Raw genomic sequence first — 242,405 nt, forward strand, 5'->3', positions numbered from 1 at the left:
GGTCACAACATGAGGAACTGTATTTTAAAGGGCCAGAAGGTTGAGAACCACTGCTTTAGACAATATGATGAGAAAACTCTTCTACCATTTTTCTATTTTCTTACTCTTTTAGTCATTGTTAGCATAGTTGGGAATAATTGATGATTTAAAGTAATTCTTACATTTGTTTCAAGATGTAGAGAAAAATAGCATTAGGATTCCATATTAGATTTATCAAAAGGTTCAATATTTGATATTGATTTCGCCCAATATTTGATAATTATAAAGTAAAATGGCTTTTTCTGTTCTTTTAAAAAATAAGTAAATTTTGTCTTTATTCTTTGGAAGACCTCTAAGAATAAATGAAAGTCATAACATATCCTTACAAAAACTAGAACTCCTCAAAAAGAAACTGATGGCCCTGACTGGTTTGGCTCAGTGGACAGAGCGTCGGCCTGTGGACTGAAAGGTCCCAGGTTCGATTCCGGTCAAGGGCATGTACCTTGGTTGCGGGCACATTCCCAGTAGAGTGTGCAGGAGGCAGCTGATTGATGTTTCTCTCTCATCAATGTTTCTGACTCTCTATCTCTCTCTCTTCCTCTCTGTAAGAAATCAATAAAAATATATTTTTAAAAAAGAAAGAAACTGATGCTCTAGCTGGTTTGACTCAGTGGATGATTTGACTCAGTGGATTGAACGTTGGCCTGCGGGCTGAAGGGTCCCAGGTTCAATTCTGGTGAAGGGCACATGCCCAAGTTGCAGGCTCGGTCTCCAGTGGGGGGTGTGCAAGAGGCAGTCAGTCAATGATTCTCTCATCATTGATGTTTCTGTCTCTCCCTCTCTCTTCCTCTCTGAAATCAATAAAATTAAAAAAAGAAAAGAAACTGAAAACTAAAATTGGGTCTATTAAACTCTGATGTTAAACTGTCCTAATATCCCAAAAGCCAGTTAGCTAACTTTATTTAACAACTTGGAAGCCCTCTGGGTTCAAAGTACTACATGCTCTAGAGTCCTATAAAGCTCTGGGGTAGTTGGTCTTAACATCTGGTTGCCCACATGAACAGCATCACTTTAGGAATTTGTTGGAAATGAAATCTGTGAGCCCTACCTCAGACCTACTGAATCTGCAATTCCTGGCGTGTTCTAACAAGCCCTTCTTCAGATTATTCTGATAGAAACAAATTTGAAAACAGCTCTCTGGCTGTAAAAAAACTAAAAGCTTCTGCCTTGAGGTAACAAAAGGAAGAGATGCTTCTTCAATGTGTTTACATCCCAATAAACCCATCATAAGTTGAAAATACCATTAAGTCAAAAATGCACTCTTAACCTACTGAACATCATAGCTTAGTCTGACCAGTTTCTACTAAATGGGCATCACTTTTACACCATCATAAAGTTGAAAAGTCTTGTTGAACCATCATAAGTTGGGGACTGGCTGTATATTTATGATATATGTGCTTAATTTCCTAAATAAGAATGAGCCCATAGTTAAAACTGACAGGGGAAAAAACTTAGAATTTACCGGTAAACTTAAAAATTTTTAATACTTAATATTAGCAAAACAAATTAATATGCTAATTTCTTTTCCAGCTTGGATCTAGCAATTGGGAGGCAGCAGACTTAGGTAACGAAGAAAGAAAACAAAAGTTCTTGAGACTTATGGGTGCAGGAAAGGTAAGCATCAGACAGTATGCATTTTTTTCTTTTCTGTGAAAATAATGCCCTTTTCTGTGTATGTTAATTGAGAAGGACTGAATATACTTGGATCCCATTTCCCTGTTCTGCATGATTATTTTAGGCTTTGGGGAATATAGCTGACCAAAGTGAGCACTTAAAATTCTTACAATTTCTTAGGATTCTCATTGCCTCTGGGCAGTAGCTTTAGGAACTGTATAGAAAAAATTTTTGGTTTGAGGGGACTCCTACAGAAGAAAGAAGATGTTAAAGTTTATGATTTGCCATTTGTTAGACTAATGATTTGATACAAGGTATTGCTGGACAGACCAATTGGTAGGTCATATCACTCCTTCCAGCCCTTGAAGAAGTAACCAAGGGAATAACCTTTATCCCTGATTTTTTTCAATGTTCAATTTATTTTTGTGAAATTCTTTTGATTAACATAATAGAAGATATAAAATATAGGTGCCATAAAAACATCACCTATTGGAAAAACTCTCTTCCTAGCAATTTATTTTAACATTCAAATACAGTGGTAAGTAGATATTTATTTTTTGTAAGCAAGTACATTTATTTTTGTAACATTGTCCCCATAGCCTTCCTACAAATAGAATGTAAAATAGAATGTGAAAGAAATAGGGAAACTTTTCTCCCTTTTAAGATCCTTAAAATGAAATTCTGCTTTTTGTTTTTGTTATTAATATGAGAATGTATTTGTGCATTTTAGTTTTACCAACAGTTATTGACCACTATATGCCAGGTACTGTACTAGGTCTGGTGGGAGGTGGGGGGCATCACACAGAGCAATAACACATGTTTGGAGCCATCATGTAATAGAAGAAATTAGATAATAACTACAGAATTATAATTGCTATGAAAGAGCTATACACATAGTGCTGTGGAATCAACAGACAAGGATAGCTACCCCTGGCTTAGCTGTATAAGAAACCTTTCCAGAAATAGAATTGATCTGAATCTAAAAGGATGAGGAGTTATCCAGACTACTGCAGTGGGGTTGAGGGTAGGGAGAGATCATGCAAACCATGAAGACCTATACAAAGGAGGCATTTGTATATCTCATTAATCCAGATTTTCCATAATTTGTAATTTGTCATAGAAAGTATTTTGAAGTTTGCCTAGGTTCATGCAAATAAAAGATTTGCTAAGAATATTTAAAATAATTAATAGTTCAGAGGGCATGCTAAACCTAGTGGAATGAAAACTCTTCAAGTACTTAGGAAGAACACTAAGAAAATGTATGCAATATAGCTACCAATAGTGAATTATATCAATAAAAGGGGAGGGAACGGATTGAACATTTAAAAAAGAAATTTGGCCACCAGTAAATGGACTATTAAGCATACATTCAGTTCTTTGCTAGCAAGGCAAAATTGTAGCTTTGATCTTTTATATAAGCTGATTAGATTTGTTCTGGCTTGTGGACACAAAGTATATTCCTAATCCTAGCCAACTATGAGTATTTTATTGGTCACGGAGAGAACTAGCTGAGAAGATATGAATAGACCATTGCCATTATATATCCAGATCTTGTTAATGAGGTATTTTCTAGAATCTAAAGAAACAACATATTGAATCATTGATTTGCTTATGTGTTTATAGCATGTAAAACATTAATGCCTGAAGCTTTCAGTAGTATCTTTGGGTATGGAGAATGTGTCTGTCATCCTTTTACAATAGAAAGATTTGTTAACTATATCTTCACAGATGATTAAGATTGCTTTGCAAAGTCAGTGAACAATTTCTTTCTTTACCTTATGAAACTGAATATGAACCATAAAGAGTGGATTGGGCCCTAGCCGGTGTGGTTCTGTGGTTAGAGAGGCAGCCCTCACACCAAAGGATCACAGGTTCAATTTCCGGTCAGGGGCATGTACCTGGGTTGCAGGTTCGATCCCTCGCTCCAGTCAGGGCACATGTGGGAGGCAATCAATCGATGCCTCTCTCTCACATCATGGTTTCTCTCACTCCACCTTCCTCTCGCTCACTCTAAAAAATCAATGGGGAAAAAAAAAATCAATGGAAAAATTTGTTTTATAAAACTAGATTATTTTAAATTGTGTTCTTTTTGATAGTTTGAGATTGGGTGCTCATTGCCACCAAATACTAATGAGCTAGCAATTTGAGTGTGATGTGTCAGTAGTAATAATGATTTTCATTTTTTATATTGTAAAGATCTATTAAACTGCATTATAAGTGTTTCATTTTTAGCTAGCTATTCTCATTTGCAATCTCCATGAGATATGCCTGAGACATCAGAAAAAGAAGGTGGGAAAGTTAAAGCAATTCATTTAATTGGCCTTCTTAGAAAAGAAAATACTTAGATTGTCTTCATTTTTTTATTTATCTATCCTTCCCACTTAAAATTCTAGCTTGTTCTTTACATACTCTCCACCCTCTTCCTCTACCGTTTAATTTATATGTGTTTTAATGGTATTTATTACCTTCTAACATACATAATTTACTTTTGTTTCCCCTCCCCATCCCTACCATTGCTAGAATGTAAATTCCATAAAGACAGGGATCTAAACTTAATCTTTTTTTCTGCACTGTATCCCAGAAGCATGGAATAGTGTCAGGCATATAGTAGACACTCAATAATTATGTTAAACTAGAGGCCTGGTGCACGGATTCGTGTACTGGTAGGGTCCCTCCCCAGCTGGCTGGTCCTGATCGGGACTGGGTGAGATGGACCAGACACCCTGGAGCCCTCCTGCAGTCGCTCTCCACCCTGATCATGCACTGGTGAGCTCCTTCAGCCTGGCCTGTGGGGATCGGGCCGAAACCGGCCCCTGCATGGATTCATCCAGGGCATGTCCAGCCTGTCTCGCCCAATCCTGATCAGCCGGACCCCAGCAGCAAGCTAACCTACCGGTCAGAGTGTCTGTCCTCTGGTGGTCAGTGCACGTCATAGCTACCAGTTGAACTTTCGCTTAGGCTTTTATATATATAGATTAGTGTTCTCAAATTCTAATACATTTTCTGCCTCATTATAGAAAGAACATACTGGTCGTCTTGTTATAGGAGATCACAAATCAACATCTCACTTCCGAACAGGTAAGAAATTTAAAACATAATTAAAATGATATTTAAAATATTAGACTTGGAAATGTACATAGTATATGTAAACATGTTACATATATTATGTAATAATTAGTATATACTTTGATTTTTAAAAGATTTGAGATTATAGAGTACACATCAGTATGATATTCTAACCAAGAAACTGACCCTTTATGTCTTCATTTTTACTGACTCATGTATTTTAATGGTAGTAAGGTTTTATGCCTCATCTTATGAACTGTAGTATGTATTGACTTTATATATTTTTTACTTTATAAATTATTTAGCATATCTTATAATTGGCATGTTTTACTAGTTTATAGTTTATTTGCAGTTTTCTGAAATCTTTGAAGAACTAAAATTCAGTGCAAAGCCTGAAAAAATTAACTTAAAAAAAATTGTGGGGAGAAAACTTTTAAAGAAGAACTGAAAATGGGTTTGGATTTGAATTCAGTCTGCTGAAAAGTTAAGTTTTCTCCTATTTCAAATTGATCCTGATCCATGGACATTAATAATAGGGCATAATGACCTTATATTTATATTTAACAAAACAATTAAAGTATTTAAATTAGCTTTTTACTGACCTAGAATATGTAGCACATTTTATAAATTAATTGGTATTTTATACTTCTGGTATTAAACAATTTCTAATTAATTTGCATTGCTACAAAAGGTTAAAAGAGTCCCTGAGCTTTGCAGAATGGAAATATATTCAACTGCTTTTTAAAACAGGGGGCTTTATGAATGACAATAATGAAAAGCACCAACATTTGTGATTAAAATGTGAAATTCCTCTTTTATTTATAAATTAAAATGCCAAGCACAAAAAGCTTTGATTGTATTGATAACATCGAGTTCTTATGTGGTAAGTTCACATGTAGTTTAGTTTTCTGTTTAATAACTACATACAACAGTATATATGTAAAAATACGTATCATATGTTGCATGATAAAAAAGTTTATGTTGCTTCAGTAAACTGATATTCAAAGATAGTCATAAAGGAGAGCCATTACAAGGTCATTTTATTTAACCATCCTGTGAAAGAATTGTGTGTCTTTTCATTATTTTTGTTTGAATACAGAAGGTTTTGTTTGGAGGTTTTTCTGTAACTATTCACTTTCAGGAGAATAGTTTTTAGACTATAAATAAGCTAAACTATATAATAGCCAGAGTTCTTTTAATTAATTTTTAGAATATCTGAACTCCAGGCACTTTTTCTGAGGCTCTTGTGTCTAGTGTGAATTACGTGGGAAAATATAAGCTGTTTATCTTTTATAAACATTTTTGTAGTTGGAAGGGTTGGCTATTAAAGAACTAATCATAAATACATATTTCAATTATTTTATTTCTATTAAGTCGTATGGTATAGAAACCCATCCACAAAATTAATTGTAAAATTAGTCACAGTTCGAAAAATCAGCCCTGATTATAATAGCATCTGTATTAAGGGTTTTTTTGTGTAATCAAATATTTTTATTAATTTGACTGAAACATAACCAAAGTACCCTGGACATGTAGGGGAAGAAGACAAGAAAATTAATGAAGAACTGGAGTCTCAATATCAGCAAAGTATGGACAGTAAATTGTCAGGAAGATATCGAAGACATTGTGGACTTGGCTTCAGTGAGGTAGTAATTAATGTGTTTTCATTAAATGGGAAGATAATTAATTTGCAATTTGATAAAATTTTTAGTTACTTAAAATATTTTTACATGCCGTACTAGGTCTTTGTAGATAAGAAGAGATTTTTGAGAGATTTATTAATAACTTTTCTGATATCAGCTTATGTAAATTCTGCTTAGAGTAACTGCTGGGGCACATTTTTTCAGTATAGTTGACATAAAATGCCATATTAGTTTTAGGTGTACAACATAGTGATTAAACAATTATATACCTTATGAAGTGATCACAATAAGTGTAGTACCCATCTGGCACCATACATAGTAATTACAGTATTATTGACTATATTCACTGTGCTCTACCGTCATCCCTGTGACTGTTTTTATAACTGGCAATTTGTACTTCTTAATCCCTTTCACATTTTTTTAAAAATATATTTTATTGATTTTTTACAGAGAGGAAGGGAGAGAGATAGAGAGTCAGAAACATCGATGAGAGAGAAACATCGACCAGCCGCCTCCTGCACATCCCCCACCGGGGATGTGCCCGCAACCCAGGTACATGCCCTTGACCGGAATCGAACCTGGGACCTTTCAGTCCGCAGGCCGACACTCTATCCACTGAGCCAAAGCGGTTTCAGCCCCTTTCACATTTTATACCCATCCTCCCAACACCCCTCCCATCTGGCAACCATCAGTTTGTTCTCGTATCTACGAGTTTGTTTGTTTTTTTTTTTCATTTATTTTGTTTTTTAGATTCCACATATAAGTGAAATCATATGGTATTTCTCTTTCTCTGTCTGGCTTATTTCACTTAGCATAAAACCTTCTAGGTCCTTCCATGATGTGGCAAATGGCAAGATTTCATTCTTTTTTATGACCGAGTATTATTCCATTGTGTATGTGAACCACATGTTCTTTATCCATTCATCTATTATCATCTGACAATTTTACTTCTTCCTTTCCAATATGGATGGAAATTTATATCTTTTTCTTGTGTGATTACTGTGGCCCAGGATTTCCAATAGTATGTCAAATAAAGTTGATGAGTGTGGACATCCTTGTCTTCCTCCTGTTCTCAAAGGAAAAGCTTTCACTTTTCAACATTGAGTATGTTAACTGTGGTGTGTTATATGGTCTTTATTATGTGAGTTTGAGTTATCTTTCCTCATGTTGCCAAGAGTTTTCATCATAAATGGATGTTGCATTTTCATCAGATGTTTTTTCTGCTTCTTTTGATAAGCTCATATAATTTTTATCTTTCATTTTATTTATCTGGTTTATCACATTAATTGATTTGTGGATACTGAACCAACATTGCATACCTGGAATAAATCCCACTTAATAGTGGTGTATAATCTTTGGAATTATTGCTGAATTCAGTTTATTAATATTTTGTTGAAGATTTTTGCATCTATGTTCATGAAAGACCTTAGCCTATAATTTTTTTTTTATAGTGTTTCTGTCTGGTACAAAATCTAGCAGTCTTATTTTAAGTTGATGGTTGTTTAAATTTGAACACATCACTACATTTTTTGCTCACCCATATCCCACATTCTTGTCATTATTTTTTTACTGTGTGTGTGTGTGTGTGTGTGTGTGTCTCTCCACTAAGGCACATCTTAAATAGGCATGAAGAACATTCAAGTTAGATGAAATATATCATGTCAGTACTGGTTAGGGAGAATTCTCTTAGTTTCCTGAGTCATCTTTTTTTATAACTACTGGTTTATTATTCCAAAGTAGTGTAATATGCAAAACATTGATACTGTAATATCCAAAACAATGTTTTCCACATTTCTATGAATCAGAAGTTAACTTACCTTATTTACTTTAAAAAAATTGTCTCATGCTTTCAAACAGGGTAGAGGGTGGGACACGTAGGTGAGTGAGTGGTCTTCAAAAGCCTTTTCTTAAAACAAAATCCTATTCAAGTCCCAGTATATAAAACACATGAAGTCCTCAGTTCTTCCTTTGACAGCCTGTGAGCATAATACAGTCTTAAACCTGTTAATTTAATGGCTAGGAAATGTGGGGGGGTTTTTTAGTTTTTGTACTTGATGATTGTATTTATTTAAGAAGCTGTTGATTGGTATTTTAGGTAGAAGATCATGATGGAGAAGGTGATGTGGCTGGAGATGATGATGATGATGATGATTCACCTGATCCTGAAAGTCCAGATGACTCTGAAAGTGATTCAGAGTCAGAAAAAGAAGAATCTGCTGAAGAACTCCAGGCTCCTGAGCACCCTGATGAAGAGGAGGATCCCAAAAACAAAAAAGATGCAAAAAGCAACTATAAAATGATGTTTGTTAAATCTAGTGGTTCATAACTCCCAAACACTTAGTCTTTGTATTAAAAGTAAGCCTTATTGTTATAATGCACAGTGGAGGACTGCTTATAGAGCACAGACCTTTGTATTATAATTTTTAAAAAGGCCCTTTTAAGTAATTACAAAGAGTGTTTGCTTTCAGATGCCATGGGTTACACTTTTATGGGCATGACTAAAATCAATTTTGTAAAGCGTAAGAGTTGTATAAAATAAGAAATAAATACAATACTCAATTTCCTTTCATATTAGCATTATCAAACCTCTATTCTCACCTTTTTATCCTTCAAATAGTTGAGGGAGACACTATTTTTTGTTTATGGTAGCTGTCTTTTTTGTGTTCATATTTTTCTCATAAAAAGTTTATCTGTACTCTGATGTGTTCATGAAAAGAATTATTTTATTATACTTTGATATAGTAGAACTATTCATCATGGATATTTCTGCTGCCAATAACAATCTAAATTAATGTTGGCAAACGGTTAGGTACTTAAGTTTACTCTTACTGATTCAGCTCTATTCTTTTGGACCAAAGCAACATGAGAGCAAATACTTTTCACACCTGCTAGGATGGAAATATAACTCATACATTTGGAATGCTGTGATCTCAAGCAGTCTTTATATAAGTTGAATTACATTGAATGTTAGATTTTTAAATAATATTTGGCAAAGTTTTGCAAAAGAAATTATATCTCTGATCATTTGGTCCTATCTAGGAATATGTAAAAGGTTTTTTTTTTTTGTGGGGTTTTTTTGGGGGAGGGGAGGGGGCGTTGTTGGGTTTTTTTTGTTTGTTTGTTTTTTAGGTAATATGTGACCAAAGTTAATTTTCTTCCTAAGGCCTAAATAAAGAGAAAGCAGTTTCCCATATTTGGTTGTGATACCTTTATCCTCATTATCTAAAATTGAGGAGCAGGCTTATTGAATAAGAAACTGAAACAAATTCTCTTCATTTTATCCCAATGCTGTTATCTTGATTATCTAATTCCTAAAAAGCAATATTGCTTTCTGAATTAATTGCTAGTTCTGTTAGAGTAAGATTAAACCAATCTACTGTTAGGGGGTTAGTTTGTACACCAAATTTACACAAACTGCATTATTGGCTAGTCAGTGAACTTCGAGTAATTTGGTTCAAAATATCGTTTCTTAGTAACATGTTCAAGGGCTTGAATCAAACTTTACTGAACTAGATACTTAAGGGTTTTATGGTTTCAGATCTTATATTTAAGTCTTTAATTCATTTTGAGTTTCTTTTATATGGTGTAAAAGAGTGGTTCAATTTTATTTTTTTGCATGTATTTGTCCACTTTTCCTAGCACCGCTTGTTGAAGACACTTCATTTCTCCATTGTATATTCTTGCCTCCATTGTTGGTGATTAATTGACCATATAAGTGAAGGTTTATTTGGGGGCTCTCCACTCTTTTCCATCGATCTATGTTTCTGTTTTGTGCCAGTGCCATATTGCTTTGATTATTAACACTTCGTAGTATATTTAAAATCAAGGGGCATCTCATACATCCAATTGTTCTTTCTCGAGGTTTCTTTGGTTGTTTGTGGTTGTTTGGTGTTTCCATATTAATTTTAGGGTTATTTGCTCTTGTTCTGAGAAGAATGCCATTGATACTTTAATAGGATTGCATTAAATCTATCAATTGCTTTGGGTATTATGGACATTTTCATGATATTAATCATTCTAGTCTGTGAGCTTGGTATGTCTCTCCATTTATTTGTGTCCTCTTCAAATTCTTTAGGGCCTTATAGTTTTCAGAGTACAGGTCTTTCATGTCTTTCGCTAAAACCTTATTCCTAGGTATTTTATTCCTTTTGATGCAGTTATAAATGGGATTGTTAATTTCTTTTTGATCATTATTAGAGCATAGAAAGGTGATGGGTTTCTATTAAGTTTGTATCCTGCTACTTCATTTATTCTATTAATTTTTTGGATTCTTTAAGGTTTTCTATATGTAATATCATGCCATCTACAAATAGTGATTGTTTTATTTATACCCTTCTGATTTGGTTGGTTTTAATTTTTTTCTTTCCTTTTTTCTGTCTGATTGCTGTGGCTAGGACTTCTATGTTGAATAGAAGTAAAAGTGAACATCCTTGTCTTCTTCCTGATCTTAAAGAAAAAGCTTTCAGCTTTTCACCACTGAGTATGATGTTAGCTGTAGGCTTATATATAGCTTTATTTAAAAAAATGTTATTGTTTAAAGTATTACATGAGTCTCCTTTCCCCCTCTCATGTATAGCTTTTATTATTTTGAGGTTAGTTCCTTCTAGCCCCACATTGCTGAGATGTTGAATTTTGTCAAATGCTTTTTCTCTACCTATTGAGATGGTTGTGATTTTTATCCCTCAATTTATTGATGTTGAGTACCACCAGGTTAGAGAATTTTTTAGCCATTAGTTTTTCAATCCCTTGTTTTCTCTCTTCTCCTTCTGGTACCCCTATGATGCAAATGTTGGTATACTTCAGGTTGTACCAGAGGCCCCTTAAACTATCAATTTTTAAAATTTCATTTTCTTTTTGCTGTTCCATTTGGGGGTTTTCCACTACCTTGTCTACTAGATTGCTGATTTGGTCCTCTACTTCATCTAATCTTTTTTTTCCCATTTCATGGTTTCATCCTAAGTGCATTGAGCATCCTTATAAAATGTTTTAAAGTCTGTGTGATAGATTGCTTATCTCCATTTTTTTAGTTCTTTTTGTGGATTTTTGGGGGTTTTTTGTTTTATTTTGTTTTTTCACTTGAGGAATGTTCCTTTTTCTCCTCATTTTGCTGACTCCCTGTGTTTGTTTTATGTATTAGGTAGATCTATGTATCCCGGTCTTGACGTAGTGGCCTTATGTAGAAATTGTCCTGGGGGACCCAATGGCACAATCTCCCTGATCACCGAGCTGGGTGTTCTAGGGATGTGCCCTGTGTGGCTTTTGTGCGCTCACCTGTTGTAGTTGAGCCTCGATTGCCGTTGGCACATCAGTGGGTGGGGATGACCCAGGCTGGCTGAGAACTGGCTATAACTGTAGGAAATGAGCTTTTATATTGGGGCTGACCCCATGGAACAGGAGTCACTTTAACTGGGCTCTAGTACCAGCTGAGTCTGACCTTCGATGTGTCATTTGTGGAGCTGGTTGGTGTTGCTCTGGTGTGGTCTGAAATTGGCCACTGGGTGTGTTGGATATGGAACCTCTTTGAGGGTGGGAGGGGGGCTCTCTGGTTTAGGCCAAGGTCAGCTACCACTTTTGCCTGGCTTGGGGCCTCTTGGTAGGAGCTAAAAAGTGATCTGTTGATTGCCATTTGTGCTGGGCTTGGAAGAACTTGGGAGAGGCTATGCTGCGAACCGAGGCTGGCTGCCACTTGTTCCAGGCTTTGGTGGGGACCACAATGTGAACTGAGTCCAGCTGCCACTGTGCCAGGCTTGTGGTCACTTAGCTGAAGCTATATTCCAGACCAAGACTGGCTGCCATTTATGCAAGGCTTGGTGCCAGCTGATAGGATTACAATGCAAGTTGAGACCAGTCACAGCTTGTGTTGGGCTTGGGGATGCTTAGCGAGAGCTACAAGGCACACTAAGGCTGGCTGCTGCTTGTTGGCCATTTCTGGACCTTTGAGTGGTTTGGGGGAATCTGTAGCATGAGCTGAGGCAGGACACTTGTGTGGAGGAGCCAGTGGCAGAGTCTTAGGCCAGGCAGGCAAGTTGGGTGGCATCGGGTCTTGGAATCGCCAGGGCGAGGCAAATGGTATTAGCCAGGTTAATGAAGAGGTCAGATTTGGTGCCTGCCAGTGCTTCCATCTCTGGAGTTTCCCCTAACTGTGCCCCTCCAGCCCTTGCTCTGAAGTTAGTCAATTTAGTTCCTCCTGTATCCCTGGCACTTTCTGAGCATCTGCCTCTTAACTGGAGCCTAGAGTGAGTGGTCTGTGAGCAAGGGAGCGTGTGTGTGGTCCCTTTAAAAGAACCGGCTTGGTCTCTAGCAGCGCTTTGTCTTTATCTGACACCATTCACTCTGAATTTTGCAGCCAGATGTTATGGGGACTCCTCTTTTCAGCACTGATGCCCCCAAGTCAGGGAGTCTGGTGTGGGGCTGGGACCCCTCATTGCTCAGTGAGGACCTCCACAGCCAAGATATCCCTCCTGATTCTTAATTACCACACCATGGATGTGGGACTTGCCTGTTCTGCCCTTCCCACTAGTCTTGATTGGCTTCTTTATATCCTTAGTTATAGGAATAATGTTCAACTACTCTTCAGGTCGTTGTCAATGATGGTTTATTATGTAGTTGTAATTTTGATGTGGTTGTGGGAGAAAGTGAGCACAGTGTTTTTTTAATCCACCATCTGGACTGGAAGTCCTGTAAAGTAATTATTGATAGGTACGTGCTTATTGATTGTTTTTGTACTTTTTCTTTGTTCCTTTTTTCTTCTCTTGATTTATTCTTGGTTTCCTGGTTTTCTTCAATGTTTTGTTTGGGCTTTTTTTTTTAGGTTTTTGGTTTGTGGTTACTGTTAGGCTCATATATATTATGTAGAATTCTATTTTAAGCAGATAGACATTTCAATTCAAATGCACTTTAAAAGCACTACATTTTTACTCCCCCTTCCACATTTTACAATTTTGACATCATAGTTTATTTTTTGTTTTGTGTATCCCCTGACAGATTATAGTTAATTTTGCTTTTTTCTTTTGATCTTCATATTAGCTTTTAAAATGGTTTACTCATTGTTTATCATATAGTTGCCTTTACAGTGAGATTTTTTTTTATTTCCTCAATTAACTTATTTCTGGTTATGGCCTTTTCATTTCTGTAGAAAGAAGCCCCTTTAACATTTCTTATAAAGGCATTTTAGTGGTGATGAATTCCTTTAGTTTTTGCTTTTCTAGGAAACTCTTCAGCTGTCCTTCAATTCTGACTGATAACCTTTCTTTGAACATTTAAAATATTTCCTGCCACTCCCTTTGGCCTGTAGAGTTGCTGCTGAGAAATCAAGTGATACAGCCTTGGAGGGTTTTCCTTGTGATTTTTTTGCTTCCCTCTTGCTGCCTATGAGATTGTCTCTTTATCCTTAACTTTTGCCATTTTAATTACAAAAATTAAAATGGTGTGGGACTCTGGTTCCTCTTGTTTGGAATTCTCTATACTTCTGGGACCTGGATGTCATGTTTCCTTACCCAGATTAGGAAAGTTTTTAGCTATTAATTCTTCAAATATACTTTCTGGCCCTTTCTCCTTCTTGGACCCTTACTATGTGAATATTAGAGGGCTTGATTTTGTCCCAGAGATCCAATCCATCCCTTGTACTATCACCTTTTTTTTTTTTTTTTTTTTTGCTTTTCTGAATGAGTGATTTCCATTATTCTTTCAGGTTGCTAATCTGTAGTGTATTAACTGACCTGTTGTTAATTCCTTCTAATATAGTTTTCATTTCTGTTACTGTATTCATCATGTCTGATCTTTGTTGTGCAGGGCTGGGCAAAAGTAGGCTTATAATTATTCGTATGGAAAATAATACAATTACTAAATAATCCTATATAATAAAAGTGTAATATGCTAATTAGACCAGGCATCCTTCTGGACAAATCCGGGGCTGCGAGGGCTGAGGCAGAGATGGCCACCTAGGCAGGCGGGGGCCGAGCCCCTTGCACAAATTGCGTGCATCGGGCCTCTAGTACAAGAATAAACTGTTTTGCACACTTAAAACTGTAAGTCTACTTTTGCCCACTCCTGTATTTTCTAATTCTTTGCTGAAGTTCTGAATTCCTCTATTCACAAGTTTGTGGAGCATCCTATGACCATTTCTTTGATTCTTTATCAGGCAAATTACTTATCTCCATTTCATTAGAGTTTTTATCCAGTGTTTCTTGTCCCTTCATTTGGGGCATATTCTTCCCCTATTTGACTTTCTGTTTTGTCCCCATGAGTTATATGATAGATATATTGCTTTCCCAATCTTGAAACAGTAGTCTTGTATAAAAGTGACCACTGTGTAGACAGTGCCAGCAGGTTGAAGTTGGGGCAGGTGCACGCAGTACCTGGTGAGCCATGGACCAGGAACAGGGTCCGGTAAGGACACCCTGGTGTACACGTGTGTGTGGTAGCTCCCTATTGTTCTGGCTGCCCATGGTCAGAATGGAATCAGGGCAGGACAGCCTGATGTGTGTGCACTTCCTTGTCCTCCTGACCTGGTGTATGTGTGGTGCCCCCTGTTGCTTTATTACCAGAGTTAGGTCTGAGCGAGGCAACCTTGTAGCAGCAGCGCCCTACTAGATTCTCCTCCTCTGGGTGGAGTAGCCCTGTGTGCAACCGTACCTTGTACCTGCTGGATCAGTTTCTGGGTGGAGAGGCCCTGTCCACTCGTGCTGTGGTACCCTCATGTTCCTGCTCCAGTTAGTTCCAGAAGGGGTGGCTGGGGACACAATACAGGGGCCATGTAGGAACACTGGATAGGGCTCCCCACCCACTATGCAAGTGCAGAGGAGACAGACAGTGGTGCTGTCGGTTCCTCTGGTGCTGAGGCGTTCTCTCAGCTCCTGAATGGCTCTTGCCCAACATTCTTTACAAATACATGGTCTTTATTGTTGTGTAAAAGCTATTCCCTTGGTTCTCAGCTGGCTCTCGGGAAGAATTGCTTTATATAGAGTTGTATATTCACTGTGTTCTTAGGAGACGGCGAGTTCAGTGTCCTATGCTGCCATCTTGGACTCACCTCAGAATGTTACATTTTTTCTTTCAGAAATCCTCTAGTCATGTGCTGCTTCATGTTTCAGTCATGTTGCATATACAACATTGGTCCCACCAGGTTATAATGGATTATGAGCAAAAAGTGTGTATGCAATGCTGAACGAAAAGGCTGGACCTGATGTTGAATTTACTGATAGCTCTGGGTAGTTTAAATAGAAGAAGCTCAGCATGCTGTTTACCCACCTGTGCCCACCCAAGACTGGGACCCAGAGTTGACAAAGGAGCACGAGGAGCAAGCTGGGAAGTGGGGGTAACTGTCTTGTGATTGAAAAGTTATTCAGGAACAGATTTCAATTTTGTGTGTATTAATATATTAAATTCCTCTCAAATCTATACTTTTTAAATTTTAAAATTTATTTCATTTTATTGATTTCAGAGAGGAAGTGAGACAGAGATAGAAACATCAATGATGAGAGAGAATCATTGATCAGCTGCCTCCTGCACATCCCCTTCTGGGGATCGAACCTGCAACCTGGGCATGTGCCCTTGACTGGAATCGAACCCAGGACCCTTCAGTCCGCGAGCAGACGCTCTATCCACTGAAGCAAACCAGCTAGGGCCAAATCTAGAATTTTTTAAACCTGGAGGCATTGACAGTACAGAAGAAAGTCTGAAGTGATCATTGTGGATAAAGATCATTTGAGAGCAGAAAGGTCACATTTCTTCAGTAAATTTTGAGGAAGTAATTTTCAGATATCTGATTGACATCAATGACCATTTACAAACAGAGCTTTAGTTGTATTACTGTCTCCTAGGTACTTTAAATATCCAAAACAACTTTATCTCCGAAATCTCAAATTTAGAAATTCACCTCTGACCATAACAGCTCTATTTCTTTACACAGTCAAGTCAGGTTATTATCCATCTATCTTCACCTGTCTCATAAGCCCTGTTTAAATTTTTAATTGATCTATCATTTCATATCACTGTTGTCAGTATCCCAAATAACCCTTCCCTATGTGATGCCTTCCTGGAAAATCCCTTGAAATAGCTAATCCTCTACAGATTATTTCTAGAGAAAAACACCAAATGCACAAATCAGTATTACTAAAAGTTAATGTTAATTGATCTCAACACTGCATTGGTGTTTTCTCTAGTCAAGCTCTTTTCCCATTCTCCTAAATAACATTTTAAAACCTCTGTTCGCAAACTTGTCTGGCATCAATGACCCTCTCTTTTCTCCTTCCCTCTTAACATGTCTTTGCCTTCCAGCTTACATAAGAAATAGAGATTTTTATCAGGCAGATGGTCTCTGAATGTCCACCTAAATCCACAGCCATGGAAAAGTCTCACTACTCCAGGTCACATCCCAGTTCTACCACCTTAGCTGATAAACTGAGTGACCTTGGATCTAAATAGGCCTGAAGCCCTAGTCCCTGGCTGTAAAATGAGTGTAGCAATAGCAACCACCCTAGGTGGTTACTGTGAGAATTAGATTAAACAGGTAAGAAGCTTTAGCGTACCAGTAGTTAATAAGTGCTCAATAAATGCTAGCTACTGCTAATCCTTTGCATCTTGTGAACCTAAGGCCTTTGATTATCTGCTTTTGAGCCTTCAACCCCTCCCTTAATCTATTGAACCCTCCCTTTTCTGTCTGCATTTATACTCCAAAAGATTTCACATCTTTTTAAAAAAAGATTGTTCCTGGATATCATGTACTTCAGCTATAATCTTAATTCCACACATTCTACATCCAATTTTAATAACTTGTTTCTATTACTGCCTCTATTTACTCACTGCCATCCCTTCCCTCCTCAGTTACTTCAATATGGTTTCACCCAACTTTGATATAACTGCATTGAAAACTACTTTCATCACATCAATGATTCCATTTTCCTTAAACAGGTATTTTTTTCACTTCATTCCTTGCTTGACCTGTTACTTGCCATTGTTAACCAGTAGTCTTCAAATGACTATACACTCCTGGTAAATGAGGGGTTCTACAGAATCAATTTCCCAACCCTATATATTTATATACACACTACTCCCCCCACCTTATCTGTGGGGGATATGTCCCAAGGCTGCCAGTGGATGCCTGAAACTATATATAGTACAAAACCCTATGTATAATGTGTGTTTTTCCTATACATACATGTTTATTGTATAGTTTATACATTAGGCACAGTAAGGTTAATAAAACAACTATTGTAACAGTATACTGTAATAAAAATATGCTGTACTTACCCTTCTTGTGATGAGGTAGGATGATACAATGAAGCAAGGTTAACGCTGTAGGCAGTGACAGCATTTGGCTACTTATAAGGGTTACCTGAACACTGAACACGTCAGTTGACCTGGTAACCAAGATAGCTATGGCGTGACTATCGGGCAAGTAGCATATACAGGGTGGATATGGCGGACAAAGGGACGGTTCACATCCCAAGCAGGACAGAGTGGGATGGCTTGAGATTTCATTGTGCTACTCGGAACAGGATGCTATTTAGAACTTACGAATTACCTCTGGGATTTTTCATTTAGTATTTTCAGACTGGTTGACCGTGGGAAACTGAAACGACAGGAAGTGAAACTGTAGTTAAGGGGGCAGTTACTGTACTTCTTCCTAAATTGACCCCCCTGAAAACTACCTCTTCTTTCACGGCAGCCTTTCTCCCACTCTCAGAAGGTGTCCCAGTTACTCCTGGCAACGGGAAAAACCACAGGAGTGCTTCCGGCATGCTCCTCCCAAGGTGGACCACCGCAGTTACCAAGCAGTGCCTTCCCTGTTTCCTCCAATACCTGACACTTCACTGCCCCCCCCCAGAGCTGGAAGGACCCTAACTTGCACCTACTGAAGATGCTGCCTCTTGTGCCATCATCAGCACCAAGATGTTGCCTCCTAAGGCTTTTGTATGGAGACATTTTGCCTGCCCATCTTTCCAAATTATGTGAGGCCGTTTTCTAAAGGACTGCTATGTTAAACACTAGAGGCCCAGTGCACAAAATTCATGCATTGGGGGATAGGGGTCCCACAGCCTGGCTTGCACCCTCTCGCAATCCGGGACCCTTTGGGGATGTCCGACTGCTGGTTTAGAGGTTAGAAAAAATCTTGTGAGAAAAAAATAAAAACAGAGGCCACTCCAGTGAGGGTGGGTTCTGAGGAACTAGGGTTAACTTTCTGCCTGAAGATTACCCAGACCAGGGAAGAGGGGAGGAAGGAATGTGTGTAATGTGTGAGTGTGTGTGTGTGTGTGTGTGTGTGTGTGTGTGTGAGAGAGAGAGAGAGAGAGAGAGAGAGACCGAGAGACCCCCAAAGACTCCATATTCTTTTGTTCTAAAGCACAAAACTGCTTTCCCCACGCTTATTCCTCTGCACATCCTCTCCACCCCATTGTCCTCTGGCTGTTCCTGCTGCGGGATCTCTAGCTACACCTCTCATTGGATGCCCCAAGGCTTCTTAGCTGCCCCAGGGTGGGGTTCCTATGGGAGTCACTCATACATGTGGGATCTGGGGACCGGAGGAACTTAACATGCTGACAGGGAACCTTTGGTCATTGGGGACCCTGAGCTAGAGGATACATGCTCTTCTTTCATACCTCAGGTGAGTAATTTTGAGGTGCTTTTACATGGCTCTTCAAGTCTCAGTGAGACTGAGCCCCAAGTTTCAAACAACAGTGGTCACCAGCTCAAGAAGTTACCTTTCTACTGTTTTCCCCTCCTTTTGTTTCCGCTTCTGTTCCACAGAGTCATTTCCCAAATATACTATCTACTGCAAGGCCCTGCCCCTGTGGCTGTGTTCTAAGGGCAACCCAGGCTCAGACAGGCTTAGACCCAGAATCCCTACAAATCAGCAGGACAAAGATACACGACCCAATAGAAGAAGATGAGATTTGACCGGCACGTCACAAAAAAGGAAATCCAGATGGTCAATGAACATTTGAAAAAATGTTCAATGTCACTAATAAGGGAGATGCTAATACACCTGTATCATACACAACAAAATGCCTTAAGAAAGGTTTTTTGCATATATTATCTATTGCTGGGTAACAAATTACCCCTAAAGTTAGCATCTTAACGAAACAAACATTTATCTCATAGTTTCTGTGAGTTGGGAATCTGGGCTTAGCTGGGTGCCTCTGGCCAAGGCTGTCTACAAACTGTAATCAAGGTGTCAGCCAGGTCTGCAATCATCTCAAAGTTCAACGTGGAAGAGACCCCACTTCCAAGCTCCCTCTCAGCTCTCAGGTGCTCTGAGGCTGTTGGTCAGAGATGTCAGTTCCTTCCCTGGGGGCATCTTCATATTAACTCACAACATGACTCCTCACAGTAAGCAAGTGAGAAAGCAAGGGAGGATGCCCAAGACAGAAGCTACAGTCTTGTCACCTCATCTTGAAAGTGGCATCCTGTTGTATTCCGTTATATTCTATTCAGTAGAAGCGAACACTTGGGGGGAGGGCTTATTCATGGGGTCATTGGGGACCATCTGGGAGGCTGCACCACAGGAGGATGTGGAGTAAGTCATATATTGAGGGTAGGAGTACAGAGTAGTACTACTGCTTTGGAAAACAGTGGCATTTTCTTCCTAAATTGAAGATATGTTTATCTTATGAACTAGCACCTCTATGTCTAGGTATATTCCAAAAAGAGTTCACATACCCGAAGAGACATGTATATAAATGTTGACAGCATCATTTATTTGTAATAGCTCCCAACTGGAAACACCCACATGTCCTTCGATAGTAGAATGGGTAAATGATTGTTGAATATGCCTTCAATGGATACAACAACAAAATAAGCGAAACGTAGTTACATGGATGGGTATCACATCATAATGTTTAGTGAAGAAAAAGCTAGACAAAGGAATGCATTCTTTATTTTTCCATTCATACACATTTCAGAAAACAAACAAAACTAAGCCACAGTATTTGGCGATGCCTGCTTCCATAGTGAAACCATAAAGAAAAGGCTAGCCCTAGCCGGTTTGGCTCAGTGGATAGAGCGTAGGCCTGTGGACCAAGGGGTCCTGGGTTCGATGCTGGTCAAGGGCACATACCGCCCGGGTCGGGGCACGTGCGGGAGACAACCAATCAGTGTGTCTCGCGTTGATGTTTCTTTCTGTCTTTCCCTCCTCTCCCACTCTCTAAGTCAATGGAAAAATATCCTTGGGTAAGGATTAAAAAGAAAAAGGAAAGGCCACAGAAGTCAGAAGAGTGGTTATCCTTTGTGGGAAAGCCGAGTGCTTCCGAAGAGGCATAGGTATGGCCACAGCTCCCGGCAACTTCTTGACTGAGGTGGGGGTTAGACAGGTGTTTTTCTTCTGATCATTTATGGGGCAGAACATTGTTATTTTGTGTACCTTCTATATGTATGTTACATTTCACCATAAGGAGAGATTTCACAAACCTACACACAAACCCACATCCTATTATCCAGCCACGCACGAAGGCAGACCAAGGGGCTGGCCTGGGGGAGCGCTGGCTATATGTGAGCCAGTGTCCACTTTCGGGACCCCTTCCAGTAGGAGCTCCTGTCTGCCTCACCTCTTGATGGTGCCAAGCACTAGAAAGAAAAGAAGGCAGTGGGGCTGTGCCTCCTGGGAGCCCTGTTTGCAGCAGGGTTTGGCCTGGAGGGGCTGAGACAGGGCCCAGCCTCCTGCAGTCATTGCAGGAGGCGAGTGTGAGGGTCACCAGGGCTGGCTGCTGGGCCCCGGTCAGGAGTCAGGTGCAGGGAGCCCCTTTGGAGCAGTCGCTGGAGCTCGGCTCTCAGAGACAACCGCCCTGCCCCATATGACTTCAGTGAGAAGACACAAAAACCCTCTCTTACCACCTCCCTCCATCCGAACTTCAATGGAAAGGTCAAGGGAATTTTCCTCTCCTTTAAATGGAACGCATCTTTCTTGGGCCCAGAAAGAATTATTTATCAGGTGTTGGCGGCACTCCGCTTGCCTTTACAGGCCCAGCCGTGCTCCGAGGCACGGCAGACGACTCTCCTCCTGAACCTCCGTGTATAGACCGACTTCAAAGCCAGGGCCTCAGAGCCGGCGCGGGGCTCCGGTTTGGGAGCTGACATCAAAGGGGGCGCACGGGCGGGTCTGACGACGGCCTACGGGCGGCTGCAGGCTGCGGGGAGGCCTCAGAGGAGTCGCCTGTCCTCCGGCCCCCGGAGGGCTCAGGGAAGCAGCCTGGCAGTGGCACGGCCCTGCGAACCCCAACTTCAAAAGCGCAGCCACTGCTTCGCTTGCTGCAGGCAACTGTCTAAAATGGCAGGCAGGTGGCGGAGGGTAGCAGACCCTAAACCTGTTCATCCTGCCGAGGCAGGTAAAGAAGACGGGGTTTAACTGTGGAAGAAGCCCCTGGGGCCCTGGGCTCCCAATAAGGTTCATACCTGAGGGCAAACCAGCACAGTGGTGGTCGGTGACTGCTCCATGCCAGGTCAGTGCCTAAGGATGACCTCAGTTCGCCCTCAAATCACACGTGGAAGGAGATACTGTTATTCCACTTTTCAGAGCAGGAAACTCATGCTTCGGGAGGCTCCGTGACTCGCCCACCGTCAGGGTTCATGAGGGTGGGTTTGAATTCCACAATCCCTGTTCTTAGCTACTTCTCAAGAAACTTAGAAATAGGCATAGGGATGCTCCCAGGGGCCGAGAGCAACCATTTCCAACCTTTTTCCTCTCGCGGTACACATAAACTAATGACTAAAATTCTGACCAAACATAGGTCTAATTTTGATTCATTCACACCGGTCGGCTGTTGTCATTTTTTAAAATTGTATTTGACAATCTAAGGGAAAAGAGGTCAGAGTCCCTGACTAAACAGCCAGGTATCGCATGTTTTAAAAATTCTCGCGGCACACCGGCTGAAAATCGCTGGGCTAGAGTATAAAACGTGGCACAGCAGAGCAGAGGTCAGCAAAGCCACCTGGAGGAGCGAGAAGGCTCCCTGGCCCACAGGCCTTGACTCCTCGCATTCATTCAGCAAGTTACTTCTTAGTGCCTTCTTTGTGGCAAACATTGTTCCGGGCACCAGAGATAATATAATGAACAAAGCCACGTTCTTGTCCTCATGAAGTTTATATTCTTCTGAGGGAGACGGCAATCTTAAAGAAGAAGAGTATGGCAGGCATCCAATGATTAGAACTCAAAAGCAGGTAAATGATAGCGAATATGTGTACTTTTGCTAGTGCTTCCTGTGGAGCCAGGAGCCGTGCTTAGCATTTTCTATGTAATAACTCATTGAACCCTCATAACAGCTCCCCGAGGTAGTTGCTAATATAAGTCCCTATTTTGCCGGTGAGGCATGGAGAGGTGAAGTAACTTTCCCAGGGTCACGGGGCTGGCAAAATGGCACCAGAATTAGATCCCAGCAGCCTGGCTCCAGGGTCCGCGCTCATCACCTCCGCCTCCTGGCTGCCTCCTCTCCGTGGTGCCAGCCGAGGTCACAGGCAAAGGAGACACCGAAGGGGCCGTGCTGTCTTATTCTGTCCCGAGCATAAGCCCTCCCCAGGCCCGTCTTCCAGGCTGCAGCTTTGGCCAGAACACGGGGAGGGTTTTGCCGAGATGCCTACACCCTGGTTTTCTCGGCACAGGACCCAGTTTCCCAGCTCCTCCCAGTGACCATGCGATCTCTCCACCCAGATGCTGGGTCCGAGAAGGAGGTGGTTTCTAGATCCAAGAAGCCTCTGAAGGCAGACAGACTGGGACCCGCAGGAGCCAGAAACTGAGTCCCCCCGGGCTGCGTGCCTTCGGCGGGCCGGGACAGCCCCGCTGCATGTGCGGAAAACGCGCCTTTGCGGATGTTCCAGGGCCCCGGGCCAGGGTGGCGGGCGAGAGGGACCACTGCGATGGACCACACATCCAGCGAAATGTCCGAGATGCCGAATCGGTTAAGGACTGGAATGCGGCTCAGGGCTCGGCGGGAAAGCATCCGGGGCTGATTAGTGACGTCAGCCCAGGGGCCGTGGACAGTGGCAGCTTCCTGTTGACTCCGTGACCTCAGCCAAGGGACTGGCCTCTCCTTCCTGCTCTCCTATTGTAGGTTGCAGCCCCAGGCCAGGGAAGCACACTTCGAAGCTTCTAAAGCCCAGTGTGAGAGACAGTGAGCCACGGAGAAGTGAGGAGCCCCTTGTTCCTGAAGACGAAACCCTCATCCATTCCACGGAGCCCCTAGCAAATCCTCCCCTGCTTTCCACAAAAGCCTCTTCCCTGTCCCCTACGCTGTCCCCAGAGCTCAGAGAGGACCCTTGTGTGTGCGGCTCCACAGCGGGGCTCAGCCTCCACCCCAAAGCACAGCCCTTCCTGGCTGGTCCTCACCCCCCAACCACGACCCACGGCCTCCGCCAGGCGGGCGAGTCCACCCCCACGCTCCAGCCTCATCTGCACTGAACATCCCTTGTTGGGCTGCGGCCGAGAATACTCAACAGACTCATATTAAAAATGCCCTTTAAAATTCAAAAGCTTTGAACTAAAGAAATACCTCGAGAAGTTCTCATGGAAAGTTCAGCTCTGCTGGTTCAATTCACTACACTTAGATGCACCTTTTCAAATAATAGAGGGAAATGTAACAGGGTCAGACCCAATCAATATGCCTGTTCAAACGGAATTGCGGGGACTCTGATGTGCGCACGTTTTGTACTCTGCCTTTGTACCCCGCCACTCACGCTGAAGAAAGGTTTCTCTGCTCGGAGAGCAATGAAAGTGGTCGCCTTTGGAGTGGAGGCGGCCGAGCGATGGCATGTTTACCGGGCCGGGAGGGGCTGCCGTTTTTGACACACACGCCCCCACCCCCAGCTTCATCTCTTTGTTCTTTTCATAACAGCACAAAACTCACGTGGACAAAGTCCCTCACGAGTCCCGGCATCTGACACTGAATCGGAAGCAGGGGGCTCCCAGCATTTGCCTGCCACGTCTCAGAAATGTGATTTGTAGGTTGGACAAATAATTGGCTGCTTCTTTCCCACCCCTGGTGCCCACCAAAAACGGCCGTGCCATGGAGCACTGTGCCGGAATTGGGGGAAACGTTCAAAGCCCCAAATGGGCCCTCATCTGGCCGAGTCAGGCTCCGCATCCACTCCATCCTCCTCGCCTTCCACCCTGAGCTGACCTGGGGCAGACAGAGGGTTCCCTGGCCGTGGCTGCAACCTACAACGGCTAGGAAGATTCTGCAGAACCCAGCTTAATGGAAGACAGCGAAGGGGGAAGGGGCTGGGGGCAGTTTCCATCCCACAACCAAACACGGAGTTAATGACGGGAACAAACAGATGCTTGTTTTCAGCATCCGCCTCACGTGCACTCACAAATGTGCACCCGCCTGAGCTCTAGTCACTGAAACAGAGCCTGGGCATGCGGAGAATCTAGGTGGTCAGGAGGCGCCACTGGGGATCAGGAAAAGGTTTTATTCCCAGCCCCCATATTTCCGACTGGATCCTAAAATGTTCTTTTGGTTCTCAATCTGGGCCCGGGTTGAAGTTAAAACTCAGGAGATGTCAACAAGCAGATGCAGGTACCCCCTTCGTCAACTGCAACCGCATCGTTAAAACTGCTGGGGCGCTGTGTCCCCGCTAAAGAGGCCAACCTCACCTGGCTGGCGTGGCTCAGTGGTTGCGCATCAACCTGTAAACCAGGAGGTCACGATTCAGTTCCTGGACAGGGCACATGCCTGGGTTGTGGGCTTGATCCCCAGTCAGGGGTGTGCAGGAGGCAGCCAATCCCTCATTGTTGATGTTTCTTTCTCTCTCAATCCCTTCCTCTCTGAAATCAATAAAACTTTATATATTTAAAAAAAAAAAAAGCGAAACTGGCCACGTGGACTTTCCCAGGGTTGTCCCCATGGGAGGGCCCCTGGTCAGCCAGCACTTCCCCAAATGGCCCCCTCTTACCTCAGGAAGCCAGAGTCCTCGCACGGGGGCTGGGCCTGCTGCCTGCTGCCCCCGGATGCAGCGTGAGCTCTGCATGCAGCCTGAGTTGGGGGCCCATCATGCTCTCTGCAGGTTGAAATGTGGGCCATGCTTCTCAGAGAAGTCTACACCTCCTTCCTGCGGGAGCTGGAGAGAACAGCGAGAGTGGCCACGTTCCCCCTCACAGAGGACTGGGTGTGAGACCAACAGTAAGGAAACCCTGGCCTGCTCTCACCATGTGGGGGGCATGGCCCCCAGTACCTTTTATTTTTCCTGTGCTTGCTGTCCTGGAGGAATCCTCCTGCAAACCCCATTTCTCTGTTAAGGAAATATCTCCAAGAAATGCTTAAATAGGAGAGGGTTTTTATTGTAAAACTCAGAAGGAGATCAGTAGCTAAAAGACGGGCAGTGTCCCCTGTTCAGAATGCCTTGGAGTGTAGTCGCACCCCCCCCCCCCCTTAAATAGCTGGAAAGTCACTCTAAACCACAGGTGCTCTTCTTGGCAAGAGAGAAAAACTGCCATTACAACAAACTTGGAAATACACACGTCCCTAAACGCAACTGGCCTCTTGCCTTCTGTTTTAAGCATATATCGCAAGTCAAAAGGAATTAAATACAAATGAACTCTGCAATGGCCCTTCACTAACCCACCTCATTGGGCCGCGCGGGCGGGCAGTGTGTGGGTTGGAAGGGAGCCGGTGGAGTCCCTCCTGCTGTCTTGGATTGCAGTCTGCCTGCCAAGCCAGCCCCACACGGCGTCCACGGGGGTGGGGTGGGGTGGGGTGGGGGCGGGCCGCCTTGAGCAGCGGCTGGGCCAGGAGCACAGGCCTTCTTCCCCCAGGCCTCCAAGGTCCACCGAGCAGCAAGGAGCTGTCAGCGGGAGAAGCTTTCCTTAGGTGAACACAAGCAGGAGCAGGAGCTGACCGTGCGGATTTTCCAAAGACTAACCCAGGCCCCTCGTGAGAACACAGCCAGCAAGAAGCAGGAAGTGTATCAGGTTAATATTTTAATCTGTACATCACATTTTTTTTTTGCAAACCATTACACTTTTATTTAAATTAACTTTTTCTTGCAAAATATTCATTTCATTTTTCCAACAAAATCTTTATAAAGGCAAAAATAAAATCTTATTTTGGCAATTGGCATGACGTCGATACTGGCAGCATATGGAGTTAGTTAAAAATAGACGGCAACTCCTAAATATATTCAAGACGTTTTTTTCTGACCATAGTCAAAGACCAATTTTCATTTAAAGCGTGGCTCCACCGGATGGGGTTTTTTGTTTGTTTGTTTGTTTTCCTTTAAACATCGCTTTCTGTATGCAGAATGTCATGAGCTCATGACTTAAATAAAGGGCCACCAACTCTATGCCTGGCCGGGCAGCCCCCTCCTCATCTGAGGCTGGAAGTCAAGTCAAGGTCCTGCCATTGTGCCCTGCTGGTTGGCAGCCAGCAGGGACGGTGGGGCACACTGCCAGCCCTCTGGCCACCAGACCGAGTCCTGGGAAAGCTGACTCAGGTTCTCCAGGGGCAGCCAGCAAAGGTCCTGGATTCCGACCCCAGCCTAGCCTGGAGTCAAGTAGTGCTGGGTAGATGCCACCCAGTGTGGAGTTTATTGCTTACGATACAACAAAAGGTGCTTCCTCTCACCTTTTCTGTATTTCAAAGTATATTTTTTAAATGAAAGCAAACCACTTTCTGAGAAGGGCCCTTTGCCGAGAGAACCTCATTGGGGGGGGGGGGGGGGAGGCCGGGAGCCAAAGCTCTTGAACTCACTGTTTCCCGAAACCAAACCCAAGGGCCAAGGCACAGACTTGGGCTCCACGTGCCATCCTGGTGGAGTCTCCACTCCAGAGCCGGTCATCGGCCAGGTCGGGGACAGCTGAGCTCTGCAGCCCCAGGGCCCCTCTTTTCCCAGGAGCAAGCCCAGGACCCTGACGGCAGAGTCCACTGGAAGCACCTTCTCAGATCCAGCCTTCACCTGAGTTCATCGGTGTCAGACTTGCCTCTGCTTTGCCCTGCCTTCCTCCCCCTCCACACCTACCACCCAACAGTACCTGAATCTGCATGCGCAGCCCCCACATCCTGCACCCTCGCCTTTCTGGCCACTCAGCCCTTGAGGTGAACATTAGAAAATATATTCTGATTCTAAAATACAGTGTCAGCATTTTACAGTGTGTATCAAAAGTGCGTCTGTCATGTCAAAAGGAGTCAACTAACACGAGGCAGGGGTGGGGGACCCAGCCCTGTGGGGGACACCCCCATCTGGTGGGCTGCCCCCTCACCCAGCCAGAACCCCTGCTCAGCTGGGAGGGGTTTTCTTGGGGGAAGAATACTCAGTCTTCTCTCGGAGCAAGCTGGTTCCACAGGAACGCTGGCTACAGGCCTCTCCTCCGCACGCCGGTCACGGGTCAGTCGCTGCCTGGGCTGCAAACAGCACAGGAGACCGTGAGAACCTGGCAGGCCCTGGCCCACGTCTGGGGAGCAGGCATGTCTGCGCACACACGTGACATGGAATGACAGACAGACAGGCAGAGCAGCAGAGCAGAAGGCGGAGGCAATGCGGCGGCTGTGGCGGGGGACCCTCGGCTTCCAGGACTCAGGGGTGCTTGGCCCCACTCTCCCCCAACCCCTGCCACTTCTAGGAAGTTCGCCAGACACATCCTGGTCCCTAAACTGGGTCCCTGCTCTGAGAGTAAGAGGCCTGAGCAGACCACTCTGGGGTCCAGTTCTGGCCCTGCCCTAGCTTCCCTGAGCGACTTGGTAGCACTCTCAGCCTCCACGAGTCTTAATAGTTCATCTAAAACCAGGGTGATCATAGGCCCTCCTCCCGAGGCTTCAGTGAGGGTAACAGGAAACGTGGGTGCGCTCGGACAGGAGCGTGGAAGGCCTGTTCACAGCCACGGGCACTGGAAGCTGCGAGGAGAGTGGGTCCCCTGCCTGTGCGCGGCCTGGGCGGTGGTGACACACCCAGCGCTCCAGGAAAGCCACATACAGCCTGCCTGGGCCCAGCAGGCCCTGTGGCCTTTACCAGGACCCGCTGAGCATCCCCCGGGGGGGTCTTCATTCTTCCCCGAGAGCTGCCTGCCTCTTCCTTCTACCCCCAGACCAGGGGGAGGGGAAGCTCGTGGGCTCTGCTCTGAAGCTGGGGGAGGGCCCAGGCCGACAGACACCTGCGGAAAGCAATGCTCCGCCCCTATGCACACCCTCTCTGTCCCCCAAGGCACCCTTCTCCAAACAGCTGGAGCCGCTGGGGGTGGCCTGGGGAGCCCCCAGGAGCTGCGGGAGAGCAAAGGCTCTGACTCCGCACTGAGGGGTTCTGGCGCTGACACTTACAGCTGCGACTCCCTGGGCAAGTCCCTCAGGCCCCTGAGCTGTCTGCAAAATGGGGGCGGATACCTTCATCGGGTTGTTGCGTGGACCAAAGAAGATGCTTACAATGCCTGGAGCATAGGAGGTACTCAACAGTGTTAACCATAAGGACACACAAAGGAAAGAGGGGAAAACCCTACAAGACGGTGGCAGGGAAAGGACTGCTGAGGCTTTTGCTCTGAGCCCTCCGTGACCAGGTGAGGCCACTGGGCTGGGAAGCAACTCACAAGACCAGATGCGGGCCTTCCCCCCACAGTCCAGGGCCCCCACGGGGCGTCTCATCACTAAGCGCTCACATGGGGAGGACTCAAAGCGCTGAATGGCTGAGGCCCATTGCACATGGCCCTGGGCAGCCTCCCCGGGACCTGCCTTCTCTCCATCCCAAAGTGCTCACGTCACCGAAGGGGCGCACCCGTGACACGGGATGTACTAGGCTTGGCTCAGACGCCAGTTCTGTGTGGCACGGAGGGAGCCCTCATCCGTTCCCTGGGCCTCAGTTTCCTCATCTGTAAACTGGACTTTTCCATCCTCCAGTTCTTCGACTTCTTTGGCCAAAGCCCAGCGGGAGCCAATCTAACTCTCCCTTCCCAGCCTCCCCCCGCCTCCGGCCAGCCCAGCGGCCTGCACTGGGCCCGCGGGGCATTCTCCGGCCTGCGGTTTAGCTCTTGAGATTTCTAAGCACCAGGGCCTTGGATCTTACAGTCTCTATTGTATCGGAGCCACTGAGGATGGAGTTTCCCCAAACCATCAGTCCCCCCCTTGCCTACCCCTCCAGGGCAGCCTCCCCAGCGGCCGCTTTGCCAAAGGAAGGAAGCAGGGCGGGCGCACAGCAATCATCTCAGCAGCAGGGGTGAGGGGCGGGCATGCTCAGCACTAGGCCAGGGGCACGCCAGGCGAGGCTCTTACTTGGAAGGTGTTAGACAAAGGTGTAGTGAAGTCCGTTGCTTAAGGGGGGGTAAGGTGGCACCGTCCTGGAGGACAGGGGGCCTTTAGGCGGGAGGAGGGCCAGCTGCTGCGCTAGACGGGCACAGGAATTAAGCGGCGCGTTAGGCTCCTCGTCTGCTCCTGCAGCACAGACGCCCCACACGGCAGGGCTGGCGGGGGAGGGGGGGGGCGCAGGCCTCACAGCCCACCATTAATGGCCTGGCCTCAGGGGGCCACATCCATGGGTCTGGCTGGGATCGACCTGTGGATCTGGATATGTCTCTGGGATGGGGAGAGGGAGCAAGAGGGAGGAAAGGCTGCGGCAAAGGCGGCCACTCAGCGGGGCGGTGAGGGGGCCCTGAGTGAACAGGTGTTAGCTCTGGGGCCTGCTGGTGGTAAGGAAGCGGGGGGGGGGGGGGGGGGGGGGAGGGGCAGGGGGCGAGGAGGGGCGGTTGATCCACAGAGCAAGCACAGGCTGGAGGGGAGGGGAGTATCCCGGCCCGGGATCCTTGATACGGGAGGAGCTCAAAATGACTGACGTGGGTCACAGGAAGCCCCCAAGACCACTAGGAGGGTCTGGGTGAACCACCTACTGTCTCCCCTCCCAGAAAGCCACACCGACCACCTCTCAGCCACTCAGTATGTCCCCGATTGGAGTCAGGGCAGCAGGGATTCCGTGGGGACAGAGAACGGCTTCCATGAGATCTTGGTCCCTCTGCTTGCCCTCGGTCACTCCCATGGTTTCTCAAGGCACCATGAGGGCTCTGCTCCCCGGACCAGACCCCCCAGAGCCGGTCAGCTCAGGGCCCTGCAGGCCCCTCCCTAGGTCACTTCCAGACTCTTTGGCCAGGGTTGGAGGACTGGTGGGGACTGTGCCACCACTTCGGCTCTGTGACCACCTCTCTCCAGAAGGCCTAGAGCACAGCTGCCGAGGGCACCGCCCTCCACATGTGGGGAGAAAGTACTGGGTGAACTGGGAGGGCACAGGGAGGGGGAGGTGGCTGGACCAAGAGCCAGGAATCCCTTTCCCGGCTGAGAGAGAAAGCCTTTACACACGCACACATTTGCAGGCACGGGTGTGCACCCACCCTCCCATCCCATGGTGCCATTTCCCCTCATTGGCCCCCAAAGTCCCACTTCCCAAGTCCTGCTATCTGGCACAGGTCACTAAGATGAATGGTGGCTTTGATTTGGGGACCAAAGCTGGGGTCCCGGGGATGACTAGAGGGCCCATTCTGCCTCAGCCCCAGCAGAAGTCCAAGCACCCACAGTTTTCTTGTCCCCTTCGTCATGAGGCCAGAAACCTCAGCCTTGTTCCCCAAGCTCAGGGCCCCGAAACACCTGTTCTTAACCCACCGTCTCCGGGAAAGCTGAACAGCAGCGCCACTCCCACATTTAAGAAGGGGAAATGGACCCCCCTCGCTGGGGCCTCCTTCCCGACATTCCTGAGCTCCAATCCCCCCAATGCTCAGCCAGCCCCACGTCATCTTCCCCGCTCTGTGGTGCTTGTGGGACAGGAGAACACACCACTGGCCCCCAACCACTATGCCCGACACGGGGTTTTCCACGGAGACTCCCCGACTGGCCCCGAGTTCCAGGGGGCAGCGAGCAGGACCCGGTTTCCATGGCCTCACCTGCCACCTGCTTGCTGCGCTGGGAAGCCTCGGAGGCCAGGGCGTAGGAGATGTTGATGATGCGCTCCTGCTCCTGTATCTGTGAGTCCAGGTCGGCCACACTGTTCCTCCGGTCCTGGCCTGAGGCCGGCTGCAGGTTGCACATGCTGCAGGACGGCCAGAGAGCAGGTGGTGGGCCCTCGCCACCCCACCATCTGCCTCTGGGGGAGGGGGTCTCCTGGCCTGGGGCTCTCATTCTTGTAGGGGGCATTGATAAAAACAGTGCACTTTCGCCCAGCCAGCGTGGCTCAGTGGTTGAGCTTCAACCTTTGAACCAGGAGGTCTTGGTTTGATTCCTGATCAGGGCACATGCCCAGGTTGTGGGCTCGATCCCCAATGGGGGGTGTGCAGGAGGCAGCCAATCAATGATTATCTCTCATCATTGATGTTTCTACCTCTCTCCCTCTCCCTTCCTCTCTGAAATCAATAAAAATATATTTAAAAACAAACAAACAAAAAACAGTGCACTTTCTCTCTTGACCAGTGGTTCATAACCTTCCCCTTTAATACAATTGCTCATGTTGTGGTGACCCCCAATTTCATTGTTACAAATTGAACATAATTAAAGCATAGTGATTAATCACAAAAACAATATGTAATTATATATGTGTTTTCCGATGGTCTTAGGCGACCCCTGTGAAAGGGTCATTCGACCCCCAAAGGGGTCGCGACCCTCAGGTTGAGAACCGCTGCTCTAGACCAAGGTGTGTGTCCTTCTCCGCAAATACCCGCAAAATCACAGCTTTGCTCTTCCTTTGGGGAATCACAGAACTCAAGATCAGAGCTCCAGGTCCAGGCTCCTGCTAAATCTAGATGTGCAAAGGCTAACTGAGCTCTGAAAGGGAAGCCTGCACATGTGAGGTTTATGGAGGCTGAGGGAACAGGGAAGCCACTTAGGGCCCTAGCATCCCGGGAAGTGGGAAAGTCTGGTGCCTCAGAACAAGGCTGGGGCGCCTGGCTCTGGTCTATGGGTCTGTGTGAGGGTACACGGGCCCTAATGCTGGAGCCCCAACTGTGTCCCCATCACAGCCGTGCTTGGCTCCGCTCCCCACACGTGCCAGGGTCACGGGACACAGGAGAGGCCTTCCCCGGTGGCCTAGGCCAGCTTCCTCGATGAGGTGCTGGTGACGCACTGAGCGCCAGCCAGCCCTTTCCAATGGGGAGGAAGCTGGCGACACACACACCCTAGCCAGCCTGGCCCAGGCCCACTCCACTGAGACACCCATGGGATGGGGCCTGGCAGGACACGGGCAGCGGGAGGGCTGACCTGGACCGGGTGAGGATGCTGCGGATCTTCTCAGCTTTGCGATACCGCGCCTGCAGCTCCTCCAGGCTGGGCGGCTCCTCAGGGTCCAGATCCACGTAACGCTCAGGGATGGAGACCTTCTCTGGTTTGGACAGCTGAGGAGAGGACCAGGAGGCCATGTGGGGAGGGGGGTGTGTGGGGGGGAGGGGTGGCGCTCAGATATTTGCATTCAGGACCCACTCCCACACCCTGTCCCTCACCACTAGGAAGCATGCATTGCCCTCAGGGGTGGGCTTGCTAAGATCCCAATGGCGGCCTACTGAGGAGTCAGGATCGGAAGCCGGGTGCGACTCCAGAAACCAGGTTCTTTCCACTCCACCCAACAACCTCCTACAGGGGAGGGGAGCGGGAGGGAAAACAACTGGACCAGAAGCCCTCAGGACAGAAATGACCATCCTCGCCTGGGATGCTCTTCCTTCGCTCCACTGACCCTGCCTCATCATTCCACCCACACCTTGAGAAGCCTTCCGACCCTGCCCGCTACAACCTGCCGCTGTCTGAACAAGGACCTAGCACTTAGTAGCCCTCAGCAAATACTCCTTGGATGGCTGGTGGATGGGTGGGTAGATGGGTGGGTGGGTAGGTGGATGGGTGGGTAGGTGGATGGGTGGGTGGGTGGGAAGATGGATGGGTGGGTGAGCAGGTGTGCAGGTGTAGGGATGGCTGGGTGGCAACAGTGCTTTCCGTCCCTACGAAAGCTCCTCTGAGCTAGACAGGAGGCAGCCATGCTTGTCTGTTTCCGTCTAGAGGAAAACGTCCCAAGCCCTGCCCACCAGCCTTTCACGTGAACCCAGGAGCAGCCTCAGCTTCAATAGTCTCGACAGGGTCGCTGGGGCTGAGACCGCTCAGGGCCAGTTTTGCAGGCCCCGGGGGGGTTTTCCCTCCTTGAACGACAACAGCACAGGAGAGTGACAACTGCTGTCAGAGCACTAAATGGTTCTCAGAGGCTTCCGGTGTGGCTCGGGCTGCACGGGGGAGCCCTGCTGTTTTAGTCTGTGTATCCTTGTCCTATTGTAAAATACATGTTGTTTAACAATAAATAAAAACGTGTTCTTAGATTTAAAAAAAAAAAAAGTGGAGTTGGGTGAAGCTTCTAAAAACAAGCTAAATCCAATCCCAGGGCAAATCTGGACTTGAATTTAAACCCAGGCTGCCCTTTCCTTCTGGTGAAAGGTGGCAAGAAATAAGCTCTTCGCTGTGGCTTCCAATGAGGGCAGATCCAGAGGAAGGAAGTAGATTACATTGTCGCGGAGGGATTTAGGTTAGAGATAAGGAAGGACTTTTTCCCCTGGCTGGCAGGCAACGAGGACACCACAGAATACACTTTCACTGCCCGGGCAGCGTGCAGAAGCTTCTTTTGTGAACCTGAGAAAGCACTGACCTTTGGCTGCTTCAGAGGCAAAAGGTCTGAGGGCGGGGGACTCATTAACCCCTGGCGCTCCAGCTGACCCCAGAACTCATCCTCCGGGGCGTCAATTTGCCCCCCACACTGCTAAGTCTACCCTTCGTGTGGTGAGCACATTTCCTCATGCAGCTTCAGGCCTGGCTAGTCCTCGTACAAATGTTTTTGGGATATCTGTGGGCCACTGTGTTTCATTCAACAGAGTCCTCATTCAGCAAAGAGTTACAGAGCACCCGTTATGTGCTGGCCTGGTGTTCGGGGGCAAAAGTGAACCAACCAGCCATTAGAATCTGCCCTAAAGAGCTTACAAATGACACAATGGGGGTCACAGGAGACCACCCTATGTCTTGAGGACTGCAGCTGTCACCCTCTGAGTCCCTTTCTCTTCCAGGTAGAGACATGTTGGATCTGTATGTAATTAATCCCCACCCCTGGGTTACTTGGTTTCCCAGGCCTGCAGGTCATGATGCATTGGGGCCACCAGAGGGCGCCAAAGGAATTCGAACGCAGGTCTATAACTCCAGCCTTGGCTGGAAATGTCACCTGTGTTTTTCAAACCCGCCCATTTTTCTCAAGTCTGATTGCCCAAGTCGGCCTGAGAGGCCAGTGGCAAGGCCAAAGCTGGGTTTTGCAAGGAACATCTCCTAACAATAACTACCTCACTCCATGCCTGCGCTGTGCCAGGCCTGGTGCTCATGGCCTTCTGATCATTGCTGATCCTCCAGGCAGCCCATGGAATCAGTTAATCCTCATCACAACCCACTTCGCCACTGAGGAAACCGAGGCACAGAGCAGGTACATGACTTGCCCCAAATTACAGAGATTTGAATCTGCATCGAAACACTGGGCTCCTTTTATTGCCTCAAGCTGCTATCCATCCTGTCTCCTGGGCCACACTGAAGCTGAGCCTTATCCCCACTTGAGGACAACACCCCCAGGGCCCCGAGGAGGGCAGGTCAGGCTGGGAGCCTGAGGGCCGTGCCTCCTGGGGCAGCATGAAGGAAGCCCCTGCCCTCACCTCTCTGCTGATGTCCAAGTCATAGTCTTGCGGCTCCAGGTCCAACTCAGTGACAGGCACGGCCTGCACTTTCAACCAGCCATTCTCCTCCTCGTCCTTCCTCTCCCCTTGCACGGCGCGGTCCAGCAACTGCAGGTCAAAGTCCTGCTCGCGCTTCCACTGGCAACAGAACAAGAGGGTTAAGTGTAGTCGCTCCCTGATGGCTGCAGCAGCCAGCCGGTCCCCTTCTGAATGGTCTTGCAGGCCCTGGGGTCCTTGGGAAGATGCACCTGTGATCCAATCGGGTGGAGCTGTGTGACCCTGGAACTCAACCTCATCTCTAAAGCGAGGCAGCCGTTTTATGACACGGGCATCCCTGCTGTATGCTGTACCTCTCCGAGGAATGGAGAACGGGGCCTCTGCCCCTTTTAGATGGCCTGACTCCAGAGTGCCGATTTCTTTTTGCTCTAGGCCCCCGAGGGTTCAAACATGATCCCCAGGGCACAGGTCCAAGACCCATGACTTTAGACTCACATGGTCCCCAGGGATACAGGAGGCTCCCAGGTTCAAGAGGGTGACACCTACACAACCTGGGAGAATTCTGGAGAAGGGATTTGCCTCTCCTGCTGCCCCAGAGTCGGGGGAGCATTCTGGTGCAGGAGCCATACGTCCCAGCTCAGCAATAATGGAAGAAACAAGCCCTCTGAGGTACTGGTGAGCAAGAGGAATAGCCAAGAGCCTGTGTAAAGGGGAGTCTCAACAGGATTCCTTTAGGGCTGGGCCTACAGCACCCACAGCGGGGCTGGGGAGGCCCAAGCGGGAGCAGCTTGGGGTCAGTGAAGCAGATAAACTGCTGTGTATCAAGGCATCTATGTGGGGCAAAAGTTTCCTTTAAGTTAGAAAAGAAACAAAGACATGTAAAACCGAAATGCTAGATCAAATGCAACATGTTCAAGGCTGTCCCGCGGTATTGACCTTTTAACAAGTGTCTCTCCTCACAGAGGGAAAATCTAGCTGGCCATTTAAAGATGCAAGAACAACTGTGTGACTTGGAGGCAGCCCTGTGTGGCCCGCATCCTCACAGCCTTTGACGCTGAGCAGGTTTTGAGCAGATGGAACAGGCTCAAAGCCTCTCTTCTCTTGAGCAGAAACTGAACGGATGCTTCTCCATCCCAGGTCATCTCCTCCCTCCCACACCACCCACCTCACAGAGCCCCCAGTGGTCATGACTGTCTTTGATGATGCTTCAAGTGCCCCCACAGCCCCAAACCCATAGCCAGTATCAGCACATTTCACCCATTCATGCACAAGCTCTCAATACTGATGCCAAGCCAATCTAATCACGCTTAGGTTTCCAATCACAGTATGGAAAGGATTAGGCAGTTGACATTTCAGGGATGAAAAAAATGAATTTAATGATTCACAAAAGAAATAAAAGCACATTTCTTTACAGGCTCACGTGTGGCCCAGATAGAGAGAGAAGTCCTCGTTTAAACCCAGCCTGATTGTTTCCACAAACAGAGAAAGGCCACTAGGCTCTACGGTGTGTCCTGGGGAAGAACCACGCCAATCCATTATTATTAGCAACACGTTTATTGGCGTCGATACAGAGACTTACACAAGTCCTTTCTTTTTTAAGAGAAAAATTACAAGGTATTCAAGTTACGATTTTCAGATAACCTTTCTACACTTGAGACATTAGTTTGTAAAAGGTCAGTGTTCCCCCACATGACATTTGCTTATAAAGTTTAAAAGTTACTGGCTTTGCAGCTTTTCAGGAGATGAGTGTCCTGGGACTTCCCCCTTTGGTGTCTGAGCTAACAGCTGCAAAGGGACCCTCTACATACAGAACATACTATAGCTCACTATCTGTTCAAGTTATTAAGTACTAAAAACACAAAAAAAGTTTTCCATTAGAATTGTGCCATGGGACTGGAGGAATTAAAAGCAAACCAACTTAGACTCGATAGAATTTATTCAAATGTACAATCTCTGAGGTCCGTGTCTACTGACTAGACGTGAGACATGGACTTTGGTAAGTTCATAATGCCCAGACCTTGGCCAGTGACCACGGCCCTCGGGCGGCAGGGTGGCTCCGTCTCGCAGGGCAGCTTCTGGGACGAGGGAACTAATTATGAGTCAGTAGGCCCTGCACGGAGGGGGCAGCGGAAAGGTGAGTCACACATGGGAGTGCTCGCTAGGCTATGGAGACAAGAGCTGCTATGATAAGCCTGGTAGCAAAGAGCACAGGCCAGTTAGAGAACGTTCACTGCAAATCAGAAGCTTCTGTAAACACAATCAGGCAGGGTTAGCGAGGCAATGCGCAAGCGGTAACACGAAAAGCAGAAGAGCTTGTGCAATGAATTAGGGAAAGGACAGTCAGGCTAGCGGTCCAGGGAAACACTTGATTTCAAACAGGAGAAAGTCAAATGGATGGATGTATCCAAATCGGACCTAAGGCGGCTGTGGGCGGGATGCAGTACCTGGAAGCACCACCAGGGGCAGCACACACTCCCCGGCTCTCTCAGGGCACCATGGGCCTGTGAGCACCACAAGCAGCAGGAGACCACAGCCCTGGGGTGTGGGGCGGGACCCTGCGCTCAGCGGCCCCATAGGGCAACCGCGTGGGAGTCTGGGAGGCTGGTGGGCTTGTGCTCCTCCTCACCAAATCGTCTCACCATCTTCCTCCTCCACTCCTTGAATCATCAAACCAAGTACCTATTCCCAAGTCCTTGATTCAGCTGACACTCGCTCCGTGACGCCTGCAGTGCCATCCTCACTCCAGCTCTGCTTCCCCATCACCCTCTGACCCGGCCACACACGTGTCCCAGCGTGCAAACAGAACAGCCCCGGGAGGAGCTCTCGGAATCCTCTAGGTCAGCGGCCCACTCGCCCAGGGGTGTGACGTGCTAGTGTTCGGGGGACTCGGGGAAGCTCTGCTCCCTGTCCCGGCCCCACCTGCCTGGACCCTCCTAACATACTGAGCCAAGATCTCCAGGGAGCGGGTGGCTGAGGTAGCGAGACGAGGGCAGGCTCGTCCTCTCTCCTTGGCTCAGGGTCCTCTTGCGCTCCCGGACCAGGGCCTTCTGGTGCCGCTTCATGCGCTCCAGCTGCTCCTCCGCACTCATCTTGCCCCGCTGGTGGTCCCCTGAGTACAGACGCTCCAAGGCACTCTTGGGTCTCTGAGGAGGAAGAGGCGAGAGACAGGGCAGCTGGGCTGGGAACACACAGGGCAGCCACACGGCGGCTTCATGCCCGTTCTGTGTCCGTCTGTCTCTCTCTCTCACACACAAACACACTCTATCTAGTTGGGCTCCTCTCGGCCGTGGAGAACCACTGTCTCTAAGCCTACTCATCGACACGACGCCCCTGACCCCTCGGGCTTCCTGGGCAGCAGCCCATTCTGCAGATGCAGACACTGAGGCCCAGGCCTGTCCAGTCAGGCATACAGGCGGCACGTGGTGGGGTCAGAACCCGGGGTGCAGACTTCCTGGGCTCCCTCCTTTGAGCCTGAGAGGCTGGGGAGAAAGGTGGGGGGTGTCCTCAGGAAACAGAAAGGGCAGCGTGATGCCCTGCTTGGTGGACTGTGGGGGAGACATCACGGAGCACATGGTGACTGGGGCCCCGAGCTCAGGAGGAGCCGAGACGACCTCAGAGACCATCCCAGGCCTCACAGGATCGCCGTCACCGTCCACCACGGAGCCCGTCCCTCTGTGCGTGAGGGAGCGGAGAGCTCCTCGGAAACTTCTCAAGGCCACTCACAGGGAAGGTCATCTTGCTGCTTTCGGCATTCGGACCCCTCCGGAGGGTGACGTAGGGCGCAACGGTGGACGACTGCTGGAGCCTTGATGTGGACCCCGAGAGCCCTTAGGGAGGAAAGAGAAAGGCGAGTGTATTGGTGGTGGGGTGGCCAGGCCACCAGCCCCTCCCCAGTCACCTCCCACGGCCGTGACGGGACCACGGGGGCTCAGCCAACAACCCACTGTTCTTCCTCTCCAGGGCCTGGAAGAGCAAGGCCCCAGGTAGAGGATGAGGGGCCAGTCCAGGGGTGCCCTCTGTCCCCAATGGGGGACAGTGTCCCTAGAGATCTGTGGACGACCCTAGTCTTCCCTCACATGCAGAGGATGGAAAGGATGGAGGGGTCCGAATACCCTTCACCCCTTCCTGCTGCTGAGCTCTCAGCATCCTGCATGACCCGGTTCAGATACCCTGCCTGTGTGCAGGCCCCTGAAATGCTGAGGCAGAACCAACTATTCCCAATACCCCTCAGCATATGCACTGGTTACTGACCACAGACAGTGTCCACACATGTGTCTAATTAGACTGCAAATCCAACAATGCCTGGTTGGCTGACTGAATGAGGAAACGGATGAAGGGATAGAAGAAGGCACCAAACATTTACTGAGCACATACTATGTCGGGCACTGCTATGTAGATGGTCCCACTGGCCATACACAGTAAAGCATCGCTTGACCATGGTAGAGCTGCCCGATCTAAGGCTCACAGAGGTTAAGAGATTTGTCCAAGGTACATGGCAGGGGCCTCACTGACATGTGCTTCCTGTGTCTGGGTCCTACGGCTCTGAGGAGTCATCTCACCCTGGCCGGCTGCTGCCACAGCCTGTGCTTTATCCATGAGCAATGATTCTTATCAGGGGTGGTCCTCACACCCTGACGAGAACACCACCAGCACATAGCACGTGGGAAAGACAATGATGAATGTCCTACCATGTCCAGAGAATCCCAAGCAACAAAGAACTGCCCTGCCCACAATGTCACCAATACGGTCACTGAGAAACACCTCCAGGCCATAATGAAGGAAGGCTGCAAGGCCTCCGGGCACAGTATCAACGGCAGCCATGGCCCCAACTCAGCAGGGACCAGCTCAGGCCACAGCAGCCTAGACAGTGTGGTGAGGTGGGAGTCACAGAACCCCACACGTGCCAGAGCCCAGCTATGTGTCCGTCCACCTGGCCAAGGGGGGAAAAACACCTGACCTTCCGCCTCCGGAAGCAGACAGGAGGGTCAGAGGCGGGAGCATGGTCTGCCTGCTCAGGAGCTCCAGGAGGCCTCCCTGTATGGAGACTTCTGAGGAAGAGGGTCTGGCTATGGGGAAAATGAGCTACGAGTGAGACTAAGGGCCTAATTCTGTTCCCATCCCCATGGGAACAGTGAGGACAGTGAGAAGAAGACCCGATTGAAGAGAACAGTGTGTCTGTGTAAAGAAAGGATTCACTGAGTGCTAGAGTGACAAAGAGGACATAACCCTCTAAAGGCCCTTGGTTACCGCTCTCCCAGCCTACGCTACAGCCAGAACACTGGGCTGGAATCCGGCTCCAACACTTTAGCTAATTAGCAAGTTAATTTCTCTGAGCCCTAGTTCTCTTATCTCTAACATGGAGATAATAACAGTACTTTCCTCATAGATTATGAATATTAACGAAATGATTATAAAGGGCTTAACTCGACACAGTGCAGGGCTTTATAGCAACTGCTATTAGCGTTATGCCCAGGAACAGATGTAATAAAGAGAAAGAGGCCGAAACCGGTTTGGCTCAGTGGATAGAGCATCGGCCTGCAGACTGGGGGGTCCCAGGTTCGATTCCGGTTAGGGGCGTGTGCCTGGGTTGCGGGCACATCCCCAGTGGGGGATGTGCAGGAGGCAGCTGATTGATGTTTCTCTCTCGTCGATGTTTCTGACTCTCTGTCTCTCTCCCTTCCTCTCTGTAAAAAAATCAATAAAATATATTTTTAAAAAAATTAAAAAAAAAAGAGAAAGAGAACCAGTATGTGGGCCCGAGAGAGGAATGACAGGCCCTCCCCGAAGCCCAGAACCCGTGCAGCTGGGGCGCGAGGTCCAACGCTGCAGGCAGAAGGGTGAGAGGCACCAGCTGAGGGTTGGGGAGCAGTGATCGGCAGAGCTGGGGTCCCCAGAAGCCTCCGTGGAGAGTGGTGACTTACCTCTGCTGGGCAGCGTCTGGTACCTGCTCTCAGAGCCCGCGGGCCCCAGGGGAGGCTGGGCCACGTCCCCGCCGAACGCCGTCAGCTCGGGCTCACTCACGTAGGACCGGAGCTCCACCTGCGAGCAGAGTCCGAGGCCGTCAGACCTGCCCAGCACACCACCACCCTCCCTCTCCCCACCCAGAGGGCAGCCCCAGGGTCCTCTCCGCTCACCCTCGAGTCCCCGTTCACACACTGCCCCTGCTCCCGATCTCGCTTCCTCTCGTCCGACTGCCGCTTGAGGCCCCGCACGGAAGTGTGCCGGATGACGGTGGCCTCCCTGGGCAGAGGCGGCACGGCGGGGGGCTGGTCCTCCGGGCTGTAGAGCTCAGGGAGTGGGGGCCTGGGAGGTGCCTCGTCTTCCTGCTCAGGGAAAGTGCCCGTGAGAGGGAGCTGGAGGGAGGAGGCCCGGTGGCCCCGCCCCAGTGGTGGCCCAATGGCCGGAACCGGCCCCCACCCCAGGCCTGAAGAGCACAGCCACTTCAGCCCAGAGGTGCCAACGTTCCCCCTGGCAGAGCCATGAAGAAGGTGACACCTTGGCTCCAAATCCGTTCTTCCCTTTGAGTTGCATTTTCCATTTTTCAAAGTGCTGCCTATACTGCGTCCCCAAATCCAGAACTCAGGTCTCTACTCGCCTGGAATGCACCATAGGGAGAGCAGGCTGGCAACCCTGCACTTACTGGTAAGTCTATGACAGCCGCCCTCCCCCCTGTCCCCCCCGCCATGTCACCCCCTCCACAGTGCTCAGGCTGAGCGCACCGTTCCTGTTCCTGCCTGGTCTCGGGACCCCTCAGCCGGTGGAGAGCAGCAAGGACAGTCTCCCTCCTCTTGCCCTCTCTATCAGAAATGTGAACGGTCACAAAACATTTCCTCCTTCCTGACCTGGGGGCTGAACAGGCGGTCAGAACGGGAGACTCACTGCCTGCCCCGCAGCCCACTCCCTGCGGATGATGACTGTCACTATTTTCCTTGACACACACACCCCCGCCCCCGCCCCGCCTGATCCATGACCCTCTCTGAGGGTCGTGTCTTCTCTATGGACCTGGCTCCCCACTGCCATGGACACCTAGTCCTGGGACAAGTAACCACTGAGACCCCTTCCTCCTAAACGCCCTCCTTCTTAGTCTCATTTTGCTTTGTTTTTCAGAATTTTGCAGAGTTCGGGAAAGGGCGCTACAAGCTTGCCTTGCAAAGGCTTAGCAGAATTCTTATTATGCAACACATTTCATCACTGTGTGAATGCTCCTGCCCACAGGCTCTCTGAGCATCCTGGTTTCCAGTCCTGACAAAGGTCTCAGAATCACCAATTTCTAAAAAGCTCCCCAGAATGATAAACACAAAACATTGATTGCCCTTGATGGAAGGCAACAGGATGTCTGGAGACAGAGGGTGGGGGGTGGGGTGGGGGGGACTTTATTCTGTATTGTTTCATATCTTTTGATTTTGTGCCCTTTGAGAGGATTATCTAATAAAGAGGTAAGTGACATTAAATTCAAGAAACTAAGCCAAATAAAAAGAAAAGAACTACAGCTACATGCAATAATGGGGATGAATCACACAAGTATAATATTGAAGAAAAGATGCAAGATACAAAAGAATAAATATAGGCGAAACTAAAGTATTTAAAGATGCAAACATAGGTAGCAAAACTTAAAGAAGGCAAGGAAATGATCCCAAATGCCAAGCCAGTGGCTACCTCTGGCAGAAGGGGCCTTGCACGGGGAAGGAGCCCGCAGGCCTGAGGGCTCTGGTTGCTGCAAAGCTCTATTTCTTAGTCTGGGTGTTGGTATAACATGGGTGGTCTCTTTATTAATATGTGTTAAGTGATATATTCATGCTTTACGTCAATTTCAGGTTGTCATTATTTCACAAATATAAATATAAAGAGAGCAAACAATAATAAAAAATATGGTGAAACTGGTGAACACACATGCATTACCAGAGGAGGGGAGAGAAGGCCCCCATTGGCTGTGATGCTGACCCAACGGGAAAAGCCCTGCCCTCGAGCCACGGAGGACCAAGCTGTGAAGATGGGCTTCTGTGTCTAGTCAGAGCTGGTTGCTGTGCATACGGGGAAACTGAGGAAGCTCAGAGAGGACCCAGAGAGAACAAGGGCTGGAATCCACCTGGTCCGGCTCCCAGGCTAGCAGCCTTTCCCTCTGCTGCTGGTCCCGGCTGGCAGGTGCCTGCCGTATGTCAGCAGCCGCCTTCCCCAGCCATTCCTGTTTAATTTGCTATTTCTACCTCCTGTTTGTGGCTGGTGCTCCGGGCCTCCTAGATCTGGGATGAGGAGGAATATCTTAAGATAAAGAAATTCACAGTGGCCCTGAGTCCTGGCACCTGTCTTCCAGCTCTGGGCCTTGGGCCATGGCAGGTAGATGGTGAGGACGGGATTGGGAACTTGTGTGTTTAAGCCACTGCTGTGCAATCATCACAGGTACTAGGCACACATGGTGCCCAGGCAAAGCTCCTCCAAGCAAAATCCTGGAGGTCCCCCTTCCAAGGTGCCCTCTGCCATGGCTCTCCAGTCACTTGGACTAGACCCCTTGGGTTCTCCAGCCAGAGCTGGCCTGGCCTTGGAGACTTGAGCTATCCTGGTACCCGACCACATCTTCTGTTTCCTTAACGTCTCCTGTTGTCCCAGACTCTGCCAAGGGCTTGGACTCTATGCCAGGCAAGCCAAGGTGCAGGGTTAGGCAGTCACAGGGCCACAAACCTGCTGGGGACCTGGGGCGAATGTCCGATAAGATGGCAGATGGCACAGGGAATGATCAGGAGATGTGCTGACTCTACTAACCAACAATGAGACTTTAAGCAAATTTAACACCTTTGGGCCTCAGTTCTCTTATCTGTGGCATGGGGATACTGACCTTCCTGTCTGTACTCCTGAGCTTATTTTGAGGCTCAACTGTACCTACTACCCAGCAGCATGCTCACCTGTAGGTGAAGATAAGGGAGCCTCTTCTGCTGAGATGAGCTCATTGCCCACGAACGTGTGTAACTGCAGATTTGCAAGGAGCAGCCACACCCCTATCTGCACGGTGCAGATTCTACCTACTCAGCACAGTCACTTCCTCTTGCTGGGCCTCAGTTTTCCCAGCTGTGAAATGGGAGGGTTGGGCTAGCTTATATCCAAGGGCACCTTCTAATTCTGGAAGTCTGAGGTCCAATGGCAGGGTCCTTCCACTCCTTAACCCCTCATGGCTCAGGCCTTTGGCTGGTCCTATCTCCCCCACCCCGCCGTTTCCCTAAAAACTTCTCTCCCGAGAGAAGCTGACCTGGGAACAGAGAGGAAAAGACGGTGCTCAGTTCCTGGTCCTGGTCATCATACTTACAACTTTGGGCTTCGTCTTGGTTGGTGACTGAAGAGGAGACGTCACCTTCCTCAGCTGGGGCGGGTGAGGTCGGTAGGGCAGGTAGGTTTGCAGCTGAGGGAAGAGCCGAACCTCCAGAGGGGTCCGCACAGGGCTGGTGGGAGGGCTGGGCTGCGGGGGCGGCTTGCTCTCAGAAGTCGAGAGTGAAGGCACAGGCGGGTGAGGAAACAAAGGCACTGTTTTTCTCTCTAAGGGGCATAGAGGGAAGCAAAGGATAGGATGGAACCAAGACCTACTTCCCGGAGGAGTGACACACAGGAGGACCTGACGCCCGGGGCCACCCCTCCTGCCTGGGCACTGGCCCCCAGCAGACGGCCCACTCACCAGGATTTTTGACCGACTCCACCAGGATTCTGAAGTTCTCCTTGTTCGCACTCAGGCCTGCGGTGACGTCTTCAATCCTCCAGAGATCCTTCTGTATCTGCGATTTCTCCTACGGAAGATGAGCGGCGGTTCACTTCCTTCTTAGCTCCTCACGAGACGTTTTTTCATAGGACCTGTGCTGTCATTTCAGACAGGGCCCCTCACCCTGGGCGGGTAGCATTTCCTTGGGAAGCCGCACCAGGGCTAGAGCCCAGCCGGCTCCACGGCTTCACGGGGAAGCGCAGACACGAAGGATGCTCAAGGCCCAGGAGAGAAATTTCAGGGGCGCTCTCACAAGTCCACCTCGCCTAGTTCCACCTCATTTAGAAACAGGCTGCCTTAGACACTGTAGGATTCCACTTATGTGAGGCATGAAGGCTGTCAGATTGAGAGAGAAAGTAGAGGGTGGGTGCGGATGCTGGGGAAGGGGGGGAATGGGATTGTTATTTCCTGGGTACGGAATTCCAGGTCTGCAAGACAAAGATGGGTGCACAACAATGTGAATACACTTAACACCACCGACCTGTACACTGGAACATGGTGAAGGTGGTAAATTTCATGCTATGTACATTTTACCACAATTTTTAAAAGTGGACCATCTCAGGCAACTTTGGCATAAGGGAAGAGAAGGCAAGGACTAGAGGTTACACCTTCCTTAGACTATAAAGAGCATCTTTTAAAAGACAGTTAATCCGGGGACGTGAAGTTTACTAGTAGTTCAGAGTACAATGGGCTGTAGAAATTTTTGGCAATAAAAGGGAATGACGTACTGACACATGCTACAGGGACGAACCTGGAAAACATTATGGTGCATGAAAGAAGCTAGACACAGAAGGCCACAGATTGTATGATTCCATTTTATATAAGTGTCCAGAATAGGTAAATCCAGAAAGAAAGAACGTAGATTAGTGACTGGCTAGAGCAGGAGTGGGGATTGAGGGTGGAGATGGGGAGTGATCGTTAATAGGTACAAGGTTTCTTTTGGGGGATGATGAAGTTGTTATAATATTGTGGGGATGGTTATGCAACTCTGAATATTCTAAAAACGAATGAACTGTATACTTTAAGAGGGAATTATATAATAAGCCTGTTATTTTTTAATTTTATTTTGTTAATCCTCATCCAAGGATAGTTTTCCATTGATGTTTAGAAAGTGGAAGGGAGGGGATAAGAGAGAGAGAGAGAGAGAGAGAGAGAGAGAGAGAGAGAGAGAGAGAGAAAGATCGATTGGCTGCCTGCTGCATAAGCCTCGACGGGCCAGGGATTGAGCCTGTAACTGAGGCACATGCCCTTGACCGGAATCAAAACCAGAACCCTTCAGTCTGAGGCCAACACTCCATCCACTGAGCCAAACCATCTATGGCAAAGCTGTTGTTTTTTAAAGGATTGGGAAAGAGCCAGGCTATAGGACCATAGGCACACTTGACAAGTCACAACCAAAACCGGCTGGGGAGAGGCCCTAGAACAGTGATGGCGAACCTATGACACGTGTGTCAGAGGTGACACGCGAACTCATTTTTTTGGTTGATTTTTCTTTGTTAAATGGCATTTAAATATATAAAATAAATATCAAAAATATAAGTCTTTGTTTTACTATGGTTGCAAATATCAAAAAATTTCTATATGTGACACGGCACTAGAGTTAAGTTAGGGTTTTTCAAAATGCTGACACACTGAGCTCAAAAGGTTCGCCATCACTGCCCTAGAAAGACGCGAGTGGGGTCTGTAATGGTTAAGGGATGGTGGGCATCTTTCAATAGAGTTGTTTAAACATCAAATAGACTATTCTTTCAGCTTTTAAATTACCATGGGGGAGGACAGAAAGTTTCACATCCCCGGCCACACTCAGCCAGAAGAGTTCCCGCATGCGCCATGCTTACGGCCATGTCTGATTCTACAACTAGACAATGTGCTCCCCGATCCACCCCCCAGAGGCAAGTTCTCAGCAGATTCTTAGTACATGTATGTTGAATGATAAAGGACCAATCACATAAAGTCCCTGGTCAAATACTGTCCAACAGCCGTGACAACAGACGTGCGAGGCCTCCCTCCTAGCAGCTCAGCCTCTCACGCTCTCCCCACCTTTAATACACCAACGCACATCCTCAGGGCGGACAAGCCAATAATGAACTTGAGGCTCGGCTCCTCACTGAAGCACAAGTGTCCTAAAGCAGACGTGTGAGCCCGGAGTGTGGGTACAAGCTAACAGGGTTATCTCTAGAGCCGAGGTCCCCAGGCAGAGTACTGGCAGCAGGTGAAGGGTGGCATGGGATTAGAATCACCGCCCCCCCCCGCCACCGGCAGTCTCCCTGGTACACTTCTCCTGCCAGTAGTTCGCAACCCTGCCCCCACTTTGCCCTTGTCACCCCACCTGTAAGAGAAGAGCAGAGAGGAGCGCAGGCCAGAGAACCTCTATCTTTCTCCAAGGGCGATGGAATTTCAGAACTTAATGACGAGGCAAAGGAAGCTTTTGGGGAGCAAGGCAGTGGGGTTTCATTCCTGCATCCTCATGCCAGGCTGGGCAGGATGGCTGCTGTGTACTACACTCAGCAAAGGCTTGACTCATTGGACACCTACAGGGAGCCTCGCCGCTCACTGCCTCTCACCGGTTACCCAGATGCTCTTTGATCCTCTGGCTTCCCCACCCAGGTGGCCATCAGAATCTTTATAAATAAAGCCACTCATCCTAATATATAAAAAGCCAGGGGCCGTCACGACCGAAAACAACCGACGGACAACCAAACAGTAGGCTGCGTGGGGCGACCAGGCCAGCAGGGGGGGGTAGTGAGGGGGAATCAGGCCGGCTGGGGGGGCGGGGGGGCAGCGAGGGGCGATCAGGCCAGCAGGCAGATGAGTGGTTAGGAGCCAGCAGTATAGGATTGTGAGAAGGATGTCCCCGACGGGTCCCAGATTGGAGAGAGTACAGGCTGGGCTGAGGGGACCCCTTCCCCCTGTGCACGAATTTTGTGCACTGGGCCTTTAGTCTTCAATAAAAAGGCTATGGATTTTCTCATAGCCAAACCGGGCTAAAGGGAGGCGAGCTTCCAGGCCCACTACTGAGAATGTGTGTGTCTCCAGTGTTAATGATTTATTCAGGACTCTATTCAACAGCTTGCCTGGCCTTGAATTACACCAAAGTGAACACAGAGTCTGCTCAAAGAAGGGCTTTGTGGGCTTCCGGTCATTGAGGTATCAGGGAAAGTGCGAGCAGGGCCACCAGGTAGATGCATATCGAGCAGCAGGGACCAGGCTCCGAACCCGCCTATGTTTCAGTCACTTACTCGGGAGTCTGTGACAAGACCTGTACATTGTACCCATTTGTGTTGTGGAGGGGAAAGAAGGTTTCTGGGCCTGCCCTATGTTACGTCACCATGAAATAAGCTGCAGTAGAAATCTGGCCCATAATCACATGAAGAGATATTTAACCTACGAGGTAAGTAAATAAATGCAAATTAAAACAAGATGTCCGTTTTCAGCAAGTAGACTGGCAAAAACTAAAAAGAGTGATAACATCAAGTGCTGGCAAGGATGTGGGTAGACGGGTTCCGTACTTTCATTCATGTGGGTGGGAGGGCAAACGAGAACAGCCTTTTAGAGAGCGATCCGGCAGCGTCCAGCTACATGAAGATGTACACTCTTTTCAACCCACTGAGTCTGCTCCCAGGGACCTGCCTTAGATGAACACTCATAATGGAGCCTGAAAAGGCAGTGACACAGATTCTCACTGTGGCACCTTTTCTAAAAACAAAACACTGCCAATAACATTCAATGCCCCTCAGAGGAGGAATGGCTAAGCAAAGGATGAACTGTCCAGACTACAAAATTCTATGGAGCTGTGAAGAACTAATTTAATTTCATTTACTTAGACCAGCAATTTTCAAACTTTTTCATCTCATGGCACACATAAACTAATTACTAAAATTTTGTGGCACACCAAAAAACATATATATTTTGCCGATCTGACAAAATAAATAGGTATAATTTAGATTCACTCATACTAGACAGCTATTGTTGTGTTGGCTGTTGTCATTTTTTCATTTGACAATCTAAGGGAAAAGAGGTCAGTGCCACTGACTAAATTAGTCAGTGTCGCACGTTTTAAAAATTCTTATGGCATACCTTTGGAAAATCGCTGAATTAGACCAACAATGCTCAGTACGACTTTCTGAGGTTACGGAAATCTATCATCTGTGCTGTCCAATATAGCAGCCACTGGCCACATGTGGCTACTGAGCAGGGGAAATGATTCTAGTGTGACTGAGGAACAAATTTTTAATGCTAGTTAATTTTAATTCAGTTATGTTTAAATTTAAGTAGCTACTGTATTGGGCAGCATAAACTTGGGGGTATCTTTCCTAGAAAGATTGCCACCACATAAAGTTATGACAAAAAAGTGAGTTACTGGACAAGGTGTTAGAATGATTCCTCTTTAAATAAACAGTCACCCTCAAATAAATTAAATAACTCTGTATGTGCACGTGTTTGGAAATGCAAAGAAAACGGTCAGAAGGCGACTTTGCAAACTGGAGGCACTCATTACCCACAAGGGAGGTGGTGGTCTAGGGCAGAGGGAAGAGAAGCTTTTATTTTTGGGTTTTGCTTCTCATTGTTTGGACTTTTCTGAGAGACGTATTCCCATGTGATTTGTATAATCATAGAAATATAAGGAATAAGAAGCTAAAAAAATTACTGCTAAAATTAATGTGGCTCATTGAAGTCCAAGAAGATATGTATAACAGGACAGTTTAAGAAACTAGTAATTACAAACCATCGTGTGAAGGACTGTGTCGATGGTCACCTAGCATTTTCATGCCACTGTACTAAGTGCTGGGGATACAAAACAGAATGGGAGAATGTTAGTCAGCTTGGATGAAGGGACATTATAGGAAAAATACAGCAGCAGCAGGAGACAGACAAGCTGGGGACCGAGCAGGCCAGCCCTGAGCCACAGGCAAGAGTCTCCACGTGGCCCTGGATTGGGGTCGCTAGACCCAGTGCCCAATGGTCAGTAGGGGGACAGCAGGACCTGGGAAAAGCCTTCCAGTCCTGAATTTCCATCTCTTTTTGGGGTGAGTCTGATGTCAGGAGAGTCAACATACTCATTAAATCACTTGAGTGAGAAGCCTTGGCTAGAACTAGTCTATCCATGAGCAAGCCAAGCACCAAAACTGGCCTAGCTGAATTAATGCTCGCTGAACTCAAAATCAAATCCACAGGGCCTGAAAGAGGAGATAGAGACCTGAAGCTGGGTTCAAAAGCAGGTTACTTTCCATTTTTAAAATGTTGAGGGTGGAACCACAGTGAGGGAACGAGCGCTGGGCATCTGAGGACTGGACTGGGAGGAAGGAAAACCACACAGGGCCTTTCTTCCCTCACCTTTGGGGGCAGAGGCAGTTGCCAACAGGTGGCCTGGTTTTTAAGGATAGAGGACGCTGGGCCCTAAGGCTGCCTTTCCTGAGGAGGGCAGGGGCCACGGCGATGGGTATCTCCTAGCCTGGCACCTCCTGGATTCACACTACCTCCTCAGGTGAAGGCTCGATAGCATCTATCTTCAGCAATCAGAGGATGGGAGGAAGGGGGCGGGGCTGTCCGCTGCTGTCTCAGTGAATAGATAGGAGCCAAGATGGGCCAAGAACCAACAGATGAGGCCCAGAAATCAGGATTTTAAAAAGATTCCCAGGTGATTCTAATGTGCAGCCAAGGTTGAGCACCACTGCTCTAGGGTCTCTGTGAGGGTCTCAAGGTTGGCATTTGTCTCCTCTTGGGGCTGTTTTTCCAAATGTAAGACCCTTACAAACACGCCCCAGAATGGGTCTAAAAGCAGAGAGGTGGGAACTGTGGGGAGAGAAGAGGAGAGAAGGCCCTGGGTGGGGCTCTCCCAAGGAACCAGAGCCCAGGACGGGGAGAGAGCCCTTGAGCCACCTGGAAAAAGAAGGCCCTTCGGTGCCGCTCCTGCAGGGTCTGCTTCAGCTGCGCCACGTCGCTCTCCAGCTTCAGGTACTCGTTCCAGGCATTTTCCATCTCCTGTTGGCCAAGGAAACGCTCTGGCTCTTAGCTATCCTTGCCCCCAGAAGCCCATGCACACCTGTGCTCCTGTCCACAGCCGCCGCCAGGGGCAGAGGAAGAGAGCCTGAGGTCTGGTGGGGCTGGTGAGAGAGACATGGGTGGTCTTCTCACTCACGCTCTGACCCTGGCCATCTGCCCTGCCCCTCCTCCACCCTTGGGGGCACTTTGGTTCCCAGGCCTGGCAGAAAGGGGCCTGCACCACATCAGATGGACAGGTCAAGTGGAAATTCTGACATCTTAGAATTAACGCAGATCAGGGAAAAGCCTACAGGCTGCTCTGAGAAATCTGGCCCCCTGGGTGTCACTGTAGTCATGCAGGAGTTGCTGATGGAAAGGACCCTAAGGCACCTTGGACACGTCACCCCTGGACAGGGTAAGCTACTGCCAGGAGGCAGCCTGCCACCCCAAGATCTTGCCCCTGGCCGACAACTTGGTTACAGCTGGGGAGATGAGAAGAGCAGCCCTCCGCCCAGCCCAGCCGGAGGGAAGTGCGCGCCGCCCTCCACAGCCTCTACGCACAGTGGACTCTCTGGAGAGCTCCGCCCGGATGTGGACCAGGTCCTCCTGCAGCAACCTCTGCTGGCAGGCGATCTTGTCCAGGTGCTGGGGCTGGTCTCGGTACTGCTCCATCTGTCTGTGCAGCACCTCCAGCACGGACTCCAGCTGGTCCTACCGGGCAAGGGTCAAAGAGCAAGGTCATAAAGGACAGTCCCTGGAGGCCTCCCACACTCACCAGAAACTAAACAGAACTGCAAGACCTAACCGTTGACTGAGGGCCAGTGTCCAGCTGGGGCCTGAGGGTCAGGGTCTCTGAATCCAGCTCTGACTCTGCCCACTGGGTGGCCTGGGCAAGTCACCTAACAGCTACGCGCCTCAGTTCTCTTGTCTACAAAATGGGCACAAGGCTACCAACTCCTTATGGGACCAACGATGAGGATAAATCAGAGTCCAGGAAAACTCTTTAAGGTCTTAGGACAAAGGGCATGTTATAAACCTTCAACATTACAAATATAACACCTTGACAAAATGCAATGAAGAAAAAAATTCACACTAAGTGTCTAGGAGACCAAACATTGGTGTCCCCCAACTCTGCCCGGCCCACTCCTGCCCTTCCATCCAGACTGTTTCCTCCATAGCCCAGATCCTAGGGGGCCCTCCTCTTCCAGGCTCACCTCACCAGGCCTCCAGGGAGAGTTGGGCCAGAGCAGAATTAAGGGGGTAGGAGGAGGAGGGCAGTGGTATTAAGTCAAGGTCTCCCTATAAGGCAGTGGTTCTCAACCTTCCTAATGCCGCGACCCTTTAATATAGTTCCTCATGTTGTGGTGACCCCCAACCATAAAATTATTTTCGTTGCTACTTCATAACTGTAATTTTGCTACTGTTATGAATCGTAATGTAAATATCTGATATGCAGGATGTATTTTCATTGTTACAAATTGAACATAATTAAAGCATAGTGATTCATCACAAAAACAATATGTAATTATATATGTGTTTTCTGATGGTCTTAGGCGACCCCTGTGAAAGGGTCGTTTGACCCCCCAAAGGGGTCGCGACCCACAGGTTGAGAACCGCTGCTATAAGGTTTCCTCCAGGTTCAGAAAGAACCGCTCCTTCCCTTAAGAAACACCCTTTAAACCCAAAGACATTGTTCTGAATAAACTAACACCCGTTGTTCGATACCATCCCATCTATGACTGTGAAAAGACAAACCTCCTACCCCACCCAGCCTAAGATTATGCAAAACTGATACATACTTTGTTCTCCTTGAGGGCACGTATCTTGTCTTCCAAGTCCTGGAGGATCCTGTCTTGTTCACAGAAGATGCTCAGTTTGACCTGTGAGCAAGAACAGGTTGGAGAGGGCCTGGGATGATGAGGAAAGGGCATGGCCTTGGAGTGTAAACAGGAAGCCTCCAGCTACAGAACCCTCCAAACCCTCCTGAAGCTGCCCACCCCGGGGCTGGGGACAGCAGGCAGCCGACGGAGCGAGCGGGCAGCTACCACTCAGTTCACTCACGTCAATGTCACTCTCGGCAATCTTCATTGGTTTCAGGCTTCGATCCTTGAGAAGGTCCCGGCCTGTCATCTGCGAGGTGAACAAGGTGAAGGAGATTTAACCACAGGGTTTGGGATCCAAACTCCAGAAGGAAAGTGAGCCCCGCGATGGATGGGTGTGGAAGTCTTGGCAGCGGCAGGCAGGGTCACAGCACAGGAGGGGCAAAACTGAGGCACTATCTACTTCATTTTCATGCCTATTTCATTTTAGGAAAAAACTGAAACCTTTTCAAGATTCTAGTAGCACTTGTAAATTTCTCAAACTAAAGGGAACGCAGATATTCAAATTATAGCATCGTCAACTACAGCAGTTTCTATTTGCTCAAAATCAGTATGAATCTTGGAAGATTTGTCACTGACAAGAGAGTTTTCCTACTGAATCTGGAGTCAAACACAAGTGCCTGAAGTCCAGGGCAGTGGGGTGGGTGGACCAGGAGGAATGAGCGAATCCCCGGGACAATGCCAAGCCTTAGCTTCAGGAAGTGTCTGAGCAGCCCACCTCCCGTGAGTAAGGTCAGCCTTCCCCACTCTAACTATCTGGGAAGAGGACCTGGCCAAGGGAAGAAGGAACCTGGGAGAAGACAGAACCAAGAGAGACAGAGCCTAGGCACAGAACCTACACAGAACGTTCTCTAGAGACAGAAGAACTTCGCTGGAGAGAACATGGCAAAAGGTCCTGGACAGAAACTGGCCTCAGAACCTAGAGACAGAACCTAGAGAGAGAACATGGCAAGGGATCCTGGACTGAACCTGACTACAGAAATTGGCAAGAGAACCTGACTAGAACCTGGTGACTGAACCTGGCTGGAGAACCTGGACAGAACCTCTCTGGAGATCCAGACCAGAACTTGGCTGGAGATCCTGGCTGGAGATCCTGGCTAGGCTGCTGATCAACTGAACACTGTCTCCGTGTCCTTCCTTCTTCGCCGACTCCGTCCACACCTTTGGGAACCCCTGGACCTGCTGGGGTTGGACCCCAGCACATGATCAAGCCACTCTTTATCTGTGTATACCTCACCAAAAACACATACTGTGCCCACCAAAAACATGTAATGGAATGTTATTGGCATCTTTATTTATAATGTTCCAACAACCAAGATAATTCAAATGTACCTCAACAATGAAATGGGTAAATACATTGTGGTGTATGCACACAATAAACTATGGTGAAATAATATAAAAAAAAAGAAAAAAAAAAGAAGGAACCTGGGTAATTCCTGGTTGGGGTTTTCAAGTGATCCTGAAATAACTGATGTTGGGCCGTACTTGTATATTACCCCGTCCTCTCAAGACAGGAAGCCACAAAGCAATAAACAAAAATCACCCAAACTTATGGGCAGGTGGAATTTCACATTTCCCATCCCCGCCTGACCCAACGTGGGCAACAAGTTTCCCATCCCTCCCTGACCCCTATGAAGCTAAACCTAACTCTTTAGCCTATGTTTTCATTTCCCTAAATATCATTTCTTGCCGAAAGCTGTGCAGGGGGAAGCGAGGGGGCTTACACAGATGCCCTCTCCCTATGGCCAAGCCATGGGCAGGAACCGCCCAGTTGAATGTGCCCCCCCCCACCCCCACTTAGGGAACTCCATTTTGCAGATCTGACCAGGGAAACAGGGCGTAGCTAACCATGGCCTAGATAGGTGGTGGTGTGTCCCAGTGTGGATGGACAGACAGCTGCTGGCCCTTGCTTTCTCCCTACTCCATCTGGAAGGTCCACGAAGTTTGTGAATGTGAATCAGAAATAGAAATATATTGGCAAGCATTTCCTTCAGAACTCAAGCCCCCCCCCCCCATGTGTCCAACTGTCCTATACTCCCTCTCCTTGACAATCATTATCAGCAAAGGTCAAGGTCAAAGGAGAATGCCTTCTCCATCCATGCCTTGGCCTGAGGACTGCAGACCCGCCCCCACCCATTCCCAGGCTCCCTTTGGCCACACAGTAGAGGGCAGGGACCACTGTCTTATTTATCTCAGTAAAGTCAGCCCCGAACACAAGGCCTGGCACTGAAGGGGACTTGACAAAGGCTCCTTGCATCGCAAGTAGGTCAAAGGGAAATACTGGTAAGTCAGTGCTGTTGAGTTCCTGGAAAAAAATGGGACTTCAGCCAAATTCTGCTCTTCAAACTGACAGATGATGTGTACATACACGTATACACACAGTCACGGAACACACCGACTCCAGCAACAATCCACAAACAAACAGGCAGAAGGGGAGAGGGAGGCGGTGGAATTAATCCTGGTGAGCCACAAACAGCTGAACTTCCCAGGTAGGACTTGGGCCTTTAAACTCAGGGGAACCCAGCAGGTGAACGCAGTGGAGTCTTCACTCTGTGCACAGTCCTTCATCAAAGCAGAGGGCAGAGCTTGCCTAGCCTCCACGGGGCTGACGCTCGGCTCATTTCCCAGGAAGAAATCATGTTCAAAACGAGATATGCTTTGGGGACTTTTCCTCCCGGCAAAACTCTTCCCCGTTTATCACTGAAGCTTTTTACAGATGAGATCTTTTCGATACTGAAATAGTGAGGCAGAGAATCTAATTGAGCGATGCCTCGTTTATCCAGCACCACCAGGAATTAAGTGAGGGATTCTACACAAAAAGGGCATTTTGAGAAAGCCGAACCTTTTCAATTTTTTTTTGGTGGAGTGCTTACGAAAAGTATGCCCTTCACTGCCATCACAGAATGATGAATATATATATATATTCAACCGTTTATGGGGGGACGAGTCAATCATTATAAAAAATCAGTAATATAGAATTTCTTAGAAGCTATTGGCCCTTGATTAAGTGCTCCCAAATTTCTGTGATTTCATGTCCATTTTAGATGGACATGTAATGTTTCTTTTTCTCTCTTGGGGTATTAGCACTCCTTCTTTTCAAAGAAGTAACTTTCCCTTGTGCCCTTTCAATGAGCTGCTCTTAAGGTGCTGTGAGTTAGGAATTCAAACTCGGACTGAGTCTCTTAGGATTAGAAATCCAATGCAGGTGACATTCTTGCTGTTTTCCCGTCTCCCTCCCTGTAGCTGGGTTTGGTGCCCTTCCAGGGAGATGGTCCCACACCTGTGTCTCCCACAACAAGGGCCTTAGTACATCAGATGAAACGTTCTGTCTCCCCTCACTAGGAACTAACCCAATTAGGGGTGACTGTCAGACTGTGACCTACTTTCTCTGCATCCTCAAAGCCCAGCCGGGGCCCATCACACTGAGGATATTTGGGAAATGTTTGCTTAGTGAGTCTGTGATCGCAACAAAACCAGGTGAGCTGGCTGTGCTCAGGGCCCGGCCACAGGTGTTAGAGCTGGGCTTTGTGATCGAGTTCACACAGCTCAGAGGCCCTTGAAGCTTCTGAATTTAGCTGTCCCGGAGAGCCGAGACGACTATGAAATATCCGCAAGAAGTGTATGACATCTACTTCCCCTTTTAAGACTGTGCTTTGTGTTAGCAATGTTTAAATCCACTGACGACATCAAGTGTCGGTTCAAATGGTGTCTGCATCAGAAAGGCACTGAAGGTGACCCAGCCCTCCTACTCCCCTCCACCACCTCCCAGGGACCCCTTCTCAGGGCTCAGGATGACCAGGGGTAGCACCTGCCTCACAACCCGCATCCTCCCTTGAAAGCGACAAAAGCTGGCCGTGTTCCAGGCGCTACTTCTGCATCGGTCAAAGCGAGGGGTGGGAGGTCCTATTTTGTTCTAGTCCAGCTCCAGACATCACACCCTGCCCCGAAGAAGAGCCACCTTAATTTAATGCAGGTCCACGGTGGACTCCGAGGACACCCAGCTCCTCCAAGATGACCAGGAACAACCGCTCCCTCCCCAGGCTCACGCTCGACTACCCAGGCCATGCTGGTCTCTGTCTAGGCCAGGCCTCGCTGTGGAGGCAGATGAGGGAGAATGGGACATGACACAAGCTGAAAGCAAAGCTGGGTGAGCCCCCGTCCCCACCCCGCCACCCTGTGGCAGCACAAAAGATGGAATCACAGGACAGTACGGATGAGAGGCTCAGCCTGGTGCACCAGCCAACACGCTGACAGGAGCTTAAGAGAAAGCAAATAAACAGAAACGACTGGCAGGAAGCCTGGGGTGGCCAGGAGAGCTCCTGGTTAAGCACGTGATGGAATGGCACTGAGCCAGAAGCATGGGATGGCCCCGCCTGGAGACACAGGTCAGATCATCTTACGCGTCTCCTGGGCCGCCAGCCCTGTGCTGACTTCTTCAGCACTCTGTAAAGCACGTTGATCAAAGGTTCGTTATTTTTTATCTGTTCCAAACAGAAAGGCAAACACAACAAAACGTCACAGGTGAGACATCAAACAACACTTGAAGGAGCCAGAATTTGGGGAATGGGCAAGGGGACCCTGAAGGAGGATGTGTTATATGCGGTCCAGTGACTGGGACTCAGTCCTCGTGCTGGCTTCCCAGCTGGCGGGCCTTTCTGGAGTTCAGTTCCCTCGTCTATAAAACAGGAGATGGTAAGCTCTGCCTGAAGGACCTCTGTGCAGGCTTGTTTACGTGAGAGCCGAGCTCCGTGCCCACTTGATCCTGGGTTCTTCGAGAAGCAACTTTGCCGTCTCCTTCGTCCTCCCTCATCACACACTGTCATTTAGAGCGGTGCCATCCTTAGTCCTGCAGACCCTCACCTCCACAGTGTGCTGCACCTGCAGCTAAGGCACCATGTCTCACCCAGGATCCCAGTGCTGGCAGCTGCTTTGAGGGAAGACTGTCCTCACCGGCTCAGACAGTGGGTCTCAACCCTGGCTGGAGCACTTGCAATGACTCAGAAACCTGAACAGATACTGATGCCCGAGTCCCAGTCTGAGAGACTCGAATGTAGCTGGTTTGGGGCGGGGCCCGGGCATTGGGACGCTCAAAAGCCCTCCTGGGGGATTCTAATGTGCAGCCAGGATTGGGAACGAAGACTCCACAACGGTGGCTCTTAAACATTATGGTGCTTCAGAACTACCCGGCGGGCTTGTTAATGCAGGGGTGGGCAAAAGTAGGTTTACAGTTGTGAGTAACATTCTTTTGTGTGACTAAAGCTACAACCTGCATCTTTCTCCATACAAACAACTGTAAGCATACTTTTCCTGTCCCTGTATACAGCTCTGCTGGGCCCCACCCCCAGCAGTCCTCACCGAGCTGGAGCTGGTCTGGGGTAGGCCTCGGGCCTCAGGATTTTGCATTTCCGGCAAATTCCCTGGCATTGCTGATGCCGCTGGCCTGGCATCACACTTCCAGAACCAGTGCTTTGAAACAATATCCCTCAACCGTGGCTACACATCAGAAACACTGAGGGAGATTTTGTTGGTTTTTAAGAGCAATACCTGAGTGCAATCAATTCAATCAGAGCCGCTAAGGCAGCGATTCTCAACCTGTGGGTCGCGACCCCTTTGGGGGTCGAACAACCCTTTCACAGGGGTCGCCTAACACCATCGGAAAACACAAATATAATTACATATTGTTTTTGTGATGAATCACTATGCTTTAATTATGTTCCATTTGTAACAATGAAGTTGGGGGTCACCACAACATGAGGAACTGTATTAAAGGGTCGCTGCATTAGGAAGGTTGAGAACCACTGCGCTAAGGGATGGGACCCAAGCAGTGATGCTCAATTAAAGAGCTCCCCGGGTTGTTCTGGCTCATGGCCAGAGTTTATAAGCTCTTCTCCAGAACAACAGACCTCAAACTTCATATGCACAAGAACTGCTGCAAAGCTTGATTTTTAAAAAAGAATTCTGGGCACCATCTCCAGAGATTCTAATTCAGCAGAATCCCAGACTTGCAATGATTTATCGAGCTCCCAGGGGGTCCTGCAGCAGGTGGTGCCCAGATCACACCATGAGGAACTTCGCTCTGGACGCTGACTGTGGAACAGACCTGAACAGGGAAGCCCTGATCACAGGCTCAAACCGTCAGAAAGGGCCTGGGAGCCAGGCACCTGGAGCCACTGGTGACATGCCCCTCACCAGGGACAAGCACCTTTCTGGAGCTGACTGCTACCTACTCTACCCACAAAGGCATCAGCTGAGCAGCTGGCAGACACCCTCCCCTCTGCCTCCCGTCCCAGCTGTGCTTCATGGCTGCGAAAAACAGTTCAAGCTGTCAACAACAGGGAACCCCCACGCCCCCCTGCAGACCCAGCCGGGGTGTAGGGTCTTAAAGTGCAGAACTTCGATGCCAGAAGTACAATTCAGCGAATGCAACTTTAGGGCAGGTGAACTGCATGGTACACGGAAGGAAGGTGGCAGGTGTGCAGTGAGTCAGCGGGTTGAATCCCAGCCGTGTGACTGCAGAAGTCACCCCTCTGATACGTGGATTCCTGGTTGATAAGGTGGGGATAATAATTCCTATTGCGTTGCTCAAGGATGCTGAGAGGATTAAGTGAGATAAGAACACCAGGTGCCCAAACACTGCCAGGCAGAGAGAGACGCCTAATCTATGTGGATCCCTTTCCACCGTGGCACCGCCAGCTAAAACGCCAGAGAAGTAAATGTTTCCCAAAAGAACATTAAACAAAGTGTCTTCTAAGACAGTGGCGTGCACCTTTGTGGGATCGCTTGGCACCGCAGCAGGAATGCTCATTTCAGGAAGAAAAAACCCCACATCACCACACCCTGATTCCGGAAGCTGAGCATCGCTGATGGAGGGGATGATGGGCTCTGATCCTTAAGTCTGTGGCCAAAGGGCAGAGACGAGGGGAACTCTAGGCCAACCTCCTTCCTCCCCCGAAAGGACCCGGGAGGGACATCTCACAAGGAGCTGGTGACCGTGGGGACTGTGCCTGTCATGATCTCCATGCCCAGGCCCATTCAATTGTGTCCACAGAGGCCTGCGTCTCAGGGGCCCCCGCCCGACTCAGCGTCCGCTCATTGTGTCTAGCTGACAGTGGTTCTCAACCTTCCTAATGCCGTGACCCTTTAATACAGTTCCTCATGTTGTGGTGACCCCAACCATAAAATTATTTCCGTTGCAAATTCATAACTGTAATTTTGCTACTGTTATGAATCGTAATGTAAATATCTGATATGCAGGATGTATTTTCAGGGGTCGTGACCCACAGGTTGAGAACTGCTGGCAGGAGCCAGTGGCCTCAGGGTGCTCCTGATCCAGCTGCTCATCCCACCCAGTGCTCCTCTGGCCTCAGCTGCACCGTGGTGGAGAGTCCACCGTGACCTGGGGTGGCCCTTTTAGAAAAATCTCTTTCCTACTAAACGGAAACCCGTCTACTTCTAGCTACTCTCCACTTGTCCTAACTCTCCCTTAGGGCCACAGAGGGCACCTGGAAATAGTTCAGAGCTTTACAGACTGTCTATGTCTCCCCTGAATTGACCTAACCTCTGACATTCTGCACTGGAGCTGTGCTCGCCGCTGTGGTTCTTGCTTCTGCCCAGCATGCCCTCCCTGAGGGACCTCTCCTTCACTCTGAGGGGAGGTGAGGCCGGGAGGAAATGAACCTGGATTTGCAGGGGCCACCTTCCCTGGCCATGTGGAGGCAGCCTGCACACCAAGGAAGGTAGACCAGGGACAGCATGGTCTAAGCCCGTGGAGTGTAACCCTGTAACGTATATTCCCTTTCTGGCTTAGCAGGCTGATGTGGGTTTCAGACTCTTGCAGGCGAAAGCAGCCCACCTCTACACTCCTCAGCCATGGTTTGTAGGTCCTCAGCACCTCTCCTTTGATTCCAGCCCTTCCCTCGTCTGGATCCCCAAGGGAGACAGCCATCTGGGAACCCTGTACCCCAGCGGGGTCACAGCAGAGCAGGCCCGTTGCCTCCCCGATATGGGCACCCCGTCCCTTGGAGGCAGGCCAAGGTGGTGCCTGCCTTTCTGGCAGCCACGCCAGACTGATGACTCACACGCAGCACAAACCCCAGCATCTCTTCCCACATGGGCTTCTGGTCCATTGATCTGGGGGACTAGTTCTCTGAGAGGAGCCAGCAACTGGAGCAACATCCACAAGACCAGGGAAGGCCTGGCATCAACACAGCTGTTGTTCATGACAGACAGCAACAACTTCCAACTGCTAATGCTTGGGGCACCCCCAGCTCCCAGCCAGTGAAACACCCCAAGGACACACCTTGCCTCCATCACATCAAACACATTTCCTGGCATAACGACCCCCAGTTCGGTTCCATAAAGAACTTAACTCCTCCTGGTGCACAGTGGTAGGAGGAGAGTTTTAGCAAAGTCTGGGAGGAAAGGTGATTAAGAGCATGAGCTCCAGAGTCAGAGCAACACATAAATACTGACTCCCCAGTCACTGCTCATGTGATTTCTCTCTCAGAGCTTCAGTCTGTACAACACAACCCGCCACCTCCCTCCCAGGACTGCTCAGGGGCTCACACACTCTATCGGAGCAAAGCACAGCGGCCGGCACGCGTGATACCCTGAATGTGTTTTAGCTTCTCTTGGGAGTCAGGACACACAGGGACCCCTGGCCTTGCTCTGCTAACCTGTGCCTCGGTTTCCCTCTCTCTAGACTCCCTTTAACGCCAATCCTATAGTCTGAGCTGGATCTTTACTCCAGGACAACTGTGTGTTCTGGCTCTCCCACACAAACAGGAGTCAGGAGACAGCTACTCCCAGGCTTCTGGCCCAGGCACTTCACGGAGTTCCTCTCGCCCTGTGCACCGAGCATGGCGAAGGGCGTCTCACACACACCTGTGCTGCTGCGGGGCTGAGCCTCTGCCACAGGCCGAGGACGTGGATCCTTCTGTGCTCCACGAATCCTTCTGTGCCGACGGCACGGCCCCAGAGCAGGGGTGAGGAGAAACAGCGACATGGTGGCTGGCGGTCGGGCAGGCCAGGGACCAGGGGTGTGGGGGCACACGTGGCCGACGGAGGCTAGGGGCTGTGGACCTCCCCAGTCAGGTGGGGATTGTGGGCATGGTGGAAGGACCCTGCCCTGTCCCATCAGGGCACGGAAGCACGGCTGCACAGTTAGCCCACGCCCACGTCTGAGCACTCGGTACCCTGAGGCATTACTGCCACACTTACAGTACTCGTTCATGCCACGGGAGCTAGAAATGCCCTGGTTTTGAGGGAACCCTGTTTTGCTCGTGTCCAAAAACCAAGTCAGACTTCCATTCACTGCACCTTCCTTCCAGAGCCTGAGACAGAATCCGGAGCAGGGGTCCTCAAACTACGGCCCGCGGGCCACATGCAAATACAAATATTGTATTTGTTGCCGTTTTGTTTTTTTTACTTCAAAATAAGATTTTGAAGTAAAAAATATGCAGTGAGCATAGGAATTTTTTCATAGTTTTTTTTTTAAACTATAGTCAGGCCCTCCAACGGTCTGAGGGACAGTGAACTGGCCGCGTTTAAAAAGTTTGAGGACCCCTGATCTGGAGCGTGAACAAGCTACCTCCAATTCCTGAGGCCAAGGCCACACCACCCTCACCTGGCTCCCTTGGCTCCCTCCATCCCCTTCCCTTTTATCTCAGCCAACGCAAATATTCTGGCTCTTCCAGGCTCCACCCACACGCCACCTCCTCTGGAAGTGGCAGCCCACAGAGATCCTCATTATCTTCGCTCTGAGCACCGGGCCACATCTTTGTAAATAAGTCTGTTATTTGGGGATGTTTTCTTTCCCCAACCCAGAGAGCCCCGATTTTACTCTTGCACCTCCCCTAGGCTTCTCCAGGGCCGAGTACACAGCAAGTGCTCACCAGATACAGCAGTTAATTAGTTGTTTTCTAAACAGGCTGCCATAGGGCCTGATGCTCGTACCCCGCTTCTACAAGCCCCGTTAAAAATCTCTGAAGCCAGGTACCCCAGTCACCCAGTCACCTGGGTGACTCCCACAGCCCTTGCCCGCCTCTCATGCCCGCAGTTAACTAAAAGTCACACTCCTTCAGTCTGTCTCATGGCTCAGGCATAAGAAGTGCTCTTCACAGGGGGAGCTTCCAGAGAGCCCGGTGAATGCCACAATGGCAGCTGTCAGGCAGTGCCTCTCGGTTCCCCGGCTTCCTCGGGCTCTCTGTGCCACGGAGGCTGATTGGAGCCCGGAGCTTTATCACCAGTGATCATCTCCTAAATGGGGGGTGGGAGAGACGGCGCCCCTCAGAGCCACGTAATTCCACGTGGAACCGTCTCCCCAGCAGCGAACAATCCACCGACCTACTTGGGACCAAAAGCACACACCAGGGGCTTCTCTGAACCAAACTCGGCCCCACCCCACTGCAGGCTCTGAAGAGGCAACGATTACTATTTGGAGGGACCTTTGGTTCTGACCAACGACAGGAAGAGATCCGAATCTTGTGGCCTCATTCGGTAGGACAGAGACTCACAGCAGAATTCACAAGAGACTAAGCGCAGAATCTGAGGCTGTAAGAAATAAAACTCCTCTGACTGGACAGCAGCCGTCTCCATTTGGGATCCAGATTTGATCAGACCTGCACGGTCTTTGGCGTGGGCCTGGCTACGATGGAGCGGACACGCTCAGTAAGGTGAGTGTCCAAGGGACGCGAACCCCTGACGCGGCTCACCTTTAGGTCCAGGTATTCCAGGTCTTTCTTCAGCTGGAGGTAGGTATCATCAGCCTTCAAAGGAAGCACAGAGAACCCAGTTATGAGCAGCAAGGGTTTCCGTGTTTATCTGTGTGCTTGCGCTTCATGAATGGTTTACATTGCACAGCATCGGGGACAGCGACCACAGCAGACCAACGCTTCCCGGGCCACAGAGGAAGCACAAATGTCCTGGTGCAGCTTGGAGCCCGCTCTCAGCATGATGGATCTTGCAGGTCGCTGTGGGGAAAGCCAGCTTGTCCCCTCATCAGCTGAGGGGGCAGTTTGATGGCAAGGAGGCGGACAGCACACATCCCACCAGAAGGCAAGGACAGCAATGCCATGAGGCGGAGGCGATCTCCTGAGACAACTACAGAGGTCTCCCTGGAAGACGACATCTACACCTGAGCTCAGGGCCCATTGACGGCCGGTACTCCAAATTTTGTCATCAAACCTTTGCACTGAGTTATTCATATGCATGAAGCAAAATGACCCATGATCGGTATGGGTAAATGCCTGGAAGAGGCCGGGAGATGGCCCAGGGATGTCCCCTTATGACCTTGGGTTTCAGAATAATAAACACCAGTAGCCACTGGACGTTTCCTGGAAGCTGGAAGTTCTGGCTTCCTTGCTCAGCGTGGAGCCAGAGTGACCACATCGGGAGCTACCTGAGGAAGGGCCAATGTCAGACCTATCAGCTCGTATCGTCTCCGACAGCGCTGAGTTATTCAGAATAATTACTAGGAAAAGTGAGAATAAGGAATAAGGAAGAGACTGCTCTCCTAGAACTTGTGCTTCCCGTGCAATAGGTCATGGGTGCTGACTGTGAGGCAGAGAGGTTTCCAAAGCAGCCCAGGCACACTCTCAGCAGACTAAGGCCTCCAGCAAGCCGAGGCGAGCATGGCTGGGAAGATGGTCCGTTGACAGCTCTGATGCAAAACAAACACACAAATAAACAACACGACACATGCGGGCCATGCTTTTAAGCATGAGAAGGCCTGAAGGACCATTGCCAGGGACACTAATTAGCAAGATCTTACTTCTGCCCCTAACCTGTCCCCTTACCCTTCCCTAGTTCCTTAATCAGCCCAGTCCCTACACACTTTCTTCTTTTTTATTATTGGTCCCTATACACTTTCCATGGCAGTAAGAGGGACAGAGCAATGTTATTAAATCATTAATACATTATTAATAAATTAATATTATATAAATGTTATTTAAAAAACACCCAAATTCACAACTTAGGGTTTTTGTAAGTGTTCCCTTACTTTCATTCTCCCAAGTACATTTCCTGAGTCCCTCAGGTCCCACTAAAACAGGACAAGGAAGGCGACCATCCCATCGCCCTGTGCATCTGTCTTCTGCCGATATCTGTGCAACTCAGAGGGACCAGTCCTGTCTGCACCAGCATCTTCTTTAAGCTGCTCCAGATGCTGGGAGGGCAACTGCCTGGACACTATGCAGGCAGGACCTGGGGTTTGGATGTAACCGAGGGATCCCGGGCAAGTCACGTCTCTTCTTGACCCACTGCCTGCTGTGCGCTAATAATGCCTGCCCTACCCACCCTCTCCCAGGTCACTGTGAGGCTCACCAGGGTAAGGGATGTGAGGCTGCTTGGTCTATTGGCTGGGCACTCTGCCTTCTCCCTCCAGGCTGGCACACACCTTTAGGCACCCCAGGAGGACCCACGGTGGTAACAAGGACGACAGCCAGCACAGCCCCTCGGACATGGCCACACACCAGCCTGCCAGTCCCTACTCACAGCCAGGGAAGCCACAGTTCAGGGCCCTCACACCACATGCAGCCTCCTCCCCGGTGCCCGGGCGCGGGCCCCACCACCGTGGCACAGTGTCCAGCAGTCACATCCAGAAGCAAACAGGCAGGGAACGAGGGAGAGAGCCAGACAGCAAGGACAGACCAGAGCGTGGCACGGGGGAACATGGGCCAGCACGTCACTCCCTTGCCTCCGGGGTGGCCCCCGGCCCCAGAGACCTGGGGTGCTGACCTGGCAGGTGGGAAAGGCCAGCTGGGTCTGCAGTAACTGGCCCACGGCGAAATCTCGCACACTGGCCAGCTTGGCCTGGTGCCGCCGTAACCGGGTGAGAAGCAGCGAGAGCTCCTCCAGCTGCAGGTGTGTAGACACATCACGAGGAAATTAGCCACCGCAGGAGCACGTCGCTATAATTACTCTTCGCCCCGTGCTGGGCCAGCACGGATGTGACACCATTAGGTAATTGCTGCATTAATTCTGTCATCAGGACAAATAAAGGCACTGGCGGGAAAGGGGCTGCAGGAAGTGCTTTTTCCAGAAAACAGCAGCCAGCAGTGGCCCTCACCCAGACTCACACTTTGAAGATGGTTAACTAATCAAAGCAAAGACCAGGAGAGGAGCTAACGAGAGAAGAGCAGGTGGCTGGAAAACGCTGTCCGAAAGAGAAGAGCCCACGTTCTCTTCCACTTCCCCAAGCTCTTCGTCGGGTCTGGGAAGGACCCAAAGCTGGCGGCGTGACCCTGAGCAAGTCATTCGACTTCTCTGAGCCTCAGTTTTCTCATCTCTAAATTGGGGGTTGAAAACTGCCGTGCAGACCGCATTGGATTAACTTGGGGGGTGGAGGAGAGGGGGGATCAGACGAGATTAGCCCTTGGCAGGCTGCACTGTATCATTTGCCTGGAGGGGGAGATGAAGCCCCACTTACCGATTTTCCGTGTAAACTGGGAGCGCTGACAGTGTGGGTCATGTAACCCATGGAGGGCATGGAGCGTCGGTCCACGTGCGAGGAGTTCTGCAGGTGGGGAGAGAAGAAGTCACACTGAGGGCCGGGCAAGGGGGCCAGATCCTCTGCCACTCACTGCCAGGGCAGCCTTCCTCAGGCACATCACCCCTCTGAGCCTCACTCTTCATCTGTAAAATGAAGATACCCCCCTTTCCCACCCGGTTACAACAGTGACAAACCGTGAAAGCCCCCTGACGAGTGAAAACGTAAGTTGGATTATTATACACTAGAGGCCCGATGCACAAAATTCATGCAAGAGTAGGCCTTCCTTCCCCCCGGCTGCCAGCACCGGCTTCCCTCTGGCACCCGGGACCCGGGCTTCCCTTGCAGCCCTGGCTTCTGGTCTAATTAGCATATTACGCTTTTATTATTATAGATAATTAAACTGAACACTGACAGCTTTTCCTGCCTTCCAAGCTGCAAGGAAGCAGATTTCTAGTTGTCTGGCCCATGCAAGTTACTCATTTCTTAATGCCTCAAGAGTTCTTATCAGTGAAATGGGCGTAACAGCACCTACCTCTTTGGGCTGTTGTAAAAATTAAAGTAATTCCTTTAGCCCTGCACTGACACCTAAAATTACTGTGTAAGTGTGACCTATCATTACCGCAAATTGCTCAAATTTGTGTTCAAACCACGTGAGGCTCCTGGTGCCCTAATGCTGGGCCCCAGCAGCCCGACCGGAGTCCAGAGCCTCACCTTGGTGGTGTGGCCCCATGTCTTCCTGGGAGAACTGCCCAACGAGATGTCCACACTCCTCCTCTGGTCCGGTGGCCTCACCGTGACCCTCTCTGCTGGTGTGTGTGGCCGCCGGGGTGGGAAGGCCCGCGGGGGTCCCGGGGGGGGGATGTCCGAGGGAGATGGAGGCACGGAGATAGAGCGGGGCACCTCCAGCATGCTCCTGCTCCGGCCCTGCTCGGGGAACTCCGGGGAGATGGGCGCCGTGGGGCTGCCGTGCCGGAACTGCTGGCGCTGCTGCCACTCGTAGAGCTGCCACACGGTGCCATCGCGGTGTGCCCGGCGTTCCTCGCTCGACATCTTCAGGTGGCTGGCTCGGTCCTGCGCGTACTTGTAGTCACTCGGCAGGTTGCGGGGTGGAGGCGAGGAGCCCCCCGATGGGTGACGGGTGCTCCTGGGAAGAGTCTGGTAGTTTTCTGGGAAGGACAGGGACTGGCTGGGACCGTGGCGAGGAAGGGTCTGGTCCGGGGGGAGGCTGAGGAGAGAGGAGGACAGGTAAGATGACGCCAGGGTCTGCAAGGCATCTGGAAACACAGCTAAGTAAACGTGCAAGGCCAGGCCTGTAAGGACCCCAGAGGACAATCAAAGCAGACACCCAGGACTTCCGTCTCTTGGCAAAGGACTCCAAAGCCATTTTCCCCTGTCAGCCTCGGAGTGTCAACGCTCTACCAGGCCGACTTGGCCACCCCACGCCCATCACGTCAAGGGAGGAACCCTGCCTTCTCCTCTCTCCCACTTAACCCCTGTCAGCTCTTCCGATGGGTGTGCACATTCCAGGAAGCACCTCGTAATTCTCCAGCTCCCCAAGATGCTACCTGTGTCCGGTATCGCCACACCAAGTCCTGCAGGTTCTTAATGGACGTGCTGACAGCAGTTCCCTTCTTTTTCTACTACCCTAGTCCAGATACTGATTAATGACCTCCCCTCCCCCAAGACAACTTTGAGACCTTCCTCACTAGTTTCCACACTGTATGCAGTCAAGTGTTCAGATCCAATCACTGCCGTGCTCCATAAACTTCCATGTCTCCCCACTGCTTATGAAATCTAAATCCCTTCGCCTGGTCCTCATAGCTCTGCAGCGTCTGACCTCAACCCACTTTGCAGTCCTGCTGTCTTCTCACTGCTCCTCCTACTGGGACCAGGACTGAGCTGGGGCAAGCCAGGGCCAGGCGTCTCGGGCCCAACAGGCCAGGAGGCCCCCCTCGGATGTGGCCCTGTCATTACTGGAGCCTGAGAGTGAGAGCTTCCCCCTAATCCCGCCCAGCCTCCTACACCCCTGGGCAACTTCTCATGTGGAAAAGGCAGGACAGTCTGACGTGGGCTTGAGTCCTAGCTCTAGAGTCCTAGCTCTGGCATCCACTGGCGATGTGACCCTAGGCAGCTTGCCCACTGCTCTGAAAGGTCCATGAGAGAATGCAGGCTCCATGCCTGATGCATAGAAGGCACTTCACCAGCGGGTGCTCCCTTCCCAGCTCTCCTCATTTTCATATTGTTCTTCCCTCCCCCACCTGCATGGGCTCCCAGTGCCCTGTGCACCCTAACTCACTCATTCTCCAGGACACTGTCCGTCCACAGAGGCCTCTGCAATGCCACAGTCCTCGGGGTTCTTGCTCTGCTCTGACTTAGTGACTATACAGTTGCTAACTTTTCTGACGTCCTTGTCATACTTGTAAGATATCTCTTTCTCAGCCGAGCTGCACCTCCTTGCAGGGCAGAACCCGTGTCTTACATTCTGTGGGGTTGTCCTGAGAAAGTCTTCATGCATAACCAGCCCTTTAACGAATACACCAGCACACAACCAACCAGCCATCTTATGTTGCAAAACAAAAATTCAGCAAAGGGCAAAGTATAGCGATTTATTCAGCCTTAAAAGTCAAACCTGAGAGGCGGCATGTTGTCAAAAGAGAACAGGTGTTAGAATCAGACAGGCCTGGGTTGGAGTCCTGACCCTGACTTTATCGATCAACTTTATCCAATAAATTTCTATATCGTGTTTACCCCAAGCAAGACGTGCGGCAGCATCAGCACCACCGGGCAGTTAGACGGGCAGGTTACCAGGTCCCACCCAAACCTGCCAAGTCAGAAACTCTGGGGGTGGGGCCTAGCCACCTGTGTTTTAACAAGACCTCAGGTGGCTAACATAATAATTGTTCTAAAATCATTCTAAATTGTTTTAAAACTCACCTCATTTCATCTCTTCCTTACTATATGTCCTCGGGTGTCATTTATAGCCTCATTTTCCTTACTATAAAGTGGGAACACTAAGAACCATTCAATGGATTGTTGTGAGGATTAGAAACAGTTGTCATACGCCAGGCCAGTGTGGCTCAGTGGTTGAGCAATGACCCATGCACTAAGAGGTCGCTGGTCAGGGCTTGATGCCTGGTAGGGGGCGTGAAGGAGACAGCCGATCAATGTTGATGTTTCTCTCTCATCAATGTTTCTCTCTCTCTCTCCCTCTCTTTCCCTCTCTCTGCAAAATCAATAAAAACAGATTTTAAATACAAATAGCTGTCATTCAAAAATGGTAGCTTTCTTCTCCCTTTTCATCGTTATCTTTGCAGTTACAAGAGGTCATGTTGAGATCTCTTCCACCCAGACTTGTCTAGTGCCTGTGTAGCTTGTCTCCTTGCCACTAGGTGGCAGGGTTTGCTGCTGATTTCCCAGCGTCAGAGGGGACCCTGACCCTGAGGAAGGGGCAGTGCCTGAATCCTGTAACTGCGGTGATGGCAATGGCACAAACCAGGTGGGCTCCCCTGGGGAGCGTATGACTTTACTAACCACTGTTCACTTTGCCTGAAGCAAATGCAAACTATACAGAGCATGTCCTACCTGTGCCCCCACACCCCTCGGTGTGGCTCTCAGCCCACCGGTGCTGCCTATGTGTCCCATGGTCAGAGACCCACTGGGCAGTGCCCCAAAGCCCTCAGCTGGCCCTCTAGCCTGTTCCTTCAGCCTATGCACTGCCTGCCACTCCCCACCTTCCCACTCCTAGCGCTGGCCCCCTGGAGGCAACCCCAAAGATCCCAGTCCCATGGTGAGCCCTGGCTCCCGAGGAAGGACCAGGAGGTGGGCAGGGCTGTAAGATGACATAAAGATCACCCTGGGAGCAGCTTCGTTCCAACAGCAGACCCATCTGCTGGCCCCCAACTCCAGACTTACCCCAAAAGAGTGCTCAGGGTCTCTTGCCCTCGCACCCTGCTCTGTGGCTATGGGGCCTCCCTGTTCCAAAAGGCACCAAAGCAAACAGGATGTTCTGACACAGCCACTATAAAGTGGTCACATCAGAATGTAAAATCAAATTTTATCACCAATTCCTTATTCAGCAGACCGTCCTCACCCTCACTTCCATACTAACTCTGTAGGACTTTCACTTTCTATTCTGTTCCTCACTGATGTTTGAGTCCCTGATTCCACTTCCACCCCCACCACCGCCTTTTTACTTTACAAGTGTGCATTAATTTAAACACCAGGGGATAACAGAAGGCTAGCATTTCAGACCAACCACTTAGGATGTGTTAAGATTCTAAGGGTACATCAGCCTGTTCCCCACAAACCATCATCATAAAGGAGTGTATTAATGTGAAATATAATATATATCTCCAAGTCCTGAAAGAACAGTTATAAACAACTTCTTGTGGTCTAGAGCCACGAACACAAGATCCTAATACAGCCCAACCAACCCTCCTTTCAATGTCCAACGTGCTCAACCTAATGAGGTTAGCAAAGTCTTAATCACACAGCAGAGATATCCATTGTCTATATTTTCAAATGGAGGAGGTCCCTGCATTAAGCAGCCAGATCAACTTATTTCTTGACAGTAAGAGATTTCAAATATATCTTTAAGAAAAAAAAAAAAAAGCCCACAACTCTGGGAATGCAAGGATCACTCAGTCCTTTCAAGACAGAAGTGAATGATCAGAGACCAAGCACTTTGCTTACTCAGACACTGACAGCTTTCTTCCCAAAAGGGTAGGTAGTTCATACTCTGCCTTCTATTCCTCACTTTTGCTTTTCAGCCCACTGAGAAATGCTTCTACCACTAGTCTGAAGTTCTTCTCACCGTGTGCTCAATGACCTTCAAGGTCAACGGACTGTTTTCATCCGCAGACCTGATGTCACCCTGCCCCTTAGATAAGAATGGCTCAAACTCCCATCTCACATCCTAGGGACAGTCTAACGCCTTCCCCAGCTATCTCTTATCTGCTGGTGTTGACTTCTCATCCTTCAGCTCCCCGATGTGCATCCCACCCCCAAACACAGACCACTGTGCGTAGCAGAATAATGCGGATTTGTGGGCTGCCAGAAACAGTTATGTGGAGACATTTCACATTTAATAACCTATCACTGCATAGCAGTCACTCAGCTTGTAGAAATCCTTCTGCCATACCGCTACTCTGCCAATGCCTTGTGAACCATTCTCAGTAACAGTGCCATGCCAGGCTGCTGCTCAAAGTCCACCAATGGCTTCACAGGCCTCAAGCTTAAATCCAAACTCCCCATCAGGAAATACAGGCTCATCAGGGTCAACCCTTGCCCTTCCTATCTGCCCCGACATCTGGTTTCTCCTGCTTTTGTCTCCCCAAGCCAGCTCCACACAGACTTCAGTTCCTAAGAATCGCACGGAAGAGGAAACGGCTAACTTATCATGAGTTTCCCTTTGACCACAGTCTACTCTCCAGGATCCCTCTCCTGCTGCTAACTTCTAAGTGTTGGGGTACCATTTACATGCTGATTGCCCCCAATTAGCATGTCCAACCAGCCCTCAAACCTCAACATCACCATCCATATCTAACTGCCTACATGACATCTGCCCTTGGATAGCTAATAGGTTTCTCAAACTTCTATGTCCAACATGGAAACCCTGATTTCCCCCCAAACTAGTTTCTAAACCCTCCCCACATCAGAACCACCCAATTATTTAAGTAAAAATTCTAGGGATCCTCCTTGTTCTTCCCTTTCTCTCATCCTGCACTTCCCATTCATTGACAAATTTTGCTTTTAAGCCTCTAAAATGCACCTCCAATCTCTTTCTTTCTGTTTCCATTGTCACCAATCCCGGCCGCTACAACAGCCTCCTTCCTCCACAGGCGCTCTGTAGATTAGTAATATTATATCATTTACCTCTTAAAACCTTCCAGGGATATTCCTGTTTGTATTTAGCAAGTAAAACTTACGCTGACCTTTAGTGCATTATATTTAGCTTTTAAAAGTGAGTTTTCTCTATGTACTGGAAGGAAAAGATCTTAGTCTTAGGCCGTTTGCTTGTGCAACAACTGGAAAGGAGCAATGTCGTTTGTTTTCATTCTTTTTCCCCCCCAAAGCACAGTCTGCTGTAGTGTACTTTATGTCTGACCGAGATAATTGCGGGGGGGGGGGGGGGGGGGAACGACACACACTACAGATTATTTGTAAAATATTTGCCTCTGAAATATTTCTTTGTAAATCTTGTTTTTAATTGAGGCAAATGTTTCAAAAGGAAGATGCAGACTTAAAGCATGGAACTTTTTTTTTAAATGGTGTTTTGTTTTCATCTATTTTCTATCAGATAACATTTTATTTCTAAATTGGAGGTAGTCAGCACTCTTCAGATGAGTATGTACTTTTATTGTAGAATCTTCTCAAAATTAAACTGAGCTTACTCAGGTTAAAGCAGTAGATACTGAAACAGCATACTCTCATAGAGCAGCAGAAAGAACTCTGGTACTTGTGGCTCATAGAAAATAGTCCCCTAAATTTCAAAGTCCAAATCTGAGAATTACCAAACCCTGTGATTGTGGGGCCCACAGTGCTTTTAAATCCAGGGGAAAAACCATCACCAAAGCCTTGTCTTAATTTTTGTCATGTATGTAACTGTGGAACCAGCCTTTAAGGGTGAGGCCACAAGTAATTGACTGTAACTTCGAAGCCAAGAACAGAATATTATCAGATCATTTAATCCAGCCTTTTGTCTCCTAAAACCTAATGCCCATTGTAGGAAAGCATTAGTATATTAGGACCAACAGAGTTTGGGTTAAAAATAATGAGTGTTTTCTCTTACTGGAGCATAAACATGTATTTTTAGATATGTGTTAAATCACTAAAAATATTAATTTGAACTTGAAGGATTTAGATGCTAGAAATCAATCTATCCTTTACTCTCCCAGTATTGGTCATGCCTGTCTTGTGTTGTTTACATGCTCTTCTGCCCAGACTGTTAGTACTATCTATAGGGGCCCTTTTGGGGCTGATCAATACAATAGTTAAGCTTTTTCCTCTAATATTGATCATGACTTCAACATTCCTAAGAGCATAGTTCTGAATGAGTTAAATTGGAAGGAATTTTAATTATATTAAAAGATGTAATGTACTTTCTGCCTACTCAGATCTCTTCTCTGTCGTGCCCTTATATTTCTCGTTAAGCTATATACTACTTTTTATGCTACTCCTTTTAGAAACTGAAAATTCTAGTTTCACTCAGTTTTTGTGTTAATGAACATTTTGAATGTGTACCCCTGTATATGTGAACAATTAAATCTTGACCTTTCAAAGTCATAACTAATAATCAACCTCAGGGGTTGATTGATACCTTTTGACCATTTATATGAGGGTTGCTATTGTATTGTGTACATGGCTGTAAATTACGTGCCTTTCCTCTGTGTTTATGTTAACTAGCTGACTTTTATTTAAATTGTGAAAATTTAAAAAATTAAAATAGGCTTATGAAAAAACAACAACCCTTCCAGTGGTCCCCTCTGTTGCTTTTTCCAATAAAACCCAAATTCCTGACATTGATATGAGGACCTGCACATTCATCTGAGGACCCAGCTTTCCAAGCTCATTCAGCAGGAAAGTCACTTACAACCACCTTGTCCAGCACCGAGCATGGCAGCCCCTCCCGTGTCCTTGAGCAGAGCTTCCGTTTTCCATAAGACACCAAATGCGAACAAACAGAACTGGCCCCTGGTCAGTCCCAGTGGGGATGGGCAAGCATCTCAGCTCTGACACAAAAGGCCCTCCTCCTCCTGGTCTGGCCCACAACAATGTCCACCAATTGCTTAGGGGGTTCCACTGTGCCTTCTCCACCATCTACCCTCACGACTGTCCAGCTGGACCAGACTAAAGAGGTTACACAACCCGCACATGCGCTCCACACCCACAGGCTGGAAAGCAGGCCTGGGCTATTCCCCCAGGAGCGCTGCTGCCTGCAGAGCCTGCAGAGCCTGCAGGTGGAAAGCCGGCTCGCCAACAGGGAGAATGAAGTGTGGCAGCTAGCTCATGTTTACCAGGCCGGTGGCAGACTCGGCCTGAGCTCTGGTATTCCCCGGGCCCTTCTGGCACGGGGCACTTTCTGAATGCGCCCAGGCCTTGCTCTCACCTCTCTAGTCGGTGGTTTGTTTCACAAGCCTGAGGACAGTGAGGGGGGGATTTGCTGTCTTGAAGGCAAAACACACAGGCTTTTGGGGACAACGGAAGCTGGGTGACCCTGAATTCTTCATGTTCATAAATGTGCCCTAATTAATCTAAAATTATAAAATACAGACAGTGCTTTGCAAATAGCAAGGATTCACGTGCTCTAAAATCATTGAAAACTGCTTCTTGAAGGAATGGGCATGGTGAAGCCTAAGTCAGCAGTGCCTAAGCACCACTCTATGTGCTGGAAGTTAACAACGGGCCTGCACTGACTCTAGTTTCTATACTTCCCGGATGCAGAGAAGGCGCAGGTAAAAGGAGAAGAGGAGTTGCTGTCTACAGGCTGACTGCCTCAAAGCGCGCTCCCCGGGGAACAAAGAAGCTTCCTCATGCTACCTCGTGTGGCTCGGGAGGCCTGCAGGCCCGGATTTGAACTTTGGCTTTGCCACTTACCTGTGCGCCCTGGGCATTTTCCTTCCCTCCTCCCAGCCTCATTCTCCTCATCGATAAATTGGGACTATTCCCCCTCCTTGCAGAGCTGTCATGGGATTTTTTGGGATAATGGAGGTAGAGAGTTTAAGGCCAGCATTACCCAGGGCATGCTGGGTAAATGACAGCCACTGTTATTGCGTTATTTTGCTCATAGGTAGCAGCGATTCAGATCTATTACTGACCTCCTGCCATCCCCCTTCTGGGACTTTGCCCAGTGCTCCACCTGGGCCAGGCTGCTCTTCCTCTGGCTGTGCTTTTCATGGTTGGTCCTGGGAGGAAAGGCCCGCGGGTATCCGCCCGTCCCATTCTGCTCTCCTGGGCCGTATGCGATGCCATTCTTCTCTGCCCTCTGGGGCTGTGCCTGCTGGCCTCTCAGGCCACCGGGTAAGTCCACGAACAAGGCATCTTCCTCAGCTGGCGAGTACGGGGACCTGGTCTTGCTCCTGTCCCTCCTGCCCTCGGATGGGTGGGAACGGTACCGTTCTTCCTCTTGCTCCCGCCTCTCGTAGCCATAGGAGTCCTCATGGCGGCGATGAGGACAATCCCTCGCATGTCCGGGTCCCACGCGGCCACACTCACGACAGGACTCCGCGTGGTTGACCTGGGGGACTGCCTGCCGCTCCAGCTTCTCCAGGTCCCTGCAACGACAGAAGTACATTCAGCCCGATCCAGACAGCACAGCCGGCAGCCAATCTCCCCAAAGCATACCCTTGGCACTCAAACTACCTCCAGACCTTTGCACGGACTGTTCCCTCTGCCTGGAACACCTTGTATGCCCAGTTCCTCATTCCACCCTCTTAAACTTCTACTCCCTTGAGATCTAAAATGTTACCACCTCCTGGAAGCCACCCTGGCCACATGTACCCAGTCTAGATCAGAACCTTAACCAACTCCATGGTCACACTGGACCAACTGGCCCAAGTAGACATGGTGAGAGGCCCATCTTGCCAAGCATCATATGCCCAGAACTCGTGTGCAGAGACTGTGACAGAACAGGCGCTCTGAATGAGTAAATGATACAGTGATAGTCTCACACCTTTCCATATTGCCATCTGCCTGAGGCCGTCCAGCTTGGACAGAAAGGCTCCTGAGCCCACTGGCTGCCAGCACAGCCCCAAGAGCAATGGCAGCATAAGGAACATTCCCACTATCTGGTACCAGGGACACAGCAGCGGCCCCACAAGCTTTGCGGCATTTAGACTGGGGAGGCAGGGAAGGGAACACACTCCATCCCAGAAGGACCAGGAAAATTACCAGAGACCCTTGGATAGGGCAGCCAGTCTACTTGTGCCCCATGGTAAAAAGTCCTGGCCTTGAGATCCATCACTCTTCCAACAGCCAAGCCAGACATCTCTTATTTCAACATGAAAGCACACAATGGGAATGCTGCTGCATTTACATCCTAGATTTAGCCATACCTAAACCAGATAAATATTTGGACTTTTTGTTTGTGAACCAATAACTTCTCTTTCTCATTAAGCTAGTTTGAGTTTGGTCTCTGTTACTTATAGTGGAAGGAATCCTATTATATCATTTAATAATGATACTAGAGGCCCAGTGCATGAAAATTCATGCACTGGGTGTGGGGGGGAGGGGTCCCTCAGCCCGGCCTGTCCCCTCTCACAGTCCAGGAGCCCTCAGGGGTGGGAGGCGACCGGCCATCAGGGGGAGGCGACGCCCCATCACACCTCTGCTGTTGCCACTGCCAGCAGCACAAGCCTCGGCTGGCCCTGGTTACCTGAGCCTCGGGGGGCCCTGGGTGGCTGGGGAGCTGAGGGGACTGGGCCCTGCCATCTTTGAGGGCGTGGCATTCAATTAGCATATTTCTCCTTATTGGCTGTGGGCGCCGCCATCTTTGCAACAGCATGAGGGTCAATTAGCATATTCCCTCTTTATTAGATGGACCTTTAGATGATGATCTCTGAGGGCCTTTCCATTCCTAAAACCTCCAGCAGTAGGAACATATAGGAACTATTCAGGTTCTACACTTTTAGAAAAAGCAATTCTTACAGTAAATGTATGAAGTGACATCTCTGTTCCTCATGTACACATTCTAGGTTTTGATTTCATCTTTCCTCTTCCTTTAATCCTCCATAACCACATCAGTGTAACCCCAACCAGTAGCCTTCACATTGCTTAAGTTGGCCTTTATCTTCTTTGCTATTCCTCAAATTTGAGAAACCGTCCAAGGAGGATGTGCTAAGGCTGCTGCCTTAAGATTAAACTCTGGCCGCACTCTGGGTCATGCCCCGGCCAAGGAGCTTTCTCACCTGGTTACTCCAATTGTGAGGCCTACCAGTAAGTAACTGCACCTCAAAGATAAACCGCACTTTGTCATACAAGCTACATTGTGAAGCAAATATACCACCTACATGTATGACATAAGATCTGGAGGGAAAAGGGTTTCCTCAACTACGGGACCCAAGGACTGTGGTACAGTGTCTCAGGGCAACCAACTGCAACATGGACTTTCCTGGTCAAGGACCTTGCTGTTACTGAGCACTCATACACCCACTGGATGGGCACCTGGGTGCATGAGAAAGCAGTACAGAAAACTGCTTCTGCCATCAAAGCCAGACGATCCTAACACCCCATCTAATAAACTGTTCCCATAAAATGACTTCAAATCGTGGAGTGTGCCAGGCTTTTCTAACTTATAACTTATAACTTAGTCCTACTGTACAGGTACACATGAGGTACACACCCTTGTATATGTCAGATAAATTTGATAAGGAATGACAAATCCTTTTCTTGAGATTTATACCAACATTTACTAGAAAACAAAGCTTTAGAGAGCAACTAAAAGAATGGTAGTCTGGCAGCATTCTAGGCCCTAAGACTTGCGGTTATGAACTCCTAGTCCCATGGCTGCTGGGCTTAGAGAAAACGCCTTTGTGCCCAAAATGTGTAAACTATAGCTACAGGTAAGAAAGGGGAGGTAATGCTCCCTCTCCCCCACCTTACCCGACTTCAACATTGAATTTATTAAGTTATAGGCGTGAAGGCAAAAATGTTTTTTTGGCTTTCTCCCTGTCTCCTTATATTCCCAACAATTTAACACATGACTTCTCAAATCAGGAGACCTGTCACAAAATAGATTTGCCATGCTCAATGGAGCACAGCGATGGGAAAAATGAAGCACCCTTGGCTGTCAATGATTGTGTCACTCAGACGCTGGCCATGTAGGGCACAGACGTGTAGCTAAGATGACACAGCCTTTCCTGTGCAGGCCACTGCAATCACTGTAAGCACCTGGAGTCAGACATTGTTCAAAACATGGGAAACTTCTGACATTTGGTAACCATTTGGACCATATATATCACTTCCCGAGCACAACAAACCCAGAGGGCGTAGGATTTCGAGCTAGTCAGGCCTAGACTCAAATGCTGGCTTCACCCCAGTATACGCTGGGTGCCCCTGGGCAAGTCCCTGACCTCTCTGGTTTCAGGTTCCTCCTATGCAAAATGGGGACATCAGCCCCTGCCTTCCTTGGTTGTTGTGAGGATTAAAGGGGACAATGCATAGAATAAGCACAGCGCATGTCTGGCACACAGTGTGCCTTCACATGCAAATGGTTGCCTCCCAACATCTATTCTCCCCTCCTGCCTTACCCCATTTATTTTTCAAAGCAGCAATGTACCCAGCAAAAAAAATACATTTCCCAACCTCCCTTGGAACCGAGGGTGATCATGTAACTAACACAGATCCAGCCAATAAGACATACGCAGACATCTTCACGTCTTTAAAAGAAGCACCATAGCTGGCTTAGCTACCCTTCCCTTCCTCCTGCCTGGAATGTAGCCTTTGTGCTGGAGAGCAAGGTGACAACAATGTGAATGACAGCCACCTGCTGAAACCTGGGTAGAAAGCAAGAGCCGGGCCCCTGATGGCATCATGGAGCTGGTGTACCGGCCTGGATTCCGGTTCTGTGAGAAAACTAACGCCCAATTTGAGTGCACCATCCTGAATCGGGTGGTTCTGTGACTAGCAAACAAATGCAATCCCTAACTGCATTAGGGGCTAAGCCTTCTATTTGCAGGGGTTACGTGCCCTCATTTTCAGCAGATCACAGCAATGCTCTCTGTCTGCTTTGAGCAGATTCTTATTTCCACTGCAAGTGGGAAGAGAACACATCTCAGACCAGGATACTTTTCTCTCATCCCTTTTCTTTTCAAGAACTTGGAAGGTAACCTCATACTAAGCAATTGTGCACTGGTTATCATTTTACTCTGATCCCAAACTCTTATCTCACCAGGAAATAAGGAATAGCATTCCCCTCTATCTTAATGCTAAATACACACATTAAAACTCAATCGAAGACCCTGGTGGGCAGAAGAATGACAACATGTAGCGACTTGGTTGGACCTTGGTCCTATTGTTGGATACAGCCCCTCTGTTGCAATCCCACTGGAGGATCCCTGCCCATTCACTTCACCTAAACAACCAGACGAGCAGCGAGAACCAGGGCCAGGCCACTGACATTCTTGGAGAGTCTGGTCCGAGCCAGGTCAGTGGCAAAAGCCCTGTCCCGGGAGCCCAGCTCAGCCCGTGCTGACAGACGCCGAGCCCGGAGCACTGACCCTCAGCCTCAGGAGGACAGTGAGCTCCAAAGCCAGGACCCACCCTGGACACAGCCCACAGACTTGCACAAAAGGGTGAAGAGAAAGCAACTTGGAGTCTCTAGGGAGCCCTAAGACAGGTTTGCTCGCTTGAATTCACTCCTAGCATTTGAGGGAGAAAATGGCTGGAGAGAAGGAAGACAGGAGTCGGTTTCTGCTTTTCCCCAGAGTTAAATAGGTCAGTCCCCCTGGGAGGGGGAAAGGTATCTGGCCACCTTTCATGCTCTGCTCTAGATGAACAATAGAGGGCCCGGCAGCTCTGAGCACACACTCCGCAATCCCCAGGCTGCCCTCCCCTAGAGAAGAGCAAGGCCGAAGAATAAATGAACCACCAGCCTGCCCAGCTGAGAGGCCTCTTGCCTCGGCAAAATGGTTCTTGGCAAAGTCCCCTGTGAAGATTCAAGGACTGACAAACCAGACGAAGAAGAAAGGAAAGGTAGCCAGGTCTCCTCACTCTGCTCATTCCTGCCTGGAGAATCCTTCCCTCTTCCTTCTACCTGAGCAAGTGGTGCTCAACGGCCCCAGCTCAACCTGAGCTAGTCTGCAGTCCTGGCACAGGCCACACCCACTCACCTCCCATCGCCCGACATGGCAGGCACAGTTCTGGCTCATTCAGTACCTGTGGCCAATGCTTGGTTATTGTTATCAAATGCTAGGTCCTACTGTGTGCCACAAACCTGATATAGCCCATCTCTAATACCTGCAAGGTTAGTACTGTCAAGTCCAGAGAGGCTGAGGGCAGTCACATGAGTACTGGATTACAATAAATTATCTCTACTGGGATGGGGATGATGGCAGCAACGGCTATCACTGACTGCGCACCCAGGAAATGCAAAACCCTCAGCCAAGGTCGTTACATACATGACCTCTTCTTATCATTGTACAATCCCACAAGGCTAGAAATAGTCTTACTCTTTCATTACAGGTCATGAAAGTGAAGCTCAGAGAGGTTCACCATCTTGCCTTGGATCATGCAACCAGTGACACAAGCAAGACTCAAACCCCATCTGGTCCAACCCCAAAGCCCTGCACTGGGCTAAGTATTTATTACTTCTGCCAAGGGCTTGTCCAAACTCAGGTGTTCCTGCTACACTTTACCCAAAATGATCAGAATTTGGAAGGTCAAATATTCAGTTCTCTGAAGAGAGTGCAGAGAGCCATTTCCGAGCAGGCTGATTCCCCACATGCCAGTCCCACAGCAGTGCTCAGATTGCTCTAGGACATCCCCAGTCCTTAGCTGAACATCTCACAGGTAGAGTTTCTATAGATATTTGGTTCATCTATCCACCCACCCACCTGCCCAGCCAGCCAAACATCCATGCACCCGTTCAATAACTGAATGTTTGCTATGTGCCAGGCACTCTTCTCATTTTCAAGGAGCTTACAATTTTATAGGGGTGACAATCAGAAACCAGGCCAATGTAACGTTAGCATGAAAGTTCTATGCATAAGGAATGACAGAGTGCTACAAGCAGGGGCATCTAACACACTGAAGGGTGAGGGAAGGAGGAAATAACACCTAGACTAAGGCCTGGAGGGTGTGCTGAAGTTGTCCTAATCAGGGTGAGGGCTGCAGGAGCAGCTGAGCAAGGCCCAGAGGGATCCTACTGCCTCCAGAGATGGACCACTATCTACCTCCCAGATGCCACTACAGTCTCCTCCACCCCTTTCTCTCTGATTCAACCACACTCCTAAGCTTCTCTTTCTTGAACAAAACAAGCTCATTTTTGCCTAAGGTTGTAAGTGCCATTCCTTCTGCCCAGAACATTCTTCCTCTAAGTTTTGTATATGGGACTTTCTTGTATCAATCAGGCCTCACACCCACATCTTCGCCATATAGAGAAGCCTCCCCTGACCACCCTACTCCCTGCCTGCTAGTCTCTCCAAACCCATCATCTTATTTCACTGCATCTTCGTGCACAGATCATGATAAAAAACCATCTTGTTGATTTGTTTGCCTGTTTATGGTCTGTCTCCCTGACCTCCAAGAATGCATGGGACTTTGCCTCTCTCTTAAACACTGTTGTATTTCCCAGCAATCTTTAACACTGTGACCCAAAATATGCTCTCAATAAATATTCATAAAATAAAAGACGTAATGGATGAATGCATGAACAAATGCACCCAACTCAAGAACTTCAGTGTGGTTGGGGCACAGAGAATGGGGAGTGGCAAGATATGAGCCAAAAGTGTCTGTAGGGACCAGACCCATGCATTGCTCAAAAGCCCCGTTAAGGAAGTTGGATTTTACTACAATGATAGCTAGACTGTAAGTTCCTTCAGTCCCAAGACAGGACTATAGTTACACTGGAGGCCACAAAAGTTTGGAAACTGAGAAAAGAGATAAGAGGGGGCCTTCTGATAGGCCCTCCTATCTGAGTCACTTGTCAGATGTGAGTTGTGAGGGCAAACTGACCTCCCTGCTTAGTGCTTTAGCTTGTTAGAGAGGGCAGGCATCCTATGATAAGAGAGAAAAAGCACTCCATCAGGGAAAGTTGGGAAGCCAAATTTCAAGGAGGTGCAGGGAATCTAAAACTAGAGTCCAAAGTCTGACAAGTGGAAGAACATGGGAACAGGGGAAAAACTATGAACAGGAGGTAAATGGCAGCAATGCTTGGTGCATGCTCCTTACAGCTTGGCGGGGGGCGGGGGGGACGGGTGGAGCTGGAGGGAGGTCTCAAGAATACTTGAATAAATATCTATCAAGAGACCCTGAAGCCTGTGTAGGAAAGAAGAGGACAAAGGGAAGAGGTGCAGTGAGGGTGCTCAGCTTGGCTCCTGGGGATGTTGCAGGAAAAGGCTGGGGGGCAGGGTATAAAGAGCAGGCAGAGGGACAGTGCTGCAGGACCCTGGGTTGTTGAACTACAGTTCACACTCTAGGGAATGGGCACATCCTGGTGAGGGAGGGAGTGTAATTTGCTCACAGGAAGTTCATCATCCATGTGATCCAGAGGATTAGCGATGAAACTGGAAGGGTGTAAAGAAGAGAGAGCCAATGATGTTGTTAAACCAAACCCTATGGAAGCCAGCATATGTGAAAGGGGCATCTACTACGTCTTAGGCATCATGCTCAGTAGGCACTTTATCCATTCACTTATTTAATACTTGCAACAATTCTAGAACTAAGAAAAGCCGAAGTTTAAACAGCATACCTAAATTGTACAAGTGACACAGCTAGAAGGTAGTGGAACTGGGGTTTGAACTAGGCTTATCTGACCTCAGAGACTACACTCTGCGAGGAGATACTTAGGGTAAAAGAGGTTAATGTAGTAGGAAGTAAGGGGTGAACCAGCTGCCCTGGACATTGGCTGTTTGCGCCTCCTTTATCTCATGGCGCACGTCATTTTACCTTCCTTTGCCCACAGCCCGAATGCTACTTGGGCATCCACCCCTGCCTCACTCTTAGGCCCATGGTCTGGTTCTCAGCAGTGGAGCACGTATCCCAGGCCTGTGCCAATCAGCATGTGTGTTCCCTGGCCATGGTGCATGGTTTAGTGTGTAAATGTGATCTAATATCTGTTTAATCATAATAGATATCTGGACATGAACTCTGCTCTTTCCTGCTAGACTGAAACTGGATGATATTAAGTCTGGGGCTACTGCAGCTATTCTGCCACCTAGATCTGCCCGGGACCACCATATGGAGTTCAAGAATGAATTCAGAAGTGGGCACAACCCAGAGATTGACTTATAATGATATTGTCTGAGCCTTAAACCCAGCTGTTTCTAAAGCTAGATCTATTCTGAACTTTCCAGTGACATGAATCAATTCATTCCCCCCTCCAGGTAAATCTGTCTGCATCTTCTGTAACCTTGCAATCAGGAGTCCTACTACACCACATTCATACAGAAAGCATCTGCCCATATGACTAAGCATGGAAGCATTTGGGTGAGAGTCAAGGAGAGGAGAACAAAGCACTACTACTGGCCGCCCCCTTAACAGTGACGCAAGCTTTCCCATGCAGATCACCAAACTGGAGGAAGGGAAGGCTTCGTTCGGCCTGACAAATAATTCTAACTAACCAAATGTCTGAACATCTTATTCTGGAAAAAAACCCCACAAAACAGAACATGTACTAAAGTCTGGATTTGCTTCGCTGACAATTTCATCTCTCATAAAATTAAGAGGAAATGATTTGCTGCCTTTATTCTGACTCAGAAGGTAGAACAAACTGTGTGATTTCTTTAAAAAATATATTATTTTTACTAATTTCAGAGAGGAAGGGAGAGGGAGAGAGCTAGAAACATCAATGATGAGAGAGAATCACTGATCAGCTGCCTCCTGCATGCCCCAACTGGGGATCGAGCCTGCAAGCCGGGCACGTGCCCTGACTGGGAATCGAACCGTGACCTCCTGGCCCATAGGTCGATGCTCAACCACTGAGCCACGCCAGCCAGGCAAACTGTTTGTTTTTTAAAAGGAAAACATGATTATGGTATTTTAAGTTTATTAAGAGCACAATAAGAACAAATCCTAAAAGTTCAGGGGAAACCTAGGGACAATACAAAATTCAGAGCCTGAGACCCTAAAAGGGAAGGCAGCCTGAGAGAAAACAAATGGAGCCCTCCCAAACCAAAATCTGGTCGTTAATTATAAATTTTCAGGTAAGGAAACATAAAATACAGGTTGGGGCAAAAGTAGGTTTATAATTACCAATAATGCAATTAATAAATAATAATACAAGAGTAAACTCTGTGTTTCACATACTCACAACTGTAGGCCTACTTTTGTCCTACCTTGTATATCCAGGTCTCAGCTAGCAAATTAATCCTGAATGGCGCAAGGCAGACATGACTTACCAATCACAGCGCCTTTTCTTGTTAAGCCCAATTTCATTCTCCAGTTATCTCTGACCCAGTGCCCTAGTCAGCCACGATGAATTGACCAAAGCTGGGACATAAGAATGCACCCAGTTTCCACTGCTGGTCTAAAGAAACCAGCGTAACAACACAGAGGGCTCTCAGAGTCCAAGTTCTAAAAGGACATGCAAGCCATGGCCTGTTTGGCTCAGTGGATAGAGCGTCGGCCTGGGGACTGAAGGGTCCCAGGTTCGATTCTGGTCAAGGGCATGTGCCTTGGTTGCAGGCACATCCCCTGTGGGGGGTGTGCAAGAGGCGACTAATCGATGTTTCTCTCTCATCAATGTTTCTAACTCTCTGTCCCTATCCCTTCCTCTCTGTAAAAAATCAATAAAATATATTTTTTTAAAAAATAAAAGGACATGCAAGAGAAATGAAGGTGGTGACAAAATCAAGCACAGATCCACAGTGGAATGGGCCATGTGAATGATGGCAAAAAAGGGTAAAATCTAGAAAGAGCTAATGCTTGTTCATTTAAAGCAAAACAAAACAAACTTTCTATTTTTTGAAGAATTAAAATAAAGGAGGGGTGGGCTTAAAAAATATGAGACATAGGTATCTCTGCTTGGGGAAGATGACACAACTTAAATTAAGCTGGATTCTTCAACTTCTAGAATTAGTTCCTTGTTTTCATTAAGAAAAATGATCTACACCATGAAAAGGAGAACCACCTTGGTTAAGAAAGACGGCGAGCCCAAGATGGGGAGGAAGATGGGAGAGGCCCATTCTCCAGGGGCTGAGCTCCAGGCCCAGCCATCAGCATCCCAGGACCCTAAGGGAAGGCGAAGATGGGCTCAATAAACCTCTCAGGTGACCTCTGGGGAATCAAAGAGAACAGGCAAAATGCTGGAATACTGGAGACTAGCAGACAGCATCCCGATTTCCAAAAGAGGGGAAAACAGATTCCATTAACCACAAGACTGGAGAGCCTACCCCCAACCCCTGCAGGGAGGTAAGCCGCCTTCTCAGCGAGGCAGGTTTCCGAGCAGGTAGGAAAGGAAGCACTCCGACAAAAGCAAGTGCAGTAGGAAAATGGACAGAGCACAGGCACCGGCAAGTCACTGAAGAGGAAATGCAAGTGGCCAATAAATAGAAAAGATACCTCAAATCATGGAAACACACATTACATAATCAAATACTATTTACCTATGCAGCAGCTCAGCAAAAATTTTAAAAATTGGTCATATCAAATATTGGCAAAGATTCAGGGAAATGAGCACTCGTTAGTGAAACATATAGCTTTCTTTAAATGGCATTTTGGTGATGCTGATTAAAAATTAAAATACACTGTATTTTGACCCAAGAATCTGAAAGACTTACACAAGCAGAGGCTTGTAGAAAGTTTTCCATTAAAAGACTATTTATTACAGTAAAAGATGAGAGAAAAACTATCCCAAGTTTAACACGTGCTTAAATACAGTATGGTACTATGAAATATCATACAACAGTCAAAACATAAAGTCGATCAATATACACTGATATGAAATGAAAGATGTGATCATTCATACTTTAAAAAAGCACAAAAGAGCCTGGCTGGCATGGCTCAGTGGTTGAGCGTTGACCTGTGAGCCAGGAGATCAGGGTTCGATTTCTGGTCATGGCATATGCCCAGGTTGCGGGCTCAATCCCCAGTGTGGGGTGTGCGGGAGACAGCTGATCAATGATTCTCACTCATCACTGATATTCCTCTCTCTCTTTCTCTCATCAATTCACTCTCTCTCTCTCTCTCCCTTCCTCTCTGAAACCAATAAAACTTTATTTTAAAAAAGCACAAAAGGAGAGGAGAAACCAAGATGGCGGCATAGGTTAACGCTGGAGATTGCTGCCTCGAACAACCACTTCAGAGATATAACTAAAGGACAGAACAGACATCATCCAGAACCACAGGAAGGCTGGCTGAGTGGAAATTCTACAACTAGGAGGAAAGAGAATATCATACCCAGACTCAGAGGAGGCACAGTGCTGAAGTGAAATACTCAGGTGCGGAGTGCGCGCGCGCGGAGCGGGCTGGCGGCAGAGGGCGTGGTTGTTGTTTTCAATCGGGAGGGAGTTTCAGACTCTGAGCTCCAGATCCGGGCGAGTCCCTGGGGACCCAGACTCAAACGGGAGAAGCGGGACTGTCTGGCTTCGGTCGGAACTCGAAGGCAGCTTTCTCTCCGAGGTCTGCAGCGGTTGCTGGGACTTTGAGGGGCAGAGCCCCTAGGGACAGAACTGAGAGAAGCCATAACTGCTCGCTCCTGCCCGCCCTGTAGATCCCCAGGGACCCGCCCAAGCCCTGCACAGAGCCATTTGCCAGATAGCCTCAGGCAAACGCTAGATTAGCACCGCCCTAGAGATCCAGCACAGAAGCTCTCCCACTGCAGACACAGCTGACTCTCATAGCCAGTTAGCCTGGAGGTCAAATCACCCCTGGTATTACCGACAACAATCAAGGCTTAACTACAAGACTGCACACAAAGACCACTAGGGGGTGCACCAAGAAAAGATAAAAAAATGCAGAGACAAAGAAACAGGACGCAAATGTCAGAAATGGAAGATATAGAGCTCAAAACCACACTTTTAAGATCTCTCAAGAACTGCCTAGAAGCTGCCGATAAACTTAGTAAGGCCCTCGAAAAGACTGGTGAGACCGCCAATAAATGTAGTGAGATCCTCAAGAAATCTAATGAGACCCTCGATGTTGTGATAAAGAACCAACTAGAAATTAAGCATACACTGACTGAAATAAAGAATATTATACAGACACCCAACAGCAGACCAGAGGAGCGCAAGAATCAAGTCAAAGATTCGAAACGCCAAGAAGCAAAAAACACCCAACTAGAAAAGCAAAATGAAAAAAGAATCAGAAAATACGAAGATAGTGTAAGGAGCCTCTGGGACAGCTTCAAGCGTACCAACATCAGAATTATAGGGGTGCCAGAAGATGAGAGAGAGCAAGATATTGAAAACCTATTTGAAGAAATAATGACAGAAAACTTCCCCCACCTGGGGAAAGAAATAGACTTACAGGTCCAGGAAGCGCAGAGAACCCCAAACAAAAGGAATCCAAAGAGGACCACACCAAGACAAATCATAATTAAAATGCCAAGAGCAAAAGACAAAGAGAGAATCTTAAAAGCAGCAAGAGAAAGAAACTCAGTTACCTACAAGGGAATACCCATACGACTGTCAGCTGATTTCTCAACAGAAACTTTGCAGGCCAGAAGGGAATGGCAAGAAATATTCAAAGTGATGATTACCAAGAACCTACAACCAAGATTACTTTATCCAGCAAAGCTATCATTCAGAACGGAAGGTTAGATAAAGAGCTTCACAGATAAGGAAAGCTAAAGGAGTTCATCACCACCAAACCAGTATTATATGAAATGCTGAAAGGTATCCTTTAAGAAGAGGAAGAAGAAGAAAAAGGTAAAGATACAAATTATGAACAATAAATATGCATCTATCAACAAGTGAATCTAAGAATCAAGTGAATAAATAATCTGGTGATCATAATAGAATCAGGGACATAGAAAGGGAATGGACTATTCTTGGGGGTGAAAGGGGTGTGGGAGATGCAGAAAGAGACTGGACAAAAATCGTGCACCTATGGAAGAGGACAGTGGGTGGGGAGTGAGGGCGGAGGGTGGGGCAGGAACTGGGAGGAGGGGAGTTATGGGGGGAAAAAAGAGGAACAAATGTAATAATCTAAACAATAAAGATTTATTTAAAAAAATAAATAAATAAAAAAGCACAAAAGGAACCTATATATATCTATAGTGTACATATGTCTATAAAAGAATAAAAAATAGTTAATAGGATACCCATTAACCTGGTAACAGAGATGGCCTTGGGAAGGTGATTAAGAATGTTTTTGTCTTTACCTTTTTGCATTTTTTAAAATAAGAGATCTTCATTTACTGTATAGTTAAATATATATATTTAACAAACAGAAATATATATATATAACAAAAAAGTAGGACACAGTGAGTATTGGGGACCAGCAAGTGCACTGGAAGATGTGTCAAGCCCAAAATGTGTCATCCCTTTTCCTGGGATGACAAAGGAATTGCCAATGGCACTATGAATAGAGTGCCCACAAGCTAATCCTGGACACAGTAGAATAGCTCAGGCTAGATGACAATGCTAGAGGTACAGTCAAACTTGACTGTAGTTGAGAGTTACTGATTCAGGACCCATATGGAAACTTCCAGGACAGTCTTTGGTCCTGTCCTATTCAACATATTCATTCATTCTCTCAGCCTCTCACTCATTCAACAGACATTTGTATCATCATGCAGAAAAAACCAAGATGATCTCTGCCTGTGGCCTAGGATACTGAGAAGTCGAAGGGAAAAATAAAAAAAACAGCATGTCAAACGCTTGACTGAGGTGTTGTGGAAGCTCCAAGGGTAGGGCCTGACCCCAACCTGGCCTCTTGAAAGAGGTCACCATCTACACCAAAGGTCTGTTCACCTAAAGCAGTGGTTCTCAACCTTCTGGCCCTTTAAATACAGTTCCTCATGTTGTGACCCAACCATAAAATTATTTTCATTGCTACTTCATAACTGTAATGTTGCTACTGTTATGAATCGTAATGTAAATATCTGCTATGCAGGATGGTCTTAGGCGACCCCTGAGGGTCGTTCGACCGCCAAGGGGTCGCGACCCACAGGTTGAGAACCGCTGAAGAGAGCATGAAGCTAGGAAACACCACTAACACCCCTAATCAAATACATGTGAACTGGAAAGGGTTGACAAGCTAAAACACACCATGAGAAATCCATTTGCGGTCACCGAACAATCCCACTTTTAGGCTGCTGGAGGTCCCTTTTGTTCTGAGGCCTCACCAGACGAAGACCCTTGTCCAAGAGGCCTCTAAGCAGAGCAAGGGGTCCCGATGGCGAAGAAGGGCGCCCGTGTCACGTGAGGACTGGCTAAGGGCGCACCCTGAGTTTTCCGGGGCCACCCAACTCTCTCCGGGAGCCAACCACAGCCAACAGGTTCAGGAATTTCCAAGATCCCTGACTGTCCCCTCGCTTTGCCCACTGGAGGGAAGGGGCAGCTGGAAGATAGCACGGTGGGCAGTCTGTGGCACAGTGCAAGATCCTTTTTGCCCTCTCTCTCCTCCCCAACTGGTGTCCTAAGGTTGTCCCTTCTACCACACAGAGGAGAAGAAAAAAGGAAACATGCCAAGGTCCAAGCTGTGTACTCCGGGCCGTCATGTCACTCTCCCAGGCCTCTGTTTAATGTGAGTGGGCTAGCCCACTCCCAGGGGACCTCCCGGCTGTGACAGGCAACACGTGTTGCATTCTTCTCCCAGAATTCAAAGAGAGGGCAATACTTAATACCAGTGGGTTCATGGTGACTCTTGGGGCACTCGGGAGTTCTTATTTGGGTCCCCGTCCTAAGGAGGAAGCACGCTGGCAGGGACCTTCCGCTGGGACTGACCTCTTCAGTGACGACCGAGACAGCACCTGCGCAGCCTGGTTCATGGCCCTGATCCAGGCGTTCATGTCCTCCAAGGTGTCGGCACTGAAGTAGTAGGTCCTCATGCCCGACTGCTCGGCCTGAGAGCCCCCGGCGGAGGTGTTATAGATGAGCGCTCGCATCCCCAAGTGCACAGCCTGTAAGAAGGAGAGGGAAACCCGGGACAGAGAGGTTAGCACACATTTCACTTCCAGGAGCAAAAACAAGGAGACACTGGACCACGTTCTCCCCTCTTCCGGACTGAAAGCCCAGGCCCCACCCACTTGTCTCCACACCTGGAAAACGCCACAGCTGGATTCCCCCTCTCAGTGCAGTCAGGCCCAGGGGCCACTGTGCCTACCCCCACCCCCCCACGGGAAAGCCGTGCAGGTGTCACCTGTGTCTGACTTATCTTACTCATGCGCGTAGGGAGGGACACACACCCAAGGCTTACGTGAGAAAGGCTTTAAATAAACCCTCATTCCCTGGAAGCCGGCTCTCGGGAATCCCTGTTTTGGTTCTTCTGAAGCACACAATTACTGGAATTGAGTCAAAACTCAGCCGCAACAGCAGGCAGCTGGGTGCAGTTATTCACTGCGCTTTGCAGCTTGGGCATGAAATGTGCTGTATGCCAATCAAAGAGCCGCTGTTCCATCTCTCCCAAGAGGCACTACAAAGTTGGACAGAGCTATCATCTGACTGAAAATCCCTGTGTACCTACTATGTGCTAAGAAGCCTCCGGGTGGTTTCCCAGATATCCTTGCAAAGAGCCTGTGAAGAGGCACCAGGAATGGCCTCTGAGAAGCACCTGGGACAGTTTCCAAACGAGGGGCAAGAAATGTCCTGGACCTTCAGGCCATTGCCTATGGCTGGAGGGAACGTGTAAGATGGGAGCGGCTAAAAAAGGGGCTGAAGAGATAAGCTGGGGCTTTGTAAACCAACACTGGGCTTTATGCTGCAGGCAGTGGGCAGCCACTGAGGGTCTGATGGTGGGAGCACCACCTGAACAGACGTGCAACTTAGGAGCAGTGCGGAGGATGGGCTGCAGACTGCAGCGGGGACTGGGGGCGGAAGCCAACACTACGGAGCACTCGCTATGCAGCAGGCAGTGAGTAGGTTACCTAGGGGAGGGGCGATGGCTGCTGAGACAGACCAGTGACCGTGACAGTGAAGAGGAAGAGATTGAAGTGGGAGAGGAAAAGGGCAGCTTTCATTTTCTCTTCTTATTCCCTAATAACCCCCAGGCTGATGCAGAGTCTAGAGCAGGGGTGGGCAAACTTTTTGACTCGAGGGCCACAATGGGTTCTTAAACTGGACCAGAGGGCCGGAGCAAAAGCATGGATGGAGTGTTTGTGTGAACCAATATAAATTCAAAGTAAACATCATTACATAAAAGGGTACGGTCTTTTTTTTTTTTTTTAGTTTTATTCATTTCAGACGGGCGGATCCGGCCCGCGGGCCGTCGTTTGCCCACGGCTGGCCTGGAGTCTCAGCCCCAGGAAGGCGAGGACTTGGTCCCTCTCACTGTTGTGTCCCCAGGATCTACATCCTGCCTAGAGAAACCACGGACAGAACACAAGACTGTTGAATATAAATAGGTGAAACACCTTATCTCTTGGCTGGCGTTCAGCTAGAATTCAGCAGGGGGGGTCTTAATTTGGGGGGGGGGGCAGTGCGGGGGGAGGCACATGAAACCTTTGACAGTTTGATGAATCCTGTGACCTCTTCTCAGCATGCTTTTAAGTATACAATTAAAATAAAGGAAATATATTATGTTGAAATATCGTTATCAAATACTTTTAACTATTGTGAGGGTAGTGATTCAGGTGCTTCTTTAATAATACACCATAAAGCAAATGTAGGAATAATTACTGTCATTTCAAGGTGGGGATGCTCATAAATGATATCTCAAGATATTTACAGCAATTATAACGTGACGTGAGCATCTTTCTGATTTCTAGTGGTGACCAAGGTACAGGTGCTGCTGATACCTATTAAGGCCTACTTTCTTAACCAAAGGAAACGCTATAGGTTAAAAAAGGGAAGATATGATTTCTCCACTGACACTATGGGGTCTGCAGACTCAGGTCAGTTCCCCTTGGTCTTGAGAGAGGGAGAATGGCTCACAGGAGAAGGTTAAAGCATTTTCCCACTGAAGATCCTTGGACCCTTGGCTGAGTGGGGTTGTTTTCTGCTCCAGATCCTGGACCCGAAGGGCCAAGCTTGCTCAGAGGTGACCAACAGGCCGAGGGTGGCCGTGCATCCAACAGATCTTTGGGGAGGCGCCCCAGCTGAGCCAGCAGAGCAGGCGATGTCTCAGAGAGCCCGGCTTGGCTCACCCTGCAGATCTGGCTGTACTCAGGGTCCATCTAGCACCCAGCATCCCAGGTCACGAGTAGGGACTGACAGGTTGCAGGTACAGTAGGTGGGGGAAAGACCAGGAGACCATAAAACCTTTCAGGCTGTTCCTGTCCACCACTACAGCTAAGGCTGAATGATCTCAAGCAAGGTGCCCTAGCAACACTCAGAGAATTCCAGCTCTGGAAATAGAGAAGAACGGACATTAGAAACAGGCATAAGGCCCTTGACACCAAATACTGTCCATTCCCCAGTATGCCCAAGAACATGGATCCTGCCTTGCCCAGGGGACACCCCCTCGGGCCCCTAAAAGGGGAAAGAGATGCTGTAACCCAAAGGGAAAGGTTACCCTTTCATACTCAGGAAAGCACAGTCCTTTCTGGAGAATCAGCTGAATACCACCAGATCTGCCGGCAGTAGCTTTTCTCTGCTCTCAGACCCTAGGGGTCTCCCCTATGAACCCCTCCCCCAGCACATGCATGTCTTCTGTCTCCCAGACAAAAAGATTTTTCTTAGTAGAGTCTAAGAAAAAAATTTTAAAGAAAAGAATCTATGACACATAAAAGATGTTTTCCTAGAATCTATTTTCACAACTCCCCAGAAAGTGTTAAGATGGAATATAAATAGATACGATCAGTTACTTTGAGACTATTCCAAATGCTATCCCCCCAAAAATCACATACAACATCATTACCCAGATTGCTTGCCCAAAAGCAACACTTGACCCTAGAAAGGAAGGTTTTCTAAGCAAAAGACCAGCCTGAAACCCATTGAACAAACTGGTTTCAGAGCCCACAATAAGCAGGAGAGACTTTTGAACGATTAAAGAGAAGAGTATGCTAAAATGATAACAATGAACATTAAGTCTAATCACCCCACACCCCTGACCACGTGCGTGCAGGAGGTAGCCAAAATAAGAGGAAGAGAAAGAAATTGTCTTCCCTCCCTGGAATTCAATTGAAAGAGGATATAGTTCAGGTCCGAGGTCTGTCTCCATCATCTTCCAGCCCTGTGATTTTGGGCAAGTGTCTTCCGCGCTCCAATCCTCATGTCCCTGACCTATAAAATGAAGCTAATAATACTGACCTCACCAGCTCCCCACAAGCACTCCATGAGCTAACATGGATAAAAGCACTTCTCGAATCATCAAAGGTCTTGCAGACATAAGGCAATACCACATAATGCAACATGAAGTGGGAGAGCATCCAAGAATCAAACCATCACAATTCCGGAGTCATGAGGAGAGTGACAGTCAGGGGAGAGACAGATAGCTCACACCTGTCAATGAACAAAGCTGAAGCATAAGCTCGGGAAGGAGGTGGAGGAAAATGAGGCCTGACTTTTCAACCACCACAGTGGACGCCAGATCAAAATGCCGATGCAGATGATCACTGGCCAATGACGCCTTTGGACACTGCATACCAACACTTCCCTTTAACCCTCCCAGAGAACAGAAGGTGTCTTTTCGTGTGCTTTCCATGGTCCTTTAACTATCTGTGGCTGGAAAACTTGACTTTTTTTTTTTTTTACAGAGAGGAAGGGGGAGGGATAGAGAGTTAGAAACATCGATGAGGGAAACATCAATCAGCTGCCTCCTGCACACCCCCAACTGGGAATGTGCCGCAACCAAGGTACATGCCCTTGACCAGAATCGAACCTGGGACCCGTCAGTCCGCAGGCCGACGCTCTATCCACTGAGCCAAACCGGTTAAGGCTTGACTTTCGTTCAACCTCCTCTTTAGTAACTACTGCCTAGTACTCTTCTTGTACCCCCAACATGGAAATAGCCAAACTATATAAGCAGTGTAAGCAGGAGTCCAGACCCCAGCTTGAATGCATGTCACTGCCTTGTATCCTGAGCAGCGTGAGAAGTGTTCCCCGTGGCGACTGGCACCAGCAGCCACATGCTTCAGTGAGACTTCCACTCCAACTGCCAATAATGTTGACCTTCAACCCACCCACCCTCACCATCCCCAGGAATCCAAGAAATATCAGCAGTGGAGGAATTGTGGAGGCCACTGAAAGAGAGGGCCTCAAGGTTCCCCAAGTTTGGGCCTGACCACACCTTCCTGGAGTCTCCACATCTGGCTGTGAAGATGCCAGAGGCTGTCAAAGGATGGCCATCAGTTATGGCGATGAAGGAAATAGAAAAGGGTTTTTACGGCTAAACGGATCTCCCTAGGAAACTCCAATGATCCAGAAAGTAAGCCAAATTTGATTCTACTTGCTTTTCGACAATATAAACAAAATGGCCAAACTTGAAAATCTCTTCAACAGGCAGGCCCCCTGACCCTCATTGTAAATGTTCATAATATAAATGATATAAATCCATCACGAGGGACCATCCTTTGCACTAAATGGCTGGGTGCTAGTTACACTGGCTGTTCACAGTGATAAGAAAGCAAGAGAAGGGCTGTGTCCAATCTGCCATCACAGGACTAACAGAGAGAGGAAGAGAGGGGGCTAAATATTTGAGCAAGGCTGGGGGACTCAGCAGCTCCGATACAAATGAAAGCACTTGTCATGTGATATTGCTCGTGTGTAAAGAATTTATAACTGCTAACATGAGTGAAACTCTCTAGCTTAACTTCTTCCCATTCCCCAGAAAAAGAACTGCTTTTAATACAGTCTTATGTGGGAACACAGCTTCCCAGGATGGCGTTTGAGCCCCAGAGGAGCGGGGGCAGTACCTTAAAGGAATACTTGCGACTTATGCGGTCCTCAGGGCCCACCGGCGATGTGAAGTAGCTGGGCAGAGGAATGCTCCCGAGGACCACTTCTTCTCGGCTGTCTTTGGACGGAAAAACACATCAGAATAGCCTTCTGTGGCACCCGCCTCAGGCTGGCCCACCCCACTGCCCTAGCTCAAGGCTCCTCTCTCTCCCCAGGATGGCGGCATTCACTGACAGTCCATGCAGCTGTTCCCCTGAGGCCTCTGTTCTTATGCTAGAACTACAGGTGAATCAGGCTGGGCCCTCTCCCTCAGGGCTGAAACACACATGTAACACACTCAACTGCTAACTCCTGAAATACAACATATGCCAAGTGCTGCGGGAACGGAGGCAGGGGTGACACACAGTTTGAGGATGTCGAGACTTCAGAAGGTAATATGTAAAGTGTTTTCAAGGATGGGGAAGGGTGTTCTGGATGGAGCAAACCTCACAGGTAGGTGTGAGGCATCCTACTTTCTACCTCCATCCTCCTCCTCCTAATCATCTTCACTTCCTGACGACAGTGTTCCTGTCTCTCTCCTACTGAAAGGCACTTTGGACACATACTGCCCATTGGACACAGAATGAAGCCAACTTCCTTTACCTAGTGTCACAGCCCTTACCCACCTCCTGAGCCTCATCTCCTGGTACAGCCTCCATTCAAGACTCACTCTGGCCTCACAGGTCTGTCACTCCACTTTCTTCTGCTTCTAGAACTTTTACTGAAGTTATTTCCTCTGCCAGTAATGTCCATTCCCCGCCTTCTCCCTACCCCCACACACAAGCAAAGCAGTACCTATCCTTCAAAACCCAACTCAAGTCCTTTCTCTTCTGAGAAGCCGCCCCAAATGCTCCACATGCAATTAACTCCGTACTCCCCCTAAACTGCCCAAGCACTTTGGATACTTTTTTTTTTAATTTTATTTTTATTATTATTAGTTAAGGTATTACAAATGTGTCCTCATCCCCCCCATTAACCCCCAATTTGGATACCTTTTAAAGCACCTATCACTCCCAATCTTGTCTTAAAAGTAGGCTATCTCTTCCTCCACACTTTGAGGCATACCTTCCTTCTCACTGCTGAACAGCCTACCTCTATGTACTGGGGCTCCATAAATGTTCATACGGCCAACTCAATCCACCAGTTGTCCATCCAATATCCCAGTGGATAAATCCAGATAACAGGTTACAAAATACGATGTCTACCTATACTTCCCACCTCTCCAGATCACGTCAAAGGTGTGCTTGTGTCCTGAGTGTGGCAGAAGCTGACACAACTGCAGATCCTGAGACCCTAAGTAGTAGCACACTAGATCCTATTTATTTTAACGCAATAAATGGAACTTCCAGAGCTGGGACTTGCAAAAAATGATGTCACCAACCATCCATATATGTAAAAGTGAACACCTCAGCAGATCAATAGGTTACTAATTAGCTCAGTCACTGAATCTGAGACGACCACATTTACATCACGTCACCACCCCCTCCAGCACAGAGCCCATGGTGGCTCGAGCCTCAGCTCACCTTTATAGTAAAACAAGCAATAATCAGCAAGCACAAACCACCTCCTTTTCCACAGCCTCATCCCAGAACTGTCCTGCAAAGCAAAGAAAAAGAATCAGGACAGTGTCTGAGCACACTGTTCCCCCTCCCCAATCTTGACTTGCCCATATTCACTCTTTCAAGAAATTAATAAATTTTTATTTTACAGACATCCTTTCACTAGGAAACTAAATTTTAGATTCAATGATGGTTGAGCCCTAGGAAGTTTTTTTTTTTTTCTTTCCTGGAAACAGATTCCTATATTATAAGCATCCTTTTAGAAAGAAACATATGGATTCAAAAATACAGTTCTTCATTTAAGAATGAAATCAGCTTTTAAGAAAAAGTTTTGTTTAATTAAATGCTATGCTGTAAAATGCTTTCACTTAAGCTGATTAGAAACCAAGAGGTTAAGTTAGCTAATTAATCAATGAAGCAAGTTCTCATTTGATTAAGTTCAGTTCGCCACCAGAGAGACTGATTTTGTTTCTACCGTAAGAGACTGTACTTTCCTTCCATTCAATGTAAAGCGACTTGGATTTTCTTGCTATCAAATTGTTTCACTAATAAGAATCTGTCTTTACTCTTCTAAAATGTAAATCGTTATATTTATGAAATATTTTTAGGTGAATGTGAAAATTTTTAAGAAGACATAATCACAGTAGGAAAATAGTAGTGTTTTAGGATCAGTTTATTCCCAAACCTAGGAAAATTCCAGAGCCTTTTTAGCTGTTAAAATTGTGTTCCTTCTGCAAGAGTTTTTGACAGTTTAATTTTTTTAAAAAAAGCCCAGTTGGCGTGGCCCACTAGTTGAGTGTCAACCTATGAACCAAGAGTTCATGGTTCGGTTCCCAGTCAGGGCACATGCCTGGGTTGCAGGCTCAATCCCCAGTGTGGGGCATGCAGGAGGCAGCCGATGGATGATTTTCTCTCTTATCAGTGATGTTTCTCTCTCTCTCTCCCATCCCTTCCTCTCTGAAATCAATAAAAATATACATATTTTTTAAACTGGACAGTTTCTAAACCTAACAACATGAAGTCTGTTCATTCTCTACTTACTAAAGTGCTAAAAACAAATTTAATTTGCTGAGTTCATACATTTCTTGGTTTAATTTTTTGCATTGACCAGATAATTTCTAAGCATATGATGGTTGCTTTGTTTGGAAAACTCCTCTCCACCCTTCCATACCTGGTCAAACATCACTTCCTCTGGGAAGCTTTTCAGGATTTCCCCAAGCACAGCTACATTCTCTCTGCTGTGTCCACAGCACACTACACACACCTCTGTTACAGTCACAGCACAGCCAAAGGGCTAGGGGGCAGGGCTTGGGGAGAATTATTTATAATTCCTTCCTTCTCCCTCCACATTTCAAAGGAGTATTCTTTTATTTAATGGGCATAGAGATGCAAATGGAAAAAGTCAGAGGGTTAAATTACTCAGGGGAGAAAAGAGATGAGTGCAAGTAAGAAAGAAGAGTGAGAACAGAGCTGTGAGGGGAGGGGTATCCTTAAGAGAGAGGTGGTGCCAGAGGAGTGGTGACATAAAAGGCTGGAGAGCTGTTGGAGTTGCCATGGGGATCAGAACTGGGGCGACGGATTTCATGGGGACTTTTATGGATTTCTTCTGTGTGGTGTGCAATGTCATGCCCTCCTGTCTTCCCATAAATACTTTAGTTAAAATTTACATCATTGCTTTTGGAGTTGGATTTCTGTTTTTTCAGGTAACATGATATATGACAGAATGTGCTGAGTGAGGGTATGACATGTGAGACATGTGTCTATTTGTGTCTCTCCCTCCCCTCTCCCTCCTGCAGACCTTCAGTTCCTCAAGGTCAGGAAGGACATGTTATCCATCTCCTTTTATCTGCTGTGAGAGCGTTTAGAATATGGCAGGATGAATGAATGGATGGATAGCAAGGAGAGAAGGAAGGAGACAAGAGGGGCATGGTCTCTGGCCCTGGGCGCTCACAGACTCTGCATGGCCAGAGGACCAGAGGCAGAGCAAGTGATGGGGAGGACAGAGATGAAGGATGGCCTTGGGGAGATGGAGCAGACTGGGAGGGCTTCATGACGGGATGGATGTGGGCGAAGGCGGAGCTGGTGGCGGTGCTGAGGTTTCTAACCTGAGATCCAGAAAAACAGATTGGGGGGGTGGGGGGGTGGAGGGGGGTGAGGAGACAATGAGCTGAGGTTGGCTGATGTGGAACTTGAGGTGCTAAGGGGCTAGACTGGGAAAGAGGAAAAACAGGGATTTTTCGGCCCAATGATAACAAAGACTCTAACATCAGGAAGGCAAGTGCTGGTGCGAAGGTTGGATTCGTGTTGGCCCACCCACACCAGCGCCTGGGTCCCAGCACAGCAAAGAGCAACAAGGGCCAAAGTGGGCAAGTGGGTTTGGGGAGGAAAGCTGTAGCCATTGAGTGGCGAGTCTACTCATAAAAACGAACAGCAAATTGCTCATTGCAGTCAGTGGGCGAAAACTACCTGCTTCAGATCAACTCAGGAATAGAACACTTATTATGAGCCTGTCCCCAGCTCCCAGGGGCCAGGGAAAGGAAAGAAATCAGCAAGAGCAATCCTATCCTCCCCACCCTCCCTCCTCAGCCTCCTCACCTGCTTGTGCAGCCAGCCCCTCATCACCACCGGAACATTGGGGTTCCTCCGAATGGCTTGGTCCCTCTTCCCAAAACTGTGGACTTTACTGCTGGACTTGATGATCTAGGGAAAAGCAGACTTGAACTCTAGCAGCTGCGAGGATTTAGGGAGGCACCAAAAAAGCACATGAGCGACGGGAGAGCTGCAGGCTCCCTCGGCCTCACTCTCCGCGCCAGCGCCCTTTGATCAGAAGAATAGTGAGGAGACATGGACCAGGTGTGCACATGGCCACCGCCTTCTAATTAATAGGCGAGCCCCAGACCTGGCAAGCTTCCCATCTGGGTCACAGAGGAAAACATTTAAAGGGATATTTCAATCAACTTCCACCAGCAGCTGTCGGCCCCAATAAGTCCTACAGCTTTCTGGAACAAAGCTGCTTTTTGGTCACAGACTTTGCCAATCACCAGATATGTATCCCTGCTAGCTGGGGGCGGTCTCAGCACTTCTCCCCTGCAAGGCTGGCTCCTTTCCCTGCTCCCACAGCTCGAGCACAAGAAACCTCTGGGTCTTATTCAAGGGCACCCTTCCTCGGGGCCATCTGTCACAAAGTTCTCCAGGCCGTCTCTAACACAAGATACGCCTGGAAAGTGAAGATGCATCCAAGGGACAGGATGCCAGTCCTGGTTCTGTCAGCAATCACCTGTTTTCCTGGACAAGGGGCACGCCCCCAACTGGCCTCGATTTCCCCATCTATTAGTGCGGGAGAATGCTTCTCATGTGTGTCCTTCACAAAACTAGGGTCAAGGTCAAATGGGCTTCTGATTACAAAGGGGCTGGGCAACTATAAAAGAAGGGACAGAAGGCAAGAGCAGCCAGGAGCTCACCTTGGGGCCAGGTTTGGCCTCCACGGTGGACGTGGTCCCAGTCGTGGACGTTTCGCTGACCATGCTGGACGGTCTTTGGTTTCTCTCTTGCTTCGACATATGTGGATTTGGCCTGTGGGGGAGATAGGAGAGTCCAGTGATTAAGTGCCAGACTGCGGTAGGAAGTGGAATCTGAGATTCATTCCTGCTTAGAACTGGTTGATGGGCCTTAGGCAACCCAGGACCCACCTTTTGGGGACCACTTGACTCCAGACTGCAGCCTGAGGGCCAGGATGCCCAGCCTACCCATGTGCTTCATGGAATCAAGAGGATGACAGCGGGGCACATCTCCACAGCATGACACCCCACAAAGGGGCCAAGGCAGTCATCCCTGCCTGTTGTCCTAAGGTCCCCACATTTACTCTCTTACTCGCGTGTCTATGGCAGCTGCCCCATCACACGGTCACACACCACTGTTCACAACAAGAGCAGTCCATACTCGTTACACACACACTCTCCATCTCCCTGGCTCACAAAAGAAGCTGCTTATAATTAGTAACAAGAAATCACTTGTGAACACATCCACACCCCCAGATACACACAGAGACTCACTTACATAAACGCCAGTAGGGCCTGCCTCCCAAAATAGACTACTCAACAAAGAGTCCTATTCTGGGAACACTCCGGTTGCCCCAAAATAGAGCCATTGGAGATATTAACCCCTTGAGCCATGCCTGGAGAGCAGGAAGGATGGAGCATGCCTGGGTCCCCATGAGGACCCCGGGTACATCCCAATCAGCATCCAGCGACATCATTCTTCCCACTTGCCCTGGAGGACCAGCACTTTGGGGACAACCCTCAAGAGACGCCTTGCAGAACCCTTCTCACCTGCCTCCACAGAGCCCCAGCATTTGCCAGTTTTTCAAAGCAGCGAGGAGGCAAATGCCTCCACGCAAATTCAATGCTATCCTTGAACGGCTCGGGGCTGATTCCCAGATGCTGCTAACTATGGGACCAGTGAGCCTTCCGCAAAGCGCAAGTCCCAGAGGAGGCCGGGTTTTGCCCACTGCTCTGCCAGGCAACAGGGTCGAGGTGGCTGCAGGAAACTGAGGCTCTTTGCCTGAGGAGTGGAGAAAATCGGATCTGGAGGCTGGGCCAGCACCCCTCAGAGATGGAGATGGAAGATCCCAGGCAGGACACAGCTGAAGATGGAGCGCTCTGATGGTCTTTCTCCAGCCTCACCTTCACAGAGGTGCTACGAGGGAAAATCCTAGCTTCCACCTTAGAGATAAAATAGGCTGCTTCCTTGAAAAAACATTGCTGCTTGAAGAATAAGCGGTCCTTCCCACGCCCCAAGCCAGACCCCGGGACCCTGCACCATCAGAGAGGTTCCTCCCAGAAGGACCACAGCCGCGGGCACCAGCTTTCCAAGGGGCTGGGTCCTGCCGGTGCTTGGCAGCTGGAGATGCAAGTCCCTCAGGCAGAAGGCTCATCACTGGCTCCTTATAGGCTCAGACACTCACTCCAGATTCCCCACCCATCCCACCCCCGCCTCCATCCCAGCCAGACTTTTGTCACTGCTCCCACTCAGAGAATGTCCCCACACTCAGCCCCCCTCGCTGTTGGCAGAGGCTGCATGCAGCAGGGATCCTCGCCGACTGGTGGTAGGCAGGGGCCCTGAGAGGCTGCCTTGTCTAGGCCCTGCCTCCAGAAAGAACTATGTCCCTAACGCCTTCCTGGAACCTGGTCTTGCCTGACTTTTCAGATTTCTAAGGTGTGAGTCAAGAAGAAATCTCGGGTCACCTCTGTTATGGCACCTATATCTCTAAGCTGAAATTCAGCACTTACTGTGTAACAATGAAAAAAGTTTGGTTGAGAATTTATCAAGTTTAATTTGCTCCCACTTAAGACTTATTCAAGACTTATAGAGAATATTTGAGAAATATTAAGAAAAGCTGAAAGAAAAAATCACCACAGTCCCACTACCCAAAGGAAAATCATTTTTCTAATACTTGTTATATTTACTTTCATTTGCTTCTATATACCTGTTTTTGTTTTTGTTTTGGGGATGGGGTGGCTTTTTGTTTTTATATAACTGTGATCACACTGTTTGTGATTTTGCATCTTGATTAAGAAAACCTATTATAAACATTTTCTCCATTCCTTTAAGTCATCCACATCATTTCAAGTGACTTTACCAGATTCCATCCATTAGCTACGCCACTCCTCCACGGTGGGACAGAGAAAGGATGATCTGGATTTGTGACTGCCCAGAAAATCCAGGACAGGTGGCCACTTTGCCATTTTTGCACCTTACCTCTGCAGCTCTAACTTTAATCATCTTCTTGCATGCCAACACCTTCTCCTCCCCACACTGGCTTCTGAAATGCTGGCTGGTCGAGGAGCTCCCAGGCCAATCGGATAGGAAAAAAGATGACTGCCCTGCAGTGTTGGGTGAGTGAGGACAGAGGGTACAACCACCACCTAGGGAGCCATATTTCAGCTGGAGGAGAAGTGGTTGTGGGGCCCAACACTGAACATCAGGGAGGGACAGGGAGGGGAGGGGGGTGTCACACAAAGACAACTCCATTCTTCATGCCTACAGAAACCTCCGCTAAGCCACACCCAGAGAAAGCTGGCTTGTTAGGAAGTATGACTGAGGTCCACACTAAATCTTCCTGCAGGGAGGGGACCGTGGTTGTCTCCACAAATAGTGGGTCTTCACCAGGGCTCCCCATGGGCAGGGACAGCTCCCAGCTGAAGAACAGACTGGCCCCTGACCTGGCTTGCTGATACAATGAGGTGCGCACAGCTACCCCCTCAGCCAAGTACCAAGATCTGCCTTCAGAGGATGTTCTTCTGAATCTCCTCAACGTGGGTTATGATCTCGTGGGTCCTACATGGGTGACTAGGACTTCTGGAAAGAACTGGAAGTTATCTAGAATTACAACACACACACAAATAAACAAAACACTGATGGATGGCCATGCTTGGGACACCACTTGGTATCCAAAAATGAGAACATGAAAAAGAATCTCAAAAACAATTTTCTCACTTGGCTGAAAGCTGGTTCTGTTGGAAACTTCTAGAGGCTGTTTACCATATCGTTTTAAGCAACAGGAACATCAGTGGCGCCTGTGTGAAGCCTCCGCAAGAGACAACACTGAAGGGATCATCACTCAAGTGGTTGTATGCCTTCTGGTACATTTGCTTCAGTCAGTTACCTCTTAGGGGGTGTCCCCACTTTATTTTTAATGTTTTGTTAATCCTTACCTGGGGATAATTTTTCCATTGATTTTTTTTTTTAGAGATTAAAAAGGAAGGGGAGACATACACAGAGAGAAACATTAATATGAGAAAGACACATCAATTGGTTGCCTCCGACATGAGCTCCGACAGGGGCCAAAGATCAAGCCTGCAACCAAGGTACGTGCCCTTGACTGGAATCGAACCTGCAACCTTTCAGTCTGCAGGCCAATGCTCAGCCAGGGCGGGATACCCCCACGTTAAAGCCCGGCGGGAAGACACGATTTGACCTCAACTCCTCAGACCAAAGTATACTCCTGGCAAGGTTCACCCAAGAACCCTCCTCCTCCCCCAGAAAAGTGCATGTGCTCTGAGCTGCGCAGCTGGGAAGATGGCTCGGTTCCCAACAGCCTGCCCTTAGGCACGGGAGTCACACAGACCTCGGGAGAGGAGACGAAACCCTGCACATGCTATGGGGAGGCAGACTCTGGTGTCATTAAATCAAACCTGTTAACTTAAAAGCCTGCTGGCCAGGTGTCTGTGCTATCTGGATTCCCAGAGTACAGCGGGATGATTCGAACAAAGACGTTTTCCTGGGTTTGGGCTGCACGAATGCTGGTTATTTTGCTGGAAGGCTCTGGGCTGAAGCTCAAAACAGTGAGCTGGATTGTAACTCAATTGCCTCCCCTCTGAAAGGAACAAACGAAGTTAGGAGCAGACAAAACTCAGTCTGGAGAAGCTCAATAGGAAAATGACTTCATTCTACCCTGCACCGCCTCAAGGATGTGTCAGGTGAGCCTGGGCGGGGAGTTACTCTCTCGTCCTTCCGTTTCTGTTGGTAAAAGGGGCTGCCGCTGCTTCCTACCTATGAATGCACACAACCCTGACAGAGAGGGCGGCGAGAAAGGGAGGTTCTACTTCAGAAGCTATTTCTTTCTGTTGGGTCGGAACTTAGGTGAGTTTGGTTGATGGGACCCTCAGCTGCCTCTCCGTCGACACTGAGAAGAGGAGCAACTGAAGTGGAATCACAGCAAGACCCTTCCCTACCTACTGCCATCACAACAGGTAGGTCACCAACCTTAGCGACAGGTACACGAGGTCAAGCAAGCAGAGGGGCTGGGCTATACTTGCCCAGCACCTACTATGTGTCAGGCACGTTGCCCACATTACCTCCCTTAACCTGCAAAGCCAGTTTTCCCATCTCCACTTCAGGGAGGAGGAAATGGAGGCTCAGGGAGATTTCATGACTTGCCCAAAACGGAAGTTGGACTCCACAAACCTTGGGCCAGAGACACCAGCCCACAGCCCAGTCCCCAAGTCTGACAGAGGCAGGCTTTGCTCTTCTCAGCCCCAAGACTACCCCCCAAACCCAGAGGATCCTGGGGTGCTGGAAAGACCAGGAGCCCAGAAAAACTGGGTCTCAAAGAAGCTCTGCAGCTGACGGACTCCTCCACAAGCCACATCGCGCCTCTGGGCCTCAGTTTCCGTTAGTGTAGAATGGGGTGAAAACCACTCTTCTCTCACAAGGCCGCTGTATGAATTGAAACAATGCTTAGAAAACCACGAAGAATGGCTCTAAATGAAAAGCAACTTGTGGCTGTCACCAATGGGTCCCCCAGAATTTAAATCTTATTTTTTATTGCCAAGGCACTTCTCTCTAGAAAGCTCAAGATGACAAATAATTAACTTCTGAGCAACAATCATTTCCTACAAATACCCCAATAAACACTTTATCTGGGGCTTCTTTAAAATGTAGTAACCTTGTGGCTGGGGGACTGGGACTCCCATCCTTTCCCCGAGGGAATAATAATGCCCAAGATTCTTCAAGGTGAGGATAGGAGGTTAGAAATCTGTGGGGAATCGGGAATCTCTTACTGAGAAGACATCATGAGATGATATCTAGATCCCATTAATTCCTGGAAAAATAGGCTCCCAGATTCATGCTCTGTCCTCAAGGATCCTACACAGAGAACTCAGCTAAAACTACTGCTATGAAAGGAGGCACATTCAAAAGCAACCAGCAAATTTTTTAAGACACTGACACCCACCACCTACGGGGTATGGAAAAGCAATGCACAAGGAAAAGCAAGAATAAAAGAAAGTTCTTGTCCCAAACAGGCAGACTCCTCCACACCCCCTCTTCCCAGAGAAAGACACATACAGAGGCAGACCGCCTACCCTTACTGTGCACTCCCAACACCCTGGGGAGGTGTCTGACACGGGTTTTCATTCAGCAACTATGGCCTCATTACTCAACTATGGCTTTCTGTGTTCTTTCCCCTTCCCCCACAATCCTCTCTGGAACACAAGCTCCATTTCCCCACCCCACTCCACCCGGGGAGCTGGAAACCAGCCCAAACAGCACCCCTCATGGGGCATGAAAATAATCCAGTGAGCCTCTGGGCTCCCCACCGCCTCCCCCCGCATCCCAGCGCTTCCCTGAATTCGCCCAAGTCCCGCTCTGCCAAATGACCCTGGGCCAGTCCCTTCCGCTGTCCAGGGTGCACGTCTGTCTATGGGAGAACCAGACCTTGACCTCTGCTATTCCTCCCGCCTCTGCCCTGCTGTTTCAGACATGCTGCAATTCTGCAAGAGCCTTTGGCAAGCCTTCTCTAGCCTATCTGCTCCTCCTGGCTCTCCAGGCAGCCGCTTCTCTCCTCGAAAACAGCCTTTCTAATGGAGATCTGGGAACATCCCAGACCAGGGGAAGGTAAAGGAAAGGACAGGGAAGTCACAGGAGGAAGCAAAATGCCTGTTTGCAAGCAGCAGTTTCCTTTCCTTTCCACATACAGGGAAGCCATCATTGCAGCATTTTCACCCAGCACAGACAGAGCCGGAGACACGGTGGTCGTGTGGCAGTGACTGCAGCCCCTGCCAATGTTCCTCGCAACATCAACATCAAAAGCCAAGCCAACACTCAGGTGTCTGAATGAACCGAGGACACTGTTACCACCTCTTCCCCTACCTGTGACTGTCGCCAGCGCCGTCTCCTAGACCGAGAAGGAAAACTGAACAGTCTAAGTTTCTGTATCTGCTTGCCAGGTGTTTCCATTTTTCCTCCTTTTCTCTGCTGCCATGGCAACCAAATGCAACAGGCAAAGCCTGCCCAAGACTGTCAATCTGGAGTGACAAGGTAATGGCTATACAGCCACAGAGCAACACGTCGGCCTCACAGGCCAGGGCTCAGCTGATGAGCAACAGGACAGATTCCGCCTCCCTGCTCTGTAGTACACCCCCCGGCCCCAATCCTGTGCTCTAGTCTCTCACTATCAGCTTTTACCAACATGTAACTGCAGGAGGGAAGGGAGACAGCCATCTCCCAGCAGCAGGAGATACCCCACCCCAGGCCCATAATTGGCACCCACCTTGGAGAGCCTTCCCTGAAGCCTGCAAAACGAACCCCCAAAGAGGTCAAAGGTAATGCTTACCTTCAGCAAGATATCGTTTTAAGTGTTATTCTCCCAACACCACTCATAACATTCCAGGCGATTCCAACTTGTAGTTCGTTTCCAAACGATCCAATGAGAAAACAGAGGGCTGCTCAGACCCCAAGGGAAGGAACAAGCTAAACTCACTAGGATGCCCTGAGAGGCAGGCTAGGCCGGAGTCCTCTCCTTGTTAGGAAACTCCAAGGACATCTTGGGTGCCTGGCAGCTGGCTTCTGAGCACAGCAGCAGGCATGCGAACTTCCGGAGCGCATACTCTCTCAAAGAGGCCCCACCTCAACATCAAGAGCTTGACGGAGCCTGGGGATCCGCGTACACAGCCAGCTGTCAGTCAGCTGCCAGCGTCAAGGCTCCGGAATGCTTCTGTCCTCTTCACCGAGAGCTGCAGAGGCGGCTGTCAGCGGCTTCCGGGGCAGACCAGCACCGAGGAGAAAATGCTCCCATGCAGAGCACCAGCCACCAAAACCACAGCCTGGAAGTTCCTTGTGCCAAGCGCATCCCTCCAGGAGGGCCCCTGTGTGTGGCCCTTTAAGCCACAAAGGGGCAACCACAAGCTCCCCAATTTAAAAGAATCGCTGATACTCAGGAAAGAGGCTTAAAAAGAGGAGCCCAGATGATCCAATCACTGGAAATGAGGCCCTGAAAAAAGGCTTGCTAACATGTTCTGAAGAAAAGACTACCAAGGAGGCTTAGCATCTTCCAAACAAGCGTGAAGTTATTAGATCAAATGTCATTACAATCGGATACAATTACAATGAAAATCTCTAAGCAGCAGTCACCTACTTAGTTACCACATTAAGGCCCGAATACAGCCAAGGAAGGGCACTGTCTCTTGAAGACCTCTGAAATGACAGGCAGCATGGGTAGTGGGCATCTGGGGCCAGACTACCCGAATTCAAATCACAACTCGGTCACTCACTGGCTGTGTGACTTTTGGCAAGACTCTTAACCTCTCTGTGCCTCAGTATCCATGATAATAATGGTATCTTCCTCAGAGGACTGTTGTGGAAATTAAATTCATATATGTGAAGCACTTAGAAAAGTACCTGGTAATAAACAGTAAGGGCTATAAATATTAGCTATAAAATGATAACAGTATTATCATTCATGAAAAAGCCAACTCTTAGACTCTAAGAGGCAGATTACGTCAGTTAATGTTAAAGATGAAATTCCAGATCCTGAAACAAAGGTTGCTGGAAAATCTCTTTCCTGGAAAATTGTGACTGAGCTGAAACTGGCCTGCCTATCACTTTTACTCATTGATCTGATGCCTGCCTTTGGCAGCCACACAATAAATGTACCCCACTTCCACCAGCCAGCCCTTCTTGAAGACTTGCAGCCCATCCTCCTCCATCCTCTCTCCTACAGGCTAAACACGCTAGGGCCAGGATTTCTAGGCCACTCACCATAATGGTCCCCCTCCTCAAGGGAACCTCAATTGCTCAGCATCCTCTTGAAATCTATTGCCTAGAGCACAGTGTTTACGGCTTGGCATATCCTTAGAGCTCCATAACTTGAAATGAACAAATGAAGTAGTCTACAAACGCCACGAAACACCAGAACTACTCTCCCCTTTCTCTATACTTGTACTTTTCCTAATGCGGCCTGGGCTTATATTAGCTCCTCCAACAGAGATTTCCACATGCCTGTCAGCTTGGGTGTGCAGGGGTGTCCCCTGGGAACAAGGCTGGAGGACCCACTGAGTGACAATGAATTTGGTTCTGACAATGAACTCAGTAGCATAACAGAAAACACTCTAGTCCAGCGGTTCTCAACCTGTGGGTCACGACCCCTTTGGCGGTCAAACGACCCTTTCACAGGGGTCGCCTAAGACCATCCTGCATATCAGATATTTACATTACGATTCATAACAGTAGCAACATTACAGTTATGAAGTAGCAACGAAAATAATTTTATGGTTGGGTCACAACATGAGGAACTGTATGTAAAGGGCCAGAAGGTTGAGAACCACTGCTCTAGTCATGTAGTAAACACTTGAGTCATGCAGCAAAAGAAGCTTGTCAGTGACAGATTTGAAAGGTCCGACTTCCCTGAATAAATCTTGACTGTGGATTAAGTGTAGTCATTAGTTCTGACCAACAAATATTTCCTCCCAGGTGCATGGTAGAAACGCACTTCCCTGCCCCTTTGAAGTTAGGAGTGATCATGTGACGTGCTTTAGCCAATGAAATGTGAGTGAAAGAGCCAGTGCACAAGTCACTAAAGTTCCCTTTGGTGATCATGAAGCACAGAGATGGAGCCTCCCTCAGTAAAGGTGACAATTCAGGTTTCTTAGTAAAAGTGAGAATAAACCTTAACTCTTTTAAGTCACTGAGATTTTGTTTCATATTATTACCGTAGCAGACCCTAGCCTATCTTGACTAATTCTGCATTACTGACACAGTAACTAGAATACTCAGACCTTATGTCCTCTGGATCCACCAAATCATAGCTTTCACATTTCTCTTCTGCATGCTTCTAATATGCAAGATGAAAAAGCATCTTTTGCCGAAACCGGTTTGGCTCAGTGGATAGAGCGTCGGCCTGCGGACTGAAGGGTCCCGGGTTCGATTCCGGTCAAGGGCATGTGCCTGGGTTGCGGGCACATCCCCAGTAGGAGATGTGCAGGAGGCAGCTGATCGATGTTTCTTTCTCATCGATGTTTCTAACTCTCTATCTCTCTCCCTTCCTCTCTGTAAAAAATCAATAAAATATATTTTTTAAAAAAAAAGCATCTTTTAGTGGGCATGCACCTGCTACACCAAGCAGCCCAGGTGAGCGCCACCTGCCAACAGTAGGGGAGATGTGTTATCTGTTCACAACAGCAATACTCTAAAGGAAGTCACAATGGAAACCTTTTTTTCTTCCCATAGGAAAAGAAACTATTTGTCTGATTCAAAGCCCTCTAAGATTATCACTGCTGCCCAGAGAATGAGGGGTATGTGGGGGAGACTTAAGGATGAATGAAAGAATCTGGGACTAATTTGGGAGGGATGAAAACCTGAATCAGAATCACCTGAAGGCTTGTTAAAACTCATGTTCCAGGGTCCTACTCCAGAGTCTCTGATTCAGGAAGTCTGTCTGTGTAACAAGTTCTGGTTCCGAGACCACACTTTGAAAACCACAGCTCTAGAAGGATTCCCACCAAGAAACCAGGGTGAAGGCTTTGCGAGTGGAGTCAATGTGGCCCTCCTCTTTGAAGAAGAAGAAGAAGAGAGCCAATTGTCCTTTTCCACTCAACATAATCCGAGAGCTGATGTGTGAAGGACACAAATGATCCTCACCTTTCTTTCCTCCCCACGTAACACCCTACACAACAAAATCAAGCTCCCGTGTAAAAGATTGTAACAGTCATCTTATTCGTTGGCACTTTTTTAAAATGGTTTCATGCCTCACTCGCCCTCCAGAGCTCCACCAGGAAGTAAATCCGAGTGTGTTTCAGGAGGAAACCACTTAGAATGGGCTGCAGCCTTCGTCTCCAACCTTATCTCCACACTCCTCTTCCCAAACCTCCACTACACATCAAATTTTCTCACCCTCTGACCCCACTAAGACTGGTCACACTTCCCTCAGCTGTGAACCACCCTCATACACGTGCACACTGATCCTTACTTATCTAAATCCTCCCCCTTCCTCCTGTTAAGGGCCAGACACTTCAAGAAAGTCTTCCCTCTCTTTCATCCCCATCACAGACAATCCGTCACCACGTCCTGTCAATGTTACCTCCCAAGTATCTCCAGGATCCATCTGGTGCTCTTCAGTTCCCACTCTAACTCAGCCTGTACAGACCCCTCTCTCCATTCTCCCTCTCTGCCCTCAAGGGCTTTGCCCAGGTTGTTCACCTGGACTGGGCAGGTCTCAATTTAAACAACATACCTTCCCCGGATGGAGAGGCCTTCCATGATCCCTAAGCCAGGTTAGAACCGTCTTTTATCAACTCCCTTTGAACCCTTTGTTTCCTCGGTCATGAACATTGGTCACATTTGTGATCTTCCGTTTGATCATCTATCTTCCCTATTCAGCCGTAAGTTCTTCACAGACAGGACCACATGTGCCTTACGTGCTGCTGTAACTGCAGAGTCTGGCACAGCCCCTGACACAATGCGGGCATTCAGTAAGGACTTCATGAGTAAGTGCAGGGATCACCACATCAGTGCATAGGAATCCTCCCTCCTCTCAATGCCCAAAGCACTTTCTGCCTCCTTGAAGGAGTGTCTGGCCACACCGGTGCACCCCCACCACTCCAGATAAACAAGTACTCCTTATGACAGCCAGGAAATAGACTCTACAGCGGAACAGTGACCCTTGAAAAGAACATCTTTTCCTTGGAAACTGAAAGGAATTGAGATTAGCTACAGAGATATTTTGGTAGAATAAAAGAGGCTACCTTCTCAGAAGTAATCGGGGGACAAAGTCTTTGTTAACAAGAGGAAGAGGAGGTATGTGTGACAGAGGTATTCAGTGATAAAAGTCTGCATTTTTCTAGAAGTTGGTAACTTCCCAATTTTAGCATTCTGATGGATTCCCTATCCAGACCTTTAATAATGACAGGTGCCCATGTCTCCAGGATGCCTAAGAAAGGGGGCTGAACCCAATGACCTCTCAAGAGCTTCTGACCTCCAGGGTTCTATAAACAAATTCATTCCAAGCTGGAATTCGTAGAATCCACATTTGGGCTGTCTTTACACAGCAATTCTTTCTCAAATTAGAAGACAAGATAGTCTTTATCTTCCACTCATTCTCTAATAGTAGTAATGCTTTCAAAGTCAGACCCCAACCCCATAGTTTGGCCATCATGTCCCCTAGGCCACCAGCATGAAAATAATTTGGCAAGCAGCATCTGACTAGGGCAAGGTTAGACCTGACTAAAGAGATCAAGCTAGAATGACATCTGGCTTTTCTACTTCTAGCCATGCAACTCTGGGCAAGTGACTATTTCTTTGAGTCTCGGCGTCTTCATCTCTAAACAACGATGATGACCTACTCCTCAGGATTACCGCAGTAAATGAGATATGCAGGTAAAATCCCCAGCACAGAGTAAACATGCAAGGAATTACTGTAATTATAGATTTCTAATTTTAAAAGTTCTGTAAAATAATTATTCTATGCTGAAAATACTAGAGAGATAAAATGATGTTTGGAATTTGCTTCAAAAGAATCTCGGGGGTGGGGGGGAGTATATAGATGAAATAAAATCAGCCATGCTTTGAAAATTATTGAAGATGAGCAATGAATACATTGGATTTATTACTGTATCTCTCTACTTTTGTATACGTTTGAAATTTTCCATAAGAGAAAGTTTATACATGTAAGTATCAAGGAAGGGAAATGCTGTAAAATGTGAATACTGATAATTTTTTAAAAGAACATATTTGGTCTAGGTCCGTGGTCGGCAAACTGCAGATCGCGAGCCACATGTGGCTCTTTGGCCCCTTGAGTGTGGCTCTTCCTAAGCCTTAGGAGTACCCTAATTAACTTAATAACAATGTACCTGCCTATATAGTTTAAGTTGAAAAATTTGGCTCTCAAAAGAAATTTCAATCGTCGTACTGTTGATATTTAGCTCTGCTGACTAATGAGTTTGCCGACCACTGGTCTAGGTGATTGAACAAAAGGAAAATAAATGGAAGGGAAAAAAAACACATAAAGCCAACATCTCTATTAGTTTCTCAAACGATGAATTGTTTTCTTCGAACAGAACGGCCTCAAGATGAGAAGGGAAGACAGCCATTTGCACGGGGTCTCTGCCTTCACGTTCGGTTGAAGAACCCATCCCGCTTGGGCTGGGCGGGCCTTTTAGGTAGACGGCCCTGCGTGGCAGACCCATCTCTGAGCTCCCCAGAGGCCCTGCTGAGACGGGACTGAGGAACATGAAAGTTCCTGTGTTGGGAAAAGCAACCGTGAGCTCAAAATGTCCAGGGACAAGGATGTCCCCATCCTCCTCTCTTCTAAGCCCTGGCTTTGGGCTCTTACTTGAGGCTTCCTATAGAGGCTGGTTCAGCTCAGTCTGAGGCTGTGTTTAAAGTACTTTCACACCAGATGAACGTGTTAGATGTCACTTGAGGAAAAGAATAAGTTCAAGGGAAAGAGAGCTTTTAAGAGGCTCTGACAATACCAATCACAGACATCCCCATGCCATCTCTCCCTTCCACCTCTTCCCACTGAGAGAAGTCCAGAGACTGCAGAACAAAATTCTCCCATTTCACCAACCACTCCGTGCCCCTCTAGCTGAGAGAGAAAATAGTCCAACAAGCTTTGTTTTGAGCAAATGCCTTTAAGCCCCAAGCTCTGCCCGGGAAAGAGAATATTTGAAGTACTTACTCTTCTTGAAGAATAAAGTCACTGTTTTCTGGAGAAAACTGCCCACTCACAGGATGCCTGAATGCTGTGGTCTGCTGGTTATGGCTAAAGAGAAAGAGAAGGAGATAATGAAGGAAAAGTCATATGAATGAAAAGGATTATAGACACAACAACAGGTTGGGAATGTCTGAGGACCCCTGATCATCACAGATGCCTCCCAGGGTGAGAAAGTGGGCCTTTCTGCTGAGAGGCACTGAATCTTTTACAACCCAGCTGTATTCAAAAGCCAAGAACTTCCAGCTGAGCCCTAGCCAGGTAGCTCAGTTGGTTACAGCACTGTCCCAATACACCAAGGTTGCAGGTTCGATCCCCAGTCGGGGCACATGCAAGAATCAACCAATGAATGTATAAATAAATGGAACAACAAATCTATGTTCCTCTCTTCTCTCTTTCTCTCTCTCCCCTCCCTCCCTCTCTAAAAATCAATTAATAAATAAAAATGCTTTAAAAAAAAAAGAACTTCTAGCTCAGGTGCTAGAGGCCACCTACGACGCAGGGATTTTAATTCTAGGGATGTCTTGGCTCCAGGAGAGAACTGCATCTTAGAGAGACATTCCACGAAGCACCGACTCCAACAAACAGAGCAGCTTAACAAAAAGTTGCTTTAAGACGGCACGAGCTAAAACAAGAATGAAGGAAAGCAGACGGCCCTTCCAAAACCCATGAACCAGGGAAAGAATTCTAAGAATTAACCACCCACCCAGGAAAAAAACACACAACTATCTTCTTAAAATTCTTCTCCCTACTACAGAATGTCTTCACTTCAGTGACGGATATAAATGTATGGGCATGTCTCTGCAACATGACCTGCACGATTTCAACACTGCAGAGTTCCCACCACCCTTTTGAAGTTAGGAGGGATCAGCTTCCACGCCAAGCTGACAGGCACAACCAAAGTGTGTAGGTGTTTTGTGTATCCACAAAGGCTGCCTGGTTCTTTGAAAGGAAGGAGGAGCTGGCTCTAGAGACCGCTGGTTTGTTCCCTGAATAAACTAACCTAACCTCCTTTTTAAAAGAATATGATTTGTTTGAAAATGTTTTCCCCAGTCACAAATCAATCCTTTGACAAATTTTAGAAAATATAGACAGAAAGAAGGTCACCCATGATCTCACCACCTAGACATATACCTTTGTATGTGCTCCTTCCTAGCTTTTTAATTTTTTCCCTTCTATTATAAAAAAAGCTATGATTTTACTGTATTTAGAAATCTGTATTCTGCTTTTATCACATCCTATGAACCCAGAAATTTTCCTATGTCATTAAGACTTCTTCATTTGAAACAGCTGAATAATAGTCTCATCATACAGATATAGTTTTTTCTCATATCACCAACTGTTCAAAAACTATTTCCTGGCCGTGTGTGTGCCAGGCTCTGCTTTAGATGCTGGAGACACAGAGTGGACAAGAGAGACCTTACCCAACAGCTCTTACGCTCTAGAAAGATGAACATTCTTTTAACGCTGGATATTTCAGGCACCCTCCCCACCCCACTGTTATAATAAACTAGAGGCCCGGTGCATGAAATTCATGCACAGGGGTTGTGGAGGGTGGTCCTCAGCCCGGCCTGCATCCTCTTGCAATCCAGGACCTCTCAGAGGATGTCCAACGGCCAGTTTAGGCCCCATACCACCTCTCACAATCCAGGATCACTGGCTCCTAACTGCTCACCTTCCTGCCTGCCTCATCACCCCTAACCACTCTGCCTGCCTGCCTAATCACTCCTAACTGCTCGCCTGCCTGCCTGATTGCCCCTAACTGCCTCTGCCTCGTCCCCCACCACGGCGGTTTTGTCCGGAAGGACATCCAGAAGGTCGTTCAGCCGTCCGCTCTAATTAGCATATTACGCTTTTATTATTCTAGATACATCTTTGAGTATAGGCTTTTTCTGCAATTCAAATGATTTCCTTGGCTTAAAGTCCCAGGGGTAAAATGACCAGAGCATGGTCATTTTTGAAGGCTCCTAACACAGATGGTTAACATGTTTTCACTGTCAGAGTCCATCCATCATCTCAGTTTGTTGGTATTAAAGTGTTAGCCTCACCTCCAAATTGCGCACTGAGCCAACTAGTAGATTTAAATGAGTATAGCATAAAGGTTTAAAAAGAAAAAAATCTCTAGGCCTACAAAGTTTTTCTTACTCTGCCCTGGAGCCTGGTCAGAGCACCCTGCGTTCTGGTGTCTGAGGTGAGCTGGCACCGAGGCTGGAACAGCCTGACTCCCAATAAACCAAACGTGCAGCAGGCAGAGCCAGGTTTTCCCCTGGTCCCAGCACCCTCTCACCCCTCCCCACCACTGCCAGCCTCAGACTCCCAGCTCCTGGTTCTAGGCAAGTTCTATATGCCCTCATTTGGCAGGCAGCATCCTGGTCTTTCCAAGACATGGGCATCTGGATAAGGGGGGGAAGCAGGCTCCCTTAACACCTGTTTCAGAAATCCTTGTACCATGTTCAAGGGTTGAGCTTTATTTACACCCAGCTCCTTCAAGAGAGGCATCTCCATTCACCAGGGAACCTGGAAACACAAGCTCTAATCTAAGTCTGCCTTCTTTCCACCTGCAGGAGAAAAAGGCCCTGCTCATAGTGGGAATGACAATAAAGCAACACCCTTACCACTATCCACTCTCATTGCTTAAGGGTTCTCCAGTCCTAAAGTCTTTCCTTACACATCTCAGCTATTAACACCGGCCACCCCATCTTATGAATGAGGAAAGGGCTCAGAGCGGTTAAGTGACTTGTTTAAGATAACTCCATCAATCAGTGACAAGACTGGGACATGAGTCCAGGTCTTCTATTTCTAAATGGCATTCTCTTTGCATGATAACCTGCTGTCCCCTTCCCTTAGGGGCCCGTGGGGCTGGAAGCTTCCTGGCTGGTGACAGAAATCCCTAAAGACAAGGGAACAGAAAAATAGCACCATCCACTGCTCTCCCTGCCCCTCCCTCCCTCCTTCACTCTCTGTCTCCCCTGTGCCAGGGCCAGGGTCTGACTGACAACACCAACGTGACTCTCAGTAACTCCCAAACAGCCTCTGGTCCTATCACAAGGTCAACTGGGTGGAACTCTGGTGGAATCAGGCAAAGAGCGAATCTTCTATGTACTTGGAGCAGCAGCCAGCATCGGCAACCACTTCACATACTAATACACCACACAACCTTAGTAGCAACTCCTGGGCTCCCCACACCCAACCTGTACAAGCTTGACAAGCCCAGAGTCTTGGGTAAGTAAATCCTGAGCTGAATGGCGCAGGCACTAAGATGAAGTTTACTGAGACATTCTAACATTAGAAGAAAGGCAGTTTTTAAAAGTGGACAAAAACACAGCTGTCATTGCACCAAATGTAGAGGTAGCTTCCTAAAGTTTCCTCCCTAAAATGAATGCTGCCCTTTTTGCCCCCCCCCCCCAAAAAAAGGTATTAACCACAGCATCATTAGCATCATTTCCTGCATTTACATGAAGCCTTAAGTGTAGTCACATTTGTCACCGCATTGGACCCTCCCAAGTACCCACTGAGTTAGGCAAAGCAGGCATTTTTATCCCCATGTTACACAATAGGAAACAGGATTCGGGTTATGGGATGGTATTGAACGCTAAATTTAAAGAGAAAAAAAGAGACTCATATATTGAGAAAAGAGATGAACCAAAGTAATGCCTCTGAAATACTGTTTAACATTTGATCATGTCTGATCAGACTCACCCAACTTGCTAATGGCAAAGCTTCTGGTTCAGCATTTTTAGAGCAAAGGAGGAAAATTTAGGTCCTTAGGCTGTTTTATTTCATTTAATCTTCCCAAGTATCCTGTAGGGCAAGCTGTGTCTCATCACACCACGCCACGGGTGAGGAAAGGGAGGCCCGAAAAGGGTAGATGACTTGCCCACAAGGACAGTCAACTCCTGCGTTCCTGCATCTCGGTGAACCTCCTCCTGATCTCTTTCTGCTACTCCAGACTCACCCTTACCAAACCAAGGCTGCCTATTAAATGCTGGAGCCCTCCACCCATCTGGAGATTGCCAAGTGTTCTCACCTTTCCTGCTGTCTCCCCACTCCTTACCCCAAAAGCACCCCTCCTGCTCATTTCCTGATTTTCTAAAACTCATGTAGGATCTCATGTGCTATAACCCTGTTGCAGGACATATTTAGCAGGCACAGACAAATCCCCCGAAATACCTGTTCTTAAACCTGAATTGCCACCTTGCTCCTTGGTAGTGATGGAGATGGCCCGGCTAGAAGCCAGGTGGCTGGTCTCAGGGAGCACAGAAACTCTCTCTCCTCCATACATGGGCTCCAGTTTCTCTTTAGGCCCCTGAGAAAGTAACTTGGCAAATGAGGCCAAACACAGCCCTAGCCTTTATCCCACTCTTCTCCCAGGAACAGCCCCTCCATGCTGAACAGCAGCCAGTCTCGCCTGGGAGAGGACCAGGTAGCAGGGATGAAGGTGGCAGGGAAGGATGATCCCCGAGAAGGCGGGCCACAGGTAACCGTCCACATAAATCAGCACGTTGTCACAGGCCCCGGGCTGGGAAGGGCTAGGGTTAGGCCCTAAAGAAGCCCGACAGCAAACACAAAAGAGAAGAGAGTGAGGACCAGGGAGAAGTGGAGACCAGCTTGAGCTCAATGTAAGGAAGAGCCCACCTGCAGCCACAGACAGGACTCGTCCAAATGCACATGGGTCCTGTAGTTTCTTGCAACGTTTTTGCAAGACTGATTTTCCAGGCATATAGATTTTGACTACAAGGTGAGCAGTGACTCTGGTTGGTTAAGCCTAAAGGTTCCAATTCCTTGGCATGGCAATTCTGGGGGCATGGCAAGAAGCTGTGGCGTTATGTGAACGGTGCTGGGGAATGGAGGTCAGAGTCCCCTGGTGAATCTGGCTTTCTGACAGCGGTGGTATTGGTACGCTGAGAGTGCAGCAAAGATTTAGCTCTCACCGGGCCCATGTTATTAAGAGAAGAAAGGGTTTCAGATGTAAGAAAAGCTTCCGGCCTCAAGCCTCAGGAAGAACTCTATCAAGGCTCTTCCCATTGGCGTGCTCAGCAGCATGTGCCACTCTGGACCTCCTGGCTCCTCAGTGTGGCTCCCAGAATATTGCAGAAGAGTCACCACTGAAGCTACTTTCAGCACTGCCTACAGGCTAGTTAAGGCACTTACTATCTTTGTTCCAAATCCCAGTGACTCAAGAAAACCAAGGATTCTGGGTAACTTAATGTACTCTTAGGTCCCAAAATCAGTAACTGAAACTCCAAGAACAAAACAAATTGCCTCCCCATCTTCTTCCGTTTCCACTTCGGCTACAGAGTCAAGAGATACAGCAGCCAACAGTTGAAACAGCTTTCCACATTTCTTAAGCTCCTTTTGTTTTATTTTACTTAACACTTTTACAAAATTGCTTGTTTAGTGCAGTGTCAGCGTGGTTCATGTGGCATTTCCTGAGAATCTTACCCAAGTGGTCTTTGGAACTCACACTATTTTGAAAATGTCAAGGTTTTCAACAGCTCGCTGCACACGGGAGTTAACTCTGACAGGCCCTTCTTCCAGAAGCATGGGAATCAGGCCTTGATGAGCCAACATGTGGTCCCCATACTCTCTCCAAGTGGAAACACAATGCTAACCAGCCTCCTTCAATATCTGCCCTGAGCAACAAGTCAGCCCAGAGCCTTGGGGTCAGAAGATCTGGGCTCAAACCAGAGCAAGCCGCTTCACCTCTCAGCCTCAGTGCTTCCATTTGCAAATAAAGAATAATAATATCTGCCCGGCTAGCGTGGCTCAGTGGTTGAGCATTAACTTATGAACCAGGAGGTCACAGTTCCATTCCTGGTCAGGTCACAGGCCTGGGTTGCAGGCTCAATCCCCAGTGTGAGGCGTGTAGGAGGCAGCTAATCAATGATTCTCTCTCATCATTGATGTTTCTCTCTCTCCCTCTCCCTCTCCCTCTCCCTCTCCCTTCTTCTCTGAAATCAATAAAGAAATATTTTTAAAAAAGAATAATAATATCCTCCTAAAAGGTTGTTGTCAGGATAAAATGAGGAAATATACATTAAAGAGCCTCGCACAATGCCTGACATACAGAAGGTACGCAATGAACATTTGCTACACCTGACTGTACCTTGGTTATGGTGATGACTACTGGTGTCTAAATTTTAACGGGGCAAAAATAGAATGAGCCTCCTCTCCCCGCTCCCGCCAAACCTGATACTCCTCCTCCAGGCGTCCTTATTTCCGTTAACAGCATCGGTCCAAGCTTTTTACCTTGGCTTACAACAGTGGTTCTCAACCTGTGGGTCGCGACCCCTTTGGGGGTCGAACGACCCTTTCACAGGGGTCGCCTAAAACCATCGGAAAACACATATACAATTACATATTGTTTTGTGATTAATCACTATGCTTTAATTTATAACAATGAAATTGGGGGTCACCACAACATGAGGAACTGTATTAAAGCGTCGAGGCATTAGGAAGGTTGAGAACCACTGGCTTAGAAGATCCTAGATGACTTGACCCCTGCCTAGCTCCACCTCTTATTGTACCGCTCTCTTCCTTCCCCAGTCACACTGACCTCCTTTCTGCTCCTTGAATGCCAAGCTCTTTCCTACTTAGCAACCTTTGTACCAGCCGCTGTCCTTTCAGCCTGGATGCTCTTTCCTCCCCTCTCATGACTGGTTCCTTGTCATTCAGACCTCAGCAGAATCATCACCATCTCAGAGCCCTTCCCAACCACCCACTGAAGTAGACTCCCAGTCATGTCACAGCACATCACCCTACTTTAATTATTACTAACTGTTATTTTTCTTACTTATAAATGTTTTTGCTATTATCAGTCTCCCTGACTAATGTGTGGTCCAGGAAAGCCAGGACCTTGTCTGTCTTTACACTGCTATCATCAGTCTATAGCAGCGGGTAGCACTATTATATCTGTTGAATGAATGAGTGAGAAATGACTAAGGAGACTCCCACCTTAAAGTGAGGCCATGCCTCCAAATAGGCTCGCTAACCGTACAAAAGTCTGGACTCAGGTAATAAAGAGACAAGAACCTAACAGGTCAGAAGCCACAGAAGGCAGTGGCTTTCTGCTCTGACTGCCAGAGGAAGGAACAAGGAGACACTGACATGCCAAGAACGCTTCATCCTTGGCTCTCTCCCAACTGTTACAATATAATTTGGAGAAATTAGCCCTCCTCTGCAACATCCCCCACCTCTGCCAGGGAAAGCTAGTACCCTCGGAGAGAATCAAAGAACGGAATGTAAACACCAGAGCGGAAATTACTGAGTGATTAAAAACACATAGGAGGATAATACAAACATTACCTGGATCTCCCTTTGGTGAACTGGGAGAGAGTATTTGGTGTGAAACCTACAATTTGGTGACTGATTATATACTCTCTCATAATGCTCTCTACTTATTTCAGGTGTGTTTGTTCTCCTCGCCTCTCCCCTATCTCCAGCAAGATCCTAAGTGCCCGGAGGGCTGGGAGCAGTCCTTCCCTTGTTTCTCCTGTCTCTCCTGCAGCATAGCAGTGATACCATGGAGCATGCACTTGAACTCCTTTATCTCAACAGCCAGAGCACAAACACACATGGCCTTCAGGGAGAGGCTGTGCAGAACCCATCTCGCTTTCTGATGTCGGCAGCCCCGACCTATCAGATTCCTCAGAGAGAGGGGCGAGGCAGGGGCCCACGGGCCCTGATAAAGGACCCTACACCCAGGCTGAGACTCCACCAGCCTTGGGTGCATGACGCAGACCAAGGAAAAGCCTTCCCTTCTCCCACCACACCTGACTCAGTCGCACACCCAACTAGGCAGAGACGCTGAAATCCAGCCAAACCCCAGACCCACCACCTGGAGGGCCAGTCCGTAACTGTTCTCCTCACCCAGAGGTGCCAAAAGAGGCAGAGCCTGGCACAGACGGGGTGTAAGAGAGTCGCAAAATTAACTGAGATAACGTAAAGCTCTCGCATCTTGCAAAGAGGGAAGTTCTGTCCTTTCCAGACTCTGAATTCAACAGAGGGAAGTCATCAGCATGACTGAGAAAGCCCTCTAATGCACTAGGCTCTCCAGGTGTTTTCAGATCCACTCTATGGCCAACAAAGTTCCTAAATCACCCCTCCTGACCAGTGACCATGCTGCAAACCCGTCTGCTTCCCGAGTTCCCACATGGGGCCCCGGTACTTAGGGTTGCTATTTGTTAATAGGATGTTTTAATTATGGCTTCATAGGACCTTGATCATCACGAAAAGATTAAAGGCAAACGCCTGATAGAATGAGGAAATCAAACCCAGATAGCCTCCCCTTTCCTAATTCTCTTTTTTAAAAGTGTCAGGGAAGCAACGTAATAGGAGCTGAGGTACAGCTTAATTACTACCAAACCAGTCCCAGCCCCGAAAGGGGTCCTGGGGGAGAGGCCACCGGAGGCCTGCAGAGCATGAACCCCCAGACCAGTCAGTCATTGAGAATGGAGTTCAAATCCCAGCTCTGCCAACACTGGCTGTGCAGGACCCTGAAGGAGCTAGTGATCTTTCTGAGAGTTGGTTTCTTTATCTGAAAAACAGAGAAGACCATTGCAACCTGCCAAGATGGTTGTGAAGAGTGCCGATAATGTGTCTGGCCTGCAGCAAACACTCAATCTTCAGTGCCTGTTAGGTTTTTCTTGTGCTAGCTCTGAAACTCTCCTCTAATCGAGTTGTTTTATCTGCTTCCACGCTGCCAGCTCCAGTATCGTCAGCCCTCCACAGAACAGCAGCTCAAGAACACATTCTTCCTTTTGAGTTAAGGCACAACACAAGCCTCCCGTTTAAACTTCTATTTAAAGAACTCGCCTGCCAGGCAAAGTAGTTTAAGATCAAGAGGCGCCTTCCTTCAGCCACACGTCTGTCCCTCGCTGGGTTGAGGCCCATGGTTCGGAAAGCGTGGCCCAAGAAGGAAAGCCTTCCACCAGGCTGTGCTCAGCTAGGAACGCACACCCTAGAGAAGTTTTAAAACTGCACAGGAAGCATGTTCGATCTCAGAGAACACCCAGTTTTATGCTTCTGTTTAATACTCTTCAGTAAGTGAGGTTCGCTAAGTGTAAAGTGAGAAGGCTGGACCAGGCGATCTTCTAGCTACAACGTCTGAAGGTGCTGAGGTTCATCTCAGGCTCCTGCCGGAGCCACAGACCGAGATGTGACAGCACTGCACATACGTGAAAACACAAAGGAACCAGGCGGGCAGCTGTCCTCCCCAATGTCACTTGCCAACAGAATATCCTTTGTAACGACATCAGGGAGGTGCAGCTAATGATACTTTTGCCCTACTTATTCCCAATTAAAGCAGAGTATTGTTTTTTTAACTGTAGGCACTCCCAACTAAAGCCACAGAAAACTCCCTTTCTCTCCGTCATGACTTGGGTTTTCATGAATCGGACTACATCGCAGCAAACCGAATCCTTAAGAAACCAGTACAGGACTAACCTGCTCTCCTGTTCTCGCTGGGGAAGGCAGCAGACACACTCTTTCCTTGAGCTTCATGTTGGCCTGATGAAAACCCCTGTCCAGGTCAGACATGGGGGGAGGACCTGGGCATCTGCAGAGGTAAAGCGCGAGCTCCCTGTCCACCTGCTTGCTTTCGATTTCGGTTCTGCCTCCCAAGGTGTTACAAATCTAGCAGCCACTTGCTCCTACTCATTCATTCTATTTCCTCCCCGCCCCTGATGCAAAATCTGGCAACGGTGCAGGAACACAGTTCCAGCTCTGAGTCACCACCCCGCGCGGCCCAGCGGAGCGCTGCTGGGGGTGAACTGCGAGGCAGGTGCTGTGTGTCTCCAGCCTTGGTTCTTCTGTTCTTGGAGGCTCGGGTTGGCTGTCCCTCTAGAAATAGGACATAAGAAACATCCCCACCTAACAAGCTCTGGTGTCAGAAGGAATTGCTCTGCTCTGCCACACTGGCTGAAATCGACCCCACGGCAGAGCCTTTGATGGAGAAATGATGGCTCCCGTATCACTACAGGTGTAGCCCCCTTTTCGAAAGGTCAAGTTACACCTCTCACTTTCATGAAAGACCAACATTAATGAGTACCTGTTTTTGCTAACTGAAAGAAATCCAAAGAGGATGTTCGCTTCTACGGAAAAAAAGGTGAGAAGCAAAAATAGCGTTCAGCATTTGTTTTGCAGGGAGCTGTTGCAAAGGCAGCACGCACCCCAAGTGAGAGCCTGTGCTTTATCTCGACTTATATTGTGCATTACTGCTTTTACTATACGGTAGTGCTATTTTAGGTTTTATGAGTTATTTGGTATGATTTGATAAGTTTTTTGGGGAGTCTTGGAACATCCCAAAAATTTTCCACAAAAATTAACGGTAATTACTTCGCTTTACGAAAAGTTTCATAAGAAAGCTCTACTTTCAGAGAGCAGGGGAAACCTGTATTTCACACAGTGAGGGCCAGGAAGGGTCCAGCAGTTAAAAGCCACTGCACCTACTCCCCCTCGTAACAATCTATGGCTCTTCGTCACTGTTTGGGATGGTTAAGGTCCAATCAGCATCGATTTAACCCTGTGGCTCTCATTCCCAGAAAAGGCCTGGAAAGGAGAAAGTGAGAGGGATCAGAAGGTGAAACTAAGAAACCAAAATGCCTTTACTGCCTGTGGCTTTATCGCCACAGCCTAATATCAACACTGTGGCTCTTTGCAACCTAGGTCTAGATCAGGGGTGGGCAACCTTTTTGTGAGTGCGTGCCAAAACCAACAAAATCTCTGATTCAAAATTCTTCTGCGTGCCAACCCTAATTTTTTTAGAACATGTTACGCCTACTTGATATCTCTTAAGGTGTACATATGTGAAGAACCTTGAAGAAATAATAAAATTCATTCGAGCGACAAAAACACAGTATATGATGATGAAAAAATACATTTATTTTTTAATGTATACATGTACACTGATAGTCCGACAGAAAACTGTATGGCTCCGTTTGATATTATCAGTGGGACTTTTGCTGCTGCATCACTGATGACAGAGATTTTACATCAGGTTTATATTTTGTGACCTTCAGAGATACGCACGAGCTACTACTTTCATCCGTCAGGCTACTCCTATCACGAGACTTAACAAAATTCACCACTGAGAACAAAGATTCACAAGCGTATGTGGATGAAACCAAAACACTGGTCGGATCTAGGAAGGCAGGGAGAGGTAAGGCAGAGGCATAGAAATTGCTCTTCCCCTCTCTCATCAATCCATGTCTATGGTCTTTAAGATAACTTGTTATGTAAAATTATTTATTTATCTAAGATGCACCTACACTGAATTTATCTGAAAAATAAAAAAGTCGATATTAAGAAAAAAATTGTAAATGGAAGATTATAAGAGAGGGTTTCATGTGCCAGCAAAAGTTACTGGCATGCCATGTTTGGCAGGCGTGTCAGGGGTTGCCCACCCCTGGTCTAGATGCAAGCACCACGCAGATTTCACAGCTACATTCCAGTGCTTACATAGTGCCTGGCACACAGCAGGTGCTCAATAAATTTCTGTTGAATGAAAAAAACAATACAGGCAAATTTTATTGAGTCTACTTGGAATGACAGGTTTACTAAAACCTGTACCAGCATTTTTTTCCCTTTTAGAAATCTCCACATCCTTCATAACTCCTACTACTGCCTGTAGTGAATGTTCTACCAGTCTCTAAATGCTCAGATGACTTGCTGTGAAACTAATAAAGCTCAAATTCTAAGGCCCCTCACTTTCACAAGCCCCGTCTAAGGCCTCCGGAAGGGCCCTAGCAATGTGTTGGCATACCTTCTGCAATTTTATATATTTTAAAAGAAGTCCCTCCAAAACATAGAAACATCAAGCGCCACAAAATATAGATCTGCATAGCAAGATGATCACGCGCCACCCTGACATGTCAGCCGAACAACACTTGTTCTAGCCACGGAGGAGATATCCCCAGCCTGCAGACACATCCTCCTCAATCACAAGTCCATTGCTGTAAAGACTGGAGTAGGGTTGAGAACACAAACTCCATTCGTCCAACATGTAGTCAGCCCCATTATGGGCTTAATACTCAGTGCTTTGGGGTAAAACAATGTTTAGAACATAATTATCCCCACTGAACAGGAACTTACAATCCAATAGACTAGACCAGTGGTGCTCAACCTTGGCTGCACATTAGAATCACCTGGGAATCTTTTTAAAATCCTGATTCCTGGGCCTCATCCTCCAGAAATTCTGTTTCTTTGTTATGGGGTGGGACCACAACATTAGTAACAAAGAAACAGAATTTCCGGAGGATGAGGCCCAGAAATCAGGATTTTAAAAAGATTCCCAGGTGATTCTAATGTGCAGCCAAGGTTGAGAACCACTGGACTAGACGGACATGGCCATCTATAGATACAAATAAATATGTATTTTACATATTGAACATAAATACAGGGGTGGGCAAAAGTAAGTTTACAGTCGTGAGTGCGCAAATCAGAGTATATTCTTGTATTATTATATTGTATTATTTTCCATATGAACAAGTATAAACCTACCTTTGCCCACACCTGTAATATCAATATACATAACTACAGATCAGAGGAGGTGTCATAATAGAAAAGTAAAGCAAGGCACACCTACTTGCTGAGTATCAATCAGTTAGCTACAACAACCCTAGAAGGTATATCATTTTACCTTCATTTACAAACGAGGGCATTGAGGCCCAAAGGAGTCAAGTGCCTTCCCAAGGTCACATAACCAGTAAGTGGCAAGGTCAAAATTCACGCCCAGATCTGCCTGACTCCAAAGTGTGGGCTTGTTTATAGTGACTACACTTCAGCCAGTGGCCAGTTGCCCTACAGAACCTCCAAAATGTCTGGGGAGACGTGGTGGTTTCAGGGGTACAGGAACCACATTTTGCACCAGCAGAGGTCAGAAGCTTCCAAAGCCCACACGCCTGGGAGTGGAGGAACAGAAAGTGCCATGAGCTTACTCATCAGGTGTATAGGCATTACCTTTGTTCACCAAGCAACACCCTAGCAGGAATGGGTGACAGCTACCCGGGAGCCAGAAGAGGCCACGTGAGAGGCTCCCGCCCTGCGGCCCTGCCTCCAAACTTCCTGGTCCCTGCTGCCGAGTCAGTCATGCTGGGGCACAGCTCCCAGTCCGCTGTCTCCGTCACACACCCGTTCTGGCTCCTCCAGCCTCCTCATCTCTCACCACCTCCCTATACCCTTGGCTCCTGCCATACTTAATTATTCACGAGTCCCCAACTCACCCTGTCTTCCTACCTCTGGGCTTGGGCTCCTGCCATCCTTTTTTCCTAATGAAGTCTGCCCACCCAGCCAGTGTGGCTCAGTGGTTGAGTGTCGATCCATGAACCAAGAGGTCACCAGTTCGATTCTCAGTGGGGGAACATGCCCGGGTTGTGGACTCAGTCCCCAGTAGGGGGCATGCAGGAGGCAGGTAGGTGATCAATGTTTCTCTCTCATCGATGTTTCTATCTCTCTATCCCTTTCCCTTTCTCTCCAAAATCAATAAATAAAATATAAAAAAATAATTTAAAAATTCTGCTCAGCCTTCAAGGCCCCTTCTCTTCCCAGTGGTCCTTCCCGATCACCCCAGGCTGCTCTGCTTTTCTTTGTCCTCTACACTCAGCATGGAAGGCTTACACTCTCCATACAGCAACACTTCCCACCAACTGTTTTCATTTTACCCCCAAACGAAGCACTACGTGTCACAGCAGGGCACAAACTAAGAAAGCAGAAGCTCCTTTCTTGCCTCCAATTCAGTGTCCATCTCAGAGGCAATGCCTTTATGTTTCTTGTGAAATTTTTATGCATTTAAAATTTTATCTATACATCTTTTTGGGAAAAAAATTATTTAAATAAAATAAAAGGATATATTATTCTACCACTTGCTTGCTACTTTACATATCTTAGATTCTTCCACGTCTGTATGCAAGGATGAACAGAGCAGCCTCCTGCACACACACCTCTGCCAGGACCCCCAGACCAGACCAACCAGAGGGAGATGACCTGGGAGCCCATCCCAGGTACTAATCTTCACCAACATGTGTCAGAGATTTCAAATTGATATCCTGGGGGGAGGGGGGGTGTCCCCAAAATTAGTTTTATTTGAGCCAAAGTTTAAAAATAGGAAAAGTTCATATAAAAATCCAGCTTATCTTGGAAAAATGACAACTGTGGCAACACTGGGACCCCAGGAGAGGTGGAATGGCACCTTCAGTTCACCTCAGTCCCCACCGCTCCCTACTGCTTCCCGCTGGCGAGGGTGTACGCCTCGTGCTATTTATCATCACACCTGCCTTTCTGGTTTTCTTACCGAAGAGAAATTTCTTTGCATCACGATCTCAATCAGAATTGGAAAAACAAAAGATAAACAGAGTGAGCTGCGCATTCCAAAAACAAACTGGAGATCATGAACACAGTCTGCTTTTCTGTACAGACATCTGGGTTTGCAACCCCTGTCGTATACCAACACCCTCTTTTAAAAATAACTGCTTGTGACAGGTATTCAGGAAGGTTCTTTAAAAAGCCCACAAGTACCAGATGATGAGACCTGAATGATATTGTATTATCATCCCCCCCACCCCCCGCAACAATGACATAGGACATAGTGTATTCATTCACTGATGTAACAACATTTGAGAGCCAACCAGACGCCAATCACTAGTGTCTTGCACTGCCTCAGTAACCAAGAGGGTGGGGGATGTTCAACAGCATAGTCTCTATGTCCTGTCAAAGGTCAACAAAAGGACAGAGATTTTTCAGATTTTCAGATTCGTGAATGAGAATCTGCTTTCTTAGTCAAGAGCATAAATTCTCAGTTTATTAAGCCAACTTGAGATCTGCCATCAACTTGAGACCTTTCATCGTAAAGGGTAACCCTTGCTTTCCAGAAACCACAGGATTAAGAGTTTCAGAGCTAAAAATGGCACAGAGCTCGCCTCACCCAATCTCTGTGTTTTACAGATGAGGAAACCAAGGTCTGGGAAGGTTAGAGAATTGCTCACAGTCATAGTTATTACCAACCATAAACTAATGCTAATTCCTGGAAACAAGGATCATGAAATAAATCATACATTGTTTTAAAACTAATTTCCTGCCTTAAACAAAATCCATTTCCCAGTGACTAATTTCCACTAACAAACATGAAAAATATATTTTAGAGCCGGGATTTTTTTTTTTGTCCAGTCAAAACACCTTGCACAGAATTCCAGGGCTGTTGGTCTGGATTCGTGTGGCATATGAAACACACATGGGGGAGAAGGCCATTTGAAGAGAGCGGCAAAGACTAGACAGGTGCATCTACAAGACAAGGACTCCCAAGAATTGCCAGAAACTACCAGAAACAAAGAGAAGGGCATGGAATGGACTCTCCCTCAGAGCGTCAAAAGGAGCCAACCCGGCCGGCACTTTAATTTCAGACTTCTGGCCTCCAGAGCTATCAGAGGACACGTTGCCATTGTTTTAAACCACCAGGCTTGTGGTAACTTGTTCTGGCAGCTCCAGGAAATAATATAGAATCTGTATTAGTTTAGTGGCATTGATGTATTACAAACCCAGTTAGTCAAAAGTGTAGAAAAGCTGTCACCAAGCCAGTAGGACCTTGGGACTCACTTAATAGTAATATAAGGTCCAAAAGAAGGGAGGTTTTAAAAAAAAAAAAAAAAAAAAGGTCTATTTGGAACTGATCAGACCCCATCCAAATACTGTGTTCACCTCTGGTGACCACACCCACAGGCCAGAGTGGAAGCTGGAGCACATCGAAGAGAGACAAGCCCCGACTGTGAAGGGCACCAATGGGTCAAACCTCGTCAGGGAAAGAACTGCAGTTTCGTGGCCTGAAGACTCAGGGCGCATGACCGCCGTCATCATTTCAGAAGGGCTATCACGAGGAAGAGAACTTTGACTTGTTCCCTGAGGTCCAAGATGGCAGAACGAGAATCAGTGGGTCAAGTCACTGGGAGACATTTTCAAAGAATTATGTGTCAACAATGTCACAGCCGGAGTGGCCTCTGGACATCAGACTGGCTGGCTGCCTCCTGTTGGTGGAAGTTTTCAAGCTCAGGCCAGAAAACTAGTTGGCAAGATGTTGCTAAAGAACGAACACAAACCCCAGGCCTGAAGTCTGCTCTGTGATTCTATTAAGCCCTGAAACACACCATTTAGCAGTTAAGTGAGTCAAGAGATTTCTGAAATACCCCTGTATTAGGAGATATTTTGGTGGGAAAACAACAAAACAAAGCCCCGTAGAGAGCTATGACTTAGAACCGACGCCCATCTCCCAGGAACCTGGCCGCAGGAGCAGGTGGTCAGCCCATAGTGGAGGCTGGGTTAGGCCCCTTAAGCCCTTTCTCGCAGGAAGCTTACACAGTACCTATGTGAAGCCTTTTCTTTTAGACACGCAGCTTTGATAGTGCAGTGTGACCAGTCTCCATTAACAAACCGCTGGGTCCATTTTCTGAGTACCTGCCACTGGGAGCAACTGCTTGAAGTGCTTGCACGTACTACCTCGAACGTCGCTTCAACCCTGCGAGGGATTATCATCTGAGGGAACCGTGGGTAAGAGGGGTTAAGCCATTTGTCCAAGGCCATACATTTCTGAAGGATTTAGGATTCCCGTTGGAATCCAAGTCCAGAAGCCAAACTCTTTTCCTGCATCATGATATCTCCTCTGCACTTCAGGAATTTAATCTGTTCCAGGTCAGTATCAATACCAGGCCCACTGCAAAGCAAACAGGCGGCTTTCCCTCTCTGGGCCTCAGTCCCCTCATCTGTGAAATGGGAGAAGGTTGGAGACGATGAGCACAGGGAGCCCTTCCAGCTCTGACACGGGGAGCTGCTGGACTAGGTTCATTTTCTCCATGTCACCTGCACACTGGTAGGGCTGAGAAAGTGGTGACAGGGGAGGGGGGCACTCTCTAGTACCAACCACCGGGGAGACCACAGCCAGTAACTTTCCCCGTGCTCCCTTGAGGTCCGAGCAGTCATGGAAGGAGGAAACCAAGACCAGGCACAAAGTCGGCTGCATGCGCTCACTCACAGGTGTGCAGTGTAGAATGACCCACATAAATCCCGACATTTAGCAATTCACTCCATAAACCGGGCGGTGCTGTAAAGTGTCAGCACGCAGATCTGAGGGCGAGCGCTGCCAGAGCCCGGGGGACCGCGAGAGGAATTCAAGCTCAGGGTCTTTGGAAAAGATCGGGCTGTCAGTGGGGTGTGCGAGGTAAAGCAGCCCAGCCACATTCCAGGGGGAGGAGCCTCCTGCAGCTGCTCCCACAGCCTGGATGCTAGCCCTGCTGCCTCCTCACACACCCGCTCAGGGCTGCTATTTCCCAACTGCCCCGCTGAGGGTATCCTAACAATATCAACCGACCAACCACACGGGGCACTGGCCCCGCATCCCTCACCCTCAGTGCTGGGGTGGGAGAGGACATCCGGGCTGGGAGGGGCGCTCTCTGCCTCTCTCACTTCTAGTAAAGGGTGAAGTGCGATGACTTCGGAAACCCCCTCCCAAGCCCATTTCCTTCTCAATTTCCTACTGATGCCCATTCCGGAAGGGAGCCCAGGTTGAGGAGCACACCAGGAAGAAAGTGCCTGGCCCGCAGGACCCTGAGTGCCCAGACCTTCCAGTGAGCCACCACCGAGCCCAGGCGCAATATCCTGACGGACTGGCCTGGTTTTAGTCCAGAATTTCTTTCCTTTTTGTTTTGGTTGGACGGGGGACAACGCAGGACAGGAGAGGGGGTGGAGCAGGAGGAAGGCATCAAAGTGAGGGAGGAGGAGTGTGGGTTTGGAGGCAGGACTGGGTCCCAATCAGAGCTCCACTGCCAGGGCGGGCTCGGTGCAGGACCTCTAAATGCTGCCTGGCATCGAGGAGGTGAACAATGGTAGCTGTCCTAATCGAGGTCCCCTCTCCCTAAAGAAAACCTACCAGCGCTTCCCATCCTAAATTGAGTGCCCATCATGCCAGGGTGCCAGACTCCTGGTAGCTCGTGAAAATGTGAGTGGAAGGAGGGGTAGTGGATAAAGAACCACTAAGATAAGAGAGAGAGATCTGTAACCGTAACTTCAGTGAGCACACCCTATCATACTCCAGACACTCTGCGGGCATTGTCTCCTGCCTTGTTTTATCCCAGGGGGTAAGTACTATTATCTCCATTTCAGAGATGAGGAAGCTGAGGATGAGAAATATTACAGGGCTTGTGCAAGATTACACAGCTCAGTGGGGGCAGAGCCAGGATTCAGACCTAGGTCCCTTGACTCCAGAATTGGAGACAAAGGTTGAAATATTCCCCATGCAGGTAACACGGCAAAACTGTATTTCCAAGGCAAGAAGGAAACTTTGGTACAGGGTAAGGGTTTCCTAGAAGGAGCCATTCTTTAGATTATTAGAGTTTTCATGTGCTGAAAATAAATCACCAGCCTTCCACATCCCTGTCTGGAGGTCACAGCTCCCCGGGGTGGGTACTCGCTGGACGCCTGAAGGTTAGAGCCCAGAACTTGCTGGAGACCTTTAACCCAGAGCGACTCTCACGTCTGAAGAAACTAAAGGAAATCAAAGCACAAAGCTCCTTGGCTCCTCACCATCCACCTCTCCGCGCACCCCCTACTTTGCAGACAGCCACAGTCTCTGATTCTGAATCACACATTTAAACTACACTTTTCCAGATCCACAGTCAACTCCCCAATGTCACACAGCATCACCGGGGAGGGATGCAGACAGCAGAGAGCTCAGTGAATCACCTTCTCCGCTAGTGATGGTATCTGATGCATGTTAAACGCTTCCCTGCAAATCCTCAAGTGCCTATTAATCAGTGAACCAAGAACACAGAGGGCGCCAAGGAAAAATCTGCCAGTGCAGGGGATAAAGCAAATTGTGAGACGCCTCCTTACTGAGGCACAAAGACTTCTAAACCCAAGGTGAGGCAGGGATGGTAACCGCCCAGTCACTGAGACACTTGGTCCTCCTGGCCACAAAGCAAGACATTAAAGAGCCCTCAACTAAATAAAAGAGGCAAAACCCACCTCTCCCCAGACTCATCTAGGCACTGGCTGGGCCAAGGACAGAATTGGCCAAAACTAACTGAAAGAAAAACCTGGAAAAGTCACTTGCTCTTGCAGCGCTTCACTTCCCCCTTCCCTATAAAACGGCCCTAGAATTCCATCAACGCTCCCCAGCTCTCCAGATGAAACAAGGTACGTAAGTGCATGATGGTCCTGCCCCTTCTCGTGCTAAAGACCCTCCCTGGGAAAGCTCAGGGTCCTTCCCAGCTCACACGCTGCCCTGGTGATGACTCCTGAGCTGTATGTCCTGCGCTGTCCACTCTCGGGCCCTGAATCCCTAGATCCAACGGCCTACAGGACACTTAGGGCCACTAAATCAACATACTGCAAAATGGAACCCTTCCCATCCCTTTTCCTCCTTTATTCCCCACTTCCTAAAACCACCATCTGGTGATTTTCAACCAGGGGCATTCGGACAAAGAGCAGTGATATTTTTGTTGTCACGATGACGAGGGGCACATTTAGTGGGCAGGGGCCCCAGGTGCTAAACAGCACTGTCCTGCACAGTGAAAACCTGTCCCTCCCCAAATGCTGGAAGACATCCTATCGCTTTCCCTCAACCAGCCAACTCTGCCTCTTTATCACCAACGCAGCCCACCCTCTCCACTCGCACGCCCCCCCCCCCCACACACTCACTGGAGGACTGCAGTGGCCTCTAGGTCGCCATCCTTTCCCTGTACCCACTCGCCACCTATTCCCGATTAACTTTCAACAGTCCTCCACACAATACCTGTAATACCCCGAAACCTACAAACTGTGACTCCTTGCCTTACAATCATCCAATAGCTCCCCTCACTTTCTGGATAAAGGCAAACACCACCCTTTATCTGTTCCCTGCCTCATGGCTCACCTCTCTCTCATGGATACCCCTGGTGGTACCTCAGTGTCTGTGCACACACTGCTCTATTTTCTTGAAGGCTGTCTCCCTGTCTTTCTGACTAACTTCTATCTTTCAAGACTCGGTGCGAGGGTCACCTCCTCCGAGAAGCCTTCCTAGTCGTGAGGTGGAGTTAAGTGCCTGCTGGTGCCCACTGGGATCACAACATTGACCATCTTATTCTGATTGTCCTGCTTGCCCTACCGCTCTGTCAGCTCTGACTCTCCAGCACTGTGCCCAGTATACAATATGAGCTTGAAAAACAGCCAGTGTATTAGAATTTACGGCTGACAAAGCAGCCTCTCCTGCAGTATAATGACCTGGAGAGGTAGTTACTGTCATTATTTCCAATTTATAGAAGAGGAAACCGAGGGTCCAAGAGGTTAAGTTCTTGTCCAGGTTCACATGGCTGGCTAAGCGGCGGAGCCACAGTTGAACCCAGGTTCTCCGAAGGCAAATTCTTTGCCTATTGCCATAACATCACTTTACACGAAAGGTTATAGGACAGATATTCAGTTGAGTGTGGGAGGTGTCATAAGCCTGCCTTCTGTAGACCCCGGGGTAACCTCGCCTGTGAAATCTGAGCTCTGCAAACCCATCCACATTATGCAGCTGCACAGCACCACTGGGGAGGAGGGGTGTCACTGTCCTGTGCTCTTCGGGCCTGGGTGGAGGTAGGGTGGGGGTAACTTAAAAACCCATGCACATTACCCAGTTGCATACCATCATTCATCCCCCATCATCTACCCTTCCTTCACCCCAGTCATACCATGCAGTACCCCAAAGCCAATAAAAGAGCCTGGTTTTACTACTGGAAACAGCCGCTCTCTGCCTGCATGCAGCATGATGGCTCCAGCGTGCTGGCTGGCTGCAGGGAGAAACAGCGGAGGACTGGAGGTAAGTGGTAGCATTTAAAGTGGCCATGCGTTAAGTGCCAGTCACTTTAAATGGGCTGCTCGCAGAGAAGGTGCGTCAGCCAAGACTTCTGAGTGGCTGGGAGGGGGGCAGGAGAGCTGCGAGCGGGCGGAGGCCTCCCAGCTGTCCCGCAGTGCCACCTGAAAGGCTGCTAGTTCCTAATTACTTTCCCAGAGTTTTCATGGGCACCTCGCATATGCCATTTTGCTCCAGGAACATAAAGCAATTAGAAATGGGGTTTCAGACTTCAGAACTCTAACCGAGGCTGCAGTGGAGCGCACTGCCTTGTGCACACGCACATTTGGCTCAAATGGGAATTTCAAAGGTGATTAAGGAAATGTGCAGTTTGGTTCTGCAAGCCTCTCACGGGGCGAGGAAGATGATAAATGCTCATTCCAGGGCTCTGAGGGCAATCACTACCCACTTCAGCAGTGTCATGGAGATATCACCATGACAACCACCAAAAGGCTTCCTTCCTCCATGGCAAAGACAATAGAAATTTTAATTAAGGCCATTCTTTTTTTTTCTTTCTGACCAATGGAAGAAAAACATCAACAAAATGTTACCCAGAAATACATGACCAGGAACACTTTCAGAATTCAAATATACTTCTTGCATCTTTCCAGACTCACATGATCTGCCCCCATCTTCCCAAAGCCCAGCCTCCTGCCCTCAAAAACTCCAATTTTATAGATCTCATAAATTTGCATTTGTCTAGATCTTTTATCAAACATTATAAAACCAGGTAAACCCTCTAATGTAATTTTCTGACTGAGAAGAGGATTTTAGTCATTTTTCTTTCAGTCATAAAATTCAAAAGGTCTGACACGTTTTTATAAAGTGCTTCCAATAAACTGAGACAACTCAAGATTCCACGAGGGCTCAGTGGCCTTTGGGCAGAGGCAGTCTAGATTAGAACACATGCTTTGTTTCCCTGGGTGACTTTGGGTTAGTTACTTAACCTCTCTGAGCTTTAGTTTCCTCATCTGGAGGAGAGAAGTACTAATGCCTGCTTGGGAGCATTGCCAAGGAGAAGCAGTGATAGCCGTAACATGCCAACACTTTGCTATCAATAAATGGCGGCAAGCATTTTTATTACTTTGCCTTATTTAGCCCTGAAAGAATGAGGAGGGCCTTGTGCATTCTTCCCAGGAAATGTCTCTGGCATGTGCTGGCCGCTCTCCCTTCTAACAGTCCTAAATTCAAGCTTTCATCTCAACCATCTGGACTATTCCAACAGCTCCTAACTGACTTCCTTGCGTCTACCAGTGGTTCTCAACCTTCCTAATGCCGCGACCCTTTAATACAGTTCCTCATGTTGTGGTGACCTCCAACCATAAAATTATTTTCGTTGCTACTTCATAACTGTAATTTTGCTACTGTTATGAATCGTAATGTAAATATCTGATATGCAGGATGTATTTTCATTGTTCGCGACCCACAGGTTGAGAACTGCTCTCTCTAGTTCACCATCCTCATGGCCACCCAACCAACATTCTAAATCCAGATACGTGTCGGTCACTTTGCTCTGTATAATCTTCTGATAGGACTTTCATGGAGAAAAATATGGCTTTACTGAAAAATATTTTAAAGGCCTAAGTCAGTGGCCGGCAAACTGCGGCTCGCGAGCCACATGCAGCTCTTTGGCCCCTTTAGTGTGGCTCTTCCACAAAATACCGACTTCTGCGCATGGGCCACGAAGTTTCAGTCGCACTGTACATCCGCACCCGCACATGGTATTTTGTGGAAGAGCCACACTCAAGGGGCCAAAGAGCCGCATGTGGCTCGCGAGCCGCAGTTTGCCGACCACTGGCCTAAGTGAAAGGAGAGTTAGAAAACCCCACTGTCATAAAGATGTTGATTCTTCCCTAAATTAACCTATAAATTCAATGTGAAAACTAGCGCTATCTCACAGGATTTTTTTGTGGATCTGGCAAACCACTCTTGAAATCTAAGTTTAAGAGCAAAGGGACAAAAATAGCCAAGAGCATTTCATCCTTGTAGAAAGTGTCATTCTAGATTAAATAATGTTTTTGTTTCAATGGGTTTATTTTGGAGTAATGTGGTCAATCTAGACTAAAATTTAGCACAAAAATAGGTAAGTGGAGAGATATTTCAATAAAAATACTGACAGGTGGCCTCAGACTAGAGTTGAAGAAAACTGGATGAGTTTCTTTACCGCCCCAGTTTCGGAAGGGGAGGCGGAGAAGAAAAGTGAGCTGGGAAAGAGGTAATAATCTTTTTTTTTTTTTTTAAGAGGTAATAATCTTTATCAAAAGCCTAATGTGTCTCAGGCACTGTGCAATGTGCTTTCCATAAGATTTTCATTTAACATTCACCATGAGCATGTAAGGTCAGTAGCATTATTTCTGTTAAAGATTGGGAAAACCTTGAAAAGGATAAGTGATTTGTCCAAAGGCAAAGCGTGTGTAAGTGGTAAAGAACCTTGTTCTCTGGGATTTCGCTTTATACCACACTTGTGAGCTGTTCCAGGCCTGCTCCTAGCAGCCCCAGACGTCGGGGAACAGAGCGCCAGGGTGCCAGGAGTGTCCAGGAAAGTGCTGGCAGGCTCACTGGGGTGAGTGGAGTGTAGAGGGCAGCACCTGGTAGGCCTGTTCTTCCCACCCTCACTCCCCACTCCCCCTTTTACCTGGAAAGCACCTGAGCCTTACTTTCAGACACGCACACGTGCACACAGTAAGCAGGAAGGCCCCAGAGGCCAGAGCTTGCCACTTGCAGCATGAGAAATCCAGGTCATGCTCCAGGTTGCCAACCTAATGTGTAATGGGGAAAGAACTTCCCACATTTAAGCCTCTCACAGATGTAAATCCTCAGCTTTACTCTAATTGCTTGACAGCAAATTCTCCGCTCAAGCATATAGTCAGAGCTCAATAAATTTAACTTTGCTGATCCACAAATCCTGTTAAAAAATAAAACACACACACACACACACACACACACACACACACACACACACACACACGGTCCAGCCAGCCCTTGGCTCAAGTGGAAAGCAGGGGGCTCCCATGAATTCCCGTTCTGCGAAGGCCTTGTAACTTCCATGAGGTATTTTACTGGGTTACACGTAGACCATGAAATGCTGGCATCGGCAATTATTCTTGGATAAATAAAATGGGACAAATTACCTGAGGGCACAGTCAGCCCTCTACATTTTTTCTTTTATTCACATTCAGTTTAACATAACTATCCATCACCACCCACCCACCTCCAATCGTCTTTTCCATGTAAATAAAGCTGAGTGCAAAACTGTGCACAACACTGTGTTCAGTCACAACTGGCCAGATTCAAAGGGCAGGAGAGAAACAAGAGGGTGAAAGGCAGGAGGCTTCCAGGAGTAGCTGGACTCTGACACCAGCTCAGTTCAGGGACAAACACTTGTGATGCCTCTCGCGTTTCCCCTCCTAAAATCTTTTATCTAGAAAAGAATTTCAAACTAGTTCAGGGGGCAGAACATATGGAATTCATGATGTTCTTTTTAATTAACCCAATGGAATATGTATTTTTTAAAATATTTTATTGATTTTTTACAGAGAGGAAGGGAGAGAGATAGAGAGTTAGAAACATCAATGAGAGAGAAACATCGATCAGCTGCCTCCTGCACATCTCCCACCGGGGATGTGCCCGCAACCCAGGTACATGCCCTTGACCGGAATCGAACCTGGGACCTTTCAGTCCGCAGGCCGCCGCTCTATCCACTGAGCCAAACCGGTTTCGGCGGAATATGTATTTTATGACATAGTTTATCTTCGGTTCCCTACATATAAAAAGTAAACATACCCCTTAGAGAAAAACAGAAAAACCTAGAAAATTAGATGGCTGAGAAAAAAAAATAATCAGATCTAGGTCCACCGACCAGATAGTCAACTGGCACCTAAATACTTAATTTTGTGCTAAACTAAATACATTTTTTTCAGTCAATTCCAGTGAGGATAAGAGTTATATGGGATTTATCTACTATTCCCTAAATTCCCCCATTAGCAATTCATTTATTTGGGTAAGTACTGCCCTCCCAGCCTGCTTTCTCTCTCTGTCTCTGTCTCTCTCTCTCTCTGTCTCTCTCTCTCTCTCTCTCGTTCACCTTTGAGACATAGTTCATATGTCAAACAATTCACCCACTTAAAGTGCATAATACAATGACTTAGTCACACTTGTGCAACCATAACCCCAATCAATTTTAGAACATTTTCATCACCCTATAAAAACAAAGACACACACCTTTAGTCATCATTTCCCACCCCTCCTTCAGCCTAGGGCCAGTGGTCGGCAAACTCATTAGTCAACAGAGCCAAATATCAACAGTACAACGATTGAAATTTCTTTTGAGAGCCAAATTTTTTAAACTTAAACTATATAGGTAGGTACATTGTTATTAATTTAATTAGGATTCTCCTAAGGCTTAGGAAGAGCCACACTCAAGGGGCCAAAGAGCCGCATGTGGCTCGCGAGCCGCAGTTTGCCGACCACGGACCTAGGCAACCACTAATCTACTTTCTACCTCTACAGATTTCCCTATCCTGGACCTTTCATATAAATGGAATCACACACTATGTCATCTCTTGTAATTGGCTTTTTTCATTTAGCATAATGTTTTCAAGGTTCATCCTTGTAGTATGTATCAGTATTCCAAGTAATATTCCACTTATCACCAAGTAATATTCCATTGTACAGATATACCACATTTTACTTATCTACTTACCAGTTGGTAATTTCCACTTTGGGGATAGTATTATGGATGCTGCTGCTATGAACATTCATGTATGAGTTTTCAGTGGATATGTTTGCATTCCTCTTGGGTATAATATCCAGGAGTAGAATTCATGAGTCATATGTTAACTACGTTTAACCTTCTGAGGACCTGCAAACTGGTTCCCAAAGTAGCTGCACATTCTCACCAGCATGTATTACTACCTAGTTCCAGTTTCTCCACCCACACCCTTACCAGCACTTTTTAATTATCTGTCTTTTGGGATATGAACATCCTAGTGGGTGTGGAGTGGTATCTCATTATGGGTTTGATTTGCATTTCCTCGATGGCTAATGATGTTGAGCATCTTTTCATCGGCTTATTGGCCATTTTGTGTATCTTCTCTGGCCCAGCTTTTCTTTTAAACTGCAAGTACCTCTGTACAGGAATCCTGCCTGAATTCAAATGCTACGTATTAGCTGGCGTATCATGGATAAGACAGTTAACTTTTATTAACTTCAAGTTTCTTATCTGCAATGCAGAAATAATGCAACCACCTCACAGAGGATTTAAGAATTTCGATAAGGCATATAAAGGACTTAGCACACAGCGGGGCACTCAGTAAAGGGTCAGCAAGTGACAGCTATTACTAACAACACTCTCGAACATTTACACTTTACAGTCCATGAATTCTTTGGAACAGTTCTATCCCATAAGGAGAGAGTCTAAGACCTGGGGCAGAGAAGCTGGGAGCAGGAGGCAAGGGGAATACAAAAAAGGAGAAAAACAAAAACAAAATTACCAGTGGATCATTTTCAGAGTCCTGTTTTAGGAGTCACTGCCCAAGGCCAGTTTGGACCCTGCTCCTCCACCCTTCCAATGATTAAGCACCTGGTTGTCTGTAGGAAATCCGTTTCTGTTTAGAATAGCCAGTGTCTCATTACTGCCATTGAACCCTGGCTGAAGCAGGAATGAAGAAGTCTTAGTCACAGCTAAGTTATCACCATGGCCTTGGACACTCTATGATATAGAACATTAGGAGAGCAATAACTGAAGTGAACCAAGCGGAATGAATGAGTGAATGGATGGGATGAATGGGCAAACAGAATGTGTTTGGGATACACGGGCTCAGCAAGGTGGAGGAGGCCCCCCTTCCCAGAGGAACCTGGAAAAGGTGAAACAGCACTAGGACCCAGCAGCCGAGCTTCTCGCTGCCTAGCCGTCTACATTAGAATATCTTTCCTTTCTTTGTTGCCAACACTCAGGGATTATAGATTCTAGAGAATGCTGCTTTACTTTATTTATTTCTTGAATTCACAGTGAGAGGGTGAAAAGGCCTCCACTTATGCTTTTTGGCATATAAATAGCTCACAGTGGAGAGAAAGGGGGAGTCAATGGTTCCAAATTCAAAATCAAGACGGGCTGTTCTGACAAGCTCCAAATTACAGAGTGCTCCAGGCACAAATAAAAAGAGACAATTTCGGAGAAATTCTATTTTCCTATTCAATTCCGGAAGAGAGAGTCAAGCCAAGAAAACCCCAGCGGCCTTCCACAAATTGATTTGGTTTCAGCAGCCACTTGGGGTGGGCACGCAGTCAGACAACAAACCATCCTTCAGGCCTTGTCCTTCTTGCCAGCTCCCTCCCTTCAGAGACTGAAAAAGCATCACCGCCACTTGATCCTTCAACGTGGCGCGAACACAGAGCAAGCTCCTCACGCCTGCTGGACAAATGGGCACGACCGGAATTGCAGAATCCTCTCAAAGACCTTGAAGCGGTCACGGTATGACAGGTTTGAATTTGCAGTCCATTTTGCGGGGTCTCTCTTGACAGCCTTTCATTGCCTTAAAACACTTTATGCTTTCATGTTATCAATTATTGAAATAATTTACAGAACACCCACTCATGTCCCCTCATTCACTAAGCACAAGCAACTGCTGAGCGCCTGCTGTGTACCCACCCACTGGGTATACAGCCCCTCAAAGCCCCAGACTGACCTTTTCAGGGTCGACACTTCTAACTGCTAGATTTCCTGAGCTATTCATTTGGCATTATTTTAACAGTAAAGCACTAGAAAAATACCTCATTATAATGTAACCAATGAAAGGGAATGGTTAAACAAAATGTAATGTTTCCATTTGATAGAATATGGTATTGCCATTAAAAACAAAGTTTATAGAGAACCTAAGCTTAATAAATGCTTATGTTAGATGAAAACCAAGCAGGACCCACACTGATATAAAACATAATCTGACTATATTTATAAAATGCAAAGCATGAATACAGAATAAAAATAGGCCAAAATGTTAACTCTAAGCTATGGATGATATCTCCTCTGCATACTTCTCTGAATATTCCTGTTCATTTAACAACATTCAAGAAAATATAAGGCATTAAAAATGTTTTTTTAAAATCACCTATAAACACACCACCACTGTTATCAATATGGCATACTGTCCATTATTTGTTAGAAAATTCATAAATATATTTTGCATATATTGCTTGCAAAAATTTTTAAGAATCTTTAAAATCGGAAAGAATCAGAAATGTTTAGACATATGAAGATAATGTAATGTTAACTGAGAGAGTCAAAATCATATGTACACTATGAATAAAAGAGTGCTCTGTAAAAAGAGTTAATTTTCACTGCTTTGTATCTTGTCAAATTTGTGCCATGTCATGTCTATCTATTTAAGATAAATAAAAATTAGCCCTAACCGGTTTGGCTCAGTGGATAGAGCGGCAGCCTGCGGACTGAAAGGTCCCAGGTTCGATTCTGGTCAAGCTCATGTACCTTGGTTGTGGACACATCCCCAGTAGGGGGCGTGCAGGAGGCAGCTGATCAATGTTTCTCTCTCATCGATGTTTCTAACTCTCTATCCCTCCCCCTTCCTCTCTGTAAAAAATCAATAAAATATATTTTTAAAAAAAGATAAATGAACATTATTATTCTCCTACCTTCCCCCAAAAGTCCAGAAGAAATATGTTAAGGTGAAATTTAAATGGGTACTTTTCTCCCCTTATCTATTATCTGATTTTTTTTAATCCTCACCTGAGGATATTGAGAGAGTGAAAGGGAGGGAGGAGGTAGAAAGAGAGAGAGAGCGAGAGCGAGAGCGAGAGCGAGAGAGAGAGAGAGAGAGAGAGAGAGAGAGAGAGAAACATCGATGTGAGAGAGACACATCGACTGGTTGCCAACAGGGGCAGGAAGCAAACCTGCAGCCGAGGTACATGCCCTTGCCAGGTAATTGAACCAGAGACCCTTCAGTCAGCAAGTTGATGCTCTAACCACTGAGAAAAACTGGCCAGGGCTATCCATTTGTTGTTATGTAGTTATACTTCAGGATGAAAAAAATAACTTTAAAAATTCTATGCTTTCCTCAAAATCCCCATAACCTAAAGTATCTACTGTATTAGCACTTTCCCTTTAAACAACCTGAGTGTCCCCCTACTCCATCCCCTCAGCAGCCTTCTTGGCTGCAGAGGCCCAGGGAACAGCAGGGTGGGCTCTCTGGTGACTAGCTGCAGCCGGGGACCTGCAGGGGCCCCTCACCCCCCATCAGTGCCTGGAGCCTTCCCCCAGAGAGGAGCGGGACGCAGAAACACACCCCCACACCCACCCACGGTGTCAGAGTGCTGCACGAAGGTGAAAGGCTCAGTGAGAGGCCTTTGAAATGACTGGCAAGGGAGATGGCTTCTTTTTCCAACTGCCCCTGTCTTCCATTCCCCAGGCGCCCACTCCTCCTCCTCTGGAATCATGATGGTGATGGGTTGGGCACTGGGTGATCATTCGTCCCACAATCCCACCTCACCTCAGAGTTTGCAAACACTTTCAATATGGAGCGTTTCATTTAACACTAGCAGGGGAAAAAGAGACTGTGAGACAGGAATCTCCTCCACTTTACAGCCGAGGAAGATGAGGTTCCAGAAGGTTAAGGGACCCACGCAAAACCCAGGCCTAGTCTCTCAAGGCCCTGCGTCCCTTGACGGGAGACCTCCACATGCCTGAGTCAGGGACAGCTCTTCTCATGCAGGCTCTTGGCACAGCCTGAGAGGAAATGCCCAGGGGCAGGTGGTGGCCTTGCAAGCCGGGTGCTGCCCAGTTGAGACAGCCCTAGAAGTTCAAACTGGCCACCTGACCAACACCAGGTCCTTGGAGCACCGACTTAGGCTGGAGAGGAGGAGCTGGCTGGTGGGTGAACAAACCTACGTAAGCTTCATACATTGGAGGGGTTTGAATCTCAGCTCCCCCTCCTACTCTATGACCTTGAGGAACTTACTTAACCTGTTTCTTCATGTTTCAAAACAGAGACCTTATAGAACCCTCTGTGTAGAGTTTTTGAGTGGATCAACTGAGATGTGTATTGAGGTAAACACTTCACATGCATTGACACACAGTAAACAAACAGCAGCAAGTACTAACAATACTGGCGATTCATATTGGTGAGGATGATGCTATATTAGTGGGAGAAAATATGTAGCCAAGGGACTGTGTTAGAGGTTACAGACGAAACGAAAGGAGCTTCAGTTTCTCAGTCCTCTTCCTCTTCAATATGTTCATACAGAAACTGGAGCCCCTTTTATGCTCAGTGCCTTTTCCCCTCAAAATGTCCTGCTATAAAAATCAGTGAATAGCATGTAATGTGCTTTGAATTCTGGTGAGTTTTCATCCATAAATTATTGAGCAGAAAGAGATGACTTCACAAGACCCTCAAGGCAACATCTGAGGTAAACCAGGAGGCAGCCATAGCACCCTGGATACGGAGCGCAGGTCTGCCCCCCACACCACCTCCCTGCACCATCAGTGTGGACAGGTGTGAACATCACAGCGAGAGCTTCCACACCTGGAAAGCTTGGACAGTAACCTCACCCTGTCACTGTGACACCTCAGACATGTTCCTGCTCTGGGCTCAGTTTCCTTGTCTGCAAAATACAGTGCTGGACTAGTTGAGCTTTGCTGTGCCAGAAGCTCAGAGACCTTTAATCTCCAAGTTCATCTGCACGCATCTCCTTGCAGACAAATACTGGCTTCAGCGCCCACATTCAGGCCTCACGTGTCAATTACCATGCATCTCTCTGAGTGCTGGCAAGGAGGCCAGGGAAGGTGGCACTGGTTTTGATTTTCATAAAATATCTGACAGTCCTTCGGAAATCTCACCATAAAAAGACATTGGCTATCCCCAGTCACAGGTAATAAATAATGACAAATCTTGCAGAGACAACGACCCAAAGGAGGTATCGCCGATGGCCACCCAGAAGAAAGAGATTAACTTTACAGGGAGAGAGGGGAAGATTAACTTTATGGGCAGAAAGATGACAAGGGTAATATACTTGGCCAAATGCAAGTCTAGAATTGCTGTGCTGAGTTCTGCACTTTTGAATTTGGGAGAAACCTCAAGAGCGGTAATTAGACCTGAATCTTAACATCACCACTTAATAGATGAGTAATGTCTTATAAACACTTCCACATTCAAGGTGTCACTTAATTCTCATTCACAACAAACACCTCTTTCTCTCATAATCAGATGAGGAAAGGGGCTAACGATGGCTGAGAGACCTGCCCAAGACCCCACAGCTAAGAAGTGCAGGGCTGGCAGGCAAATGATGACTGGAGTCCAAACGCAGCCTTTCCAAGCTTATTTACGCCTTTCCTCTGCAGGCGAAAACAGCGGAGGAGAGAGCTTGTATTCAGCGTGACTTTATTGATGTGTGTAACCCAGCACAGTAGCCAAGTTGGGAAGAAGCCAGCTATGCAAAATGTAAAAGTGAAGTCCCCAAACATGAAAACAAATGCCATAGGATGCCATTAGGGAAACATCCCTGACAACAGCTTCTGCTGCTGAGGCAGTGGTTCTCAACCGGGGTGACTTTGGTGCCCAGGGGACATCTGGCAATACATGAAGACATTTTTAAAAAAATACATTTTATTGATTTTTTACAGAAAGGAAGAGAGAGAGATAGTTAGAAACATCAATGAGAGAGAAACATCGATCAGCTGCCTCCTGCACACCCCCTACTGGGGATGTGCCTGCAACCAAGGTACATGCCCTTGACTGGAATCGAACCTGGGACCCTTCAGTCCGCAGGTTGACGCTCTATCCACTGAGCCAAACCAGCTAGGGCAGTGGTCGGCAAACTGCGGCTCGCGAGCCACATGCGGCTCTTTGGCCCCTTGAGTGTGGCTCTTCCACAAAATACCATGTGCGGGCGCACGTGTACAGTGCGATTGAAACTTCATGGCCCATGCGCAGAAGTCGGTATTTTGTGGAAGAGCCACACTCAAGGGGCCAAAGAGCCGCAGTTTGCCAACCACTGAGCTAGGGCCATGAAGACATTTTTTATTGTCCCAACTGGGGAATGCTACTGGCATCGGGGGGGATAGAAGCAAGAGATTCTGCTAAACACCCTCCAATGCACAGGACAGTGTCCACTCCAACAAAGACTAATCCGTTAAAAATAAAAAATAGATGATAGATGACACTCTCCATCTTAGCAAACTAGAGGAGCAGAAAGATGGGCTATGCTTTCAAAGAACAAAGCTCGCTACAAATATAAGGTGTATTAACATCTGGATGTGGTTTGGGTTCTTTCAGACTCGGCTCCAGCCCTAAAATTCACTGTGTGATCCTGGGCAGGTCACTTAACCACTCTCTGTCAAATTTCCCCTGTAAAACAAGCTTTTACAAAGTGCTGATTCTCAAACTTTCCTGTACCTGACAGCGGCCTGGGATTCTGGCTAAAATGCACATTCCTAGGTTCTATTATCCGAGATGAGTTTTACACCCCAGGGGAATCTGTCACAGATGGTTGGCAAATTTCAGTTTGAATAGCATGAGAACACTTTACCAAACAAATGAATAAAAATGTTTTATTTGTGAGTTTTGTGAGTTTGAGAAATGGCGCCATCAGCAGCCCAGGGGTTAAATTATTGGGGGCTGTCTCTCAAGGGAGCGCGGATTCTCCAAGGCCAAGAGAACCAGGGAGGTGGCCCAACTGTGAGACAGAAGCCAAGGAATAGCTGAAACTAAAACAGCAACCCCTCCACCTGAGAGGAGGCTCATGGAACTAAATCCCAACGATGAACACCCCACAGAAGGTGGGGGAAGGTGGTAGGACTTCGGACATCAAGGCAAATGCATTAGCCAACAGGGAGCATAACTCTTCACAAATCACTTAAAGGAACCCACAGGCAAACCCAAACGCACTCAGTGAAGGGACTCTTTCACTTGTAGCAATAATTCGGTCCCCTAATAACTCCTCTGGGAAGAGGTATCGACAACATTCAAGGGAAAATGAGCAGAAGTGGGGTCTTAGGGACCCCCAGCCCACAAGGGGTAACCCAGAGCCATGAAGGGTTGGACATTCACTGCAGGCACCTGCCACGTTGAGCTGTCTGTCCTCTACACCCAAACTGAGAGCCACCTGCTGCCGTTCACTCACAGCCCCGTTCCCTTCTCCTCCATCCTGCACCCCATGCTCCAAATGTCTGAGAAAAAAGTGAATCCATGCCCTGGCTAATGACCAAATATAAGCAAATTCACATCCCACTTGTTCCTCTTTATCTTTTCACCTTCCCCAAGGCATCCTCATCCGCATCCTCATAGGTCCCCTGCTTAACCACCGGGCAGAGTGACACAGCCAGAGCACGCCCTGGTAACAGTACTAGGTACATCCATGGGCGTTCCCACCGAGCCTGACACGATCCTCTCATTTGTCACTTCACCCTTTCTGCTCCCATAAAGGATGCGGAGCAAACTTCCCCAAAGGTCATCACCGGCTTCTACGCACATCGTCCCAGGAAAGGAAATTGCTGACAGAACATGGCACATCTTACTCCTCATTAGGGAAAAATCGCTGACCATTAGAATCACCTGTGGAATGTTTTTAACATGATGATGCCAGAGCCCCATCCCAGACCAAATAAATCAGGCTCTGGCACTGGGTCCCGGGCATCAAACATTTTTTTAAAGTTTCCCAAGGAACTATAATATGCAGCCAGGGCTGGCATTCACTCGGCTAAGGCCTTGTAGTGGGGATGTGGGCTCCAACTAACAGCTAAAGTCCTGGTGACCTCCAGCCCCAAAATGCATTTGGGGTAACAATAAAGGGAAGTTTTTCCTCCTCAAAAGGAAGAAAACGAATCTGCCATGTGAAATTTAAAAGGGGGCTAAAGAGCAGAGAACTAGCTGGGTTTTGCCTCATAAAGCATTGTTTCATTTCAAGCAAACAGTAGCACTGTATCAGGCACTGAAGCAGGGAACCGCGGTAATAAAACATGACCCTCTGAGGAGGTAGCAGCCAGGGCAACCAGAGGCTCCCATCAAGGCCGTACCCCTGATGCAGGTGTGGAGGGAGAGCAGGAGCTGGAGGAGGTCAGCCAGCCTGGGCTGGGCCCCAGAGACGCTTTGGGCTCCAGCCATGGTTAGATACTCCCACAGGTGCCGCAGGACTCAATTCCCAGTCTGTTTCCTGTGCGACTGGCTCCACCCTGCTGGCCTGTTGCCAGTCAGCTCTAAAATGCCTAAGTAGGGCCTCCTGCTGCCCACAAAGTTACAGCTATCTTCATTTCCCTTCCAAATTAATATGCTGCTGCCCCGTAATAAAGCTGTCAGCTCCCGACACAGGATGCTGGCTGAGAAAGGTGGCCAAGGATATTTGGGCAGCGGCTGCTTGATCCCACGGTGGGACTCCTCCCACACTGACAGCGGGTCTCCCCTCACCAGAATGCACCCCTCCACCCCTCCCTGTCTGGCCGTCCTCCTTTGCCGCACATTACCACTTGGCCATTGATTGCACTTGGGACTGAAACACAATTAATCCCTGCTCCAGCCACATTCCTCCCCCCCCCCCCCCCCCCCGAGAATGAATCTGACAGACCCGCAGTGTCAATAGGAGAGCACCCTTCTGAATGCTAATTGCCCTCACGAGTTCTGCAGAGGGCACGGGAGAGGCGGGGATGCTGGCCTCCATGGCGTGGGCACTCTCGGGCTCAGAAACCCTACCTGGCGTTATCAGCAGCAACTCGATGCAGGGGCCGCCCTCCCAGTCGAGAAAGCAGCAGCCAGAGACCCTCAAGTTTCCTCCAAGGTAACATAAGGCTGATGGCGGAGCCGTGTGCCCAGGCAGTGGGGAGAGGCGAGGGGGCCGCCTGCAGACTGCAGCTCGGCTCCACTCCACTCCACTCCACTGCGGGGAACCAGCAGCGGGTGAGGATTTAAAATGCAGAAGATGAGATTTAGGTTAGATTCAAAGACGAACTTCCTGACAGAGGGAAGCACTGGAAAGGCTGACCCATTACTTAAATTTCACTGGAGAGCCACAAGGGGCCGATTGTGCTGTCCGCCAGGACGTGAGTGAGCAGCCTCTGTACACAATGGTCAGAAGCAGGGCCCTCACCCAGGTGGCCACAGCCCCTAATTGTGTCATAACTTTTTTAGTTTTTAATATAAGGCAAGTGGGACAGTCTGATAATCCCACTAATATGCACTTTTAAATGGACTTATCCTTTGACCAAGGAATTTCAGTTCTAGAAATCTCAGAAAGTGGTAAAAAACAAAAAAGTCAAATATTTGTATGCACTGTAGGTGGAAATAGGTGTTTGTGTATTTTAGTGGAAGCAATCTAAATGCCCAACTAATGAATGGGGATTAAGAATAGTTTGGCCCATGTAGCAAATGAATATGTTTTTAAGGAATATGTGATGATCTGGGAAATGCACGTGACATCATGTTAAGTGAATAAAGCATATTAGACTGTGTATTTTAAAAACAGTATATGCGCCAAAACCGGTTTGGCTCAGTGGATAGAGCGTCGGCCTGCGGACTGAAAGGTCCCAGGTTCGATTCCGGTCAAGGGCATGTACCTGGGTTGCGGGCATATCCCCAGTAGGAGATGTGCAGGAGGCAGCTGATCGATGTTTCTCTCTCATCGATGTTTCTAACTCTCTATCTCTCTCCCTTCCTCTCTGTAAAAAATCAATAAAATATATTAAAAAAAAAACAGTATATGCACATTTCAAAAAAGAATGAAGAGAACTACACCAAAATATTAGCAGTGATCATCTCTGGGTGGGGAAGTAAATGTTTTTCTTTTATTGATTTTCCAAATATCCTAAGATAAGCATATTACCTTAATAACCAGAAGATGTAGACATTAAAAGAAAAAAGAAAAGCAGTCTGTTCTCTGACATACCTCAGCGCCATAAATCTACTTTATCTGCACGGCCATTATTCCCAGAAAGCAAAACGGTGACACTCAATCTTGTACTTGGCAAGACAAACATATTCTTGCTTCCAAAATGGCTCAGCGAACCCACTGCAGCCACCTGAAAACCACTCGTCACTATTTCCCGCTGGGAAGCACAGGGTCTTCTTCCCCCTCAAAGATGCATGAGACTCTCATTCTGCAGCCAGACCCTCCCTTCACATCCAAGGACAATGTGCCTCAGTAAGTCTGAAAGGCCAAAGAAAGAGATGGAATCCTGCAAAGAACTGGGGTTTAGTGGATTAACCCTGAGAAACCTTGAACTACCAGAATTTAGAGATGGTCACTATTTACCGAATGTCCCCTATAGCCCAGGAACTGGGCAAGATGCTTTCACATACTTTGCAAAGCAAGAGTCATTAACCCAATTGTATACATGAAGAGACTGAGGCTCCAGAACTCACATCAACTTGCCTCAAATCACAGACAGTAAGTAGCAGGGCCGGGCCTACATGCTGCTCCCCTGACTCCAAGTCAGGAAAGCTTCCCTCCGCAGTCACCTCTAGCATTAGCGTTTTCGCAGGGAGCACCACTCAGACCACACTTCTTCCTTCCACACTTACCCCCCTCCTCTCGGTACCTAGGACAGGCCACTCACTATGTCTTGCCCACTTGCTATCTCCACCACCACCCATGGATGCAAACACACGAGTCCCCTGTGGACACCCAGCTCCCCAACTGCTCCCTGACCTTTAAAGGAGGACCAAGCATGGAGACTAAGCCCTCTCTGGGGGTGTCTGAAACTCTGGGGTCCTCTAGTTCACAGCAAAACCAGCTTTAGGATCTCCTCTATGCTCACAACATCTCTGAAGCAGCAGGCCTCTCAACCCCTTTCACAGAGGGAAACTGAGGTTGGAGAGTGGGTTGACCTGTTCCGGGTCTAACAAGCAGCAGAGCTAGGACCAGAACTCAGGTCGCTGACTACCGGCCCAGCGATCTTTCCACCACAGAGACGAATACTAAGAACTTGGGCTCTGAAGTCTGAAGGTCTGGACTCAGATCTCATCCCCACTACGTACCAGCTGTGTGGCTTTGGGCCCATTACTTCACTTAAGTCTCATTTTCCTCGATCACAACATGAAGCAAATAACAGTCCCCAGCTGGCACAGCTGTGGTGAGGATTAAGTGGGATCATATGTGTAAAAACGTTAGCAGGTGCCTGGGGTGTTGTTGGCTCTGTTATCACACATCCCCAAAGGCATAGCAGCAAGACTCGTCCATCTTATCTCCCCACTATGCAAGGCCCAAAAGGTTTTAGCCTGAAAACAGGGCCATAAGGGCCAGCACCAACTTAGTTGGAACCAGCTCTCTGCCTTGCAAGGCCTGGTCAGTAGCCTCCACCTAGTTTTCAAGTCTTACGGACTTGACTTTGAACATGCTCTTCTCTCTGCCCCACTTCATCCCTTAACTCCTCTCTTTCAGTGGCACCTCTGCAGTCAGCTCGGCTAGGAAATCTTCTCTTACCTCCCAGGCTGGATTAAGCCCCACAGATTCCTGGACTTACAGCTCTATCAGGGTGCTCACCACTATTCCCAAAATTGGCTCTATACTTTCCTCTCTGCCCCACCAGTCCGAGAGCCACTGAACACAGGGCTGTGCCATATTCACTGTTTGATCCCTACTGCCCACCTGAAGGCTTCCTACTGCTATTGTAACAAATTCACCACAAATTTAGTGGCTTAAAATAACATACATTTGTCATGTGACAGTTCTGGAGGTTAGAAGTCCAAGATCAGTTTTGCTGAGATAAAATCAAAGTCAGCAGGGCTGCATTCCTTCTGGAGGCTCCAGGGAAGAATCCATTCCTTGCCTTTTTCAACTTCTGGAGGCTGCCCACATACATTCCTTGGCTCATGGCGCCACATCACTCCAACCTCTGCTACTACCATCATGTTTCCTTCTCTTCACTCTGATCCTCCGATAAGGATCTTTCTGATTATACCGGCTCACCCAGATAACCCATAACCATCTCTCCATCCCAAGATCCTTCACTGCAACGTCCCTTTTACCACATAAGGCAACATATTCTGGGGATGAGATCATGGACATCTTTTGGGGAAGGGACCATCACTCAGTCTACCCCACTACCACAGCACCTCATGCATAGCAGACGGGCAGTGGCTGTCTACCTCATGAAAGAGACCATGCTCCATGAGGTCCTAAACCACCGAGAAGCAGAACCTCTTCAGATGGTTTAGGAGGGCCCCAAAGCCTAGACCAGTGATGGCGAACCTTTTGAGCTCGGCGTGTCAGCATTTTGAAAAACCCTAACTTAACTCTGGTGCCGTGTCACATATAGAAATTTTTTGATATTTGCAACCATAGTAAAACAAAGAATTACATTTTTGATATTTATTTTATATATTTAAATGCCATTTAACAAAGAAAAATCAACCAAAAAAATGAGTTCGCGTGTCACCTCTGACACGCGTGTCATAGGTTCGCCATCACTGGCCTAGACCACCTGTTCTAGCCAGAATCTCCCAAAGGGGGCGCTCTCTCCATAACCTGCAACTGGGTTTCTTCAGCTAACTTGGAACAGCGCACACCTACATATAGCTTCATGCTCCCAATCTAGGTAAACACCTACTAGCTGATTCTCTGAACATAGATGGGTCAATCCTGAAAATCATCCAGCAAGTGCCCTTTAGAAGACTTGACAAGCACAGTGTATGTCTTCCTGGAGCTCACAATCCACACGGCATAATCACTATGTGAACAGAAGCCAAAAAGCAGCAAGATAAGGGTTCTAGCGCTTACCAGCATGAGTCAGATTTGGTAAGTAGCACATATTATTAATACAGCACATTCTTTGAAATTCTGTCAAAATGAAGCTTTAAATTAACAGGCTATAGAGGCAACCTAGCAACCTAACCACATTCATTTCCACTTGAACCTGGTACCCGAACAAGAAGGTATCAGAAGCTAAGACAGGGCAGGGCAGGGTCCAGGGCTCGCCTCCCTTGTGAAATGTGGCAGGTGGCTAGGAGGGCGATGGAAAGAGCCCACGCTGAGATCTGAACTCTGACTCTCCAATCTATCCTGTGTGACCCGCCCCTCTGAGATTTCTCAATAAACACACTATGAGCTCATTAACACCGACCCACAGGTAAAATGTCTAGCAGGTAGAATGTCTCCAGAGGGGATGGCCCCCTTCTTCGTGTCCCTGAAGAATAAAGCTGGCAGGACAAGTAAATCCTCTCAGAGAGTGCAAATTGGTTTATATGCACCGTTTCCCTAATGTTATCCCCACGTCGCCCACACACCGCCTCCATGGTTTCTGCCGTGTCCCTGTCCAACCTGTACTTCCACTTTTTCCTTTAAATAGACCGTGCAGACCTTAGCCACATCCTAAGCAATAACTGCTGCCAAATGATGAGTGCGATGTTCTAGCTGTATTTCTCTCCAAACACACATGAAAAAATTATACATTGTAGAACCTGAGTTCTGGTCCCAGCTCAACTAAAATCACGAATGCCCAGGTCACTTCGCTTCTCTGAGACTCAGTTTCCCCCAAATAAGAAAATAAAGAGGACTGCCTAGACCAGCGGTCGCCAACCTTTCGGACCTCACGGACCACCGGTTGGCGACCGCTGGTCTAGACGAACTTTCCATTTCCTCCCAGTTCCGAGATTCTGAGATTATCAAGTGGTCCAAATAAACAAATGAGTCCGAGCAAGGAACTTTGTCCAAAGGTAATGAATACCAATACAAATAATTAGCATCATTCATCTTAAAACCAGGTAGAGGAACGAAAGAGAACTTGCTTGGAGTGATGGGCGTGCGCAATGCAATGTGCAGGTGACGTTTTGTTGAGTTATACACTTGAAACCTGTATTGTTTTGTGAACCAAGTCACCCCAATAAATTCAATTAAAAAAAAAACAACAGCAACAGGTAGAGCAAAAAGAGAACAGCAAAGAGGTGGATGCTACATGCCTTTCCTCATCTTGAAAGACTGACTTGCCCTAACCAGTTTGGCTCAGTGGATAGGGCGTCAGCCTGCGGACTGAATGGTCCCAGGTTCGATTCCGGCCAAGGGCATGTACCTTGGTTGCAGGCACATCCCCAGTAGGGGGTGTGCAGGAGGCAGCTGGTCGATGTTTCTCTATCATCGATGTTTCTAACTCTCTATCCCTCTCCCTTCCTCTCTGTAAAAAATCAATAAAATATATATTTAAAAAAAAAAAAAAAAAGACTGACTTTGTGCTTCTCTCTCCTGGGATCAATTATATCAGCAGTTTTTCCTAAGAGAGAGCACTTGGTTTTGTAATGGAACAACCTGGATTTTCATCTTAGCTTGGGTAGCTGTTAATTTTATCACCTGAGGCAGCCATTTAATGTCTTCATTTCACAAGGTTGTTTGGGGATTAAGCGTGAGTAATTTGTCTAAAGCACCTGGAACAGCGCTGGACAAGATAGCTATTTGCTTTACAATCCTGCCTCGACTAAAGCAAAGAGGGACTACTCTGCCCGGTCAGCGTGCCTCAGTGGTTGAGTGTCAACCTATGAACCAGGAGGTCACAGTTCGATTCCCGGTCAGGACACATGCCTGGGTTGTGAGCTCAATCCCCACATGCAGGAGGCAGCTAGTTGATCAATGATTCTCTCTCATCATTGATGTTGTTATCTCTCTCCCTCTCCACTCCTCTCTCTGAAATCAATTAAAAAAATGTATTTTTTTAAAAAGAGTGACTGCTCCAAGACAGGAAACCGGATATGCCCAGAGATGTATAAAGAACACACAAATCTTCCCTGACAAAAACAAATGCTCCCTCTTCCTTCCTAAAAACAGTCCTTAGAAATCCACCAAAATATAGTGTTTGTCTGTGGTACTTGGGCCATGATTCCCTCTTTCTATCTTCCTCAGTAATATTCTAAATTTTCCACAATGTGTACATGCTAGGAAAAATTATTTAAATTATTACAAGGATAAATTAGACTGCTTGTCTCAGAGTCAGAAAGTCAGAGATCTGGGGTTCAGACTCCACCATTAATATGTGGCTACCTGGCCTTCGGCAAGTCACTCCTCTTTCCAGTAAAATGACAGGACCAATACTCATTCTGAGGGCATCACCAGGCTGCCGTGGGAGCCAGGGTGCCCAGTCGGTGCTGTGAAAAACCCTACCTTTATTCCTTTGTTCCACACTTTCATAAAGATTATTGTTGTCATAAAAAGAACGAATAACCCACAAGCTGCAGCCTTTTTCTCATCCTATAAACCTGCTGCACAAGTAATGAGAATGCATTTGAGGCTGGGCTGGTAACCCTCCCTGAATGACCCCACCCGTGTTGGTGGAGCCCTTTATTCACAGGGTGTTTGCTTCTTTCTTCCTTTCATTTTTTTCTCCTAACACATGTAAAACTTCAGACCTGAGTGCTCACTGGCAGACTGTTGGGAGCAGAGGGAAGGAGGCAAAACAGCTAACAGAACCATCAAAAAGAAGGATGGGTCCTTGAAAACGCCAATCCTCATGGTCGGCTCTCAACCACACATTCCCTGTCTAAGGTCAAACTAGCCATCTTCCTTAAAAGGCACCATTAGGTGAGAGAGCGCATGAGCGGTGCCGTCCTACACAAATGACACTTAAAAGTTCCAGCCAGGAAGGTGCTGTGGTCTCTTAAGCCCCAATTGAAGGCCCAGAGAGAAAGAGGGAAGAGAGGGGGTGGGGGGGGGGGCGGGGGTGGGGGGAAGACACCAAAAGAATAAACCGACCAATAAGAACCTCTTTTACTCATTTTACAAACTTATATTCAGAACTAGCCTGGGGTGTTAGGTCAATGGAAGAAATGCAGTGTGCAAACTTATTTGCAGAAACTTCGATTTATTCCTACTCTGGGAGGCAGGCTTTTCTTCAGATGTATGATATCCACAGGAGATCAGCTACCCAACAATAAGAATTCCGATTCCTAACAGTGCAACTTCATCAATAAAATGTGGGCAAGAACTGCCTGCATCCTACATTGTGTGAGAATGAGCTAACACACAAAAGCACCCAGAACAGAGTCTGGCACACAGTGAGCTATCAATAATTATTTGCATGCTGCTTTACAATTTTGCATATATTATCCCACTGGATCTTAAGAACTGTGTGAGGTTTTGTTATTCTCACAAGACACAGGTTTAAGGAGATCAAAGGACTTGTCCAGAGTCGTGCAGCTACTAAGTGCTAGGTATGAGGTGGCTCTTAAGACCAACATCCCGTACTCCCAGCTGGACCAGGGACGGCTGCTTTAGCAGGAGTCTGAGCATGCCGCATTTCCAGGCCAACTGTGCTGTGTGCCTGCGGTGGGGGATGCACCGGTCTCCAGGGCCGCTCTGAATATCTGAGGCTGCAAAAGAGGTTTGATGTGAAGGTCGGAAGAAACTCTGCCAGGACAGTTCTCACACCTGACCCTAGGAGCCCGGTAAGGCCTCTGAGGTGGGCAAAAATGGCATTTGTGACATTCTTATTTTTTACATAATAAAGCAACTCACAGCTGCTGCTCCAAGGATCTGATAGTTACTGTTAGGTTAGGTGGCTCAGGAGGCGGCGTAAGAAATAAAGAGAGTTGATCAGAAAAGGAAGGAAGGAGAGGTTTTATTCTGTGTCCCCGGGCGACCCACGAACCCCAAAGACAGGGCACGTGGATCCACACCAACAAGGAGGGGGGCACTTTTTTTATACAGCTGTTCAGTGAGGGCGGGGGAGCATGAGCTGTGGGAGTTCCCGCCGCGGGGGTCGTCACGGTTTCCAGGTGTCGTCATCTGTCTGGTAGCTGACCCGTTAGGAATTCCAGGGCGGGACGGGTATCTGCGTCACCATTTCCCTGGTGCACTGGCCTATTATGGATTCTAGGAAGGGCCCAGTATCTACGTCACCATCTGCCTGGCAGAGGCATGCATCAGCTCCTGGACCCCATTTCGACCTAACAGTTACCTTTAAGGAATAAAAAATTATAGCTGCCAATTAACAGGCACTGTGTTAAACCCTTTACAAACACCTCATATAATCCTCAATTAGAGGAGGGAGGGATCCGGTGAAGAAAGGCACCCTTATCCCTATTTAACAGGCAGAGAAACAGACTCGGAGAGGCCCAGGGACACAACGTTAGTAACAGCAGAGACTGAATTTGAACCCAAATCTGCAGAGAAAGTGCCACTCGCCATTGGCCTCGACCTCTCCTTTTCATTCCCCGCACCCACAGGACACAGGCCTGGAATACAGAGACAGGATAAACCTGAGGGAGAAATTTTGTGCTTTTGCAAATCAGGACTTCAAAGGCCACCAGGGTCTTTATTCTGTTTCTCTTGATAGTGATTCAGGGCAAACCTTGAGAGCACCTCTCTTCACCTGGGTCCTTTTTTTAAAAAAAAATATATTTTATTGATTTTTTACAGAGAGGAGGGGAAAGGGATAGAGAGTTAGAAACATCGATGAGAGAGAAACATCGATCAGCTGCCTCCTGCACACTCCCTACTGGGGATGTGCCCGCAACCAAGGTACATGCCCTTGACCGGAATCGAACCTGGGACCCTTGAGTCCGCAGGCCGATGCTGTACCCACTGAGCCAAACTGGTTAGGGCTCACCTGGGTCCTTTGTCCTGCTGCCCACAGCTGCTGCTGAGAAGCACAGAAACAGCCACCCCACCACCCCGGGCCTCCTTGAAGAGTGGGGAGAAGACAAGCCCCGGAGCTGGTGCACAGAAAGAGGTTGCCCCTTTCCCCCCGTGGGAGGGCAGTCAGGCCCCAGCAAAGAGGCCTCGGTGGACGCTGGACTCACCACAGCCACCACAGCCGACTCTGTCCAGCACAGACATTAGGAACAGGACACATGGAAAAATCTCTAAACCAACCCTGCTCAGTTCTCTGACCCTACAACCCATAGTGACCCTGACCCCCTCCTTAGCCCACAACCCCACAGCCTTTCTGATAACTGTCTAGCTTTCCCCAAAACACTTCATGTCCTCCTATTCACCTCACAGTGCCCCGGCACGCTACTCCCCACCTACTCTTTACAGAATCACCTTGAGTAGGTTCCCCAGGCAGTGGTCAGGCCATTGTCAAAGAATATTCAGTCAGTCATGACCATCCGGCTGCAAGGTAAGCAGATGTTAAATACATTGCAGCCCTGGGCAGATTTCCCATAACAGAAAAAACTTGTTCCTAATCAGATCCATCTCCAAACCCTCAGCTCAGATCACCAGGGCTGCCAGCAGGTCACCCACAGGATGGGGCACTGCTGGAGAAGGAGGCACTGCAAAAGCATGTGTGTTAGGGGAGGGTCCCACTAAGTGCACAGACCCAAACCCAGGTGGGAGGACAGGAGGGCACGGGTGTCCCACTAATCCAGGTACTGGGATCAGCAGCCTCTCTGAAGTCAAGCTCTCCTTCCCTCACTTCCTCCCTGAAGGCTGGGTGGGGTCAGATGGGAACTATGTGTCCCTAGGAGCCACCAGAACAGCCCAGCCTCCTAGACGAGGAAGGTGGCTCCAGCAAGTCAGGTCACTGAGGAAGGAGACAGACGTGGGGACGACAGCAGCCTGTCTGGGAGAACCTCTCTGACACAATGCACAGCACACAGAGAGCTTAAATCTCCCTCCGGCACTCCTTGGTCCCCCATAAGCCCACTCCCCTCTATAGTCCTTCCCCCTCTCCAAACTCCTACCAGGAGTGTCAACTTCCAAGATGTGCTCATCTTCTCATAACACTTACTATACAAACCCATCAACCCTTTAGTTTACAAGGCTGAGTACTCTATCCGAAGCTGACAAAAACAAACAAACAAACAAACAAACAAACAAACAAACAGTTTCCTCAGCCTCTAAGGCATGACACCGCTGGGGAGACTGAGTTTTACAACTGTCCTCTGGCCCAAGCTGGGGCCAAATCTCAAGCCTACCTCCAACCAGCTTTCACCCAACTCACAACCCCCCACCCCCCCAAATCCAAGCCCCACCCACAGCCCTCCATTTAAGCGGGGCCCTTCCATTCCCTTTCAACAGGAGTCTGCCCGGAAATAGGCCAGCACACAAAGAGCGCACCTGTGACACTTGGAGTCTTAGAATCCACCTCCTCCCAGCCAGGGGGGAGGGAAACTGAAACCATCTGAGCAGGAGCTGCGCTCAGCCTTGACCTCCTGCTTCCTCTCTGCTCAGACGGCGGCCCTGGGAGAGACAGGCCAGGGGACCACCGGGCAGATTCTTCTGCCTCTGCCCACAGTCTCACAAACCGGTGCCTTGAAAACACACGCGAGGCCACTTGTTGCGCAGGTGCGGAGGTTTCCAGGCACCGGGGCTGGGACGAGGCGCACTTCTCAGACCGCCTGGAGCTGGCTGAGGACCCAGGCCTCACACACCCAACCTGGAAACTTCATCAAAAAACTGCCCGGGGGCAGGGGAGGGAGCGTGAAGGGTGGTTTCGAAAAGCAAAGGAGGAAAGGTAGAAACTGGTTAAAAGTAGATGAAAACCGAAAGGCCCGCTCCCTTTCTGCCCTCTCGGGGAGACAGGGCAGTCCCACAGATGGGGGAAGGGGACCCCTTCCTTGACCAGAGTGCGGGTCTTGGGGAGGAGGGGGGTGCCAACGTCCTTCTGAGGAAACAGGCTGCAATACCATGGGCTTAAATATTGATTGTCAACAGAGAGAGAGAGAGAGAGAGAGAGAGAGAGAGAGAGAGAGAGAGAGAGAGAGAGAAACCTGCAACCCACCAATCTCATTTCCAGATTCCCTCTCTCCAGCCTAGAGACATGAATAATTAACGTGCCTACCCGAGAGCTCGCCGGAGTGGCCATAAAAGATGAGTAATGGCACGGAAGCCCCGGCCCCACGCCCGCCGGCTTCTGGGCTTCTGGGCTCGGGGCTGGGGCTAGGACCGGCGCCGGGAACAAAGCCTCCGCATTCCTCCGGGAAGGTGTGCCTGAAACCAAACCTGTCACCGGCGAGAAGCTGGCCCCTTACCTCCCCCATAGCCGGCTCCCCGGCTGCAAGGAGGGGAAGGGGGGAGGGCGACGCCCGGGCGCGCGGGGTGGACCAGATGGCTAGGTCGCCTCTGCCCACACCCCCACCCCTGACCGAGCGGTGCCCCCAACCACAGCCGCTTTCGGGAAGCCGCGCAGTTTGCCGGGCGATAATCCTGTTACCATGAACGCCGGCTGTACTTGGAGAGCCAATTCTCAAAGCAACAAGGCAGCTCCCTCGGCGCCCTTCCCGGTGAGTAACCAAAGCCGGGCGCCGGCTCAATGAACACACTCGCTGAAACTCCAGTGGCGCGTTGCGGCTCCCAAGCCGACTGCCCGCCGAGGACAAACCGGCTCCCGACACACCAGCGCACAGGCACAAAGGCATCCCCAAATGCAGCCCGTGCGCCCTGCGCCCCACCGATCCCACAGCCACCCGAAAGTTACCGCACGCGGACATACCTGCAGGCCCCCCGCGGCGGCCCCTGCCTGCCCCCAAGGGCGGTGGTGCACGCGTCCCGGGTCGGGCAGCTCCTCCACTCCATGCGCCCGCTCTGCGAGCCGGGGCCGCCACTGGTCAGCAGCGCTGGGCGACGGAGCGCGCTCGGGCCTCAGCTCGCCCGCGGCGCATCGCGCGCCCTCCCCGTCCTCGCCTGGGCCTTCCCTAGGAGCCCACACCCACTTGACATCAGCACGAATCAAAGCACGTGGCGCGGCGCCAGGCGGCGGCCCCCAGCGGTCCAGAGCGCCTCAGGTGCAGCCGCTGCTCCAGGACAGCGCGTCCGAGAGCAACATGCCTCTTCTTGCAGAGGATGCGCAAGCGGGACTGGGGAGTGGGGAGAGATGGGGGTGGAAAGACGGGCGGAGGGGACAGGACCTGCAGCCTACCAGCAGCGCTGCTCTGGCGCCCAGCCAGCCACCAGCAGATCTTACAGCCGGTGCCGCAAGCGCCCAAGGCCCATGCAGACCAGGCTGCAGGTGACCCGGGTTGCTGTCCTCTCCCTGTCATGGAGAGCCCTGACCTTGAATTCTCTTGCCCGGAATGACTCAAGGAGGCTCTTCGCTAAGCACCCCTACTAAAGGCAGGGGCTCATGTTGCCCAGCCAGGAATGAATGCTTGGCTGGATGTGGTTGCTAACCTCATCCCCCAGGAGACTGCTATGGGGCACCCAGGAAAGCAGACCATACCTTCTGGCTTGTTTCTATAGAAGCAGCGTCAGTCAGCGGGATCTCCTTTCCCTCTCTCTTCTCTCAATGCCCTTGGCAATAAGGGACAACTCTCCTGGTTCTACAGGCAATCAGAAACAGCACCACCCAGCAGCCCCCACACGCTTCTAACTCACTCATTAGCATCCATCCAAATAGTTAGACATTCAAGCATTTATTAAGGCTTCGCATGAGCCAGGAGGAACAGAAGATAAACAACATTCCTACACTCATAGAGCGTTTAGTCAGGGAGAGGGAGATAGTAAATACAAAGCCAGGTAATTATAATTATGACAAGGGTAGTAGGGGTAAGCAGTGCTGTAAGAATGCACACTGGGACCCTAAACTACTTGGCAGTCAGGAAAGGCGTCTCTGAGGAAGTGACCCTTGAACTGCTGAGGCCTGAAGAGAAGTTATCCAGGTGGAGGGAAAGTTCAGACAAAGACCCTGTTATTAAAGTGTAAGCTCACTCCATTCACAGATGGAGATGATGAAGCAGAAGGGAACCGCCATGCTGGAGACACCTGGGCCTTTGTCCAGGAGGGGCCATGGGGAGGCTGCCCGGCCCTAGAAGAGAGTCTGGACGTCTGTCCAAAGAGGCCTTTATACCCTTTACCTCCTTTCCCCTGAACCACGCTCTCCGACCTCCATGGAAGGGCTCTGAACAGGGAGTGGGGAGACTTCACTTCTCGCTCCAAGTCCATCACCAGTTTGCTGTGTGGCTCTACAGAAATCCCTTCCCCTCTCTGGTTTCAGTTTCTCTACCTAAAACGAGGGGTTGGGTTACAACAGTGTTTCTCCACTTGTTTTTTAAAATCCATACTCCCTTTTGGATAAATATACAAATGTCAATCCTATCCTATAGCATCTATGGCAAGCCATCAAATCATTTTCCAAATCAAAAACTATAATATTGAACAAGCTTTTAAAACTACATATGCCTTGCTGGCCGGCATAGCTCAGTGGTTGAGTGTTGACCTGTGAGCCAGGAGGTCACGGATGGTTCAATTCCAGTCAGGGCACATGCCCAGGTTGTGGGCTCCATCCCAAGTAGGGGGCATGCAGGAGGCAGCCAATCAATGATTCTCTCTCATCATTGATGCATCTATCTCTCTCTTCTCTCTGAAATCAATAAAAATATATTAAAAAAAATAAAACTATATATGCCCTCTAAATATTAAGCAATATTCTGTCTTTAGATGTCTGATGAAAATAACTTGGAGACAAGAGTAAAAAAAAAAAAACAACACAATATAAATTTAAAAAAGGTTTCCAAGCTCATCCTTTTCCTGTTATTGGTAACTCTCCCTCCCACATGAACCCCTGGCCACCAGCACTTATCTCTAGCCTCCTTTCTTTTATTCTTTACAGGATAAATTAGCCAGACAATGAACAGAAACCCTGGGTCATCATAAAAAAAAAAAAGACATGCTGTGGAAGATTCCTTTGAATGATAATGTCCAGTGTTGCTGGGAAACAGACAATTTGAAGGAAGCATACACAGTTCCTGGGGACAATTTAGCAATATGAATTAAAAGCCTTAAAAATGTTCATCTCCTTTGAACCACTGATTCCACATGGAAGAATTTATCCTCAAACATAAGTACGGATGAACACAAAGATTTATCCACAAGGATGTTCACGTCACCATTTTTATAACAGCAAGTAACTGAAAATAACCTGTTTCTCTACCTAAAATGAGGAGATTGGTTACAGTGGAATATATGCAACTTTAAAAATGATATATAGGATATTTACTATATTGAATAAAACAAAAACCAAGGTTACAAAACAAGTGATTCCAATTGTGTGTGCATGAGTGTGTATGTTGGGGGGATGGTTTAAGCACCTATGATGGAGTTGCAGTGTTCCTTTTTCTTACTGGTTGACTCAGAGTCTACCCGCTAGAGCAGTGGTCGGCAAACTGCGGCTCGCGAGCCACATGCGGCTCTTTGGGCCCCTGAGTGTGGCTCTTCCACAAAATACCACGTGCGGGTGCACACGTACAGTGCAATTGAAACTTCGTGGCCCATGCACTGAAGTCGGTATTTTGTGGAAGAGCCACACTCAAGGGGCCAAAGAGCCGCATGTGGCTCGTGAGCTGCAGTTTGCCGACCACTGCCCTAGAGCAAAACATGATGCCACTGTGATATGTCATCCTCATAAATAAATCTATTAACCCATATTAAAGTTATAGAAGCTCAATATTAAAACAGAATGAAATAAACCTTACAGGCAGGCAGAAAAAGAGTTCAATTCTTTACCATCTACTCACCATTAATCTTACAGGTGGATTGGTTTTCCCCCAAGACTTTTCATTTCATATAGATTTTTCTGTTGTTCTTTCCTTGAGTCTAGTAAGTTCAATGGTTTCCAAACTTTAGAGTGCATAAAAATGACTGTCTGCCGGGAGCCGGTCCATCCTTGCTGTTTCAAGGGACCTGGCATATATGGCATACGGTTCTTAATATGTTTGCTCACCTTCTTGGCACTATGTGTTTTAACCAAGGTCTCTGAGAAAGGTTGTTTTCCCCAGGTAGGGATTTTCCCCTGAAGTTAGGGAGGGAATAAAACCCCTCAACTAAGTGCCAGGCGGGTAATTAATCCCTTTAACTACGAACAATCATGCTTAAACTACATAATCTTTTCTCCCTGGAATGGAGATAAGAAACGCCCTAACCTTTGTAATAGAGATTGATAGGATTGAATCAACTGGTATAAATACAGTTGTAACAAGACAGAAACAGACAGAACTCAGAACACAGAACAAGACAGCAAGAGACAGAACTCAGAACACAGAACTCAGAACACAGGGCTTGGAAGACAGGACCAAGAGAGACAGAGCCTAGGCACAGAACCTACAAAGAACGTTCTCTAGAGACAGAAGAACTTCGCTTGCGAGAGCATGCCGGAGGATCCTGGACAGGGACTGGCCTGGGAGCCTGGAGGCGGAGCCTGGCAAGAGAGCATGGCAAGGGATCCTGGACTGAACCTGACTGCGGAGATTGGCAGGAGAGCCTGACTGGAACCTGGTGACTGGACCTGCCTGGAGTACCTGGACAGAACCTGGCTGGAGATCCTGAGCAGAGCCTCTCTGGAGATCAAGACCAGAACTTGGCTGGAGATCCTGGCTAGGCTGCTGATCAACTGAACGCTGTCTCTGAGTCTTTCCCTCTTCGCCGACTCCGTCCACACCTTTGGGGACCCCTGGACCCGCTGGGGCTGGACCCCGGCATCTGGCGCCCGAACAGGGACCCCTAGTTAAGCGCCCCACACTCGGGACGGATCCGACTCCACCGTAGGAAGAGGGTGGATAGTCTTCGCCGACTCCGTCCACACCTTTGGGAACCCCTGGAAAAGGATTCCCCTAGGTAAGCCCCCACCCCATTGAGAAGCCCCACACTCGGGACGGATAGGACTCCACCAGGGTGCTACAGACCCCCCTATAGAGGATAAGTAGGGTAAGAAGGTGGATAGTACAGAACTTAGATTGAGAAGATGTGCCATACTGAGTCCAAAGAAAGAAGACTCTGTATTGATCTTTAGATTAAGAAGATGTGCCATACTGAGTCTAAAGAAAAAAGACTCCGTATTGATCTTTTAACATATATGCTTATTAGCAGAGGAATTAAGGTTACTCCCAGTCAGACAGAACATTTTATACAAGAAATACGTCCATGCTTTTCTGAGGAAGGAAAGGTGCCGGAAAGGTAAATGTAGAGGCATGGGAGAAGGTAGGCCCAAGGAGCCTTATCCTTAACCCCACTGCAGCCTTTCCACCCCGGGAAAGTGCAGGATTGGCAAGCTCTCCCTGGGATGATAGATCAGGACTCAGGTAATAGCGGAAAGCGCCAATCCTACTCTTAAAATGGATACAAGAGAGCATTTCAGGTTTTTCTTTTTAGTGCCTGCTTTTAAAAAATAAAAAAGGGGGAATTTGCCGGGAGCCGGTCCATCCTTGCTGTTTCAAGGGACCTGGCATATATGGCATACGGTTCTTAATATGTTTGCTCACCTTCTTGGCACTATGTGTTTTAACCAAGGTCTCTGAGAAAGGTTGTTTTCCCCAGGTAGGGATTTTCCCCTGAAGTTAGGGAGGGAATAAAACCCCTCAACTAAGTGCCAGGCGGGTAATTAATCCCTTTAACTACGAACAATCATGCTTAAACTACATAATCTTTTCTCCCTGGAATGGAGATAAGAAACGCCCTAACCTTTGTAATAGAGATTGATAGGATTGAATCAACTGGTATAAATACAGTTGTAACAAGACAGAAACAGACAGAACTCAGAACACAGAACAAGACAGCAAGAGACAGAACTCAGAACACAGGGCTTGGAAGACAGGACCAAGAGAGACAGAGCCTAGGCACAGAACCTACAAAGAACGTTCTCTAGAGACAGAAGAACTTCGCTTGCGAGAGCATGCCGGAGGATCCTGGACAGGGACTGGCCTGGGAGCCTGGAGGCGGAGCCTGGCAAGAGAGCATGGCAAGGGATCCTGGACTGAACCTGACTGCGGAGATTGGCAGGAGAGCCTGACTGGAACCTGGTGACTGGACCTGCCTGGAGTACCTGGACAGAACCTGGCTGGAGATCCTGAGCAGAGCCTCTCTGGAGATCAAGACCAGAACTTGGCTGGAGATCCTGGCTAGGCTGCTGATCAACTGAACGCTGTCTCTGAGTCTTTCCCTCTTCGCCGACTCCGTCCACACCTTTGGGGACCCCTGGACCCGCTGGGGCTGGACCCCGGCAACTGTCCATGGTGGTTTGGGATAATTTTGACTTAATGAGATTTCCCCCCACTACCCCCCACATTCTGAATTTAGAACCTAATCACTGTATGAAAAAGTGAAAAGAAAAAAAAAAGAAAGAAAGAAAAAAAAGATTACCAGATGGATAGTTACCAAAATGTTAACAATGTTGGATTTTTATTTCCTCTCTTGGGATTTTCAAGTTGTCTGACAATAAACATATATTAGCTTAGTCATGAGAAAATAAATGCTGCCTAAAAATAAGTGGGTTAGCCTGGCCAGCATGGCTCAGTGGTTGAGTGTCAACCTATGATCCAGGAGGTCATGGTCTGATTCCTGATGAGGGTACATGCCTGGGTTGTGGACTCGATCTCCAGTAGGGGGCGTGCAGGAGGCAGCCAATCAATGATTCTGACTTATCATTGATGTTTCTATCTCTCCCTCTCTCTCTCTCTGAAATCAATAAATATATTTAAATATGTATTTTAAAATAAGTGGGTTAAAAAAATCTCCAAAAAATAAAAAGAAACTGTCTTGACTTCAAAAGGGGTGACTCTGACCATGCCCTTCATATCACTACCTTCCGCAAGCTCTGATACTGTCCCAGTTGGTGCCCCAACATCCAAGGACAGGCTGTACATCGTCGCTAGGAAACCATGCAGGAAAACTGGCAAGAAAATTATTTTTACATTTACCTCCTGGGCTGTGCTTATAATAATGCTTAGCAGCTTAGACTAAAGGGTCTGAAATGAAGCAGCCATGACCATCAGCTAATGGATCTGTCCCCTACCTCTGAAACTCTCTACCAAATATTCTTAATAAGCTGAGAACATGTAAGGCATATACCCTTGGTCCTAAGGAGGTTGAAGAAACTATTCAACCTGCTTTTCAAGACCTGGTAGTGCCACCAAGCACATTGGCAAGGACCACAAGGACCAGCAGAAAAAGAATAGGCCATAAATCAAACTGGGCTCAGCCAGTAACTAGTTGGACAATCTGTGCCTCCATTTCCCTCTGAGGAAAATAGCCTTATTAATAAAGGCTCTACTTTTCTTTTAAGGGGGTAGATACAAAAGCATTAATATAACAATGGGAAACTGTAACCCACCCCACTATTCTTTTGACACTGTTTCTGTAAATGCTGACTCTGACAAATATGTAGCTTATAGATAAACAGCATGTTTCTATAAGAATCCTAGGAACTAGTTTCAGAAGATATAGACTCCAACCTTCAGTCACCCCAGTTCTGGGAGATTTGCTGACCTTCAACCATAGAACCAGAATGACGTAGAACCAGGATCACGAAGACCAGGATGATGCACACCAGACCATCACTTAACCAGTTTTGAGATCATTATTAGAATGGACTGTGCTTGCCTATGCTAGCCTACATGTAGAGAAATTTTTAGTTTATTTTTTTGTTTTTTTAATCCGCATCAAGGATATTTTTTCCATTGCTTTTCAGAGAAAGTGGAAAGGAGAAGGAGGGGGAGGGGAGGGGGAGGGAGGGGAGGGGGAGGGGGAGGGGAGGGGAAGAGGGAGAGATCAATATGAGACAGACACATCAATTGATTGCCTCCTGCATGCATCCCGACCAAGGCCAGGGATTGAACCTGCAACCCAGGTACATGCTCTTGACCAGGAATTGAACCCACGACCCCTTGGTGCTTGGACAGACACTCTAATTGTTGACCCATACCAGCCAGGGTGTAGAGAACTTTTCAACCCCCTCTCCTTGGTTTCTTTGTTCTGCTTTCCTTCTCCCTTCTTATAAAAACCTCTACCTGCACTGAGATGTTGAGATGGGCTTTGTGACAAGAGTCCCCCATCTTCTCGGGTGGCTGACATGTGAATAAACCTCTTTCCTTTTTCACAAGCACCTGTCTCACTAGTTTGGCTTTTGTGGCAGCAGGCAGCCAAACCTTGGTTTCGCTTCATTAAGACAAAGAGAATAGCATCATTTCTATGTAGGGTGTTATTTAATGAAAATATATGCTGGGATTTGGAGGGTGGGGGTGTACTGGTTAGTTGTGGGTCCTTTGGCACAAGGCTGGTAAACAGCAATTTGCCTCATATCTCAAGCTTTCCAAGAACTTAGAGTGTTCACAAACCAGGTGAGTGAGCTGAGGTGACAAAAAGAACTGTGCTGACTTTCTCTAGGGGCATAACTCAGGAACTCCTAAGTCAAGGACAGAAGGCAGGTGGGATTAAAACTCCAAGCTGGGGCCCTAACCGGTTTGGCTCAGTGGATGGAGCGTCGACCTGAGGACTGAAAGGTCCCGGGTTCGATTCCGGTCAAGGGCATGTACCTTGGTTGCGAGCACATCCCTAGTAGAAGGTGTGCAGGAGGCGGCTGATCGATGTTTCTCTCTCATCGATGTTTCTAACTCTCCATCCCTCTCCCTTCCTCTCTGTAAAAAATCAACAAAATATATTTAAACAAACAAACAAACAAATAAAAAACTCCAAGCTGGGGATCCAGGTTCTCAAAACACAATGGGCAAAAACCACCAGGGCAGGATCAAAGGAAGAGGGATGCTTGACTTATGTGGCCACTCTAATTCAATAATCACGTAATCCCCTACCAGACATTGCAACTTCCCAAATTCTCCGCTCAAAATAAAACACATGACTTCCAGGCAAGCCAGAGCTGCCATTAGGTTACAATTTAAATCCATCCAGAGTCTAATAAAGCTAATTTTACTGTTACGGTGTCTATTAAAACATGGGGCCTTTGTTTAGAGTGAACAGAAGGGAGGAAAGCACAGACTTCAAGGGCTAGGAATTTTGATGAATCTAGAATTATTTCTGGGAAGGAAGTCGCAAGAACAAACATGATTTTTAAAAATAACAGGCCACATGCATCCGAAGGTCCACTCTTGTACAACTATCCAGCACCCCTGAGAGCAGGCCAGCCCTCCACAGCCAGGCAACAGCTTGGGGACAGATACAAGGTACCTGCTTCACATCAATGGGAAATACAAACACACTGACCAAGGAAACCAACTTGGGCCTAGGACTTGGAACTTCAGGATCAAGATGGGAAAAAAGCCTATTTGCTCCATAGTCGGAGACCAAAAGCCACCCAAATGAAAGCTTTGAGAAAGTGAATAATAAGTAAATATACAGGGTAGGCAAAAGTAGGTCAATAATAATAAATAACACAATAATTAATAAATAATAACACAAGAATAAACTACGTGTTTCACGTACTCACAACTGTAAATCTACTTTTTGCCCACCCCTGTATTGAGTTACAGAATTTTTTTTTAAGAACAAAACACCCAATTAGCTAGAGCACATGTCTATGAACAGTGATCTTCAGACATCCATTTTAATTAGAAAAACTTCAGACGATTGTTTATAAAGCAGAGCCCAGGGGCCCATCCCCAGAGACTCTCACGACAGAAGCCTAGGGTGAGCCCAGGAACCTGCATTTAGCAAGCACCCATGTGTTTCAGCGGCTTGTGTCTGGAGCCCACACTGTGAGATATTCAAAGCTACAGGGCCAGGAGGACCTAACACTCCTGTCTTCCCTTACCTTCTAGCAGGCCTCACCCAAATAGGCTTAAATCAATTCATAATTGTAGCAGAGTGAATTCCTTTGATACCTCCTGCGAAGAAAACGCAACAAAATGAAATCTCAACAAAATTACAACAAAACCAGAGTGTGAAGAATGCCAGAAATGGGAAAATATAAGTAAAGGCACCACTTAGCACACAGGAAGTCCTCTAAAACTGGAACCTTTTTTTTAAACCCTCACCTGAGAATATGTTTTTATTGACCTTAGAGAGAGAGGAAGGGAGAAAAAGAAAGAGAGAGACATTGATGGGGGCCTCCCATTAGCACTCTGACTGAGGATTGAACCCACAACCTACATATGTACCCTAACCACAACCTTTTGGTGTATGGGACAGCACTCCAACCAACTGAGTCATCCAGCCAGGGCAAACTGGTCTCTTTTAAAAGGATTAGAATGGTATACTTTTTTAAAATTATTTTTATTGATTTCAGAGAGGAAGGGAGAGGGAGAGAGAGATAGAAACTCAATGATGAGAGAGAATCATTGATTGGCTGCCTCCTGCATGCCTCCTACTGGGGATCAAGCCTGCAACCCAGGCATGTGCCCTTGACTGGAATCGAACCCAGGACCCTTCAGTCCGCAGGCTGATGCTCTATCCATTGAGCCAAACCAGCTAGGGCAAGAATGATATGCTTTTGATACCTGTCTAGTCTCGCCTTATACAGATATAAACTAAAAACTTCATGGACTCCACCAGACCTGAGTTTACCCACTTATCTGGGCTTACCCACTTATCAGCTGGGTGGCCTTGGATACGTTTTCTCTTCCCTGAACCACTGCTTTCTCAATTCTAAAATGGGATTAAAAACATCTACTCACAGTATTATGAAGATGAAGTGTATGAGGCATAGCAGGTACTAAACAAATGGTGGCTCTCATTCATTCAATGAATCAACATTTATTAGGGCCTTCTACAAGTCAAGCATCGTAGGCATAAGACATACAGTAGAAGCAAAAGAGACACGGACAAAAATACAGATAGTAAACAAACAATTTTAGAGATTGATGTGTGTTCTGAAGAAAATAAAGCAGTCATATAGCATGATATGGGGTTTCAGGGTATTTATAGAAGCCGCCTTAGATTTTAAACTAATGTATTTAAACTGAGACCTAGGGGAAGAACATTTTAGGCACAAGAATAGGTAGGAACAAACAAAGTACACTCCTGCAAAGGAAGGACAGTGAGGCTGGAACTCAGTGACCATTGGAGAGGACAGTAAAAGGTGAAGCTGGGGAGTGAGATAGCGAATATTAAGTAGAGCCGTGTAATACCTAGTGAGAATTTAGATTCCCTTCCAAATGCCATAGGAAGCCATGGAAGGTTTTAAAAGAAAAGACTGCGACGGAAGAGCCATGATCTGATATGCTTGTTAAAAAGACTTCTGTGGCTACTCTAAGGGGTGGGGGAGGGGGGGGCGAAGGGGGCTGAGGATTAGGGCCAAGAAATAAAAACCTAATATTTCTTTAGTGCCTAACTATGTGTTCTTAACTATCCTGAGAACTGGATATGTATGACTTCCTTTAACCGTCATGGAAACTTTTGATATGAGTGCTATTACCATCCCGATTTTAGAGATGCCAAAACCCAGGCATAGAAGTAACTTGCCCGTCACAGTAAGTGGAGGACCCAATATGCCAACCCAGATGGTCTGACTGCAATGCCTTTAAAAAGAAGTGGGGAGACTAGGTAAAGAGACCGCTGCAGGAGAAGAGGCCAGAGAGGGTGGTGGCTGGCGAGACGGCAACAGTGGCGATGCTGATGGGGATTCAGCTGTGCAAAATGTCTCGATGGCGGAGCCAACAGGATTTCCTGATGGGATTTATTTATGACTGGGGTAAAGGGAAGAGAAAAAAAGCAAAGATGACTCCCAAGTTTTCGGTGTGAGCAACAGAGTGGGTGCCCGTGCAATTTCCTGAAATAATTAAGCCTGCGGAAAGAACAAATCAAGGGGAAGGGAGGCATTAAAATGAGCCAAGAACTCTGTTTTGGCCCTGGCTGGTGTGGCTCAGTTGGTTGAGCTTCATCCCATACACGGCAAGGTCACAGATTCGATTCAGGTCAGGGCACATGCATGGGTTGTGGGCCCAATCCCCAGTAGGGGGCGTGCAGAAGGCAGCTGATCCATGTTGATGCATCGATGTTTCTCCCTCTCCCTTCTACCCTTTCTTTAAAATTCAATGAAAACATAGTTATTTTTTAAAAGAACTCTGTTTTAGACACCTTAGGTTTGAAGTGTCTATTAGACGTCCAATGGAGAGGTCCCGAAGGCAGTGAGCTGTGGCAGTCTCCACTCAGGGGAGAGGTCAGGGCTGGAGATGTGTAATCAGTGGTAGCTCACCATCGCGTGATCCTTACTTAGTGTAGGTGTGTTAGGGGTTGGGAAGGAAGACTCCCTCTGGTTAGCTATAACCAGCAAGAACAGAACCGCATCTCAACACAGGATTACAACTTGCCCTGAGGCTAAGCACCCTGCCCAGCCCACCCTCTGTGGTCCAGAAAAGTCCGCGTCCCAGCCCATCCTCTAAGCCAGCTTCCTGGGAGCCCCTGGGAGCAGCGTTCTTTCAAGATGACCTCCAGCATGCCAGGTCTCCAGGAGGCAACACAGAGGCTGGAGGGCCTGGAGGAGAGGCTGGAAATAGCAACCACAGAAGGGAGGTTATCGGACATCCTGCCGGCTTGTGAGAAGGGGACTTCTGCCCAACTCTTCCACTCAACACTCCTTTTCTCAGTCCCCCTATCATCGGAGCCTCTCTGGTGTGAGTCCCTGGAACCGCTCACAGAGCAATGATAATGAAAGGGTTTCCAAAATAAGCTTCCCACATTCAGGCTCCCCAAAGGCTCGGCTGGCGTCCAGGCTGCAACCTTTCCCGAAAAATAGCAACCTCACTTGATAAAATACTTTTGGTATTGACACCTCCTTGGCTCTAAGGAAGAGGGTGTGTGCTGGAGGTCAGGTAGAGGTTCGGGGGTGGGGGTGGGGGTTAGGGGGAGGGGAGAAGAGGCAATTTTTATTTAAAGTTTAGCTGAAATGTCAGGAACATGAAGCAGCCGTGTTTACACAAAGCTTTCCAAACCCGAGAACAGCTTCCAAGGGGCTTTAAAAAAATGGCTACATCAACTTGTCCAATGAAACGGCTTTTCAGCTTAACAGAAATAGTACCAGGCTGTTCTCATTCTCCTTGTCTCCTTAGGCTTCATCTCCTAACATAATGTATACTCTTGCTGGTGCTGATTGTTTTATTTCTTTTTTTTATTTTTTACCCCCTAACCCATAAGCTGCCTCGAATCCACTGTGGACTAGGATAAAACAGTCTTGGCATTCCTGTATATGAAACTTCCAGATCCATCTAATCAATAAAGGTTTTTTATTATGGATATTAATTGGAAGAAATACCCTAAATAATAGTGTAAAACACTTTAAATTTTTGATCTCCTATATTTTTTTAAAAAAAGAAAGAGTATAGTAATAACTAGAACCTGCATTTTTCATATTTTTCTGTCCCAAATTGCCTAAGAAATAATTTATTGGGAAAGTGGGTAAAATCTTATCTCCTACCTGTGTGTGGATGATTTTGAGGTTCTTACTGTACCAACCAGGAACGGCAGGATGCCAGTTCAATAACTGTGCTACTTCATCTTCCAAATCAGACTTGTCAAAACCACGGAAGGAAATCGGAATATGACCCAATGGAAATCTATCCGCAAACAAAGCTGGGGTCTGCCAGCCCTCTCCTGGGGTGGGGAGGTCCAGGTGTGCCAGAGCCCACTGCTCTTCGCAGGTGTCCTTCGACATGTAGAGGCAAGCTTAGAATATGAAATGGCCAGCAGTTCGGGAATACAATTTTAGAGACATAAAATGACTAGGTTTTCTAAATCACTGACAGGAGCCAAAATCCTTACTGAGACTCGTGGGCCAAAGATAGAACCAAAGCCTTATCACATTTACAAATAGCCCCTTAAGTGCCTTCTTCCGGAACACTCTAACATAAACCTGAATGCAGCAATTATTCAGCTCTCCGTGTGTAGGCAGCAAATGCTTTTGAGAGGCTCATTCTCAAGGGAGCAAAGGAAAAGTGGTATTTCTGACTAGCATTTTCCATCACCCGAAGTCACTGGAACCAATATCTTGGCGCTCTGGAGCAAGCAGTGATGACAGATGCTTATGATGCTCACCCTGAGGACTTGCAACCTTCCGGAAGAACAGACAGATCAAATTATGCCTGGCTGCAGTTTGAAATGTGTTTCGTTGCCTTCTTATCCTTTGAAGATTGACACTCCAGGCAGTACCCGGTAGGTGGCAACACTGAGCCATGGGACTATCCCATTTGCCGGTCTTGCTGAATAGAGAAAGTTTAATATAATAATAAATCCCATTTTAAATATTAGGTCTCTATTAAAATAATGACAACAGGCACAAAGTAATTAAAAATACACGCCTGACAAATTCGGAATCAAATGCACCATCAAAGTACTTCCTGGCATGTTGCCACGTCTCACCCCCACTCCCCCAGTCACTGGGCAAATCCAATTATTCCTGGAGACGACAGAACTGGGTCTCTTATCCCTTTCTCCCTAGTGACTTTTATGAAAATGATATTCAACTTTCATACGCCTGCACGTCAGGATACAGTGGGACAAGAGCAATAAACACATTCTCTGTGTGCAAAACACAGGGGAAGTGAGTTCTGAGACTGCCTGGGCCAACCCCAGGTGTGGGCTTTCTTCCCTCGGAATGTAACAGCTGTCAGAAAGCAGCCACGGGCCCGTGCCAGGAATACCCTTGCTGCGAGGCTCTAATTGCCAAGAGATAAGAAGCCATAATTCACACAGACACTTGTGGCTCAGATTCAGACACCGCAGGCACCAAGGAAAGAGCATGCGCTCCGGAGTCAGGCAGACCTGCGTTCCGACTCTCACCAGCTACGTGACCTTGACCTTGAGCAAGCCGTTTCCCTCCCCCAGCCTCAGCTCCCTCATCCGGAAGGACCAGCAGCTACTCGTACCAAGTGCCGACTGCAGGATTGGACTTAGAGCAGGTGCACAGACACTGGAGTTGTTATGATTATTATTAACAACTTCTGAAGGGTACAGTGGAGTAAAATGAACTTGGAGATATCCCAAGAACCATGGGGTTCAAGGTGGACAAGACCCAGTTTGTACCCTTGAAGGACCTCACTGCCTGTGAGAGTGCTACAAGAATCACATAAAATCCCCGGCTGCTTCTGCCTTATTTGTTTGTTTAAATGACCCTGCCCTCCCGAGACTTATAATCTAGTGGAGAAGACGAGCTTTTAAAATGATCTCCTGAGTAGATGTACATGCACATCTGTGATAAGTCCTACAAAGGAGACATGCGTGGCCATCTGCAATATGCCACCTAAAATGAGGAAATTGGCCCAGTCTGAGGAGATGCAGGATGATGAGGGCTTAATAGGACAAAGAAAGCTGAAGAGGACTTTGTTCTCCACACCTACAGGGGGCGCTATATAAGAAATTTAATTTAAAGGACCAAACTAGAAAGCACTTTAGCTTCCTCTTAATGACTAGAACAGTGATGGTGAGCCTATGACACGCATGTCAGAGGTGACACGCGAACTCATTTTTTTGGTTGATTTTTCTTTGTTAAATGGCATTTAAATATATAAAATAAATATCAAAAATATAAGTCTTTGTTTTACTATGGTTGCAAATATCAAAAAATTTCTATATGTGACACGGCACCAGAGTTAAGTTAGGGTTTTTCAAAATGCTGACACGCCAAGCTCAAAAGGTTCGCCATCACTGGACTAGAATGTTTTTCTTCTCTAACAGTAAAATCCAGAAAACCTACTCTGTTCTCTTTTTGATTTCGCTGCCAGGAAGCTCCAAGTCAAATGGGAAGCTCAGCAATAGTGCATGTATATGTCTACTAGAGGCCCAGTGCACGAATTTGTGCACAGATGGGGTCCCTCGGCCTGGCCGGTGATCAGGGCCAATCAGGGCCGTCTCCCCCAGTCTGGGGGGAGGGACTGTGGGAGGTTGGCCAGCCAGCGGGAGGGACCATTGGAGGTTGGCTGTGGGAATGCACTGACCACCAGGGGGCAGCTCCTGCATTGAGCATCTGCCCCCTGGTGGTCAATGTGCATCATAGTGACTGGTAGTATGGTCACTAAGGCTTTTATATATATATAGATTCTCCCCATTCTCCTGGGTTTGTCTCCTTCCTCTTTTCCTTTCCCTAGTCCTGATTTCAAACCCTAGTTCTATCTTATCATTGCATCTAGGGTTCGTGAAGCTTCGGTGGAAGGAAGCAGGATACACATACAGACTTATTAATACTCTTTCCAAGGCTAAGGGGCTGAGCTGGAAAGAATTAACAGAGTGCCCTGAGTGTCCCTGCCCAGTGAGCTACCCCAAAAGCAGAGAAAGACACATGGCTGCTCCAATTTTATCCAAGCAGAACATTCCGTGTGATTTGTGTGATCTACACAGTCCTGCTTTCCCACCAGAGCCACTTTATCATGTTATAGTTCTGCCCTAACAAGCAGTTCTCCTTTTGCTCATTTTTCTCTGAAACATTCACTGACCTATATTTATAGTGAACCTACATTCTGGATATTCCTAGACAGGTGTTCCCACCACTTCCACAGCCTTTCCCCCCAACTGTCTCTGTTTAGCAGGCAACTCATTAAATATATAACTGGCATTCTCCTTTTGTACCTCTGAAAGGGACAACACATACATACAAATCCTTCATCGGACCATACAACACAATTTCTGGATCAGAAAAGTTGCTCTCCTCTTATGATGAATTAAACGTCCACATGAAGGTTAAAGCAGAATAGAGATGAGGAGATGTGGGAGAGGCCATTGCCTTTTCCCCCCCTTCAATTTGCAATTTATCTGCACCTCATTTTATAAAAATGTTCTATGAGTAAAAAGTCCATATCTTGTAGAAAACTCCATCCCTCTTCCCAGGAAGATGACATCTTCGTAAATAATTATTAGACATAATTCCAAGAACTGCAAATTGTGGCTCTTCTTTTTTAGCCCGGGCCCCCTTTATAGGATAAAAACTGTCTCCCCGAGGAAAAAAAACAAATACATAAACACAATACTGGACATTTTTAGGGGATTCGAGGACCTCCTGCAAGTCCAGTCATGAACTTCACAGGCAGATCCTCCCTAAGAATGGAGCAGACACCTGAGGGGGCCCAAGACGGCAGCGTGGCAAGAACACTTGAACAAGATAAATGCCATAAGGAATAGTTATCTATAATGTAGATAAGAGCTATGCAGGTTAATAAAAGTGAATATAAAAATCTTATTTTAAATCACCTTAGTGGGGTTTTTTTAAGTGAGTCAAGTTAAAGAAAAATACCACATGGCTCCTGAAAAAATGCAGAGGTGGAAGGAATGCCTAACGTTTAGGGAACACTGCAGAGCATAGAAGAGTCACAAAATCAAGGTTGAAAACCCTGCAAAACCATCTAAAAGTCATTATATATGTGTCCAAATGGGGGAAGTTGTGTCTAAGTGGGGGTAGGTTATGTGGGAAATCTCCTCACCTTCTGCTCAGTTTTGATGTGGACTTAAAACTGCTCTAAAAAACTGGAATTGTTTTTTAAAGTCACTCTCATAAAGCAGCTCACTCAAGGCCACTGTTTATCCCTTCTCTCTTCCCTCCTGCTCCCCAGGCTAGCCAGCTTGGCAACACCTAGGCCTTCACTCTTATCCCTCTGGGCCTGCCTTCCGTCACGAGCCAGAGGATTCCTGGTTTGCTGCGAAGATTATGAACGGGGAAAGGCTGCCCTGGCACAGAGACGTGTGTGGGGTGAAAGGGCTGGGGATTTCCCTGAGCTGCTGGGCAGAGATTCATCGACCAGGACAAGGTGACAAAGACCAGTTACATGTCCCTGACATCCAGGATCTGATGAGACCCAGACAGCCCACAGGAAGTGAGCCAGAAACCCAGGAGACCCGACAATGGTGCCGGGTTTGCCAAACCAAAGCCATGGCCACTGGGGGCTGGGCAAGAAGGGTCGGGAAGGACCACCATGCAGTCTGTGTGGGTCTGTCTCCCCTTCACAACCAATCAGGACCCTAAAGTCACTTACTCAGCACGCGTCTTCCCATCTGGGCTAAAGCTTCTAGGACAGCGGTTCTCAACCTGTGGGTCGCGGCCCCTTTGGTGGTCGAACAACCCTTTCACAGGGGTAGCCTAAGACCATCCTGCATATCAGATATTTACATTACGATTCATAACAGTAGCAACATTACAGTGATGAAGTAGCAACGAAAATAATTTTATGGTTGGCTCACAACATGAGGAACTGTATTTAAAGGGCCAGAAGGTTCAGGACCACTGTTCTAGGAGGAGAAGGACCACTGTGTCTTATTCTCAGCCCTGTATCTCCAGGCCCTCGCACAGTGTCAGGCACATAGTAGGCACTTTAAGGGGATGGAAGAACTGAGCTATTCTGGGGAAAGGGGAAGCAACATCTCATCTCTTCTGCCCTCTGGTGGCCAGCAGGTGCTCCAGGCTAGTAAATGCTCAGGAAATAGTTCTTTTAAAAGCAACTAAATTCCCTGACAAAACCAGGATATTGTTTGTTTTTCTTAAGATAATTATCATTTTTTTAAAAAAATGAGCAAATAAATCTAGCAAACACAGTGCCTTTGCTTTTTCACGTTCCGCAGGCAAGTCCAGGTGGTAAATGAAGCTGGAGGAGTGAGTGGGACCATAATTAATAGCTGGCCGTGGCTGCACGCTCCTCCACCAGCCACCTTCCTCTGGAGTCATTTCAGTCCACTCCATCCCCGAGAAGGGGTGTAAGGATGAGTGTGGCACCAGCACCCAAGTGCCCTGACTCTGGATAAACAATGTGATGAAGGAGTGACATGCCTCTCTCTAACTCAAGCCTAGCGCCCGCCTCCAAGAAATAACTACACTGGGGAGAAGGAGCCTTTTAGAAGCAATGTCAAAGTGAGTGCCCCACCCACCCAGCAAGCCCCTGAGGTCACCAGCTGCGCTTTACACATGGGTGCCCCATGGTGGGGGGTTGTTAGGGTGCCATTCCCTAGGGTCTCCTTGCCCAGTTCAATCAAATGCTGATGACCAAACAGAGGCTCCAGAATCTCACAGCTAAAAGCAAGCCTCACCACCACAGACCCAGGCCCTTCCCTTTACAACATCTCTGCAGGTCACTTGAACACCCTCAGTGATGAGGGACTCACTACCTCGCAAGGAAAATGACTCCATCTTTGGGCAGCTCTATTGAAAGTGCGGCTCTCCGTTGTTTTTCTCTAAAAAAGAAGAAGGTTTTCCAAGGCACTCATGAGCAGTCTAGCCCACGGAGAGGTGCATGACAGGAGAAATGATTCCGTTTCCCCTTCCACCAGGCTGGGGAGCTTTTAACTTAAAAGCACTGATGTAGAGAATCTCTACAACTAGAAGCGAAGGCAATAAAAGCTAACGTTTACAAAACACTTACCAGGAGTCAAGCATATCTAAGAGCTTTACAGACATTCTCTCATTTAACATAACATTTATAGTCACACTCTCCTTTGAATGAGATATTATTTATGCACTGTTTTTTTTTTTTTTTTAACCTGAGGAAATGAAGCTACAGAGAGTTAATATCATTTGCCCAAAGTCACACGGTGAAGAGTCAGGTGGGCTAGGTTTTGTATTTGCTGTGTTTTGTTTAGTAGTAGAACCCTTTTCTAAAAATCAGAATCTCATCATCAAAACCCAATGGATAAAATAAAGCAGCACTGCGTAAAGACCCCTACAGTAGGGCACATACTCTGATGATTATCATTAACAAACACACCTTGAATTCCTCTATTAAAGGTGCCTCTCTCCAAGGGAGTTTTGTTGCTTTGTTCACTGCTCTGCCAAGTGCTTAGAACAGCACCAGAAGGCAAGGAACAAATATTGCCGACTGAATAAATCCAACATTCACAAAGTGTTTACTATGTTCCAGGCACTGTTCTAAGGTATTCGAATGATTAACTTCACAACAGGTTCTATTCGAATGATTAACCTCTCACAACAGGTTCTATTAACCCCATTTAAAAGTCACTCTCATAAAGCCGCTCACTCAAGGCCACTGTTTATCCCTTCTTTCTTCCCTCCTGCTCCCCAGGCTAGCCAGCTTGGCAACACCTAGGCCTTCACTCTTATCCCTCTGGGCCTGCCTTCTATCACAAGCCAGAGGATAAGAAACTGAGGCACAGAGAGGTCAAATAGATTTCCCAAGATCACACAGCTAGTAAGTAGCAGAATTGAAATTCAAAGTGGGGTCAGGCTCTGTGTCTTTTTTAACTATATAAAGACATTCTATTCCCTTAAATTATAACAGGAGAAAGATCGGAGGCCTCAACAAGAGAGACTGCAACAGAAACAGTTAATGGTGGGGAACCTTGATCTTCAGCTGGGCTTTTACTATGGACTATTTCTGAACCCCTGACATCCATCCTGCCTTTTTGCTTCTCTTTATTTCTCATCCCACCATGAGGTAGACCTGAGAATTTGAGCACTGCCACTTTAGAGATGAAAAAACTGCTCTCGATTCCCAGGAATGCTGCCATTTTGGGAGAAATTCAGTGACCACGAGGCAGGCTAGTAAGCCAGGACAAGTGGAATAGGGTGCCGGGAGCCGGTCCATCCTTGCTGTTTCAAGGGACCTGGCATATATGGCATACTGTTCTTAATATGTTTGCTCACCTTCTTGGCACTATGTGTTTTAACCCGAAAAAAAAAAAAAAGAGGTGACCTTCGTTAAAACACATAGCACTAAGGGGAGCAAACATATTAAGAACAGTATGCTATATACGCCAGGTCCCTTGAAACATATGCTGTGCAGATGTTTCTTTCCTGCAGCAACTGTGTCAAGCAGCAAGGATGGACCGGCTTCCGGCAATAGGGAAACTGAGACAGATAGTTAAACAGCACTTTGCAACCATCTAGTGAATCCTATCTTCCCTAAACCAATGATACTTAAGAGTAAATGGTTGGGGATGGGAGCATGAGTTTGTGTGTGGGGGGGAGGTTGGGGGTTAATGGGGGGGGATGAGGACACATTTGTAATACCTTAACTAATAATAAAAAAAATAAAAAAGAGTAAATGGTTGCACTTCTCCTCCCCAACCAGAGGGTAAATAGCTTAAGTCATCCTACTCAGGGAGATAGATGGCAGAAATCCAACAATACCATTTGCCATCCACCCAAGAACAGATGAAGTTAAGATAATAAATCTCATTTTGGTATATCAGTGCAAAGTTGGTGAATTTTCTATTGAGATCCTTCCCTAAGACCTCCCCCAAATGCCCAGCCTTTAACACCCCTCAAAAGGAAAGTCCCACCATGCTCTCCCTCCCAGGAGCACTCCCACACCTTCCCCCTTCCTCCTTCCCCCACAGGCATGCATCTCTCAAACGCTATGGGACTCCATGAGGCTTGCAACCAGGGCAGCAATGGGCAGTGGTAGTTTGTCCCAGGCAAACCCCCTGAGCCTGACCCAAGGCCCCTTTTCCCTGACTTCAAAGTAGACCAGCCTCGGCTCATTTCCCCGGCCTTCCCTTGTTTCACTGTCCCCGGCTTTAATGAAGGCTTTAACCTTCACCTGGACCCGTATTGTGAAATTTTTCCTACAAGAAGTCAGGAACCCATACACCACCAGCAGACCCCCTCAGAGCCAGGCCCCCTTTTCCATGAACAACCAGTGCCCACTCCCACTTGCCCATTGCTTGGGAGCTAAATCTGCCTTTCTCAACCTTGCCACGTGAGTGCCTGGCTGGACCTCACACACTGTAATCTCGAAACAACATCAGGGGAGAGAGAAGGCAGAGGGCTAAGGAGAGGCCAAAAATGATAAGAAGAAAAAAATGTCAAGAAAAAAGGGTAAGCAGAGCTCTCATTACTATTTCATAGCAGTTTCATTTCCAGCCCACAGTTAGAAATGAATTGCAGTGTCCACTGTAAACTGGTGTCTTCTGGGCTTTGCAGCTTTGCAATAAAAATCCAATCTAAGCACAGCAATTTCTCCACTTAGGCTTTTTTTCTTGCCCCTCCTAGCAGTGCTGGGAGACTCTCTTTTAAAACAGTAGATAAGCCCCAGATGCCCTTCGGAAAGAATTTCATGAAATTCCTGCTTTTAAAAAACACCATGATAATAAGCAGCACTGCAAACATTCAAGGTTGAGTTCAATGACGCAGAATAACTGTCCTGAATGTAAAACCTAGGCTTTGAATTTGCAAATGCAAAGTGTGCCCTTTTGCAAATGTAAAACCTACCCTTTGAATCTGCAAACAAGTAAACACTGTAAACTTTTGAACTGGCTTCCAAGACTGACTTAAAACCTAAAGCAGCACTGTGATGAAATATAACATAAGCCACATCTGCAACTGCACACTTTCCAGGAGTCACATGAAAAAGGGTAAAAGAAACCAGTGAAATTAATTTTAACTCGATATATCCAAAATATGATCATTTCAACATGGAATCTATAAAAGTTGTTATTGATACATTTTACATTCTATTTTTAGTATTAAATCTTCTAAATCTGTTATTTCACATTCACAGCACATCTCAATCCAGACTAACTGAATCCCAAGTGCTCAAAAGCCACTCATGGCTAGTGACTACCACTTAGGACAGCACAGACCTCAAGCTGTCAAACCGCAATCACACATGCCTGGTGCAGTCCCTGCCTCCACCCACGGCAGGAAAGTGTGTGGACAGACCACTGCTGGGAATCAAAGGCTTTTTAACAGCAAAGAATTTGCTGTCAGGCCAAAGCACAGGCTCTTGCTCCTTATTTTACAAAATTAAATCCTATCAGAATCAAACACACACACACACATACACATACACACACACAGACACACACACACACACACACACACACACACACGCTGCCCAGGCTTCAGAGATAAATGTTGGGAGGTGGTAACTCTGATTATATCACTGGGGGAAGGAGTGGGACTGGGAAGAAACGATTATTATAATGAAAAACTAGGGGGATAAATGGTGATGGAAGGAGACTGGACTTGGAGTGGTAAGCACACAATACAATATACAGATGATGTATTATAGAATTGTACACTTGAAACCTATATCATTTTATTAACCAATGTCACCCCAATAAATTCAATTTTTTAAAAAAGAAAGAAAAAATGGGAATGATAATCCCTTACATCCACTTAGCACCCGTCACCTCCTCCAATAGCCATGCCTAATAACACTGGCACTCTGAGCCAAGTGACCAGGAGGACACCCAGGTAGATGGAGGCAGCACCAGGAGAAACTAAGCCCAGGATTGGCCCCGCACCCTGAGCTCTGTCCTGGGTTCCCTAATTGAGTCACAAAGCAGAATTGCCTGGAAGTCCTTATTTCAACACAGACTTCCAGGCCTTGCTCAGATATACTGGAGCAGCTTGGGGGAGGGGAGAAAGGCAGAACCCCAGGATCTGCATGTTTAAGACATTTCTCAGGTGATTCTGATGTTGCCTCTCTTTGGGAATGACCACACCAAACCACTTTGCAAGTAGTAAAATGCTTCTCCTTCAAAAGAAAAAAAAATCCAATGTGCAAAAACACACACTTGACAACTCAGGGTGTAAGTCTCCATCGAGTCCATTTCTTCCGTTAGATTGAGCTGTTGGAGTTATTCCTTTCATGGAGGCCTGGTACAATAGACAGGTTTTTAAGGCTTGTTGAATTCACGCTGAGCAAATTGTTGAAAATGCTTGACTCTGCATCAGTGACTTCCATCCAAGGATCCTAGAGAAAATTCCTTGTCTGACTTTGATAATAATTACATAACCAATATTTACTGAACAGGTACTATGTTCCACAAATACACATCATGTCCTTTAATCCTTAACAAGAATCCTCTGAGGCCTGTGCTATTAGTATGCCTTACCCAATTTACAGATGAGGAAGTTGAGGCTCAGAAGAGTTAATATTTTTCATCAAACTTAATTTGAAGGTCTGTATAATGCAAAAACTTCATTATTCTTCCTAAAACCAAAAATCACTACGTTTCTTTCCAGCACCTAGTGTGTTCTGACAAACACTGGGTGACCGTTAACGAATCTGGCCCACCTTTACACAGGTGCTCCTCTGTTATCCCACAGCCCACCAAGCTTGCCCTGTCCTTGACTGTTGTCCGCCTTCCCCGACGGCCTGAGAGTATCTTGAAGATTGTACTTCTCTCTGCTGTATGTGTCTCTGTATCAGAAACTTCACAAAACCCTATGGTGCTTGGTAAGTGTTGGATGGATGAATGGACAGATGGATGGATGGACGGACGGATGGGTTCAAACCTGATAGGAGGGGAGGGAGATCTAGATCAGAGGAGTTTATCACCTAGATAAATGCGAGTTCCATAAGGTTTTCTAGCAGGGACAGAATAAAAACTCTGGGTCCAGGAGTACCTGGGACTGTTTGGGAGTGAGGGGCTGCAACGTGACATGGTGTGTGTGTGTGTGGGGGGGGGGGGGGGGTGGGGTGTTAGAAGGCCCTACAGACAGTGAGCTGAAGGGAAGAAGGCACAGCACCTAAGTGCAGCAAAGGTCAAATTAAAAGAAGAAACCGAGATCTGGGCCTAGGGAAAGGCTGGACTATGTGCCCAGCAGGCACCTGATCAGGAACAAAAGTCCGACAAAGTCTCCTGGTTTCACTCTCTGGCCTCAGAGGCCATCACCCTTTGCTCTGCCATTAAGTCACTTGTGCTTTTGTTTTTGTTCTTAAAGGAAAAGAATATTCTCTGCCTCACAATCCCAGTCTGCTCACGACCAAGCCACAGACAGGAGCTCCCCAGACTCCCTCCACTGTGGCGTCACTTAGGGGAAGCCAGAGAGGCTGGCTCCATCCGGAAAGGTCCTGGCCTTCCCAAGTCCTCCTCACGGGGGCAGCAGAGACCGCCTGCGGCACCGCCCACACTTCCCCATCAGTCCTCCCAAGGACTGAAAAGTGGGCAGAGCCGGCTGGGGGAGTCAGTACCCCGTACCCTGTCAACCAGAGCTGAGGCCTCCGGGTTTCTCCCAACCAGTTAGTCACTGGATAACCAGCACTAAAGAGGACTGGATACCCCCAGCTGCCAAAGCCCCCCACCCTCAGACACTCAGACACACACACACACACACACACACACACACACACACACTCTGAAAGTGTGAACCCTCCTTCCTCATTCATATCACAAGGCAGGATTACATCAACTTTAAAGGGAGGGGAGTTGGAACTTTGAAATTGGATGTGAATATATTTAGGGCTTGGGAATCACTGAAATTTCTGTTTGTTGGTGTTGACTTCTTTTGATCTGTTCAAAGAATTTCACTTCAAGTGTCTCCCAAGATGCTCGCAGATCAGGGATACACAGAGGGTGCCTCAAAGCTGCCCACAATGCCGACTTCAGTGCCTAATTAGAATAGCAAATCAGGGTATTTGAAGGCAAATCAGGTGTTGAAATGAAATTTCTGTAGCAAACAGCAGAGAGTATTCATTACTGACAGGCCCCAACTTGCTGTGGGTCTTAATGAGCATTCTGTTAGACTCGGCTGGCAACACTCACACACACCACAGAGGAGACCTGGGGGAACATTCCCTCAGCCTCCTCTCTGCTCTGTGAAGTATTTTCCTCTCTACTGATCAAAGAAGAGGAAGAAGGAGTCATTCTCAAGTTTAAATCCCTCAACCCAGCTGAGGAATTCCTGGGCCCCTAATCCCGCAGTGAAAGGGCAGAGTGATTGGGTCATCTGGGCTACCTTGGCATCTGCAAGCACACACCCCCATCCCCCCTCCCCCCTCCCCACCTCCTCCCCAGCGGGGAAGCACTCCGCGCCTGGGCCCTGCAGCCTGTGAGCTGCAGCATCTGCAAGTCCCTGTGGCAACCACTGAAGAGGCTCCTCTTCTCAGCCTGGGGTTGTAAAAGCACATGGAAAGTATCAGAATGCCCTGCACTGCCTCACCCTCCATTTCCCTCACACCAGGAAGGTGACAATAGTCACAGCAACCAGAAAGGAAGGACAGGTAAGGCGGTAAATGCACAAATATGTATATTCACACACACACACACACACACACACACACACACACACACACATACAGATGACTGGGCGAGCTGTGAGGCAGGATGAAAGAGGGACGGACACATACACACACACACACCTCACACACATCACACACATACATACAGATGATGACTGGGCAAGCTGTGAGGCAGGATGAAAGAGGGACACACAAACACACACACACACACATCACACACATACATACAGATGATGACTGGGCGAGCTGTGAGGCAGGATGAAAGAGGGACACACACACACACACACACACACACACATCACACACATACATACAGATGACTGAGCGAGCTGTGAGGCAGGATGAAAGAGGGACACACACACACACACACACACACACACATCACACACATACATACAGATGATGACTGGGCGAGCTGTGAGGCAGGATGAAAGAGGGACACACAAACACACACACACACACACACTACACAGCAGCTGGAGAAGATTAGAGGAGGGTGGGGGGAAGCACAGGAACTTGAAAAGATACTTTCCCACATCAAATATGGATAGGAGTGTTTTAGGACTTAATCATGAGCTCCAGGATCCCCAGCCCTCTCCACAAAGCCCTTCCCCAACTCCCCTGCTCCCCAGGGACATCCTCACACAGAGAGAACAGCAGACCCAGCAGGGACAGGGCCACACAGATGCCCAGCCTCCAGCCTCCTCAGCATCGTCTTCAGGGCAGGAAGCATGGCATCCAAGCCCTTGTCACCTGAGTCTTTCTTCTGTTTCCCCTCATGCATTCCATCCAGATCCAGCCAACCCAGACCCCGTGTCATCTCCTCACTCTGGCTTGTCGTGTCCTCATCTCCATGCCTTGCACATGTTGGTTCCTCTTCCTAGAAAGCCCCCCAACTCCCCCTCTTTAGCCTCTCCCCATCTCTATTTAGCAAGCCATGTCTGTCCATCCATTTCCTGAGAACACCCCCCCCCCTTTGTGCTCTCTTCCCATTCACCATTGCACAAAAGCCACGCCTTCCCCGCAAAGCCCCATCTTCCCTGCAAGAGGAGAGGGGTAGACAGGGGGCCTGCTCCCCTCCCAGGCCTCATCCAGAAGACTCTTGATGCTCAGCAGCGGAAATGCATTTTCACGGAAGTGCATTTACACATCTATACAGTTGGCTCACTGTCCCTTAAACCAGGACTTCTCAGATTTTCATGTGAGTGAGATCACCCAGGTCGGGAGGAGAGTGCTTGCTAAAAATTCAGACTTCAGAGATTCTGGTTCAGCAAATGTGGATAGGGCCCTGACACACCTGCCTTGTTAATAAGCACCCCATCATATACACATCAATCCTATGAAGACAGTCTGTGGAAAACACTGAGAAACATCACTAAGCAGATAACTTACCACAATTCCCAAATCCCAAATCATTCATTTATTCCAATGTCTGACTGCCCACTGTATGCCTGTGCTAGGTAGTTGGGGGAATAAAGAGGAGAATTAAGAATGAGATCTTGCCTTGAGAGTCTAGCAAAGGAGTTAAAAAAGAATGAACAGAAATCACCAAAGTCAACCAAAGCACAAAAAGAAAGTAGCAAATGCCATCCGAGTACAGCAATCATGAGCCACAGGAATTCAGAGGAGGGAAAGAAACCAAACTGGAGATAGGAGGGTGAAGGGGAGGGGAAAGACCAGAACAGCGGCCAAGGTAAGTTTTTAAGAAAGAGGCACTAGTTAATAAATGCTACAACTAAGGGCGGGAAAAGGGGAATCAGACCTGAATACCGAGTGAGGGAAAGATGTTGGGAAGAAGATGTTCCATGCGGAGTAGCCCTGTGTGCATCGCCCTGGAAGTGTGAAAGGCTAGCTGAGGGACTGATCAGATGGTGTACGGCTAAGGATAGGGGTGTGTGAGGCTAAAACTGCCTGTGCGGCCACAACGGCAAATTCCCCTTGAGAATCTATAGCCCAAGGTTGGGGACCCACTGCCCTGAGCTACACAGGGAGGGTAGAGACAACTTCATAGCGGTTTGAACCTGGAAGGCTAAGGATTAAGTTGTCTGACGCATAAGAGGGGACAAAGAAAGGGCACACTAGGCAGAGGGAATGGCAAATGTAGAGTCATGGATATGATATTACTAGATCCCATTGGATTATATGGTCTCACAGACCAGTTTTAGACTTTGGTTTTCTTCACAGAAATCAGCTAAATGCCTTGTATTGGTTGATTAAATGAATATAAGAATAAATGACTATGAAGAAACCAAAGGAAGATCTTACGTGAGTGCCCAAGTGACTATAATCTACAAGAAGCCTTCAAATTCTTTTCTTTTATGAGAAGCCTTAAAGTTCTAAGGTTTTGTATTTTTTTTCAAAAAAAAAAAAGGACAAATAAGAACAATTATGTACACCACTTCAATCTAAAAACTAAATAAGCTACACCAAATGGAGAGGACCAGGGCTTTTCAGAATGGTAATAAACTAAGACCCTTGGTCACATGTTTGAAACACAAGATTTCCTTTTATACATGACATATTTTGTACTGAAACAGAAGAACCTACACTGACAAAGTTTACATTAAAGTCCTTTATTTATTAACTTTTAATGTGTAACTAAATCATACTAGTATTGTAGTTTTTAGTATTTTTTTATTGATGTTAGAGAGAAGAGGAGAGAGGGAGAAAGAGATAGAAATATAAATAATAAGAGAGAATCTTGGATCGGCTGCCTCCTGTACCCCCCCACTGGGGGTCAATGCCCCAGCCCAGGCATGTGCCCTGACTGGAATTGAACTGTGTCCTCCTGGTTCATGGGTCAACACTCAACCATTGAGCCACAGCAGCCAGGTGATAGTATTGCATTTAAGGGCAGAACTTAACCTACCTACTAAAGGTAAATTTACCTGGTTGATTGGACAATGTTTTTCTAGTTTGTGTTTATTTTATTTTATTTTATTTTATTTTATTTTATTTTATTTTATTTTATTTTATTTTATTTTACTTTTGTTGTTCAAATAAAGGGAAAGTCCACTATTTACTCTGCAGGAAAACACAAAGCAGACTTTGAGGGTGCTTATGTTTTTCTTTCCCTTCCCCCTCAAGAAACCCTGTACCAGGTTCATAAAAGAATAATTTGGCCTTTATCATGATGAGAAAGTTGACTCACCAAACAGAAACTTATATAAAGTTCAAAAACTAAGGCCTCAGACCCACAGGAACTAAACTGAATCAAGGAGTCAGAAAGGAAGTTCAGGGCATTATTAGCTAAGAAACAAACTTAAGATGAAGATGAGGAAACTCCACAAGTTTTAAGAGGGTATTGTAGAGCTTCTGGCTCTATATAATTTCTTAAACAATAAAAGAATCATGAAATAAAATAAAAACATCACCATAAATGTTCTCTTATCCAGCACTATCAGAGCACAGAATAAAACTAATAATATAGGATGCTGTAGTTATTTGAAAAGTCACAGAAATCATCCGAATAAATTTCTTGAGAAGGGAACTAAATAAATACAGCTAATGAGAGTTAAATATTAACTACACACCTTACATTTGTTTCATGCTTTATTTTCATAAACAGTTTCATTTGAAAGTCAGTTTCTACAAATGTCAGATGGATTTTTTTTAATCTACTCAAATATTTCCCAAACAACTGTTGTATATAAAGCACTACGTTAGGCACCCTAGAGATTATAAAGCAGAATATCTAAACTCCTAACAAACCATGGGGCCTAGACTACAGCAGGCTAAGAGGACAGATTTGCTGAATGAATGGATGAATGAATGAATGAATGATTTTTCCCAGAATACTCTTCTGCTACCCATCCATATATCCATATGGCAATTTCCTACCCATCCTTTAAGACCCAGTTCAAATATTGCTTCCTATTGAGCTTATCCCATGGAATGGGTTGCCTCTCCTCCCCCAATCTGTGTTCCTATGGTATTCTAATCAACTTCAGTGTCCAGAAACAAGGGATTAGTTAGGTAAATTATGGTATACCCATAGAACACCTGTCACGTTACAGTTGTTTATGTATTTAATTGTCCCCACTGGACTGGGACATCTTGAGGAACCATGACGGGCTCATCTTTGTTTCTCCTAGCATCTAGTATAGTGCCTGGCATGCAGAAGCTCATTTAATGTTTTAATCAATTGAATGCGTCAGTTGCTTACAGAATAATAGAGGAAATAATATACACACTTAGGCTGAGGATCAATGAAGCTTAAAGAAATTTACTGATCTAGAGAGAGTTCTAAGTTTTTGTTTTCCTCCAGGCCATGTCAAACATGAGCCAGCAGTCCATAATTTCCATAAAGAACAGTAAGGACTACCTCCAGAAAGCTGTAGAATGGGGGGCGGGGGGGAGATGGGATTTTCAGGACCGATCCTAGTTATCAAAAATGAAGGCAGGCCGAAGCCGGTTTGGCTCAGTGGATAGAGCGTCGGCCTGCGGACTGAAAGGTCCCAGGCTTGATTCCGGTCAAGGGCATGTACCTGGGTTGCAGGCACATCCCCAGTAGGAGGTGTGCAGGAGGCAGCTGATCGATGTTTCTCTCTCATAGATGTTTCTGGCTCTCTATCTCTCTCCCTTCCTCTCTGTAAAAAATCAATAAAATATATTTTTAAAAAAATGAAGGCAGGCTTAGTGAGTCCACACAAGGGATCTAAAATGATTAGGGCATGGTTAGAGACCCAGTCGTCTAGAAAAAGGGAGATTCTAAAGACCATACACAGCCACTTAGAAAGCAGGGTGGGGGGAGGATCACACTCAGTGATCTAGCTTGAAAGAAATGTGTTCTTTTTGGATACCTTCCATAGGGACCAAGCAAATGGGCAGATTCTACTGTCATAATGGAGCAGCTCATAGGAATATGTGTGGGTGTGCATGTGTGTGCCCACACATGTGCCTGTTGAACGCTCACTCTTGTCCCAGACACGTACTAGGTTTGGAGGGAAGAGTCATCAATGGTGCCCTAGCAAGTGCAGTTCTAAGGGAGGCACTAACCCTAAAGTACAGACAATCTGATTCCTGGAGGGAGAAGAGCCTTGCCCAAAGTCAAAGCAAAGATTAATTGCACTCCAGCTGGTTAATTGCACTGCCATCGGCCGGTCTGTGACAATCTCCACCTCTCCCAGAATCAGCTGACGACTTTAATGATCCCATGTCCCATGCCCGCAATAAGAGTCAAAGGTAGCTCATGTTTTAATAACCCCAAATCCAGGTCTGTGACCGGGATAAAGAAATATCCTGCCAGCCTTGGATTTTGCAGGAAGCCTGTTCCTGGCTGTGCCCTAATCCACAATCTGTCTACACAGAGTAACTCACAGTCTTACCCTAGCACTTCCTGCACCTGTAGAGAGACAGGAAGCAGCAAATCACTCTACCTGGAGCCTCTGGCAGTTACAAGTTCCGAAAGCACCAGGGAGCCCTTTCAATTCCACCTAAAGCAGTTTACCAGCCTCTATAGAAGCTATGCTACCCTTGAAGAACAGAAAGATTAAGCAAAAATAGCCCAAATGATCCCAGCGGAAGTGGCAGGTTTAAGTGCTACCTTCTTAAATGCTAACTTGGTATAATGTGAGCTATTATCACCTTGAATGAGGCATTAGTCACCCTTGCTAAGGAAGTGCTTTTATGGGAAGAGATAAGGCTGTCAAAAAAGCCAGGAGGAGGCCAAAGGTCAGAGGCAAGAGTGCCTCATTCAAGGAAATAAGAGTGTTTACTTCACAACCACATTCAAACTAAATTAACAGGGATACATACAGATTGCCAACAAACACATGAAAGGATGCTCAATGTCAATAATCATCAGAAAAACGCCAATTAAACCACAATAAGATATCACCTCACACCCTCACACCTGTCAGAATGGCTATCATCAATAAATCAATGTGGAGAACAGGGAACCCTCATGCACTGTTGGTGGGAATGCAGATTGGTGCAGCCACTGTGGAAAGCAGTATGGAGTTACCTCAAAAACTTAAAAATGGAACTGCCTTATGACCCAGCAGTTCCACTTCTGAGAATATATCCAAAGAAACCCAAAACAATCATTCAAAGAATATATGCACCCCTTTGTTCACTGTAGTGTTATTTACAATAGCCAAGATTTGGAAGCAGCCCAAGTGCCCATCAGTAGATGGGTGGATAAAAAAGCTGTGGTACATTTACACAATGGAATACTACTTGGCCATAAAAAAGGAAAATCTTACCTTTTGCAACAGCATGGATGGACATGGGGACAGTCAGAGGGACAAATACCATCTGATTTCACTTATATGTGGAATCTAGTGAACAAAATAAACTAACAAAATAGAAACAGACTCAGAGATACAGAGAACAGACTGACAGCTGTCAGAGTAGAGAGGGTTTGGGGTCTGGGTGAAAAAGGTGAAGAGAGTAAGAAAAACATAAAAAGAAAAAACTCATAGACACAGAAAACAGTATGATGATTACCAGAGGGAAAGAAGAGTGTGAGGAGGTAGAAAAGGGTAAAGGGTGAATAAATGGTGACTGAAGGAGACTTGACTAGGGATAGCAAACACACAATACAGATGATATATTATAGAATTTTATAATATAAAATACTGAAACCTATATAATTTTATTAACCAATGTCACCCCAATAAACTCAATAAAAGAGAAAGAATACATGTCCTCACTAATCTGAAATACAAAAAAATATGCACAAAGATGTGCAATACATTATTACTTATAAGGCATTAAAAAACTGGAAACAGCCTTGACCAGTTTGGCTCAGTGGCTAGAGCATCGGCCTATGGACTGAAGAGTCCCAGGTTCAATTCCAGTCAAGGGCATGTACCTTGGTTGCAGGCACATCCCCAGTAGGGGGCGTGCAGGAGGCAGCTGATTGATGTTTCTCTCTCATGGATGTTTCTAACTCTCTATCCCTCTCCTTTCCTCTCTGTAAAACATCAATAAAATATTTAAAACAAAACAAAACAAAACAAAAAAACCTGGAAACAACTTCAGTGTCCAGAAGCAAGGGATTAGTTGGGTAAATTATGGTATACCCATATGACAGAATCCCAGCTCGTTGATGGTGGGACCTTATGCTGAAGACCACCAGGGCCTGTTCTAATAGATCATCAAAGCATACCACACAGCTTTAAAAATATCTCATGTATGATTTCATTTACATGAAATATCCAGAATTTAACTTTAAAAAAAGTGTTCTTACTGATTTCAGAGAGGAAGGGAAAGTGAGAGGGAGAGAGATATAGAAACAAGGCAGGAGTTTAACTTGTGAGTGAGAAAATATTCTGGAACTAAACAGAGGTGCTGATTGCATGATATTATAAGTGTACTAAATGCCAAAGAACTGTTCACTTCATTTATTTTTTTAATTGATTTCAAAGAGGAAGGGAGAGGGAGAGAGATAGAAACATCAATGAGGAGAGAGAATCATTGATCCGCTGCCTTCTGCATGCCCCATACTGGGGATCATGTGCCCTTACTGGGAATCGAACCATGACTCCTGGTTCATAGGTCGATGCTCAACTACTGAGCCATGCCAGCGGGCCTAACTGTTCACTTTAAAATGGTAAATTTTATATTACTTAAGTTTCATGTAAATAAATTATTTTTTTAAATCATGTCTCAAAAGAAAATTTTATGTTATGATACCCATTTGTGGGATATTTTTAAGTAAAAAGTGGAAAGAAAGAATGCCTGCATATGCATGCTCCCAAATTGTGGTGAGAGATAATGCTATATGTTTGGAAAAGAGAGATTGTCAGTGTGTACATACAAATAGACACTAAGAGTGGTTATCACCAAATGGAGAAACAATTAGTACTTTTCCTCTCTGTATTTTCCAAATTTTTGCAATATGCATTATATCTGTAATAAGAAAAAGAACTATTCAGCAAGCATCAATTATACAGTCTTAGAGAGAGAGTGTATAAGACCTCAATAATATTTTTTTAAATGCCTCCAAAAATCTAGAAGGAAATATGCTAAGAGCTCAAGTATCTGTACCTTGGGGTGGTAGGATTATGGGTGACTTATTTTCTTCTTTGCTAATTCCTTAATTACATAGCAGAGGTAAGGACAGAAAAAAAATACTGAAAAGACAAAGCATGAAGGCTCTCACCCAGAAGCACAAACAGTGCCATTGCAAGAATGGAAGTGTCAAGGTTAGGGGGCTCAAACCAAGAAGCACCCCATCTTTATACTTGATGACCGGCCACCAGCCACAGGGCCCTAGCCTCGTTTCCTCCTGTCTTCCCAGTCACCACCGTCTGGTTTACTCCCAGTCTCTCTGCAAATGGTGGGAACTGACGGAATTATTAATAAACAGGACAACTGGAAAGACCATGCTAAGCCCATCTTGTTTGTGCCGGATGACCTCAGGAAACTGAGAAAACACATTGGTAAATGTTTAATAAATTCACGGAGCCAAGAAACGTGTGTGCATGCTTGGGTTATCTTTTTCCAGGCTCAGCACCTACGAGGGCGATGCCTGAGGGAGATGCAGGCCAGTAGTGAAAGTGAGTTTGAAAAACTGGACCCAGGGGGACCATAAGTAATCACATCAGGGCTGAATACCCGGGTGGTAACAGAATAAAGTAATGAACCTGAATGGGCTCAGGGAAACCACAGTAGCATTGAGACTACCTTGGTTAGAAAGGCTCCCGCAACAAAAGGCCCACTCCACTGAAATCTAATCTGTGTTAATTAACGCCCCCGAGGATGAAAACACTGCTCTATCAGTGCGCAGCTCCTGGCTCCAGCTCTCCCATAAACGTGGCTCCTGGGTGGAGGGGACTGAGGGTTCCCCTGAGAAGCCATGGAGGCCCGCACCCCCATACCTGGCTCACCCCAGGCCAAACCCAGGAGAAGGAGCCCAGGTGACAATGGTGGATTTTCAGAGCTGAAACCTACTCTCCCCAAGGGACCCACTGATAACCGGAGGATGAGTAATGGCCAGGACTCCTAGGCACCCCACGACCCAGCCCTCCACTCTCCCACCAGGGCCGAGCGTGTGCACACCCACCCTTCACACTATCCCATGGCTCCACCAACCGTAACCTTTACGGTGAACTGACCTCTGGATCCACCGTGGGCCATGCCTCCTTTCAGTCCCTGTGGTCCCTTCACTCCTGGACCCTTTTGTCCCGAATGCACAGCCCCTGGCAGCCCCCTCCTCTCTCAGCCAGAGCCCTGGAGAAGCAAGCACTGCCCCCAGGTGACTGGCACCCAGAGCAGGAGGCCCGGGCATGCAGGGCCCGCGCTGGCCCAGGAAACAGGAATGAGACAAGAAGCCGCTAAAGACCTGGATTCCAAACCTCCCTGGATTGACTCAAATATGTCCCGAGGCCGGGGTGCCAGGGACGGTGAGGTGAGGATCAGGGGGGAGGGCAGGGGAGGGTGGGAGAGGGGACATGCACACCAGCCCGGTAGAAACAAGCCCTGCAGGAGCCCACGCAAAGCGGGAGAGCTTCCCTGGGGGTCCCAGGAAGGCTCCCCATGTCCGGGACTGACCCAGGTGAAGTCCCTGGTGCAGCAGGTGCTAACTACAAACGGGCGATCGCAGGGCCCAGCAGAGAAAGGAACCCACACCCTAAGGTGACACTCCACCCCCGGCCCCTGCTCAGCCACAGGAGAAGCGCTTAAATAATACATAACAACAACAACTACTGTGTAACGGCTACACCCCGGGCCCAGACCTCCCAATGCCTCAGCAGGAACACCTGCCAAGAGGGACTTTCACCCCCAACCTACAGATGGAGGCACTGAGGCCCACAGGGGGCTGGCCCCCGGCAGGAAGGAGCTCTCACTCCAGTTACCCATCAGCTCCTCAAACCCGTCCTCAAACTTCTGGCTTCCTCTCATCACCTCATCCCCACCCCTCGCCCGCGTCTCCAGTCTGTCCTCACGACCCAGCCAGCAGCACCCCCGTGCCCCTCCAGAAAGCCCACTCATGGCGGTGCCCTTGGTCTCTGGCTGAAGCTTTTTCCTCCTCACTTTCTGGCTACAGCTTTTTCCAAACCTAGAACAAAAAGCCCTCAAGTTTTAGAAAAATCAGCTCATTCGGCAAGTTTCCTCAGTGAGGTTCCCAAGCCCCACGCCAACTCCTCTGCCACTCACCAGGATGACCGAGGCGCCCGAAAGAGGTGGCAGAATCTCAGCTACTCAGCCAGGAAGGGCTGCGGTAAGTCCCCCAGCTCCCGGCGCTGATCCCAATGCCAGGCTCCACACAGCTCATCGAGGACAAGTCTCAGAGGGAAAGAGCGCCCGCTTCTCACACCTGCCCTGGCCCCTCTAAGGCCTGACCCACCCCCGGCTTCCCTCGGCCAAGAGCTCCGGAGAGTTTACAGTTACGGGCGACAGGCAACCGGAGAAGTGGCCCAGAAAAGAGGCCCTCGGCCCTGCACCCGCCCCTGGCCACGCCCGAAGGGGCATCCTAGCTGTCAGTGTCCCCCGGGCAGGACTGAAGGACCCTCCTCACCCATCTCTGCCCCCAGCATCTTTCCCAGAAAGACACATGTTGTTTCAACCTTGGCCTTCACACCTACCCTGGCATCATCAAAGCTGAAGGTAGGGTTTTGGCAGAGCTAGGAGTAAAGAAGGTCATGGCTGCCCCACATACCCTTTTGGAAGAGGGTGGGTTTTTTAAAAAATATATTTTATTGATTTTTTACCGAGAGGAAGGGAGAGGGATAGAGAGTTGGAAACATCGATGAGAGAGAAACATCGATCAGCTGCCTCCTGCACACCCGCCTCTGGGGATGTGCCCGCAACCAAGGTACATGCCCTTGACCGGAATCGAACCCGGGACCCTTCAGTCCGCAAGCCGGTGCTCTATCCACTGAGCCAAACCAGTTAGGGCAAGGCCAAGGATTTTTGAGTCAGATGGTCCTAAGATCAAATTGAGGTTCTGCCACGAACTAGCTATTTAACTTGGCCACGTCGTTCACCTCTCTGAGCCTCCATTTTCTCACCCGTAAATTGGGAGCAGTGATACCCAACTCCTTGGCTGTTACGAGATCCTGGGAGTGAAGCACCAACTGAAGGGTTGCACAAAGTAGGTGCCTGATAAATACGTCCGTGGTAGACTTGACCGAAATGCACCAGACGGAAAACAGGAGCCTGTGTGCCAAAGTAGAGTGACACCGCCCGTGTCCAGAAGGAAAGTGAGTGGGGGGACAGTGGGGAAACCCTTATTCTGTCCTTTGTCCCAAAGCAGGAGGCAGGGGAAGGAGCAGCAGGGCCCTGAGTCCCGACACTGTGCCTCCGGTGAGCAGACAGCCCCGTGGCCTTGGCAGAAATGGCTGCCTTGCATGGTCGCTAGCTGCACAGGCCCTGCACACAGACTTCTGGGCTCAAATCCCATTTTTGCCTCTTGCTGGCGGTGTGACCCTGGGCAAGGTACTTACCCTAGGTTTTCTCACTCTAACAGGGCGTGACTACAATACCCACCCCACACTGTTGTTGTGAGACTGTCTGCATAAAAACCCTTGGAGACAGGCCCTGTGGTCTGATCGTCTCCAGGCAACAGTTAGTCACTAAAACAACCGTCAGTCCCGTCTCCTGCAAGCTCAAGTTCGGCCATGGGAACAGCCACCTGGATGCGGCCCTTGGGCAGCCTCCCTTGAACCTGTGTTTCTGAGATTCTCTCTCATACACCCTGGTCTGCTCAGCACCCAGGAGCAACCAGAAAACCCACAGTGCCTGAGATACGGGGGTTGGCCACGGGAGCCTTGGGAACCAGGTAGCACTGAGCCGGGTTCTGAGTTAAAGCCCCCTCCCCTGGAACATCAAGGTCTGAACAGGCATTTGGGGAAATGGGGTGATGAGGAGCAGGGGCAGCCACGATGACCCCTCTGGGCTTCAGCCGCCGCATCTGCAGAACAGGTGGCCTTCACTCCCCATCGCAGGGAGCGTGCATCGTGAAAGACAGGCCTTTACACAGTCTCCGGGGGGTGAGTGACACCCGCCCAGTGCAGCTCCAGTACTGGGACAGGCGGTGGCAAAACAGGAAAGCAGAGAAGCAAACACGTGACCACGCAGCCATACTTGGTCTTTTCCAGATTTCAGCATCTTTTATTTTTAGAGGTACGTGTTCCAATTTGGTTGAAGTATCTTCGGGTTCTGTGTCCCTTGCTTTATTTTAGGACATTTTTCTTCTTTTTGGTGGTGGGGTAGGAGCTAGATACAGCTTCTCTTGTCCACCTCTGAATTCTAAGCCCTAAAAATAATTCCACAGAAACCTGCCTGCCCTACTTCATGACTCCAACTCTCAGAGAAAAACTCTTACCTGCTTCTAAAAACTAGAGAGTTCTGACAATGGAGCGCCGGGAGGTGTGTCCTCGATCACAGGGTGCTGGGCTGCAGTACCAAAGCTGTCATCAGCTGACTGGGGAGAGGGGACAAGAAGGGGACAAATGGCCCTACTTCACGGCCTAAATCTTGATGACCATTCCCCTGGGGAGGCCTGGAGAGCTATTTGTACAGCCAGTCAGAATGGCCAGGGTGTGGCCACAGGTGCCCCATTCTAGCAGCCCTAATACCTGGCACAGGTGCCCAGGGATAGGGATAGTCTGGCATCTGATCGGCAATTGCACCACATTCAGACAAAAGAATTAACCTCCCTCCACCCCAGCCCCAGCCTCCTCCCCTTGTTTCCTCCTTTTTCTTAAAAAAAAGGGAGGGGTCCTTTTTTTGTTGTATCCTCAATGTTGTAATCTTCACCACTATCTATTTCTAAAACGTTTTCATTACCCCACAGAAACACTATGACCATTAGTTAGCAATGATTCTTCATTCCCTCCACCTCCCAGATCCTGGCAACTTCTACTCTTTCTGTTTCTTTATATTTGACTATTTCAGGTACCTAAAATAAGTGAAATCATACAATATTTGTCCTTTTCTGTCCGGCTTATTTCACTTAGTATAATGTCTTTGAGGTTCATCTATGTTCTAGCATGTATCAGAATTCCATTCTATTTCACAAGCAAACAATATTCCATTGTATGTACGTGCCACATTTTACTTATCCATTCACCTGTTGATGGGCTCTTGAGTTAGTTCTACTCTTGAATAATGCTGCAATGACCATTGGTAGACAAGGATCTGTTCGAGTCCCTGCTTTCAAGTCCTTTGGGTCTACAGCTCGCACCTACTTCATAGGGCAGCTATGCGAGGCAATAGACATAAAGCGCTAGTGCAATGTCAGCCCGGCAAGGTCTTCTAATAAAACAGGGAGGAGCGAGGGCACACAAGAGGCCAGGGAAGGAGAACTCCAATGGAGCTGGGAGAGTGAGGACAGACTCAGGGGAAGGACGTGTGTGTGTGTGTGTGTGTGTGTGTGTGTGTGTGTGTGTCCCACCCCATATGTTCCACAACCATCCACTGAGCAACCACCAGTGTCAGGGACCTTGAGAGACATAGGTACAAGCCAGGCAGAGTCCACTCTCTGGGCTCATTTCCCCTTTCACTGCCACCAGGGCACCAGAGAGCTCGCGCCAGGCACGGGGACGCCTGGAGTCACCAGCCAGAGTGTGAAAGTGAAACTGGGAGCCTCAGCTGCAGGAGGCCTGAGATCCAGGGCCTCTGACAAAAGGCCCCGATCTCCTGCAGTAACACACACCACTCGGAATCCAAGAGGAGCCTTTGTTTCGGTTTCCCTAAATTTTCCATTCAGAGATTTTTTTTTTAAACCTCTCTTCTTTCCCAAAGCAAACTGCCAAAGGACTTTGTCATCTCAGATACTGAGGCAGAAGCCACACCCTGCTCTAATCCTGGGTCACCCATGCCCCTGATGGGCCATGTGGATTTTACAGCTGTCATGTGCCAGCAGCAGCTTCCTGTGTTCCTGTCTCTGCCTCGGCCACTTTCACTGGGCCCTCCACGGTGGGAAGAGCAGCCCCGGCAATGTGGCTTCCCAAAGCGGCTCATCTACAAATAGGCTGCTCAGTAACTGCTTTTCAGGGACAGGGAGCCCAGCACCGGGGGCTCCTGGAAAGGCCAAAATACAGGGCACCGAAGCCCCCCGTCAGCACAAAATCGCTTATTCCAACAGGAACACTGAAATCATTTCAGGACACGCATGCTCCCAGTGTCCTATTTTTTAAATTCCGACCTTGTTTTTTAAACTGGCTGTTAAACTTCAGCTCAGCAACTCACCGGCTACATTATTAACTGGCGCACACTTCTATGGCTTTGCTAGTTAAGGTTTAGAAAAGAACATTCCCATTAAAATATCATTTCTGCAGCAACCCCCAGAACAGCCCAGAGAGCATTTCATTAGGGCAAACCTCGACTAGCACTCCCCGCTCTCCTCCAGTCCCCACATAAGGATTTTCCTACCTCGGACTCCATGCTCCTGGAGCAGAGATAGGGAAAACTGGGACAACTCACGTCCACGCCTGGCCTGTAGCTGAGGTCTGGGCAGAGCTGATCAAGGACGAGCACTCCAGGCACACTCAACACAGGACTCCCCACCCGGCTGGGACGGGGGAGGGAGCTGCCCCTTACAAGCCACAGCATGGACACAAGTCCCCTCCTCTCCGGGAGTCCAGGACCCCACTGGACCCTGACTCCAGGAGAGAGCAGCCCGCCAGCTCTCTCACTCCTGCCTCGCCACCTCCACTAGCTCCCCTTCTCCAAGGAGAAATGGTCTACAAACCCAGCTCCTCCGGTGTGAGAGGCCAGGAGCCCAGAACAGACCCAGCATTTGTCTTGTGCCCCCCAGTACTAGAGTGACTTGGGCACCCCCATTAGACACGCAGACTGGCCAGCTTGCTGCCTCAAACATCTGTCTCCTCAGCCGCCAACTGCAGCCTTGGAGTCTAGACCCTTCTTTGGACTACTGCCCCAAAAGAGGGGCTCATCTAAACATGAGGAAGCCACTCCCTGTCTAACCAAATACCTCCTTTTGGGTGGAATGGAGGCTCAGGGCATGCAGGAAAGGGGAAAGAAATAATGCAGACAAGGAGGGCGGGGGAGGGAGCAAGAGGACAAGCAGACAGAACTCCATTCTGCCCAAACCAAAACTGAAACTCCAACAGGGGCTTGTGCAGGCAGAGGGAACAGAGAGCTACCAGGCTCTACCGACAGGAAGTCGTCTGGATGTCAAAAGGGACAGGCTGCTGACATATGGAGTGCTTTGGCAAACCCACGTGGAGGTGAGGAGGCCCTAGGCACACACCATGCTCATCAGCAGAGAGACCCACCTCCCTCTCTTCCCAGACAACCACCAGGGAAACTGCAGCTGGACAGAAAGACACACACACAGCACACACACAGCTTCATCAGACCCACGGGGCCACATGGAAAAGGCCACTCTCCAGCCTCCTTCCTGCCCAACTCACAGGTGAGCCAGTGCCTACACAGACCTCCTCCCGCCATCGTCCGTGGACTCAGGGCCTTCCAGGGCAAGGCTCCCCCCACTGCCCTCTGTTCTCCAGGGGTCCTCCGGCTGCCGCTGTCCAACTCTGCCTCTGCCAGGCCATCTGGGGTGCTGTGCCCTGTGCTGCGTCAGATCAGTGCAACATACTGCCAGGACGGCTGCCCGCCCACCGGCCCCCTCTGAAGGGCTGCTTTGTGTTTCTTGCTTGCAAAGGAAGAAAACTGTTTTTGCAGCTGAACAACACAGTTTGGAGCCTTCAATCGCACAATGGACGCCAAAAGCCACCAGCACTCGAATGCCACACCCCACTACCCAGAATGCCTGCATGCAGAGGCTGGCAACATCGACCTGCCTCAACAAGGCTCACAGGGACGTCGATCCCCTGTGGCCACCCTACACCACCACAGACTTCTCTGGGAGCTGCTGGTGCCTCACAGCCTCTGGAAATAGACCTACTGTTTTCTCTAGTATACCTTCCACACCCACACATGCCAAGAACTTCTTAGGGTCTAACCTGGATCCTTCCTGCTTCAACTTAGTCCAGCTGGGGCCTCCGTACACAAGCAGACTACTTGATGCCATTCCTGGTGACCTTCGACATACCATGAACCCAGAAGGCTGGCTTCACAGGTCACGAAAAGAAAACTGTAGAGTTTGGGGGGACAGGGGAGGTGGGAGAAGATTCAGACTTTTCTGATGCCGGTGATTACCTGGAGCTACCTGACTCCCTCTTCTCTCCCCGCATCACTAACTGTCAATCACATCTATCACCCGACTGCAGAGTGCACTGATATGGGAAGGAGACAGATCAGGATGCCAGATGACAGAATGAGGGCTAAAGCATCTCACAGGCTGATTCTCTGGACTCAATACAGCCAATATGAACTCTAACAGGAATAGGCTTAAGGACCTAAATTTGAGTCCAAAATCTCCCAGCAGAGGTAGCACAAGAGGGGAGAGAGGCTGAGCAGCAGCCCTTGATGTACTATGATAACCTGTTAATAAGGGACATATTTTGGTTGTAGGTTACATTAATAAAAGTATAATGTTAAGAAAAAGAGAAATGATGAGCTGTCTACACACCACCTGACACAGTGTTCAATGCTACACATCACAATACAATGGGCACACAGAGTTGACACACATCCCTTCATTGAAGAAAGCCATACCTCCCCATAGGGTCATGTTGCAGCTGTCAGTGACCATGCCCCGCCCCCATGATCTGAGCAGGGCCAATCAGAATATTCTATAAGAAATGATATGCAGATCCTGAGAGAATGAGCATCTCTCTTCCTGGCAAGAGGCTACTGGCCAAACGGGAAGAAGAGAGAACAAAGCCCTCAAAACGCCTGGTGAGCACTGGGGTCCGACAGTACCAAGGCCAGGTCAGATCTACCCTTGAAGTTCCCAGTGACTGGAGTCAACATATTTCTTTCTCTGTTTAAGCTAGTTTCCATATGATTAGCTCACATTTAACAGCAGCATTTTATTTTTATTTTAAATACTTATGTTTTTATTGATTTCAGTAGGAGGAAGGGAGGGGTTCTCTGAACCATTTGGGATTCTGTAGGAATCAAAAGGCACCACACTATGGTAGGCACGGCTCAGTGACTAAGGAAAACCCCAGTTCCTTGATGTGGGATTTGGATGGAACACTTTCGTTTTTGGTATTTGGATTTTTGGATATTGTTTGCTTTTCTTGTTGCCTTCATCTTGTAGGGTGTCTTAATAATTGTGTTCTTGATTTGAGATATTATTACTGGGAGACATGTGCATAGGAATCATAATGCTATATTGTTGCTTGCTTCTTCCTGTTTGTCTAGTTGTTATTTAGTGTTTAACCCTTGACTCTTAAGCGTGTGGGACCTCAGCTTCAGTACCCAGTGGCAACCCTCTGGGTTTCATTCTGGCCAATTGGTCCACCTGTGTTATGAGTCAATGATCAAGAAAAAGATGCTATTTTATTGTAACGTGGCTTGGCTGATACATATTTTGGGGTCAGAAGAGAGATGGCCCCTAGATGGCTCTTTGAACTAGTATTCTATTTTGCAATTGAAGTTGTTTTGCCAAAGGTCTGATAAAGGGGATAAGATCTCTTATGTGTAAGCTTTCGTGTTGTAATCAAGGGCTAACTGCTATGATTAGAGCAAAACACAAGTGAGGCAGGGAGATTTTGAGAACCATGCTACTTTGTTTTTATACTACAGCTCTTTACAATCGTTAAAGCACTTTACGTGACCTCTCTCACTGCCTGCCCCCCTGGACCTGGATGGCCCAGCCCTTGGGGTGGGGGTGGGAGAGCAGCACTTAAGAAGGACCCTGCTGCCTGCTGCCGCCACCACACCAGGGGCTGTTTGGCCAGAGCCCCAAGGCTCAAAGGAAAGCCTCTGGAGTTTCTCAGGGTATTTGGCCTTCTGAAGTGAGTGACCTCTTGCTCCCTTCCACCTGGGCCTTCAGGAACAAGCCCTGGGAATGAGCTACTGAACCTCTGAACTTCTGATTTGGGGCCTCACTGGCCCACGGGGGAAGGGAGGATGCTCCTCTGTGGCTTGTCCTGTTGGAAAAGTTTTCCTTGTTCCATTTCTAATGTCCATCCTGTCCCCTGTTTCTCCTCCAGCCCTTTCTCTCACCCAAGAGCAGAAGTGAGGCTGGAAAGATTGGCTCAGAGAAGAGCCAGGTGTGGGGCAGGAGAGCTGAGAAGCGCAGAGACTCACAGGAATGTGCCTACAGCTCAAAGGAATTCCCCTAACCTCTGGGGGGCCCCGTTGTTTAATTCACCCCTTGTAAAGGGGGCTGTGTCTAAAGCCCCACCCCTCCAGGCAAGCTCTTCCCGGAGCTTCCGCTGTCAGATCCACCTCTGCAGGGAGAAGCAATGTTTTCATGCGGGTGGAAGAACCAGGTTATGGAGCAAACTGTTTTCGTACAGCAGCTCAGCTGTTCTCCCTGTCCCTCTCTTTTTTTCTCACGTGACATTTACTTTCAAAGCCAGACCCAAGAAGGGGATCACGTCTGTTCTGCTCATGACCACATGCCTAGCTTAAGTGCCAAGGTAGACACTCAATAAATCATTGCTGATGAATGTGCACATGCACACCCACCGTCAGTGTGTGGCCGCACACCCAGAGCACACACAGCTATGGCTCTACTGTCAGAACCATCACACATCCCTGTCAAAGACTGACATGCCCAGTCCACCTCAACCAGGGCACCCCTCCCTCTCCCCCCACCACTATTCTTGCAGATGGGTACACATTATAGAGAGGGGAGGCGTCTCCTCCTCCCCCTCCCATCCCCCATATATTACACCATGGCCAGAAGAAACACTCTAGAACTGTTCCCTATAAAAAATAAAAGAAGAAAAAAGAAAATGCAGCCCGCCATGTCAATTCTCTATTCAAAAGCTTTCAGGAACTCCCCATCACCTAGACAATTAGGTGCAACTCTGATCCAATGTACAGGGCCTCCCAACCCTGTACATTCCAACAAGCTCCCACTCCCTCCTCACTTCCAAGAAACCCCCTTCACCCCAGACCCGCCATCTTTACACCATTGCTCACACCCCCCTTCTCTCCTCCCGCCTATCTCAGTCCCTCTGGCAGCCCCCTTTCTGACTTCCTCCACCTCCTATTTTCTGTGCCCCTATTTATCCCTCACAACCCCCTGCCTTCTCTCTGCAGATAAGAAAGAATGGCTTCGACCACATGGCAGACTCTACAGAAGAACAGTGCCATCCTAGCCTCTTCTCTGTGTCCCTCAGTGCCTGGCATTGTGCTGTATACACGGCACAGCACATCTATAATAATAAAAGCGTAATATGCAAATCAACTGAATGACCAAACAGCAGAACCACCATCTGGACGACATTCTGGTCCGCTATTACATGCACTGGCGCCAGGCCAGCCAAGGCAGGTGTGATGTGATTGGTCAGGGGGCGCCGCCATCGCCCCACGATCGCCCGAAAGAGGGAGGCCCAGGCCACCCTCTGCGGGGCGATCGATGGGGTGCTCCACAATTGACCACCCGAAAGAGGGAGGCCCAGGCCAGCCAAGTGATCACACTGCACACCTGTCGCCTGCAGAGGGAGGCACCTGGTGGCAGGGGAGCAGGGGGCAGCACCATACAGATAGCAAGCAGTGGCAGCAGCAGGGGCAAGGCCAGCTGCCGGTAGCTGGGGGTTGGGGGGCAAGGAAAGCCCCAATAGGCCCTGATCGCCGGCCAAGCCTAGGGAACCTACCTAAGGGGTCCCAGATTGCAGGCCAGGCTGAGGGACGCCCATCCCCCTGTGCACAAATTTCGTGCACCTTGCCACTAGTGTGAAATAAATACCTGGCTGGTTAACACTCATCCCAACTCCATGTCCCACCCCTGACTCACTACCCAATGCCAAACCGACAAGGCAGCAACAGTGCCTACCTGCCCAGACCATGGCCCAGTCCCTGCTCTTGGATCATTGGTGGTTAAGGCAAAACACACGAGCTCAAGGACGAACAGACCTCTGGCCAAATCCTGGCTCTACCAATTCCTCACTGGGCAACCTAAGCCAGTTAGTCAACCTCTCTGAGCCTTGGTATCCTTGTCTGAAAAATGAGGTAGAATTTCCTTCGTCTTTAGGCTGCTGTGAGGAGGAAACAAGATAACATAAGATGCTAGTAGATGTAAGCCAAAGCTCCCCCCTTGCCAGCCCAATAAAAACACACTGGATCAGATGTGCATGAAAACCGGTCGGACAGCAGGCACACCTCATCTCCCCTCACCTCCAGTTGGCTCCCGAAGACAGAGGAAACAACGCCTGAATTTACTCTCGCTCCCCTCAAGCAGGGAGGTCTCTGGAAGAGGTCTTTGTTAACACAACTTTCGTTTAAAAGCTTCTTTATGGGCCAGACACCCTGTTTCTGTTTGTGAGAGGGAGGGAGAATCAGCTACAGCTTAATATCACTGGGTGCTGACAACAAGGCCTTTTGTTCACGTCCCTCAATTAAGCTCTACAGTAATTAGTGGCCACCTACTCCTGTTGCTTAAGGGAAACAAGGGAGCAAGACCGAGGCTTGGTCCTTTTTCATACAGACCCAGACACCAAACTGTTGTCAGTAACCTAAGACAGGAAGTCACACACCAGGGGAAAAGAGCAAACCCAAGCTTGGTGGGCTTTCGGATCACGGCAAATAAGGGCAAAGGAATGGCAGCTAAATGGTGCACATACGTTCTTCCCTTCTTCCACTGAATAGATGTAGCTCTCTCGCTGTGTGCAGACAAGTGGACGTGCAGCATCACTTAATGGTTGCATGCTCCATCCTTCAGTTAACTGATTCCTAACTGATGGACAGTTAGGTTGTTTTCAGTTTCTTAGTATCATAAACAAGGCTGCAATGAACATCCCTGTAACCTGCCTACTTACCAACCTGGAAGGATGGAGTCGGCAACAGAACCGCTGGAGTCTGTACTTTTCAATTATCTCAAAAAACAACGGAACTGTCCAACATGCATAGAGAGAATTTTATCCTTTCCCTGAACAGGTACATAGGGATGTGCAGACACACGTACGCACAATGTGCCTCGCGACTTTCTCCATGCCCACGTCCCTGCCTCAGTTCAGGCCTGAACTATATCTTACTTAGATTATCACAGGAGCCCTCTAGCAGTCATCCCTGTCATTGGTCAGGTCTCCCGACACACAGCCACCAGTGAGATTTGTAAAATACCAACCTGGTACAGAACCAGGATAAAGTCCCAGCTCTCCTGACTACTGAGCCCAATAATCAGTGAACCCAGGCATCATGAACCATACAGCACCACTGCTCCCTGAAATTAGTTAGGTCTTCCACTCTTTTTCCCTGACTCTAAGGGGAAAATGGCCTTTCACCATTTTTTTTTTAAATCCTCACCCAAGGATATGTCTCATTGATTTGAGAGAGAGAGGGAGAGAGAGGAAGGGGGTGGGGGGAGAAACATCCATCAGTTGATTCCCCGTACGCGCCCTGACCAGGAATTGAACCCACAACCTTTTTGGTGTATGGAACAATGCTCCAACCAACTGAGCCACCCAGCCGGGCTCACTGTTTTTGTTTTCAATGAGAAGCATCCAGTACTTAGCACACAGTAGGGCTTCAACAAACAAAAGTTCCTCCCTCCTTATGCAGAGAGGTCACGGGGACTCTAAGGAGTGACAAGATAGAATCTGCATTTTATAAAGACTGTTGCTCTATTCCTCTTATAGTTTTAGATGAAGCCCTTCAAGGGTGAATGTAATACTGATGATGATCAGGACATAGTAAAATGATAGAATATAATGGTAAATGTTTTTAATGGATGTTTTCTGTATGTCCAGTATTATCTTAGCACTTTATATGTTAAGTTCATTTAGTTCTCACCACCAATCCTATGAGTTATGACACTATTCTTATCTCCATTTTGCAGATAAGGAAACTGAGGCCCAGAGAGGTTAAGATGGGACCTGTTACTACTGAGATTCCAACCTATTGGTCTGACTTCAGAGCCGATGCTCTAAAGCCCAGGCAAGCTTCCTGAAGCACCCAGCCCCGTGATGACACTCCAGGCCAGGGACAGGTGCACTCCCAGCCACCCCCCACCCCCATACTCCTCTCCCTCACCTGTTGCCAAGTCAGCCAAATGCAAACTACACCCAGGCTGGAGACACCATCCCCGCCCCCCCCCCGCCCCTGCCCCCCCAGGCTGCTGGTATTAAAGGGAAAAGGGAGCTGCAATAACTTGGCTCTTGAGTTGCAAAGAGAACATGAAGGAATGAGGAGGAGTGGGCCACCAGAGCCCCACAGGTTTCAGGGTGGAAAGTGCGCAATTAAAATGCATTTCTGCTGGGGCTCCGCAGCAGCATCTCAACAGAGCCACCATTGTCTCCGTCTACACTGCTGCTGCCCACAGCCCAGCAAGCGGCAACCAAACAGGCTGTCGTCATGGAACCGGAATGCGGGGTCCGGCCCTACCGACGCACCAGAAACGCCGCTCTGTTTACCCACACTGCCCCTATTTAAAAACAAAACAAAAAGCCCCACTCCACCCTCGGCCCTTCAGCATCCAAGACACCGGGGAAGGACAGACGGTGGTGGGAGGACACTCCACATGCCGGCCCGTGAAGCGGATCTGCCAGAATACTCCCAATGAGCCAGCCAGGCCGGGAGAGACAGGCCTCCCCCAGGATGCTGGGAAATACTTTGGGAATATATAAAAATCAGACACAGAGGGCGAGCATGTGGGGCATAAACGGAATATGTCAGGCCCTGGAAGGGCCCCAAGCCCCTTTAGAAAACCTTTATACCCAAAGAATCTGGAATGTTTGGCCAAGGGCTCGGAGTCCAGACGCCGGTCGTGCAGACTCCCTGCATAAATGAGAAACCCTGCAGGGCAGAGACAGGCCTGCATGTCCAGCCAACTCTGAGACAGAGGTGAGGCTGGCCGGTCAGCCATGGCTACCGTATCCCGGGCTCCACCACAACCAGGGCGACTGCTCCCAGAGGCAGGGCCTGGAGCCGGACTTGCCCAGTGCACTGAGCGCAGAAACAGGGGGTCCAGGATGACTGGCGTGGTCCAGGTGCTGACTCGCCCCTGCTCCACTCCGCAGAAGTCCCAGGGACAGGTTTAATTAGTAACCTCAGACCAGAGCACGAAGGAGAGTTGGATATGCTCAGAAACCCACTCATGAGTTCTAGGAGGATGTGAAACCCATGGTGCCTGGGTCCCCCACAAACCCATTTTAAGCCTCATCCTCCTAGGCAGCCCTCTGACCTCAGGTCCATGGGCCTCAGCAGGGCACAGGTGGCCCTTCATGTTCTGATTCAGCCTCTACCTCTCCTCCCTCTCAGGACTCACCACACACACACACACACACACACACACACACACACGCACACACACGCACAGGCGCGCGCAGGCTCCCTGTGACTGCAGTGACACTGAGCACCTAGCCCCGTGGTCAGCAAACTGCGGCTCGCGAGCCACATGCGGCTCTTTGGCCCCTTGAGTGTGGCTCTTCCTCAGCCTTAGGAGTACCCTAATTAAGTTAATAACAATGTACCTACCTATATAGTTTAAGTTTAAAAAATCTGGCTCTCAAAAGAAATTTCAATCGTTGTGCTGTTGATATTTGGCTCTGCTGTCTAATGAGTTTGCCGACCACTGGCCTAGACTTCCTGGACTCTACGTACCATTTGAAGACACTGCCTTACCTTGTGCCTCAAAGGCTTTTCTTCCCCTCCTGATGGGGCGAATTCCTCGCCCTAAGGACCCCTTCCAGCATCATGTAGTCCACAAAGCTCTCCTTGACCTCCCCAACCCATCGGTCAGTCTGAGTAACTGCAGAGCCCCTTGGGCCACCAGCAAACTTTTCCCTTATTGGGGAGAAGGCGGTTGGAGATAGAAGCGGGCCAGAGATTCCATAACTGACCCCCTTTCCCATATTCCAGAGCTAAAAGCAATGGAGGGGAGTCAGAGAAGAAGAGATTTCAACTCAACCTCAAATGGAACTGCCTAACAATGAGGCTGCGACAATGCCAGGAGGGGCTGCCTCATCAGGTAGTGAGCTCTTCCTGTGATGCAAAGGAATCAAGCAGGGGCAGTCTGACCAGCACTGCTGCCACAGGTATCAGGGACCCAAGACCTTCCGATAAAGGCCTGGGATTCCGGGAGTGAGGGCAGGGAGGAGAGACGCTCCTGGTGAAATCCTGGGAGGAGGGGAGCGGTTCTGTGGATAAAGCCTCTCCTGGGAACCTCAGACAACCAGGGGAAGGGAGGAGCAGAGATGGAGAAGAGACACATTTCAGGGGGCAGCCAGCGTGGCGTACCCCGGAGGGGGCTCTGTGACTGCCTGGCAGCTCCTGATCGCCAGGTCAGCTCTGGTTGGTGAAGGCTAAGACTTTCCTCCTGCACCATTGCCATCACCATGCCTCCCCATGACTACCACACAGAAGATGGAGCAAAGATTCTGACACCTTCTCCCTCCTCATCCCTAAGCCCAGGACCCATCACTGGGCTCCTCGGGGAGAAAGCATCCTGGGTGCCTCAGCTCCTGCAAGGGCAGAAGGTGGATGCGACGAGGGCCCAGGCCTGCAGGCATTCAGGTCAATCTTTAATAATATTGTCACCAAGGTCAGAACTACTATTGAATGAAGCCTTCCTCCATGCCAGACGCTGTGCTAAGCGGGCCATACACATTGTCTCTGACCAGTCCTTTCTCTGCACAAAAACCAGAATTATCCTTTTTCCAAATCAAAAGGCAGATCATGTCAACTCTGTTTAAAACCCTCCAAGTGAGAATTGCCACCTCCCTCAGGGTGAGAGCCCAAGTCCCTTCAAAGGCCTGCAAACCACGCTCCCCACACAATCCCCCTGACCTCAGCTCCTACTCCCTTAGCTCCAGCCACACTACCCGCTTTGCCATTCCTCCAACAACCCACCCACACTCCAGCCTCAGGGCTTCTGCATTTGCTGTTCCCTCTTCACAAAATGTTCTTCCCCCAGATGTCTACATGCCTGATCAGATCTCTACTCAAGTGTCCTCCACAGAAAGGCTTCCTCTGACCATTCACTCCCCAGCCCAACCCAGTCCTCCAGCTCTCCGAGCCTCTTTCCCGGCTTATTTTCCTCCATAGCACGTACAGCCCTCGGCACCATGTATTTTAGCCATTTTGCTTTCTGCCTTTCTCTTCCATTAAGATGTATGTCCCATGAGGACAGAGACCTTTGTCGATTTTGTTCACCTCCCCAGCCTCTAGAACAGTGGTTCTCAACCTTGGCTGCACATTAGAATCACCTGGGAATCTTTTAAAAATCCTGATTTCTGGGCCTCATCCTCCAGAAATTCTGTTTCTTTGTTATGGGGTGAGGACACAACATTAGTAACAAAGACACAGACTTTCCGGAGGATGAGGCCCAGAAATCAGGATTTTAAAAAGATTCCCAGTTGGTTCTAATGTGCAGCCAAGGTTGAGAACCACTGCTCTAGAACAAAGTCTAGATCATTCAATCAATCAATCATTGAACAACCGTATAAGGAAGTTGTTCTTACTAGCTTCTTATCACAGATGTGAGAACTGAAGCTCCGAAAAGCTGTCTCAGTTCTCCAAGGTCACACAGCGAGCAAGGGTCAGAGATGGGATTAAAATCCAGGCCTGTCTGATACCCTCCTTAACTCTGTGGTGCCATGTTCCTTAACCAAAAGTAAGGGTCTGGGCATCCTACACCACAAGTATCTTGGGTACCAGGGGACTGGGCCCCTCCTCACCCTGTCTGCGTGTTCCTCCACCTGGGCTCCTCGCGGCAGATGCCTCTGCCTCATTCATCTTAAACTGCCCAGCACCTGGCCCAGAGCTGACACACAACAGGTGCCCACCAGACATTCATGATGAAATCGACCCACCTCAAGGCACTCAGTCTGTCCTTATATATTTATTTATTTATTTACACACACTTCACACAAATCTCACTTCATTTTACTGAATATGAGGAAAGACAGGAGTTCCAAGTGCACGGAACTGAACTAGAAGTAAACCCTGCCTTGCAGAAATTCACACCAGGTGAGAGAAAGAGAAGATATAGGCACCAAAAGGTGTAATCCGAAGCAGGACAGTCATGTGAGCAGCACATACAGAGCCAGGAGTGCAACAGGGAAGACAGCTGCGCGGGGGCGGGGGAGGGGGGTCAGAGGGCATTCACAGCATAGAGGTAGATTACAGTGGAGAGGAAGGTGGCCTGTTCATTCATTCAATCAGCATTAACTTTTAAGGTTTTCTTTGCCAGACACTGTGCTGAGTGCTGGGGATAAAGAGATGAATGAATAATGCATGAGGAGAACTCACAGGCTAACAGAGAGACAGAGAAACATGAGTATAAACTAAGGTAATATGTGGCAAAATAGGATGCTGGAAGCAAGCTCCATGGGCACAGACGTTCCACTCACTGCTTACTCCCCAGCGCTTACAACACTGTCAGGCTGACAAAGGCTTCTCATTACAAATTTGTTGAATACACGAATAAAAGCGCCAATGAAGGGATGTCACAGGCCTCGGTGGAGGGTAGTGAGTGAAGGTTTCCTGAGATAATGTGAGTCCTAAGGATGCTAGGAGTTGTCTGGAAAGGGAGCATTCCTGCAAAAGCGAAGGCACAGGAAGGAGAGCGTGCTACGGGCAATCTGATGTTGCTGGGGTGTGTTCAGGACACGGCGAACCGTGCGATCTGACAACACGGACCGCAGGAAGAGAAGTCCCAATCAGGAACTTGTGGGGAGGCCGTGGTTAGGAAGCACATTAGATGGGGTCTTTGGGTCCCTGGGAGAGAACAGAACTGAGGCAGGACAAGCAGCCAAGACCAGCTGCCCAATCTAGGTGAGAGCTGGTGAGGGCAGGGCCTTGGCAGGCACCAGAGAAAGGCACTGTGCCAGAGCCCTTTATCAGTCACAGGTGCCAGCCCCCACTGAGAAGGGAGGCAGCCAAGATGAGCCCCGTCATGCCTGTGAGCCCACAGGAGTGCAGCCCCACCAGAGCTCCCAGAGGAATGCTGCAGAACTGCCCGGGGAGGGGAGGCAGGAGAAGCATGTCACACCTGTACACCATCACCAGGGCAGGGACCCAGGGGACTGGCTGGGGGCAAGGAGGAAGCCAGGGGAGAAACCAGAAAAAGTGCTCACTATTTATTTCACTTTCACTTTGAGCAAGTTGGCCCTGGGGAGAAGACACCCTGGCCCAGGAGTGCAGCAAGCTGGCTGGAGTCCCAGCTGTCACCCATGACCTGAGTGACCTTGGGCAGGTTACCTCACCACCACCACCACCACCACCCCCTCCCCCGGCCTGCCCCTAACAGCTTCCTCATCTATAAACAGGAGCTGCCACCAGGAGTCCCGCCCCATCTCACCCCTTCATCCTAGAAAGATGCCAATCAGATAAGTACCAGCTCTGCATGACTCCCTAAAAGCACCTACTGAGTGCTCTTCCCTGTACCAGAGGGGAGGCAGGAAAAGGACATGCCCAGCTCCAGCCCCCAGGGAAGGAGCCCAAGCAGGCAGTATGAGATTCCAGGAAGGGCATTCTCTCAGGCATATTCTTGGCCAGTCTGATTGCCCAGCCCAATCCAGGGACGGGAGAGGGAGTGGTGAGCTGTTTTACAATCCATCAAATTAATTGCCCCAAATGGGAAATTTACAGGCTTTCTACAGCCTCCTGTGTGTCCCATAATCTCCCAGGGTCCTAATCTCCTGAGAAAGAATGCGTGGGCTGTCCACTGTTCTCAGGGGCAATGCCTTGGATAAACCTCATTTCCTACCAGGGGTCACCCCAACCACAAGCCCCCCAGCTGGGGACCAGGGCCTGACTGCACCCACCCCCACCCACCAGGAGCCAGCCCAGCCACCCTTGGCCTGACTCTGGCCTCAGAGAGACCTGTCCAACCAGCCCCTTTGGTAAATACAACTTTTGCTCTCACCTCCGTTTCCTCAAGAGGAAAGCCTGCCAGGAGGCAGAACCAGGAAAAATGGCTCCTGGGCAGAAGCTCATCCATGGGCACGGCGAAAACAGCTCCCAGCGAGGTGTCGGCACTGGTTCTACCCTCGGCTCACCCTTCGCCTGCTGGGACACCCTCTTCCCATCTGGGCCTCACCTTCATCTGAGAAATCAGGGGAATGTAAACTGCATCCTAGGACCGCTCGCCTGCCTCTTTCTGACCCAGGTTCCCCGTAAACTGCAGTAAACCTAGATCCCATCGACATGAAGAGCTGCAAGCGCTGCGTCCCTCTGAGTCCAGAAGGGAAGAGGCTTCCAGCTGGAGGGCTACCCCCCACCCCCAGCAAGGAGACTCCCACCCACTCCAGCATCTGATTCTCTCGCTCCACGTCATTTGTTTCCCCACACACCCTGCCTCCTCCAGGCCTTTGCCCTTTCCCTGCATAAAGAAGTCTTTGTAGCCCTGGCTGGTTTGGCTCAGTGGATGGAGTGTCGGCCGCGGACTGAAGGGTCCCAGGTTCGATTCCAGTTAAGGGTATGTATCTCAGTTTCAGGCTCGATCCCTGGCCCTGGTCAATCAGGGCCCATGTGGAGGCAACCAACAGATGTGTCTCTCTCACATCGATGTTTTTCTCTCTTTGTCACTCCTCCTCCCTTCCACTCTCTCTAAAAGTCAACGGAGCCCTAGCTGGTTTGGCTCAGTGAATAGAGCGTCAGCCTGCAGACTGAAGGGTCCCAGGTTTGATTCCAGCCAAGGACACATGCCCAGGTTGCAGGTTTGATCCCCAGTGGGTGGCGTGCAGGAGGCAGCCAATCAGTGGTTCTCTCTCATCATTGATGTTTCTATCTCTCCCTTTCCCATCCTCTCTGAAATCAATAAAAATATACGTTTTTTAAAAATCAATGGAAAAATATCCTCGGGTAAGGATTAACAAAATAATAAATACATACATAAAATAAAAACATCTTCTCCTTGCTCCCAGGTAATTAATAATAAGCAAAAGAAAGGCACACCGTTCATATTCAACAGGCCATCTCAAAACTATCTGAGTCTTCCCTGACAGAGCACTCCTGTCTCACCACAGTGCTTAATGCCACACTGTCCCTGTGACTCAAGTCCTAGGTCCTTCACAGCCTGGTTGTGAGTTCCCCTCTACAGCCTTTCCCAGTTATTCCTAAGGCTTTGCAGTCCATCACTTCTGAACCTTCATTCCCCATCCCATCAAATGAGCACACAATGATAAGATGGTTACGTGAGATAACTATATAAACATGGTGGCCGTGTACTATACACAACAGATGTTCATTCAACCGTGATTTCTTTCCTTCTGGCCTGGGACATCCCAGAACCTGAACCACTGTTGTCCTGGGCGCAGCGCAGCTCCAACTCTGCAGGGAGAGCCTCAGGCACATGGCTGGCATCTACTCTGGCTAGAATTTGTATGACTTTGAGAACTAAATGGACCTTCAAATGCTCCTGATGGTCAGCTGGTAAGCCAACCCATTTTAATCTGCTGTGGCCATTCTGGATAGGTTTGGTAGAAAGTGTCTATTTTCAGATAATTCCCAAGAAGGGGTGACTGGAAGCCACCAGGGAGATAAATAAGGATGCTTGCTGTCTGGTCTCCAGACTGGAGAGGAGTCTTTGGGGACACTGGAGCCAGAGTACCCAAAGCCAGGCCCTCCATCGCTGGGACTCAGTCCACAGCTCTCTTGGACACAGGGGCACCTCTCACTGGCTGGCTGGCTTCTGGGGCAGAGTCCCAAGAAGAGAATATCACAGAGTTTACCAAATCATAATTCATTCAATGATTATTTTTTTTCACCATCAAAAAAAAAAAAGGCCCCCATGATGTAAGGTGATGGATGTTAATGATCTTGACTATGATGATCACTTCACAATGTATATGTGTATCAAAGCATCTCAGATACTTACAATTTGGATTTGTCAATCATACCTCAATCCCAGAATAAAAGAAATTCTTTTCTGAGCACTTACTTGTCCCAACTACGATTCTAGGCGCTAAGAGTACAACCTTGAACAAAACAAGCACTGTTGCTTATCTTCATAAACATTATATTCTAGTACAAGAAACCAAAAAACAACAACAAGTTAAAACATAATATGTCTGGGTCAGGTTGAGAACTCTAAAGAACACGGGGTTAAGGGAATGGAGAGAGCTGGGGGAGAGGAGTCAAGAAAAGCCGCGCTGCCCTAGCCGATTTGGCTCAGTGGATTGAGCATCGGCCTGAGGACTGAAGGGTTCGATTCCGGTCAAGGGCACATGCCCGGTTTGTGGGCTTGATCCCCAGTAGGGGGCATGCAGGAGGCAGCAGATCAATGATTCTCTCATCATTGATGTTTCTATCTCTCTCTCCCTCTCCCTTCCTCTCTGAAATCAATTTAAAAAAAAAAAAAAAGAAAAGAAAGAAAAGCCGCGCTGAGGTGACATCAGAGCAGAGACCTGAAGAAAGGAGGGAACAGTAGGCCATGGGCTTGTCTGAAGGGAAACATTCCAGATGGAGGGAACCGTCAGTGCAAAGGGCCTAAGCCTGGTTGTGCCTCGCGTGTTGGAGGATCAGTAAGGAGGCCACTGTGGCTAGCGCAGAGCAGGGGGGAGAGCAGGAAGAAATGAGGTTGGGCAGGTAATTGAGGATGTCGGGGTGGGGACGGGGGTGGGGCAGATGTCAGGGCCTCATGGGCCACTGTAAGGACTTTGAACTCTGCTGTGTGTGAGATGAGAGACCTTGGGTGGTTTAAGCTGAAGCGTGACATAATTCAACTCCCACTGTAGAACCACCTCTGGCTGCTGCGCTGGGGGAGGGGCGAGAAGCTCAGGGACTAGTTAGGAGGGAACTGCAACAGTCCAGGCAACAGACAGCAGGGTGGCAGCATGGTCTGATTTTGGATACATTTCAGAGTAGAACCTGTAGGATTTTTAAAGATCCCTGGAAATGTGCCTGATGCCTGGTAGTCCCAGACATCCCAGCTGCTCGTACTGGCTAGTCCAAAAGACAAACTGAATTTGGTCCCCTGAGCCCAGCCTGGCATACCAGCGCAGAAGCCCCGTGAGGCAGTTTGATGATCTGGATCCAAGCCCTGGCTCTACTATTTCCTGCTGTGAGTCTCTGGGTAAGTCATCCAGTCTTGGTCTCCCTGATCTATAAAGTGGTGGGAATAACACCTTTTTGGGCTATTGTGAGGATGAAAGCAAATGATCTGTGAAAAGTGTTGGTCACAGAAAATTACCTCGATGGCCGTGAAGGCCTCTAGGCCTCTAGGTGATGCTCAACCTGATCCTATTGCCTCCTCCACGCCATCACCTCTGCCTGCCAGCTCTGTCCACCTTCCCCACCTGCCCAGCCTGGGAGGAAACTAAGGCTCCAGGAAGACCCTTGGCTCACACTATTCCCTCCTCTCGGCTCCGAATCAGCGGGCCACTTCTGCAGGCTCAGCGCAAGTTCCTGGCAGTTTTAAAGGTGGCCTCAGGTGCCAGTCCACCAGACACAGCCAGCACCTGTGGGTCATCCGTGGAGACTGCTGCTCTCTGAGTTCCAGGGGCTCTCCCTGCTGGTGGCACTGACCTCACAGCCTGTGCAAAGAGCCAGGGAGCGCACAGTAGGTGCTGAATAAGCGTTGTTACAGGAACAAGCCTGGGGTACCCTCCCGAGGCTGGACTGCAGACCAGAAATACCACTAGCAGGTGCAATGCTGGTACCCGGCTCCACGTCACAGGCCTGCAAGCGTCCTTTTCAGTTTCTGTCAGACCCACAGCCTCAGTTAAAGTTTAAAAGCCCTGTGCAAGGGCATTTGGCAGATTCCACATATAAATGATTAGCCACAGAAGTAAGTCCCAAAGGCCTTGGAGAAATCAGGACAGACCGAAGGAGGAGACGGCAGTGGGCCTAAGAGAAAAGTCTAAGTCTTCTCCATTTTTCCTGTCTCCTCCTATCTCTGGGTGGTATTTAAGGGTGTTGGGAAGTGAGAGAAATAAGGAGTGTAAGAGTATTATACTATCTGTCAGATAATTAAATCTGAGGAATTATGATACACTGGGGGTGGGGGGGTGCTAAACATGGGAGTGTTTCCTCAGTATTCTTCTTCTTAAAAAAAAACAATATATATATATATATATATATATATATATATATATATATATATATATATATATACTGATTTCAGAGACAAAAGGAGAGGGGGAGAGAGAGAGAAACATCAATGATGAGAGAGAATCATTTATCAGCTGCCTCCTGCATGCCCCTCACTGAGGATTGAGCCCGCAACCTGGGCATGTGCCCTCGACCAGAATCGAACCTGGGACCCTTTAGTCCGCAGGCCAACGCTCTACCCACTGAGCCAAACTGGCTAGGGCTCCTCAGTCTTCTTCGGTTGGACTTACCAAACACATAGGTTCCATCAAGGTAAATCCAGCATCTTCCCCTTCTCTTCCCTTCCTTTCCCCGCCCCCACCCCTCCCCTAGAAGCACTGAGCACACAGGCCTGGGGACAGACTCGGGGTTGGGGGCGGGGGGGGGGGGGGCGGAGGGCAGGGGCCACCAGCAACAGGACGTCTGCCCATCACCAGAGCTAAGGAAGGCGAGTGAGGCCACCTCGGCAGTGGCCCCTTGGAAGGCCTGGTGTTCACACGAGGGAGAGGGTGGCTCTTGCCCTCACCTCCAAGGGGGTCAGGTTTTAAGTAGGTCACCCCTCGGACACCTACACCACCCCCTCTTTATCTCTGTCTCTTCTATTTTAAGGCAGGAGTGCTGCCAGGCGGCGGTGTGGGTTACCCAGCTTCTCCTCCTTCGGAGGCCAAACCCCTCACCTGCTGGGGGGTTGAGGGGGGAGCCTCTCCCAGGCTGGAGCCTGGGAGAACGAAGGCCACCACACACACACGCCCACCCCACACACCCCACTTTCCTCCCCCAACCATGGTGGGGCCCTAGTCACCCCTGCTCAAGCCCTCGGTCCACATCGCCCTCGGGACAAAGCCCCACCGTCTCCGCACAGCCCTTCTTCGGTCTCCTTCTGCTCTCCATGTCCTTGAACAGGTCACCCTCTCACACAGCTCTGTCTGCGCTGCTTCCTCTCTCTCTCTCTCTCTCTTTTTTAAAAAATATGTTTTTATTGATTTTTTTTTTTGAGAGAGAGAGGAAGGGAAAGGGATAAAGAGATAGAAATATCGCTACCAGAGAAACATCACCTATCGACTGCCTCCTGCACGCCCCCTACTGGGGAGTGAGCTTTGACCTAGAATCAAACCCGTGACCTCTTGGTTCCTGGGTCAGTGCTCAGCTGTTGAGCCCCACCTGCAGGGCTACTTCCTCTTTCTTGAACATCCAAACTCCATCCTCCAGTAAGCCCCTGCTTAGTTTTCAAGGTCCAGCACGGGCTCCCCTCCTGCTCACCCAGAGCCTTCCCTGGGCACCCCTCCTCCGCACCTCTCCAGTCCCCGGCTTCTCTTATCAAATCATGTCCACAGTATCCTTGAGTTGTTGACATGTCTGTGTCCCCACCACAGCACAGGATCTTTGAGGACACCAATGACCCTTCGATTCATTAACTGAATGCCAACTATGTACCAGACACCTCTGGGAGCCAGCGATGCAGCAGTGAACACAACAGACAAGATGGAGCTAATATTCTAATGGTAATAATAGCCAACACACAACAGTACTTTCTATATTCAAGACTGTACTGAGTACTTTATATTAACTCATTTAGTTCCCACCACAATTATTATCATCCCCATTTTACAGATGAGGAAACTGAGGCTCCAGATTACACAACTTGCTCAGGATGCACAAGCTAGTAGGTGGCAGGGCTGGGACAACCCTGGACTAGACTATGCCCCCAACCACTGGCCCATCCTGCCTCTTAAAGCTGTTTTCTCTACTCTGCTTTACTCATTTTGATATCCACAGTGCCCCAGCCAGTGCTTGGCACACACCGAGTGCCCAGTAAAAGTCTGTTAAGTGAAGGGACCCTTGAATTTGAATGCTGGTCCCCTGCCTGAGGCACCCACTCTTCCTCTTGCCCCACCCAATCCCATCCAGCTCACAGACCCTCCAAGTCTTCCCCCGACTCACCCAGCCCCAGAACTGTCTCCTCCTGGACGTTCCTCTCCATGCTGCACCTTCACCACTTATCCCGACACCTACCCACACACCACCCGACCATCCTAGCGCCTGAAGTTGTGTGGACATCTTGCTTCGCCAGCTCCCTGATATCCCCCAGAGTATAACCAATATGGTGCCAAGTACACGGCAAAAATGGGTACAGAAATACTGAATTGGGCTCCCCTCTCCATTTTCCATTCTCACCAGAGCCACTTTTCCTCTTGCCCAGGGTAAGCCAGGGCTCAGGTGAGACACGACCTCTGCTGCAACTATATCCACGCTGCTGACACCTGTAAGCGGTACCAGCCACGGTCATAATGCGGGGACAGCTGCAGTTAAACACAGCAAGCAGAGCTGGATGTTTTTAACCCTTCCCGATGGTCAATGCCCTCCGTTAGAAAATGCCCATAACAGAACCCAGCTGGGCAGGATGTAGGACAAGGAATTTGCCACATATATTTGGACCAGCAGGGCCATACAGAGAAAAGACTAAATACCTGGTACTAAGGAAAACACTTGTTAAAATTTATTGAACTATACTACGTTCTGGGAACTGAGTATTTTACATGTTTTATTCTCATTTTAATCACTGCAAAGACCCATAAGGGCAGGTAACAGCTCTTGCCCCATTTTATTCAGAGGTTAAATAACTCAGCTGGGTCCCCCCAGACACCAAGTCGGGCCGTGCTCAGTCTGGATCCCATAGCTGCCCTATCTAAAGCCTGGAGTGGGGCCCGGCCAGTGTGGCTCAGTGGTTGAGCATCGACCTATGAACAAGGAGGCCACAGTTCAGTTCCTGGTCAGGGTACATGCCCAGGTTGCTGGCTCGATCCCCAGTATGGGGCATGTAGGAGGCAGCCGATCAATGATTCTCCCTCATCATTGATGTTTCTGTCTCTCACTCCCTCTCCCTTCCTCTCTGAAATCAATAAAAGAAATAAATAAAGTCCTGTTGGGACCAGCTGAAGTGTGAGTGGGCTGAGTCTAGGCAGAGGTGCTCAGCACAGAGTGGTGGTCCCTCCACCCATCCCACTGATAACACACACCATCCGGAAGAGCTTTCCAGGAAGGTTTCAAGTGGGCAGGATGGGAGAGCCAGGGGGGTGTTATCAACCTGTAGGAAGTAAGTCAAGAACTTAAGGTCTTTCTAACCATAAGGTTGGTCATTGGTCATCAATGCATCCTTCAGGTTCATTTATGCCCCAAAGGGGGAACTGTGGATGAAAAAAGGGGCTCTATGGAAAGTAACCTCACAGTGATCTGATCATTCAGTCCTAACTGGGCAGGTCATGGTGGGTAGTCACACCCCAGGCATATAACTTCTATAAATTTTTACAAAGAACTTACGGTCCTCAGCAAGGACAAAGTACCCTGGGCCACAGAATGCTGAGCGTAAGTTAAAAGCTCACCTCTGGGCTCTGTGCCAGTAGGTGCCAGGCCCCAGCTCCCAGGGCCTCCCCAGCCTCAGCAGGTGGTGGATCTGTCAGGACCCACTGCCCAAGGCTCTGCTTCCGAGCCAAGGACATTTGTACTCCCTCCCAGGTGGCCACTGCTCCCATCACCACACCCCTCACAACACCCCAAGGCACCTTGGGGGACAGAAGGGACCAGCCACCTTCTCCTGCTTGATCTCACAGACTACCTCCCTGTCCTCCACCAGGAAGACAGGAACAAGGACATAGGGCAATAACCAGAGGCCGCAGGAAAGCATTAGAGCGAGGCTTCCCTGCTAACTCTCCTCCAAAGGCCAAATCTTCTCACTATGAAAAGTTATTTTCAAAATCTCCTTTCCACTCTGAGCTCAGGGTGTGGCCGTCTGGGAGGAGGCTGGGAAAGCCACCTCCAGGCGCATCCATTCCACAACCTCCCCCGCCCAGCGCCCAGCGTGATTCGGTAATCCGGTAATCCGATGTGTGTGCCTTGAAGGCAGGGGGTGACAATTCCTGCCAACCAGCCAGGGCTCTGTCCAGGAGCTGACTCCACAGAAGGCCTCACTCAGGGGTTTGCTCCCAGTGAGTCCTAGGCCAACAGTCCAGGCTGTGCCCTTCCCTCCCTCTCTGTGGCCACAGTCCCTGAAGTGACGTGTAAAATGTGAGCATTTCCCTGAAACAAACCAGAGCCAGCCTTCGCAGCACAGCCCACCAGAGCGCAGAGTGGGGACAGGCCCAGCAGGGCACAGAGACTGTGGGGACCCCAATTAAGGACTCACTGGGGTTGATCCTGGCCCGGCCACCTCAAACCTGTTTGGCAAGTTCCGTAACCTCATCTTCCGTGTCTGTACAATGAGGATCACAGGGGGACCCACCTTACAGGGTTGATATTAGGATTAAACCAGCCCAGGCCTATTAAACCCTCCGGACGGTGCACTTGGTGAGCACCCCTCACACCCTTAGCAGCAAACAAATCAACAAGAACTCACAAAAGCAACTGGCCTCTCAGTGCGACAGTCCCTCTGCGCAGACACTCAGCTTACTGCGCCCCAACACCAAGCGAAAGCCAACGCAGACTCAGAGATAAAAATTCTCAAGCCTTCCCACGGACTCAAGGAGGCGATCAACACCAGCAGGCCCTCCCTGTCGAAAGGCCCGGCAAGACCACTGCACACAGTCACTACACCTTAACTCACTGGCTCCTCAGACACACCATCATGATGGAGAGTTTGAAATAAAGAGTGTGTGCTTTGGAGTCTAATTTGAATATCTATCTATACACAGGACAGGAAGCCAATGACTTTCCTCTTCCCCAAAGAGTTAATACCCCTTCTGAGTTTTAAAAACCACCTGGTGCCAAACACCACAAACACGTCCACGCATTTGCAGGTGAGGAGGGCTGGGAAAAAGTCGAAGCAGAGGCCAACTGAGCTCTCTCCAGCTCCCACCCACACACCAGGGCTAAAAGCACCACGTATTACGCCCAGGCCTTTCTTCCCTCTCAGGTGTGCATCTTTACTCTTCTCTCCTAAAATCTAAGGGTCCCCACGACCCTTGCAACCAGGGGAGCAACAGGCAGGGGCAGCCTGTCCCAGGCTAACCCCCTGAAGCTGTCTCCAAGCCCCCTTTTCTCTGACTTCTCAGTGAGCTAACAGCAGCCGGCCGTGGCTCACTTCTTTCCTCTAATGTTTCTAGGGAGACAGAGCAGCCCTGCTCGGCTCTCTCCTGTTGTTTCTTCTGTCCTAGACTATTCAGGGAGCTGACAGCAGCCCCGCCTCGGCTCACTTCTGTCACTGTGACTTTCACTGGTCAGTGAGTCCACAGTCCAGCATGGCCCACTTCCTATAACGTTTCTAGAGAGCCAAGCCCCGCCTAGGCTGTCTCCTGTTGCTTCCTCTACCCTAAACCCTTCCTTTGCTCACGTTTTTATAAACCCACTCTCAAAATCACCTGGAGTGGAGCTGTGAAATTTTTCCTGCTCAAAGTCAACACCCACACATGGCCCGGCCGACGTGGCTCAGTGGTTGAGCATCAACCATGAACCAGGAGGTCACGGTTCGATTCCTGGTCAGGGCACATGCCCGGGCTGTGGGTTCAATCCCCAGGAGGGGGTGTGCAGGAGGCAGCCGATTGATGGTTCTCTCTCATCATTGATGTTTCTATCTCTCCCTCTCGCTTCCTCTCTCTGAAATCAATAATTTTTTTTTTTTTTAAAGCCCACACATGGCTGAGACAGACCAGCTCCCTCTCCAGTGACACAGAGAGCCCAGGCTTAGCCTGCAATGTGCACAGGAGCCAGTTGGGGTTCTTGCTAAAAAGACAGATTCCAGCTCAGGCCTGGGGTGGGGTCTGAGAGTCAGCAGTTCTAATCAACTCCCAGATGACATGATGCTCATGATTCCCGGACCACTCTCTGAGAATACTGTTTCCGAATAAAAGTGTGATCCTATCTGGCCTCCACTGATTTCCCAGCACGCCCGGGGGAAAGGCCTCACCGTGTCCTTTAGGCCCCGTGGGACCTAGTTCTCACCTCATTTTCTGGCCCCTTTTCCTTCCACTCTCCTGCCCTCTCTTTTCCCCTTATTTATTATCAATTTATTTATAATATAATGAAATGAAATGAAACCGCCATCTCACCCAAGCACGGGGAGGGGGGAGATCTACTTTCAAAGCCTTGGTAAATGGATGTAATTTCAGGTACTATCAATTCCATTTAGAAATGCATTAATGGGTACAGCGATTACAGATACTTAGCTTCACAGCATTCGTCTGTCTGTTTCTTTGAATCCCCAGGTCAAAATGTGTTGAGAAAAAGAAATCTTTCCAAATGCTTTCATGGGCAGGGAAGCAAACCATTTTCCCTCCCTGGAACCCTGACCACTGACTTTGTACCTCATCACCCCTTTAGCTTACAAGCCCCAATTAACCCCTAACTCCAATCAACCCTCTCTTCTTGTATGCCTGCCAGTGCTGAGGGTCGTCCCAAATGTCAAATCAACTAACCTACATCGGTTTGGTTGAGCACGGATTCTGCACCTGACTCAGCACCTGACGTGGGTCCTGGCACTGAGTCCCAATCCTACCCCTGCCCCATCTCCCCCAGGACCAGCTCAGGGAGGACTGCAACGCCTGGCACTTCTGCAGCTTATCACCCCACTGTCTGCTGGGACGCAGCTATTCCCGCACACAGAGGAAGAATTCCCATTTCTCAATTAACTGCAGCGGCTTACCTGCTCTGACCATCAATGTCAATCATTCAGAGCCCACCCCCCCCCCTCAGCCTCTCCTCTGCCCTCAGGAGGACCTCGGAGTGGTCACGGGGTTCTGAGATGTGGAACAGCCGCCCACCCCCCAGGAAGGCACAGTCCCCAGTCAGTGGTCACCTACAAGACCAGCCCCACTACCAACCTGTGCAACTAACAGCAACATCTGGGTGGAAGAGAGGGCAGAGTATTCCCAAACTCTATGAAGGAAACCAGAGGCCCATCGGGGAGCCTGGCTCTCCGGGATCTGCCCTGGGTAATGGGGTGGGTGGGTATTAGACAGCTGTACCCTACGGACACTGTCTCCAGGCCTTCCCACAGCCCCATCCGTCAAGTCTGACAAATGTCCTCCTGTAAATGGAAGGGCTCACAATGCCTGAGCACCTACTATGTGCCAAATGGCATGCCAGGAGCTTCAGCTGGGCCATCACATTTAATTCTCAAATAGTGCTGTCATTATTGCAGTTAGGGAAGCTGAAGCTCTGAGACGGTTTCACTTTCAGTGCCTGTGGTCACCCATGGCGTTTGTAATAATGCTCATTCCCAGTCCTACCCTCTAGACCAGTGGTTCTCAACCTGTGGGTCACGACCCCTTTGGGGGTCGAACGACCCTTTCACAGGGGTCGCCTAAGACCATCGGAAAACACATATATAATTACCTATTGTTTTTGTGATTCATCACTATGCTTTAATTATGTTCAATTTGTAACAATGAAATTGGGGGTCACCACAACATGAGGAGCTGTATTAAAGGGTTGCAGCATTAGGAAGGTTGAGAACCACTGCTCTAGAGGTTCCGACTGAGCATTCCAGAACACTGCTTCTACCTCAGGTCTACCCTCACCAGCTGCTCTAATACAGACACACGGGTATTGCAAAAAAAAAAAAAAAGCTAGGTTTCCTTCCAGGCAGTGCAAACCCTAATACTAATACCTAGAAACCCTCCCACTGGAGGAGGGGATGGGAGAGGGTCGGGAAGTAAATCAGAACTGTCCGTTGGAAAATAAGTCTATCATCCACATGGGAAGCCTCTGCATTTCTCTCTGGTTGGGCACAGCCACACGGGACTTTGCAGGTGAGGACTCATCGCTTTGATATCTAGCGCCAACCATGTCAAAGTGGCCGGCTTCCTTTTAAAGGCAAGTCTCAGCACGAAAGCCCAGTTCCCCCTCGGCCTGCCTGACCTCAGGTTTCCCAGAGAAGCACACAGCTCCTCTGCGGGGTGTGCCTCACGTCACCGCAGGAAGGGCTCTGGTTCTAGGAGGAGTCATGGTAATACTTCATGCTTACAAGGCATGTACGGTACGGCAGGCACTGCGACGGTCCGGTCATCGTCCCCATTGTACAGATGAAGAAACATGCGAAGACCCAGTTTAAGTGACCTGCCCAAACCAGCACAGAGCCAAGAGTTCAACCCAGACACTTGGACTCCAGGATTCGTGTTTCATAACCCCATGTGGCACCACCCCTCAGACACAGGAGTTGGAAAAACCCCTTGGGCAATATTCCCAATTATGCCACCTTCCTGAAGCCCAGCTATCCAGCACCAGACCCTACTCCTCAGCTTAGCCTGAGCCTCCTCCAGGCGCAGACGGGCACACGCTCACTCTCCACGCACTCCCCTGGCCCCTCCTGCCTTGGGCTGCCCACACTCTGCTCCACCGCTGCCTGGCGTTCCTCACTCACCCTCAGAAGCTCCCTAGGGTTCCCTGCTCAGGCCCCCAGCCCCAGTCACCCTCTGACACTGTCCGGAGTCCCTCCCTTCTGGTGTGGGCACTGCTGGAGGGGGGAGACTTCTATTTCTCCACATCACCCAGTGCGGAGACTGGCATATAGTGTTAGATGCTTCATCAGAGTCTGGTGATTGAATGGATCAATCCTGAACCAAAGGCCTCTGAGTAAACTGTTCCTCCTCTAAGGGGCTCACCACTCCTTAAGGTGATACACTGATGCCATCTGTGGACGTGCACTGACAGCTGAGTTTGCAAGTGAAGATTACTGCAGAGGTTACTGCATTAATCTAATACACTCGTCCCGGCAAGGAGTGGTCTCATCTGCTCCTTGTGGGGGGAGGGGGTAAGACAGGAGGCTGTGCAGCCAGGGGCTGGGCACCGGGATGAAATGGGCCCACTGCTGCCTCCCTCCTCCAAGCACACTGCCCGCCCTCCCTGCACTGCCCTGGTCCGGGGACGCACAGGAGGCTCCAGAAGAGCTGCACGCTAACTCCAAGCTCTCAGACCTCGAGAGGGTGAAGGTCTGCCTCGGCAGGAAAGGCCCAAGGAGCTCTGAGAACGCTGGCCATGACGCTGGGAGCGCAGACGGGCACGCACTCACTCTCCACGCACTCACCGTGAAAGAGACAGTCTGGCTCTAAGAAGGCTTAAGAGGCTCATCAGCCCCTTAGCTGTGGTCAGCTGACATCCAGGGGCAGGATGGGGGTTCCACTTCCCCAGAGCACCAGGACCCTACCCATTGCCCTCCCCCCCCCGGGGGGGGGCATCCACCTACCCATCACCCTTCTATCCTTGGGGGACTTTCTGAGGGAGGTGCTCCGGTGTCATCAGGAAAGATTCAGAAAACCAGGTTTGCGGAATACACGCTATAAGAGGATTCAGGACAGAGTGGGTCCTGGCCATGGGAACCAGAGAATACCTCGTACCACATCACACGAACTCGTGTTCAAGTCCCAGCTCCCTCGTGATGGTCTCTCTGGCCATGGGGAGATCAACTGCTTGATCTGTAAAATGAGGACAATAAAAATACCTGCCTCTAGCCTGGCTGGCATGGCTCAGTGGTTGAGTGGCGACCTAAAAACCTGGAGGTCACAGTTTGATTCCCAGTCAGGGCACATGCCCAGGTTGTGGGCTCGGTCCCCAGTGCGGGGCGTGCAGGAGGCAGCCAATCAATGCTTCTCTCTCATCAATGATGTTTCTATCTCTCTCTCCCTCTCCCTTTCTCTCTGAAATCAATAAAAATATATTTAAAAAAAAAAAAACCTGCCTCTAAAAGGAATATATGTGTTTTCAACTAGTATACAGCGCCATGATGATTATCACTGCTGACATCTGTGGCCCAGGCAACACCAGACAGTAAGCCTGTCCTTCAGCGGTCAGAGCCGATAGCCAGGTGGCCGCCCGGATTAAGGAGCGGACATCTGTGCAGCCCTCTAAATGCCCAGGAAAGAGGCAAACCGGGAGCCGCTTTCACACCTCACTACCCAGGGCTCTTTGTCCCCAGGTCCCTGCAGCACGGATAAGGTGCCCGCGGCCTTGGGACGGTATGTCCTTGACGGACAAGGGTAAATAGTGTTATTTTTAAATTAACTTTTTATTTGGAAATCATTTCAAATTTACAAAAAAGTTACAAGAACAGCACAGAGAACTTCCATGCACTCTCTCACGCAGACGGACCCACTGGTAACGTTTTGCCCCATCTGCTCCCCTGTACACACGCACGCGCACACACACAGAGGCTTTTTTCCTCAACCACTTAAGAGCAAGTATGTCAAGGACAGCTTTTTAATAACCATAATAGTTATGCATTTTTATGGATCCAAACCAAACCCTGAGTAGTTCTACAGTGTGCATGCTCCCGGTTCAAGGGCACCAGACTCGCCCTGCAGCAGCTGAATGAGATTAGGGTCCAGAATTCAAGTCTCCACCCCACCTCCTAATTGTGTGCATGTATAAAAGAGCAACTCATGCCCTGATCAGTTTGGCTCAGTGGATAGAGCGTCGGTCTGTGGACTCAAGGGTCCCGGGTTCAATTCCAGTCAAGGGCATGTACCTTAGTTGCAGGCACATCCCCAGTGGGGAGTGTGCAGGAGGCAGCTGATCGATGTTTCTCTCTCATCGATGTTTCTAACTCTCTATCCCTCTCCCTTCCTCTCTGTAAAAAAAATCAATAAAATATATTTTTTTTAAAAAAAGAGCAGCTCACATTTATTGGGCATTTACTATGTGCTAGGTACTTGCTAAGCCCTTTTTCATCAGTTAATTAATGGACTTCTCACATTTATCCCCATCTTACTGGCGAGGAAGTGAGGCTTAAAGGGAGTGGGTAACCTACCAAGGTCAGGGAGCAGTACGCAGTGGAGCTGGAATTAGAATCCAGGAATCCAGAGACCATGCGCCTACCTTCTGCCTCCTTATGTGCGCTACCACCACATACACAACCCTGTGCATTTTGGTGCATGATGGAGTGGCCTGGCTATGCTTTGGGCTTCCAGAAAAACCAACCGTGCTGCCAGGCCAGCATCCGGGAGACTGTGAGTACGCTGCACGCCAGAATGAGAGGTGGCCTGGCACAACTCAGTCCAGGCAACGGGCGAGGTCAGCACTGCTGCAGATGTTGTTTCCTCTAGGCCTGTACATCGGCCTTTGGATGCGCAGGGCCCAGGGAGGCGGGAAAGCCAATGAGCAGCCTCCCCACAGTCACTTAAAACGGAACAGGGCAGTCCTAGGTGGCTTGGCTCTGTGGTTAGAGCATCAGCCTACAGACTAAAGGGTCTCGGGTTCAGTTCCTGTCAAGGACACATACCTTCGCTGCAGGCTTTATCCTTGGCCCCAGTCAGGACGGTGAGGGAGGCAACCAATCGATTTGTCTCTCTCACATCAATGTTTCTCTCTCTGTCTCCCCTCCTCTCTTCCACTCTCTAAAAATCAATGGGAAAATATCCTCAGGTAAGGATTAATAACAACAACAACAAAAGACTGGAGAGCTCTCAGTCAGTCGGCCCGGGAGACGGTTCTGGAAGTGACATCGCCGTGGCCGCCCAAGGAGAACCCCAAGTGCAGTTCAAGCTGGTGCTGGTCGGGGACGGCGGCACCGGGAAGACCACCTTTGTGAAGCGCCACCTGACGGGCGAGTTCGAGAAGAAGTACGTGACCACCCTGGGCGTGGAGGTGCACCCGCTCGTGTTCCACACCAACCGCGGGCCCATCAAGTTCAACGTGTGGGACACGGCGGCCAGGAGAAGTTCGGGGGGCTGTGCGACGGCTACTACATCCAAGCCCAGTGTGCCATCATAATGTTGGATGTAACTTCGAGAGGTACTTACAAGAACCTGCCTAACTGGCATCGAGATCTGGTGTGTGTGTGTGAGAACATCCCCATCGTCTTGTGTGGCAACAAAGTGACATCAAGGACAGGAAAGTGAAGGCGAAATTCATTGTCTTCCACCGAAAGAAGAACCTTCAGTACTACATTTCTGCCAAAAGCAACTACAACTTTGAAACGCCTTTCCTCTGGCTTGCTAGAAAACTCATCGGAGACCCTAACTTGGAGTTCATGCCTGCTCTCGCCCCTCCAGAGGTGGTCATGGACCCCGCGCTGGCAGCACAGTATGAGCAAGATCCAGAGGTTGCTCAGACCACCGCGCTCCCAGACGAGGATGACAACCTGTGAGAGGGAAGCTGGAGCCCAGCGTTAGAAGTCTAGTTTTATAGGCAACTGTCCTGTGATGTCAGTGGTGCCGCGTGTTTGCCACTTTATTATATAGCTAAGCAAAGAGAACATGTGCTTGATCCTGGGATGCTGAAAGATGACTGGGCTTCGAGTGAATGTGGCAGTTAAAATACCTTCACTTTTTGGACCTGCATATTTAGCTGTTTTGGAATGCAATTGTTTCCTTATTGAGTTTCCTATAAGAAAGCTGCAGTCGCATCACAATACTCAGTGGTGAAACCTTGTTTGTTACTGTCATTCCTATTCCTTTTCGTTTAGAATCAGAATAAAGTTGTATTTCAAATATCTAAAAAAAAAAAAAAAAGACTGGATAGGACAACTTGTGCCCCTAAGGGCACATGTTTCTGTTTAGGAAAACACAAGGCCATACAACAAGCATGATACATCCCTGCCCAAGGACTGATCTTACTGGGCACGTGGAAGCGGGTTTTTTAAGTTAAATTGAGGATAGCGTTCACATGAATTTTGGGGCATTTTGAGGACGTTTTCCACCATCCAGTTTGCCAGGTGAGTGGAGCTTCACCCTCTTCTGTCATTAGGGCTGTGGCCAAACAGCCTGAGAAGCTCTGATCTGAGACACCACACGCCCATCCCTTCTCTGAATCCTAAAAAAGCTGAGCAAATGCGGCCTGGGCTTTAGGAAGTCACTTCATCACTCTGAGCCCACATGTCTGCACTAACTGTCAGCCTCCAACCAGATAATGTTCATGAAGCACGCTGTAAACAATAAAACATTCATCCCAAACACTTCTTGTTCCAAAAAACCTAAATAAAAATGTTTTGACAGCCATTGAAAAACAACAGGCAAATAAAACCATATTCCTCCATGCTTTTCCCTCTGCCAATATTTACTTAGGACACCATGCCAGTCTACTGAGACGCTGCTGCCTCATGCTGAACAAAAAGATGCAAACCAGGCTCTGTTCTGAAGAGGCAGAAAACTGGAGCAGGCTCCTCATTAAATCTCCAAACAGTCCACACAATGAGGTGCTTTCTCAATAAGCTCCTTTCTTTGTGGTGCATAACAAAGTGGAATAATACTTGGCCATAAAAAGGACGAAATCTTACCATTTGCAAAAACATGCTAAGTGAAATAAATCAGACAGAGAAAGACGCATACCATATGCTTTCACTTATATGTGGAAGCTAATAAACAAAATGAACAAATAAAACAGAAACAAACTCACAGGTATAGAGAACAAGCTGATGGTGGCCAGATGGGAGGGAGGTTGGGGGACTGGGTGAAAAAGGTGAAGGGATTAAGAAGCACAATTGGCCTGGCCGACATGGCTCAGTGGTTGAACATCGACCTATGAACCAGGAGGTCATGGTTCGATTCCTGGTCAGGGCACATGCCCTGGTTGCCGGCTCGATCCCCAGTGTGGGGCGTGCAGGAGGCGGCCGATCAATGATTCTCTCTCATCATTGATGTTTCTATTTCTCCCTCTCACTTTCTCTCTGAAATGAATAAAAATATATGTAGAAGAAGAAGAAGAAGAAGAAGCAGCACAATTGGCAGTTACATAATAGTCATGGGGATATAAACTACAGAATAGAAAATATAGTCAACAATATTGTAATAGCTATGTATGGTGTTAGGTCGGTGCAAGACTTACCAGGAGGATCACTTTGTAAATCATATAAATGTCTAACCACTATGCAGTATACCTGAAATGTATATAATATCTTTTTTCCAAAATGTATAAGTAGTTAATTTGTTATAGATATTGTAAATTGTTTTTCCAAAAAGTTTGCATAAATTCACATCCTAATCAATAATGTACAAATTGCTCATTTCCCAATATCTTCATCAACACTAGATTTCATCCAACATTTAATTTTTGCCGTCCTGATATGAAACTAATACAATCTTGAATGTCAACAGTAATTGAAATAAACTCCTTTTTCCAAAATCTTTCATTTAAGAAGCCCAAAATTCTCTGTAAGAGAATGGAAAGATGGCCATCAGCGCACAAGAAACCTACAGCCACCCTCTTCACACACACACAGCACTGCGAACAGGAGCTGACACCTCTTCCCCCCAACCCACCTCCTGTCTGGCTCTGAAAAAAGAAAAAAGAAAAAAGAAAGGACCTTCAAAAGCAACTGGCAACCCGTTTCTTAAAGAGGTTTCCCAGATCTTTTTCAGGAGGGTTTTAAGGCCTGGTACAAATCATGGCCCTTAATCCTTCCCCAGGCTTTCTGCACAACGCCGCTCTTGTTCCTTCGGCACAGAACCTAACTAACATTTCAAGCCATGAGTCAGTTTTCACCCTTGATAAAACAACCAGGAAACGAAAGGCAAAGTGGGATTCCGCCAAAACTTGCCAAGCTGGGAGAACCTTCTGAACTTGCAACAAGAGGGTTGGGAATTTCCCTTTTAAATGCATGTAAGCTGCGAGCTCCCCAGAAATTCTTTGTGGAATGGTTGCTCTCTGGTTTGAAATAGAGTTTCTGGGACTGCTGTTCCCAGAAGCACTTCAATGAGAAAGATGACAACTAAATGAACCAACAGGTTGGCACTCTGCAAGACAAATTTCACTAACATAAAGTTCAACGTTTGCCTGGGGAGGAAAATGTGGCAGCCAGGACGGACTTCTTCCTGGGGTGGCCCGAGACCGTCCCTTGGCTGACAGCACAATTAAACCTAAAGCGGTGGCTTCCCGGGCCGCCCAGTGTTCACAGGCTTTCCTGAAGGCCTTCTACACTTACGTGGTGTCTACACCAGGTGGGGTCCCGACCTGGACATTCTACACCCCTGGCTCAACCTTCACTCCCCAACTCTTCCTCCCTCCCTCTAAGGTCAGACTCAGAAATGGGTTTGCAGAACGCAAAAACACACTCTAGATATTTAGCATTATCTCTGGAAGGGTAACCCTTCTGAAGGAGGCGTGACGCCTTGGCTCACGCCAGTCCCCACTCCCTGCCTCCTGGAGCCCCACGGCCCACCCAGCTTCCCCGCTCCTCACTCTCGTCCCAGGGGCCTGAGCACCGCACTCTTGCCCTGTGGTGGTGATTCAGCCTATGAAGGCAATGCCCTGGTAGTTGGTTTAAAAATTTATAGTCCACAATACAGAGATGAATCACAAGATTTATGCTAATAATTAAAAACCGCTTTTTACTCCGAAAGACATTAAATAGCAAATAAAAACACCATGACAAGCAGAGGGGAAGACTGCAGGAGAAAGGGAACGTTTTCTATTTTAATGCCCTTATTTTTCTGGCTTTTTGAACAAGTGGCCCTGCACTTTCATTTTGCACTGGGCCATGCAAATTCTGGAGCCAGTCCTGCCCTCAGGAACTGCTGTAGGGAAAAGGGCTGGGGAGGGAGTGGGAAAGCAGCCTTACTCCAGCCCTCAGAAATGCCTTCCTAAGCGCCTCACTGGCCTCATTTGGGGATGTGCACCCACAGGGGACAAACACCTACAATGGTGGCCCTGCAGGCTCCAAAGCTGAAACTAAGGAACATGAAGCCAAGTCATAGGGGACCAAGACCTGGCAACCAGGGAGGGAGGGCAGCCAGGTCCAGTGGCCAAAAGACGCCCCAGATACAGAGCATGAGGTCGTGAGGTTATGAAGCCAGAGGCCAGGTTCCTGCTTTGTGTGCTGTTCTTGACAGCCAGAAACTGCACACAAGAAGCCTGGGCTCCAGGCACCAGCCTTGATAGGCGCGTTCCTGGCTGCTTCGCTTCTTTGACCTTGCCTGGTCTCCCCACCACCACCACCCCCATCCTGATCTCCTCCCCAATAAGTTTTCCAAGACCTGGAATACCTGCTGAACTCCCTGGGTCCCTTAAACACTGCTGCTTCAATAAATACCAGCCTACTTAGTGCCCGGTGCTGGGATGGGTGCCAATCTCAGAGGTTCTGCCTTCAAGAAGCAACCTTGGCACAGGCAGGGTAGCAAAAACCCCTCCTCTCTGCCATTCATTCTCCTTTTTGACGCAGGATCTATTCAAAAATGCTGTAGGGAGAACCCAACCCATGGGGTTCCACGAAACCCCCGAAGCCAGTCCAGCACAGCACTCTAGTTCCTGGGGCCTCTTTAAGAATTTCTCCCTCGGGGGTCTCCTGTTAAAAAGGCTGTGTCTGCCAGACTGTCTTTACTAGGTAATAATTAATGTCTTCCATTTCTTACTAATCAGAGACATGCACCATCACCAATCAGCAGAGGAGACCAAGGGCCCTGCCTTCCCAGGGCACCTCAGTCCCCAGCAGAAACAAAGCAGGGGAATCGCCTCTGAGCCTCAGGCAGCCTGAGTAGGAGCAGCAATACATGGCATGGAGCTCCTTCAGGTATCGACGCTGGCTCTCACCTGTGACCTGGGGTAGAAGCCACCGTGACTACCATGGTTACCATACCAGAGACTGAAGACCACGGTTCTGGTCCCAGCTCTGACATTTTGGGAAAATCACTGATCCTTCATGGACCTGAGTTTCATCATCTGAAGAACAGGACAAACCCCAGCTCTGCGGCTTCTAGGGGCTGTTATAAGGATAAAGTAGGAAAAGGTACCAGAAAAAGCCAACTGCCTTTGCTGTTGGAATGACTGGGATTATTACAGGTTTCCGCATACGAAAAAATGGAACTAGTTAACAGTTCCTACTTCATCAAGTTGTTGCAAGAATTAAATCAGGTAACAGTTAAAAACAGCTCCTGGCATTTTTCAAGGACTCGAAAATATGATGCTATTACATAATCGCTACCACTATTATTGCTGCTGCTGTTAATGGCACAATTGCTATCATATCCTGCTACCTGGCTAAGGGACTCATGGGAAAGTAGAGAAGTCTTGACATACAAGTCAGCATCACCTAGTCTAGAACTAGGAGAACCAGGAGTAGATTCCTCATAACATTTTGTCCCTAATTTATCCACAGTTGAATGCAAAGTGCAGAAACAAAAACTAAAATCCACCTGCCTTAGCTCCGGTGTTCTCCTTCAAGAAATGGATTCTGGCCGAAACCGGTTTGGCTCAGTGGATAGAGCGTCGGCCTGCGGACTGAAGGGTCCCAGGTTCGATTCCAGTCGGGGGCATGTGCCTGGGTTGCGGGCACATCCCCAGTGGGGGATGTGCAGGAGGCAGCTGGTTGATGTTTCTCTCTCATCGATGTTTCTAACGATCTCTCTCCCTTCCTCTCTGTGGAAGATCAATAAAATATATTAAAAAAAAAAAAAAAAAAGAAATGGATTCTGGAGAGTGCCGGGAGCCGGTCCATCCTTGCTGTTTCAAGGGACCTGGCATATATAGCATACGGTTCTTAATATGTTTGCTCACCTTCTTGGCGCTGTGTTTTAACCAAGGTCACCTCTCCGAGAAAGGTTGAATCCCCAGGTAGGGATTTTCCCCTGAAGTTAGGGAGGGAATAAAACCCCTCAACTAAGTGCCAGGCGGGTAATTAATCACTTTAACTACGAACAATCATGCTTAAGCTACATAATCTTTACTCCCGGGAATGGAGATAAGAAACGCCCTAACCTTTGGAATAGAGATTGATAGGATTGAATCAACTGGTATAAATACAGATGTAACAAGACAGAAAGAGACAGAACTCAGAACACAGAACTTAGGAGACCGAACTTATAAGACAGAACCAAGAGAGATAGAACCTAGGCACGGAACCGACAAAGAACATTCTCTAGAGACAGAAGAACTTCGCTGGAGAGAACATGGCAAAAGATCCTGGACAGAAACTGGCCTCAGAACCTAGAGACAGAACCTAGCGAGAGAACATGGCAAAAGATCCTGAACTGAACCTGACTACAGAAATTGGCAAGAGAACCTGACTAGAACCTGGTGACTGAACCTGGCTGGAGAACCTGGACAGAACCTGGCTGGAGATCCTAAGCAGAACCTCTCTGGAGATCCAGACCAGAACTTGGCTGGAGATCCGGGCTAGAGATCCTGGCTAGGCTGCTGATCAACTGAACGCTGTCTCTGTGTCCTTCCTTCTTCGCTGACTCCGTCCACACCTTTGGGAACCCCTGGACCCGCTGGGGCTGGACCCCAGCAGGAGAGTATTCCAATATCTGCTAACTATCAGGAGCAACTGATGCATCCTGAACCCCTCGCACAACTTCCAGGCAAGGATCCACTGGCGAAAATAAAATCAGGGGTGCCGACGCTTTGTCCCTCTCACTGAGCCATATTAGAGAACTCCCCACACCAAAAAAATAAAAAATTTAGAAATGCTCATGGTAAATCCAAGAAAGCACCCTTGAAGCAAAATATTTTTATGTGGGGGGAAAAGGAGAATAATTACTCCCCAAATCTTTAAGTCTTCAAGAACTCGCCACAGAATGAGGCAGAAAACAAGTCAGCTGCCATGGGTCCCAGGGGCACGGTCACACTGCTTTCGCCTTTGCCTGGAAGGGCCTGGCCAAGGCCCTGTAGGTAGAGGCAGGGCTTGCCGAAGGATAACTATGAGGACTTCACAGAGTTGCCACAGAAGAGACAACAAAAGGGACGAAGGGCAAGCGGCTGTGAAACTGACCTTGGGTCCTACACACCCCTCAGATCCCTCAGCTCAAGATTTTGCCTAGAACTTCACGGTAGAGACAGAAACAATAACTAGGAGAGGTGGGCCCAGGCGGCGTGGCTCGGTGGTTGAGCCTCACACCATTTACTCCCTCCTGTCTGTAAGGGCTTCTCCTGCCTCCGTCGCCCACGTTCACCACCTTCCAGCCACACTGGCCTTTCTGCTCCTTGAATTTGAAGCTCTTTGTTGCCTTAAAGCCCTTGCACTGGCTGTTCCCTCCTCAACATAACAATGGATCTTTTTGTTATTCATTTTACCTTAAAAGTCATCCACTCAGAAACACCACACCTAACCTCCCATCCAACCAAACCACTCAGTCACTTTATATCACCTTATTTTAACTTTCTGCATAGTTACTGCTCACTATCTGATATTGTTTGTTTATTTACTTACTAGAGGCCCAATAAACAAAATTCACACACTGGAGAGGGGAGGGGAGGTTGAAGGGGGGTCCTCAGCCCAGCCTGGGCCCTCTCGCAGTCTGGGAGTCCTTGGGAGATGTCCGACTGCCCTGGAGGCGGGAGAGGTCCCCCACCGCTGCTGCTGCTGCTGCCAGCCTTGAACCCGGCTCGGGGCTTCTGGCTGAGTGATGCTCCCCCTGTGGGAGTGTACTGACCACCAGGGGGCAGCTCCTGCATTAAGCATCTGCCCTCTGGTGGTCAGTGCCTGTCATAACGACTGGTCATCCGATGTTCGGTGGATTTGCATATTAGCCTTTTATTTTTTTATTTATTTTAAAAATATATTTCTTTATTGATTTCAGAGAGAAAGGGAGAAGAAGAGAGAGACAGAAACATCAATGATGAGAGAGAATCATTGATCGGCTGTCTCCTGCACACCCCCCACTGGGGATCGAGCCCACAACCCAGGCATGTGCCCTTGGCCGGAATCAAACCTGGGACCCTTCGGTCCGCAGGCTGACGCTCTATCCACTGAGCCAAGCTGGCCAGGGCTATTAGCCTTTTATTAAATAGGATTTTCTACTCCCTCCCTTCCCCGGTACATTGTAAGCTCCATGTCCGCATCATTCACTTCATTTTTTATTAAATTTTTTAAAATCCTCACCTTAGGATGTGTGTTTGGTTTTTCTAAATTGATCTTAGAGAGTGAGGAAGGGAGAGGGAGAGAGAAGCATGGATGTGATGAAGTGTGGTAGCAACCATCTCAGGGAGGAATTATAGTTTAACTTTAACCCTGCTGTTCGGCTTATGTACCTATTTGCTTTGTTTAACAATGGACAGGTTATTTTGATTTTCTGAATTATATTAATCATCCCATTCGATTAAATGCCTTATTGATTGTAATGTGAATATCCCATGGGTTGTGGTCATACTGGTCTTAGAAAGCACATTTTCCTTTACCTGGGAAGGACAGCACAGTTATCCCAAGGTCAGAGGGCTCTAGACCCAAAACTGTAATTTAGATAACATGCCTAAGTTTAATCCAGGTTACCCAAGGGCCCTAGATAACGCTGTTTCTGTTTCTGTAAACTGCTTTTTTGCAAACCAGATTCCTCACTCCAGACCCTAGGATGTAATCAATGCCTTGTGATTTTTTGCCTATATAACCCTGGAGCTGCGACCATCTTGTTACTATGAGATTTGGGAAAGCAAAATGGCCCCCTCGTAGTCCCAGATTGCAATAAATGTGACTCTTTAATTCGACTTCTTGAGGCGTCCTTCTGTGATTCGTGGGGTACATTACAACAGTGAGAGAAAAAGAAATATCAATGGGTTGTCTCCTGCATGCACCCTGAGCAGTGATCAAACTCACAACCCGGGCATGTGCCCTAACAGGGCATTGAACCTGAGACCCCTTGGGTGCACAGTGTCGACAACGCTCCAACCAACTAAGCCACACCAGCCAGGGCTGCCTCATTCATTTCTGTAGTTCCAATGCCTAGAACAATATGTGGTACACAGGAGATAGCTAATAAATCCCAGCAGATGCAGTTATGAGCCAGAGAGGACCACTAATAAAAGGTCCTAATGATCCCAACCAGCTCCCCAACACTCTCTCTCTCTCTCTCTCTCTCTCTCTCTCTCTCTCTCTCTCTCTCTCTCTCTCTCTCTCTCTCTCATACACACACACACACACACACACACACACACACACACACACACACACGACATCCAACCATATCCACAGTCCTAGTGCTCACTTCTATTCATCTCATTCATCAGGATTTCAACCTTCCCGCAAGAGCCCAAGCAAGCCCAGAGGGAGAGGGGCCCCAGGACTTTATGGGACCATCTGAGCTTCCAAAATGCTGGCCCGCTGCTGACTAGCAGTTTTCAAGTCGGTGAAAGAAAGAATTTCCGACTCACAGTCCCCAAAACTACACTAAATATTAGTCAGATCACCGTCCGTCCAGACAGACCTGAAGCTAGCTCACTCATTCAGTGAACAAACATCTACCGAGCGCCTACTCCGTACCAGGCACTGGGGCAAAGGATCAAAAGCGGTGTCTGACCTCGCGGGGCGCGGTGGCGAGCAGGCAGGGGCAGATGCGCTGCAACACGGGGATAGCCCGCGGCGGGAAAGTAAAAACTCTACCGGTGTTAGCGTCTGAACGGCGCCTCGGTTTCATCTCTACAGACCCAGGTCGGGGATAACTTGGCTTGTGGGGCAAGGCTCTGGGTTTTTGAGGAAAAGCTACTGCTTAACGAAGCGGAGGCCGTAGGACCGTCCTCTTTTGAGATGCGGCTCAGGAGACGCACAGCGTTCGAGTAACATCATTGGCTCATCGGCACCCCTCCCCGCCCCCATCTCTGCCCCGCGGGTCGGCGCAGGAGGGTCGGGGTGGGATGCGGCTGCAACTCTCCACTACCATCGCCGAGAACGGGGCTGCAGAGAAAGCCCAAGCACCCCAAACAGAGTCCCTTCGTCTCTGTCCCCCCCCACCCCCCGCCCACTCCACCCCCGGCTCCCGGAGCCCGGACGGGACCCTTGTTCCACTCTCCTCACCCCTGCTCATCCCCGACCCAGCCCGGTGCTACGGGAGACCCCCAAAGGGAGGCGTATCCGACCCCTCACGCCAGTGCCCGAAGCCAACCCAAATGCCAGGTCCAGGGCGCAGTTTGCAGGCCGGCCCCCCATCGCGGGCCGGATCCCGGACCCCCGCCCCGGAGCCCTCGCGGAGGTGGGTACCGCACCCGCCTCCCTCCAGCCGCCGCCTCACCACTCGGGCAAACAAAACCCCACGCGTCGGCGGCCGCGGCGCTGTGCGCGCCAACTCGCCCGAGGCCCGCGCGGGAGGAGGGGGCGCGGCCGCGCGGCGGGAACGCACGGGACCCCCCGGCCCGGGGGCGAGCGCGGCGGAGGCGCGGTCACTCACTCGATGAAGTAGCTGGCGCCCTCCTCCGTGAAGCCCTCCTCCCAGCCGCGGGGCAGGTCTGCGGAGACGCGAGAAAAGTTCAGGTCAAACTTGGCCGCCCAGGCGCGCGCCCCCCCGGGCGCCCCATCCCGCCGGCCCCGCGCCCACCTGAGCGGATCATGTGGCCGGAGTTGACGGGCTCCCCGGTGCGCGGGTGCAGCCAGGTCGTGCGGCGGAGCTGGTCACTGCGGGAGAGGTGCACCTGTTAGCGCGCTGCCCCCCGGGGGGCGCCCGCCCGGCCCCGCGCCCCGCCCGCCCCGCGCCCCCGCGTGCCCGCGCCGCACTTGATGAAGAAGACGCGGCCGTCCCGGCACACGCCGTAGGACCAGTGCTCAGGTAGAGTGTCCCGCCCGACCGCCGCCGCCGCCGCCATGTTCGCCGAGCTCGGAGCCGCCGCGGGGCGGGCGGGAGGGAGCGGGGGCGGGGGAGGGGGCGGTGCGGGCGGCGGGCCGGCGGGCTCGGCCGGCGCGGGCTCGGGCGGCCCCCCGGGGCGCTCCATCGCCGTGCGGACTCCCCCAGCGCGGGCGCGTGGCCAGGTCCCGGCGTCCGCAGGTCCCGACGGCCGCAGCAGTTCGCCGCCGCCCCGGCCCGCCCGACGCGGTGGCCGCGGCCTTTGTCCCCGGACTTCCCCGCCCCCAGCCCGCCGTGCGCCCCTTGTCCCCAGAGACTCGGGCGGGGCGGGGGCCGCTGTCGGGGCCCCAGGGGCAAACTCCGGAAACGGGGTGCACCCCGAATGTTCCTGCAAACCCCACCCTCTCTGGGACCTGTACTTCTGTCTGTACCATGGAAACCTAGACAGGTTCCTTCCATATTCCGAGCCTCGGTTTCTTCCTCTGTAAAACAAAGTTAATGATAAATACTACACGGGATTGGAGTGCAGATGAAATGAAGTAACAGTGGTGTAAGTGCTTAACTGGACCCTGGCAAGTAGAAGGTCCTCTATTAATGCCAGGTCAAGCATGGTTTCATTTACCCAAGTTTGCAGCTGGAATATGAAAAGGGGTGCAGGTCCTCTCCCCACACGCCACATGCACAGCCCTAAAGTGGCAGGGATCACAGGCTCTGCCTGCAAGTTTCATCAAGTGGCTGAGGGCTGGGCTGTATCTCCTCCATCTGAAGCAGATCCTCCAGGCGGGACCTCTAGTGGGGGCTCTGGAAGGTTCTTTCCAGGGCTGGAGCCTTCCCATAGTCAGTCTGTGCTCTCATCTCAGCTCCTGGGGATCCCTCTCCTGACCCCTCTGTCCAGAGGAGACCTCCCCTCCGCCCTTCGCTATCAGCTCCATTACTGTGTACACTGAATTGGCGTTCTTACTTGTGTTTCTGTATTGCCTTGTTTGTTGTTATTAGCCCCCCCCCCGCCCCCCGCCCTCACTAAAATGTCAGCTGGAGGAGAGGAGGGGCCTCGGTCTGTCATGCAGCGCCATATCCGTGGCGCCTGGAACAGTGCCTGATGCATGCATGTAGTCAAAAGCTGAATGAGTGCCTCAAACGCTCCACACTGACACCCCTGCACACTGAGCGGGGGCAGAGGCAGCTGCACTCGGGGAGATATCAGGCCCAGACTTTGGGGGACAGAGGCTGTGGGTGATGAGATGAGACCCATATAGAAGTGAGACTAGGCAGTGTGTGGGCATTAGTTATTCAGAAAGCCATCCCAAACAGGTGGAATTCGGCTCACCTGAAGGACGGGTCACATTTGACTGGGAAGGGGAGGAGGGGAGAGCAAACACGGGGTTGTGGGAGGGTTATGGGATGTTAAGGAGGCCATACCCACGCCCTTCCTTGAGAGCAGACAGGTTCTGAGAGGGTCTCCTGCCTTTGAGGAGATTCTTGAGCAAATGACAATGGGAAAATAATGCTTTTATTGTTAAACACTAATTTGAAACAATACATTAAGTGGGCAAAGGTCAGGAACACACAGTTCACACACAAAAAAGCAATACAAGTGGCTTTTAAACAAATGGAAAGACACTCAACCACCTCATAATAGGAGAAAGGCAGATTAAAATTAAGGTGAGGTACATTTTTTTAGGTATCAAATTGCCAAAAGTGGGCATTGCAGAGAAAGACGTTCTTGTTTATTGTTGGTGGGATTATAAAATGGTTGTCTCTTTGAGGATAGTTTGTTCAAAGTTATTAGAATTTAAATGCATATACCTTTTGACCTAGCAATTCCACTACTAGAAATTTATCCTACATTAATTCTCACACGGGCACCAAGGCCTGAGTACTAGAGTATTCACTGCAGCATTGTCAATAGTTATGAAAGACTGGAAACAATCTAAATGTCTATCAAAAAAGAACAGGTTTGTATGGTGATGAATGTTAACTAGACTTATTGTGGTGACATTTCATAATATATGCTAGTACAAATATCTAATCATTATATATTTGAAACTAATACAATGTTATATGTCAATTATACCTCAATTTTAAAAAACAGGTAAATTAAATTATGACATATTCCTACAATAGGATGCAGCTGTTACAAAAAATGAGCTAGATCTCTAGGTACTGCTATAGAATGGTCTCTAAGATATTAAGTGAAATGCAAGATGCAGAAGTATGATATGGTATGCTATTATTATATATAGGGAGCATCATGATTAAGATTTCCCTTGTTTGTGTCTCCTCCTCAACAATAAAATTTGGGATCCATCCACGGACAAAAGTATTATGTGGGAGCTGTGGGGACCAATACCATATGCCAAGAAACCCAGGAGAAGTTTTACCCACATATGCATCGGGCAGTAGGCACACAGACCTTGATCCTGGCTGTGGACACTGCAGTGGCCCATGAACTGACTCTAGTCCAGGGGTGGGCAAACTTTTTGACTGGAGGGCCACAATGGGTTCTTAAACTGGACCGGAGGGCCGGAACAAAAGCATGGATGGAGTGTTTGTGTGAACTAATATAAATTCAAAGTAAACATCATTACATAAAAGGGTACGGTCTTTTTTTTCAATAGTTTTATTCATTTCAAACGGGCCGTAGTTTGCCCACGGCTGCTCTAGTCCCTTTCAGCTGCAGTCAAGGAGTCCCTGAAAATCATTGTCCTAGACCAGGGGTGGGCAACCCCTGGCACGCGTGCCAAACATGGCACACCAGTAACTTTTGCTGGCACGCGAAACCCTCTCTTATAATCTTCCATTTACAATTGTGAATCTTTCTTCTCAGTGATGAATTTTGTTAAGTCTCGTAATAGGAGTAGCCTGACGGATGGAAGTAGTAGCTCGTGCGTATCTCTGGAGGTCACGAAATATAAACCTGATGTAAAATCTCTGTCATCAGTGATGCAGCAGCAGAAGTCCCACTGATAACATCAAACGGAGTCATAAAGTTTTCTGTCGGACTATCAGTGTGCATGTATACATTAAAAAATAAATGTATTTTTCATCATAATATACTGTGTTTTTGTCACTCGAATGAATTTTATTATTTCTTCAAGGTCCTTCACATACATACACCTTAAGAGATATCAAGTAGGCGTAACATGTTCTCAAAAAATTAGGGTTGGCACGCAGAAGAATTTTGAGTCAGGTTTTGCTGGTTTTGGCATGCACTCACAAAAAGGTTGCCCACCCCTGTCCTAGACAATCCCCCAGAGGTGAGAGGGTCTTTGTGGAAGTCCAAGTTTCCAGTGGAGAAGTTCCAGCATACCACTAGAGCAAAAAATACAAGTTTGGGTGCATTGAAGAGGGTAGTTAGTAAAGACTAGAGGAGGTAACTGCTCTTTCCAATGTGAACACAGCAACACAAAGGAACATGAAAAATCAACAAAACATGACACCACCAATGGATCACAATAATCTTCTAGTAAGCCATCCTAAAGGCATGGAGATCTGCAATTTACCTGATAAATAATTCAAAATAACTATTTCAGGTAAACTTAATGAGCTACAAGAAAATACAGAAAGACAATTCACTAAAATCAGGAAAACAATACATGAACGAAATAAGAACTTTAAGAAAGAGATAACAGCCCAGTCGGTTGGCTCAGTGGTTGAGCATCGACCTATAAGCCAGGTCACAGTTTGCTTCCCATTCAGGGCACATGCGGGGGTTGTGGGCTTGATCCCCAATAGGGGGTGTGTAGGAGGCAGCCAATCAATGATTCTCTCTCAATGATGTTTCTCTCCCTCTCCCTTCTTCTCTGAAATCAATAAAAATATATATTTTTAAAAGAACACCCATTTTTAAAAAAGGAAAGAAAGAGATAGCAATCATAAAAAAAAAGCCAAACAAATTCTGAAGCTGAAAAATACAATGAATTAAATGAAAAATGCAATGGAAAACATCAATGAATCAAGCAAAAGAAAAAA

At 48.3% G+C, this 242,405-nt stretch overlaps 2 protein-coding genes, 1 long non-coding RNA gene and 1 pseudogene across 9 annotated transcripts in view; 2 read left to right on the top strand and 2 right to left on the bottom strand.

Annotated features, from left to right (window-relative positions):
* C9H11orf58 (chromosome 9 C11orf58 homolog) overlaps positions 1-8,931 on the top strand; it is a 12,980-nt gene extending 4,049 nt beyond the window's left edge. The window contains exons 2-5 of the mRNA XM_059709027.1: positions 1,570-1,653; positions 4,671-4,731; positions 6,256-6,365; positions 8,458-8,931. Coding sequence (XP_059565010.1) covers positions 1,570-1,653; positions 4,671-4,731; positions 6,256-6,365; positions 8,458-8,688 — 486 coding nt within the window. The 3' untranslated portion in view covers positions 8,689-8,931. The remainder of the gene's footprint in view (positions 1-1,569; positions 1,654-4,670; positions 4,732-6,255; positions 6,366-8,457) is intronic.
* Positions 8,932-26,952: 18,021 nt separating this feature from the next.
* Positions 26,953-238,657, bottom strand: PLEKHA7 (pleckstrin homology domain containing A7). Of its 7 annotated transcripts, none has more exons than XR_009454443.1 (28): positions 238,367-238,655; positions 238,191-238,267; positions 238,044-238,101; positions 112,705-112,788; positions 99,713-99,824; positions 98,847-98,951; positions 96,216-96,288; positions 94,671-94,771; positions 89,605-89,780; positions 74,878-75,333; positions 66,773-67,286; positions 65,999-66,085; positions 63,285-63,338; positions 52,754-52,822; positions 52,492-52,572; positions 51,254-51,403; positions 50,591-50,692; positions 44,630-44,738; positions 44,267-44,493; positions 41,106-41,294; positions 40,893-41,010; positions 38,695-38,798; positions 37,914-38,114; positions 34,954-35,112; positions 32,495-32,628; positions 31,189-31,334; positions 29,537-29,642; positions 26,953-27,685 (listed from the first exon to the last, which is right to left on the bottom strand). XR_009454443.1 is itself a non-coding variant. In XM_059708992.1 (28 exons), exons 1-27 carry the CDS (start codon positions 238,579-238,581, stop codon positions 29,547-29,549), a joined length of 4,002 nt encoding a protein of 1,333 aa, XP_059564975.1. In that variant the 5' UTR covers positions 238,582-238,655; the 3' UTR covers positions 26,953-27,685; positions 29,537-29,546. The 7 variants fall into 7 exon arrangements, 6 of the variants coding, with proteins under 6 accessions (XP_059564975.1, XP_059564980.1, XP_059564976.1 ...); XM_059708992.1 differs by having other exon boundaries at positions 29,537-29,647; XM_059708997.1 differs by lacking the exon at positions 74,878-75,333 and having other exon boundaries at positions 29,537-29,647; positions 238,367-238,657.
* LOC132241012 (uncharacterized) lies at positions 52,830-62,566 on the bottom strand. Its single transcript, XR_009454444.1, has 3 exons — positions 62,135-62,566; positions 53,998-61,904; positions 52,830-53,362 (listed from the first exon to the last, which is right to left on the bottom strand). It is a non-coding gene; the product is annotated as an uncharacterized LOC132241012 (long non-coding RNA).
* LOC132241007 (GTP-binding nuclear protein Ran-like) lies at positions 227,527-228,193 on the top strand (annotated as a pseudogene).
* Positions 238,658-242,405: the final 3,748 nt, after the last annotated feature.

The sequence above is a fragment of the Myotis daubentonii genome, chromosome 9 (genome assembly GCF_963259705.1).
Source record: "Myotis daubentonii chromosome 9, mMyoDau2.1, whole genome shotgun sequence".
In the NCBI taxonomy this organism is placed as follows: domain Eukaryota; kingdom Metazoa; phylum Chordata; class Mammalia; order Chiroptera; family Vespertilionidae; genus Myotis; species Myotis daubentonii.

Coding starts and splice junctions, on each gene's coding strand:
- PLEKHA7 (XM_059708992.1), bottom strand. CDS start 238,581: ATGGAGCGCCCCGGGGGGCCGCCCGAGCCCGCGCCGGCCGAGCCCGCC. Junction 63,339..65,998: donor CCAGTTTACACGGAAAATCG/GTAAGTGGGGCT, acceptor CTTCCTTTGAAG/GCTGATGATACCTACCTCCA. Junction 35,113..37,913: donor TCCCTGGAGATCTTGGCTCA/GTATGTTAGGAG, acceptor TTCTGTTGCCAG/TGGAAGCGCGAGCAGGACTT.